Source organism: Anomaloglossus baeobatrachus, chromosome 1, assembly GCF_048569485.1.
Source record: "Anomaloglossus baeobatrachus isolate aAnoBae1 chromosome 1, aAnoBae1.hap1, whole genome shotgun sequence".
Taxonomy (NCBI): Eukaryota; Metazoa; Chordata; class Amphibia; order Anura; family Aromobatidae; genus Anomaloglossus; species Anomaloglossus baeobatrachus.
In genome coordinates, this window is record NC_134353.1 from 132,409,952 (window position 1) to 132,698,309 (window position 288,358).

At 46.7% G+C, this 288,358-nt stretch overlaps 1 protein-coding gene across 10 annotated transcripts; it reads right to left on the reverse strand.

The window, feature by feature from the left end:
- Positions 1 to 17,751: 17,751 nt before the first annotated feature.
- NMU (neuromedin U) lies at positions 17,752 to 200,885 on the reverse strand. 10 transcript variants are annotated; one of them, XM_075334258.1, is made up of 10 exons: positions 200,469 to 200,885; positions 117,526 to 117,584; positions 106,439 to 106,483; positions 104,512 to 104,571; positions 83,263 to 83,292; positions 83,120 to 83,194; positions 65,012 to 65,086; positions 60,295 to 60,345; positions 57,490 to 57,528; positions 17,752 to 18,227 (listed from the first exon to the last, which is right to left on the reverse strand). In XM_075334258.1, the coding sequence occupies exons 1-9, from the start codon at positions 200,761 to 200,763 to the stop codon at positions 57,493 to 57,495; spliced, it is 726 nt and encodes a 241-aa protein (XP_075190373.1). In that variant the 5' UTR covers positions 200,764 to 200,885; the 3' UTR covers positions 17,752 to 18,227; positions 57,490 to 57,492. The 10 variants fall into 10 exon arrangements, with proteins under 10 accessions (XP_075190373.1, XP_075190365.1, XP_075190379.1 ...); XM_075334250.1 differs by having other exon boundaries at positions 60,295 to 60,348; positions 200,469 to 200,883; XM_075334264.1 differs by having other exon boundaries at positions 60,295 to 60,348; positions 83,120 to 83,170; positions 200,469 to 200,880.
- Positions 200,886 to 288,358: the final 87,473 nt, after the last annotated feature.

Sequence of the window (288,358 nt, forward strand, 5' to 3'; positions counted from 1 at the left end):
GATCTCTGCCTGGGAGGGGCGCGGATGTCTGCCGATGGCCCGCTGACCTCTGCCCAGGGGGGGCCCACTGATCTCTGCTCGTGGCAACCTGCCAACTGCAGGCCCGCCAACCCCAGCCCCTGTCTTGCTTCAGCTCCTTCAGGCCTCCCACTGCTGTGTGCCTGCCTCCCAGTGCTGTGTGCCTGCCTCCCAGTGCTGTGTGCCACCCTCCCTCCAGTGCTGTGTGCCACACCCCCCAGTGCTGTGTGCTCCCTCAGTCCTCTTCATGTCCTCCAGTCCTGTTTGTGCCCCTCTAGTGTTGTCCGTGCCACCGCCAATGCTGTCCATGCCCAGCAGTACTGTCCGAGCCCCAGGCTCTCCTGTGGTGTGTATATGTCCCCAGTCCCTCCTGCTGTGATGTGTGTATATGTTCCCAGCCTCTCCTGTGATGTGTATACAGTTTGGACACACCTTCTCATTCAAAGTGTTTTCTTTATTTTCATGACTCTAAAAATTGTAGATTCACATTGAAGACATCAAAACTATGAATGAAAACATGTGGAATGAAATACTTAAAGTGTAAAACAGCTGAAAATATGTCATATTCAAGGTTCTTCAAAGTAGCCACCTTTTGCTTTGATTACTGCTTTGCACACTCTTGGCAATCTCTTGATGAGCTTCAAGAGGTAGTCACCGGAAATGGTTTCCAAAAAAATTGAAGCAGTTCCCAGAGATGCTTAGCACTTGTTGGCCCTTTTGCCTTCACTCTGCGATCCAGCTCACCCCAAACCATCTCGATTAGGTTCAGGTCTGGTGACTGTGGAGGCCAGGTCATCTATCGTAGCACCCCATCACTCTCCTTCTTAGTCAAATAGCCCTTACACAGCCTGGAGGTGTGTTTGTGGTCATTGTCCTGTTGAAAAATAAATGATGGTCCAACTAAACGCAAACCGGATGGAATAGCATGCCGCTGCAAGATGCTGTGGTAGCCTTGCTGGTTCAGTATGCCTTCAATTTTGAATAAATCCCCAACAGTGTCACCAGCAAAGCACCCCCACACAATCACACCTCCTCCTCCATGCTTCACGGTGGGAACCAGGCATGTAGAGTCCATCCGTTCACCTTTTCTACAAAGACACGGTGGTTGGATCCAAAGATGTCAAATTTGGACTCATCAGACCAAAGCACAGATTTCCACTGGTCTAATGTCCATTCCTTGTGTTCTTCAGCCCAAACAAGTCTCTTTTCTGCTTGTTGCCTGTCCTTAGCAATGGTTTCCTAACAGCTATTTTACCATGAAGGCCTGCTGCACAAAGTCTCCTCTTAATAGTTGTTCTAGAGATGAGAATGTGTGTCCAAACTTTTGGTCTGTACTGTATATATGCCCCCAGGCCTTCCTGTGATGTATATGCTTTCCGCGTCTCCTACATGATGTATATGATTTACCAATCTTTTGACTGTGCTCCAGACTGAGACAAACCTTGAAAAGCAGTTGTGAGAAGCTACATGATCAATATCACCGAACATCACAGCTGCACCAAAGAGAAGCAGCTCCAGCCACCACTGTAAGGGTTACTTATTTAATTGACCAAATATATTAAGGTAATTTTAAAGCTGATAAGTTTGTTAGAAATTTCCAAATGGATATGCATAATTTTAGTAGCTCTCTCCATCACAGAAAGGAGAGATTGAAAGTTCTCTTTGTAGCATGGGTTGAGAAGGGTGTACAACTAGTAATCGGTGTTGATCAAAATGCGTTTAACACGAGGGTAACTAGAAAGGCAATGGGGCATAAAGTCTGCCATGTATGCCAGACTCCAAACAGGCAAGACATCCCTGTCCCCACTAGAAGGACAACTCTCCATCTGCTCCTCCACCTCCTCCTCCCTCTCCTCCACTTCAGGCCATTCATGCTGAACAGACGGAATGAAGCTGGTGTGGGTAGTACTCTCTGCATAGACAACCATATCCTGTTCCTTCTTCTCAGACTCTTCCTCATTATGACCCAATCATCGCTGAGGAGATGTCATGAAGCTGGGCAGGCCAGTATCACCCTGTGAACTTTCTTCCTCCATCTCCATCTGGTTAGCATGCAAAACTTCCTCTTTAATTGTAAGCAACAAACATTTGTTTAGACACCAAAGTAGGATGACTACGCTGATTATGACGCCATTGCCGCTCACCATCTTGGTTAATTCTTCAAAGTTTTGGAGAAGCACACATATGTCAGACATCCATGGCCACGTGTCGGTTCTTATGTTATTCTGACCGGAATGTTGATGTACATGTTGTTGGTATTCAACTGGTGCCCTCTGCTGCTCACAAAGCCTTGCCAATATATGTAATGTAGAGTTCCGTCTAGTGAGCAGGTCGCAAACTAGACTGGTGGTAGCTGTAGCTGGCTTGTGGAAATGGGAACACAAGTGGCATATCTTGACAAGTAGCTCAGGCAAATCTGGCTAGGTTTTCAGAAAGCGTCGAACCACTAACTTGAGTACATGGGCCAGGCATGGTATGTGCGGCAGCTTGCCAAGCTTTAGAGCCACCACCAGGTTACAGCCATTATCACACATGACCATGCCTTGTTGGAAGTTCAGTCATGAGAGGCATAGAGCTGTCTGGTCTGTTAGGGCTTGGCGTCACCGGGTCTTATATAGACCTGATGACGTGATGTGCCAGCCAATCACAATAATGGCAGTAGCCAACATGGCTACGGCATTACTGTGATTGGCAGGCAATCCCCACATGTTTAGTGTCTGAAAATCAACTATGACACTTGTGGGGTGGGGACTTTGCCATGGTCCCAAGTACCAGTATACTTGACCAAGTATTGAGCATCTCGAGCACCCTGATGCTTAACTGAGTACCGACCAGTGAGCACACTCGTACTTCACTATTGAACAGGTATTGGTACTTTTGGCTTTTTTCTGTAATGTTGTTTTTGAGTTTAATGTCATTTAAGTGAATTAACTTCTCTCATGAGGTTTCATAATGCATGGGGTCTAAAAACAAGTTTTACATGTTCTTAATTTTCAACATTGTTTCACTTATGATTAAATTAATCACTCAAGGCATTAATGTTGCATCATTTATTACATTTACATTGAGCCTCATTGGTCTTGTCTGGAGAGTTTTTGACAAGGAACAAGAAGGGGAAATCTGCAGCGTTTTATAGTGGATGCAAAGATGCAAGTGAAATAATTTACTTTACTAAAGTGGAAAAAAGACAAAACGTACAAAAAAACTAAAACCAACAAAATATCAAAACATTTACAATATATCAAAACAGGACAAGTAAAAATACATACAAAATATACAAATGGTGTATAAAAACGATGTGAAACAATGAACACGCACTATAAGTGCAGAGAGAGGCCTCTTCTGCCATCTCTTAGTAATGAGCATCAGGCATTGCATGTCCAAGTCTGAACCCCAAAAGATGTTTAGAATAGGACATATTCTGAGTTTAATGGAACAGACAGATAGGACAGACATGTAAACAGTTCCATTTAACACAGGTCCATATACTGTTTTATTTTTTTAATGAACAGCAAATGGATGATAAAACTAATGTGTGATGGTGCCCTAACTGTTTATCACACCGCCATAGCAGGATTCACAGCAACAATGCTCAGTACTGCTGTACAATGTCCTCCATTCTATTGCTCTATTGCTTCTGTCTGTATTCTACACATAACAAGAGAGCAATAACTCATATTGTCTGTATGCTGTGGATACCATAGCAGCTAGTCTCACCTACTGGTTTTGAGACAACTAAAAATTAGAGATATAACTTGCGGGTCAGAAAACTGTTGAAGACTGCCATATACATGTCATCTGTGTAAGACTGCCATATACATGCCTTTTTCCAGAGATCTAGAGCTAAGTACTTTGGAGTGTCCTTGTCCTGGAGTATCTTTACATATAATTGAATAGTTTAAATCAGGGATTGATTGTACAGTAAAAATTAAGTTTGTTGACTTTAATCATTTAATTATATGTGTAAACATAATCCAGAACAAGACACTTCTAAAGTGATTTGCTCAGGATCGTTGCATACTTACCAAAACAGACAGTATAATGGTATTTTAGTGAAGCCTAGATTGAAATACAGATGCAGATGGTTAAGACTGGTGAAATTCATGGATATTTTTGTTTGCCGGGTTCAGCCAGACTTTTAAAAAAAAGTTTGGTTTGGGATTTGAACTTGACCCCAGACATCATGGAGACTCGAACTTGTGTGGTGTAAAATGGCTGTAAAATGGTCGTTGTAATGGCTAGGAAGCAAAAGGAAGCAAAATGGGGGCAATAATCCTGCAAACAAATGTGGCTAGGGAAGAAAAAGAAAAAAATGCAGTGGGCTCCCACCTATTTTTGATAACCAGCGCTTTTAAAGCAGACATCTGTGGGCTGCAACCCTCAGTTGTCAGCTTTACCTTGGCTGGTTATCAAAAATAGAAACGATCCCATGCCATTTTTAAAAATTATTTAAATAATAAAAAACCAGCGTGGGCTCCACCCTATTTTTATTAACCAGCCAAGGTATAGTAGACAGCTGGGGACTAGTATTATAAGGCTGGGTAGGCCTATTTTTTTTGGCCACTCCCAGCCTAAAAATAGCAGGTTTCAGCTGCCTCAGAAGTGATGCATCCATTAAATGCGCCAATTTATGCAGGTGCGATGGCAATCAAGGCAATACTTATGGAGTTTATTCCAGCTGTGAATTGACAGCTGGCAAGAAGCCTAGGGATTAGTAATGGAGAGCTGTCAATCAGACATGCCCCTTACTAACCCGGTAAGTGTAAAGTGAAATAACACACACACACACACAAATACTTTGTATAAAAACTCCCCCAAACTACCCCTCATTCACCAATTTATTATCAAAAATGTTCTCATGAAGCTCCAATTTAATCCACGTTCCTGAAAAGCAGCTTCAGCCACCCTGGCTATAACTCTCATGAGAGCTGCTGGCTCAATGCTGCACTCAACGAGACCCAGCAGCTCTGATGAGAGTTGTCTCATTACCTGGAGCTTGTGAATAGCTGTACTTTACTGCTACTCCTAGTTGGTGAAGCTAAATTCGGGGATCATGGACTATATCCGAGCTTTGTGAAAACATTTCTGATAATAAATTGGTGAACAAGGGCGTGTGGGGGAATCTTTATTCAAATAACCTATTATCTCCTGTGTCTGTGTTTTTTTTTAAATTCTACACTTGCTGGGTTAGTATTGAGGGTGTCTGATAGATGCCTATCCATTACTAACCCCATTCACCTTTTGTGCCTCCCCTATTTCCTCATAGACTGTAAGATTACGAGCAGGGCCCTCACTCCTCCTGGTATCTTAATTTTGTTATTTTGTATTGTCTCATATTGTCTGTACATGTCCCCTCTGAATTGTAAAGTGCTGCGGAATATGTTAGTGCTATAGAAATAAAACTTATTATTACTAACCCCATGGCTTGATTCCAACTGTCAATTCACAACTGACATCAACCCCACAATATTACCCCGATTGTCACTGCACCAGAGCAATCAGGAAAAGCCGAGCAAAGCGCCAGAATTGGCGCATCTTATGCATGCTCCAATTCTGGGGCGGATGTGAACTGCTATTTTCAAGCTGGGAAGGGACAAATAACCATTGGTCTTCCTAGCATGAAAATATCAGCCACCAGATGTCTTCTTTACCTTGGCTGTGATAAAGAATGGAGGACCACACTTTTTTTTATTTATATCATTATTTGGGTTAAACAATGCTAAACACTCTTTAGTGCCACATGAAAGGCACAAAAGGGTGCAAGTTTATAATATGTAGGGGGGTGGGACATTATATAACTGCAAGATCTCTATTTTAGTTATGTTTTCTATGTATCTCTTCTAGCTACTTAAAGCTGTGTTCACATGTTGCGTTTTTTTGCCACTTTTTAATGTGTTTTTGATTGCTAGTTTATTCACAAAACCTGAAGGAAATTCTGATGCCAGCAAAGCCTATGAGAATCCTAAAGTGTAATGCACACATTTTTTATTTCTGGCTTGCAGATTTGGTGCAGAAAAAAAACTACCGCATGTCAATGCTTACAGGTGACATGAAAGACTGCCAATCCAATCATTCAACGTATGGAGTATTGTTCAGAGAACAAAGCTCCATAGGTCACTAAAGGGTGCTTTACACGCTGCGACATCGCTAGCCGATGCTAGCGATGCCGAGCGTGACAGCACCCGCCCCCATTGTACGACCGATATGTGGTGATCGCTGCCGTAGCGAACATTATCGCTATGCCAGCGTCACATGCACATACCTGCTCTGCGACGTCGCTGTGACCAGCGAATCGCCTCCTTTCTAAGGGGGCGGTTCGTTCAGCGTCACAACGACATCACAGTAGCGTGACTGAACCGCCGCCCAATAGAAAAGGAGTGGAGGAGATGAGCGGCCGGAACATGCTGCCCACCTCCTTCCTTCCTCCTTTTCCGGTGGAGGCAGGTAAGGAGATGTTTGTCGTTCCGGCGGTGTCACACACAGCGATGTGTGCTGCCGCAGGAACGACAAACAACATCGTACTTGTCGCTGCAGCGATATTAAGGGAATGAGCGACGTGTCAACGAGCAACGATTTTTCACGTTTTTGTGCTCGTTGATCGTCGCTCATTTGTGTTACACACTGTGATGTCGGTAACGGCGCCGGATGTGCGTCACTAACGACGTGACCCCGACGATATATTGTTACCAATGTCGCAGCATGTAAAGCCCCCTTTACAGTCATTTCTCACGAGCGGTGATTGTCAGTAACATCACCACTTGTGAGACATTCCGGGTCTTCCACTACTCTCTGGGTGACTCTGCAAGAGCAGTGTGGTCATATAAGGTTACCGATGTCATCACTGCTGTTTCGGTTTCTTGCGAAGGGCAGTGCATGACCCGGAGTTTAACGGTGACGATACTAAGTTACTGATGTCACCGCTTGTAAGATTATGACCAGGAGTGATCTATGAAGCATTGTTCTCAAAACGAGGCTTCATAGGTTGCACAACAGAATCGTCATGTATTACAATGGAGCTGCAGGGTTTTTTGGGAGCTAATAAAGTGGTGAATAAGTGACAGTCTATTGTTTTTGTTTCATTAATTCTCTCTTTTTACGTCATTCAGGTTTCCATTTTTGGATTACCTCAGATTTCGGTGGTTTTCTACGGAACCTTCATGGCTTTTTTTTTAAATTGGTGAATGAGGGAGTTTGGGACAGTGTTTATTCCAATAAACTTTTTTTTCTCCTGAGTCTGTATTTTTTAACTGTATTCTTGGCAGGTTAGTAATGGGGGTGTCTGCTAGACACCTCTCTATTACTATCCCCGGGGCTTGATGCCAGCTGATAATTCACAACTGACATCAACCCAAAATTATTACCGCGATTGCCCCCCCACCAGTGCAATCAGGAAGAGCCAGAATTGGCGCATCTAATGGAATTTACAGTTCAGGTTTCCTCATCACTAGTTAAGACTACTCTCATAGGAAGACGTCTGGTTTGTAATTGTACAACATGGGTTCTACCCAATGAAATAATGGAAGCTAATAACGTATAATTCATATTTATTGTCCTGCATTCTATTAATGTAATATTTGAATATATTGTAAGTTTTGTTTAATTATTTTTTATGTACCTATTGATGACATATTTAGATATTAAGTATATCTTTTGATGTATTGTATGTTTTTTTTGTATGAAGCATCTGTTTCACTTAAAGGAAATATGTAATAAAAAAATTACCTATTGTTTAAATCAAGTTTTTATGTCAAAGCTATTTGTAAAACTTAGTATCCATGCACTGATGTCAAACACGGAGTTCTCAGGGAACTACATGTAACTGTTGAGATTTGGCCACCGGATAATAACAAAAAATAAAGGAAAAAGAAAGAAAATAGGGAATAAAGCAAGAGCGTTGTATTTAATGAGCTTCCTGCATGGCTGTAACACTAATTTCGGCTACGATAATTAACTCATACATATTCACTGCTTCTCTCATCCTCCGGCAGTTCCCATGTCTGTGATTGGTTGCAAGACGTAATATATCTGTGGAAAAAAAGAGTGCAAATAGGGTCTTACCCGGTATGGGAATTAGGTCTAGTGCTAAAAACCACACTCAACTGATAGGATTGTGCCAGTCACAACTCCTTTCTGCAAATGTAAAGGTGGTGGTCAGCAGCGGCCCCGAAGTATAATGGTATAATAAACGAGGGAAGGAATACAGGTATAAGTCGCGCTAAAACCACAAAGTCCAGAAGATTTAAATAAATCCCTTTTTATTTTCACAGGTCTACGCGTTTCAGAGATATATCCATCTCCTTCATCAGGACAAAAGGAATCATCTGATTCCTTTTGTCCTGATGAAGGAAATGGATATATCTCTGAAACGCGTAGACCTGTGAAAATAAAAAAAGATTTATTTAAATCTTCTGGACCTTGTGGTTTTAGTGCAGCTTATACTCATATTCCTTCCTTCGTTTATTATACTGTGATTGATTGCAGTCAGACCACACCCCCACCCTGTGTGACAGCATCTGTGATTGATTGAAATCACAGACGATATCTGCGTACCTAGAAAATGAAAGTAAATAAATAAATAATTTGGCGTAGGGTTCCCCATATTGTGATACACTGTTCATTTCTTCTCAGCCCTTGAGAAAGCCACATCCGGTGGGTCGACATCCCACTCCCACAGGCTCCTGGGCCCCTCACCATTTACCCTGGTCTCTGGTCCCTGGTAATGTACAGATTTTGCGGGTAGTCCAAGCACACCAACCGGTGTCAAACTTTACTTCCGGCTCCATAAGTTCTTTTGTTTATTTTGGTTTTTGCCAGTTTTATCATCTGACATTTTGTCAGGACCGGGAGGACTGGTAGACCCAGGAGGTGGATCCGCTGGACCAAGCACCCCACCGGGTGGCAGGGTACACGGCAGCCGGAGCACTGGCGTGGCCGGGATGGGAGCCGCGTCCCACAGGGGACGGGAAGAACAAAGTCACTGGGGTCACGGAGTTCCTAAGACTGTACGGTATACTGGTACCGGTGCCGGGTAGGAAAGACAAACAGTAGTCCAGGACACGGCACAAGGGGACCTGAGCACCTAGCTCACAAGACAAGGCTTCAAGACACGTTGATCAGGCGCCGCCCACATGGAAAGGCCAGTCTTATATACCCAGCACAGCCTCATGTCATTTCCTGCTACAGGTGTGCTGGGCCTATAAGACCAGGAGAGTAGGCGCGGCCTGGTCCTATACAGAACCATGTGGCTAAGACTCAGAGTCAGACTCATAAGACCAGGAGCAGGACACAGGAGAGCACGAGCGGGAGCGGCAGCCATGACCGGTGGACACGTGGACTGGATCAGTGGTTAAGGAGCAGTGCAATGACGGTGAGGCCGGATCAGTGGGTACGGAGCGGTGCCGGGATGGTGCGACCGGATCAGCGGGTAAGGAGCGGTGCCAAGGCATCGGGAGCGTGACAGTACCCCCCCTTTATGCCCCCCCCTCCGTGCAAAGTACCCCCGGGGCACACCGAACCGAGCTTCCGGACCATAACCCAACGCAAAGTTAAGGAAGGACTGCTGACCCCGTTCCACCTTCTTGACCGCACCAGGCTTAGCCGAAAAACCCTTGGCAGTGGCAACAGAAAGAAGAGGCGGACGGGCAGAAGCAGGACGGGAATCGTGGATGACCGGATCGGTAGTACAGGTGGTAGAAGAGAAGGTATCAAGAACGACCGGCTCGGGTGCCTCAGACCGGGCACAGGATATTGTCACATCATCAGAAGTCGGTGGTATCAAAGTCTCAATTGCCAGGGACGGTGGAACGATGCTGGACTGCGTCGTTTCCTCTTCTTCTTGCGACATGACAAGGTCAGGTGCCAGGGGCTGAGGAACGGGCTGTAGACAGTTATCATGGCACGAGGGACTCCAGCGAGTGATTGCGCCAGAGCGCCAACTGATGTCAGGGTCATGGAGTTGTAGCCAGGGCAGACCCAGCAGGAGCGCGGGAGCCATTCTCGGGATGACATATAAAGCAATAGTCTCAGTGTGCAGAGCACCAACACGGAGTCTCACGGGTTTGGTTGTATATACGACGGGTTCGTATAACGGTTTTCCGTCCACGGAGGCGAACCAGAGGGGTGTTGCAAGCGGGATGACCGGTATCCGATAACGGTCCACGGTAGCTTGTAGGATGAAATTACCCGCTGCCCCCGAATCAATGTGAGCCTCTGCCGTGAACCGGGTCTTCTCAGTTGTTATCTGGACAGTCTGTGTAACCGGGACTGAGGGGATTCCGGTACCAAGGCTGGCGGTTCCCACCATCCCTTGGACTCGGGGTCTTCCTGGTCTCTCAGGGCATGAGCGGAGCAGATGTGAACCGCTTCCACAATAGAAACACAGGCCCTGGGCGAGTCGCTCTGCACGGCGTTGCTCAGCTTGGCTCAGTCGGTCAATTTGCATTGGTTCAGGAGTAGAATCGCAGAACGGCAGTGGCGGGGGAACGGTAGACCTCTGCGGAACGGAGATGTGACGGATTGGTCGCTTCTCCCGGGATACTTCCTTGGTTCGCTCTTGGAAACGGAGGTCAATCCGGGTGGCTAGGGATATCAGAGCGTCCAAAGTACGGGGAACGTCACGACCGGCTAATTCGTCCTTAATGCGGCCCGACAGGCCCTCCCAAAAGGCTGCCGTCAATGCCTCGTTGTTCCAGCCTAGCTCGGAGGCAAGCGTGCGGAACTGGATGGCGTACTGGCCCACCGTCAGGGTTCCTTGGCGTAGCCGGAGGAGCGAGGAGGTAACCACAGTGGTGCGTCCCGGTTCATCAAAGGTATCACGGAAGGCCTGCAGGAATTCCAGGAGGTCGGTGGTCACTGGGTCCTCATTCTCCCACAAAGGATTCATCCAGGCCAATGCTTCGCCTTCCAGATGGGACATTAGAAAGGCCACCTTGGTCTGAAACAAACAAATGGGGAAGCAACTTGAAATGCAGGGAACACTGGTTCAAGAAGCCTCTGCAGGTCTTGGGATCCCCCGTATAGCGAGGCGGAGCAGCGAGGCGGAGTTGCGAAGCCGAGGGGACAACACGTTCGGACTTAGACGCTGTCTGCTGCATCGACGGAGACGAGGCGGCGGTCTGTAACGTGTACAACCGGTGGTCCACAGACGTCAGGAACTTCAGTATGCGGTGTAAGGTGTCACGCTGTTGCACCAGTTCCTGGCGTAGTTCAACCAGCTCAGACGTTTGTGCTCCAGCGGGATCCATGGCCTGATCAATCTGTCAGGACCGGGAGGACTGGTAGACCCAGGAGGTGGATCCGCTGGACCAAGCACCCCACCGGGGGGCAGGGTACACGGCAGCCGGAGCACTGGCGTGGCCGGGATGGGAGCCACGTCCCACAGGGGACGGGAAGAACAAAGTCACTGGGGTCACGGAGTTCCTAAGACTGTACAGTATACTGGTACTGGTGCCGGGTAGGAAAGACAAACAGTAGTCCAGGACACGGCACAAGGGGACCTGAGCACCTAGCTCACAAGACAAGGCTTCAAGACACGTTGATCAGGCGCCACCCACATGGAAAGGCCAGTCTTATATACCCAGCACAGCCTCATGTCATTTCCTGCTGCAGGTGTGCTGGGCCTATAAGACCAAGAGAGTAGGCGCGGCCTGGTCCTATACAGAACCATGTGGCTAAGACTCAGAGTCAGACTCATAAGACCAGGAGCAGGACACAGGAGAGCACGAGCGGGAGCGGCAGCCATGACCGGTGGACACGTGGACTAGATCAGTGGTTAAGGAGCAGTGCAATGACGGTGAGGCCGGATCAGTGGGTACGGAGCGGTGCCGGGATGGTGCGACCGGATCATCGGGTAAGGAGAGGTGCCGAGGCATCGGGAGCGTGACACATTTGTCTTACTATAAGGAGTTATTTTTCACTTGTACACCAGGTTTACATAGTTTTGACCTTATTATAGGGCCTGATGGTGGTGTCAGAATCTGTGCTGGTAGTACTTGAAGCACTTTGCACATTGATTGATACACAATTGTGTTCTACATATTAATCTGTTGAACTGTGTTTATGTGGCGCCCTGGACAAGCCAGGGGCCACAGAGCACAACACCCACAACACCCCACACTCCCAGCAGGCACACCGAAGTCAGACAAAAAACCCTTGTTGCCTTCCTCCAGGGGCTAATGATCCCACCAGGGGGTGGGCCAGGTGGTTGGTCCCGCCCACCGAGTTCACAGTCCTGAAGGCGGGAAAACAAGGCAGATTAGTTGTGGAGGTTGAAGTAGGAGGAAAGTGGTAAAAGAGCAGCCTGAAGTTGGTCCGGGTGTGTGGCCCGGACAGATCAGCAAGGTTGGCAGACAGTGGTGACCGTCTGCAGGAGTGGCCTATTCGAGTTACCGTAAGGACCGTGGATGGGTGGTGGCCCGGCGGTACCGGACCGGTACACAAAGAGAAGCCAGCACCATCTGGCAGGGGCTTTTCGGACCCCGGCAAGGCTAGGAGTCGCCGTGAATTTGCCGAATCCGTTAGTGAAGGGGACCTCCTGGGTTTCCAAACAGTCAAGTCCCGACAGAAGGCAACAGTCCAACCAACAGAGGGAGACACCGCCACCGCCAAGGCAACCGTTTCTCAGGGCCAGCGCCTGCGGGCAAAGAGGGGCTCCTCCAGACCATGTCCAAGCTGGGGAGCGGGTTACCGGTGGGAACCCATCGGAACCATCAACCGTACTTAGGTGCAGGGAAAGGCAGTCACCATCAACCTGCCGGGAGAAACAACACCGCAGCCGTCTGTGGGACCCGTCCATCCAGCCGAGTGTTTTACCGAAAACTGTGTCTTCATCATTGGGCTGAGTGAGTACCACCGTGCCGTGCGGCACAGCGCTGCCCCTGTGACCCTGCACCTCGCCAGGCCCCGTAACCCGCCTGCCATCCATCCCTACCCCATCACCGGGCCCCGGGACAACCAACCCCCTACCCACGGAGGGGAGAACTAACAACAAAGCTGCTCCCTGTCACCGCTCCCGGGATCCCCATCCAGAGCAGCGGTGGTGTCACCATTATCACCACAGCCGTGGGTGGCGTCACGGATAATAAATCCCCACAATCAATCTAAACCCCCTTTTCACTCACGGGCGAGGAGCGCCGCTCGAGTCCCCGGGATCCGGCCCACCGCTCGAGCCACCACCAAGCAGCCGCAGCAGCAGCGGCCGGACCCGAGCAGTGGGAGAGCGCAGCGTCCCCTCCTCCGCCCGCGACATTTACATTCTACTGTGGTATTTATTTACATTCTCCCAGGGATACTGTGTTATACCTTATTATAGGTATAATTGTGGGATGTTTTGGAAAGTCATTTTTTCTTGACTTTTTTAATTGGTTTTAAATTATCACTTTTTTTGCTTGATGTTCTACACTTTTATTGTAATAATAATAAAATATTATAATTTTTTGGTTGATCCTTTTGTCCAGCATTTCTTTATCTTCTTATCCATATTGTGATACCCAGCGCAGATAAAGCCCCCAGCCGTGTGCTTATCTTGGCTGTGTATCAAAATAAGAGAGAACCCAATCTGGTGGGGCTGTCCTCCAATAGCCCACCTTTGGCACAGAGTTTTTGACATTTTTAAGCAGATTACAGGAGAGGAGGCGCTATCCCTCAGGTTGGACTGCTCTCCATGCTGCCGGGATCCTTCAAATATATTAAAAGGGGCTTGCTAAGATACTGTATCACAGTCACTAAATCTATCATCCCTTGCTTTTGGCGCTCAAAGGTAGCTCCCTCAATAATAGATTGGTCTATGGAAATGGATTTTCTATGCAGAATTGAAAAGCTCTCAGCGCACTCTGACAACGATCTAGATAGGTTCTTCCAAGGCTGGCAGGAGTGAATACTCTTCCAAGAATCTTCAGTGTATTCTGAGATGCTGAGGACAAAGAGTAGTGATAATCACTTTACCCCCTGATGTTAGCCTAACTGAACGGGCAAAAACTGAATGATCCTAAAGCGGACTTTACACACAGCGACATCGCTAGCGATGTTGCTGGTGAAAGCACCCATCCCCGTCGGTTTTGCGTCACGAGCAAATCACTGCCCGTGGCGCACAACATTGCTAGGACCCGTCAAACGTACTTATCTGCTTAGCGACGTCACTGTGGCCGGCGAACCGCCTCCTTTCTAAGGGGGCGGTTCGTTCGTCGTCACAGCGGCGTCACTAAGCGGCCGCCCAATAGAAGCGGAGGGGCAGAGATGAGCGGGCTGAACATCCCGCCCACCTCCTTCCTTCCTCATTGCGGGCAGCCGCAGGTACGGTGATGTTCCTTGTTCCTGCGGTGTCACATGTAGCGATGTGTGCTGCCGCAGGAATGACAAACAATCTGCGTCCTGCAACAGCAACGATAATCGGGATAGGAACAACTGGTCAACGATCAACGATCAACGATTAGGTAAGTAATTTTGATCGTTAATGGTCGTTCCTGCGTTTCACACGCAACGCTGTCGCTAACGAGGCCGGATGTGCGTCACGAATTCCGTGACCCCAACGACATCTTGTTAGCGATGTCGTTGCTTTTAAAGCCCGCTTAACTCCTTGTCACCGCTACTCTTCCCTTTGCCCTCCCCTAACCTTCTTTCCCCCTCTTTTCACCTTCTTTTCCTTCTCTAAAAGGTAATTCTGTTTTTCTTTGCTCTTTCTTTTTCTTTTTATCTCTCCTCTTCCTTTCTTATTTTACTTATCTCTTTCTACTTTTTGTGCGTTATTCTCCTCCATGTATGTGAGATTAAACTATAATGCAGTTCCAAGGTATAAGTATATGCCGTATGATTTTCAGATAACTGTTTGATATCTTAGTGACCCCGTTTGGTGCGGGAGAAATATGGACTATATTAATGCTCTTTATGTGTTACTGTATTACCTTGATTGGATGTAACTAGGCACGGAAAATGTTATACTATTTTGGGTTCAATAAAATGATTTTTGAAACAAAATAAGAGAGAACCCATGGGGCTTTTTAAATTATTAAAAAAAAATCTAAAAAAATGGTGTACAGGCCCCCCCAATTTTGATACCCAGCCATGATACAGCTGACAGCTTGGAACTGATATTCTCAGGCTGAGGAGGCCTTTGGTTATTGGGCTCCTTTCAGCCTAAAAATAGTAGCCTGCAAACCGCCCTGAATTATGGCTTTACCTGACTAATCCTGATTGCCCTGGTGCAGTGGCAATCAGGGTAATATAAGGGGTTAAGGACAGCTTACAGCTGCCACTAATCCCTAGATTAGTAATGGGAGGCATCTATAAAATCACCCACATTACTAACACTGTAAGTGAAAAGCAATAAACACAAACACCGAAAATATCCTTTATTTGAAATGAATTCCAAAAAAGACGATCCTTTTTCTCCAATTTATTAGCCCCAAACAGCTAGTTCCGACATAATCCACATGAGGTCCCATGAGGATTCCAGCTCTGCTACATCCTGCAGTCGCAGCGTAAGGGCACAGAACATGACTGCATGCTGTGTCTGCAGGCAGAGAGTGATAGCTGCAGATGTGAGCGGTGATGTCACTCAGTTTATCTGCAGTCACAACTGGAGGATCCCATGTGACCACCTGTGACTGCAGATAAACTGACCTCAGGTGACCTCACTGAACTCACCTCAGGTGAACTGAGGTCAATCAGACCTGCATCACCTGGCAGAAAACAGTGTTTCTTTTCCAAAAAATGCAGATTAGGTGTTGAAATTTATATACCAAATTGTGCATCTCCTGGCAAAAAAGCACATCAATATTGTATCAAAACTGCTTTGCGCTTAGATGCCTTTTTTTCCCAGAAGATGCAGACATTTCAGCACCAAATCTGCATCTCTTGGCAGAAAAAAAAAAATCATAAAAATTGTTTTGACCCTGTTTCGGTGAGGTTTTCTGCCAGCAGATGCAAATTTGGTGCAGAAATATGGTGCAGACATTTTGTTGCCAAATTGGCATCTCCTGGTAGAAAACTGTACCAAAATGGCGTCAAAACCATTTGTTATGATTTTTTTTGCCAAGAGATGCAGATTTGGTGTTGACATTTATACATCAAGTTCCTGCACCAAGTCTAAAGCTCCTGGCAAAAACGCATCAAAACACGATGCGGTTTTGATGTGATCTTTTGCCAGGAGATACAGTTTTGGTGTTGAAATTTTTACACCAAATTGCTACACCAAGTTTCCATCTTCTGGCAAAAAAATTGCATCAATATTGCATCAAAACCGCATCTCGTTTAGATGCGTTTTCTTTTTTTGCCAGGAGATGCAGATTTGCTGCAGGAATTTGGTGTATAAAGTTCAGCACGAAATCTGCATCTCTTGGCAAAAATCCTGCGTTTCCCAGGAGATGCAAGTCTGATTGAAACCTAATTCACCTGAGGTGAGGTCACCTGAGGTCAGTTTACCTGCGGTCGCAGGTGGGGTATAGTGGGAAGCTCCAGCTGTGACCGCAGATAAACTGAGTGATGTCACCACTCACAGCTGTGGGTCAGTCAAGCTCTGCCTACAGCTATAGCAAGTGGATATATTCTGTGCCCGTGCACTGTGACTTCTGTATGTAGCAAAGTCGGGATCGTTTTTGGACCTTGTGTGGATTACATCAGAACTGGGTGACTGGGGTTAAAAAATCGGAGAAAGGGGGTAGTTTTTTGTATTTTATTTCAAATAAACGATTTTTCAGTGTTTGTGTTTATTTGTTTTCACTTACAGTATTAGTAAATAGTTTCATAGATGCCTTCCATTACTAATCAAGGGCTTAGTGGCAGCTGTGAGCTGTCATTAACCTTTTACATTGCACCAATTTCCACCTCACTAGGGCAATCGGGATTGGCCGAGTAAAGCAACAATTCTGGGCGGCTGCAAGCTGCTATTCTTAGGCTGAGGGGGGCCCAATAACCATGGGCCTCCTCAACCAGAAAAATACCAGCTCCCAGCTGTCGGCTTTATCATGACTGGGTATCGAAATTGGGGGGGGCTGCACACCGTTTTCTTAGATTAATTATTTAAATAATTAAAAAAAGCCCCATGGGTTCCCTCTTATTTTGATACACAGCCAAGATAAGCACACGGCTGGGGGCTGCAGCCTGTAGCCATACTCTTTATCTTCGCTGGGTATCACAATATGGGGGACCCTACGCCAATTTATTTATTTATTTTTACACTATAGGTACGCAGACAGCGTGTGTTTTTCCAACTATTCACACACGCTGTCACACAGGGTGGGGGCACTGTCTAACTGCAACCAATCACAGTTGCCGAGACTGCTGATGGGCGGGGGAAGCAGTGAATATGTATGAAGGCTAATGAGCAGACCCGGAAGTAGTGTTACAGCCGCACGTGAAACTCGGTAAGTATAACAGTCCTGTCTAATTCCCCTAGTGTTTTCTAGCACCATTTTAAAGCACACTGTTCGGGAAGATGTTCCGGTTCAAGTTCGGTCCCGGACCAGATTTTTAAAAAAATCTTGTTGACTCTGCCGAACCGGAATATCTGTGGGTTCGCCCGTCTCCAGTTTTGAGTAATTGTACATGATATAAATAATAGTTCGTCATCTGATGCATTCCATGTTAATAAACTGTATTATTTTATATGTGTGAATCCATTTATTCTTGTATTTTTTAATCCACAGTAAAACACTTGAAAACATACTGTAATGGTTATAATTTCATGGTCTGAGGATAAACTGATCATATTTACCTTGCTAGAGAGCATCTTTGACTGAATTTGTTTAAACAAATGTTAATTTTATTTAGCATAACATTTCACTACAATAAGACAAAAATAAAGAGTGAGTTGCATTTATCTGGTTGATAGTGACACACGTAATATAACAGATGTGTAAGGAAATGAAACAATCAAACAGATACAAAATGTTTTAAAAACATTGATCAGAGAAGTGCATTTATTTACAAGACATTATAGACGCCTCCAGCAAGTTTCAGAGCGGCAGCATTCGGCATGCAGAGTTCATCTGCACCCGTCATTAGTCATTCTCATTATACACCGTAGTATACACAGTAGAACACTGAAAAACAATGTTTTAATATGCTTTTAATATAAGTAAGAAATTAAGGAAAATTTGGCAATGATAGCCAAAAATAATTTATGATAATATCCTTTACATTCTATTGTGAAAGATTGTTACAAGTTTACAATATGGGGTGTCCAAGTCTTTTTGGGTAAGACCTTCATCAGCTATCTGTAAGAAAGAAATGAAGAAGTTAACGATATGTTTCTTCTTTATAGTAAACTAGTCATGAAATGTTGTCTACTACAACATAGAACTTGCTAAAATTAAGCTGTACAAAGATTAAAGGGAACCAGCCACCAGGTTTTTGCCCTATAAACTAGAGACAGTGTCATAATGGCGCTAGGATGCTAATTAAGATGATACCTTTAGTTGAGAAATCCGAGGCCTAATTGCGGAATAATCCTTGTTCAAACCTTTAGAAATGATATGATTGGTGCAGTGTCTTGAGCATCAGGGTGGAACTTTGTGGGTCGCGACCTTTGTAATGATTCCTCCTCCTGATTTGCCTCCTTGTCTTCATTTAAATTTTGCGCTGCAGCCATCATTACCACTATTGGTGGCGAGTGTGCATTGCTATTGTGATGCTGTCTTCAATAAATGGTATCGAAATCAGCACATACACGTACTGCAATCTCCGGCGATTTTTAACTGAGGACACTGTGGAGATAACTATGAGCGGTGGTGTCAGCGAATGTGCTAATGGAAAAAAAAAAATTAAATCTGTGCATGAGCCGCCACCGCTCACATTTATCTCCACAATATCTTCAGTAAAATGGCACTGGAGATTGTGGAATGTGCATGCGCTGATTCCGGCGCCATTTTATTGAAGACAAGGCCACAATAGCAAGGTACACACACCACCAACAGCGGTAATGATGGGAGAGCAAAATTTAAATGAAGACAAGGAGGCAAGGTAGGAAGAACAATCATCACAGAGGACCAGACCCACAAAGTTCTGCCCGATGCTCAAGCCACTGCACCAATGATGTCATTTGTGCAGGTTTGAACATGTATTATTTTGCAATCAAGCATTGGACTTCTCAGCTAAAGGTATCATTTTAATCAGCATGCTAACACCATTATGGCACTGCTTCTAGTTTATAGGGCAAAAACATGGTGGTTGGTTCCCTATAAGTAAAGCTATCTGTTCAAAGGCAATGTGTCATCAGGATTTGATCTATTGTTTTAAGGGTTGTTCCAGAACCTTTTTATTGATGAGCTTTCACTAAGAATAATAACTACTTAATGCACACATGTATGAGGTAGTCTCCTCCTCTGCTGTTCTATATTAATTGTCTGTGTTGGGGAAGACCCCTTCATTGAAAAGACTACTGGCCATTCAAACAATGATGGCAGGACATGACCTGGGACCAATCATGTGCCCCACCCATCATGAGTGGTAGAGAAAGAAAAGAGCGCAAAGCTGTGCCCTGTATGCTCAGAAGATGGGGATTAAAAAACGCCCCCTGTTCAGTGGTGCCCACCTCTGGAGGGTGCACCCAAGAAAGCCAGCCCTTCCCAAGAAGCTGATATTGAATGGGTGGTGGCCTTGAAGTAACAGGCGGATGAACCAGAAGAGGCCCCACTCTTGCGCCGTCGTCAACCACCTTACCTACAGGTTAATCCACCACCTAGACCAAGAGCGTGGCTACAGGTTTATCCAGGAGGAGGGGCTGTGTGCGAAGGCACTGCTCTGACCTGTGGAGGCCGAGTCCACTTCATAAATGAGGACGGACCCTGGGGTTGGTACGCTGTGGTGGTGGTGGCTCATGCACTTGCAGAGGGGGCCTTCTGGAGGTGCTGTGGCCTGAGATCAGCTGGCCGAGCAATGGCCTCTCAGTGTTACTAACCCTGCTCACTCGCCATCCCAGTGGAGAGACTAAGGTCAGCTTCGCAGGAGTGACATTGGAGCCTCACACCAGAACGACAGAGGCGGCGGGTCCTCTGGCAGTGGTGAACATTGCCAAGGGGTGCCATTTGGCTGTTTATGTAAAAGTCGCTAAATCAAAGACGACCTGGGTCTGAGGATGTTCTTCAAAACACACCCTTAGTTGTGCTGGTTGCATGAGAGATGCATGGGACTGTTATGCATTACATGAGGGAGACGGGTCAGGAGACCCAATCCCTGAAGTTGGCCCAGAGCAGCCGAAGTTGTGAGTTTGGTTTTTCCCCTCCCTGTATTGTTGTGTGCACATTGCACTTCCCTCTGCTGGAACGCGGGACTTTTGGGTAGGTGACAAACCTGCTCACACCTGTACCATGGACACTGTCCTGGCGCCATGGACTCTGCTGTTGCCCCAAGAGCATTACCATCTTGTCCCAAAAGGTTGGACTTGCACAGAAGAGAGGACGGAACCCAGTGCAGGAGCAGGTTACCTCTAGTGGTGCAAGTGTTTGGTGAGACGGGTCCCTGCTGGGTTGAGTCTCAGCGGGACATGGGGTGGGCAACATCTGGCCAGGTGCTCTGGAGTCGGTGTGGTGTGGCTGGGGGCAAGAGGTCGGCTGATGTTGCACTGAACAGTTTTTGTGAACCTTCAGTTACCCCCCCTCCTTTGGGTGTTCTTCAACGAACATTTGAAATGTTATATTTATTATGTTTTGTTATTAATAAATGGGGCTGCTGTGGCCTTTATATCCAATGTCACACAGTATTTGTGTTTGTTCTAGATAAGAATCCTAGTGGGTGGGGATTGGTTAGTTTATAGTTAGGCCTTTAGTCAAACATTCCGGAGTCATGTATTTGGAAAAATGACTACTGCTGCTAGTGAAGTGCGAGATCCCAATGTAGCAGAGCCGGGAAAATGTAGCAGCTGACACCATCTAGAGGTCGGACAAGAACCGCGGTGGGTTAGATAAGATAGGTAAGGAGTGACAGATGGCCAGTGTGTTGGTTAGAGAGATAGGCCTGGTAACAGGGAGTTCTGCATAAGGGTTCGAGGAGTAAAGATGTGGCACAGTGTCAGGAGCCAGTCAAGGAACCCTGAGGTAACCTCTTAAAGGTTCAAACCCTATGGCTTCCCCCCCGGTAAGCTGAGGGCTTGTGAGACTAGATAGCCATCGGGGCCCAGAAGCGGACAGCGGTGAGAAGAAGAGTGGGGGAATGGAGACACAAATGTCCGGCAGCTTGTGGACTACTTCCAACATAGCGAAAATAGGTTGACTGAGAGTACCCCAAAGTAACAGCAACCACAAAACTGTCAGAAAGGAGGCCATGTCTGTCATAGTGTGGAAAGAATAAACTGTTCAAGTTTTGGTTTGACAAAGTATTCCTGTGTCACGCGTTTGTCCACTGCATCTATGATGGGGAGCGACTGTGGGGTGATGGACACCAACCCAAAGAAAATAGTTAGTGTCGCACACACTGCTTAAAGTCATACACACACACACTGACGCTCTCTGGCGAAGGAGTACGGAGCCCTTACAGCCCAGTGTCTGAACCATCTTTCACTCACATAGCACTCGCATGACATATGGAAAACCAAACGGATTTCACTCAACAATGAATCAACCAACAATGAAATTGTAAAAAAAATGTTTATTTTATTTATTATAATTCATATCCTATTTTTTCACCATTATAAAATAACTATGTTCTACCAGTGAATATTCGTGAAAGTATCCAAAGCTGAAACTACACATCTAGATCTGCTAAGAGTTGAGAGGTGAACACATCTGTTTATAAACTCAGCAATTCTGATGGTTTTCTTGCTTGAGTTAAAGAAGTTGTCCCCTACTTTAACATTGATGGCCTATCCTTAGGAGAGATCATCAATGTCTGATCATCCAGTGTCCGATATCTGACACCCCAGCTGATCAGCTGTTCTAGGTGTTGGCGGCAGCAGCCTGTGGCCAAAAATGCTCAGTTCTGGAGTTGCTTCATCTTCTTAAAGCGGCCAGGGCCAGGTACTGCACATCCCCTACTATTCAAATCAATAGGAGGTAGATGTGCAGTACCCGGTCAGTCACAGCCACTATCAGAAGATGGGGCAGCTCTGAAAGTGAGCATTTCTGGCCACCACCTGCACAGAGAACAGCTGATCAGTGAGAGTGCGGGATGTCGGACCCCAGCTGCTCAGACATTGATGACCTTTCCAATGTTTAAAGGGAACCTGTCAGGTAATTTATGTGTTCTAACTTAGTAGCATTGTGATGTGTGGCCTAGTAACCCCTTCTTACCCATCCCTGTGTTGTAATATTGTGTTATGTGCATGTAAAAAAATATGCTTTATTACTTATGTGTACTCTATGTAAATGAGAAAAAAAGGGAGCCAGCACGATCTGAAATTGGCATGCATCATATAAAAGGTGCAAATTCACAGATTTTTTCCAACTGTACTTAAATGAGATTTTTAGCAAATAATTGATCAATTATTTGAGCCACCCCTGCCAACGCCACGGCATATCTCAATAGGGGGGTCCTACACTATATTATGTATTTCATGTGCCATGCGACCTCCTAGATGAAGTTAAAAGCAGAACCATAATGGAGCACACATACCTGTAACCTGTATATAACCGCTTCTATGTTGCAAAAGAGGCAATTATGGATAGAGGCCAGCCCAGGTCCCAGCATGTGGAGCAAGCTCTACACATGCCAGGACTATATCAGAACTGACCCTCCCAGTGCCAGACAGCAACCATTGATAAAGGCAGACCAGATCCAAGTATGGTGCTTAATTAGCATTGCCTGTGGAAAGGGGTGAGGCAACTGAATGTGAACAGCTACCAACAGGAGGAATACATTGCAAACCAAAATCAGGCGTGCATAGCATGGTGGTGGTCGGCCACCAGAAAATTGTAGCATGACTACAGTCATAACAGAGAAAAAAAGGGAGCCAGCACGATCTGAAATTGGCATGCATCATATAAAAGGTGCAAATTCACAGATTTATTCCAACTGTACTTAAATGAGATTTTTAGCAAATAATTGATCAATTATTTGAGCCACCCCTGCCAACGCCACGGCATATCTCAATAGGGGGGTCCTACACTATATTATGTATTTCATGTGCCATGCGACCTCCTAGATGAAGTTAAAAGCAGAACCATAATGGAGCACACATACCTGTAACCTGTATATAACCGCTTCTATGTTGCAAAAGAGGCAATTATGGATAGAGGCCAGCCCAGGTCCCAGCATGTGGAGCAAGCTCTACACATGCCAGGACTATATCAGAACTGACCCTCCCAGTGCCAGACAGCAACCATTGATAAAGGCAGACCAGATCCAAGTATGGTGCTTAATTAGCATTGCCTGTGGAAAGGGGTGAGGCAACTGAATGTGAACAGCTACCAACAGGAGGAATACATTGCAAACCAAAATCAGGCGTGCATAGCATGGTGGTGGTCGGCCACCAGAAAATTGTAGCATGACTACAGTCATAACAGAGAAAAAAAGGGAGCCAGCACGATCTGAAATTGGCATGCATCATATAAAAGGTGCAAATTCACGGATTTATTCCAACTGTACAAAGTACAGTACAGTTGGAATAAATCTGTGAATTTGCACTTTTTATATGATGCATGCCATTTTCAGATTGTGCTGGCTCCCCTCTCTCTCTCTGTTTGGTTGTAGTTATGCTACAAATGTCTGGTGGCTGGTCACCACCATGCTATGCACGCCTGATCTTGGTTTGCAATATATTCCTCCTGTTGGTAGCTGTTCACATTCAGTTGCCTCACCCTTTCCACAGGCATTGCTAATTAAGCACCATACTTGGATCTGGTCCGCCTTTATCAATGGTTGCTGTCTGGCACTGGGAGGGTCAGTTCTGATATAGTCCTGGTATGTGTAGAGCTTTCTCCACATGCTGGGACCTGGGCTGGCCTCTATCCACTATTGCCTCTTTTGCAACATAGAAGCGGTTATATATACAGGTTACAGGTATGTGTGCTCTATTATGGTTCTGCTTTTAACTTTATCTAGGAGGCCGCATGGCACATGAAATACATAATATAGTGTAGGACCCCCTATTAAGATTTGCCGTGACGTTGGCAGGGGTGGCTCAAAGAATTGATCAATTATTCGCTAAAAATCTCATTTATATTACAGTACAGTTGGAATAAATCTGTGAATTTGCACTTTTTATATGATGCATGCCATTTTCAGATCATGCTGGCTCCCATCTCTCTATGTAAATGAGCAGGGGCTCTAGCCCCCTGGGCGTCGCATCGCCCTGTGAACGTTTGCATGTTTTCCGTGGTATCACCGCCCACAGCTCAGTGAGTCAGGAAGATTGCAGCCGGCCGCAGGGATGTCACGTGTGCGGCACTTGACGTGACGTCACCAGAGCGGGGAACAGCGGTCTGCAATAGCGCCACTCACAGGCACTATTGCCAACACAAGGTATTTGAGAGAAACATTGTTTCTCAATATAATATCGAACTAGACAATAAAAAATATGGGTGAACCACCCCTTTAAGCTCTTTCAAATGCTTCAGGCCGCTACATTTTAAAGAGATTGTCCACTACTTTAAGGAAACCTGTCAGGTAATGTACAGTATGTGTTCTAACCTAGTAGCAGTGTGATGTGAGGCCTAGTAACCCCTTCCTACCCATCCCTGTGTAGTAATGGCGTGTAATGTGCATGTATAAAAATATGTGTTATTACTTATGTGTATCCTATGTAAATGAGCAGGGATTCTAGCCCCACCCTTTTAAACTCTCTCCTGGTTCTTCTATATTGTATCTTATATGGGCTTCACTCTCTTTCCTAAATTATCCAGTTTACACTGTACTTACTTATGTTGGACTGTATGCTTCATTGTATTATATGTTTAATAGAAATATATTATCCAAATGATTTAAGAAATTATCATAAATAAGGCTTCTCCTTCTTCATAGTAAAAAAAAATGGTTGAACTGGCTGATCATTAAGAAGAGATTACACAGTTCAAACATAATTTTAGGGTAACAGACAAAGGAGCCTGCTGTCAATAAACAGTCAAACAGAATAGCACTATCTGGCACGGTATAGACAGAGAGTCTGGATTCCTGCCCTGTTGTACACTAATCTAAATAAGAAGCTTAAATGGCCCAATGCATTAAATGTAATGATACCCTGCATCCTGTAAATGTAGACAGGCTGCAAAGTCAAGACCCATCAGTTTTGCCATTTTTCATCAATTAATTTTTAACACAGTAGTAGGCACGAGAAACAAGAATAAGACAGTGAAGGTACAGGATCAATATCCACTGGAGCATTTTATCTAATGCATTTAAACTTTTCTGATTGTCTGGAGGAACACCAGCATTTTAACAATAAAGCCCACTCGAGGTATGTTTGTGTGATCCCCTGGACTATCAGGTCGTCACAGGGTACTGCACGCCCTTTTCCTCAGTGCAGTATTCAAATCCCTCATGGTTCTGGGTCCCCATCTTACAGTGCTTCCTCCAACAGCAAATCAAATCCTAGGTACACCCTGCACCACACCCACCAGACACCAGTCGACGACTTGAACAGAATAAGGTCGCCCACCTAGGGGTCAGGAAGGGAAGGTGAGGAGTGTCAGTGAACAGAGTGAAATAGAGTAGAGTAGAGTGAAGTGGAGGAGGCAGGGAGCGGTGGCTCCCAAGAGTAGCTGTCTAGGTTGCAGACGCTGGTCTGGACCTAGAGGAGTCGGACCCCCGGTTGCAGGGGATTGAGTCAAGGTGTCTGGACCTGTTAACGTGAACGGTCAGCAGCCTGGTCCTATCACCGGTCCGGGACTGAAGGCACGGCGGGGGACACAGACCCTAGGTCGGGGAGAAGCTTCAGGCAACCCGGCAGAGCGGAGAGCAGAGTGGAGAGTGGAGCCTTTATAGACTATTCCCACTAGCTCCAGAATCGAGGCACTAGCGCAACGAGGGGGATAGGGCCTTCCATAAAAGCAGCCCACTAAAATTCCACAGTGGGGAGCAGGACCCAGCAAGTTCCAGACTACCGGGCCACCACGGTTAATCTAAACTTTGTGCCAGGAGGCAGGTCACGGACCATCAGGCAGCACTGCAGGGGACGGGACCCGGACGAGCTCCCCTTGAGAGGCAGCGGCACCCAGAGACTTTGTTTACCCGCTTGTCAGCGTCTGCTTACTGGCTGAGTGAGAACATGAGTGATCTCCCCGTCACGGCACCCCATATCATCTTCCAGAGTCCTGGGACATACCCCAACCCGTGGAGGGTAATGACACCTTGCTGCCCCATTCCATCACCCCTGGTACTCCCAACGGCAGCGGCAGTACTCCCAGTTATCGCACACCACAGGTGGTGTCACTAACTATAACTCCCCTGTAAATATTCCCACTTTACTTTAGAGTGTGGCCCCTAAGTCCCCAGGTCCGGAGACCCTCGAGCCACGAACAATGAACAGACACTACCCCCGGATCCGAGAGGTTCGATGCGCTGCTGGGGCGGCACATTTGCTTGTGTCCACTTGATAACAGTTCTCGTCCAATATTTTAGAGATATTAAAGATGGTCATACACATAATATAGAAGTCGGCTTAGCAACACCCATCCCTCCCGACTCCCTCAGACATGAGAACATTTGGCCACTGTGCCTAAACATAACAGGATCAAGCATTAATAACTGTATGAACCATATTATATCGGGGAGAGATAGGAGACCTCAATGCGCATCAGATTCACAGCTGGTCCCACCAAAATTATCAGAGATTAGGCATTTAATTTATGGAGAACTTTTCCATAATCTGTAAGGCGGCCTAAAAGGTAACCTCCCAGCTGATACATGCTGCCCGATCCATGTGTGGCAAATATCAAACCATGGCTTCATGATTTTAGACACATATGTGTGACTGAAATGTGGCTTCTTCCTGCCCGCTGCCCTGGAGTGACAGGACTCTCGTTACAAGCCCATGCAGGGAGAGACCTGTCAGTCACTGTTAGTGGGCGGAAAGAGGTTGCCGGAGACCTGCCTGTCTGACTAATCTAGTCTCTAGTCTCAGTCTTTAGTGGCTATTAATTATGTTTTCTCTGAAACGCTGCATCGTTTCAGAGTCAAATGCGTGTCTGATATCGTGCATCACTGTCTGATACATGCAGCTCATGGATCGGCTGTCAGCCTCCCGTCAAGCCTTAAAGGTACAGACCACATTGTAGCCTTCTTGTCTAGCACTGGGATATACATTAAATAAGATTTTCTAGTAGCCGCTGCTAAGATGGCGTAGATATAAGATTATAAAAATTGTGACTGGAATGTAGATCTTCTGGGAAAGATAAAACAAAAGCAAATATCATGGGATGCAATATAAAGGGGTTCAGTTCATTCAATGCGTACAGCTCCGTTAGTGTCACGCTCCCCGGGTCCTCGGCTCCCCTCCCCGGGTCCTCTGCCCCGCTCCCCGGCTCACCTGCCACGCTCCCCGCTCTCCAGCCTCCGGTGCCCGTCCTTCCCAGGTTCCCTGGCCTCCGATCCCGGCGTCTGACGGCTTCCCAGGCCCTGGCCGGCTCCCCTGCGTCCTCCCCTCAGCTTCCTTCCCTGGCTTCTGGCACCCGGGCGGCGCGCATGCGCATTAGGGCACGCGCGTGGTCACTGACCCTTTCTTAAAGGGCCAGCGTCCATTAACAGGAAATGAAGCTAAACAGGTACAGGGTATATAAGGGTTTATTGTCCAAGGGGGCGGGGCCTGATCTTCGTGTTTTCCAAGCTAGGAGTCAGGTCTCCTTGTGTCTCCTTGCCATACTCACGTATCTCTCTTCTAGAGCTGATCCTGCCTCGGCATCCGGTCCTGCTGAATCCCGAACCCCGCACGCTGTCCGTCTGCCATCTGACAGTCCGTACCATCTCGGATCCCTGCGGTGACCAGTCATCTCGCTCCAAAGGTTCCGGACCCCGCCTGACCTCATCTCGGCTTCCGAACCTGAGCTACGTCACCCGGACTACCATCTGTGACTCCGTGGTCCCAGGGACTTCTCCGTTACACTCACTTGCACGGACTGTTCTGCTGCCCATAGTGCTTCAGCTACCGGACTCCTTACCACCATCTTAGAGTTCGGACCAGTGGATCCACCTCCTGGGTCTGCCCGACCGCCTGGCCCTGACAGTAAGATCAGGCCATGGATCCCGCTGCAGCACTAGCGGCCTTGCAAGAGGAACTCCAACGCCAGCGTGAAGTCCAGACCCGCATGTTGGACTTTATGACTTCCGTGGACACCCGCCTGTACACGTTACAAGCGGCAGTGACGCCTTCAACATTCCGGGCCTCCACTAGTCAATCCACGGCTCCCGCACCCGTGGCAGCCTCTTCGGATGCTTCCCGACTCCGTTTGGCTTCACCACCTCGTTATGCCGGAGATCCCAAGACCTGCAGGGGCTTCATAAACCAATGCTCCCTTCATTTCACGCAGCTGCCACATTTGTTTGCCTCCGACCAAGCCAAGGTCGCCTTCATCATGTCTCACCTAGAGGGCGAGGCACTGGCGTGGATGAATCCCTTGTGGGAGAAGGAGGACCCTATGACCAAGGACCTTCAAGAGTTCCTGCAGGCCTTTCGCAGCACCTTCGACGAGCCGGGACGCGCCTCTGCGTCTGCTTCATCCCTTCTCCGCTTACGTCAAGGAACACTGACGGTAGGCCAATATGCCATCCGTTTCCGCACCTTGGCTTCAGAACTCGGGTGGAATAATGAGGCCCTAACAGCCGCCTTCTGGGAAGGACTCTCGAGTCGCATCAAAGACGAGTTGGCGGGTCGTGACGTGCCCTCCACCCTAGATGCCCTGATTGCCCTAGCAACTCGAGTGGACATTCGTTTTCAGGAGCGCTCCAAAGAGCTATCTCGTGAGAGACGTCCGGTACGGCATTCCTCTCCTCCACGGAAGCCCTCCGTACCTCAGTCATCAACAGCTGGGATTCCCGTCCACGAGCCCATGCAGATTGACCGAGTACGGCGGTCTGAACAACGTCGAGCAGAGCGGCTCGCCAAGGGTCTCTGCTTCTACTGCGGAGAGGACACACACCTGCTACGCTCCTGTCCAGAGAGGCCGGGAAACTCCAAAGCCTAGGGTTGGTAGGAGAGGCCACCCTAGGTGCTGGGACTCTCTCAGACCCGGTTATGTGGACCGTGCAAGTGTCAGCGGGAGAGACGCGCTTCACGGCTGAGGCATACCTCGACTCTGGAGCAGCAGGCAATTTCATCCAGCAGGCCACGGTGGACAAGTACCAGTTGCCTGTTACTCTACTCGATAAGCCCCTAGTGATTGCCTCTGTGGATGGGAGACCCCTCGCTGATACCATCTCCTGGGTCACCAGGCCGGTCGAACTGCGTATCGGTGCCCTGCACACCGAGAACATCGCTCTCTACGTCCTTCCACACATGTCCCATCAAATCCTGCTGGGACTTCCCTGGTTGCGGACACACGAACCATCAGTCAGCTGGGGCACTGGCGAAATCACCCGATGGGGCTCCGCCTGTCATGAGAGGTGTCTGAAGTCTATACAACCCATCCAACGACCTCCGGTTCCGGAGAACCTACCGGAACTGCCCTCGGCCTATTGGTCCTTCGCAGACGTTTTTGACAAGAAGGAGTCTGAGGTACTTCCGCCACACCGTCCCTACGATTGCGCCATCGACCTGCTCCCAGGAACAACACCACCTCGAGGACGGATATATCCGTTGTCTCCAGCCGAAACCAGGGCCATGTCTACCTACATCACAGAAAGCCTGGCAAAGGGATTCATCCGGAGATCCTCCTCTCCTGCGGGAGCAGGCTTCTTCTTCGTTAAGAAGAAAGAGGGTGACCTACGCCCATGCATTGACTACCGGGGTTTGAATCAGATCACCATAAAAAACAAGTACCCCCTGCCGCTCATCCCCGAATTGTTCGACCGGCTCAGAGGAGCCCGTGTGTTCACCAAACTGGATCTTCGGGGTGCCTACAACCTAGTTCGTATCCGCTCTGGGGACGAATGGAAGACCGCGTTTAATACTCGCGATGGGCACTATGAATACTGCGTAATGCCCTTCGGTCTGTGTAACGCTCCTGCCGTATTCCAAGAATTGGTGAACGACATTTTCCGGGACCTCCTCTACATCTGTGTAGTAGTTTATCTGGATGACATCCTTGTCTTCTCTCCGGACCTCCAGACCCACAGAGAGAACGTACGGCTGGTTCTACAGAGACTGAGAGAGAATCGTCTCTACGCCAAATATGAGAAGTGTGTCTTTGAGCAGTCTTCTCTCCCTTTCCTGGGATACATCATCTCGGGTACAGGGCTGCAGATGGATCCAAAGAAGGTCTCCTCCATTCTCAACTGGCCTCCCCCTTCTGGACTGAAGGCAATCCAACGGTTCCTGGGATTCGCCAACTACTACCGCCAGTTTATCCCTCACTTCTCTGCCCTGACTGCTCCTCTCTCCGCCTTGACCAAGAAGGAGGCTAATCCAAAGGACTGGTCACCTGCGGCCGACGCCGCGTTTTGCTCTCTGAAGCGAGCATTTGCCTCCTCTCCTGTACTCCACCGACCGGAGTTAAACCGCCAGTTCACCTTGGAGGTGGATGCCTCCTCCTCAGGAGCCGGAGCAGTGCTCATGCAGAAGTCCTCCTCCGGGAAGATGGTGACTTGCGGTTTTTTCTCCAAGAGCTTCTCAGCGCCTGAACGCAACTACACCATCGGTGACCGAGAACTATTGGCGGTCAAACTGGCTCTGGAGGAGTGGCGCTACCTCCTGGAAGGAGCAGTGTACCCCGTGATTATCTACACGGACCACAAGAACCTGGAATACCTTCGCTCCGCTCAGCGACTGAACCCACGGCAAGCCAGGTGGTCTGTCAGGTTTCCAGGTTTTCCAGTTCTCTTTTGAATGAGCTTGCCCTCAGTTAACATGGAGTTTAAGGTTCTGTTGCCCTACTTCCTGTCCAGCTGCTTAAAAGGCCGCCTCTCAGCCCAGTCCAGTGCCTGAGTATACTGCTTGCTGTGTGCTCCTGCTTTGCTGTTTCTACTTCCTGATTGCCTTGGATTCTCCTGAAACTCTACCGACCGACTCTGGACCATACCCGGTTTTCTTCAAGCTGTGCCCGGACTCCGTCTGCCGTCTTTGATCAGCACTCTGCCCGGTTCGTAACCACTCTGGACAATCATCCCGTATGGACACTCCTGGACTATACCACTTGCCCCTTGTGTACCGGCTGCCGCACATTTAGGCCTTCCAGGGTTGATTGCCGGACAGTCCCTGTACAGGGGTTCGCTCTGGTGGTCTCCCTGGGGGAGTCCGGTGCGTGGCCCCGGGAATCCCCTTCGCTCCGTTTTGTGTGTTGTTTTACTGTGTTTATTCCCGTTGTGTATCTACCGTGGTGACATATTATATAACATCTTGTACCAAGAACTCGTCTCTGTTGTCATTGCCCTAACGCAATCGAAATCCTCAGAACATACAGTAGTATTACATTATACTCAGGCCATAAGAGGATTTCGCTGGGGCAATGACTGAGACACGAGTAGATCAGCTCTTTTCCATGATCAACTCCTTGCAGCAGGAGATGGAGGCGGTGCAAACTAAACTCAGAGATGTGGAGGCACAGCTGGGCCATGATCACCAGGTACTGGGTCCGGCTATTCAGGATTTGCAAGTCAGAGTGGAGGCTCAGGAAGCCGTCCCCACTACGTCCGTATCAGCTGCCGGTATGCCTAGGTTACCCCCATTCCGTTTCAATGGTGATCGTAGTCAGTTTCGTGGATTTGTGAACCAATGTATACTGTTTTTTGATGTACATGCTGATTATTACCGTTCTGACCGGTCCAAAGTGTTATGTATAATCATGTTATTAACCTCACGAGCACTGGCTTGGGCTAATCCTATGATAGAGAATCGGGACATCCGTTTAAATCACCTGGATGACTTTCTGAACGCAATGGCGCAAATGTTTGATGATCCGAATCGCCGTGCTACCGCTGAATCGGCTCTCCTTTCCTTACGTCAGGGAAAGCGTTCTGTCGTTGAATACGCCACTGAGTTCAAGAGGTTAGTGGTAGACACCGACTGGGGAAACAATGCATTATTGTCTGTATTCAGAAAAGGTTTGTCCAGTACCATCAAGGACGAGTTAGCTCGTTCCGAATCTCCAGGGGATTTTGAACTGTTTCTCCAGCACTGTGTGCGTATTGATACCCGCTTGACGGAGCGTAGACAGGAAAAATGGGCAGCTGTAAACCGTGTAAACAACTTTGCGTTTCCTTCTAGAGAACCCGCTCTCAGGACACCACGGGAGGCCGAGGACGTTCCTATGCAAGTGGACTCTCTGCAAAAGCGAGAGACCAACGAACGTCGCGAACACCGGCTCCGTGAGCGTTTGTGTTTCTATTGCGGTCAATCGGATCATTTCTTGATCGACTGCCCGAAACGTCCGAATCGCCCAAATAAGGTATTGGCAGCCATGGCAGAGTGTGACAACACGGACGCAGAGTCCGATATCTCTGAGGCAAGTGGGCACTTGGATGCGGTATTTCCCTTGACTGTAATGTCAACCTCACCGAAGGACTCAGAAGGGAAATATACCCATTGCTCGCTCCCCATTCAGATCCGGTGGGAGGGGCATCTAATACCTACCTCTGCAATGATAGATTCTGGGGCAGGGGGAAATTTCATGGACTCCTCTTTTGCCAGGAAACACGGTATCCGGACTCAGCAAAGATCCTCACCGGTTACCATGGAGACGGTAGACGGATCTCCGTTAAGCTCTGGACCAGTGGATCAGGAAACAGTACCGCTAGAATGCGTGATGAAGCCAGGTCAGCAGGAGACCCTTGTTTTCATGATAATTTCTTCTCCTCATTTTCCGATTATTTTAGGTATTCCGTGGCTACGGTCTACGAATCCGGTCATCGATTGGGAAACTAAGGAAATAACCTTCCCACCGCAGAGTGGTCCGACCATTAGTCCAACTGTTCCGGTTCCAGTAACACCGAATGCGGAGGGCACTGTACAGGTACCTGTTCTACCCCCGGTTTATGATGACTTTGCTGACATATGCGACAAAAGAAAAGCCGATCGGCTTCCCCCGCATAGACCGTATGATTGCCCCATAGACTTACTTCCAGGGGCGGAGATTCCGTTTGGCCATGTCTACCCGTTGGCGGCACCTGAGCTAGAAGCACTAAAAGAATACATTGATGAGAGCCTAGCCAAGGGATTTATTCGCCCGTCTACCTCACCAGCAGGGGCACCCATCTTTTTCGTGAAAAAGAAAGAGGGGACTCTGAGACCCTGTATTGACTACCGGGAACTGAATAAAATAACCATCCGGAACCGGTATCCGTTACCGTTGATTCCTGAGCTATTGGAGAGGGTCCAACAGGCAAAAATATTCACCAAATTGGATCTCCGTGGGGCATATAATCTACTTCGCATACGTCCCGGAGACGAGTGGAAGACCGCGTTCCGATGTCGGTATGGACATTTTGAGTACCTAGTGATGCCTTTTGGACTTTGTAACGCTCCCGCGGCTTTCCAACATCTAGTTAACGATATTTTTAGGGATATCATGGACCAATTCATGGTGATTTATCTGGACGATATCCTAATCTTTTCTGATTCCTTACAGGAACACCAGGAGCACGTCAAGACCGTACTTACCCGGCTGAGGGAAAATCACCTGTACATTAAACTGGAGAAATGCGAATTCCATTGCTCACAGATACAATTCTTAGGGTATGTCATCTCTCCTCAGGGACTGAACATGGAGTCTGGCAAGATACAAGCAATTCTGGACTGGCCGGAACCGGGTAACGTCAAAGAGGTACAACGCTTTGTTGGTTTTGCCAACTTTTACCGACGTTTTATCCGTAATTTTTCAGAGATCGTTCGTCCCATCACTCTGTTAACCAAGAAAGGACAGAAGTTTGTGTGGTCCGCCCAGGCCCAGGAAGCCTTCCATCGTCTCAAGGTTTGTTTTACCTCAGCGCCTATATTGGTACATCCGAATCCCGCACTTCCCTTTATCGTGGAAGTCGACGCTTCCGACTACGCATTAGGGGCCATCCTTTCTCAAAGGACTGGGGACAAGAGTCTCTTACATCCGTGTGCTTTCTTTTCCCGCCGGTTGTCCCCTGCAGAAAGGAACTATGACATTGCGGACAAGGAATTGTTAGCGATTATTTCCGCTTTCAAGGAATGGAGACACCACTTACAGGGAGCCGCGCAGCAAGTGATAGTACTCACAGATCATCGTAATCTGGAATTTCTTAAGTCTGCCAGGTGCCTGTCTCCACGGCAAGCCCGTTGGAGCCTATTTCTTAACCAATTCAATTTTGTCGTTACATACCGTCCAGGTTCACGTAATGGGAAAGCCGATGCCTTGTCCCGAATCCACGCCGTGGACTCCGTGCCTGGAACCCCGTCTCAGACCGTGTTATCGGATGCCAATTTCGTTGGAGTAATCCAGGACCAGGACTTGTGGAAGGACATCAAGCTGGCCTATGATGGTGACGTATTTCTTGCTGCCCCCCCGAATGATGTAACTCTTGTTCTTCGGAATGGTGTGTGGTTGAGAGAGCGACGCATTTATGTCCCGGAGGCCGTAAGACTTCGGGTTCTCAAGTTGGTCCATGACTCCGTGTTGGCTGGTCATAGGGGGGTACAGAAGACGCAGGAATTTCTGAGCCGTTTTTTCTGGTGGCCTACCTGTCTAAAGGATGTAAAGGACTATGTCCACTCATGCATGGTTTGTGCCCGGTGCAAGGTCCCTCGTGTGGCTCCTACGGGACTCCTCCAACCGTTACCCGTGCCATCTCGCCCTTGGGGGTCTATCTCCATGGATTTTATTGTGGAGTTGCCAGTCTCAGGCGGGCACAATACCATCTTAGTGGTGGTGGATCGATTGACTAAAGCTGCTCACTTCATTCCGTGTACCGGTCTTCCCTCAGCCGCAGAGACAGTGGATTTGGTTATCCAGAACGTATTCCGATTGCATGGGGTACCAGACGAGATCATCTCTGACCGGGGCGTGCAGTTCACGTCTAGGTTCTGGAAGGGCTTTTGTACGGCACTCCAGATTGATGTCTGTTTGTCTTCTGCATACCATCCTCAGACAAATGGGCAAACCGAACGGACGAATCAAACCCTGGAACAATACCTTCGATGTTATGTCAGCCATCTCCAAGACGATTGGTTGAAGATGCTTCCGTTGGCGGAGTTCTCCTATAACAACACTCAGAGCAGCTCCACTAAGGTAACGCCCTTTTTTGCTAACTTGGGTTATCATCCGAATGTTTTGCCTAGGTCACCGGTTGCGGTTTCGGTGCCGGCGGTGGAGGACAGATTGACAGAGCTTCGACAGAATCTGGAGGTTCTAAAGGACACTGTGGCTACGGCCCAGGAGCGTTACAAGAGGTCGGCAGACACTCACCGGAAACCGGCACCCATGTACAAGGTAGGGGACTCTGTATGGTTATCCACCAAAAACCTGAGATTGGGTGTTCCTTCGCAGAAGCTGGGACAAAAATTCATCGGTCCGTTTAAGATCACCGGGATCGTGAGCCCTGTGGCCTGTCGGCTACGGTTGCCGCACAATCTAAAGGTACACCCGGTCTTTCATGTGTCTCTCCTCAAACCTGTCTCCCCTAATACGTTTCGTGGTCGTGTTGTGCCTCCTCCTCCGCCTGTGATGGTCGACGGCGAGGAGCAGTTCGTGGTTGAGGACATTATTGACTCCCGGCTCCATCGTCGTCGGCTTCAATATCTGGTACGTTGGCAGGGGTACGCCCCCGAGGACGATTCCTGGGAACCGGTGGGTAACATTCGGGCACCCCGGAAGATCGCTCAGTTTCATCGACGGTTCCCGGACAAGCCGGGCCCTGATCCGTCCTGAGGCCGTCTCTGGGGGGGGGGAGTAATGTCAGGTTTCCAGGTTTTCCAGTTCTCTTTTGAATGAGCTTGCCCTCAGTTAACATGGAGTTTAAGGTTCTGTTGCCCTACTTCCTGTCCAGCTGCTTAAAAGGCCGCCTCTCAGCCCAGTCCAGTGCCTGAGTATACTGCTTGCTGTGTGCTCCTGCTTTGCTGTTTCTACTTCCTGATTGCCTTGGATTCTCCTGAAACTCTACCGACCGACTCTGGACCATACCCGGTTTTCTTCAAGCTGTGCCCGGACTCCGTCTGCCGTCTTTGATCAGCACTCTGCCCGGTTCGTAACCACTCTGGACAATCATCCCGTACGGACACTCCTGGACTATACCACTTGCCCCTTGTGTACCGGCTGCCGCACATTTAGGCCTTCCAGGGTTGATTGCCGGACAGTCCCTGTACAGGGGTTCGCTCTGGTGGTCTCCCTGGGGGAGTCCGGTGCGTGGCCCCGGGAATCCCCTTCGCTCCGTTTTGTGTGTTGTTTTACTGTGTTTATTCCCGTTGTGTATCTACCGTGGTGACATATTATATAACATCTTGTACCAAGAACTCGTCTCTGTTGTCATTGCCCTAACGCAATCGAAATCCTCAGAACATACAGTAGTATTACATTGTCCTTATTCTTTGCCAGGTTTGATTTCCAGCTCCATTTCCGACCCGCGGACAAGAATGTACGCGCTGATGCCCTGTCTAGGTCTCTCATGCCCATGGAGCAGGAGGAAGAGAGTACCCAACCTATCATCTCTCCTAGCAAGATTATTCCGGTGGCTTCTGTCACCCTGGCCCAGATACCGCCCGGGAAGACCTATGTCTCTGAGACCGACAGGCAAAAAGTCTTACACTGGGGTCATGCCTCAAAAACAGCCGGTCATGCAGGCCAGAAGAGAACATGGGGTGCGATTGTACGCCATTACTGGTGGCCATCCCTTCGCACGGACGTCGCTGCTTTCGTCTCTGCCTGCTCCTCTTGTGCCAGGAACAAGACGCCCAAGCACCTGCCATATGGCCGTCTTCTGCCTCTGCCTATACCCTCAGTTCCATGGCAACACATAGCGATGGACTTTATTACGGACTTGCCATTATCCTCCGGGCACACAGTCATATGGGTCGTGGTGGACCGGTTCTCCAAAATGGCTCACTTCGTCCCTATGGCCGGACTGCCCTCTGCTCAGGAACTCGCGGAAGCCTATATACATCACATCTTCCGCTTGCATGGCTTTCCATCCCACATCGTGTCCGACAGGGGAACTCAGTTCACCTCCCGCTTCTGGAGGGCGCTCTGCAAACATCTGGGAGTGACTCTGGACTTTTCTTCTGCTTACCATCCTCAGTCTAATGGCCAAGTGGAGAGGGTCAATCAAATCTTGACCTCCTTCTTACGTCACTATGTCAACGCCCATCACGACGACTGGTCCACGCTTCTGCCTTGGGCTGAATTCTCCCATAACCACCACATCAGTGAGTCGTCCTCCAAGTCTCCCTTCCATGTCGTTTACGGACTTCAGCCCTCCATCCCGTTGCCTATATCCCCTTCTTCGGATGTCCCTGCTGCTGATACTGTAGCCCGTGACTTCGCTACCATTTGGGACTCTGTCAAGGCGTCCCTTGGGCGCGCTTCCCAGCGGATGAAGAAACACGCCGACAAGAGGCGCCTGGACCCTCCGTGTTTCTCTCCTGGTGACCTGGTCTGGCTTGCTTCCCAGTACATCCGATTGAAGATACCTTCCTACAAGCTGGGTCCTCGCTACATCGGGCCGTTTAAGGTCCTCAGCAAGATCAATGAGGTCTCCTACAAACTGAGGCTTCCGGCCACGATGCGGATTCCCAACTCCTTCCACGTCTCTCTGCTCAAGCCGGTTTTCCTTGGTCCCTTCTCCTCTGCTGCCAGTCCGGCTCCTCCTCCTATTGCCGAGGACGACATCTATGCGGTAAGGGATATCGTGGCCATGAAGACTGTTCGAGGCCGACAGTTCTTCCTGGTGGACTGGGAGGGGTATGGTCCTGAGGATAGGTCCTGGGAGCCCAGGGAGAACGTGGGCACTCCTCTGATCCGTGCCTTCATGTCCCGGTTGCGGGGAGGGGGGCGTGGGGGGGGGTACTGTCACGCTCCCCGGGTCCTCGGCTCCCCTCCCCGGGTCCTCTGCCCCGCTCCCCGGCTCACCTGCCACGCTCCCCGCTCTCCAGCCTCCGGTGCCCGTCCTTCCCAGGTTCCCTGGCCTCCGATCCCGGCGTCTGACGGCTTCCCAGGCCCTGGCCGGCTCCCCTGCGTCCTCCCCTCAGCTTCCTTCTCTGGCTTCTGGCACCCGGGCGGCGCGCATGCGCATTAGGGCGCGCGCGCGGTCACTGACCCTTTCTTAAAGGGCCAGCGTCCATTAACAGGAAATGAAGCTAAACAGGTACAGGGTATATAAGGGTTTATTGTCCAAGGGGGCGGGGCCTGATCTTCGTGTTTTCCAAGCTAGGAGTCAGGTCTCCTTGTGTCTCCTTGCCATACTCACGTATCTCTCTTCTAGAGCTGATCCTGCCTCGGCATCCGGTCCTGCTGAATCCCGAACCCCGCACGCTGTCCGTCTGCCATCTGACAGTCCGTACCATCTCGGATCCCTGCGGTGACCCGTCATCTCGCTCCAAAGGTTCCGGACCCCGCCTGACCTCATCTCGGCTTCCGAACCTGAGCTACGTCACCCGGACTACCATCTGTGACTCCGTGGTCCCAGGGACTTCTCCGTTACACTCACTTGCACGGACTGTTCTGCTGCCCATAGTGCTTCAGCTACCGGACTCCTTACCACCATCTTAGAGTTCGGACCAGTGGATCCACCTCCTGGGTCTGCCCGACCGCCTGGCCCTGACAGTTAGCTAGATGCTACCACTACTTCTACCATTTCTTCCCCTCAGACAACTACCCTAAAATACCACAAAACCTCTTAAGTCACATTGAGGAGCCCCTATAGATTTGGATAACAGATTTCCAGGAATACACATTGATAGTTGATGCTTTTGTCAAACTGCTCTTGTGAATGGTGGAAGCAATAGATGCAAAGTGTGCAAGCTTTAACTCTTTCACCACCTTGCGATTTTCCATTTTTGCTCTTTCATTTTTTCCGCCCCGTCTGCAAAGAGCCATAACTTTTTATTTTTCTGTCAATATAGCCATAGGAAGGTTTGTGGCACAAGTTGTACTATTGAATGACACCATTAATTTTACCATATATTGTACTGGAAAATGGGAAAAAAATGCAAGTGAGGTGAAAATGTAAAAAAGTGTAATTCCATAATAGTTTAATTTTTTTATTTACCGTGTTCACTATATGGTAAAAAAGACCTGACAGAATGATTCTCCAGGTCAGTATGAGCGCATAGATACCAAACATGTATAGTTTGTTTTAAGTGGTGGATAAAAATTCATAAGTCTGTAAAAAAAAAAAAAAATATTTTGGTGCCATTTTCCTAGAAACATAATCATTTTATTTTCCGGATCTGAGGCTAAGTGATAGCTTATTTTTTGCACCCTGAGCTGACGCTTTTACTGATACCATGTTTGGGTAGATATGTTTTGATCGCTTCTTATGGCATTTTATTGTACTATTGCTGAGGCCATAAAAACCTCGATTGTGGAGTTTCTATTTTTTTTTTTCATTACGCCATTTGCTGATTAAATTAATTTATTTTATATTTTGATAGATTAGATTAGACATTTCTTAAAATAGCGATCCAAAATATGTGTATTTTTTTAATTGCTTTATTTTCAATGGGGCAAAGTAGGGTGATTTGAACCTTTTTTGTTTTAGTTGTTTTTCATATTTTTAAACTTTTTTTTCCAAACATTTTATTGTTTTTATTATTTCCCTTAGAGGACTTTAAGCTGAGATCATCCGATCCATCCCTTGTGCTTTACAGAGCAGTACATCAGCACTGCTATGTATAGCATAAATCACAATCTCCGATAAATGCCGACTAGCAACCAGCGTTCACAGGAGGATCATGATTAGAGATGAACCACCCCCCTGGCGTTCGAGTTCGGTTCGGCTCGTCGAACGTAGTGTAGCAATATGTATATGTCGCGGGCGGAGGAGGGGACGCTGCGCTCTCCCACTGCTCGGGTCCGGCTGCCGCTGCTGCTGCAGCCGCTGCTGCTGCTCGGTGGTGGCTCGAGCGGTAGGCCGGTTCCCGGGGACTCGAGCGGTGCTCCTCGCCCGTGAGTGAAAAGGGGATTATTGGTTGTGGGGGTTTTGATTATGGATATTGTCCGTGATGCCACCCACAGTTGTGGTGATTTTGGTGACACCACCGCTGCTCTAGACGGGGATCCCGGGAGCGGTGACTGGGAGCAGCTTTGTTGTTAGTTCTCCCCTCTGTGGGTAGGGGGTTGGTTGTCCCGGGGCCCGGTGATGGGGTAGGGATGGATGGCAGGCAGGTTACGGGGCCTGGGGAGGTGCAGGGTCGCGGGGGCAGCGCTGTGCTGCACGGCACGGTGGTACTCACTCAGCCCAATGATGAAGACACAGTTCTCGGTAAAACACACGGCTGGATGGACGGGTCCCACAGCCGGCTGCAGTGTTGTTGCTCCCGGCAGGTTGGTGGCAACTGCCTTTCCCTGCACCTAAGATGTCTGTACGGTTCCAATGGGTTCCCACCGGTAACCCGCTCCCCGGCTTGGATATGGGCCGGAGGAGCCCCTTTTGCCCGCAGGCGCTGGCCCTGAGAAACTGTTGCCTTGGTGGTGGCAGTGTCTCTCTCACTCGGTTGGACTGTTGCCTTCTGTCGGGACTTGACTGTTTGGAAACCCAGGAGGTCCCCTTCACTAACGGATTCGGCAAATTCACGGCAACTCCTAGCCTTACCGGGGTCCGAAAAGCCCCTGCCAGTTGGTGCTGGCTTCTCTTTGTGTACCGGTCCGGTACTGCCGGGCCACCGCCCGTCCACGGTCCTTACGGTAGACTCCAATCGGCCACTCCTGCAGACGGTCACCACCGTCTGCCAACCTTGCTGATCTGTCCTGGCCACACACCCGGACCAACTTCAGGCTGCTTAGCTGTCACCTTTCTCCTCTCTCTACACTTCTCCTCCTTCCACTTTTGCTGTGAAAACTAGACTGCCTGGTTTTCCCGCCTCCAGGACTGTGAACTCCTCGGTGGGCGGGACCAACCGCCTGGCCCACCCCCTGGTGTGATCATCAGGCCCTGGAGGAAGGCAACAAGGGTTTTGTGTTCTGGCTTTGGTGTGCCTGCTGGGAGTGTGGGGTGTGTGGGTGTTGTGCTCTGTAGCCCCTGGCTTGTCCAGGGCGCCACATATATGCTGTATGGCCTCTAGGGGCCTCTAGAAGTCTTACTACTTTTATGTGTTCACCACAAGCAAGTGGGTACTCGCTGGTACTGCAGACAGAGTGCAAGCAGCAGAGAGAGATGTTATGGCTGACAATACCACCTAATAAAGAGCCTGAAGATCTCCACTGAGTGTGATTACTGAGAGACACAGCAAACAGAACATGGTGGCAGCTGGGCACAGAACCTTCATGTGACACACCTGCAAATCCTCAGAGCTGGTGTGTGACGAGGACTGTACAGAACATCATTGCAACTGTGAGTACAGATTTCCTGTCATTATACAAGATGGAGACTGGTCTGAAGCCCCCTCAGAAACTGGATGTCTCATCATGTAATCTATCCCAGACATGGAGACACTGGAAAGAGGAGTTTACTCTGTATGTGGATCTGACAGTGGCCCCCAGTGATGACAAACGTAAAGTAAAGCTGTTTTATTACTTAATTGGGGAAAAAGGCAGAGAACTAGCCCAGACCTTACTGCCAGACACAGACCACCTCGTCCTAGCAGAGATTGTGGAGGCATTTGATAAGCACTGTGACCCCAAGAGAAATGAGACTGTGGAGAGATACAAGTTTTTCACAAGACAGCAGGCGGTGAAAATGTAGACAGATATGTGACAGAGCTGAGGACATTGGCTGCAACGTGTGGCTTTGGGGAAATCAGAGATAGCCTCATAAGAGACAGAATTGTATGTGGCATTATGGACACTCTCCTCACAGAAAGGTTACTCAGAGACGAAGAGCTGACCTTAGAGAGATGCATGCAAATCTGCAGGGCTGCAGAGCTGACAAAGCGCAGCCTGAAGATGATGGCAGGCACCAGTGATAATAATGATGATGATGAGGTACATGCAGTATCTATGAAAGTAAAGACAAGACCAAGCTCCCCTATAAGCATGATCCACTGCAAATATTGTGGTAAGAGACATGAGAGAGACAAGACCAAGTGTGCAGCATATGGCGAAACCTGCAGGTTATGTGGAAAGAAGAATCATTTCTCAGCTGTCTGCAGGCTGGGAACAGGCAAACAGCATGGACAGGTTCACACTGTGACGCCAGACACTGACAGTGCAGAGGACATTACATGGCTACAGCTGCGACCTGCAACAGAGAATGTCAATGTAATCAGGCAGCCAGTAGTCAAGGATGCCAAGCAGCTCTATGCAACCTTCCTGTTGGATGAGAAGCCCATTAGATTTCAGCTGGATTGTGGAGCAAGCTGTAATGTAATTCCAAGTGCTCTGCTGAACAAACAGGTTGCCATTGAGCCAACGGACAAGGTACTGGTGATGTACAACAAAAGTGTTCTGAAACCTATGGGGACATGTAAGCTCAAAATACGGAACCCATGTAACAGGAAAAGTTACAGAGCTGAATTTACCGTGCTGCATGGTGGGAACCATGTACCAATACTGGGAGTAAAAGCAGTGCAGGCAATGGACTTAATAAAAGTACAGTCTCAGAACATTATGTCTCTTGAGGTTTCCCAGGATATACCAAATCCCAAACTAAATGCAGAGCGCAATTTGGACTTTCAAAAAATAAAAATGAAGGTAAATACAGGCTAGAAATTGAAAAAACCGTGCAGCCTACCAGATTACCTACAAGAAGGGTGCCTGTAGCTTTAATGCAACCACTGAAAGTAGAGCTACAAGATTTACAGAAAAGAGGCATGATAGAACCAGTCCAGAAGAGTACAGATTTGATCAGCAGTTTGGTCATCGTGCAGAAAAAGTAAACCTGTCATCAGAAATTTAGCTATAAAGCTAAAAGTTCCCCCCTCTGCAGCTCCTGGGCTGCATTTTAGGAAGCTTCCTATAGTTCTTGTGGCCCCTTTTATACCAAAATAAACACTTTGTAAACTTGTACCTTTTCTTATGCAAATTTCGTAAATCTTCCATGGGGGCGGGCTGCCTGGGGTCCGTTGCTGTCCTCCTGTCGATTTACGCCGCCCCCGAACGCTGAATTTCAAAGCTCAGGACGCCGCCCCTGGGTGCCCGGGGTCCCGTGCATGCGCTGTTCCACTGTAGCGGTGCCGTGCACTGTGTGCACGTGTGACCGCTGGTGACGCTTTGCGCGGGCACGAGGTTATGGGCGGCGCTGTGAGTGTCATCATCAAGTGCCGCCCATAACCTCGTGACCGCACTTTCCTCTATTACTCCAGCGTTATGCGCAAGCGCTCGCTGGCCAGATGACCGGACGTCACCTGCTGCTGAGCAGGATGGGAAAGAGGTGACGTCCGGTCATCTGGCCAGCGAGCGCTTGCGCATAACGCTGGAGTAATAGGGGAAAGTGCGGTCACGAGGTTATGGGCGGCACTTGCTGATGACACTCACAGCGCCGCCCATAACCTCGTGCCCGCGCAAAGTGTCACCAGCGGTCACACGTGCACACAGTGCACGGCACCGCTACAGTGGAACAGCGCATGCGCGGGACCACGGGCACCCAGAGGCGGCGTTCTGAGCTTTGAAATTCAGCGTTGGGGGCGGCGTAAATCGGCAGGAGGACAGCAACGGACCCCAGGCAGCCCGCCCCCATGGAAGATTTACGAAATTTGCATAAGAAAAAGGTACAAGTTTACAAAGTGTTTATTTTGATATAAAAGGGGCCACAAGAACTATAGGAAGCTTCCTAGAATGCAGCCCAGGAGCTGCAGAGGGGGGGACTTTTAGCTTTATAGCTAAATTTCTGATGACAGGTTCCCTTTAAGAATATGCATTGATCCGAAGCCACTCAACAAGGCGCTGAAAAGAAATCATTACCCGATGCCACCATTGGATGATGTTCTCCCAGATCTATCAAAGGCTAAAATATTTTCTGTATGTGATGTCAAAAATGGATTCTGGCATGTGGAACTGACTGAAGAATCAAGTTTATTGACAACATTTCTTCACCATTTGGACGCTATAAATGGCTGAGACTGCCCATGGGACTAAAACCTGCTCCGGAGATGTTCCAGCAGAAATTGATGCATGCTTTGGAAGGACTTCCTGGAGTAAAAACAATAGCAGATGATATCCTTATAGTGGGAGAAGGTGAAGATATGGAATCTGCAATCAAGGATCGTGATCAGAAGATGATACAATTTTTGGACCGATGTAGAGCAAAACGAAAATGACAGAAGTTGCATATATTGGACAACTTCTGACCTCAAATGGTATAAAAGTGGATCCAGAAAAGGTGAGAGCAATTCAAGATTTGCCAACCCCAACTGATGTGTGTAGAGTACAACGATTTCTGGGCATGGTAAATTATCTCTCCAAATTTTGCAAGCATCTGTCAGATATGTGTGAGCCACTGAGACAGCTAACCCACAAAGATGTGCACTGGGAATGGACAGAAAACCAGGAAACTGCTTTCCGGTCAGTAAACAAGGCTATTGCAGATGCAGGAACCCTGAAGTATTTCAACCCAGATCGAGAAGTGGTGGTACAATGTGATGCTTCAGAAAAAGGCCTTGGAGCTACACTAATGCAGAACAATCAGCCAATCAAGTTTGCAAGCAGAGCCCTCAACAACAGAGCAGGGATATGCTCAGATTGAGGAGTTACTGGCTGTGGTATTTGGGATGGAGAAGTTTCACCAGTACACCTATGGTCGACGAGTAACAGTGCAGTCTGATCACAAGCCATTGGAGAGCATTACAAAGAAAGCACTACTAAATGCCCCAAAGAGACTACAGCGCATGATGTTACGACTTCAAAAATATGATTTTGACATCTGTTACTGTCCAGGAAGAGACTTACTGATTGCAGATACTCTAAGCAGAGTATACCTACCTGTCACAAATGATGAGGAGAATGAAATTGAAACCTACAATATGTGTGACTACCTGGCAGTGTCAAAAGACAAGTTTAAGCAAATACAGACTTGTACAGAGAAGGATAAAATTCTCCAGATCTTAAAGACTGTCATCTTGCAGGGCTGGCCAAAATACAAGCAGCATGCGCATAGGGAAGTTTCTCCATTCTTCCACATAAGAGATGAACTGTCAGTGCAGCAAGGAATCATCTTTAAAGGAGACAGAGCTGTTATACCAGAAGCACTCAGAAGAGACATACTGGAAACACTGCACTCTTCTCACTTAGGCAGGGAAGGATGTCTACGGCGAGCAAGAGAATCTATTTATTGGCCAGGAATGAATGACCACATTAAAAACTATATAGCACAATGTGAAATATGTGCATCCTGCAGTGATAAGCAACAGAAGGAGACATTGCAACCTCATGAAATTCCACAGAGGCCTTGGTCAAAAATTGGAACAGATGTGTTCACATGGAATGACAAAGAATACCTGATTACAGCGGACTATTTATCTAACTTTTGGGAGATTGATTTGTTACAGGACACAAGAGCGACAACAGTGATTAAAAAACTCAAGGCCCATTTTGCCAGGTATGGCATTCCGGATATCGTGTACTCTGACAATGCTGCTCAGTTTACTTCAGAAGAGTTTAAAACGTTCAGCAAGAGATGGGAATTTGAACACCAGACGTCTTCTCCAAGATATCCACAGAGTAATGGCAAAGCAGAGTCCGCAGTAAAAACGGCCAAAAGACTCCTAAAAAAAGCAAAACAGGCAGGTACTGATGTATATCTGTCTATACTGGATCATAGAAACACACCCACCCAAGGCATAGACAGCAGTCCGGCACAGAGGCTCATGAGTAGACGTAGAAAGACACTCATACCAACCGCTAGTCATCTGTTAAAGCCAAAGTTGGTGGGAAACATCAAAGCTCAACTAAAGAAAAATCAAGATAAGCAAGCTTTCTATTACAATAAATCTGCAAAGGATCTGACAGATCTCCAGAGGAATGACAACATACAGCTGCAGCCAAGCAGCAAATATGACAAACACTGGCAAAAGGCAAAGGTTGTCCAGAAACTAGGACCTCGGTCCTACGAAATTGTAGCAGAAGACTGAAGAAGCCTAAGGAGAAATAGGAGATATTTGAGGAAAACACAACAACAAGATGATTCATGGCCTTTTGAACAATATCCTGATACCCAAGATAACGAGGCAGCAAGTCCAAGCCAAGTACCAACAGTGACTGCTGACCATCAGGGTGAGACTGTTAACCAGAGACAAGCAATATCAGAAGGCATATTACCAGAATCAGAACAACTACCAGAGGTGGACATTGACTCTTCTTCTGTTACTAGGGCAGGCAAAATGATCAGAAAGCCTGCGCACCTCAAGGATTATAACTAATTGTATATATTGTAATTATCTTTTACTTTGTCAGATTAACTGTTGTGTTTATTAAGTTTGTTGTTCTTCTTGTTTAAAGAGAAAGGATGTAGCAATATGTATATGCTGTATGGCCTCTAGGGGTCTCTAGGGGTCTCACTACTTTTATGTGTTCACCACAAGCAAGTGGGTACTCGCTGGTACTGCAGACAGAGTGCAGGTAGCAGAGAGAGATGTAATGGCTGACAATACCACCTAATAAAGAGCCTGAAGATCTCCACTGAGTGTGATTACTGAGAGACACAGCAAACAGAACACGTAGGTTCCGTTCAACGAACGTTCGACGAACCGTTCGACGAAACACTCAAACCCCATTGAAAACAATGGGAGGCAAACACAAACACATAAAAACCCATGGAAAACACCTTCATAGGTGTCCAAAAGGTGACAAACAACTCCCAAGACACCACAAACACATGGGAAAGTGACAAGGACATATACTCATGCGAAAACAAAAGAGCTGGACGAGTAAAAAGAGGAGGAGACACAGATATAGGCATGTCATGCCCTTCTAAAATCATGTAAAACACAGCAAGTGAACTCCAACCAGTCTCCCTTTTTCCCAAAAATTGGGCCACAGACACCACTTTAGTGGCATCACTTGTCCCCCAGTTGCAAACTTGACAGGTAGATTTTCATGAAGCACAATCCAAATCCACAAGCCTTTACTCTCCCCAGGATGACATCGGCGTGAGTAGCAAAGTCCTTGCTGAACCATGACTTGTTCATTTTGGCTCATTGTTAAAAACACAGCAAGGGGACTCCAAGCAGAGTCTCCCTTTTTTCCAAAATTTGGGCCACACACACCACTTCAGTGGCATCAGTTGTCCCCCAGTTGCAAACTAGATGTGTTGATTAGCATCAAGCACATTCCAAAATACGCCAGCCTTTACTCTCCCCAGGATGACCCAGGAGTAGTAAAGTCCTTGTGGATCCATGACTTTTTCATCTTGATGAACGTTAGTCTGCCCACATTGTCACTGGACAGACGCGTGCGCTTATCTGTCAGCACACACCCAGCAGCACTGAAGAAACGTTCATAGACAACGCTGGCTGCGGGACACAACAGGATCTCTACGGCGTAAGTGGCGAGCTCAGGCCATTTTTCAAGATTTGAAGCCCAAAATGAGTAAGGCTCCAGTTGCAAAGTCATGGCATCGATGTTCATTTGGAGATACTCCTGTATCATCCTCTCCAGCTGTTGACTATGTGTCAGACTTCTTGTCTCTTGTGGCCTTGCATTGGATGGTCTAAAAAAAAAATTATGAAACGATTCCATAAAATTGCTGTTACCAGCACCAGATACGGTGTTGCAGGTACGGTTTGACTGATAATGACGAGACAGTCCCATGCTTAGCAAGTTACAACTGGGAGATTCACTCCGTGCACCACTGGTGTTTGGTGGAAAAGCCGAGCTAAGATTGAGTAACAGCTTCTGCTGATACTCCTGCATACGTGCGTCCCTTTCTATGGCTGGATTTATTTTGCCAAATTTGGACTTGTACCGGGGATCTAATAGTGTGGCAACCCAGTACTCATTACTTCTAATTCGGACAATCCAAGGGTCATGTTGTAGGTAGTGCAGAAAGAAGGCGCTCATGTGTCTTGTGCATCCATGCGGACCAAGTCCTCGCTGTATTTGTGGCGGCGAGATGATAACTGTGCTTTCTTCCTCTGACATCTCCCCCCGAACTCGTTCAACCGAAATTTGACCAAGGTCTCCCTCATCTGCTGAGTCTTCCATGCCCATCGAGAGTTCGTCCTCCATTTCTTCCTGGTCTCCTGCACCTTCCTCAACATTTTGGCTTCTACCATGCACCCTTGTTAATCCCTCTCCCCAAGCGTCCCAAGCCTGCCGCCTTGGTGATGCTGAACGTCTGGACCTTGTAGATCTTAGTATGCCTTGTGCATATGAATCCTCCTGTACTTCCTCCCCTTCCTCTTGTCCCACCCCCTGACTCCGAATAGTATTTAGCGTGTGCTCCAGCATGTAAATGACTGGAATTGTCATGCTGATAATGGTATTTTTAGCGCTAAACATATTCGTCGCCATGTCGAAACTGTACAGAAGGGTGCATAGGTCCTTGATCTGAGACCACTCCACCAGCGTGATCTGCCCCACCTCTGCATCTCGTTGGCCCAGGCTATACGTCATAACGTATTGCACCAGGGCTCGGTGGTGCTGCCACAGTCGCTGCAACATGTGGAGAGTCGAATTACAGCGTGTTGGAACATCGCATTTCAGGCGATGAACCGGCCGGCCGAAAGACTTCTGCAGCAATGCAAGTCGGTCAGCTGCGCCGGTTGAACGGCGGAAGTGAGCAGAGAATGACCGTGCCCTGTGCAGAAGCCCATCTAGGCCGGGATAGTGGGTTAAAAATTGCTGGACAACAAGGTTCAACACATGAGCCATACAAGGCACGTGTGTCACCTTGTCCCGGCATAGGGCCGCACCCAGGTTTGCAGCATTGTCGAACACGGCCTTCCCTGGCTGCAGGTTGAGTGGAGACAACCATTTGCTAAACTCGCTCTCAAGAGCTGACCACAACTCCTCAGCTGTGTGACTCTTATTTCAAAGACATTTCAAAGTAAAGACCGCCTGATGCTGTTGAGCTCTGCTGCCAGCATAGTAAGGAGGTGTGCGCGATTCCTTGTGCGCAGTTACAACGCGGGTGGCCTGACCAGGCAGGCTTGGGGCGGAGGTGGAGGACCCAGAAGAGGTTGAGGAGGCAGAAGCAATGGAGGAACTTCGACATACATAGGATTGACGCACAAGTCGATAGGACAGCAAGACTTGTACAGCAGACCCTTCTCTATCTCGCACCATAGTTACCCAGTGCCCAGTCAGCGACATGTAATGCCTCTGTCCATGCTTACTGGTCCAAGTATCGGTGGTGAAATGCACCCTGTCACACACAGAGTTTCTCAAGGAAGCGGTGATGTTGTGTGTGACATGCTTGTGTAGCGCGGGCACACCTTTCTTGGAGAAGTAGTGGTAACTGGGCATCTGGTACTGGGGCACTGTGACAGACATAAGGTCTCGAAAATCCTCTGTGTCCACCAGGCGTAAAGGAAGCATTTCTGTAGCCAACAGAGGGTGAATGTCAACCTCTTAGCTTTGTCATGGCTCAGAGGAAATGGCCTCTTAATTGTCCACATATGAGGGACCGAGATCTAGCTGCTGTGCGGAGACGGTGTGGAGTAGGGTCTCCCTGGAAAACTGCTGGTCTGTGAGGAAAGTGCAGGCGGAGACATGATATTGCCTTCATCAAAAGTTGGTGCTCTCGATGTCTGAGAGAGCTCTACAACAGCACCTGTTTCCCCTCCCAAAACAACTGATGACCTGCCAAGCAAACTGCTTGTTGCGGGTAAAGAGGTGGAAGGTCTGCGTAGAAAAACATGTGTGACAGCTGTCCCCAAAGTCATAGAGGATGAAGAGCGAGCTGATGCAGTTGAAGGGGCAGACGGTGGTTGGCCCACTCCACTAGGCCACATTGTAGCACAGTGACCTTCCCACTGGGACTTATGCTTGTTATTCATGTGACGGTTCATGGACGAAGTGGTCAAACTAGTGAGTTTTTGGCCTCTACTTACAGATTGCCGACAAACCCTACAGATCACATGAGTTGGGTGATCCTTTGCGATGTCAAAAAAGGACCAGGCAAAGCAACTATTAGAGCCCATGCGACCTGCAGAGCTACCCCGACTTGTGCTCAGAGGAAGAGTGGTGGCTGAGGATGCAGTTGTTGACGAACTGCCAGTACTCAGTCTTTGTCCAGGAAGGCGCAAGCTAACCTCGTCGTCAGTCTCATCCTCCTCCATCACCTCTGCTGACCTCCTCGAGTGCCTGACTGTGGGTTGACAGAAAGTGGGATCTAGAACTTCATCATCAACCGTTGTGTTTGCACTCCCCTCGCCCTCAGACCTAACTCTTCCTACCCTGACTGAATAGTTAAGTTGTTATTTCAATCTGGTATCTGAGTCTCATTGTCATCAGTATGTTCCTCATTGTCTCCACAAAGAGGAGTTACAGTTTGTGAATGAGGGTCTACATTATGCTCAGAAACTTGGTCATCAGGGCCTGAATCAGACTCACAAAGCTTCTGGGCATCACTGCAGACCATTTCCTGGTCTGTACTCACTGTAGCTTGGGAGTAGACCTCTGATTCCCAGCCTATAGTGTGACTGAACAGCTTTGCAGACTCAGCCATCTCTGTTCCACCATACTGTGCAGGGCGGGTGGATACTTGAGAGCTGGGAGAAAGCAATTGCAATTGTGGTGATAACTCAGAACACTGTTTTTTGGATGTTGAAGTTGAGGTGGAGGAGAGGACACTTGCGATCCATTCAAGCATGTTCTTTTTTGTGCATCATCTACCTTTGTTACAGTAGTTCTGTTCCGTAAAAAAGGGAGCCCATCGGATTGTCCATGGAAAGTAGTAGACATCTTACTTTTGCTTTCTTCAGCAGATGTTACTGTAGCTGTACCACCTCCCCCACGGACACAAACTTTTTTTCCTTTTCCAACACGCCTGTTCCCCTTTCCACCAGCATCTGTCCTTTTGCCACTCATTTTGTTTGTGACCAGATTGGACACTTAAAATGTCGTAGCAAAAATGGATAGGTGGTGTACAATGCAGAGGTGGTCTAGCTTTATTGACTGCTGAAGAACCAACACTGACTATCCCTGACAATGCAACTATGGCCCTAAAACTGGCAGCACTGTTTGCTATAAAAATAGCGTAGCAAAAATGGGCAAGAGGGTAGAATGCAGAGGTGGTGGACCTTGCTTGGCACCAGTGGGATACTAAGTTAGTATAGCAGACACTTTTTGTATGCCACTAAGTGTCAGCACTGTTTGCTATAAAAATAGCATAGCAAAAATGGGCAAGAGGGTAGAATGCAGAGGTGGTGGACCTTGCTTGGCACCAGTGGGACACTAAGTTAGTATAGCAGACACTTTTTGGATGCCGCTAAGGGGTACTTTGCACGCTTTGACATCGCTAGCCGATGATAGCGATGCCGAGCGCAATAGTACCCGCCCCCGTCGCACATGCGATATCTTGTGATAGCTGCCGTAGCGAACATTATCACTATGGCAGCTTCACATGCACTTACCTGCCCTGCGATATCGTTCTGGCTGGTGACCCGCCTCCTTCCTAAGGGGGCGGGTTGTGCGGCGTCACAGTGACGTCACGCGGCAGGCGGCCAATAGAAGCGGAGGGGCGGAGATGAGCGGTACGTAAACATCCCGCCCACCCTCTTCCTTCCTCATTGCAGGCGGGACGCAGGTAAGGAGATGTTCCTCGCTCCTGCGGCTTCATACACAGCGATGTGTGCTGCCGCAGGAATGAGGAACAACATCGTACCTGTCGCTGCAGTGAAATTATGGAAATGACTGACACTACACAGATCACCGATTTTCGACGCTTTTGCGATCATTTATCGGTGCTTTTAGGAGTTACACGTTGCGACGTCGTTACCGGCGCCGGATGTGCGTCACTTTCGTTTTGACCCCGACAATATCGCAGTAGCGATGTCGAAACGTGCAAAGTACCCCTTAGTGTCAGCACTGTTTGCTATAAAAATAGCGTAGCAAAAATGGCCAGGAGTGTGGAATGCAGAGGTGGTGGACCTTGCTTGGCACCAGTGGGACACTAAGTTAGTATAGCAGGCACTTTTTGTATGCCACTAAGTGTCAGCACTGTTTGCTATAAAAATAGCGTAGCAAAAATGGGCAGGAGGGTAGAATGCACTGGTGCTGTAGGTAGCACGACAGCAAAGGAAACCTCAGTTTCTATCCCTGCCAATGAAAAAATGCAGCAAGGACTTGCCAGAGCTGATGTAGCCAGATGCTGTTATCTAAAGCCCTGCACAGTGTTTGCACGGACCGGCCTAGCAACAATGCCTGAAAAGGGCTTAAGGCCCCATCACACTAAGCAACATCGCTAGCAACATCGCTGCTGATGGACAACTTTTGTGACGTAACAGCGATGTTGCTAGTGATGTTGCTGTGTGTGACATCCAGCAACAACCTGGCCCCTGCTGAGAGGTCGCTGGTTGTTGCTGAATGGCCTGGACCATTTTTTAGTTGTTGCTGTCCCGCTGTGCAGCACACATCGCTGTGTGTGACAGCAAGACAGCAACAACTGAATTTGCAGGGAGCAGGAGCCGGCTTCTGCGGACACTGGTAACCACGGTAAACATCGGGTAACCAAGAAACCCTGTCCTTGGTTACCCGATATTTACCTTCGTTACCAGCCTCCGCCGCTCTCACACTGTCAGTGCCGGCTCCTGCTCCCTGCACGTGTAGCAGAGTACACATCGGGTAATTAACCCGATGTGTACTATGGCTAGGAGAGCGGGGAGCCAGCGCTAAGAATGTGCGCTGCTCCTTGCTCTCTGCACGTGTAGCTGCAGTACACATTGGGTAATTAACCCGATGTGTGCTGTAGCTAGGAGAGCAGGGAGCCAGCGCTAAGCAGTGTGCGCTGCTCCCTGCTCTCTGCACGTGTAGCTGCATTACACATCAGGTAATTAACCCGATGTGTACTGTAGCTAAGAGCAGGGAGCCGGCGCTAAGCGGCGTGCGCTGGTAACCAAGGTAAATATCGGGTTGGTTACCCGATATTTACGTTAGTTACCAAGCGCAGCATGCTTCCACGCGTCGCTGCTGGCTGAGGGCTGGTCACTGGTTGCTGGTGACAGCTCACCAGCGCTCTAGCGATCCCTGCCAGGTCAGGTTGCTGGTGGGATCGCTGGAACGTCTGACTGTGTGACCTCTCACCAGCAACCTCCTAGCAACTTACCAGCGATCCCTATCAGGTTGTATCGTTGTTGGGATCGCTGGTAAGTTGTTTAGTGTGACGGTACCTTTAAATTACAAGGAGTCCCTAATCCCTAAAGCAATGTGTAGATTGCACTGTATGGCTATAGCGCACACAGCAGCAGCAGCAGCGGGTGCGGTGACTGTCACCCACCTGCAGCAGAGAGATACTGGCGGCGATAGAGCAAAGACATGTGACATGCACAGCCTATGACACATGCCCTTCCTTGTCTCGCAAAAATCCACTTTCCAGTGTGTGTGTCTGTGATTTGCTGATAGCCTGGCCCGCCCCACTGTACGCATGGTTAGGGAAAAAAAATGGCGATCGGCTTTCTTTCAGCACTCATCAGCAGCACTGATCTAAACCCCATCCCCCTCGCACACTATACGCTGAATTTTGATAATAACGTGATTCACAGTGACTCACACTACTACAGTGAAAATCCAGCTAGTAACTAGCGAGGCTTTTTGTTGATCGAACCGTTCTCGAACATAACTCGAACTTCCGAACTTTTATCAAATCGTTCGAGTTCGTCGAACGATTCGAACCCCCCCAAAATCACTCTAACATGAAATTGGCAAACCTCGAACCTCGAACATCGCTCATCTCTAATCATGATGCTCCGGCTGTCACTAAAACCCATTCCCACCCTGTGATGACATGATGGAATGACACGCTCCCCACTGGTGCATGTTAAATCCTGCTATGAGAGATTGACAGCGGGATTTAACTGGTTAACAGCCAAGGGCGGATCTCCAATCCACCTGATGCTGCTAGAGTCACATGTCAGCTGATCAAATAAGACCTTTGCAACCTTTTTTTTTGTGCAAAACATACCGATGGGATTGGTTACAGAATAATTTTCTAGCTACTGAAATTTCTATTGGCGCCATATTCCAGAGGTGGAAAACATAATTTCACAATAAACCGGCCACAATCAGGTGCTCCACTGCAAGATTTCTAACAGAGGAGTGAAAAGTTTTATCTGCAAGGTTGTCCAAGAGCTAAGAACCACCTGTGGAGAGCTACTGAAAATGCCCCTTACACACTGAGACTTTCTAGCGATTTCACCAGCGATCCCACCAGCGATCCCAACCTTGCAAGACTCCAATGCTGAACAAAATGCAAGTTCAAGTGCATTCAAAGTTTGCTCAACAACATTTAGACAAACCTGTGAAATACTGGAAAAATATGGTCTGGTCAGAGAAGACCAAAGTTGAATTCTTTGAATGGCATAATGCACACCATGTTTGAAGGCTGAAAGGCACTACATACCACCCCCAAAAATGCCATGCCAACAGTAAAGTTTGGAGGCGGGAACATCATGGGGTGGGGCTGCTTTTAGCATATGACGCTGGCAAACTTCATATAATTGAAGGAAGAATAAATGGACAAATGTACAAAGACATTCTTGGTAAAAATATTCTGCCATCCACCAGGATGATGAAGGTGAAACAAGGGTGGACTTTTCAACACGACAATGATCCTAAACACACAGCCAGGGAAGCTCTCAATTGTTTTCAAAGAAAGATAATAAAACATGTAGACGGCCCAGCCAATCACTTGATGTGAATCCAATAGAAAATGTCTGGAAGGAACTAAAGCTCAGAGTTCATATAAGGAGACTATGGAACCTTCAGGATGTAAAGAATGTTTGTGTGGAAGATAGGGCCAAAATCAGACCTGAGCAATGCATGTGACTAGTTTTTCCATACAGGAGTCATTGTGAAGCTGTTATCACCATCAAATGCTTTAGTACAAAGTAATAAATACATTTCATTAAATGTGTTCAATACTCTTTCCCTGTGTCATTTCTCATTATGATACATAACTTCATTCATGGGCATCTAGGATTTCATTTTTGCCTTTGTGGATTGGATGGGTTGTTACCAACAGCTGGAGTTCATGTCAATGCCAACTTTCGAAATATATTTACTGAGAAAATTGGTGATGTGTTCAATACTTATTTTACTTGCTGTATGTATAGACCTTATGTAATAACTAGAGATGAGCAAACCTTTGGAAATTTGGTTCAGCAGGTACAGTCAAACCTTAAAAAAGTTTGGTTTTTGATCCCGAATTGATCCGAACTTCAATGGAAGTCAGTAATTGGGCGTTTCATGGTTCCACCCACATGCTTCCAGCCATATGCAGAACACTTCCGGGGGAGGGTGGGGAGAGTTTTTCAAATTTTTGTTTTTTTTTGTTTTGTGTGTGTGCACACTAGATCTGATCATGCTGATTTTACCCGTATTAGAGGACAAAAAGGAGAAAATGACCAAACGTCCAATGTGTGAAAACAAATTTTTTTTATTGATCAGTGCAAAAAGGTGGACATACAGATAAAAGATTTATTAAAAACCACACAACAACCAGGAAAGACCAGCAGTGTGACGATTACAGATGTAAATCCCCAGACTAATACAGGCACCATATGTATACTGGCAATCAGCAATAGTTGATATAATAAATATGAAATAGAATATTAGTGGGTTAATAGTATGGAAAGATGTGCCCAAAAATGTAATCATATGGTATAGGTTATTCAAGAAATATTCTCATGACACAGAATATTACTGACTGCTCCTTATTAAGCATATATTAACTATATTAACTATATAGCAGCCAGTCATGCATCAATGAGAAAAGGGGGTAAAGAGCCACATGAAAAAGACCCACCTTTTCAAAAGTAATAACTGATTCCCTAAATAGGAGTTAAAAAGGTGCCGGTATAGTCAAATATGGGGCCACGTGGAAAGATAAGCATGATCTGTTGCATAGAATATATAGACGGAATCATCATAAGATAAGAGGGAGTAATAATGGAGAAGGGGTTTTATGCCGTGCTATTCACCAGGCACAAGGACGAGAAGATATTCAATGTTCTTTTATATTATGTTCCAACTATTGCTGATTGCCAGTATACATATGGTGCCTGTATTAGGCCCGTTTCACACGTCAGTGAAAAACACTGACGTTTTTCACTGGCGTGTAAAACACGCACATGTCCCTCCGTGTGCCGTGAATCACGGCACACGTGGGTTGTCTAAGTGCAATGCGGGCTCCGTTCTCCGTGGCCCGTGATTGCACTTAGAGATTAACTCACCTGTGCGCGCTCCCGCTCTCCATGGTGCTGATCGCTCCCGCGGTGCAGCATCCGGCCGGCGCTGACCTTTGCAGCAGCTGCTTCCGGGTCGGCTGTGTCGTGCATCATGAATATGCGTGACAATAATGAGCCGGCTCAGAAGCAACAAGCTGCCCGGGCTGCAGAGAGCGTCGCTGGAGCCGGGTGAGGAAAAATGATTTTTATTTTAAAAGCACGTTTTTTTCTGGCACGTGTTTCACGGACCACACCACTGCGTGGTCAGTGGGACATCAGTGATGCCAGAAAAAAATGGACATGTCTCCGTGCGGCAATCACGGACACGCGGGTACGCCGCACGGAGACACGTGCAGTGAAAAATCACTGACGTGTGAGCAGACCCATTCATTATAATGGGTCTGCGTATGTCAGTGATTCTGGTACGTAGAAAAAAAAGCACAAACGTCCCAAAATCACTGACGTGTGAAACAGGCCTAAGTCTGGGGATTTACATCTGTAATCGTAATCGTCACACTGCTGGTCTTTCCTGGTTGTTGTGTGGTTTTTAATAAATCTTTTATCTGTATGTCCACCTTTTTGCACTGATCAATAAAAAAAATTTGTTTTCACACATTGGACGTTTGGTCGTTTTCTCTTTTTCGTCCTCCAATGCCATTGTTATGCGACTTGTCCATTATTGATATGTAGTCATGGTTGCCGTTAATCACAGAATTATACGTTTGATATAATCTACCATTTGGTCAATATGCAACCTTCTCTCCTGTGCATTTCTTTTGTTTATAACTGATTTTACCCGCAGTGCGAGCTGTTCAAACACTGCAGACAGCTCACACAGGGCTGAGCATCACTCATACCCAACCACAGCGCTGCTCGCTTCGGTGGTTTCCACTCGTAACTCACCCGAACTTCGAACTTTGTTGTTTTGCAAGTTGATTTCTGAACCCAAACTTCGAACCTCAGGTTTCCTCATCTCTAGTAATAACCAGGTATGTATTTTTTTTCCTTTTTGAAGCTGATGATTTTGCTTTGTGAAATTCTTTAAATGTAGGTAGTCAAGAAAAATTAGTAATATATTTAGATCTAAATACCTCTTAGCGGAAACCCGCTGATCTCCTTCCATTACGTGGCTGAAAAGAAAAAAAAATTGGATAATGAGTGCTACAGATTACAAGGAAAACTAATAGGCAGGTAATATGCTTATGATATAGCTTTTCTTAATGAGCAATTATATTTTTAGAACCTCACGCCACTGACTCTGTCATGTGATGTAGGAAAGAAATTAGATTTTTTTATATGGTCTTGAATAGGTGTCTTAAATCTAATGGGGTGTTAGGGGCATACTATTAGCTCAGAAGAAAGGTAAGGGGCACCAAGGTTTGGGACGTACAGTAACTTCAAATAACAAAAAAAGTATTTTCATCCCAACATAAAAAATATAACCAAAAGTATACCACACAGTTGAGGAGATATATATATATATATATATAATTTTACTGCCCAAACAACATATTGATGTGTGAAACATTTTCTTTGGCATATATTTGAAAAATACATAATATATAATATAAATATATAATGTAGCCCACAATCATGGTGAACCTAACCTACAGACTGCTATACACATAAGAAGTTGGAAAGCATTGACAGATATAACATGTACTGTATAGGGGTCTCACAACAGGCCTCTTATGACTTATCTGCGGACAGAAAATTTGGGCATATTGGACCTTATGATTTATTCTTTTTGCCAGATAAAACTGTTGCCAGATGGGTCTGACTGATTTTGCTATTGCAATAAACATTCATTCTTGCCCAAGTGCATGTTAATGGAGGAGCTGACAGCTACCTCATGTCAATGGTAAGGATTAGGATCCAGGAAAATAGATTGGCAATAGCAGGATATCCCACTACTACATTGCCATTGGAGGCGGAAAGCGTTATTACTGATCTATTTTCCTGGAGCATTTCCCGTTTTGGTCCCCACTGGAAGATTTTCCTGCAGCACATTGGAGAAGTAGCATTCTGCTCAGCCAGTTTCCTGGAATGGCTTTTTGATTTGCTTAACGAGTAACCGACTTAACGAGAATTTTGCGTAAAAAGCAAAGCTTTCTGTAAATGAATAACCCGCTTTACGAGAAAGCTTTGCTGTACGAGCGAAATCCTCACTGCACACACTTCCGGTTCCATACATCCACCGCGCTCTGACCCGCACTTGCAGTCCACACAAACACACACATGTATGCACAAACACACACAAACACACACGCATGCACACACATACAGTATTATGCTCACCTTACCTTCCGTTCCACCGCCGGTCTCATGGTTCTTGTAGTTCCCGAGTACATCGCGACGTTCTCACGGCGAACTACAAGACCCAGGAGGCCGGCGATGGAACGGAAGGTAAGGTGAGCATATAATATAACATAATATGTGTCCTTTCATTTCATCGCCGGCCTCCTGGTTCCTGTAGTTCGCCGCTGCGCTCCAGTCCACGCTGTGTATCGGCATCCATAGCGACGAGGGAGGAACTTCCTGTCGCCGCTACTGAAAGGCAGCTGGCCAATCAGAGGCAAGCGGCTCTGCCTTTGACGTCAGCGCTCTGGCCAGGAAGTTCCTCCCTTGTCGTTATGGTAACGCCATACACAACCCGGCCCCGTACCAGAGAACAGCAAGTCCCAGGAGACCGGCGATGGAACGGAAGGTAAGGTAAGCATATAATATGTGCGTGTGCGTGCTTGAGTGAGTGTTTGTGTGTTTGTGTGAGTTTGTGTGTGTTTGTACGTGTTTGTGTGAGTTTGTACGTGTGTGGAATGACAGAATAGGGGACCAGGATGGGAAATTTAACACATTGTGGAACGAATCGTTTGCATTGCAATGAGTTCCTATGGGAAATCTTGCTTTGCCTAACGAGTAACTTGGTTAACAAGCACAGTCCCAGAACGGATTGTTCTCACTAAGCAAGGTTCCACTGTATATACAAGGTGGCCATAAAATAACCTAAGGTGTTTGGAGCCGTGTGCAGACAGACCCAGTCGACAGAATTGGCTGAACATTGGTATGTATGCTATTCAAGGCATGGGGAAATGGAAGACACCTTAAAAATTTATTTATACTAAAACTCCCCACCAGGTGAAAAAGTGGCACTGTACAGTGAGCGCGCCTTGCAATTCAGTCTGCAAGATTCCTGTCTGCTTGCCGGATCGTGCGCTGTTAGTGCAGTTGTTTTATGAGAATGCCAGAAATGCTACAGCTGCACTGAGAGCCTTTTGTTGTATGAAAGACCTTCACACACGTAGCGGTCCAATGGCTGTCATTTCACTGAGACAGATGATGTCACTTTTTGAGGTAAGAGGGTTACTAAGTGTTTTATCCAGGGCGCAGAGGGCCACTGCTGTCGTGGAACAGGGCACGAACAACCCTGCCGGGAACAGCAGTGCACGCGATGTTTCCAGGCAATTGGGGATCCTGTACAGCAAAGTGCGAAAAATTCTCCGAAAGGTCTTGCGGGCATACCCGTACAAAGTTAGCCATCATCAACAACTTCTTCCTCATGACAATGATATCCGCATAACAATTGCATTCATGCTTCTGCCGAGAGTGGAAGTGGATGGCAATTGGCCATGGAATGTTCTGTGGTGCGCCGAAGCACATTTTTACCTGAACGACACGGTGAACACACAAAACTGTCGCATATGAGCTACCAAACATCCGCATGTGGTCAATGGGGTTCCGCTGCTTTGCTTTAACCGTTTGGTTTGGCTTCACCTCATCATTCATCCTCAGACCGTATTTTAAGAAAAAATTATTTGATATCATAATCAACAAATATTTGTAAAATTTTTTGCTTAAAAAGATAAATAAAACAATAAATAAATATATAAATAACATACCCTGAACAAAAAGTAGCCTCTGCTTAAAACGCCTCCTGGTCCCTGCACCTCCTCCTCGAATTAAAAAGAAATATTACATCAAATTAAATACATATATTTGTTTATACTTTCTAAGTATCAGGTTGATAGTATTTGATTTAGGGTACCTTCACACTTAGCGATGCAACAGCGATCCGACCAGCGATCTGACCTGGTCAGGATCGCTGCTGCATCGCTACATGGTCGCTGGTGAGCTGTCAAACAGGCAGATCTCACCAGCGACCAGTGAACAGCCCCCAGCCAGCAGCGACGTGCAAGCGACGCTGCGCTTGCACAGAGCCGGCGTCTGGAAGCTGCGGACACTGGTAACTAAGGTAAACATCGGGTATGGTTACCCGATGTTTACATTAGTTACCAGTGTGAGCAGGGAGCAGGGAGCCGCGCACACTGAGCGCTGGCTCCTTGCTCTCCTAGCTACAGTACACATCGGATTAATTAACCCGATGTGTAATGCAGCTACATGTGCAGAGAGCAGGGAGCCGCGCACACTGCTTAGCGCTGGCTCCTTGCTCTCCTAGCTGCTGTACACATCGGGTTAATTAACCCGATGTGTACAGCAGCTACATGTGCAGAGAGCCGGAGCCGGCAGCACAGGCAGCGTGAGAGCTGCAGAGGCTGGTAACTAAGGTAAATATCGGGTAACCACCTTGGTTACCCGATGTTTATCTTGGATACAGCTTATCTCAGCTGTCAGACGCCGGCTCCTGCTCCCTGCTCGCTTCATTTGTCGCTCTCTTGCTGTCACACACAGCGATCTGTGTGTCACAGCAGGAGAGCGGCTTTGAAGAAAACGAACCAGGGCTGTGTGTAACGAGCAGCGATCTCGCAGCAGGGGCCAGATCGCTGCTCAGTGTCACACACAGCGAGATCGCTAATGAGGTCACTGCTGCGTCACAAAAAGCGTGACTCAGCAGCGATCTCGGCAGTGAGCTCGCTGTGTGTGAAGCACCCCTTACTCCTATGCATATCAGCTGTTAGATTGGCCGGTATACCGTGCAGCCATGCAATTCTCAAATTCAATGGGCAAGAAAAGACAGTCATGTTTTATGACAATGTACAATCTGAAAACATTAAGAAAGCATCATTTAGATGCACGGAGACGCAATGCACATGTGCAACACCGACCCATTATTATGGCAATGAGATCAAATCAACTTTAATAGACGGCATATTAAATATTTCGAGGGTGAGTTTTGTGTTCGGTCTGTTTTCTGGTTTTAGAGTATACAGACACGTGCAAGTTGAATTATGTGGTTCCATTGATATAGGACGACTGTCAACTCAGCAATGCCAATCCCGACCCCGTGTCATCTCAATGGTGTATTGCTCAAGCAAAAGAAATGGGGGAAATCAATCCTGCCAGATGGTTTATGGATCACAATAAGCACCTTCATATATTTAACATTAGTGTAAATAATGTGCAATATCCAAATAACTTTTTGTGAAGTAAAATAGTTTTTTTTATTCATCCCAATATACATCATTGTCATCAATATTCAAGATAAGATATTCAGGTTTACACAATATGGTTACATTGCAGTACAATCTAACACATTCCATATTTTCCTAACTTGGCTGCAATTTAATAGGTAAGAAAGTTAAAAAATAAATGTAAAACATTACAGCAAAAAGGCCATGAAGCCACATGGTGTAAATACTGCACATCTAGTGAAGAAAATCTCCTGCATTGAAAGAGAATCAGTCACCAGGTTTTTGGAACCTCATCTGAGATCTGCAAGAGGTTGGGGCATTAAAAACATTAAAAATGCTGCTTCAAAATTGCATACAAAAGCATCAGGTAAAGGGAAAAATGGAATAATCACAGAAAATTGTTATATTATATTTTGGCACAGAAAACGTGTAGATAAAGAGCAGCAGAAAAAGGAGCAGGAGAAAAACAGCAGCATTAATGTTATGTCTGAACACGGCCTTAGCATGCTGCAATGTGATGTGCGAGCACAGCTTGAAAAGTCACGCAAAATAAAGAAATGTTTTCATTATGCTGCTGAAATCAGCTCATTCCCTTGGTAACATTTTTTTTTTTACTGTGTTGTGATAAATACATTGCCCAGGTACAGATGAAACCAGACGTTTACATGCACTATCTAAAAAGACTCATCTGCATGTTATTCTCACTATCTGACATGAAAGTAGAATAAACTTTTCCTGTTTTAGGTCAATTAGGAACCAAAATTATTTATATTTGCCAAATGCCAGAATAATGAGAGAGAATATTTTAAGGCATTTTTATTACTTTCTGCAAAGTCAAAAGTTTACATACACTAAAAGTACTGTGCCTTTAAATAATATGGAGATGGGTTCTATGTACCAGAGATGAACGTGCTTTGGTCAGACATGTGCTTATCAACTCAAGAACAAAAGCAAAAGACCTTGTGAAGATGCTGGCAGAAGCTGGTAAGATTGTGTCATTATCCACAGTGAAACGAGTACTGTATCAATATGGGCTGAAAGGCGACTCTGCCAGGAAGAAGTCAATACTCCAAAAGAAAAATAAAAAAGTCAGATTAATGTTTGCAAATGCACACAAGAACAAAGACTTTAATTTTTTGAGACATGTCCTGTGGTCTGACAAAACAAACAAAGGAATTATTTGGCCATAATGACCATTGTTACATTTGGAGGAAAAAGGGAGAAACCTAAGAACACCAAGCCAACTGTGAAACACGAGGGTGGCAGCATCATGTTGTGGGATTGTTTTGCTGCAGGCGGGACTGGTTCACTTCACAAAATAGATGGCATCATGAGGAAAGGAGATTATGTGACAATTCTGAAGCAACATCTCAAGACATCAGCCAGGAACTAAAGCTTGGGATGAGATGGGTCTTACAAATGGACAATGATTCAAAGCATACTGCCAAACTGGCTTCAAAGTGGCTTAAGGATAAAAAAAGTCAATGTTTTGGAGTGGCCATCACAAAACCCTGATCTCAATCCTCTTGAAAATTTATGGGCAAAGCTGTAAATGCATTTGCAAGCAAGGCACCCTACAAACATAGCTCAGTTACACCAGTTCTTTCAGGAGGAATGGGCCCAAATTCCTACCAACTATTGCGAGAAACTTGTGGAAGGATATCCAAAACGTTTCAGCCAAGTCATACAGTTTAAAGGCAATGGTACCAAATACTAATGAAATGTATGTAAACGTTTGACTAAAAATGCCTTAAACATTCTCTCCCTCATTATTCTGGCATTTGGCAAATTATAAATAATTTTGGTTCCCAACTGACCTAAAACGGGGAAAGGTTTATTCTAAATTTCACATCAGCTAGTGGGAAAATCATGTAGATTTGTCTTTTTAGATAGTGTATGTACAGACTTATGAATCTTTACAGCTTGAACACTGAGTATTTTGTGGATTCTCTGGTGACGGCTCTTGGAACGGTAAGCACGTGACTGCAACTGTGCGATGTGCATACATGCAGTCATGTGCCGACTAGACATGCATGATCTTGCGCATTGAAAGTGAACTTTGTTAGACTGGATATAGACTAGTTGGAATGTGGTCAGCAATATGTAAATCACATACTTGTAGTCACATGACCACCCACTCCTGGCACCAGTATCGGAGAATGCTCACAGTGCACAGTATGCTCACTGTGAGGATTCACAAGTCTGCAGTCACATAGAGTAACTGAAGACTTAAGGTGGCTTTACACACTGCAACATCGCAAATGACATCGCTGTAACGTCACCGGTTTTGTGACGTAATAGCGACCTCCCCAGCGACATTGCAGTGTGTGAAACACATCAGCGACCTGACCCCTGCTGTGAAGTTGCTGATCGCTACAAATCGTTCAGGACCATTCTTTGGTCCTTTGTTTCCCGCTGTGCAGCATGATCGCTAGAAAGTCTCAGTGTGTAAAGGGGCCTTTATATCTCAAGTCCAGACAACCCCTTTTGCTATCAGGGAATAGAAATGATAATATATCACAATAGAAAGCCGTTTAGGGTTTGCTAAGCTAATTAAGAGCAAAGCAAGCTGTTTACACAACTGAATAAAAAACTTTTCCCTCTCCTCTAGGATCTGATCTCATGTCCCTGTATCCTTTCCATTTATCTGACCATTTAGAACAAACTAACTGAAGATAAATGGAATTAGCGCACTGTGCATTCCTAGAAACAGAGGTGTCCTACTAATTCCTACAGGGCACATCTGGTTTCTGTTTGATGTCAGTTTTTATCATTGCATGTATAACTTTTTTCCTTCCTTCTCAAAACAAATAACAAATGGAAACAAAATGGACACTATGTACCCAAATGGGGACCCTTTCCTTCAGTTTTAAATTGGAATGCAAAAGATGGTAATTCCAATTATCTGTTCTAAACAGAGTAGACAAGTGGAGAGGATGAACGGAAATGAAAAAGCCCAGTTAAATCCATTCCTCTCCCCCACGTACATGCTGGTTCATAACAATAATTGTCTCCTCAGAAAATGACTTAAATTTACAGTTGAATACATAATTTTTACTATGTAAACTTTAGATGGGCATTCTCAGTCAATCGAAGTAAAAAAAAGTATGACAGACTTATCAGACAGATGAGGATACCAGACACCAGACATTTAAATTACAATATGTTAACGTTGTAACTGTGTAACAATGCAATAATTAATGGCAAACAATGTTAAAAAGCAACAAAAAAAAATAATGTTACATACTTCAGATTTGAATCTCTTCATCCTCCTGTCATGAAGCTGAGGAACGAGTTGCAGCAAAGGATGCAGGACAGACGACTGAGAGGACATGAAGACAGACATATGAGCAACAATGGACACCTGGATGCACAGGATGTCTTCATCACCGTTACATGGACAGACCACGCTAAACAAGAACACTGAACATGTCCCATTATACCAGAAAACTCAAAAACCAGATGAGAGCTTGTGTTATGTACTTTTTTAGCATTCTTAGACAAAATGATAGTTTGACTATGGTAGTCATTGACCAGACATGTTGTTGTTTTTATGATAACCACCACTCAGAGGTTTAACGAAAAATGTCTCCAAATAGGATATTTCATATGGCAGAGACACCTTCAGGTCTCCTCAGGCACCTTTAGATCTCCTCAGGCACCTTCACTTCTCTTCAGGCACATTATGATCTCCTCAGGCACCTTCAGGTCTTCCCAGGAACCTTTACTTCTCAGGCACCTTCAGGTCTCCTCAGGTACCTTCACTTCTCCTACAGCACCTTCAGGTCTCCTCGGGCACCATGGCCTGGGGTCAACTGCTACCTCAGAAGCTTGGAATAGCTATGCTCCTGATTACATAGCAGTTTCCATTCTGATGAACCTACAAGATTATATACTGAATTTGTATTAGTTATGTTCGGTGGGGAATATCGTGCAGAATTTGCACTGAAGTCCATTTCTGAGGTAAAATTAGAAAACCTCTCAAATATATAGTACTGTGCAAAAGTTTTATGCAAGTGTCGATAAAATGCTGCAAAGTTAAAATGCTTTCAATAGTAGAATTGTTAATAGTTTATTTGTATCAATGAACAGAATGTAAATCAAATGAACATGAAAGGAATTTAAAGCAAACCAATAATATCAATTCATCTAGGTACACTTGCCCAAATTTATGGATCTTTAGGCGATTTCTTCAACAAAGGGCTGGAGAGCGGTGCACTAATGAGTGACTACAGGCAACAATGGAATATGGTGGAGGCTGCTTGCAATTTTTTGGCTGAATTTCAGCAAATGGGGTTGGGAATTTGGTCAGGCTTAATGGTGTCCTCAATGCTGAGAAATACAATCAGATACATATTGCATTGCGAAGGAGTCTGATTGGCATCAAATGTATTTTTCAGCAAAACGATGACTACAATCATATAACCAATGTCATTAGGAATTACCTTCAAGAAGAAGAAGAACAATGTGCCCTGGAAGTGAAGATATAGCCCCACAGGGCTCTGATCTCAGCATCATCAAGTCTTTTTGGATTTACACGAAGAGACAAAAGTGTCAAGGCTCAATTCCAAGGCTCGATACAGTGACCTCTGGTTGTGTGGTTGGTTTACCTCTCTGTTGGACCACACCCAGTTTTGTCTCTGTCCTATTGCTGACAGTTCTCTTATCTTTCCTTTTATTTATATTCAGGAGTGTTCACTTCCTCGTTTGGTCTTCCCTATCACATCTTGAGATGGACTATTTATACTCACCATTCATATGCATTCATTGCTGGCTATATTCTTGGATAGATGGATGTTTGGAGTCCCAGCTTTTCAGTTAGAGATAATCCTGCTGAATAATCACTATTGCTTTCCCTTGTGGTTTGTTTCTTTGTTTGTGTATTTATTTTCCCAGAATTCTTTTGTTTCTTTTACATTTGTGATTTGGGGGGGGGGGTTTCCCCATATTCCATAAGTCTTTTGAGTTCCCTCTTTTTTCCCTCCATCTTTCCTGTACCACTGTTTTTACACGTTTATAGCCATGTTTCTCACTCTGTCCGAGTGCACTTTATGTATGTTAATTGGTGTTTAATTTAGCACTTTCTTTATAGTAGAGGGTGCAGATAAGGTCACTCAGGGTCTGCCAATGTTGCATATGGGCGCCATTTCGTAATCTCAGGGTGTCAACCTTACTGGTAAGACAGGGACAAATCAAAGACAGACTTAGGGCTTCTTCTAATTGACTAGGGACTTGTTGATTACAGATATTACATCTCTCCTGGTTTGTTTATACCAATGTGAGTGGTAGGGCTCAGTCATAACAAAAAGGCTTGGCCTGAGGTTAGTTGTCTAAAATGTTTTGAACAACCTCCCTGCCAAGTCCATTCAAAAACTGTGTGCAAGTGTAAACTCGAAGCATTCATGTTGTTGTGAAGGCAAATGATCATCTCACAATATATTGATTGGATTTAGTTTTCTATCTTGTTTATTCACTTTACATTTTGATAATTGATAAGAAACTATAAACACTTCTGTTTTTGGAAGCATTCTTATCTTGCACCTACCTACATCTTTTGCACAGCACAGCATAGATTTAGAAAAAGTATAAAAATAAAACCTTGGCCAATTTAGTAAAACAAGCTCTGGCCTTTTAAGAAGGGAGACTAAAGTCATTCAATGTTGGGATCAACACTGTCTCGTAATCTTGAGAGCTGTGTGAGGCTTCCTGGCTCTAAGCTGGGAGATACCACTTTGCAGGAGGAGACTGTGTTCAATATGTAAAGGTGGAGGAGATTTGTGCACTTGTCTTAATGCTGGATGTAATGCTTTTTAGGCAACATAGGTGTCACGAGCCCTCTCTGCAGGGCATCTTGCAAACAGTTGATGTTTTTCTGCACCTTCCTGAACTACAGAGCCGGCAGTGACATGTTTCCTTTGTGCAGAGCACCTTGCATTTGGAGATGCTCTGCTATGTTTTCTCTGAGCACTAGCTTACAGGTCGTTTGACAGCACAAGATTCCATGCAGGTTCTGGGAGGTTCTTTTATGAATTACTATTGTGGCAATTACTCGGTTTCATTACTGAGCATACTCTCCCAGAACCTCATCAGTTGTACTCTCTGGTTCTGCGGTTGTGCTCTTGGCTTGAGTTTGTGTTCGATCTAAATTTTCTGACCCCGGTCCGTTGATTGACTCCTTTCTGCCCGCTCCCTGTCCTTGTCATTACCCCCTGGCTTCTGACCTTGGACTGTTGCTTGACCACGACTCTGTCTGCTCCCTGAATCTAGTATTCTCCTGGAATTCGGCCTGTGACTTGATTGCGTTTCTACTTACTCCTGTGTCCTGTCGTATCCTCCAGTTTCCTGACCCTGGCTTGTCTGACTACCCTTCTGTCTATATTATCTGTAAGTAGTGACTAGCATCACAATAGGCTTGATTATTGTATATTATAGATCAATAGGGAAGTGGAGGCTTGAAGAAAGAACCACATTCTCAGGAATGTGTATGTAGTGAGCTCAGCTAAATCTTTTAAAGGCAGCTATGTCCTCCTCCAGTGGATTAACCCTTTACATACAGTTATTTCCTCCTCTAGTGGTTTAACCATAAATTTATTTGCCATGTTTCTCCAGAAAAATGTATTAGAAAAAAAATTGATAAATTCATTAAGAAAACTATGAAGCAGGCAAAGTACTTTGTTCACCCTTAATCCTAACCATATTTAAGAAAATGGCTTCATTTACTATTTAAATGCTATAAAAAAAATAGATATTCCTTCCCTTTTATAGTTGGAACTTTACAAAGAAAGAGACTCAGATTTTGAGTTCAGTCTGATATGAAAGAAATTTCTGTAGCTCTTTTATACCGAGGAAATTCATCCCTTTTTTTCCCTTGATCTCAGAAGCGATAGGTCCTCTTTAAATAACATCTTTGCCTATAGTATTCCAATGGATGAAAAAAAGAAACTGGGTTGATTTTACTTAAATAGAGCCTGAATGAACCTACTGAGAAGATATTGGAAGCAACAACATGTGATGAGATATGAAACAGAAAATTAAAAAAAAAACAATGATAGTTTATAGCCAAATGTCAATGAGGCCCTAGATATCCATTCTGCACCACATATATTAGGTTTTATAAGACACTTTGGCTTAGTAGAAGGGATATGGGTTAAATCTGTCACTGTGTGGCAAAACTTGGGATCAAATAATTGGGTCAAAATAAGCCAATCAATAAATTACATTAAATTAATCTAAATAATGGATAACATTAGTAAATCTTCCAAAGTATATAAACCAAAAATTCAGCCGTCACATAATTGATCTGAATAAGAGACCAAGTCAGATCTCAGGCTCTAAATATACAGTGTAGTGCCTGACATGTAAAGTGAGAATGGGAAGGTGGTTCAATAAGGAATGTGTCCATAATAAATTGACTATTAAATACATAGTCCCACTTTTACTCATGCCTCTAAGTAGACAGCATAACATTGAACATCATTTGACAAATATAAAACAGTGATAAACACTAATGGTGTGTATTACAGATGAGCAGGAATGCTTTGGGGAACTTTACACGCTGCGACATCGCTAGCATCGGCTAGCGATGTCCAGCGCGATAGTACCCGCCCCCGTCGCACATGCGATATGTGGTGATTGCTCCCGTAGCAAACATTATCGCTACAGCAGCTTTACACGCACTTACCTGCTCGGCGACATCACTGTGACTGCCGAACAATCCCTCCTTTAAGGGGGAGGTGCGTTCGGCACCATAGTGACGTCACCACAAGGTCACTAATTGTCCGGCCAATAGAAGCGGAGGGGCGGAGATGAGTGGGACATAACATCCCGCCCACCTTCTCCCTTCCGCATTGCCGTCGGGACGCAGGTAAGGAGAGGTTTGTCGTTCCTGCGGGTTTACACACAGCGATGTGTGCTGCTGCAGGAGCGACAAACAACATCGTACCTATGGTCGATCCGACATTATGGAAATGAACGACGTTACACAGATCAGCGAGATTGTACGCTTCTGTGCTCGTTCATTGTTCCATCTAGGATTTACACGTTGCGATGTCGCTACCTGCGCCGGATGTGCGTCACTAACGACGTGACCCAGACGATATAGTGGTAGCGATGTCACAATGTGTAAAGTACCCCTTAAAGTGGTTTTTCCATGATCTAAGGTCATTTCAACGTTGATTTGAATCAATAGATTCAATCTTGTAATAATACTAATTTCCACCATTGGATTTGTTTAAAAAAAAATGTCTCTGTGCGGAGATAATCTTATATATGTGCCTCTGCTATGTACTGTGTAATGGCCGTATCTGACCATACAGGGATATGGTCTGATCATACCACATTTCCTGAGTCAGGGAGGAAACAAAAGAATATATAGACATTACAGCACAAGATCGTATCTAATTCTTTTTGTTTTTTTAAGGTAAAGCATTTCCCTACCTGTTATTTTTTTTTAAATATTTTGCCTAAGAGAATAATTTGCGCTCCTATGCTATAATGTCTGTATACTTTATTACTTCCTCCCCTGCCTAAAAGATGTAGTATGATCAGACCATGTCCCTGTATGGTCAGACACGGCCATTACACAGCACAAAGTAGGGACACATATATAAGATTATCTCAGCACAAGGAACATTTTTTTAAAACACAGCCAATTGTATAAATTAATATTATTCTAAGATCTATTGATTAAAATCATTTTTAAAATAAACGTTGTTCGTGGGGAAGCCCCTTTAAATTCCTTTTGTAAATTGGAAATACATTATTAGTAATTTAAGCTCTTATTAGACATGGTACAAAATACACAAAAAAAACACATTTTATAATAGAAATCTTAAATAGTTATTAGCAAAATCATTCCATAATAATAAAGCACAGTCCAATAGTAATTAGAGAATGTCAGTTCAACAAACCAGAAATTCATGGGAATAGAGACTACATATTTTTCTTTACTCTATACAAATATTTATTTTTCCCAGTAAACTCTGTCACATTGTTACCGCTGCACCACATAAGCAGAAGCGCAACAAATCGTTGTGACTCCAGGCAGTATTACTATTTAGCATTGTTTGCACCCAGCAGGCACCCAGGAGAATAAATACTAACAAGGATGCCTTCCGATATCTACAGACAGCATATTGTTATACAGACTAAACATGAAGTGTAAGAATACCGCTGTGTAGTAAGGAAAACGACTTTTGTGTTAAGGATAACATTTCAGATATTCTCTCTTCTTACAGTAGGTTATTTCCCCACAGAACAACTGTGCTTTACCTTTTTGTGTTTTCTTCTATGACAATCATTAGAAGTCAGGTATAGAATACTTGATCTACAATCTTTTAGGATTTTTGACATCTTCGGTATGCCATTATTGGAGCAGTAGCAAACATACGTTCGCATCCACATTATTTGTTGGACAAAGCTGAAAACATCTCCTTGGAGATCCGGGTGGGTTAACATTTCTGACACTGTCACATATTTTTCGGACCATGGTGTAGTATGCTCTATATCAGTTGTTTGACAGGTGCATCATGAGTAGCCTTTGTAGTCCTTTTGCTGGGCAGCCTTCTTTTTGCTGCTGAGTTTATTATAGTGTCAAAGAGGTTGTCCACTACTCGGACAACCCCTTCTCAATCACCATGTTTGCTCCATTAAAATAACCACAGTTATTCTCTCCTCCGATGGACAGTATTGGCACCAGTGGCTCAACTTAGCAGGTTCCAGGGAATTCAGTTAATCAGTCTGGTATCAAGTCCATAACGCAATCCCAGTAGTCAATGAGGAAGTAATCTCAATAAGGTATGAAGCATAATAATAAGGAGTATTGTCCCACAGTTGATAGTAACAATTGCTGGCAAGGACTGAATCAGAAGGGAAGGTTTAAATAAGTTGCTGTGCTCTGCTCTAATATACATGTGGCGCCCTGGACAAGCCAGGGGCCACAGAGAACAACACCCACACACCCCACACTCCCGGTCAGGCACACCGAAGTCAGACACAAACCCTTGTTGCCTTCCTCCAGGGTCTGATGTCCACACTAGGGGGGGTGGGCCAGGCGGTTGGCCCCGCTCACCGAGGAGTTCACAGTCCTGGAGGCGGGAAGAGAGTTCAGATCAGTTTAGGAAGCGAAAGTGAGTGGAGTGAAGTGGCAGCTGAGCAGACTGAAGTTAGTCCGGGTGTGTGGCCCGGACGGATCAGCAAGGTTGGCAGACGGTGGTGACCGTCTACAGGAGTGGCCTATCGGAGTCTACCGTAAGAACCGTGGACGGGCGGTGGCCCGGCGGTACCGGACCGGTACACAAAGAGAAGTCAGCACCATCTGGCAGGGGCTTACGGACCCCGGCAAGGCTAGGAGTCGCCGTGAATTTGCCAAATCTGTCAGCGAAGGGAACCTCCTGGGTTTCCCAGCAGCCAAGTCCCGACAGAAGGCAACAGTCCAACCGTGAGAGGGAAACACAGCCACCGCCAAGGCTACCGTTCCCAGGGCCAGAGCCTGCGGGCAAAAGGGGCTCCTCCGGCCCATATCCAAGCTTGGGAGCGGGTTACCGGTGGGAACCCATTGGAACCATTTACCGTACATAGGTGCAGGGAAAGGCAGTCACCATCAACCTGCCGGGAGAAACAACACCGCAGCCGTCTGTGGGACCCGTCCATCCAGCCGTGTGTTTTACCGAGAACTGTGTCCTCATCATTGGCTGAGTGAGTACCACCGTGCCGTGCGGCATAGCACTGCCCCCGCGACCCTGCACCTTGCCAGGCCCCGTAACCCGCCTGCCATCCACTCCTACCCCATCACCGGGCCCCGGGACAACCAACCCCCTACCCACGGAGGGGGAACTAACAACAAAGCTGCTCCCTGTCCCCGCTCCCGGGATCCCCGTCCAGAGCAGCGGTGGTGTCACCAATATCACCACAACCGTGGGTGGTGTCACGGACAATACTCAAATCCCCCACAATCAAATCCCCACCCTTTTCACTCACGGGCGAGGAGCGCCGCTCGAGTCCCCGAGATCCGGCCCACCGCTTGAGCCACCACAGAGCAGCGGCAGCAGTAGCCGGACCCAAGCAGTGGGAGAGCGCAGCGTCCTCTCCTCCGCCCGCGACAACTTGGCGTCACGAACAGGATCCTACCGTTCTACCAACTGGTGGAAGTGCGCCTTGTGTGACCGCCGGAGGTGTCTGGCCGAAAAATTTGTGAAGCCGCCATCTTGGGCGCGAAGAATTCCCGCTCGAGCGTCTTCTCGAGTAGTGAGTAGTGGAGGCGCGAAGGCCAAAACCCCGCCCCTGTAGAGGAGGAGCGGAAAGAGACTAAGGGGGACGAAATGGCGTCTGGCCGCATGTAGCTCGCGGCTATACGAACAGGGACGCCGGGACCCCACAATCCGCTAACCCCTGCAAAGAATGTCCGCTCCACCCAGCTATGCGGAGGCTACCGAGCCGGTGCCCGCAACAGCGGCATGGCTGAGGGCCCGAACGACAGGGATCTGCCGACATTACCGGAGGCAGATATGTAGGCTGATGGAGCAGTGGACCGCGGAGGTGGAGGAGGTAGCTGCGGTCGCCCGGGTGTACGGGATGGATGCAATGATGGAGGAGCTGGTGAGTGACCCACGCCCCTGTGTCCCCGAGGGACCGGCCACTGTGGCTGAGGGACCCGGTCTACCCCTGGCCCCCATGTTGCCCCCGTCTTCCCCGCCCGTGCACCCCGCAGATGCTGGTCCGTCTGGCATACATCCCCTCGTAACAGTAGCTGGAAGAGTGGCGAGCACGGAGACTGCTGCAGCTGGCGGCAACCCGCCTGGCGTAGGGTCAGACGATAGTGACTCCGGACCTGACACAGAGCCTGTTTCAGGGGAGGATGAAGGAGTCATTGCCCTGGATGGCATGGAGGCCACTTACATTCCCCAGAGCGGAAATAACGGATACCGGACGGCCCTTCCTCGTCGCGCCTGCTATGCGCTGGAGGGGCTGGTGCCTGTGTTCTTCCACCCAGGGCCGGCGGAGGATGATGAAAGCGAGCAGTGAAGCCGGCGGTCCTCCGCTGCAAGTTGTCCCCATTGGGACCACCAAAGTACCGTTTAAAAGAATGAAAAAGAATGATTACCGTGAAGTTCACCTGATTGACCAACAGTGATTGAGACCGGTCGTTGCCGGCACCGTTGTCCCTGTGGGGACTGTCTACAAGTTTTGCATAAGGGACTCCTTATGGACAAGCCTGAGAACTAGCAAGGCAACCACAAACTTGTGGCATGTAAATAAAAAAAATGTTTTATGGCTTTCACCGTTACCGCCTCCGGAGAGGCAGATTGGAGGAAGGGCCCGCAGTGGAGCAGGCTGGGGCCCAGCCACCACCGGAACCGGTGGCGATCCTCTGGTGGTTTCAGGGGCTCTCCATAGACGTAGGTTCCCTGAAAAGGACAGAACCCGCTCGGGCAACTTGTGCTGGACTGGGGTCAAGGGGTGCTGCCTGTTTGCTTAGGGGCAGCATCAGGGCCAGGTTGCTTGGGTGGGAGAGAGCGGAAGCCGTAACCGTTTGCAACGTTAAAATAAGAGTACCTCCCGATGTGGGAAGATGTTATTTTAATTGTAATCCCTGTTTTACCGTTATCTTTTTCAGTTGTGAAAATAAAACCGGTGATGGACGGGCAGCCCGCGGACGGTCTGCATTTTACTAAGGGGGAATGTGGCGCCCTGGACAAGCCAGGGGCCACAGAGAACAACACCCACACACCCCACACTCCCGGTCAGGCACACCGAAGTCAGACACAAACCCTTGTTGCCTTCCTCCAGGGACTGATGTCCACACTAGGGGGGTGGGCCAGGCGGTTGGCCCCGCCCACCGAGGAGTTCACAGTCCTGGAGGCAGGAAAAGAGTTCAGATCAGTTTAGGAAGCGAAAGTCAGTGGAGTGAAGTGGCAGCTGAGCAGACTGAAGTTAGTCCGGGTGTGTGGCCCGGACGGATCAGCAAGGTTGGCAGACGGTGGTGACCGTTTGCAGGAGTGGCCTATCGGAGTCTACCGTAAGGACCGTGGACGGGCGGTGGCCCGGCGGTACCGGACCGGTACACAAAGAGAAGTCAGCACCATCTGGCAGGGGCTTACGGACCCCGGCAAGGCTAGGAGTCGCTGTGAATTTGCCAAATCCGTCAGCAAAGGGAACCTCCTGGGTTTCCCAGCAGCCAAGTCCCGACAGAGGGCAACAGTCCAACCGTGAGAGGGAAACACAGCCACCGCCAAGGCTACCGTTCCCAGGGCCAGAGCCTGCGGGCAAAAGGGGCTCCTCCGGCCCATATCCAAGCTGGGGAGCGGGTTACCGGTGGGAACCCATTGGAACCATTTACCATACATAGGTGCAGGGAAAGGCAGTCACCATCAACCTGCCGAGTTGAACGTCTTCTCGAGTAGTGGAGGCGCGAAGGCCAAAACCACGTCCCTGTAGAGGAGGAGCAGAAAGAGACTAAGGGGGACGAAATGGCGTCTGGCCGCATGTAGCTCGCGGCTATACGAACAGGGACGCCAGGACCCCACAATCCGCTAACCCCTGCAAAGAATGTCCGCTCCACCCAGCTATGCGGAGGCTACCGAGCCGGTGCCTGGAACAGCGGAATGGGTGAGGGCCCGAACGGCAGGGATCTGCCGACATTACCGGAGGCAGATATGTAGGCTGATGGAGCAGTGGACCGCGGAGGTGGAGGAGGTAGCTGCGGTCGCAGCAGCCGGACCCGAGCAGTGGGAGAGCGCAGCATCCCCTCCTCCGCCCGCGACATACAGAATTAAAGGGGTCGTCCACACTACTGGGACAACCCTTTCTCAATCACCATGTTTGACCCCATTAAAATAAGAATGCTTATACTCACCTCCAGCAGTGTGGGCACTCGCAAGTCTCATGTGACATTGTTACATGACACTTGTCTTGCACCCAATCAGTGCTGGCTTCACTATCACCATCTTTAGATGTACGAGATATCAAGAGGAAGTGAGCGGCCAGCTGAAGGTCTAATTTCTTCTTGATGTTCGATTTGTTCGGTTGGGAGAGGGAAGCCAATGCTGATTAGGTCCAGGGCTTATGTGAGGTAAGAATGTCACGTTAGCTCTGGGAAAGCAAGTGCTGACACCGCTTGAATGGTGCCGGCACCAGAGGTGACTGTAAACATTCTTATTTTAATCGCGGCAAACATGGTGATTGAGAAAAAATTGTCCTAGTAATGGACAACCTGACTGCCTCCTTGTCCTTGTATTGCGTTATGGATTTGACAGCAGACTGATTAACTTGACTGCCTGGAACCTGCTAAGTTGAGTCATTAGTGCCAATACTGTCCATGGAAGCCATAAAACACACACAGCAAAAAGAAGATCCAGCTAAACTTTCTGCCTGTATCACACCCTTAGAAGCAGCAGCATGAAGCACATTTTCCAGCAAAACTATACAGAGTAGCTGTGATTCCAGCACTGGGGTAAGAGAAAACATTTAGCAGCTGTAGTATTCTGCTTCTGCTTACTTCTCCCACTCCTCTTCCCTCTCAATACACTTCTATGAACCACATATAATCAGATCCCACATTAAACTGAATGTCTTTCTTGTCACTTAGGATTGGAAGAGGGAGTAAATCAAGTAAATGGCATTTCTCTCTTTAGATTACAAAATGTAGTAAATTTGCCTGTACTATTGACCTATGCAAAGTTTCTTGAAAAGGCAGAGTGATGTATTTTTTTCTATGCATACAATGGAAATTTTATTCTTTAATAAATAGGGCTTTAGGATTTAGCTTATTTGTGAGGTCCAGAGCACATGACCAAAGGGATGTTTCCCAACCGGCGGCTTTATGAGGTAGCTGGGCACATAATAAGGTAATAATAAGAAGTCTGCTGAAGATACTACCTTTACAGGTGCATACTATTGAGTTGTTCATGTTTTTAAGCTATAATTAGAAGTGACAATTCCAGACCTTATTAGAGCTCGTTAGGACTTTGGTTTTTAGCATACAAGTTCTAAGGGGTTTAAGAATCCTTTTAATTTTGTTTGAGGTTACTCATAGCCTCAATCACAGCTGCAACATCGTATCCTCTTTCCCTTCTGCTGTATTTACCCACTCCTGGCTTCCCTCCATGCTAGTTATAGTTCTGATATACTGTCCACTTTTAAGGAACCTGTCTCTGGAGAAGGTGAGGCATTAATTTCTGTTCAGCACCATGTCTTTAAAAAAAACTTTAAATTTATTAATTCCAAGTAAAAAATGTTTTCTTATAGGGACTAAAACAATCTCTCCATATGCCTATGATTAAGGAGCTCTTCTCTGAAACATGTAAGGCGCTATAAGGCATATGGAGAGACTGTTTTAGTCCATATAAGAATTTTTTTTTACTTGAAATTAATAAATTTGAAGTTTTTTTTAAAGACATGGTGATGGATATGTTTCCCTCCCCTCCTTTCCAATGATTGTGACAGCCGTGAACGCCAACCACGGATACCGTGCACCGACCCAGGTGGAATCTAGACCCTGAGATTGGTGAGCTGGATATATTGTATTTTTGTTACTTTTACTAAGTTAATTTCAGTTGCAGATGTGAAGTTTCCCACTGGAGAATCTGAGGATTGCTATTTGTTGTGTCTTTCCCCACCTGTTTGCCTTACCTTCCTGATGTTATTTTATTGCAGTAGTGAGACTAGTGTATTGCTGGGATTCCCACTAGTCAGGGCGAGTTCAGGGCCAGTGAGGACCTAGGCGTGTGACAGCTCAAGGACAGCTCAAGGGGGTAAGGACCCATCTAGGGATATTAGGGAGTGCAGGGATCATACTCAGGTGAGTGTTAGGGAGAGGGAAGCAAGTTTACCTCTCCCTATCGTCAGAGCCTTCCATTGTACTTCTTCCCTGATCTTTTATCTGTATTGTGCCGTTCTGCAGGTGTCCTTTCACACCCGGTGTAACAGCATAACTGGCAACCATTTTTCAGGATTTTCACATGGAACTTGTCGCCGCTCTTGCGGATCAGTTGGACAGTCTGTCTCTAGATCTGACAGATCTGTGGTATGGGGTTTTTTTTTAACAGCAACATCAGTCCTCGGGTCTGTTGTTTTTGGTTACCAATCAGTCTGAATCGAAACCTAATGTGGCTCTTCTTGAAAGGTTTTCTGGGGGACATTAAAGTAATGGTTTTTGGGAGGCTTGCAAACTTCATTTTAAGCTTTGCCCCATTCTACTGGGGGTGAAGAACAATGGGTAGGGATTATTAACTACTTCCTACAAGGTGAGTCTCAATCCTGGACTTTTTCTTTTCCTACCAACTCTCTGTCACTCTGGTCGGTAGATGTTTTCCTTGATCCTTTGGGCCTCATCTATGATGATCCTGATCATATCTCCCTTGCTGAGTCAAAACTATGCAAGCTCCAGCAGGGGGGAACGGCTTGAAGAGGTGTTTTGTTCTGAGTTCCAACTGGTGTCAGTAGACTACCTACGTAATGACTCTGCAATAAGAAGCCAATTTTGTCAGAGTCTGTCAAAAAGGCTAAAAGACACTCTGGTGTTACACAAAACTCCTGAGTCATTAGAGCCTGCTATGGCCCTGGCTATTGATTGGCGCCTCATGGATAGACCAGTGTTGACTCCACCCCCTTCTGTGCTTTCTTGGGGTGAAGTCCGGCTTGTGTTCACTGATGAACCCATGCTCTTAGGGGGGGGCTTCTCCTCAGTCTGGGTCTCTGGAGGTATGCTGTAAGATGAGGGTGTGTTTCTTTTACGGTTAACAGGGTCACTTTATTGAGGTTTGTCCTTTCATCCTTAAGCATAAGAAACCTGTCAGAAAACTTCTGACCCCAGATTGTCTGGAGGACTACAGCCTGGGCATATACATATTTCCTCTGCATGTGTGTCTCAGTTTATCTTACCTACAGAAGTGGTCATTGGTATGAAAACTAAGATAATTTCTGCCCTTTTGGATGGTGGGGCGGGAGTCAATATGGTGTATTGTGGGTTTGCTTGGACCCTTGGTCTCTCCTGAAGCATGCTGGCAAACTCCATGCCGATATTTGCTATTGACTCTGTGCCTCTTGGTCAGGGGAATTTTATTTAGGTTGTGCATAGTATTAACCTATGCATTGGGGCTCTTCACAAAGAGCTCCTTTCTTCCTATGTCCTAGAAGGTCTTCCCACCTCTATTGTATTTGGCCTTCTCTGGTTAGTTAGGTACAACCTGTTATTGACTGTCAGTCAAGAGAAATAGTTAGATGGAGTAAAACAATTGCCTGAATACTATTATCTCTACCATCTCTACTAAAACCTTACCCTCTATTCTGTGTGACATTATTGAGAATTATTTAGAATTCTGCTCCTATTCTACAAGAGGGAGTGGTCATTTTCACCATGAACTCAGTTCTGTGTTTTCAGTAGAGATGGGTCTTCGGAAGTTGCTGGGGGAATGATTTTCTTTGTCCCTCTCTTCTGTATGGCAAATGGTACAAAACAACCTAAAGATTATGGAGGACAGATACAAACGCATGGCTGATAAAAGGTGTTTGTCTTGTCCGGACCTGTGTGTGAATGATTTTGTATGGCTGTCCACCAGAAACATTAATTTGAAGATTCCTTTTTGGAAACTAGATTCTAGGTTCAATGGTCTTTCCTTTCTGCTTGAGATTACTTATAGCCTTAGGGGTGCTTCACACATAGCGAGATCGCTACCGAAATCGCTGCTACGGCACGGTTTTGGTGACGCAACAGTGACCTCATTAGCGATCTCGCTGTGTGTGACACTGAGCAGCAATCTGGCCCCTGCTGCGAGATCGCTGCTCGTTACACACAGCCCTGGTTCATTTTCTTCAAAGGCGCTCTCCCGCTGTGACACACAAATCGCTGTGTGTGACAGCGAGAGAGCGACGAAATGAAGCGAGCACAGGGAGCAGGAGCCGGCATCTGGCAGCCTGCGGTAAGCTGTAACCAGGGTAAACATCGGGTAACCAAGGTGGTTACCCGATATTTCCCTTAGTTACCAGCCTCCGCAGCTCTCACCCTGCCTGTGCTGCCGGCTCCGGCTCTCTGCACATGTAGCTGCAGTACACATCGGGTTAATTAACCCGATGTGTACTGTAGCTAGGAGAGCAAGGAGCCAGCGCTAAGCAGTGTATGCGGCTCCCTGCTCTCTGCACATGTAGCTGCAGTACACATCGGGTTAATTAACCCGATGTGTACTGTAGCTAGGAGAGCAAGGAGCCAGCGCTAAGCAGTGTGCGTGGCTCCCTGCTCTCGCGGTTATGATCGCTGCTTCGGCTGCTGTGTTTGACAGCTAAGCAGCGATCATAACAGCAACTTACAAGGTCGCTGTTACGTCACAGAAAATGGTGACGTAACAGCGACCTCGTTGTCGCTGTCGCTTAGTGTGAACCAGCCCTTAATCACAGTTACAGAATCTTATCATCACTCCCTTTCACTATATTTACCTACTCTTGGCTTCACTCCATGCTGGTTCTGGTTTTTATATACTGTCCACTTTGAAGGAGTCTGTCTCTGGAGAAGGTGAGATGTTCGTTTCATTTGTAGCTGAGAAGTGCTACTTGTGTCTTTCCCCACCTGTTTGCCTTACCTTTCTAGTGTTGCTTTATTGCAGTAGTGAGACTAGTGTCTCGCTGGCCTTCACACTAGTTCAGGACCAGTGAAGGCCTCGACACATGACGGCGAATGGAGGACAAACCCATCTAGGGATGTTAGGGAGTGCAGGTATCATACTCAAGTGAGAGGAGGTGTCCCTGCTTCTCTCTCCATATTGTCAGGCCCTTCCATTGTACTTCTTCTCTGGTCTTCCCTTTGTGTTCTTCCACACTTGGCATGGCACTAGTATACTCTTATGCAAGACAATTGACCCAATTATGCTAATGACTCTTAGGGTACCTTCACACGTTAGCGATGCAGCAGCGATCCGACCAGCGATCTGACCTGGTCAGGATCGCTGCTGCATCGCTACATGGTCGCTGGTGAGCTGTTAAACAGGCAGATCTCACCAGTGACCAGCCCCCAGCCAGCAGCGACGTGCAAGCGACGCTGCGCTTGCACGGAGCCGGCGTCTGGAAGCTGCGGACACTGGTAACTAAGGTAAACATCGGGTATGGTTACCCGATGTTTACATTAGTTACCAGCGCACACCGCTTAGCTGTGTGTGCAGGGAGCAGGGAGCCGCGCACACTGAGCGCTGGCTCCTTGCTCTCCTAGCTACAGTACACATCGGGTTAATTAACCCGATGTGTAATGCAGCTACATGTGCAGAGAGCAGGGAGCCGCGCACACTGCTTAGCGCTGGCTCCTTGCTCTCCTAGCTACAGTACACATCGGGTTAATTAACCCGATGTGTACAGCAGCTACATGTGCAGAGAGCCGGAGCCGGCAGCACAGGCAGCGTGAGAGCGGCGGAGGCTGGTAACTAAGGTAAATATCGGGTAACCACCTTGGTTACCCGATGTTTATCTCGGTTACAGCTTACCGCAGCTGCCAGACGCCGGCTCCTGCTCCCTGCTTGCTTCATTTGTCGCTCTCTCGCTGTCACACACAGTGATCTGTGTGTCACAGTGGGAGAGCGCCTTTGAAGAAAACGAACCAGGGCTGTGTGTCACGAGCAGCGATCTCGCAGCAGGGGCCAGATCGCTGCTCAGTGTCACACACAGCGAGATCGCTAATGAGGTCACTGCTGCGTCACAAAAAGCGTGACTCAGCAGCGATCTCGGCAGCGAGCTCGCTGTGTGTGAAGCACCCCTTAGTCAAACTCTGACAGAGTTTGATCAGAGTGTCAGTTTAGCGTAATCTGATTCTCTTGCATGAGAGAATCAGAATACACTGTCAGGAGAAGATGGAGAACAAAATTTATCCATCTTCTTCATTCTATGAGTGGAAGTCAAACTGCACTAGGACTAGGATCAGACTGCACTATCCGTATCCAGTCCAATGAATTTCACTCACCCATAGACTTGACTGGGTACACACCGTCTAATTTATGCTGCCTATCACAGCATGCTGTAATTTTTTCTCATGTTGAATCGACATAAGAAAAAATATGCTGGTCGGCACTGCTACATAGTATAACATTAGTCTGAGGGCTATCCGATAAAATATCGGCTAGCCCTCTTCCGTATTAGACCCTCGTGTGAGCACAGCCTCAATGAAACAGTGAGACAGCACTCTGATGCCATTCAAGTGATGTTAATTTTTCACAGAATGCTAGATAACAGAAGATAGAGAAACTTTTCTGTCATCCTAGAAAATGTCTGAATGAACCTATATTAATACAGCTTTATCAATGAGAGACATTGACTGGTATATGTTATTCCAGTACTTAGCTCTGCTATAAAAAGTATAAGGTAACCAATGAATCTTTGATTCCTGAATGACAAAAGTTAAAGCTGGCTATACACGTTAGATCACCGTCAGTTGAACGTTCATTCATTTGACAACTAGTCCTTCTGACTTCACCATACACATGCACACACTACTTCTTTCTGTACAGACAGGTGGGAGATAGCCACTCCTAGACACCTATGATGACAGCTTATTTCTGCTGAGATTAAAAGGATGGGGCATGTTGGCATCCAGCCGCTCAATCTTTCTGTCTCCCCATAACAGCAGTTAAGAAAGAGTGAAGAGGTCCACATACACATTAGGTGGTCCCACCAGAATTAGAAGGTTTGGCCAACATTAGTTCAGTGTATATGACCATGTGAGAGAACAGAATCCTTTTTGTTCTTTTAGTCTCCATCTTCTCTTATAGCTAATTATGTCATACGGTTCAGCTAACAGTGATGGGTGGGGAAATTTCACATTTCCGTTAACGCCCCTACTGCTTATTCAGAGGGAACTTATTACTTGTCTGTGACCCTATATTATCTGGTCCCATATACTAATAAAGGAGAATTCTTTGAGCACACCATACTAAGCGTGTGTGCTGTATTGATTTCCTGAGCGCTTATAAAACAAATCTTATTAATTTGGAGTTCAAGAGGCATATAATAAGTGTATTTTGCTCGCAACCAGCACACTGGAGCCAAAGTAGGAACCTTATTAAAATTTTGCATCCTTGTTATCTTTAGCTATGAAAATTACAACATATTTCAAATATATATCGTCCCTCGCACATTACCCATATTGTCTTCCCAATGCCAGTGTTTGTAGTGATTCTTCTTTATTTTATGTATCCCAGGTGAGATATATTGCCTTCCTTCCTACAATGATTCTGCAGTGTAGCACTATTTCCAGCATTGTTCAGTATTGCACAGTCTTCCGGGGTCTTCAGAGCACTGTACAGCTTCTATTATTTAACACATTATGGGATGTGAATCTGATGTGAGCTATAGTTTGGAGGTATTTTTCCCCAAAACTGTAACTTACCGTGATGTCTGAGTTTCCTGAGTCATGACTCTTAGAATAATGAAATAAGAACTGTGCAGAAAAGAAATTAAAATGCTATTTTACTTCACAAAAAGTTCATTGGATAATGACATCTTCACAATTTCAGTGCAGTCTAAACTCACCCTTTTAGAGTCATCTTTTTCCTCTAAACCCTGTAAAACAAAATAAAACAAAACAAACATTAGTTTAACATAAAGAAAAGAATGGCCTATTTGTCATACAATTTTAAATTTGTGGCATAAATCAACCAATACGAACAAGGAGGGTATAAAATCTCCAAATACATTTATTCTTACAAGAATTGTATTAATGTTGCATTAAGAAGTGTGGAAAGTGTGTCTTCCATATGTGACGCCCCTGAACTAGTCAGGGTGTCACAGGGTACTGCACTCTTCATCTTTTGGTGCAGGACTCAACCCTCATGGTTCTGGGATCCTAACTTTTGGTATTGCTCCATCAGCATGCAAATCCTAGTCACACCTCACACCACACCCTGTCAGGTACACCAGTGGGTGGTCTAGCTGGAACAGGGCCACCCAACTAGGGATAAGGCAGACTGGTAGGAGGGAGGAAGTCAGAGAGAGGAAGTGGAGAGCAAACCTGAGTCAGAACAGTGTTATCTCCCAAAGAGTGAGGAGCTGGGAGTTGGAGCTCCCTGGGGACTTTTGGCTAAGTCGCAGATGGTGGTCTGGGACTGAAGAAGTCGGAGACCTGGTTGCAGGGTACTGGAGAAAGGTGCCAAGCTTAGTTTAGGAGAATGGCGGGCACTGGAGTACCTAGTAACCGAACTGGTACCGAGCATAGCGGGGTACTGGACCCTAAATCAGGGAGTAGCTTCACACAACCTGATAATTAACCTGTGGAAGATAATTTCTTTATGAACTTTACCCAAGAGCTCAGAGATCAAAGACATCAACACAACGAGGGGGATAGAGCCTTCCAGCTTATGCGGCCCACTGAAATCCCAAGTGTCATCCATCGAGAGCATAGCTTCACTACTTAACAGTGGTGAGCGGGACCCCGACAGCTTCAAGCATAGGAGTCATAACGAACACTAAAATTCAGTGCATGGAGGCAAGGTACAGATCATCAGCAATATCAAAGGGACCAGACTCCCGGACGAGCTCCCCTGAAGTGGCAGCGGCACTCAGAGACTTGGTTTCCATTTGTGTCAGAGTCTGCTTTGCGATCGCATCACTACCAACACTGTCTGAGTGAGTACGCTGTCCTTCCCTACTTCCAATCTGCACCACGCTCCCCTACATCACTGTGGCGCCCCTGACCTGGTCAGGCACCACTGAGTACTGCACCCATGCTGGGGACAGTACAACACAGGTAATCCAGAAGGCTGACCGGGGTGTGGTACACAGGCGCATAGTGATCAGGTCTCACACATGTACCCATGAGAGGACCCCTGGGGATCCCAGGAGGGGGAAAAGCCTTCACCTTCACTGGAATAGTGGAGGGGGCCAAAAGCCTCCATCTCCTCTCAAGGGGTGTGGTAAGAGAATCTGGTTGCTAGGTGGCGTAGGCAAGAACAGGAGAGGAGGGGCAGTGAGCCAGAGCAGTGTAGAGTCCAGGGAGCTCGAGTGAGGAGCAGATCCCTGGGGCTGTGCAGTCTGACAGCGCCCGCGCAGTGGCTACTGACGGGGGAGAACGGTCAACTAGGAGTGCTACCCGAAATCCATCTTCAGCTAAAGAGAGAGCACGGAGTGGGAAGTAAGGAGACTGCTAGAGAGTACCAGGCCCAAACGGGCGGCAGATCCCGAAGCGGAGATAGATCCAGCTTTCTTTTGCTAAACCTGCCGGTGTGGGGCTCTCAAAGCCCACGCCACAACACCACAAAAGCCGCAGCCACGTAGCCACAGTTAGGGCCCATAGGTCACAGGAGGCAAGCAGCTGGAGTGGCCTGGCCCAGGCGACAAGCACACGGCAAACGAAGGGGAGAGAGGCTTCCGCATCTTCCCTGGGTGACCCCCATAGGGACTCAAAGTCGGGGTTACCCCAAACCACCAAGGGCTAAGGAAGGCGAGTTAGTAGTCACCCTCACAAGTCAGCCTGAAGGACACCTGGTTCCCACTTGGTTCATCCCAGCTACGCCCGGGTCACTCACCCTGCCATCAACTGTGAGTAAAAACCCTGAAAGACATCCTGCCTGTGTTGAGTCATTCTGCGCCTTGTAGTTCTACACATCTACACAGGGCCCTGGGGCTTGCCTCACTCTCAGGAGGCTACTACAACTGGCTGCACCCACCATCAGCCCCAGGCATCCCTTAACCTGCAGTGGCGGTCCCCACTGACCGCAAATCTGAGAGTGGCGTCACGACAAACTACAAAGAAGGTTTCCTACCTGTGACCAGACAGATCCAGCTGAGTGGAGTCCCTGAAGGTAATGCACCGACACAACACCTGTGGGGCTTCACATCTGGCGTCACGAACAGGATAAGGACTAGACCTGTCCAGACAGGTGACCATGTGCCTGGGCGGTCCGCTTGAAAAATTGGAAGCGCCGCCATATTGCCACCATGAAAAGCGCGCCGAAAAACAACAGCAGCCCGCGCTGGAAGAAGTTACCGCCCACGAAGAGGTGTGGCTACCCAGAGATCCCCTGCAGAGTTCTGACCTCGCTTGTGAAGAAAGCGGAAGCGTCCAGAGACGGCAGGAAGGAAAGAGAGCCACAAGCCTGCTGCTGCAGAGAGAAGAGATGGAGTCCGGACGTGGATACCCAGAACCAGGCTCTGCTACCTGGTGGTGCCGGGAGCTTGCTATCTTCTGCGATCAGCTGGAGGCCAGGATTATGCGACAGCTCAGAGAGGAACGCATGGAGCTTCTGGAGATGGCTGCGGCGGTTCGGACCTACGAGGAGGGAGCCGCGCGACGCCTGCCAGATCGAGCGGCGACGACTCAGATCCCGATGGTGCCACCGATGGGTGAGTCCAGAGTTGCCCCGGCCAGCGCAAGTGCTCCGACCCCTGCTGCTACGACCGCGGTCCCAGAAGAGGCGCCTGGCGCGGCGACGCTGAGCGAGGCCGCAGCCACGCTAGGTGCGGCCCGCCAAATCCAGGCCGCCGCAGCGACACCCCGCCTGGCCCGCAAAGGTCCGACTGCCACGGCGATACTCATCCGTGCCGCAGGTGTGACGCTGACCCAGGCTGCCACCCTGCTGAGCCCAGTCCGCCAAGACCAGGCCGCCGCCATGCCGGGCGCGGCCCGCCAAGACCAGGCCGCCGCCATACAGGGCGCGGCCCGCCAAGAGATTGCATCACCATTTACCCCGGCCTGCAAGGCCAGAGCAGACACCGCTCCCGAGTCCAAAGAGGTCCCTGCTGGAAAGCCCACGCTGGGGGAGGACCCCGCATACTGGCAGCTGAAGGCTGACATGGAGGCCAAGTTCCCACAGGAGATGGTGGACCGATACATGCTTCCTCCGCACACCCCTAAGGCAACCCCTGCAGCAACCACGCTGAAGAGTCCACCGCCTGGGCCAGCTGAGGAACACTCATCCCCGGCGCTGCCACGACCAGAGAGCAGCGAAGAACTAAGGGGGAGAGGAGGGCAAGAAGCTGAGGAGTTGCCCCCGGAGCCAGCAGCAGTGCTAGTCCCAGAGCCGGAGATGCTGCCATATTCCCGCTGGGACGAGGAAGACCTGACACCTCCTGCTGACGAAGAAGATCTGCCCCAAAGCCTCACCTGGGAGCTTGTAAGCTGCACTTCGCAGAATCCAGCCCGCAAGACACAGCGCCGCAGCAGAACTCAGTTTTCCCCTGCACCGCCATCCCCAGAGCAGAGAGATGACATCACGGCCAGAGACCTACAAGAAAAAAGGTTCCTGAGAAGAGCCAAAGCACAGGTCCGAGGACCCCTTTGCAGAGGAGTAGTGGAGGACTTCAGCCTCAAGTCAGGATACGGGTTCATCGTAGCACCTGGTATCAAAGAAGGCATTTTTGTTAATAGGAGAGACGTCAGAGCTAATCTGCCCAGAGGACACCCTGGCAGAAACTTAAAGATGGGAGACTCCGTACAGTTCACCATGCACCAAGGAGAAAGAGGGTGGTACGCGCTAGATGTAGTGCCATGTCCCAAAGAAGAAGAAAGAACAGACCAAAGACCTAATGACGAGACAACTACAGATGAGGAAAAAGGTCAAGAAAGCAACAGGTGCCGCAGCCCTACAGGCCCAAGCCCTGGTGAAGAGGAATCTGCATAAGTTAAGTAAAGTACAGCAAGTTTTGACCAGTTTGGAAAGTTTGTTTTGCAACGTTTTAAAGTTCAAGAATGTGCCCACATAAACTTGTGTGAGAAAACCATAAACCTTAAGGCTATGAACTGGCTATAGCCACAAACTCTCGCAGTGTAAATAGTTACACCAGAGGGCACCACCACCACCAGAGTCAGCCTGTTTAGGGGCTTGGCTCGTCTGCAACCAGGAGGAGCCCGTCCGTATATAGGGCCTTGGCTCACCTGCGACCAGAGAGCATGCCTGTTTATGGGGCCTGGCTCTCCACCACAAGGAGGGTACCTGGTCAGCACCAACTGTGGAGGCCGCCTCTACATCCTGCCAGAAGAGGCTGAAGGCGCGGATCCACCAGGCCAGGTATACCCTGAAACCACCAGCCCATGAAAGCCGTCTCTACATCCTGCCAGAAGTGGCTGAAGTCGCGGCCAACGTGAAAGGGTTTTGGGTGGGTTAACGGACTTGTGGGTGGAGGGTGGTGATGTATGGTACCTGGTGCTTTTAAAAATGTTTTACATGTTTTAATGTTTTAAGCATTTTTAAAATGTTGTCTTGCAGCCCGAGGACGTGCTGGTGATAACTAAGGGGGAATGTGGCGCCCCTGACCTGGTCAGGCACCACTGAGTACTGCACCCATGCTGGGGACAGTACAACACAGGTAATCCAGAAGGCTGACCGGGGTGTGGTACACAGGCGCATAGTGATCAGGTCTCACACATGTACCCATGAGAGGACCCCTGGGGATCCCAGGAGGGGGAAAAGCCTTCACCTTCACTGGAATAGTGGAGGGGGCCAAAAGCCTCCATCTCCTCTCAAGGGGTGTGGTAAGAGAATCTGGTTGCTAGGTGGCGTAGGCAAGAACAGGAGAGGAGGGGCAGTGAGCCAGAGCAGTGTAGAGTCCAGGGAGCTCGAGTGAGGAGCAGATCCCTGGGGCTGTGCAGTCTGACAGCGCCCGCGCAGTGGCTACTGACGGGGGAGAACGGTCAACTAGGAGTGCTACCCGAAATCCATCTTCAGCTAAAGAGAGAGCACGGAGTGGGAAGTAAGGAGACTGCTAGAGAGTACCAGGCCCAAACGGGCGGCAGATCCCGAAGCGGAGATAGATCCAGCTTTCTTTTGCTAAACCTGCCGGTGTGGGGCTCTCAAAGCCCACGCCACAACACCACAAAAGCCGCAGCCACGTAGCCACAGTTAGGGCCCATAGGTCACAGGAGGCAAGCAGCTGGAGTGGCCTGGCCCAGGCGACAAGCACACGGCAAACGAAGGGGAGAGAGGCTTCCGCATCTTCCCTGGGTGACCCCCATAGGGACTCAAAGTCGGGGTTACCCCAAACCACCAAGGGCTAAGGAAGGCGAGTTAGTAGTCACCCTCACAAGTCAGCCTGAAGGACACCTGGTTCCCACTTGGTTCATCCCAGCTACGCCCTGGTCACTCACCCTGCCATCAACTGTGAGTAAAAACCCTGAAAGACATCCTGCCTGTGTTGAGTCATTCTGCGCCTTGTAGTTCTACACATCTACACAGGGCCCTGGGGCTTGCCTCACTCTCAGGAGGCTACTACAACTGGCTGCACCCACCATCAGCCCCAGGCATCCCTTAACCTGCAGTGGCGGTCCCCACTGACCGCAAATCTGAGAGTGGCGTCACGACAAACTACAAAGAAGGTTTCCTACCTGTGACCAGACAGATCCAGCTGAGTGGAGTCCCTGAAGGTAATGCACCGACACAACACCTGTGGGGCTTCACATCACCACCATCCAGAGTCCCAGTGCCTCCCCTATTCGTGGAGGGAACGTCATGTGGCTGCCCCTCTCCCCCGGGTACTCCCATTGGCAGCGGTGGTATTCCCTTTACCACGAACCACGGGTGGCGTCACAAACTCTTATCCCCTGTAAATATCCCCTTTGCATTTGAAGTGGTCGCGAGCCCCCGGGTCCGGAGACCCTCAAGCCACAGCAAACCGTGGATCCAAGCGGTTCGGCCGCTGCAGGGGAGGCACACATACATCTTGTGACCTCAGGTCAGTAACTCCCTGATGCCTCATAGGAGTTGTTCTAGCTCCAACTCCTTAAACTTCTGGCTACAACTGGTAATTAGTTACCGGATATATACAATATGTTCGAACACAAAATTCATAAGGAACACTTGAATATCGATAGAACCTACAAATAGACTCCAGAATGCAGAAATCCCCAAAATACACTTACTTTATTTTGCTAATATTAAAATTCAAAGATATGTTTACATGAATAAAACAACAGCAACCAGACTGGGAAAACATAAAGGAAAAGCAAGTTCATCTTATAATATAGGGCTTTCTACTTAAAATGGCTAGAGAGAGTACATGTTCCTCTGCTAGCATATAGGGAAATATTGAATAGACAATAATATTCAAAGATATAGGATCATGTACAAATAGAGGCGTGAGCTGACCTATTGTTACGACACCGTAAGGTGTGTTTTACCCCACTTCTTCAGAGGCAGACACAACAGGCGTTTCACCCTGCTTCTTCAAAAGGCATCGACACCTCATAAAAAAGCAGAGTGAGATACACATCGAGGCAATGCGACTTCATGTTAGCTCACACTTTCATTTGTAAGTGTTCCTAAACCACAGTTTGACTATTAGGGTACGATCACACTAGCGAATATACTCTCCTGTGAGAGAATCTAATGGATTATGCAAATCATACTTGATACTCTGCTCTGAGTGAAATAAATAAAAAAAGTAAAAAAAGTTTTAAAAAATGAAAAAAACCTAAAAGTTCATATCACCAACCTTTTGCTACATTGAAAATGAAACAATTAAAAAAATACATATACACATCTGGTATTTCTGCATTCAGAAATACCCGATCTATCAAATATAAAGTCAATTAATCTGATTGGTACACGGCGTGGTGAGAAAAAAATTCCAAACGCCAAAATTATGGGTTTTTTTGGTCACCGCAACATTAAATTAAACTGCAATAACAGGCGATCAAATCGTTGCATGGACAGAAAAATGCTATAATTAAAACGTCAGCTCAAGATGCAAAAAATAAGCCATCACCGAGCTTCAGGTCCGGAAAAATGAGAACCCTTTTTTTGGACAAACCTCTGAATTTTTTTTCAAGGGAACCTGTCTCCAGTTTTTTCAGAATTGAACCACAAGTATCACCTTCTGCAGCTCCTGGGCTGCATTCCAGGAAGGTGCACCTTGTTCCCTGACTTCCTTACAGACCCCAGAAATATATTTATAAAATCTGCCACCACGTATATAAATTAACCATTTTGGTCGAATGGGCATTCTTTTCTTGGCTCCTGTACCTCCTTTTGCTGTTGTTCACCATCCTCCTTTCATGATTAATGTGGGTGACGCCTCCCTCATCATCCAAGTTGCCCTGCAAAACATAGGTGCGCTTTCGCAAGTCGGTGAGGTCTTTGTGTAGAACCCCTGAGGTTCAGGTCACCACAGGGTACTGCAACTCAATTAAGGTGTGGTATCTACCTCTGGTAAGGAGGGGGTTAATCACCGGTGTTTCACCTTCATACACTACATACAGCTTAGGAACCTTCATATAGGGTGGATTGGCTCAGGGTAGGCAGGGGGGTGGTCATAACGGTCATGGGACTTCCCTGCCACTGAAGCCAGCCACCTGGAGGGTGGGTCCCACTGGAGGTAGAGGAAGGCGCAACCCATTCACATAGTTAGTTAAATCGGGACCATAGTTCTGGCAAGATCTCTCTGGAAAACTTTGCTGGGCCCTGAGGCTTGGAGCGTAAGCTCAGCCGGGGTACCTAACTGCTGAGGGACCCTAGAAATAGGACACTCTCTCTCTCCTCCTTTCACAACACCGGTGGTGACCGTTGACCGGATCTGGGATTGACCTGAGCCCATCACAGCAGTGACCAGTGTGACTGGGCTGGCAGCTGACGTTGTGAGTAAACTACACCCTGGACCAGCAGAGACTGTGTTGGCTCATCCTTACCGGCGCCGCCTCCCAGCGCTTAAACACCAACAACCACTACCACCCTCATCATCCACTCGGGGTCCAGTCCGCCTGTGGGGAGTGACACCATCCCAGCTGCCTTAACACCTGCCCCAGAGAGGAATTCTGAAGCAGCGGCTACTACTGGCCACATACCACAGGTGGCGTCACGACAAACTCTCCCCAATACCCCCGCTTTCCTCACCATTTACTGTACGCTTCTGGGCAACGGAACCAGGCAAGGCCACCCCATGACAACGCCTGACCTGACCCGAAACGGCCCGGTGGTGAGTAGGTTAACCACCTGCCCCATGGGGCACTACATTTGCGCAGGTGCAAGATTATGGCCGGCGATGTGGATGATGTCATCTGCATCATCCATATCACCAGTCATAATCTTGCGCCTGTGCAAAGACCTCACCGGGTCGCGCAAGTGCACCAATGTTTTCGGTTCTGCCCACGATAGGGCAGAGCGAACTGTGTCTGCGCAAGTCGGGAATGACTCTGCATAGGCGCAAGATTTTGCACAGCAACGTGGATGATGAGGGAGGCGTCAACCACGTCAATCATGAAAGAAGGATGGTGAAAAACAGCAGGAGGGACATCAGCCAAAAAAAGAATGCCCATTCGACCAAAATGCTTAATTTACATACGTGGTGGCAGATTTTATAAAGATATTTCTGGGGTCTGCAAGGGGAGTCAGGGAATAAGGTGCACCTTCATAAAATGCAGCCCAGGAGCTGCAGAAGGTGATACTTTTGGTTCAATTTTGAAAAAACTGGTGACAGGTTACCTTTAACCTCTTAGATAAAAGTAAGAGTATACATGTTTGGTATCAATGAACTCATGCGGGCCTGAGATATCATACGAACACATTACTTTTACCATATAGTGAATACTGTGAATAAAAGACCCCCAAAACTATTGTGCAATTACACTTTTTTGCAATTTCACCATACTTAGAATTTTTTCCCATTTTCCAGTACATTATTTGATAAAACTAATGGTTTCATTCAAAAGTACAACTCGTCCCGCAATAAACAAGCTCTAATATATGGCAATATTGATGGAAAAATGAAAACGTTTTGGCTTTTGGAAGAAGGGGAGGAAAAATGAAAAATCGCTGGGGGGTGAAGGAGTTAATATAGCGTACCAGCATTGTGCTGTTTTCGGGATTAAGTGAAATCCACCACTCAGACTTTGATGGCATTTGACATAACTGATGAGATATTAGGCATCATAGGCATCTACTGACAATTCATCCTGAAAATGACTCCATATTAAATGAATGGTACATTGATCCTCTAAACCAGGGGTCTCAAACACGCGGCCCGCGGGCCGCATGCGGCCCTTCAGGTGGCTTCTTGCGGCCCGCAGGCCCGTGGACCTGGTAAAGATGGCGACCGATGCAGGGGCCGCAGCTGCCAGTTATTTATTTCAGCCTACAGTTTTGTCTTTGCCGCGCACAGTGAAGTTCTCACTGCAGAACGCAATAACAGCCGCCTGCCAATCAGAGGCAAGTGTCGCGGGCGGGGAGGAGGGTGTCAGCACACCGCGCTCACCCCTTCTGCTCGGGTCCGACAGTTGCTCCTGGTGGCTCGAGCTGCGGGCCGGATCCCGGGGTGTCTCGAGCGACACTCCTCGCCCGTGAGTGAAAAGGGGGGTGTTTGTTGGGATTATAGTTCGTGACGCCACCCACGGTTGTGGTGATGGCACCACCGCTGCTCAGTGTGAGGGTCCCGGGGATGGTGATGGGAGCAGCCAGGTGTTGTGTTGCCCCTCCGTGGGTAGGGGTTGGTGATCCCGGGGCCCGGTGAAGAGATGTGAAGTGTAGGGCCTGGAGGGCGCAGGGACGCGGGGGCAGCGCTATGCCTTGCGGCACTGTGGTACTCACTCAGCCTGAGACACGGACACAGTTTGTACGGTAAACCAACGGCTGGTAGGACGGTCCCACAGACGGTTGCACCTGCACTCCCGGTAGGTGACGGTGACGTCTCTCTTCCTTGCACCTGTTTGACTGATGGTAGCGGTGGATTCCCTCCGGTTACCCGCTCCCCGACTGCAATCTGGGCCGGAGGAGCTCTACACTTTGCCCGCAGGCGTTGGCCCTGGGGAAACTGGTGCCTTGGCGGTGGCGGTGTCTCCCCGGTAATGGTCGGGCTGTTGCCGTCAATCGGGACTTTGTTGCTGGGGGATCTGCGTCCCCTTCACTGACGGATTCGGCAAATTGGGCGACTCCTAGCCTTGCCGGGGTCCGAGAGGCCCCTGCCCTGGTGCTGACTGTCCTTCGGAACACTGCTCCAGACCACCGGGCACACAGTCAACGGGGTCCTTCCAGGAACTTCCAAACGGTCCCCCTCCGGACAGTCACCGCCGTCGCTGACCTTGCTGTTCTAGCCCTACACACAGCTGGGCTCTCAGGCTTTGCACTCTCTCTCCGCTGTCTCCACTTCTTGCTTTCCTCCTTTTCCACTTTCCTTTCCTTCACTTTCACTTCTGGTTGTTTACTCTAGCCCCTGCCTGGGCTAATCTGCTGTTCACTCCTTCATGTCCCTGACAGTTCTCCACTCTCAAGCTCTTCCCTGAGCTGACTGCCTCTTTACTCAAGCCCTGCCTGGGCTAATCTGCCTGGTAACTTCCTGCCTCCAGAGTTGTGAGCTCCTTGGTGGGCGGAGCCAACCGCCTGGCCCACCCCCTGGTGTGCATCACAGACTCCTGGAGGGAGGCAACAAGGATTTCTGGTTAGCAGATGTGCCTACCTGGAGTGTGGGGTGTGGTGGTGTTGTGACCTGTGTCCCCTGGCTTGCCCAGGGCGACACATTCCCCCTTAGCAAAATGCAGACCGTCCGCGGGCTGCCGTCCTACACCGGTTTTATTTTTCTGTAAAAAGGGGATAACAGGTTTAAACATAACATAAGCATAACATTTTTAATCAACTCTTCCCAAGACGGGAGGCACATTTTACTTTTAACGTTTCAACGGTGTACGGTCACGGTTTCCGCTCTCTCCCACCCAAGCAACCTGGCCCTGATGCTGCCCCTAAAACCCAGGCAGCACCCCTTGACCCACAGTCCAGCACAAGTCACCCGAGCGGGATCTGTCCTTGCCCTCCAGAGGGTAGCCACCGGTCCCTTTGGTGGCTGGGCCCTGGCCTGCTCTGCTCAGGGCCCTCCCTCCAACCTGCCTCTCCGGAGGCGGCATTGCGGAAACGGTAACGGTACCCAACATATTTACAAGCCACTAACGTTTGTGGTTGCCCTGCAGAGTTCACGGGCTTGTCCATGGCTAGTTCCCATGCATTTTTAAACTTTTAACGGTCCCACGGGGACAACGGTGCCGGCTCCTGCCGGTTGCTAATCACAGCTGACAATCAGGTGAAAACTCTGTTCAATCAGTGTTTTTCATTTTTCAAAACTTTCAAACAAACTTTCAAACAAACAAAGCGCTGGTCCCTACGGGGACGGTGCTGCGGGCCTCCATTGCCCTACTCCGGTCCTGCTGCTGCTTCATCCGAGGGAGGGGGTGCAGAGCTCATCTTGCCCTCCGGGCTGCCCCTCAGCTTTACATCCAGGGCAAACCACCCCCTCTCTCCGCAGTGCCGAGTGTATCGCACCATGTCTCCCGGGATAAGATTGCGGCCAGGATGCTCTTCGGGCAGGTGAGCATGCACATCCCGCCGGGCTACAAATACCTCGGCCTCCAGGCCCGGTTCGTATATGAACCCGTAGCCCCGGCGGATATCGAATCGCCTCACCTGCCCCTCGTAGAACGGGCCCCGGACACGGAAGGTCGCTTGCCGCAGGTTCTCCTTTTCCCGTATGACTCGGGCCACCAGCTCGGCTTTCCTACGCTCCCTCTCCGCGATCTCCAGGCCCAGCTTGGTCGGCTCCCTGTCCCAGTATGGCTCCGGCGCACGGGTTGAGCCCCGCGGGACATTCAGCACGTTACCCACTGTCAGGAAGGTGGGTGGCGTATCCCGCAGTGTCATGGCCTTGGGCGCTGCCTTGCAGCAACAACCTGGCGCCACCTCAGCCGAGGTGTGGGGGATGGGCACAGGGGCTTTCCGCAGTTGGGCCTTCGGCTCGGAGCGGGTCATCGGCTCCGGCTCGGGGAACTGCTCGGGGACTGTCTCTGGCGCAATCTTCGGGGCCTTCCATGGCAATGCCTCCGGTTTGCTTCGGGCTCCGGCTACAGGTCGGTCCGCCGGGGCGGACGGGCTGGGTATCGCTACCGGTTGCGGTGGCAGCGGGCCTAGTGGCGGGGTCACGGCCTCCGAGACGGGTGGTGAAGGAGGCAACGGGGGGAGAGGGCTTGGACCGGGTCCCTCAGCCGCAGCGACCGGTCCCTCCGGGACATAGGGGCGTGGGTCACTCACCCTCCCTTCCTCCGCTTCCTCCTCGCGTCTCCGCACGCGGCTGCCAAAACGTCCGCCATGTCGGTCTCCCACTCCTCCAGGAGGAGCTGCATTTTGACCTGCAGCCTTAGATGGAGCTGCGCGGTCCGGATCTCCACCCACGCTGCGGTTCCCGGTGCGGGGGCCACGGTGTTTCGGGACGGCATCCACATGGTGTCTTTGCTGTTTGCTTCCAGGAACGGGATGTTTGCAGAGTCCTGGCGTCCCTGCTTTTGTAGCGGCGACTACATGCCGCCAGCCGCCATCGCGTCCCCCTCAGCTCTTTCCCGGCCCCTCCTCTCTCGGGGCGGGGTTTTGGCCTTCGCGCCTCTACTGCTCGAGAAGACGCTCGAGCAGGAACTTTTCGCGCCAAAGATGGCGGCTTCTGAAATTTTTCTGCCGGATACCTCCGGCGGTAACAAGGCGCACCTCTACCTGACGGCAGAGCGGTAAGATCCTGTTCGTGACGCCAAGTTGTCGCGGGCGGGGAGGAGGGTGTCAGCACACCGCGCTCACCCCTTCTGCTCGGGTCCGGCAGTTGCTCCTGGTGGCTCGAGCTGCGGGCCGGATCCCGGGGTGTCTCGAGCGACACTCCTCGCCCGTGAGTGAAAAGGGGGGTGTTTGTTGGGATTATAGTTCGTGACGCCACCCACGATTGTGGTGATGGCACCACCGCTGCTCAGTGTGAGGGTCCCGGGGACGGTGATGGGAGCAGCCAGGTGTTGTGTTGCCCCTCCGTGGGTAGGGGTTGGTGATCCCGGGGCCCGGTGAAGAGATGTGAAGTGTAGGGCCTGGAGGGCGCAGGGACGCGGGGGCAGCGCTATGCCTTGCGGCACTGTGGTACTCACTCAGCCTGAGATACGGACACAGTTTGTACGGTAAACCAACGGCTGGTAGGACGGTCCCACAGACGGTTGCACCTGCACTCCCGGTAGGTGACGGTGACGTCTCTCTTCCTTGCACCTGTTTGACTGATGGTAGCGGTGGATTCCCTCTGGTTACCCGCTCCCCGACTGCAATCTGGGCCGGAGGAGCTCTACACTTTGCCCGCAGGCGCTGGCCCTGGGGAAACTGGTGCCTTGGCGGTGGCGGTGTCTCCCCGGTAATGGTCGGGCTGTTGCCGTCAATCGGGACTTTGTTGCTGGGGGATCTGCGTCCCCTTCACTGACGGATTCGGCAAATTGGGCGACTCCTAGCCTTGCCGGGGTCCGAGAGGCCCCTGCCCTGGTGCTGACTGTCCTTCGGAACACTGCTTCAGACCACCGGGCACACAGCCAATGGGGTCCTTCCAGGAACTTCCAAACGGTCCCCCTCCGGACAGTCACCGCCGTCGCTGACCTTGCTGTTCTAGCCCTACACACAGCTGGGCTCTCAGGCTTTGCACTCTCTCTCCGCTGTCTCCACTTCTTGCTTTCCTCCTTTTCCACTTTCCTTTCCTTCACTTTCACTTCTGGTTGTTTACTCTAGCCCCTGCCTGGGCTAATCTGCTGTTCACTCCTTCATGTCCCTGACAGTTCTCCACTCTCAAGCTCTTCCCTGAGCTGACTGCCTCTTTACTCAAGCCCTGCCTGGGCTAATCTGCCTGGTAACTTCCTGCCTCCAGAGTTGTGAGCTCCTTGGTGGGCGGAGCCAACCGCCTGGCCCACCCCCTGGTGTGCATCACAGACTCCTGGAGGGAGGCAACAAGGATTTCTGGTTAGCAGATGTGCCTACCTGGAGTGTGGGGTGTGGTGGTGTTGTGACCTGTGTCCCCTGGCTTGCCCAGGGCGACACACAAGCACCTGCTGCATATGACCTCAGATGCTTGCCTGTGATTGGCCAGTGGCTGTTGTGCAGTGATAACTGCTTTGCACGCGCCGGCCGAAAGTTCAGCGGTGACAGCAACTGTGATCATTACCGGGTCCACGTGCCTGCGTGCTGCCAACAGCAGGTGAGAAGAATGTTTTTGTGTGTGTGGGGTTCTGTGTTGCTGGCTGAGGCTGCAGTGTGTGTGGCATGCCGTGTGTGTGTGTGTGTGTGATTCTGTTGCTGGCTGAGGCTGCACAGAGTGTGTGTGTGTGTTAGCTGAGGCTGCACAGGGTGGGGGTGGTGGTGTGAGCTGATGAGGCTGCACAGGGTGGGGGGGGTGTGTGTGTGTGAGCTGATGAGGCTGCACAGGGTGGGGGGGGGGTGTGAGCTGATGAGGCTGCACAGGGTGGGGGGGTGTGTGTGTGTGAGCTGATGAGGCTGCACAGGGTGGGGGTGTGTGTGTGTGTGTGAGCTGATGAGGCTGCACAGGGTGGGGGTGTGTGTGTGTGTGTGTGTGTGAGCTGATGAGGCTGCACAGGGTGGGGGTGTGTGTGTGTGTGAGCTGATGAGGCTGCACAGGGTGGGGGGGTGTGTGTGTGTGTGAGCTGATGAGGCTGCACAGGGTGGGTGTGTGTGTGTGTGTGAGCTGATGAGGCTGCACAGGGTGGGGTGTGTGTGTGTGTGTGTGTGTGAGCTGAGGCTGCACAGGGTGGGGGTGTGTGTGTGTGTGTGAGCTGATGAGGCTGCACAGGGTGGGGGGGGGGTGTGTGAGCTGATGAGGCTGCACAGGGTGGGGTGTGTGTGTGTGTGTGTGAGCTGATGAGGCTGCACAGGGTGGGGGGTGTGTGTGTGTGTGTGAGCTGATGAGGCTGCACAGGGTGGGGGTGTGTGTGTGTGTGTGTGTGAGCTGATGAGGCTGCACAGGGTGGGGGTGTGTGTGTGTGTGTGTGTGTGTGTGAGCTGATGAGGCTGCACAGGGTGGGGGTGTGTGTGTGTGTGTGTGAGCTGATGAGGCTGCACAGGGTGGGTGTGTGTGTGTGTGAGCTGATGAGGCTGCACAGGGTGGGGGTGTGTGTGTGTGTGTGTGAGCTGATGAGGCTGCACAGGGTGGGGGTGTGTGTGTGTGTGTGAGCTGATGAGGCTGCACAGGGTGTGTGTGTGTGTGTGTGTGAGCTGATGAGGCTGCACAGGGTGGGGGGTGTGTGTGTGTGTGTGTGAGCTGAGGCTGCACAGGGTGGGGGGGTGTGTGTGTGAGCTGATGAGGCTGCACAGGGTGGGGGGGGGTGTGTGTGTGTGTGTGTGTGTGAGCTGATGAGGCTGCACAGGGTGGGGGGTGTGTGTGTATGTGTGTGAGCTGATGAGGCTGCACAGGGTGGTGTGTGTGTGTGTGTGTTAGAGCTGAGGCTGCACAGGGTGTGTGTGTGTGTGTGTGTGTGTGTGTGTGTGTGAGCTGAGGCACATTGCTACAAGGGGACAAGGATGCGCACATTTTTACAGAATGGGAAACAAGATGGGGCACATTACTACAAGATGTTGGCCAAAATTACTATGTGGTGGTTATTGTAAAACTATTACTTATAAAAAGGGGAAAAATGTAAAAAAAAAGTGTGTGTGTGTGTGTGTGTGTATATATATATATATGTGGCGCCCCTGACCTGGTCAGGCACCACTGAGTACTGCACCCATGCTGGGGACAGTACAACACAGGTAATCCAGAAGGCTGACCGGGGTGTGGTACACAGGCGCATAGTGATCAGGTCTCACACATGTACCTTTGAGAGGACCCCTGGGGATCCCAGGAGGGGGAAAAGCCTTCACCTCCACTGGAATAGTGGAGGGGGCCAAAAGCCTCCATCTCCTCTCAAGGGGTGTGGTAAGAGAGTCTGGTTGCTAGGTGGCGTAGGCAAGAACAGGAGAGGAGGGGCAGTGAGCCAGGCAGTGCAGAGTCCAGGGAGCTCGAGTGAGGAGCAGATCCCGTGGGCTGCTGTAGTCTGACAGCGTCCGCGCAGTGGCTACCGACGGGGGAGAACGGTCAACTAGGAGTGCTACCCGAAATCCATCTTCAGCTAGAGAGAGGGCAACGGAGTGGGAAGTAAGGAGACTGCTAGAGAGTACCAGGCCCAAACGGGCGGCAGATCCCGAAGTGGAGATAGATCCAGCTTTCTTTTGCTAAACCTGCCGGTGTGGGGCTCTCAAAGCCCACGCCACAACACCACAAAAGCCGCAGCCACGTAGCCACAGTTAGGGCCCATAGGTCACAGGAGGCAAGCAGCTGGAGTGGCCTGGTCCGGGCGACAAGCAAACGGCAAACGAAGGGGAGAGAGGCTGCAGCATCTTCCCTGGGTGACCCCCATAGGGACTCAAAGTCGGGGTTACCCCAAACCACCAAGGGCTAAGGAAGGCGAGTTAGTAGTCACCCTCACAAGTCAGCCTGAAGGACACCTGGTTCCCACTTGGTTCATCCCAGCTACGCCCGGGTCACTCACCCTGCCATCAACTGTGAGTAAAAACCCTGAAAGACACCCTGCCTGTGTTGAGTCATTCTGCGCCTTGTAGTTCTACGCATCTACACAGGGCCCTGGGGCTTGCCTCACTCTCAGGAGGCTACTACAACTGGCTGCACCCACCATCAGCCCCAGGCATCCCTTAACCTGCAGTGGCGGTCCCCCCCCACTGACCGCAAATCTGAGAGTGGCGTCACGACAAACTACAGAGAAGGTTTCCTACCTGTGACCAGACAGATCCAGCTACGTGGAGTCCCTGAAGGTAATGCACCGACACAGCGTTTGCGGGGCTCCACATATGGCGTCACGAACAGGATAAGGACTAGACCTGTCCAGACAGGTGACCATGTGCCTGGGCGGTCCGCTTGAAAAATTGGAAGCGCCGCCATATTGCCACCATGAAAAGCGCGCTGAAAAACAACAGCAGCCCGCGCTGGAAGAAGTTACCGCCCACGAAGAGGTGTGGCTACCCAGAGATCCCCTGCAGAGTTCTGACCTCGCTTGTAAAGAGAGCGGAAGCGTCCGGAGACGGCGGGAAGGAAAGGGAGCCACAAGCCTGCTGCTGCAGAGAGAAGAAATGGAGTCCAGACGTGGATACCCAGAACCAGGCTCTGCTGCCTGGTGGTGCCGGGAGCTTGCTATCTTCTGCGATCAGCTGGAGGCCAGGATTATGCGACAGCTCGGTGAGGGACGCACGGAGCTTCTGGAGATGGCTGCGGCGGTTCGGACCTACGAGGAGGGAGCCGCGCGACGCATGCCAGATCGAGCGGCGACGACTCAGATCCCGATGGTGCCACCGATGGGTGAGTCCAGAGTTGCCCCGGCCAGCGCAAGTGCTCCGACCCCTGCTGCTACGACCGCGGTCCCAGAAGAGGCGCCTGGCGCGGCGACGCTGAGCGAGGCCGCAGCCACGCTAGGTGCGGCCCGCCAAATCCAGGCCGCCGCAGCGACACCCCGCCTGGCCCGCAAAGGTCCGACTGCCACGGCGATACTCATCCGTGCCGCAGGTGTGACGCTGACCCAGGCTGCCACCCTGCTGAGCCCAGTCCGCCAAGACCCCAACGCAGCAGCGACGCTCGTCCGAGCCGCAAGTGAGATGCTGAACCAGGCCGCAGCCCCGCCAGGTGCGGCCCGTCAAGCCCCGATCACTGCAGCGACGCCCAGCTCCACCTGCACGGACCCCATTGAGGATGCGACGCCAATTCAGACCGCGGCTGCAATGCCCAGTCCGGCCCGCCAAGAACTGGCCGCAACAGCGACGCAGATCCAGGCCGCCGCCACGCCAGGCTCGGCCCGCACAGACCAGGCCGCCGCCATGCCAGGCGCGGCCCGCCAAGACCAGGCCGCCGCAGCGATGCCCTGCGCGGCCCGCCAAGAAAAGACTACATCACCATTTATCCCGGCCTGCAGGGCCAGAGCAGACACCGCTCCCCAGTCTAAGGAAGTCCCTACTAGGAAATCCCTGGTAGGTGAGGACCCCGCATACTGGCAGCTGAAGGCTGACCTGGAGGCCAAGTTCCCACAGGAGATGGTGGACCAGTACATGCTCCCTCCGCACACCCCTAAGGCAACCCCTGCGGCAACCACGCCGAAGAGTCCACCGCCTGGGCCAGCTGAGGAACACTCATCCCCAGCGCTGCCACGACCAGAGTGCAGCGAAGAACTAAGGGGGAGAGGAGGGCAAGAAGCTGAGGAGTTGCCCCCGGAGCCAGCAGCAGTGCTGGTCCCGGAGCCGGAGATGTTGCCATATTCCCGCTGGGACGAGGAAGACCTGACACCTCCTGCTGAAGAAGACCTGCCCAACCGCCCCACCTGGGAGCTTGTAAGCTGTACTTCGCAGAATCCAGCCCGCAAGACACGGCGCCGAGGCGGTAGTACAAAGTATCCTCCAACATCACAATCTCCTGAGCAGAAAGACGAAGTCACCGCCAGAGACCTAGAGGAGAAACGGTTCCTGAGAAGGTTCAAACCCCAGATCAGAGGACCCCTGCGTCAAGGAATTGTCGAAGATTTCAGCCTCAAATCAGGATACGGCTTTATAGTATCACCTGGTATGAAGGAAGGGATTTTCGTCAATCGAAGGGATGTGAGAGCCCATTTGCCCAGAGGACACCCTGGAAGAAATTTGAAAATAGGAGACTCAGTGGAGTTCACTATGCATCAGGGAGAAAGAGGCTGGTATGCCCTAGATGTTGCACCATGTCCTAGAAGTCCTTGTAGAAGCCCTGCAGTCACAACAGAAGATGAAGACAGAGACACTGAAGAAGAGGAAAGAAAGGATCAAGAAACAGACGATAAAAGCACAGGAAGTAACAGATGCCCCAGCCCTACAGGCCCAAGCCCTGGTAAGGAGGAAACAGGAGCAAAGTTCACATAAAGCAAGAAGAAAGCATGCAGCAAGTTAAAGTTTTGAAAAGTTTGAAGTTTTGCAACGTTTACGTTTAAGTATGTGCCCACATAAACTTGTGTGAGAAAACCATAAACCTTAAGGCTATGAACTGGCTATAGCCACAAACTCTCGCAGTGTAAATAGTTACACCAGAGGCACCACTACCAGAGTCAGCCTGTTTAGGGGCTTGGCTCGTCTGCAACCAGGAGGAGCCCGTCCGTATATAGGGCCTTGGCTCACCTGCGACCAGAGAGCATGCCTGTTTATGGGGCCTGGCTCTCCACCACAAAGAGGGTACCTGGTCAGCACCAACTGTGGGGGCCGCCTCTACATCCTGCCAGAAGTGGCTGAAGGCGCGACTCCACCAGGCCAGGTATACCCTGAAACTACCAGACCAGGAAAGCCGCCTCAACATCCTGCCAGAAGTGGCTGAAGGCGCGGCCAACGTGAGAGGGTCTGGGTGGTTAACGGACTTGTGGGTGGAGGGTGGTGATGTATGATAGCTGGTGGTCTTAAAATGTTTTACCATGTTTTAATGTTTTATGCATTTTAAAATGTTGTCTTGCAGCCCGAGGACGTGCTGGTGATAACTAAGGGGGAATGTGGCGCCCCTGACCTGGTCAGGCACCACTGAGTACTGCACCCATGCTGGGGACAGTACAACACAGGTAATCCAGAAGGCTGACCGGGGTGTGGTACACAGGCGCATAGTGATCAGGTCTCACACATGTACCTTTGAGAGGACCCCTGGGGATCCCAGGAGGGGGAAAAGCCTTCACCTCCACTGGAATAGTGGAGGGGGCCAAAAGCCTCCATCTCCTCTCAAGGGGTGTGGTAAGAGAGTCTGGTTGCTAGGTGGCGTAGGCAAGAACAGGAGAGGAGGGGCAGTGAGCCAGGCAGTGCAGAGTCCAGGGAGCTCGAGTGAGGAGCAGATCCCGTGGGCTGCTGTAGTCTGACAGCGTCCGCGCAGTGGCTACCGACGGGGGAGAACGGTCAACTAGGAGTGCTACCCGAAATCCATCTTCAGCTAGAGAGAGGGCAACGGAGTGGGAAGTAAGGAGACTGCTAGAGAGTACCAGGCCCAAACGGGCGGCAGATCCCGAAGCGGAGATAGATCCAGCTTTCTTTTGCTAAACCTGCCGGTGTGGGGCTCTCAAAGCCCACGCCACAACACCACAAAAGCCGCAGCCACGTAGCCACAGTTAGGGCCCATAGGTCACAGGAGGCAAGCAGCTGGAGTGGCCTGGTCCAGGCGACAAGCAAACGGCAAACGAAGGGGAGAGAGGCTGCAGCATCTTCCCTGGGTGACCCCCATAGGGACTCAAAGTCGGGGTTACCCCAAACCACCAAGGGCTAAGGAAGGCGAGTTAGTAGTCACCCTCACAAGTCAGCCTGAAGGACACCTGGTTCCCACTTGGTTCATCCCAGCTACGCCCGGGTCACTCACCCTGCCATCAACTGTGAGTAAAAACCCTGAAAGACACCCTGCCTGTGTTGAGTCATTCTGCGCCTTGTAGTTCTACGCATCTACACAGGGCCCTGGGGCTTGCCTCACTCTCAGGAGGCTACTACAACTGGCTGCACCCACCATCAGCCCCAGGCATCCCTTAACCTGCAGTGGCGGTCCCCCCCCACTGACCGCAAATCTGAGAGTGGCGTCACGACAAACTACAGAGAAGGTTTCCTACCTGTGACCAGACAGATCCAGCTACGTGGAGTCCCTGAAGGTAATGCACCGACACAGCGTTTGCGGGGCTCCACATCTATATATATATATATATATATATATATATATATATATATATATATATATATATATATATATATATATTACACACTACACATTTGTTATAATGGACAAATGAAAAATGTTCAAAAACAGTGATTCAAGGGTGTATAGAAAGAAAAAATGGTACCACTACCAATGTCACTTTGTCATGAAAGGAATGCGGCCCCTCAAATTATTTTTTTCCTGTGTGCGGCCCATACACCCAGCCGAGTTTGAGACCCCTGCTCTAAACTATATGAACTTTGAACACCGTTTTAGCCTCTTCCTAGTGATCATCACAACTTATGAAATGTTTTTTCTTACCGTAGACTTCTGCAGAATTCCCATTACCATAAAGCAAAGTTCTTCTAGAGCACTTGATACCTAAAAGACAGGAAGCCCCATCAACTCACAGCTCTCTCTCTATATATATATATGTGTATATATATATATATATATATATATATATATATATATATATATATATATATATATATATATATATATATATATATATATATATATATATATATATATATACAGTTAGGTCCAGAAATATTTGGACAGTGACACAAGTTTTTGTTATTTTAGCTGTTTACAAAAACATGTTCAGAAATACAATTATATATATAATATGGGCTGAAAGTGCACACTCCCAGCTGCAATATGAGAGTTTTCACATCCAAATCGGAGAAAGGGTTTAGGAATCATAGCTCTGTAATGCATAGCCTCCTTTTTTTAAAGGGACCAAAAGTAATTGGACAAGGGACTCTAAGGGCTGCAATTAACTCTGAAGGCGTCTCCCTCGTTAACCTGTAATCAATGAAGTAGTTAAAAGGTCTGGGGTTGATTACAGGTGTGTGGTTTTGCATTTGGATGCTGTTGCTGTGACCAGACAACATGCGGTCTAAGGAACTCTCAATTGAGGTGAAGCAGAACATCCTGAGGCTGAAAAAAAAGAAAAAATCCATCAGAGAGATAGCAGACATGCTTGGAGTAGCAAAATCAACAGTCGGGTACATTCTGAGAAAAAAGGAATTGACTGGTGAGCTTGGGAACTCAAAAAGGCCTGGGCGTCCACGGATGACAACAGTGGTGGATGATCGCTGCATACTTTCTTTGGTGAAGAAGAACCCGTTCACAACATCAACTGAAGTCCAGAACACTCTCAGTGAAGTAGGTGTATCTGTCTCTAAGTCAACAGTAAAGAGAAGACTCCATGAAAGTAAATACAAAGGGTTCACATCTAGATGCAAACCATTCATCAATTCCAAAAATAGACAGGCCATAGTTAAATTTGCTAAAAAACACCTCATGAAGCCAGCTCAGTTCTGGAAAAGTATTCTATGGACAGATGAGATAAAGATCAACCTGTACCAGAATGATGGGAAGAAAAAAGTTTAGAGAAGAAAGGGAACGGCACATGATCCAAGGCACACCACATCCTCTGTAAAACATGGTGGAGGCAACGTGATGGCATGGGCATGCATGGCTTTCAATGGCACTGGGTCACTTGTGTTTATTGATGACATAACAGCAGACAAGAGTAGCCGGATGAATTCTGAAGTGTACCGGGATATACTTTCAGCCCAGATTCAGCCAAATGCCGCAAAGTTGATCGGACGGCGCTTCATAGTACAGATGGACAATGACCCCAAGCATACAGCCAAAGCTACCCAGGAGTTCATGAGTGCAAAAAAGTGGAACATTCTGCAATGGCCAAGTCAATCACCAGATCTTAACCCAATTGAGCATGCATTTCACTTGCTCAAATCCAGACTTAAGACGGAAAGACCCACAAACAAGCAAGACCTGAAGGCTGCGGCTGTAAAGGCCTGGCAAAGCATTAAGGAGGAAACCCAGCGTTTGGTGATGTCCATGGGTTCCAGACTTAAGGCAGTGATTGCCTCCAAAGGATTCGCAACAAAATATTGAAAATAAAAATATTTTGTTTGGGTTTGGTTTATTTGTCCAATTACTTTTGACCTCCTAAAATGTGGAGTGTTTGTAAAGAAATGTGTACAATTCCTACAATTTCTATCAGATATTTCTGTTCAAACCTTCAAATTAAACGTTACAATCTGCACTTGAATTCTGTTGTAGAGGTTTCATTTCAAATCCAATGTGGTGGCATGCAGAGCCCAACTCGCGAAAATTGTGTCACTGTCCAAATATTTCTGGACCTAACTGTATATATATATATATATATATATATATACTGCAGTAAGTATAAAAGGTAATGTGAACTCACCCCAGGCTGGGAATCTGACAGGACTGCAGAACATGCATCATCTATCTGTAGACACAAGGAAATCACAAAACAGGAATAAAACACACAACCTGCTGACAGTCAGCAGATCAGTACATAACAGTGTTAGGAAAATACACGCTTACATTATTTAACAGCAAAAGACATTAACTGTATACAGGATATGGATCAGTGATGCAGAATTACTCTCTACTCTATCTCTATATAGTAATGGACCTGTCTGATTCCAGGGCTGTACTTATGTAATACTCATGTATCAGAACTACTACTATTTTTGAAATAATAAATGTAAATGTCAAAATAAACTTGCGTGCATTTAAAGGGAACCTGTCATATTAAAAATCACTATTAACCTGTAGATATGGGGTTAATCTGCAGGTAAATAGCGTTCTGAAGCTGAGCTTCCACCACACTGAGAGCCCCGCTGCCGGGAAAAATTATCTTTATTCCTCCCGGAAGCCTCAGGCTCTCAGTCATAAGAATGGCACCAACCTGCTTTCAGTCACCGCTCAGTGCATAGTAAGTGGCGGCTGAACAAGCGCCCTGGCACTGACTGACAGGTTAATAGTGGTTATTTTTTTTTACATGACAGGTACCCTTTAAGCAGTTACTTCAGGTCTGTGACAGTTTAGAAAACTCAGATCCAGTCTGTGTTATCTGTTTCAATAAAAGTTGAATGACACCCAATATGGTTGCCATTATAGCTCCCAGTTTCACCAGATTAAGGTAAATGTGTCTCGTAAGAGTCCCGCCACCAGAAGCGGTCAAACCGCTCGGATCCGGGTGTCACTACTCGTGGCTGGAGGGTCTCCAGACGCGGGGGTTCGGGGTCTCACCGTAACAGGATGGGGGGTTATTTACAGGGGAGTTAGATAGTTCATGACGCCACCCATGGTGAGCGGTAATAGGGAGTACCGCCGCTGCCGTTGGGGAGTACTCGGGGTAATGGAGTGGGGCAGCTAGATGACGTTACCCTTCATGGGTACGGAAAGGCCCCAGGACTCTGGATGGTGGGATAGATTGCAGGGGGAGCGCAGGCTCACTGGTTGCAGGGGTTAATAAGGTACTCACTCAGAAGAAAATCAGACACTGATAACGTAGTAAACCAAGTCTCTGGGTGCCCCTGCCCTCTTGAGGAGCTTGTCCTGGTCCCATCCCCTGCAGCACTGCCTGGTGGTCCATGGCCTGCCTCCGGGCACAGTATTTTAGAGTGTCCGAGTTGGCCGTCAGCTTGGAGCTTTCCAGGTCCCTCCCCCTACTAAGAGTAGCAGAGGAGCTTGCTCTCAGGAGCTCATGGTTGGGATTTTAGTCTGCTGTTTTGCATGGAAAGCCCTATCCCCCTCGTTGCACTAGTGCCGCCGATCTCTGAGCTTCGTGGGAACAGTCCATATAGGCCCTGTCCTCCGCAGGTTAATTGCCGGGTTGCTTGAGGCTTCTCCCCGACCTAGGGTCCATATACCCCGACGTGCCTTCGGTCCCAGCCCGGCTATTGAACTGCAGCTGCTGTCTATCCTCCAAGACTTGCCAGGCACCCGGTCCCAATCTCCTGCGACGGGGTCTCCGACTCCTCTGGTTACAGACCCCCGTCTGCGACGTAGTCTGCTTCTCCTCTGGGAGCTCCAACTCCGAGCTTCCTCCGAGCTCCTCACAGCTCGAGGGCTACCCACTCTTCTCCTCTCACTTTGCTCCCCTGGAGCCGACTGACTTGTCACCTCCCACCTCCCTGTCTGACCCCTAGGTGGGCAGTCCTATTCCAGCTTAGCAGCCCACTGGTGTGCTTGACAGGGTGTGGTGCGAGGTGTCACTAGGATTTGTAGATGCTGGTGGATGCAGTACTGCAAGATGGGAACCAAGAACCATGGGGGATTGAGTTCTGCACTGGGAGATAAAGAGCGTGCAGTACCCTGTGACGACTTCATTCTAGTTATTGTCTATAATACTGCCGACTGCAGAGCTCTGTTCTTGGAATTCTAAAGTCCCAATCTTGAGATTGCTGCAGGTTCTAGAGATGATTCTAGATTCTTCCTAAATGAAAACGGAGTAATTTTCTAAAAACTTTCCACAAAAAATTTAATAAGTTATTTACAGTGGATATAAAAAGTCTACACACCCCTTTAAAATGCCAGTTTTTGTCATGTGAAAAACACATAAAAATAAGAATAAATTCAGAACCTTTTCCACTTTTAATCACCTTAACGATTATTCACATATAATGTCTGTCATTATTTGTTTCACTGCCTTTGATGCAGGCTCGCACACTGAGCCCGCATCTTTCCTTGTAGATGAAGGCTGAATTGATCAGCCTTCATCTGCTTCCAACAGCTGCGGCTGGAGCAGCAGGAGTACGCGCTCTTCTGACCCCTCATCAGCAGGCCTGTGACATGATTGCGGGAGATCGATCTGTTGCCATGACAGCCAGGGGTCCACTGATGACCCCTGTGTCTGTCATCTCAGTACTTCTATGAAAGTCAATGTTGGAGCTCATAGGAGGTTTTGACTTTAATATACAGCAATGCTGTGGCATTGCTGTATATACAGTTGTGCTCAAAAGATTTTTGCTTTCTTGGCCTTTTTTCAGAGAATATGAATGTTAACACAAAATATTTTTTCCACTCATGGTTAGAGGTTGGGTGAAGCCATTTATTGTCAAACAACTGTGTTTTCTCTTTGTAAATCCTAATGACAACCAAAAACATCCAAATGACCAGGATCAAAAGTTAACATACACTGGTGATTTTGGCCTGATAACATGCACAGAAGTTGACACAAATGGGTTTGAATGGCTAATAAAGGTAACATCCTCACCTGTGACCAGTTTGCTTGTAATCAGTGTGTGCATAAAAGCTGAGTGAGTTTCTGGGATCCAGACAGACTCTTGTACCTGCCACTGACATTTATGGATTGTGAGTCATGGGGAAAGCAAAAGAATTGTCAATGGATCTATGGGAAAAGATAGTTGAAATGTATAAAATAGGAAAGGGATACAAAAAGATATCCAAGGAATTGATAATGCCAGTCAGCAGTGTTCAAACTGTGATTAACAAATGGAAAATCAGGAGCTCTGTAAAAACCAAACCATTATCAAGTAGACCAACAAAAATGTTGGCCACAACTGCCAGGATGCAAAGAAAAACCCACAAATAACATCAGCTGAAATACAGGACTCACTGAAAACTAGCGGTGGGGCTGTTTCAAGATGCACAATAAGGAGTCACTTGAAGAAAAATGGGCTGCATAGTTGAGTTGCCAGAAGAAACCCATTATTGTGCAAATGCCACAAAGTATCTCACCTACAATACGCCAAAAGCACAGAGACAAGCCTCCAAACTTCAGCAACAAGGTAATTTGGAATGATGAAACCAAAATCAAACTCTTTGGCTACAACCATAAACATTACATTTGGCGAGGTGTCAACTAGGCCTATGATGAAAGGAACACCATTCCTACTGTAAAGCATGGAAGTGGATTGCTGATGATGTGGGAATGTGTGAGCTACAAAGGCACAGGAAACTTGATCAAAGTTGAAGGAAAGATCAATGCTGCACGTTATCAGCAAATACTGGAGGCAAATTTGCATTCATCAGCTCGGAAGCTGCACATGGAACGTACTTAGACGTTCCAACATGACAACAATCCAAAACACAAGGTCAAGTTGACCTGTCATTGGCTACAGCAGAACAAACTGAAGGTTCTGGAATGGCCATCTCAGTCTCCTGACTTCAATATCATTGAGCCACTCTGGTGAGAACTCAAGTACGCAGTTCATGTAAGAAAGCCAGGAATTTACAGGAACTGGAGGCTTTTTGCCAAGAAGATTTGGCAGCTTTACCATCTGAGAAAATAAAGAGCCTCATCCACAACAACCATAAAAGACTTCAAGCTGTCATTAATGTTAAAGGGGGAAATACACGGTATTATGAACTGGGGTATGTGAATTTTTGATCAGGGTCATTTAGATATTTTCGGTTGTCATTATGATTTGAAAAGAGAAAACACAGTAGTTTGACAATAAATGGCTTCAACCAACCACTAAACAAGAGTAGAAAAAAGGTTTTTGTGTTATCATTCATATTCTCTGAAAAAAAAGGCAAGAAAGCAAAAAATCTGCTGGGGTATGTAAACTTTTGAGCCCAACTGTAGAACAAGTGATCATACTATTGCAAATTCAATACTGTACAAAGTAGAAAAAATATTTTAAAAATATGAAGGAAAAAAAATGTCACAAGGGACTATAGGGATAGCGGGAAAACGGGGCCCCTAAGATAACCCTCAGACTAATGGTCCTGTGCTATCCCTTTTCTAAAAGTACCCCTAAGGGTGGGGATGTCTTAGTGTTCTTCTAAGCCCTCCTTCTGACTAGCTTGGGACAGGAGTGGGATTTAAGACACAGAAATAGACAAATAGGGGAAAACAAAACTCTGTCACACTGAACACACACATAGAGGTATAAGACAATAAGAGATTAGGAGGAAAACAAGAGCAGGGTGGAAACAATAAGATGAGGAGTAACTCCACAACACCAAGGACAAAGCAACTCTTTCTCTCGCACGTCTGGGACACAACAACAACTCACAAACCAACACAGCATAAACTATAGTTGGCGGAGGTAAAAGATTCCTACAGGATAAAAACAAGAGGAGCAGAAGTGATTGGCTTCTTTACAGCATGTGATCAAAGAAACATAAAGAGCAGGCTAGCTATGAGCTCTATGAGCAGACAGCAGGTGGATGCCTGGGTCTGTCTGAGTTGATCAGAAACACCAGAGAAACCATCGGACAAAGTTTTAGAATCTGCAATGCAAACAGAGCCTTGACAGTTGGCGAGTTTGGTGCACAACTCAATGTGACATAAAAATGCTCCCTGAAGGGGTTAACTAGTGTGACAGTTTTATAGAGCGGCTTGTTCTGAATGCAGCACTATCAAATATGTGTATTTTTTTGTTTATTTTTACATAAATATATGTATTAATTGGAATAATATTTTTTTCATTTTTTTGGTTCTTTATTTTGTGATTTTTTTAAAAAAAATATTTGTACAATTTTTTTAAAACTTTTTTTATTTTGCATTGTGCCGATTGGAGCAGAGAGGGAGCCCTCTCACCCTACAAAGCAGATTGATGCCGTTGTCACTATTGACAACTGTATACAGAGAGTTCATTGAGGTCCCCTGAGGTTAGGTTACCTACAGTCACGGGTGGAGGGCCATGGGAACCTCCAGCTGTGACCGAAAATAACTTGAGTAATGTCACTCATCAGTGCGGATTAGTCTCTGCCTGAAGTTACAGTGTGTGGACATGTTTTATTTCTGCACGCTGTAAGTTCAGATGTAGTAGAGCTGGAATCATCGTGAGACCTTGTGTGGATTACATCAGTCCTGGGTCTTTTGGGGGTTAAGGAAGCAGTAAAAGAGGGTGTTTTTTATCTTTTATTTCAAATAAAGGATTCTCTCGGTGTTTCTGTTTATTTACTTTCACTAAGGGTACCGTCACACTCTAGCGACGCTCCAGTGATCCCACCAGCGATCTGACCTGGTCAGGATCGCTGGTGCGTCGCTACATGGTCGCTGGTGAGCTGTCAATCAGGCAGATCTCACCAGCGACCAGTGACCAGCCTCCAGCCAGCAGCGACGCGTGGAAGCGATGCTGCGCTTGGTAACTAAGGTAAATATCAGGTAACTAAGCAAAGCACTTCCCTTGGTTACCCGATATTTACCTTGGTTACCAGCGCACACCGCTTAGCGCTGGCTCCCTGCACTCCTAGCCAGAGTACACATCGGGTTAATAAGCAAACCGTTTTCCTTATTTACCCGATGTGTACTCCGGCTACGTGTGCAGGGAGCAGGGATCCAGCACTGACAGCCTGAGAGCGGCGGACGCTAGTAACCAAGGTAAATATTGGGTAACCAAGCAAAGGGCTTCGCTTGGTTACCCGATATTTACCTTGGTTACAGCTTACCGCAGCTTCCAGACGCCGGCTCCCTGCTCCCTGTACATTCAGATTGTTGCTCTCTCGCTGTCAAACACAGCGATGTGTGCTTCACAGCGGGAGAGCAACGTCCAAAAAATTAACCAGCACTGTGTGTGTAACGAGCAGCGATTTCACAGCAGGGGCCAGATCGCTGCTCAGTGTCACACACAGCGAGATAGCTGATGAGGTCACTGGTGCGTCACAAAAACCGTGACTCAGCAGCGATCTCGCTATGCGAGAAGTACCCATTACAAATTAGTAATGGGGGGTCTCATAGATGCCTCCCTTTACTAATCTAGGGCTTAGCGGCAGCTGCGATTAACCCCTTATTATCCCGATTGCCACCACACCAGGGCAATTGGGAAGAGCAGGGTAAAGTTCCAGGATTATCACATCTAATGGATGCGGCAATCCTGGGCGGCTGCTATTTTTAGGCTGAGAGGCCCAAAAAGCATGGGTTTTCCTAGCCTGAGAATACCAGCCCTCAGCTGTCAGGATTTATATGGCTGAGTATCAAAATTGGGGGAGACCACATTCCAGTTTTTTTATAATTATGTATTTAAATAATTAAAAGAAAAAAAGCCGCATGAAGGGTTGCAGCCTGTAGTTGTGTGCTTTATCTGTGCTGGTATCAATAAATGGGGGGATTCTATACGCCATTTTATTTATTTTACACTACGATATAATAGATCCGCAGACAGGGTCTGTGATTCCAACCAATCATAGATGCTGTCTGGGGTGGGGACTGACTGCAGTGAAACAGACTCCGGAGGGCGGAGAAAACAGTGAATATGCATGAGGGAAAGTGAGTGGCCCCGGAAGTACAACCGCAGGAACAGTTAAAGCCGCGCCAGAGTCTCGGTAAGTATGTCCTGCTTTATTCCTTCCTTATTTTCTTTCTTTTACAGCCCCCTACACCATTTTACAACACATAAGTTTGGCCTCTTATTGAATTCAATGGGTTTGGTATGTTGGCCGATCTGATTATTTTAGTTGAATTACTTTTATTTTTCCCCAAAATTATTTCAGTTTGTTTCCAAATGGGAGACATGAAAGGTGGAAAAAGTTCTGAAATGATTATTTTACATGACAAAAACTTGCAATTTAAACAGTGGTATGTAGACTTTCTATATTCACTATAAGCACAGATGTAGCATTTCTTAAACTGATACACAAGATTCAGAACGTTAACTGTTAACACAACAAAAGCTATTGAATTTGCATAGTTGGGTGTCACATTAAACTTTTCTGCACTGTGATATATTTGTCATTTTCAGAAATGTTACCTCTGTAGCTCATTGGTCTGCAAAACTGATACAAATCCCCCTTAGGCTATGTCCGCACGTTGCTTTTTACCTGCTTTTTTGCTGCTTTTTCAACTGCAGCGTTTAATGCCAAAATGGTTGTGTTCTGCTTTTCAAGCAAAGTCTATGGGAATTTGGGTTTCTTGTCCGCACTATGCAGTTCAAACTGCAGCCTTTTTGTTGCAGAACTTTGGTCAAAAACTCAGCTTTGCAGTGCAAAACCCAAATGGCAAAAACAATTGACATGTTTGAGTTGAAAGGATATCATCAAAATTATTTGTAATTGTACATGAAACATTTCACCGTGTTGTTTTTTTACCAGTATTTTAATGCTATGCTTTCATGGATGCATGAAGTATTTGCTCTTTGATCTTAGGGCATATATACACCTTTTCTATAAATGTTACTGTCTGTGTGCATACTGGTCAATCTATGCCCTCTCATGATTTTGCACTACAGTGCGACCACCATACTCAAATCAATCCCAGTCTAGGATTGTTTTGTGGTATAATAAAGCACGTTATGATGAAAGATGGGCAAACCTGCAGATGTTTGGGTTCGGTGGGTTCCGGCCGGAAAAAAAAAAAAAAGAAGTCTGATTTGGGATCAGACTTGAACTTGAACATCTGCCCGGATGCCAAACCCCATATATATCTATGGGGCCCGAGCTGTAAAATGATGGCAGTTATACTTACCGAGTCTCCCGCGTAACTGTCACACTGCTTCCGGGTCTACTCATAAACTCTCATTCATATTCACTGCTTCCCCCGCCCACTATCAGCCATAGTGTCTTTGATTGGTTGCAGTCAGACTGCGCCCTCAGAGTCTGTGATTGGTTGGAATCACACATGCTGTCTGAGTCTCTATAGTGGTGTAAAAATAAAAAAATGGCTTAGGGTCACCCCATATTGTGATAGCCAGCACAAAGCATACAGATTCAGGCTGCTGACCCCAGCCGTGTTCTTATCTTGGCTATGTATCAAAATAAGATATTTTTAAATAAATCATTTTAAAAAATGGCATGCAGTCCCCACCAATTTTGATACCCAGCCAATATAAAGTAAACAGCTGGGGGCTGGTATTTGCCCAGCTCATCCCAATTGCCCTGGTGCGGTGGCATTTGGGGTAAATAAAAAGGTTAATGACAACTCACAGCTGTTTATAAACTAAATTCCTGCACCAAATCTGCATTTTCTGGCAAAACCTAAACGCAATGCACTTTTGATGCATTTTTTTAGCCAGAAGATGCAGATTTGTGCAGGAATTTGGTGTATAAATTTCAGCACCAAATCTGCATCTACGAACAAAAAACTCACTTTAGGTGCAGTTATCTGCCAGGAGAGGCAGATTTGGTGCTGGAATTTATACACCCAATTTCTGCAGCAAATCTGCATTTCCTGGCAAAACAACGCATCCATATCGCATCAAAACCGCATCGCATTTAGATACCTTTTTTGCCAGAAGATCTAGATTTAGTGTAGGAATTTGCACCAAATCTGCATCTCTTGACATAAAAATGCGGTTTTCTGCCAGGAGATGCAGACCTCTTTAAACTCAATGAGTTCACCTGAGGTGAGGTCACTGAGTTCACGTAAAGTGAATTAACCTGTGGTTACAGGTGTGGTACTATGGGAACCTCCAGCTGTGACTGCAGGTAAACACAGTGATGTCACTGCTCTTAAGGCCCCGTCACACACAGAGATAAATCTTTGGGAGGTCTGTGGTTGCAGTGAAATCATGGACATATTGTTCCATTTGTACACAGCCACAAACCTGGAACTGATTGTCTACAATTTCACTGCAACCACAGATCTGCCGCAGATTCATCTCTGTGTGTGACAGGGACTTTAGTTGCATCTCAGTCAGTGTGTGTCTAAAGCCACATTGGGCTGTCATTTTCTATAATGTGCCCGTGCACTGCAACTTCAATTTGTAGCTGGGCCAGGATCATCATGGGACCTCTTGTGTATTACGTCAGACCTGGGTGTTTGGTGGGTTGATAAATTGGAGAAAGAGGGTGTTTTTTGTATTTAATTTCAAATAATGAATTTTTTCAGTGTTTGTGTTTATTTCTTTTCACTTACAGAATTAGTAAAGGGGGTCTCATAAACCCCTACTCATTACTAATCTATGGCACAGTGGCAGCTGTGAGCCGACATTAACCCCTTATATTACCCCGACTGCTGCCGCGTTAGGGCAATCAGGATGAGCCTGGTAAAGTGCCAGAAATGTTTAATGGATGCGACAATTCTGGGCAGCTTCAAGCTGATATTTTTAGCCTGGGGCACCTAAATAATCATGGGCCTCCCCAGCCTGAGAATACAAGCTCCAAGCTGTGCGCTTTTGTGGCGCCCCTGAGGCTCCAGTCACCACAGAGTATTGCGCCTTACTTAAGGTGCAATATTCGCCTGGGGTAAGGAGGGGGTTAATCACCGATGTTCCACATTCACACTTTACATACAGCTTAGGAGCCTTCTCACACGGGGGGATGGCTCAGTGTGGATAGAGGGGTGGGTGGTCATCACGAGGCATGGAACTTCCCCCGGTCACTGAAGCCAGCCACCAGGGGGGTGCGTTCCACTTGGGGTAGAAGTAGGAGCAACTCACACAATCTTGAGTCAGTCTACCCGGGATACCAGTTCTGGGACATCATCTCCACTTTCTTCTCTTCTCTTCACAGGGCTTGCGGCTTGGAGCGGAGTGCTCAGCCCAGGTTCCTCACAGCTGGAAGAGCAACTCTGACAAAGGACTTTCTTCTTTCAAACACCGGTGACTGCTTCTAACTTATACGAGGTCAACGGGGCACATCACAGCGGGTGACCAGTACTACCCAGGCAAGCGGCACAAAGAGTTAATAAAGACATGTGGAACCGCAGCATCTGGCTTAGACTCTTATTACCAGCGTCGCTGCCCCGCGCCTCGGTGCCAAAGGCCTTCACCATCACTACTTCCCTCATCATCCTTCCTGGAGCCCGCTCCACCTGTGGGGAGCGATATTATCTTCTGCTGATATTACCATCCGCCCCGGAGGACAGCAACAGCAGCGACGGCTAATCTCTGGCCGCATGCCAAAGGTGGCGTCACGACAATCTTCCTACTACAATCCCCATCATCCTCCCTCCTTACTAGTGTACACCTCGCGGCACGAAGCCGGGCAGGCCATCGCGAGATCCCAGACCACTACACCGGCTCGGTGACAAGTAAAACAGGTACTAGACCCATGCCTGACTACCCCCCTGCCATCTGGGTGCTACACTTTATCATGGCTGGGTATCAAAATTGGTAGTCTTGCCAATGGTTGCTCAGTCATTACCCAATTTAACTCATATATTTATGTACTTCAATTTTGGCTAGGTACTGGCTATCCTTGTCAAAATCTAACTAGTGTATGAATGCTTCATGTGAATAAGTTCTACACCAGAAGGGAAAAAAACAAAAAACACTATCAGACCTTGCCTTACATAGCAACTACCTACAGATGGTGCTAAAGAGATAGTTTTCTTAATTTTGTAGCAATGATATAGTCACGTGCTGAATAATGGCAATGAAAATTGTGAAAAGCAAGACATTAGACATTATAAATAAAGTATCTTAACATAAATTAATACAAATAATACAAACTGCTAAGATGTTAATTCATTTTCTTTGAAGGAGGAATAAGACAACTATAACAAAATGGCAAATGTGCCAATGGTAAATAAAAAAGCTTTACGCTAGAGTATCTTGAGAAAGTTTCTAGCAGAAAGACAGAACTGGAAATATGCTTTTAGCTCTAAGAGGAATCTAGATATAAACTTACCCCATTCCACAATTGCAGCTCTTCTTCTGCTCTAAACACAGGGGATGAAAATGGGGCACCTGTAAGACAAATTTTGTAAATTTGAAAAAAGTAGTGTAAATATTGTTAAAGATTTGAAATACGTAAAAACAAAAATCACTGATATATTTGACAAAACAGATCTATGGATGATGGACGAAGTAATATATGATGTAAGTTCTACCTTTGTCACACAGTTTAGCTATTAATAAGTTGGTAGAAAGTGAGATAATGTTTTTGAGAAACTGTAGTGGAACACATTTTGAAACATAACCTGCAAGGGACGTGGTGCTCAGATTTGAAAGGTTTACCATTTATTTAACATGTTAACATGATAACATGTAAAATTTGGAAAGCATTCGAGAAGAGCAGATTAATCTGAAGAATATTGACTTTAGGTCAAGTTTTCTGCAAATTTGTACAGTTTGTAATTCAATTGGTGAGAATCGTCAAAAATAAATGCCTGGTGCCATTTCACAGACTGATAAAGAGTCACAGAATGGGCTAGTGATGTCCAGCAAGGCCACGTAAGCTTCCCTTTAACGCTCGTTAGCAGAGTTGAGTGAACTGGAATTGTAAAATTTGGTTCATACTGGACAACTAGTGTCCGGTGCTCAAATCCAAAAATGGACTTCTCATGGAAGTCCGTAAACAAGCTTGGAGTTCGAATGTTGTTCGGATGCTGAACAAGGTTTGTGGAACGGCTGCAGCGCAGCCTATCAACAAGCTTTTCGGCATGGGGAAGATGCCTGGATGCTGCTGGAAAAAATAAAAAATAAAAAAGTGACTTGGAGTCCCTCTTTTTTTGATAACTAGATCAGGTATAGCAGACAGCTGGGGACTGATATTATCACACTGGGAAGGGCCAGGGCTATTTGGCCCTTCCCAGTCTAAAAATATCATTCCACAGCTGCCCCAAAAGTGGTGATTTCATTAGATGTGCCAATTCTGAAGCTTTGCCTGGCTCTTCCCAATTGCCATGGTGTGGTCGCAATTGGGGTAATGGTTTTTGGGGTTGATGTCAGCTGTGAATTGACAGCTGGCATCAAGCTTTTATGTTGGTAATGGAGAGGCTTCTATCAGAGGCATCTATCAGATACTCCATTACTAAATCAGTAAGTATAAAGAGAAAAACATAAACGCAAAAATATTTTAAAAACACTCCATGACTCGATCGTTCACCAATTTATTTTTAAAAAATAGAATAAAAAAAAAGCCATGAAGATTCGAAAGTAATCAAATGAATCTGACGTAGTCCACAAATGGAAACCTGAAAAACATAAAATGAGAGAACTAAAGAAATAAAAACAAGAGACAGTCCCTCATTCACCACTTTATTAGCTCATCCAAAAAAACAAAAAAAAACCCAAATAAACCTAGAGCGCTGACATAATCCATGGCATTCCCAATAACGTTTACTGATTCTGTTGTGCTGCCTAAGAAGGTTTGTTTAGAGAATGAAGCTGCATAGATCATTCTCTGTCATTTCTCATTAGCGGTGACTTCAGTAACTCAATAACGTCATGCAAGTTTACTGACGTCATTACAGCTCTCATAGGGTCTTGTGGAGGGCAGCGCAAGACCTGTAATGTCTCACGAGCGGTAATATTACTGAGTTACTGACATCAACGCTCATCAGAAATGACCGTCAGTGACCTATGAAGTTTAATTCTCAGAACAAGGCTCCATAGGTTGTAATACAGAATCGGTGGACATCGTGGAATCATCATGGATTATGTCAGAGCTGCAAGGTTTTGGGTTTTTTTGGGGAGTTAAGGAAGGGACCACCTCATGTTTTTATTTCTTTAACTCTTTCTTTTTACATCTTTCAGGTTTCCATTTTTGGTGGATTACTATTACAGCCAGTATAAATGATGAGGGCCAGCCATTCAGCACCATTTTAGGATTTTTAGGATTTTACAGTCTAAAGATAGGCTGAGACTATGGAACTTTCTGCCAAATAATGTTCTAATGGTTGATTCACTACTAATATTTAAGAGAGGCCTGGATGCCTTTCTTGAAAAATACAATATTACTGGTTATGTGCACTAGGTTCTGTGACTGGGCATTGATCCAAGGGACTAGTCTGATTGCTGTATGTTTAGTCGGGAAGCAATTTTTTTGCCCATAATGTGGCACTTACTGTCTGTCGCATGGGGTTTTTTTTTGCCTTCCTATGGATCAATATGTTAGGTTAAGTAATAGGTTGAAGTCGATAAACTTAAGTCTACCTTCAACCTTAAACACTATGAAATTTTGAGATAGGATGTCAAAGTGCACAGATTATTACACATAAGGACAGAAAGAGGCCCAAATTGGATTGTGCTGTAATACTGCACTATTGAAGGGGTAATAGTCAGTCTGTGAATAATAATCCAAGTAAAATATATCTTTGTACCGTGTTAGCCAGTAGAGATAAAAAAATTGTTTAAAAGAACAGAGAGTCCTCAGTGGTTGATACCTTTTAATGGCTAACTGAAAAGATGGTAATAATTGCAAGCTTTCGAGACTACTCAGGTCTCTTCATCAGGCATGGTATAACACAAAATCTGAAGAGTCACGTATTTATACACAACAGGACTTAGAATAGTGCAGTAAAAAAAAAAAAAAAGAACAAAATATGTTTCATATAACTTGTTCTTTTTTTTTTTTTTTTTTTTTTTTTTTTTTTTTTTTTTTTACTGCACTATTCTAAGTCCTGTTGTGTATAAATACGTGACTCTTCAGATTTTGTGTTATACCATGCCTGATGAAGAGACCTGAGTAGTCTCGAAAGCTTGCAATTATTACCATCTTTTCAGTTAGCCATTAAAAGGTATCAACCACTGAGGACTCTCTGTTCTTTTAAACAATTTTTTTAATAATAATCCAAAGATTCAAGGGAAATAAGGAGGTTCCGTATCTGCATAGTCAGTGTGGCTTCTAATGCATTTAATGCAATGATCTGCGATATACTGCAATTATAGCATAACACCTTAATAACAGCTGTTTTGCCATCTTCATACATTGCAATTGAAAACTAAAGGGGGTTTTACACGCTGCAACATTGCTAGCGATATATCGTCGGGGTCACGTCGTTAGTGATGCATATCCGGCTCCGTTAGTGACATTGCAGCGTGTGACACCAATGAGCGACGATCAATGAGCGCAAAAACGTAAAAAAATCGGTGCTCGTTGACACGTCGTTCATTTCCTTAATATTGTTGCTGCTGCAGGTTCGATATTGTTCGTCATTCCTGCGGCAGCACACATCGCTATGTGTGACACCGCTGGAACGACGAACATCTCCTTACCTGCGTCCACTGGCAATGAGGAAGGAAGTGGGTGGGCGGGATGTTACGTCCCGCTCATCTCCGCCCCTCCGCTTCTATTGGACGGCTGCCGTGTGACGTTGCTGTGACGCCGCACGAACCGCCCCCTTAGAAAGGCCAGAGAGACGTCGCAGGGAAGGTAAGTCCGTGTGATGGGTGTTAGCGATGTTGTGTGCCACGGGCAGCGATGTGCCCGTGTCGCACAACCGACGGGGCCGGGTACGCTCGCTAGAGATATTGGTACCGATATCGCAGCGTGTAAGTACCCTTAAGAGTGCAATTGAATACCCTGTGTACCAACTTTGCAAGTAAATAGGAATCATGAAACCTACAGTCATGGCCAAAAGTTTTGAGAATGACACCAAAATTATATTTTCACATGATCTGTTGCCCTCTGATTTTTAATTGTGTTTGTCTGATGTTTACATCACATACAGAAATATAATTGCAATCATATTATGAGTACCAAAAGGTTATATTGACAGTTAGAATGAGTTAATGCAGCAAGTCAATATTTGCAGTGTTGACCCTTCTTCTTCAGGACCTCTGCAATTCTCCCTGGCATGCTCTCAATCAACTTCTGGACCAAATCCTGATAGCTATCCATTCTTCATAAGCAATGCTTGCATTTTGCCAGAATTTGTTGGTTTTTGTTTGTCCACCCGTCTCTTGATGATTGCCCACAAGTTCTCAATGGGATTAAGATCTGGGGAGTTTCCAGGCCATGGACCCAAAATCTCTATGTTTTGTTCCATGAGCCATTTAGTGATCACCTTTGCTTTATGGCAAGGTGCTCCATCATGCTGGAAAAGGCATTGTTGGGCACTAAACTGCTCTTGGACAGTTGGGAGAAGTTGCTCTTGGAGGACATTCTGGTACCATTCTTTATTCATGGCTGTGTTTTTAGGCAAGACTGTGAGTGAGCCGATTCCCTTGGCTGAGAAGCAACCCCACACATGAATCGTTTCAGGATGCTTAACAGTTGGCATGAGACAAGACTGGTGATAGCGCTCACCTCTTCTTCTCCTAATAAGCTGTTTTCCAGATGTCCCAAACAATCGAAAAGGGGATTCATCTAAGAAAATGACTTTACCCCAGTCCTCAGCAGTCCACTCCCTGTATCTTTTGCAGAATATCAGTTGGTCCCTGATGTTTTTTCTGGAGAGAAGTGGCTTCTTTGCTGCCCTCCTTGAAACCAGGCCTTGCTCAAAAGAGTCTCCGCCTCACAGTGCATGCAGAAGCACTCACACCAGCCTGCTGCCATTGCTGAGCTAGCTCGGCACTGCTGGTAGTCCCATCCTGCAGCTGAAACAGTTTTAAGATACGGTCCTGGCGTTTGCTGGTCCTTCTTGGGCGCCCAGGAGCCTTTTTGGCAGCAATGGAAGCTCTCTCCTTGAAGTTCTTGATGATGCAATAGATTGTTGACTGAGGTGCAATCTTTGTAGCTGCGATATTCTTCCCTGTTAGGCCATTTTTGTGCAGAGCAATGATGGCTGCACATGTTTCTTTAGAGATAACCATGGTTAACTGAAGAGAAACAATGATACCAAGCACCAGCCTTCTTTTAAAGTGTCCAGTGGTGTCATTCTTACTTAATCATGACTGATTGATCGCCAGCCCTGTCCTCATCAACACCCACACCTGTGTTAATGGAACAATCACTAAAACAATGTTAGCTGCTCCTTTTAAGGTAGGAATGCAATGATGTTGAAATGTGTTTTGGGGGTTAAAGTTCATTTTCTTAGCCAATATTGACTTTGCAAGTAATTGCTGTTAAGCTGATCACTCTTTATGAATTCTTGAGTATATATACTATATTCTGGAGTATATGAAAATTGCCATTAGAAAAACTTAAGCAGTAGACTTTGTAAATTAATATTTGTAGCATTCTCAAAACTTTTCGCCATGACTGTAGGCTTGTGTGTAAGAGGCTTTGAAGCTATTTTAACAGAGAAATGCAAATCACAATTCTACAGAATCCAAAAATGTAAAATCAACTGTACAAAGTGTTCATGTTGTATTTTTTTCCTTTTTTTGCACTCTTTGTTGTAATAGTACAATATTAGACCAGTACATGTCATCTGAATATAGCTCTTAGTTACCACTGGTTACCATTTGATTTTTTTCCTACCCAGATAGGCTTAGGTCACTTGGACATTCATGAAGTAGTGTTTGCACTAAAGAGGTCAAAAGGGGCTCAATGCAATCCTAGCATACCTCAGAGTGTTAATCATGTATTTTCATGTGAATTAATGGCTTTGCGGAATTGAGAACTTCTGTGAATTTAAGTTTCAAATGATTTGATTATCTCTAAAAGTCATGTTCTAGATTCTACTGTTTCACTATGTGATGCCTTCACAGTATTAAACACAATTACTTGGATGCCCACAAGGTCCTGTGTAGATGTAAAGTTGGCTTTAAGGATAATTTTATCAGGTGAACCCAATGCACATCAGGCCATCACTAATTATCTCAAGCAGATACAATAGGATTACCATAGTTGTACAATGTTGGCTCCCTTTGATATTAAAGAACCAGCATTATAGGGAACCAGTCACTTCATTCATACTGCCGAAACCACTATTGGCATGAATCAGATCCTGGCTGCACGATTGCAACCGGATGTATTTTCTCTGAGGTACTACAGCATTTCAGAGATAAAGCCTAATAAAGAAACGGAATGTGCATATAACATTGCAGTAAATAAGTAAATAGTAGTAGTACATATAAATAACATAGGGTACATAATAAACACTGGTTTTAATCAGAAAAGCATCAAAGCCATCCACTGTGCCCTAATCAGGACGGTTCTTTCCTCTAGTATTAAAACCTCACCTTGTGTCAGATGATCTCAATTTAGATTAGGCAGAACAGAACCGGAGATCCCCTGTTCAGACATCTGCCCATGGGAAGCGATATAAATGACATGTCTAGCTCAAAGTGGGCAACGGGGCACGTCCATGTTTGCACAAAGTACAAGAAACTACAGCCTTTGTTTTTAGCACTTCAGATATAATATACTTTAAAGATCTGACCGGGAACCACTGCTAGAGATGATACGAGTCGATCGCTGCCCCAGGCTGGCTTCTCTCAGCCCCACACCAAGTGATTGACAAGTCTGTTCCTTTGTGAGGGATGTATCAGTCAACTGTCAATCATGCATCCAGGCTCAGAATCATGCTGCCTGTCATTTGAGTAGCATAAACCAAGTGATAGTTTCCCTTTAAAATAGCTTTCCAAGGAATTCTCCCCTCCTATTTAAATGGACAGTCTTGGACTCCTTTGAGCGCTTGCAGAGGAAACCCCACCAATCCTAGATCTGCTTTAGAGATTTCCTGTTAGAGGGTTGGGAAATTACCCACCATCTTCTAACAAAAAAGTACATGTATTCCATTGATCACATTATATTTGAGACTTGCATATTCTCTTGAGGTTCTATGGGTTGCACTGTGTGGTAGCTCTTCAGAAGGCATATAAGGATGTGTTTTCCTTAGCAGTAGACATATGGACAGTGCGAGCAGGTGCAGGATGAGGTTGCATGGGGGAAACACCAGTGCACCTAAGTTTCTAGCATTAGGGTGAGTAAACACTTGCGATTAAAGGGAACCTGTCATCAGAAATTTCGCCCAAAAGCTAAAAGATTCCCCCTCTGCAGCTCCTGGGCTGCATTCTAGGAAGGTCCCTGTTATTATTGTGCCCCATGTGAGACCAAAATAAAGCCTTTATAAAGTTCTACCTTTTTGTATGCAGCTTCTGTAAATGTGTCACGGGGGCGGGCTCTCTGCCGTCCGTTATTCTGCCTCCTGGTCCTGTATGCCGCCCCCATCGCTCCTTTCCATATCTGATGCACCGCCCACTGCTCCAGCCATCCCCGCGCATGCCCAGTGCCAGTCTCACAGGACTGAGCAGTGTGACCGCTGGTGACGTGTGCGCAGGCAAGTGATTATGGGCGGGACTGTGACTGTTATCAGCAAGTACCCGCCCATAATCTCGTGAGCGCGCAAACCTCTCCAGCATTCACACTGAGCTCAGTGTAGATGCTAGACTGTATGGGCTGCTTCCAGGGATGACGTCCCTTTGTCATGTGATAGGGGCGTGTTCAAAATACTATCACATGACAAAGGGACGTCATCCCTGGAAGCAGCCCATACAGTCTAGCATCTACACTGAGCTCAGTGTGAATGCTGGAGAGGTTTGCGCGCTCACGAGATTATGGGCGGGTACTTGCTGATAACAGTCACAGTCCCGCCCATAATCACTTGCCTGCGCACACGTCACCAGCGGTCACACTGCTCAGTCCTGTGAGACTGGCACTGGGCATGCGCGGGGATGGCTGGAGCAGTGGGCGGTGCATCAGATATGGAAAGGAGCGATGGGGGCGGCATACAGGACCAGGAGGCAGAATAACGGACGGCAGAGAGCCCGCCCCCGTGACACATTTACAGAAGCTGCATACAAAAAGGTAGAACTTTATAAAGGCTTTATTTTGGTCTCACATGGGGCACAATAATAACAGGGACCTTCCTAGAATGCAGCCCAGGAGCTGCAGAGGGGGAATCTTTTAGCTTTTGGGCGAAATTTCTGATGACAGGTTCCCTTTAAGGTGTGTCACCCTAAAGCCTAGAGGAGATCATTGAGGAGACAGAGAAGCCCTAGCTGGAATTGTACCTTTTGAGACTTATCTCTGGTGTCGGAGACAACCTCACCTACATAAAACTTGCCATTACAATGGATAGGCTTGCCACAGCAGATATTTCTATCTGTGAAAACAGTGTTAATGTATAATGGGTGAAGAGATAAGTGACTTAGGAGTAGCCATGTCTAGAGGTGTCTCAAAGCTGATCTTTGAGTGTGAAGAGGCAAGCCATGCAGAGGCTGCTAAGATAATGATCCTGTACATATTGAATTGTGATGCAGTAACTGAGAAGAAAAGGATGCATGTGTGTGTAAATGTCAGACAAGTTACTGCAGATAGAGACCAACACTGACAGGCTGTGTACTGTAAAAGGAAACAGTGACTTTCGCAGAGAGACCGAGGTGCTGCTGAGGAGAGTGCTAGCAGATTGTCACAAGGGTCATCAAATTATTTTAAGTGTCGATCAAGTGTCATTAGTGTGAAGCAAGTCAAACTGATGCCTCATGTAAATCTGTTAAAACTATTAAGCTTTTTCCTCAAGTAAGGCTGTATGCTACCAAGCTTATTGCCTGCTTTTGAATAAAGCTCTTCAATATTTAACTGTTTACACCTGCACCCTTCCTGTGTGGGGAACCACTATATAAAGGCCCAAAATTTGCTCTGATCCTACATTTTACTCCTGACGCAATAGCAAAGAAAAACAATACCACATTACAAGCTGGTTTTTTTTTTTTAAAAAAAAAACAAAAAAAACCCCAAAATCTCCTGTTATACAAATAACACTCATCTTCAATTGCCAGCATTATAGATTACAAAAATCCCAACAGTTGAAACTCTAAGGGGTACTTTGCACGCTGCGACATTGCAGGCCGATGCTGCGATGCCGAGCGCGATAGCACCCGCCCCCGTCGCAGCAGCGATATCCTTGTGATAGCTGCCGTAGCGAACATTATCGCTACAGCAGCTTCACATGGACTCACCTGTCCTGCGACCGTCGCTCTGGCCGGCGACCCGCCTCCTTGTTAAGGGGGCGGGTCGTGCGGCGTCATAGCGACGTCACACGCCAGGTGGCCAATCGGAGCGGAGGGGCGGAGATGAGTGGGATGTAAACATCCCGCCCATCTCTTTCCTTCCGCATATTCTACGGAAGCCGCAGTGACGCCGGTAGGAGATGTTCCTCACTCCTGCGGCTTCACACACAGCGATGTGTGCTGCCGCAGGAGCGAGGAACAACATCGGACTGTCGCGTCAGCGTAATTATGGATTACGCCGACGCTGCAGCGATGATACGATTATGACGCTTTTGCGCTCGTTAATCGTATCATCGAGCCTTTACACACTACGATGTCGCATGCGATGCCGGAAGTGCGTCACTTTTAATTTGACCCCACCGACATCGCAGCTGCGATGTCGTAGTGTGCAAAGTACCCCTTAGATGCCGTTATCAATATCAACTGCACAGCATTCTAAGGCGGGCTTTGCACATTACGACATCGCATGCCGATGCTGCGATGTCGAGTGCGATAGTCCCCGCCCCCGTCGTACGTGCGATATCTTGTGATAGCTGCCGTAACGAACATTATCGCTACGGCAGCTTTACATGCACTCACCTGTCCTGCGACGTCGCTCTGGCCGGCGACCCGCCTCCTTCCTAAGGGGGCGGGCCGTGCGGCATCACAGCGACGTCACACGGCAGGTGGCCAATAGCAACGGAGGGGCGGAAATGAGCAGGATGTAAACATCCCGCCCACCTCCTTCCTTCTCATAGCAGCTGGGACGCAGGTAAGGTGATGTTCCTCGCTCCTGTGGCTTTACACACAGCGATGTGTGCTGCCGCAGGAACGAGGAACAACATTGTACCTGTCGCTGCACCGGCATTATGGAAATGTCAGAGACTACACCGATGATACGATAACGACGCTTTTGCGCTCGTTCATCGTACCAAAAAGGTTTTACACACTGCGACATCTCTAGTGACGCCGGATGTGCGTCACTTTCTATTTCACCCCACCGACATCGCACCTGCGATGTCGTAGTGTGCAAAGCCGGCCTAAGCAGTCAGACAGAGGGTTCATCACAATGAACCTGGCCCATCAAGATCATGTGATGTTACTGGATTGTCATAGGATTAATTACTTAAAAGTACTTATTTTCAAGTACTTATTAAGTACTTGAAAAGAACAAAACGGTAGAATTGCTGGATTATTATTATTATTTCACATTAAAAAATGGAATTTAATATGCTAGAAATAAATCAAATGTTCCACAAAATAGTAGCAATAAAATCAACACCTTGCCCTAATATAGCACCATCAAAATACCAGCCTTAAAACAAGCACTATAGGCCTAAGTATATGGTGACACAAATTTCATTTTTTATAAGTTTTACATTTTTTTTTAAATAGTAAAACTTATATTTGATAAGGCCTTAACTGTACTGTCCCACAGACTAAAGTTAACGTCATTTTCCCTGCCTTTTGCTGTCATTGCTTAACCCTGAATAATACAATACAGCAATTATACTGTTAAAAGCTGCCCTTTTGGTGACATATTAAGCCTCTGCTAGAGAGGTCAACCATGATTTTTACTTCAGTTAGACAACCATTCTTGTCGAAGAAAGAAGTATCTAAGATCAAGTCCACCTTCAAAACAGTAATTGACAGTAAATGCATTTCTCTTGTCTTTTGTTCCTGTATAAATCCATTAAACAAAGTATACTGAAAGGTTGACAACCAGTCATTAAATGATAGTCTGTAAAAATACAATACTGGACTTTTGTTCAGAGAATCTGATTTTTTTTTTATTTGAATCAGCTTATACCCTTAAAGGGAATCTGTTAGTAGGTTTTTGCTACCTCATCTGAAAGCAGCATGATTTAGGCAAAGAGATCCTGAATCCAACGATTTATCACTTGTGTATTTCTATGAATCTGTATTCTCGAGGGAGAGGAATAAATATTTTTTATTTACCCTATAAAATTAATAAAAGCTAATTTTAAAAAATTGAATAATGATATTTTTAATATCCTTTAAAAAAAACAAAAAAAATCCATCCGAAATAACATGGACATATTTGGTGTAATTGTAACGATGTGCACAACGCAGCGATCAAATTATTCATAGTGATCAGTAAATGGCTTAAAAACATGACGTGATTATTTTTCTCTGTTAAATCCATAGAAAGAAAGCGAAAATGTTCACATGTAGTGTAAATGCTTCGTTTTTCTACTACACTTTTTTTTTTTTGCACTTTTTCTTCAGCTATCCGCACTACACAACGCAATAATAATCTTCTCTGATTATTGTGTATTTCCTGTCTTTTTTAAAGCTTCTTTCCTTCTTACTTGATATGTTTTTGATGCAGATGTTAATCCACATTTTAATGCTTTTTCAATACTGCTGCTTTGATTCTTTGCTTAAAAATGGTGTTTGTTTTTTTACTGTATTTTTTTCAGACTTTACATAGAAGCTTACAGGAAAAAAAAGCACACGTGGTACTGTTGTACCACACATTTCAGCAACGTCTTTATATGCAGAGTGGATGGGGATTTCATGAGATCACATCCACTTTGTTTGGCCAAATTCACATGTAGCATAAACGCTGCGTTTTTTGTGCGTTTTTTTTTTTTTTTACATAGAAGCTCTGCTGTGTTTAATTGTCCAGGTAAAGTGGATGTGATTTGATGAAAACTGCACCCACTGTGGTCAGAAACTACATTTCAGGTATGTATATTGGTTCTATCTAATACTACAAAGGTTTGAAATTCAATATATGTCCGTTATGTCATTTGCTTAGTTTAGTAACTTAGATAGTAACTGTCTCTCTGTCTGTCTCCCTCTCTCCTAGTCTCTGTCTGTTTGTCTCTCTCTCTGTCTATCTCTGTATGTCTCTCTCTGTATCTCTTTGTCTGTCTATCTGTCTGTCTGTCTCTTTCTGTTTCTGTCTGTCTGTCTCTCACTGTCTCTTTCAATCTGTCTCTTTGTCTGTCTGTATCTTTCCCTGTCTGTTTCTTTCCCTGTATGCCTCTGTCTCTCTGCCTCTGTCTGCCTCTTACCCTGTCTGTCTCTGTCTATTTGTCTCTGTTTCTTTCTATGTCTACCACTGTCTGTTTTCCCCCTGTCTGCCTCTTTCCCTGTCTGCCTCTTTCCCTGTCTGCCTCGTTCCCTGTCTGCCTCGTTCCCTGTCTGCCTTTGTCTGTCTCTTTGTTTGTCATTGTCTGTCTCTTTGTCTGTCTGCTTCTGTTACGAACCGGCGTCGCCATAGCCGCAAGCAGCCTGCTGCGGTTCCTGTTGCGCCCAGGCGCCGGCTGCCGTTCTTGGCTGTGCCTCAGGTCGTCCAGTTGGGTGTTCCTTCCACCACGTCTAAGTGTGGAGAGGCGGCTAGTGCGCATGCGTGCGCCGATTTACCCCAGCCAGAGTTTAAGCCCGGTGTTTTGCCTAGTGAGCATGCTCCGCCTGTTTGTGTTACGTCTGAGACTAAGTCCTCAGTTCAGGCTACTGAGCATGCTCAAACTGATAGTCTGCTTTCTAAGCCTGTGGCTCAGGCTACTGAGCATGCTCAGGCACTTAGTGCATCAGAGGCTAGGTCCGGTAAGGACCTCACTGAGCATGTCCGTGAGGTGGCAGGCCCTGATAGGGCAGAGGGTATCAGGTGTCCTGATGACGTGGCAACTCCGGACTGGCTCGCAGAGGCCCGCCCCTATGATCTGGCACCTCCGTATTGGTCGTCAGACGATGACTGGTGAAGTGTTTGGGGCGTGGCTGCCATGAGGTCATCAATGACGTGGTGGTTCCGGATAGGTCGCATGTGACGTCACTGATGACATGGCACTCTGCTATTGGACCTTGGTGGTTCCACCCTGGGTTTGGGGCGGACCCAGTTTATAAAAGGGGCTGGAGACAACATGGAGGTGCGCAGTCTTCACTTTTGCTCAGTCAGAGCACACCTCCATGTTAGAGCTTCATTGCGGCATAAGCCTATGTTGGGAAGCGGTAGGTAGGGTTAGGCGAACGGTGCCTGTCACGCCAAGATTCGTGGCTCGGCACATCAGGGTTAGGCGCCGTGCTTCCCTCCTGCCGTTCCAGTCTTGCTATAGCAGCCCAGTGGCGTTAACTGGGCTGCGGCTGCTGTGTTTCCTGTCCGATTGTGCCCCCTACGCACACGGACAACGCACCTGCTGCGCCACCTGTCTGATTGTGCCCCCTACGCACACGGACAACGCACCTGCTGCGCCACCTGTCCGATTGTGCCCCCTACGCACACGGACAACGCACCTGCTGCGCCACCTGTCCGGTTGTGCCCCCTACGCGCACGGACAGCGTACTCCAGGACCCCTGTGGAGTTAACAGGGTGTTCCTTATTTTCCTCGGCTTCCCGGTCAACGCTACTGGTGTACCCATCTGGCCTGACGTGTCCTACACACACGTGGCCAGTCGAGAGGTGGCCAGAAACGCTAATCAGAGGACCGCTCGGCCTGACGTGTCCTACACACGTGGCCGACAGGGCGCTTTCGTGGCGGTCTTCCGGTCAACGCTACCTGGTTACCACCCGGCCTGACGTGTTTCCTGCACACGTGGTTGGTGAAGCGCTAGGTGCACCAAAACGCTAATCGGGTTGTTGTCCGGTCTGACGTGTCCCAACACACGTGACCAGTTCCCAGAGTTCCTGGGTTATCTCAGAGCCATCCAGCTCTATAGTCTCCGCCTAACCCTCAGGTGCCAGCAGCTCCATTGTCATCTGGAGCATGGTGGGCCCCGACTGGCGATTAGGATATATACCCCCTGGTCCTAATCTGCCGGTCCCCCCGTAACAGTAAGACTGCGCCAGGGTCTGGCTGGCATGGCGGAGATGGAGCAGCTACGTCAGTTCATGCTGCAGCTTGATGCCAGAGTGAGGTCTCTGGAGAAGTCTGCTCTTGCTGCTGATATGGATGATGTGGTGGCTCAAGCGGCTGCAGTGGTGTCAGTCACCAAGCCTACTCCAACCCTCCCTCACCTCTCGCTGCCCAACAAGTTTACGGGGAACAGCAAGGTATGTAGGGGATTCGTGAACCAGTGCTCAGTCCATCTAGAGCTGTTGGCTGCACGGTTTCCTACAGAGAGGTCGAAGGTGGGGTTTATCATCTCCTTGCTCTCTGATAGAGCACTGGAGTGGGCTACACCATTGTGGGAGAGGAATGACCCCGTAGTACAGGACTCTAAGGAGTTTTTGGAGTCCTTGCGACAAGTGTTCCTGGGGCCTCAGGTCACTCACGACTCGGCCCTACAGCTACTGACTTTGGAGCAGGGGCGTACCTCCTCAAGTCAATATGCTGTGAGTTTCAGGACACTTGCTGCAGAACTGGGGTGGTCAGAGAGGACTCTCATTCCACTGTTCTGGAGGGGATTAGCCTCGCACGTGAAGGACGCATTAGCGTCGCGTGAGGTACCAACTACCCTTGAGGGCCTCATGACTCTGGCTACCCGCATTGACCTGCGGATCTCCGAACGTCAGCTGGAGCGCAGGTCAGAGGGTCGTTCAGCCACTGTAGTGGTCTCTCCTACTGCACCTCCCTTAGAGGACATCTCTGTCCCTATGGACATCGCTAGGGTTGGTGTTGCTAGGTCTTCGAGTCGCAAGGGCATTTCCTGTTTCGCTTGTGGGCAGTATGGTCATTATGCCAACCGTTGCCCAAAGCGTCAGGGTAAGCGACCGCGATTGGTGACCATAGCTGAAGGTAGACTGGACTCTGCGTCATCCATTAGGGTGACGTTTCCCGCGTCCATTTCCTTTAAGGGGTCAACATGGTCCACAAGGGCAAGTGTGGACACAGGTGCTGGGGATAGTTTCATCTCCTCCTCTTTTGCCCGGCGGCATGCCATCCCACTGGTGCAAATGCCAAGGCCAGTGAGAGTCCGTGTATTGGATGGGTCCTTGTTGCCCAAGGTAATTCACCAGCGGACAGTGCCCATTACCCTTGCCATGTCATCTGGGCATAGGGAGACCATTTCATTTCTGGTTCTCCCTAAGGGTGCAGATGATATTCTGCTGGGTATTCCTTGGTTGAAGCAACATTCCCCACATATCGACTGGTCGTCTGGGGTGATTACGCGGTGGAGCGAGTCTTGTAGCTCCCACTGCATGTCTCCATCTTCCGCCCGTCGCTCAGTGGTATCTGTGGCGACTATAGACCATTCGAGTGGGAGGGCCGCTAGAGGGGGGGGTACTGTTACGAACCGGCGTCGCCATAGCCGCAAGCAGCCTGCTGCGGTTCCTGTTGCGCCCAGGCGCCGGCTGCCGTTCTTGGCTGTGCCTCGGGTCGTCCAGTTGGGTGTTCCTTCCACCACATCTAAGTGTGGAGAGGCAGCTAGTGCGCATGCGTGCGCCGATTTACCCCAGCCAGAGTTTAAGCCCGGTGTTTTGCCTAGTGAGCATGCTCCGCCTGTTTGTGTTACGTCTGAGACTAAGTCCTCAGTTCAGGCTACTGAGCATGCTCAAACTGATAGTCTGCTTTCTAAGCCTGTGGCTCAGGCTACTGAGCATGCTCAGGCACTTAGTGCATCAGAGGCTAGGTCCGGTAAGGACCTCACTGAGCATGTCCGTGAGGTGGCAGGCCCTGATAGGGCAGAGGGTATCAGGTGTCCTGATGACGTGGCAACTCCGGACTGGCTCGCAGAGGCCCGCCCCTATGATCTGGCACCTCAGTATTGGTCGTCAGACGATGACTGGTGAAGTGTTTGGGGCGTGGCTGCCTTGAGGTCATCAATGACGTGGTGGTTCCGGATAGGTCGCATGTGACGTCACTGATGACATGGCACTCTGCTATTGGACCTTGGTGGTTCCACCCTGGGTTTGGGGCGGACCCAGGTTATAAAAGGGGCTGGAGACAACATGGAGGTGCGCAGTCTTCACTTTTGCTCAGTCAGAGCACACCTCCATGTTAGAGCTTCATTGCGGCATAAGCCTATGTTGGGAAGCGGTAGGTAGGGTTAGGCGAACGGTGCCTGTCACGCCAAGATTCGTGGCTCGGCACATCAGGGTTAGGCGCCGTGCTTCCCTCCTGCCGTTCCAGTCTTGCTATAGCAGCCCAGTGGCGTTAACTGGGCTGCGGCTGCTGTGTTTCCTGTCCGATTGTGCCCCCTACGCACACGGACAACGCACCTGCTGCGCCACCTGTCTGATTGTGCCCCCTACGCACACGGACAACGCACCTGCTGCGCCACCTGTCCGATTGTGCCCCCTACGCACACGGACAACGCACCTGCTGCGCCACCTGTCCGGTTGTGCCCCCTACGCGCACGGACAGCGTACTCCAGGACCCCTGTGGAGTTAACAGGGTGTTCCTTATTTTCCTCGGCTTCCCGGTCAACGCTACTGGTGTACCCATCTGGCCTGACGTGTCCTACACACGTGGCCAGTCGAGAGGTGGCCAGAAACGCTAATCAGAGGACCGCTCGGCCTGACGTGTCCTACACACGTGGCCGACAGGGCGCTTTCGTGGCGGTCTTCCGGTCAACGCTACCTGGTTACCACCCGACCTGACGTGTTTCCTGCACACGTGGTTGGTGAAGCGCTAGGTGCACCAAAACGCTAATCGGGTTGTTGTCCGGTCTGACGTGTCCCAACACACGTGACCAGTTCCCAGAGTTCCTGGGTTATCTCAGAGCCATCCAGCTCTATAGTCTCCGCCTAACCCTCAGGTGCCAGCAGCTCCATTGTCATCTGGAGCACGGTGGGCCCCGACTGGCGATTAGGATATATACCCCCTGGTCCTAATCTGCCGGTCCCCCCGTAACAGCTTCCTTGTCTGTCCCTGTCTGTATCTATTCATGACAGATGGCATCCGACAGAAAGAAGACATATTATCCAACGCATTTCGACAGAAAAAATATCGCTAAGTCTTATTCATGGAAGATCTATGAATAAGACTTAGTGATATTTTTCTGTCGAAACGTGTCTTATTTCTGTCGGATGCCATCTGTCATGAATTTTTAAAGTAATTATATAAAGGATTTTTTAACCCATTCCTGTCTGCCTGAGATCCACTGGATTTAATTTTTGTCTTGGATTATGCTCATTCCCTACCTGGGATTTCCGTGCAGACTACGTGGTACACTCCAGACCTGGACTACGGTGAGCTGGCTATTTGTTTATGTTCACACTTAAACCAGAGAGTTATGTCACACAAAATAGTTAATAAATTGCATTTTCCATATGTCTGCTTTACATCAGCGCAATTTTTGAAACATAATTTTTTGGGTTTAGGAAGTTAGAAGGGGTCAAAGGTCATCAGCAATTTCCCATTTTTTTCAGTAAAATTTACAAAATCAGTTTTTGGGACGACATCCTATTTGAAGTGACTTTGAGAAGCCTAGGTGACAGAAAATATCCAAAAATGACACCATTCTAAAAACTGCATCCATTAAAGTACTCAAACCACATTCAAGAAGTTTATTAACCTTTCAGGTGCCTCACAGGAACTAAAGCTATGTGGAATGAAAAAAAAAATATTTAACCTAAAATTGAAGCTCTAGTGCCAATTTATTCACTTTTTGAGAAGTAACACAACAAAATGGAACTCATAATTTGTTACTTAATTTCTTCTGAGCGCGCTTATACCCCACATGTGGTCAGAAACTTCTGTTTGGACAAATAGGAGGGCCAAGAACAGAAGGAGTAATATTTGAATTTTGGAAAGCAAATTTGGCTAAAAAAAGATTGCGGGAACCATGTTGAATTTGTAAGGCCCCTAAGGTAGCTAAACAGCAGAAAACCCCCACAAGTGACCCCATTTTGCAAACAAGAACCCTCAAGGAATTTATTTAGATGTTTGGTGAGAACTTGAACCCCCAGGGGCTTCACAGAATTTTATAACGTGGAGTTGTGAAAATAAAACAAATACAGTTTTACAAATTTTGTATTGTGCAATTTCTCCTGAGTATGCCGATACCTCATATGTGCTGGAAATCAACAGTTTGGGTGCACTGCAGGGCGCAGAATGGAGTGCCATTTGACTGCAAATTGATTGGAATCATTAGCGGACTCCATGTCGCGTTTGGACAGCTCCTGAGGTGTCTAAACAGTAGAGCTCCCTCACAAGTGACCCCATTCTGGAAACTAGATCCCTCAAGAATTTTATCCAGTGGTATAGTGAGCATTTTGAACCACAGGTACTTCACAGCTTTTGATAATCTTAGGTCGTCAAATTGAAAATGTTCATTTTTTTCACAAAAATCTTGCTTTAGCACCAAATTTCTCACTTTTTCAAGAGGAAACACCAAAAAGTGGACTCAACAGTTTGTTATCCAATTTGTTATGAGCACAGAGATACCCCACATGTGGCCACAAACCTCTCTTTGGGCAAACAGGAGGGCTTGGAATAGAAGGAGCACCATTTGAATTTTGGAAAAGCTGAAATAGATTGTGGGCAACATGTTGCATTTGCAGGACCCCTAAGGAACCTATACAACAGAAACCCCAACAATTGACCCCAATTTTGAACTAGACCCCTCAAGGGCTTTATTCAAGGGTATAGTGAGCATTTTGAACCCCCAGGGGCATCACAAAAATGTTGCTCTAGTAGCAAATTTCTCCCTTTAAGGATATGTGTCCACGATCCGGCGACACTGAGTCTGCAGAGATGTAAGTGTTGTCCACAGGAGAACGCAGCTGCCCGTGTCCACGATCCAGGTTTGGGACACTGCTGACTTTAGCTCTATTCTCTCGTCTGCGCAGCAAAAAATTGACATGATGTCAGCTTATGCTGTGGAGAAAATAAGCACAGTGGGCAGGAGATTTCTAAAAATCCTCCCACTGCGCTTCTGTACAACGCAGCATTTTGGATGCAGCGAAAACACAGCATCCAAATCGCTTGAAACCCTAATCGCGGGCATGCAGCCTAAAAAGCTAGGATGGTTGGATGGATAGACTGCCAGACAGCCAGACAGCAAACACATATATAATGTCCCATTCCTCTGCATATTCTAAGCTGGCAACCTTTAGTGACTTTCATGTGGAACTAAAGCGTGTTTAGGCTTGTAATTAGCCAAAAAATAAATCATTAAAAAAAACCCAAAACAACGTGGGGTCCCCCCCGATTTTTGATATCCAGCTAGGGTAAAGCAGACGGCTGCAGCCTGCAAACCACAGCTGGCAGCTTTACCTTGGTTGGTGATCCAATTTGGAGGGCAGCCCAGGCTTTTTTATAATTATTATAAATAAATTAAAAAAAAAAAAAAAATGTGGGGTCCCCCCCAAATTGGATCACAAACTAAAGTAAAGCAGACAGCTCTGATCTGGTATTCTCAGTATGGGAAGGTCCATAGTTATTGGCCCTTCCCAGCCTAAAAATAGCAGGCCGCAGCCACCCCAGAAGTGGCACATCCATTAGATGTGCCAATCCTGGTGCTTTGCCGCAGCTCATCCCATTGCCTTAGTGCGGTGGCAAATGGGGTAATAAATGGTGTTGATACCAGCTGTGTAATGTCACCTGGCATCACACCCTGGGGTCAGTGATGTCACAGCGTCTATCAGATACCCGACATCAATAATCCAGGCAGTAAAAAAAAAAAAAAATAGACAACAAAATAAAATTTTATTTGAAAAAACACTCCCCAAAACATTCACTCTTTCACCAATTTATTGAAAAGAAAATAAACAGACAAATCTGGTCCGCTGTAATACATTTTGGAAGTTCCACAATGACTGTGTTCAAGGATATGAGGATACCCTTAGGAAACGTATCTACCATTTTCTGGAAGTGGAGGCACTCCATGTGAGGAGTGTGAGTGCAGTGATACTGCACTCATGCTCCCTGGGTCCACAGCAAGCCAGTCTGAGCTGCAGTAAGCTGTGTCCATTCGTGCAGAGAGCCAGCTGACAGACACTGTTTGAGCATGTGGCCAGCATTTTTGCTGAAGGAGAAGAAGGGGCGCCGGGGACCGATGCTACAGAAGGTAATGGGGGACACCAGAGGAGACCGGGGGGGTGACAGCCTGACAGAGGGTGACCTGGGAGGACCTTTCTGTGCCATCTGCCATGTCAGATGGCACAATAATCAAAGAAGGATGAATGCCATTCGTGTGGCGGCAGCCATTTTAGATCGTCGAAAGGGGGACAAGGACAAAAGATGTGGACTGGGGGGGATGTGAGCAGACTTTGGCCACACCTGGGGAGGACATTTTATCTCCTATCTGACATGTTTGATTATGCCAGATGAGAGATGAATCATTGTTTTACCGGCGCTGCATTAACTTTCATATTGTCACTGTTACATGGTTTGTAACGGCGATCATGTGAACATGGAAAAACCAACCCTGATCGTCATCTCTAGGGTCTCAGCTACCCCCGGTAGCTCAAATCCCGGAGATTTTCTGACACTGGGGGTCGCTTTTTACTGAGCGCCGTGAAAAAGCGGTGCAAAGGAATAAGTAATGTGCCTGGGTGTGCCACCATTCTTCTGCCGCCGTTAAAAGGCGTATTGGCGTCTTTAAGGGATTAAAATAATTAGGTGACTGATCTGCAGTACACAGGAGCAGCCACTAACTAATGTAACAAACAAACAAGAAAAACAACTATTTGCTGAAGTTATGTTGCTCTAAATATAGTTTACTATAGTATACCCTAGTATTCATACAGGCCGCAGCATATTGAAAATTAATCAGTTCACAGATGATGATGAGTTCAATTTTAAACAGTGTTAAACTTGTCTATAAAAACTGATGTGTTTGCGGAAATAAAAAGACGATATTCAATTATTAATAAACATGTAGATGTTACCTTGCTAATGAGTCAAGACTTCTTCCTCTGCCTGACTATTCCTCACAATGACATGAGAGCAAACAATCTAGTTTCTCTAAATCTACGTTAGAAGAATCGTCTTATTGTTATGCATAACCTGGTTACTATTTTTATTTTGTCATGTTATTATTGGAGCTTTATTATGACTTTGCTATCTCTGAACTGTAATTATTCTAATAATGGCAACACACCAAGTGATGAGGGTTTTCCCATCTTTGCATTACTTCTGACATATAACATTTTGTAAATCTGTCACCCAATTTAATGCCCCATATTATAATAGCATTAAATTAAAGAAAAACAAAATCACTACTCTTGTATTTTTAAGAGGTTCTGGACTGTAATTCTGTTATTATTTTACACATCCGCTTTTTTCTCTTTCTACGTTTTTAGGACATCCAGTCTCAACCTTTTTGTAGCCATTAACCCCTTCAGCCCCCGGGCACTTTCCGTTTTTGCGTTTTTGTTTTTTGCTCCCCTTCTTCCGAGAGGCGTAACTTTTTTATTTTTCCATCAATCTTGCCATATGAGGGCTTGTTTTTTGCGGAACGAGTTGTACTTTTAAATGAAACCATAAGTTTTACCATATAGTGTACTGGAAAATGGCAAAAAAATTCCAAGTGCGGAAAAATTGCAAAAAAAGTGGGATTGTACAATAGTTTTTGGGATATTTTATTCACCGTGTTCACTATATGGTAAAACTGATGTGTGGGTATGATGCCTCAGGTCAGTGCGAGTTTATAGACACCAAACATGTATAGGTTTACTTGTATCTAAGGGGTTAAAAAAAATTCACAAGCTTGTCCGAAAAACGTGGCGCACGTTTTGCGCCATTTTCCAAAACCCGTAGCGTTCTCATTTTTCAGGATCTGAGCATCATTGATGGCTTATTTTTTGCGTCTTGACCTGACGTTCTTAACGGTACCATTTTTGCGCAGATGCTACGTTTTGATCGCCTGTTATTGCATTTTGCGCAAAATTTGCGGCGACCAAAAAACGTAATTTTGGCGTTTGGAATTTTTTTGCGCTACGCCGTTTACTGATCAGATTCATTGATTTTATATTTTGATAGATCGGGCATTTCTGAACGCGGCGATACCAAATATGTGTGTATTTTTTATTTTTTTAACCCTTTAATTTTCAATGGGGTGAAAGGGGGGTGATTTGGACTTTTAGGTTTTTTTATTTTTTTTTAATTTTTTAAAACTTTTTTTTTTACTTTTTTTTTTTATTTTACTAGTCCCCCTAGGGGCTATTGCGATCAGCAATCCGATCGCTTTGCACAATCTGCAGATCTCAGCTACAGAGCTGAGAACTGCAGATTTGCTGCTTCACTTTCAATGCCGGATGTATTCCGGCATTGAGAGGAAGTGACTCATGTTAGCCACAGGCGTCATCACATGACCCTGTGCTACCATGGCAACCGCCGAAAGTCACGTGATCATGTCACGTGACTTCCGGCGGGGGCGGGGTAAGTCACTGTCATGGCGGCGCCCATATACATATCGCTGCCAAGACTTTGGCAGCGAAATGTAAGGGGTTAATGGCCGTGGGTGGAAGCGATTCCACCCGTGGCTAGCAGGCACACATATCAGCTGTTGATAACAGCTGATATGTGCGCCGATCGCCGCCGCCCGCCGGCGGCAGGGGGCGGGGCTTACCGGAACACGATCCATGACGTATCTAGTACGTCATGGGTCGTTAAGGGGTTAATACTATGAGCTGTTATCAACATTTGCTATTCAGTTTTTAGCCTATTTGTAGAAAGATTTATTAATCCTATGTAATATACAGCCAATATAAACTAAAATTTCCCAGATTAATTACAGTGGCTCACACTAGATGATAAATCAGTATATAGTTAGACACTTTTGTCAGATTTGACACAACCTTATACTGGCTTACTTTTGGACCATATTTTTATTCCAACGTTTTGGTGCAGAGTAATACATCATAAGCCATGTACCCATTTTAGCTAATCTACAATCCTCCTACCACTTAAAATGAATATGTCATCAGATTTTTGTTATGCAATCTCAGCACAACATGCTGTAGGAGTTAACAAACAGATTTCCATCAATGTGTCTCTTATGAAAGTCTGAGCTGTTCTTTACTTGCAATGATAGATTTAGCAACAAACCTTATCATTGACCTCACTACTTGGCCCTTCTTTGATAAGCAGCTCACTATGTAAATACAATGTACATTGAGAGCCTGTTGTGAGTCAGGGCAACTTTCTCAGCTCTGTTGCATTGCTAAATTTTAAAACTATGAATGTGTCTGTACTGCTGCACCCAGTATACTAAGTGATACATCTTTAGACTCAGGATGTCTTTGCCTACATCATGCTGCTCTCAGATGATGTAGCAGAAACAACCACCACTCCAGTTTTCTAATGGTACATTGTGTTTGCTAACTGTGTTAGAAGGCTAAGGTATGTTTAGAAATCCCTTGAAAACCCTTGTGCAAGTATGTTAGCACAGCTGAACACAGTTTTGCTGATTAGAGAAGCTATAAAACTGACCTTCCTTTGAGCTAGTTGAGAATCTGGAGCATTACATTTGTTGGTTCCATTAAATGTCTGCACTATATTTTCTATTCATTAAGCAACTCATTTGATAAATAAAAGTATGATTTTTCATGGAAAAGACAAAATTGTCTGCATGACCCCAAACTTTTGAACTGTGGTGTATATACGTTGTTGATCTGCGTCTCACAAATGTTCTTCTGTGTGATCCAAACACCTCAAACTTCAATTTGTCTGTCCATAACATTTTTTCCAATCTTCCTCTGTCCAATGTCTATTCTTTTGCCTATATTAATCTTTTCCTTTTATTAGCCAGTCTCAGATATGGCTTTTTCTTTGCCACTCTGCCCTGAACGCCAGCATCCTGGAGTCGCCTATTCACTGTAGATGTTTACACTGGTGCTTTGCAGGTACTATTTAATGAAGCTGCCAGTTGAGGACCTGTGAGGCGTCAACTTCTCAAACTAGAGACTCTAATGTACTTGTCTTGTTGCTCAGTTGTGCAGCGGGGCCTACCACACCTCTTTCTACTCTGGTTAGAGCTTGTTTGTGCTCTCCTCTGAAGAAACTAGTACACACCGTTGTAAGAAATCTTCAGTTTTTTGGCAATTTCTCGCATTTCTAAGAACAAGAATAGACTATCGAGTTTCACATGAGAGCTCTCTTTTTCTGGCCATTTTGAGAGTTTCATGGAACCAACAAATGTAATGCTCCAGATTCTCAACTAGCTCAAAGGAAGGTCAGTTTTATAGCTTCTCTTATGAGCAAAACTGTTTTCAGCTGTCCTAAAATACTTGCACAAGGGTTTTCAAGGGATTTATAAACATCCATTAGCCTTCTAACACAGTTAGCAAACACAATGTACCATTAGAAATCTGGAGTGGTGGTTGTTGGAAATGGGCCTCTATACACCTATGTAGATATTGTATTAAAAAACAGACGCTTGAAGCTAGAATAGTCATTTACCACATTAACAATGTATAGAGTGTATTTCTGTTCAATTTAATGTTAGCTTCATTGAAAAAAAGTGCTTTCGTTTCAAAAATAAGGAAACGTCTAAGTGACTCTAAACTTTTGAAGTGTGTGTGTGTGTGTGTGTGTGTGTGTGCATATATATATATATACACACACACACACACACACACACACACACATTATATATATATATATATATATATATATATATATATATATATATATATACAGTTAGGTCCAGAAATATTTGGACAGTGACACAAGTTTTGTTATTTTAGCTGTTTACAAAAACATGTTCAGAAATACAATTATATATATATATATATAATATGGGCTGAAAGTGCACACTCCCAGCGGCAATATGAGAGTTTTCACATCCAAATCGGAGAAAGGGTTTAGGAATCATAGCTCTGTAATGCATAGCCTCCTCTTTTTCAAGGGACCAAAAGTAATTGGACAAGGGACTCTAAGGGCTGCAATTAACTCTGAAGGCGTCTCCCTTGTTAACCTGTAATCAATGAAGTAGTTAAAAGGTCTGGGGTTGATTACAGGTGTGTGGTTTTGCATTTGGAAGCTGTTGCTGTGACCAGACAACATGCGGTCTAAGGAACTCTCAATTGAGGTGAAGCAGAACATCCTGAGGCTGAAAAAAATGAAAAAATCCATCAGAGAGATAGCAGACATGCTTGGAGTAGCAAAATCAACAGTCGGGTACATTCTGAGAAAAAAGGAATTGACTGGTGAGCTTGGGAACTCAAAAAGGCCTGGGCGTCCACGGATGACAACAGTGGTGGATGATCGCCGCATACTTTCTTTGGTGAAGAAGAACCCGTTCACAACATCAACTGAAGTCCAGAACACTCTCAGTGAAGTAGGTGTATCTGTCTCTAAGTCAACAGTAAAGAGAAGACTTCATGAAAGTAAATACAAAGGGTTCACATCTAGATGCAAACCATTCATCAATTCCAAAAATAGACAGGCCAGAGTTAAATTTGCTGAAAAACACCTCATGAAGCCAGCTCAGTTCTGGAAAAGTATTCTATGGACAGATGAGACAAAGATCAACCTGTACCAGAATGATGGGAAGAAAAAAGTTTGGAGAAGAAAGGGAACGGCACATGATCCAAGGCACACCACATCCTCTGTAAAACATGGTGGAGGCAACGTGATGGCATGGGCATGCATGGCTTTCAATGGCACTGGGTCACTTGTGTTTATTGATGACATAACAGCAGACAAGAGTAGCCGGATGAATTCTGAAGTGTACCGGGATATACTTTCAGCCCAGATTCAGCCAAATGCCGCAAAGTTGATCGGACGGCGCTTCATAGTACAGATGGACAATGACCCCAAGCATACAGCCAAAGCTACCCAGGAGTTCATGAGTGCAAAAAAGTGGAACATTCTGCAATGGCCAAGTCAATCACCAGATCTTAACCCAATTGAGCATGCATTTCACGTGCTCAAATCCAGACTTAAGACGGAAAGACCCACAAACAAGCAAGACCTGAAGGCTGCGGCTGTAAAGGCCTGGCAAAGCATTAAGAAGGAGGAAACCCAGCATTTGGTGATGTCCATGGGTTCCAGACTTAAGGCAGTGGTTGCCTCCAAAGGATTCGCAACAAAATATTGAAATTAAAAATATTTTGTTTGGGTTTGGTTTATTTGTCCAATTACTTTTGACCTCCTAAAATGTGGAGTGTTTGTAAAGAAATGTGTGCAATTCCTAAAATTTCTATCAGATATCTTTGTTCAAACCTTCAAATTAAACGTTACAATCTGCACTTGAATTCTGTTGTAGAGGTTTCATTTCAAATCCAATGTGGTGGCATGCAGAGCCCAACTCGCCAAAATTGTGTCACTGTCCAAATATTTCTGGACCTAACTGTATATATATATATATATATATATATATATGTATATATATATATATATGCACTGTATATATTCATGGCGCTCAAAAAATTGTTTCAGAAAATAAGGTATTTCTCCCAGAAAATTATTGTGATTAAACACGTTTTGTTATACAGATGTTTATTTCCTTTTTGTGTATTGGAACAACACAATAAAAAAACAGAGAGAAAGACAAATTGAACAGAATTTCACACAAAATCTCAAAAATGGATTGGAAAAAACTGTTGGCACCTTTCCAAAATTGTGGGTAAACAACTTTTGTTTCAAGCATGTGATGCTCATTCAATCTCACCAATGGTAAGAAATGTGGGTAATATGAAAATTACACCTGAAACCAGATAAAAAGTGCAGATAAAAAGTGAAGTAGTTGACTCAATCTTTACATTGCGTGTCTGTTTGTGCCACACTACGCATGGAGAACAGAAACATGAGAAAAGAACTGTCTGAGGACTTGAGAACAAAACGAAAAATACCAACAATCTGAAGGTTACAAATCCATCGTTTCTTTATCCAGAGTGCACAACATAATCAAGAAGTTTACAGCCCATGGTACAATAGCTAATATCCCTGGACTTGGACGGCAGAGAAAAATTGATTAAAGGTTGCAATACAGGATAGTCCAGGTGGTGGATAAGCAGCTCCAGTAAAGTTCCAAAGAAATGTACGTTGTCCTGCAGGCTCAGGGTGCATCAGTGTTAGTGTGAACTATCCATCGACATTTGAATAAAATGATACGCTATGGCAAGAGACGCAGAGACATAAAAAGCTAGACTGTAGGTTACCAAACTGTATGTAAGAAAAAAAAACCTTCTGAGAAAGCATCTTGTGGATAGATGAGACCAAGCATAAAGAACATCATTCTACAGTTTACCAAAAATGGAATGAAGCCTACAAAGAAAAGAACACATTATCTACAGTCAAATATGGTGGAGGTTCAAAAATTCCTTGGGGTTGTTTTGCTGTCTCTGGCACTGGATCCCTTGACTGGGTGCAAAGCATCATGAAATCAGAAGATTACCAAAGGATTTTGGATCGCAATGTAGTGCCCAGTATCAGAATTCTGGGTTTGTGTCCTAGGTCATGGGTCTGCCAGCAGGACAATGACACCATAAACATTTCAAGAAGTCCCCAGAAATGCGCTGGAGAGTTCTGAAGTGGCAGCAATGAGTCTGGATCTAAATCTCATTGAACACCTGTAGAGAGAATTCCGCAACCCCCAATTTTCGGGGCAATGACGGAAGGGTTTAAAGTCAGGGAAACTCATCACAATACAGTGAAGGAAGAGGAGCCAAACAAGGCTGTATAACCTAAGAAAGGGGAGAAAGAGGGAGACCAAAATAAAAAATAAAAGGGTAGCACAGAACATCACAGAGAGGGAGAATATGTGAGTCTCTCATTAAGGCTACTTTCACACATCCAGTTGTAGCAGTGCGGTACAATCCGGCGCTCTGCTGAAAAAACAAAACCGTTTTTTTTTGCTGCCGGTTTAGTTTTTTCCAGCATTGACTTGCATTGGCGCCACATTGTGCTGCATGGGCTTGCGTTCCCTCCGGTTTTTGCCGCATGTGGCAGATTTAGCCGATGCTGCGGCCGGATGGAACGTTCCCTGGCACGTTTTTTTGCTCCGGCAAAAAAACCGCATTGCCTATGGAAGCCGGATGCGGCGCGATGCGGCAAAAACCGCATCCGGCCGCTGCATGCGTTTTTTTCCACTGCGCATGCTCAGTAGCGTGCCGCAACCGGAAAAAAACGGACGGGCCGCATGTAAAAACTTATGCAAAGGATGCGTTATTTTCGCCGCATCCGTTGCATAGGTTTCACAGCCGGATTGAGCCGCACTGCTCAAACCGGATGTGTGAAAGTAGCCTAAGGCCCTGTGGTGTCTGGGACTGCAAACAAAAAATCCGCTGACATTCCTTTTGCAACTCCTTCTTGTGGTCATGTGTACATACTGCATTGAAACATTTTTTTCCTGTGCTGCACAGGCTTCAATTGCTTTTTGTGTTTATAGACACAAAATTACTCACTTTATTGTTGTGAATTATTTTTTCAGTAAGCTACATGGTACTTTTGTCCCACAGGATAATGGTGTATTACAACCTACCATTTTTTTCTGCCAATCTTTGACAGTGTATGCTTACATCCGTGATAAATCAGTACATTTATACAAGATTTTTGGAGGGTATCTTTTTCACATTATATATTTTTTCATCATATATATTTATATATATAAACATACCCTCATTTTACAAGTGTACGATTTTGTTCACTTGATATCATCTCTAGTCTACTCTGATTCATACACAGCAGTTGAAATGATCCATTAACACAGCACAACAAATAAACACTTTTTGTCTGCTACTTGGCAAAAACCATGTGCCCTATACTAAATCGAATGCGCTGAATCCAAATCTGAAGTTAGTTTTTTTGTAGCACGTCAGGATATTAAGTTATTCCAATTTTTGTGAAAATTAAAATAAGCAATTAATAAAGATACAGAATCGTTATGTCCCACAGTTTCACAACATGTATTATCATTTTTATTGAAAAAGAAGTATAGGTAAATAAACCAAAAAACTTAAAAATCACTTATAGTAGCTTAAGAAATCGCCTTGAACTCAGCAGAGTACTTTTAAAAGTGCTTCAGGCACTTGCTTTTGCGCTTGTGAGTGGTCCTAGTGGCCCGTTGCAAAAACCAGCAGTAATCGCCCATCATGTTGGGGTTAAAGCGACCTGGGTATCTTTTTTCCATAGTAGAAATGTCCTGGTGGAATCTCTCACCATGTTCGTCACTGACATTACCCATATTTGGAGGAAAGAAGTCAAGATGTGAATGTAGGAAATGCATTTTCAATGACATTCGGGCACCATGCATTTCGTATGCTTGAAGCATATTGTCTATTAGTTCAGCATAGTTTTCTGCTCTTTCGTTTCCAAGGAAGTTTTGAACTACTACTATAAATGCATCCCATGCAGTTAGTTCAAGTGGGGTGAGTTCTTTCTTGAAGATTTCATCATGGATTAGTTGGTGGATTTCAGGACCAATAAAGATTCCTGATTTGAGTTTGGCCTCAGTTTTCAATGCACTAAACTTTTCCTTCAGATACTTAAATCCATTCCCTTGACGATCCATTGCTACTACAAAATGTTTCATTAGTCCTAGTTTAATGTGAAGAGGTGGAAGATAAACTAAGTGGATCGACAAGTGATTCGTGTTGAACATTGTGCTTACCAATCTTATGTTCATCTCTATTGGGCCACCGTTTAATTTTATAATGGTTGTTGTCATCTCGACTGTTCCATAGGCACAGAAAGCACATATGCTTAGTGTAACCTAACTGCAAACCAAGGACTAGTGCAACAACTTTGAGGTCAGCACAAATGTTCCATTGATGTTCTGAATATTTAATCAATTTCAGAATGATCTGCATAGAAGCATAGGTCTCTTTCATTCCAACCGCATGTGCAATGCCTTCAACAATGCCTGAATAGGCGTATGGCCTTTTCTAAGTATAACTCAAAATCTGGACGTGCTGTGCAAATTCTGAGTTCATATTTGGAATCAGCATGTTCAAATTAGTAAAGAACACATGTTTTACCCTCAGTAGCAAAATCATTGTTGTGCTGTGTAATCAGCAGGGACAGGAAAAGAGTGAGCTGACATGGAACAGGGTGCCCAAAAATTATAGTATCACACCCTCCGTAGTCAGGTAGGACTGAGTCCCCTAGGGTTTTCTAGGGTATCCCTTAGCTCATTTTTTCTGAACTATTTTTTGTCCCCTACCTACGCTGATTTTTGTGTTTTTGGTTTTGCACTTGGGTATGCCTTTTTGACATTTTAAGGATATATTAATAAAAAGTAATTTTATTGGGTTTTTTTGAGGTTTCTTGTTCCAATACACACAAAGGAAATAAGAGAAATACTTCATTTTCTAGAGACATCTGAAGGGTGCCACCAATAACATATCTTTTACCTGAGAAATTCTATTAGTGGAAAATCGTCATTAATGACGTCATTACGGGCGCCATAAACTTTCACACACCTGAACAGAATCCTCCCAGGCACCATGATACCCAGACATCCGTCACAGTGCGAGCAGCATGAAGATTCCATCGCAAGCAGCAGAGGATCAGAAGATGCAGCGAGGACAGAATGAGTGGCGGTGAGTAGTGAAGGGGCTGGAGGTGCAAGCAATGAAGTGAGTATAATGATTTTTTTGGTAATCTTTTGATGGCTCAGAAAAATGGTGTCCTCGCCAGTTTGCTTATTCCACATGGAAGTGAATTACAGAACAAAATCTTTTAGCAAATGAGGATTTTTGTAAAAGTCATGTAGAATTCAATTCCACTCTAATTTATTTGCTCATTTCTACCTATACCTATTATCTAGAGTTAGCATTGTTGTTTTGCAGCACTGGGGTCTTGGGTTCAAATCGCATCAAGGACAAGGAGATTGTATGTTCTTCTTGTATTTGTGTGTATTTCCTCCAGGTGGGCTAACAAATTGCAAAGTAAAGGAGTCCCCTAAACTTAAATTTACCAAAAACAAAAATTTCTAAATTAAAAAGATAAGCTTTTTTAGTGTATGGTGATAAACCGTCAGGAAAAACGAATAGAAGGGGCTATAAGGTGTCAACACCATGTGCTACTGTGAGCTATCTGCTGTATATAAGGCACCATTTATTTAATTTTAATGCATATCCAATAAAGTTTATCTTTTAATTTAGGAATTTTTGTTTTTTATTTCCTCCATGTGCTCTGATTTCCTCTCACAGTCCAAAGACATATTAATAGAGAATTTATATTGTCAGCCCCAATGGGGACAGGGATGGTGTCTCTAAATTTCTGTGAAAGAATAAGTGAGTAAAATAAATAAATAAGTGCATTTCTAAACTTTGGTAAATTTTAAAGCTCAGGGTCAAATTCCATGTCAAAAATCTCTGTTAATATAACTACTCAAGGTAGACATAGACATAAAAAGTGTCTAAACCCCCCAATCTTCTCTACTACCGTGTTTCTTCGAAAATAAGCTATACACCAAAATAAGCCCAAGCATGAGTTTTCAGCATTTTCAGCATAAAGGTTAAATATAAGCTCTACTCCGAAAATAAGCCCTAGTCGTGGTTCAATAATGAAAGGTCCATGCAGCAAAAAAAGTTAAAGAATACTGCAAGACACTTCATTTTAGAAAGCAGACACCCCCAAAAGAGAAAAGACAGAAGACCCCGCAGTCATACTCACCAGGCGCCGAATGGAAGGACCTGCAGTGGAATGCATCAAGGACTTGCAGTGGAAAGCACACCCACACACATTAGATTGTGCACACATCAGATCGCACACACAATCACACATCAGATTGCACACACAATCACACATCAGATCGCACACCCACACAGATCAGATTGCACATCCACACAGATCAGATTGCACATCCACACAGATCAGATTTCACACCCACACACGTCAGATAGCACACATATCAGATCGCACACACAATCACACATCAGATTGGACACTCTCACCACATCAGGCAATACCAACTGCTGCCAGCTGGCAGAGGAACCTGGGATGCAGTGAAGTGCAAGGACCTGTGGTGGAACGCATGGAGGACCTGAAGTGCAACACTTCTAAGACCTCAATGCATTCCACTGTAGGTCCTCTGTGCATTCCACCACAGGTCCTCCCGATCCACTGCTCTGCATCCCAGGTTCCTCTGCCAGCCAGATGCAATCGGTATCACCGGATGTGGTGAGTATGTGTATGTGATTGTGTATGCGATCTGATGTGTATGTGTGTGTGTGTGCGATCTGATATATGTGAGTGTGGGCCTGAAGCAGGGGAGGACCGCATGGAGCATACCTGCTGGGAGTGCCCCCCGAAGATTGCAGGAGGACCTTTGATGATGCAGACGCCCAGGGTCTGGTAAGTATGACTCTCCTGGAAAGGGGGTCTGCATTTTTTGGGGGGTAAACTTTCCCCAACCGTGTTTCCCCGAGTATAAGCCCTACCCTAAAAATAAGCCCTAGCACATTTTTTGGGGCAAAAAAATATAATACAGTGTTTTAGTTTCGGGGAAACACAGTATGTTCTGCATTTAGAAGAAGGACATTTTTTGGCCTAAGAAACGCAAATGAATAGTAAATGCCTAGTGCTTACTTATTACTCAACAGCTCGTTACTGATTATTCCATAATTATTTAATTTTTGTATAAAGTTGTTTATTTAACAATCTTTTTAGGAAATTTCTCCATGGATCATTCATATACATATAGATAAATAGAATGATAATAAATGAAAACTGACACTTTAATTGAGTTATTAGTGAGACTTGAGAAGAACTTTACGTTTCCTTCATCATTACGTGGACAAACAGTGTTGGCGAGATCCCAATTTATTTTATGACTATAACTAATTCCCTGTGTGCGTACCTGAGGGAACCTTCAACACCATCATGTGCCGCGCACTGCCAAACATAAGAGGATAATTATGTAAAATAAAGCGGAGGTATAAATCCTGCACAGATAGCCTTAATTAATTATTTGATTTGGTTACAGCTTATTGTCAAGATTATTTTAAACATAATTACATAAGAGCATGCTGATTTTATTACTGCCATGATTAACTCTGTTCCTGGAATCAACGTCTTACTCCAATTCCAGGTTCTGCCAACCAAGAGCAGAAAAATAACATTTAACAACTAGTAAATCATATATTCAAGAGTTATAAAAGGCATTAAATATGCGATGCTAGCCAGACATTGTAGACTAAGTTTGGGTGTCCGCCTGCAGAAAACATATACAGTTAGGTCCAGAAATATTTGGACAGTGACACAATTTTCGCGAGTTGGGCTCTGCATGCCACCACATTGGATTTGAAATGAAACCTCTACAACAGAATTCAAGTGCAGATTGTAACGTTTAATTTGAAGGTTTGAACAAAAATATCTGATAGAAATTGTAGGAATTGTACACATTTCTTTACAAACACTCCACATTTTAGGGGGTCAAAAGTAATTGGACAAATTAACCAAACCCAAACAAAATATTTTTATTTTCAATATTTTGCTGCGAATCCTTTGGAGGCAATCACTGCCTTAAGTCTGGAACCCATGGACATCACCAAACGCTGGGTTTCCTCCTTCTTAATGCTTTGCCAGGCCTTTACCTCCGCAGCCTTCAGGTCTTGCTTGTTTGTGGGTCTTTCCGTCTTAAGTCTGGATTTGAGCAAGTGAAATGCATGCTCAATTGGGTTAAGATCTGGTGATTGACTTGGCCATTGCAGAATGTTCCACTTTTTTGCACTCATGAACTCCTGGGTAGCTTTGGCTGTATGCTTGGGGTCATTGTCCATCTGTACTATGAAGCGCCGTCCGATCAACTTTGCGGCATTTGGCTGAATCTGGGCTGAAAGTATATCCCGGTACACTTCAGAATTCATCCGGCTACTCTTGTCTGCTGTTATGTCATCAATAAACACAAGTGACCCAGTGCCATTGAAAGCCATGCATGCCCATGCCATCACGTTGCCTCCACCATGTTTTACAGAGGATGTGGTGTGCCTTGGATCATGTGCCGTTCCCTTTCTTCTCCAAACTTTTTTCTTCCCATCATTCTGGTACAGGTTGATCTTTGTCTCATCTGTCCATAGAATACTTTTCCAGAACTGAGCTGGCTTCATGAGGTGTTTTTCAGCAAATTTAACTCTGGCCTGTCTATTTTTGCAATTGATGAATGGTTTGCATCTAGATGTGAACCCTTTGTATTTACTTTCATGGAGTCTTCTCTTTACTGTTGACTTAGAGACAGATACACCTACTTCACTGAGTGTGTTCTGGACTTCAGTTGATGTTGTGAACGGGTTCTTCTTCACCAAAGAAAGTATGCGGCGATCATCCACCACTGTTGTCATCCGTGGACGCCCAGGCCTTTTTGAGTTCCCAAGCTTACCAGTCAATTCCTTTTTTTCTCAGAATGTACCCGACTGTTGATTTTGCTACTCCAAGCATGTCTGCTATCTCTCTGATGGATTTTTTCTTTTTTTTCAGCCTCAGGATGTTCTGCTTCACCTCAATTGAGAGTTCCTTAGACCGCATGTTGTCTGGTCACAGCAACAGCTTCCAAATGCAAAACCACACACCTGTAATCAATCCCAGACCTTTTAACTACTTCATTGATTACAGGTTAACGAGGGAGACGCCTTCAGAGTGAATTGCAGCCCTTAGAGTCCCTTGTCCAATTACTTTTGGTCCCTTGAAAAAGAGGAGGCTATGCATTACAGAGCTATGATTCCTAAACCTTTTCTCCGATTTGGATATGAAAACTCTCATATTACAGCTGGGAGTGTGCACTTTCAGCCCATATTAAATATATAATTGTATTTCTGAACATGTTTTTGTAAACAGCTAAAATAACAAAACTTGTGTCACTGTCCAAATATTTCTGGCCCTGACTGTATGCCCGAAAATGGTGCAAGACAGAGCATACACTGACTCCGTCTGCTCTGTTATAGTCAATGGCCCCGTATGCGTTCAGACGGATGCCCTGATGGGACCAGTGAACGTAGGTGAAAACGCGTGAACGTAGGTGAAAACGCAATGTGATAGTGGCCTAAGTGAGTGAGTATAGGAATACATAAATCAAACAAAAAACTAAATCTTTGCTAAAAGTGCTCCGATATTTCCAACTCCAACTAGTTGATCTATGGAGGATACTACATCCAGATGTAAAGGGTTATTCGTACTATTCTCCTTTACACAATACACATAGTTGTATCGACTTTTTTTTAATTAGCTATCACCTGAATACATGTCATCCTGCATCTCAAATAGGATCTGCTTCAGTACTGTATATTGTAATTTGACTATACGTGACTCCCAACAAGGCTTCAGATGTTGGAACTTAAATGATAATCTGCTTAACCCTCCGTCACATACAATATCGGTTCTAACGAGTTCACATACAATGTGACTGTCAGGCGCAGGCTAGAAAAATACCTATAATATCTAATGTTTGCAATTTCAGTGCTCTAAAAGTGATCAGTGACCTTCATAGGGATGTAATAAAAGAGACTACACATAATCAGGTGCAAAAAAAACCCATTTACTTAACATAAAACTAATAACTCTGAAATACAAACATTTCAAAACTCCCGCCAAATAGTCCCGAGTTCGACTCTGTCAAAAAACTCTACAAAGAAAATTTATGGAAACAAACTCAATTTTAAGGTACCTTAAGTACTATTAAACACATATTCAATCAGAATTAGATCCTGAAATTTCCCCAGAAAAATTACACTTGCAGAGCATGTGATGAATAAAAATATAAAATACCAACCTCATTGAGTGTGACGTGTTCACATACAATGAGCCTGAGAAATTAGCGCAGTTATATCTGTCCTCCTGAAGCTCTGCAATCCAACTGGGGTATGAGGTTTCACAGAGCTGCTAGAGAGAGGAGACTACCTGGAGGGAGGGGATTTCCTCACAATCTGGTGAGGAAGGAGAAATGAAAGTAAAAGAGATGTGCCTGTCAGTCCTATTGTATGTGACGGAGGGTTAAAGAATCACTCAGAACTTTGTGAAACTATAGAAAACTTCAAAAATAATCATAAACATGATGAAACTGCCTTACTATTTCAATGGGAAGAACTCAATTATGTCCTCAGTGGGATACTAATAAAACATGGGTCCAGACTAAAAAAAGATAGAGTACCTAAAGTCCCATTTGCTTGAACGAATTGATCTCCTTTATGCACAACATAAACGATCTGCTTACCTCCAGGCATAAACAGACCTACTTAACTCTAGAAAAGAGCTACAATCCTTATTAGATCAAACTTACACAAAATACCAACATCAAATATGAAGGTAGTTGCATGAATTCACAGATAAATCACTCATTGGTCGCTCACTGGCAAGACAGTTACACCCATGGTTACAAAGGACATATGTATCCAAATAAAAAAGGACACCTAGGATAGAAATTCATAACCCCATTGACATGGCTGAGACATTTTGGTGATATTATAGCTAGTTATATGATTAATACCACGGCATGCCATCTAATATTGAAACAAACAAAAATTGATAAATATGACATCAACACTGCCCTTTCTTTCTTACAGACGCCTCAATAAGAGGTACTAGACAAAGCTTTCACTGAACAAGAGATACACGATGCCATACACTCATTCCCTATTGGAAAAAGCTTGTGGTGAGATGAATTCAATAATAGATTTCATAAGATGTTTGCACCCCAGTTACTACCATTTTCAGCAAAAGACTCCCCATTTGCCCCCCAATCACTTGAGATTCACAAAACAGTTTTACCAATGCCTGGAAAAGAACCAAATGGATGGCCTAATTTCAGCCCAATATCCCTAATTAATCTTGATGTAGAAATTATTCTCTAAAATAATTGCCACACAACTCTCCCATTACTTACTTTCAATTGTTAGGAATGATCAGGTTGGCTTCATTAAGGGTAGAGAAACTCGTGATAATACAAACAAAACATTTTTATTAATTTCACATGCAAAAAAGCAGGGGATCCCAATTGTGCATTGTGTCTGTTGATGCTGAAAAAGTGTTCGACAATATGCATTGGACTTTCTCGAAGAGCACCCTACGACCAACTGGGTTGGGCGTTTTTTTGCTGTCTAAAATTTTATCCTTATGCACTGACCCTTAGGTGAGAGTCAAGGTAAACGGCCTTCTATCCGACACTTTTTCTATTAAAAATGTAATGAAGCAAAGGTGTCCCTTATCACCTCCAACTGGAACCACATGTTCATCTTGAATTGTCCTCTCACCTCTCCTCCTGCTCCCTCTTTGACCGGTTACAATATGGCTTCCGACCCATCATTCCACTGAAACTGCCCTAACTAAAGCCACCAATGACCTACTAACCGCCAAAGCCAAGCGACACTACTTTGTCCTCCTCCTCCTAGACCTATCTTCTGTCTTTGACACTGTGGACCATTCCCTCTTGCTACCACTTCTCTCATCTCTTGGAATCACAGACTTGGCTCTGTCCTGGATCACTTCATATTTCACGGACCAGACTTTCAGTGTCACCCACTCTCACACTACCTAATCTTCCTCATCTCCCCCCCATCTGTCGTTGTCCCCCAAGGTTCAGTTCTTGGACCGCTGCTGTTTTTCATCTACACCTTCAGCCTGGGACAGTTCATAGAGTCCCACGGCTTCCAGTATCATCTTTAAGCTGATGAGACACAGATGTACCTCTCTGGACTGGATATCAGCTCCTTACTAACCAGAATCCCACAATGTCTGTCTGCTAGTTCATCCTTGTTTTCTGCTCAATTTTTAAAACTGAACATGGACAAAACAGAACTCATTATCTTTCCCCCACCTCACTCTACCACCCCACTTGACCTATCCATCAAAGTCAATGGCTACTTACTCTCCCCAGTCCCGCATGCTCACTGCCTGCGGATAACCTTTGACTCTGCTCTCTCCTTCAAGCCACATATCCAAGCACTTTCCACCTCCTGCTGACTCCAAATCAAAAATATTTCCCGGATCTGTACATTCTTTGACTAAGAATCTGCAAAAACACTATTGCATGTCGTTATCTCACGGCTCGACTACTGCAACCTCCTGCTCTGTGGCCTATCTTCTAAACATTCTCGCACTCCTCCAATCCATCCTATTCTCTGTTGCTCGACTAATCTACCTGTCTCTTCGCTATTCCCCAGCCTCTCCTCTTTGCCAATCTTTTTACTGGCTTCCCATTGCCCAAAGACTCCAGTTCAAAACACTAACCATGACATACAAAGCCATCCACAACCTGTCTCCTCTATACATCTGTGACCTAGTTTCCAGGTACCTACCTGCACGCAACCTCCGATCCTCACAAGGCCTCCTTCTCTACTCCACTCTTATTTCCTCTTCCCACCTTCTATACAAGATTTTTCCTGTGCCAAAACTTCTTTATATATTCCAGACAGTTCTTGTCTGTGTTCCTCAGACCTTTTTTCCCATCTCAACAAGGCTATTAGCAAGTTTGCATGGGGAATATGGAGGTCTAGGATACGTTTTAAAATATTGTGTCGTCCCCAGAACAAAGGAAGCACTAGTCTGCCTGATCTGAAAAAGTAACGTCAGTATGAATTCTTGTGAGAAAAGTGGACTGGTTCAAGTCTGTGGAACATAAACAATGAGTGAAAGTTGAAGGGGACCTCTCACATGTCTAGTTTGGATTGAAAAAAATACATGTACAAACTAAACAATTACCAATACTCACGCAACACTTTTTGAAAACCTGGGAACAAGTCTTAAGGCCCTGTCACACGCAGAGATAAATATTTGGCAGATCTGTCGTTGCATTGGAATCACGGACATATTGTTCCATTTGTACACAGCCACAAACCTGGCACTGATTGTCCACAATTTCACTGCAACCACAGATCTGCCGCAGATTTATCTCTGTGTGACAGGGCCTTTAGTTTCACCATCCTCTATCTCACATAGGTGGGATACCTTAACGCCAATATGTGACAATCCAGATTTCCAGCCTGATTCAGGTGCGGACTCATGTCTAATCTGGGACAGATCGGCTGAGGTTAGATTGAGACATGTTTACTTGGAATTGGGCTCATTTTCTTCCTTGACAGAACTTGGTGGCTTTTGATCAGATAAATGTCTATCCTGCCTGGCATATTTCCACTCAGGTCAATTCAGCACAAAACATTAAAAAAAGCATCCTATCCCAGGGTTTTGAAGATGTTTGTTTTACCTTGGCTGGTTATCAAAAATGGGGGACCTCAGACATTGTTTTTTTAATTATTTCATCTTTCACTTCCCAGCAGCGACCCGGAAGTCAGAGATGTATCTAAGCGTCTTCCACATGCTGGTCCCTGTTACACTTCAGCTCTGTTTCCATCCTCTTCAGCGATTTTCCAGGCTACCCAACCGTCCTAGGGGAGTCAGCTAGAAAATGCTTCAGTTCCCCATAGACTTCCATTACACTCATTACTCGAATAAAGCCCATCCAATTCAAATAACAATCACTCAAGCACTTTAGTGCTCGTTCATCACTAGTCCTTAATTATAACCATAAGAATGGACTATGCACATTGTTTAAAACACCACTCCAGCATTTTTTTTTTACAATTTTATCTCCTTGGTAATATGCTCACCAATCACCATCTTCGTCTGCCACTTCGGTAATATTCTGCTGGTTATTATGTCCTGAGTAACTCCAGTGTTTTCTGGGAGAGCCGCAGGTCATTTCTCAATGTAAATTATATTAGAGTAAGAACGAGGCTCTCATAGACTTGCATTGAGAGCTTGTAACTGTTACCTCTGAGTAGAAGCATAACTAGAATCCGATGTCTCTCATCCTTAACTTATGTCACCCACCCAATTGGCTGGTAGCGTGTATTATAGTGCAAGGATCCAGTGGGTCTCTGTGCCACAAACATTTCAGCTGAGTCCTTAGACGCACATTCAAATGATATAAGATCTGACATTGGTGGGTGCCTCTTCTGCATGGGCCCTATCGTACCGTTTATGACTGCAATTGTTACTCTCCTGCCTCTTCTGCCATATCATTAGGAGCTGATGTCACAAGATAACAGATCCGGACAGGAGTGGCACTAGGAAAAGCTGAAGACAGCGGGTCAGGGAATTTACATTAGGGCCGCTTTACACGCTACGAAATCGCTAAAGCGATGTCGTTGGGTTCACGGAATTTGTGAAGCATATACGACCGCGTTAGCGATGTCGTTGCGTGTGACATATATGAGCGATTTTGAATAGTTGCAAAAACGTTCAAAATCGCTAATCGGTGACATGGGGGTCCATTCCCAATTATCGTTGCAGCTGCAGGTACGATGTTGTTCGTTGTTCCTGCGGCAGCACACAACGCTATGTGTGACACCGCAGGAACGAGGTACCTCACCTTACCTGCGTCCACCGGCAATGAGGAAGAAAGGAGGTGGGCGGGATGTTACGTCCCGCTCATCTCCGCCCCTCCGCTTCTATTGGATGGCCGCTTAGTGATGTCGCGATGACGCCGAACGCACCTCCCCCTTGAGGGAGGGATTATTCTGCAGTCACAGCGAAGTCGCTGAACAGGTATGTGAGTGACGCTGCCGTAGCGATAATGTTCGCTACGGCAGCGATCACCACATATCGGCCGTACGACGGGGGCGGGTGCTATCGCGCTCGACATCGCCAGCAATTGCTAGCGATGTCGCAGCGTGTAAAGCGGCCCTAAGTGGCATTACTCCAGCGATGAAATAAAAATAAACCAAAACGCTGGAGTGGTGCTTTAAACACACAAAAAAATACACACCCAGCAGGTTCCAATATGACGCTGCTTGCTCTCGCACAGCTTTATCTATGGAAAAAAAAATGATGGGTCTCAGAAAATGGTGATAGATGCTAATTTTTTTTTTCAAAATCCTAAATTTTTGTCCACATTTTTTAGCATGAACCACTGCAATTTAAAAAATATGTAATGAAGATGAACACCAAAATAGATACTGAAACGGCTTACAATAATCCACCGATGAAGACAGTACTGTAAAGAGGACCTGTCACTAAGTGTCAAGTTTTTGCTCCACTGAGTACAATCCTTTTTTATTTTTTAAATCTGCCATATAACTCCAGAGAAATGGGTTATTTTATTTAGTGATAATTTTTATGGTCTTTTCATGAGGGGCGTTTCAAACTGGATTTCTGGATGCGTGTGTTTAGACTCTTCAGTATTATAACTGTGTTCACACTGCCCATTTGGTGAAGATCATAAAAAGTAGCACTAAGAAAAGATCCATATCTCTGGAACGGTATGGATTTAAAAAACAAAAAGCAGAATTCTCAGGGGTAAGCTGGTATAACTTAAGCGGAAAGTCTGGCCACTTTTGACCTGGTAACATGTCCTCTTTAGAGGATTTTTACAAAATTGTAAGTTTTCATCTATCCTGAGGATAGGTGATAACATCCTGATACCTGCGAGCCTGGCCGTCTTGCGAATGGAACATAGGCCAATCATTCGGATCACTGCACCAGTCATTGTATTCAGATATGCTGGGGAAGCCAATTACAACACTCTGTAGAGTCATGTTCTTTGGATTGGTTGGGGGGGTCGGTAAATTAGGTGAAAACGTGATAAAAATCTCTAAATTGGCTTAAATCATACTTGCTGATTCATTCAGTATAATGGTCAACTATAAATAATAAAAAAAGTTTTGTTTCCTATGTCATTGTTTGGGATACATCAGGATGACATATAGAAATACTTTAGCTCAGTATTATACTACATGTTGATAACATTGCTGATAATATCACCTGTTATCACCACTAACTGTATAGCTAATATTAGTGACCAGCTTGACGGTTTTTATTTATAGAAATAATTGTTATAAAATGTTACAAAATTGTAATTATTTCAATGTTTGCACTAAATAAGTGAAAACTAGCTGTTAGTAGTAGCCTGGTAGCTCTTGAAAGGGCTTCCATGGAGAAGGATTTGCACAAGCCATTGCGTGAGGTAGGTCCCAGAGGAAACCTGGCCTTTTAACCCCTATAGGGGATCAGGACTTACACAGCCCATGTGTTGGGTCAATAAAGTTGCTGCTGGCTGGTGGAGTCAATTGGTAAATAAGGATCTTATGGGCCAAGATAAAAGTAGAGAAGTCAGAATCCCCAGGCAAAGGTCAGCAACTGAATAACACACACAGGATCTTGGTCACAGAGGTATAGGGTCAGAAGCAGGGTTAGGGTTCCATACACATTAGATAATTATTGTCTGAACCCAGTGATATTGATGGATTCAGCTGTCTAGTGTGTATGGGAGCCTCAGCCAATTGATTTTCAGGAGAGATGTCGATTGGGCATGTCCAGTTTTAGACTACTTATCACATTGTGTCTTGGAAATAAGCTGCCAACAAACATGTCTGGCGATGGCTTTCTCTAGAGAACACAGGAGTGGTCGGTTAAATGAGTGCACCTGTGTATGGGAGAGCCAGCTGACACGGCTGTTGGTGAAATGATTAATCGAAGCATCGTTCAACTGCAAGCCTTCTAATACGTATGGCCAGCTTAAGGTACAGAATAACCTGCAATTTGAGGCAGGGAGAGAGGGGTTTAGGTAGTATGAGCCCCACTCAAGGTTCACAGAAAGGAGTTATGAAAAAAATAATCCACAAGCTTCACTCTTGGACAGCACCACAAATCCTAGACTATCAAACAGAGCTGATCGCCCTGTGTCACTCTGCAATGGAGGCAGAGTGTAACCTGGTGACAGAGGAAGGAGCAGAGGGAGAGAGGAGAGATATAGATGTAACAGTAAGCCAACAATGGGTGATATGAATTTACACTTCAGCTATGTTCACACGTTCAGTATTTTACCTCAGTATTTCTCAGCCAAAACGAGGAATGGAATAAGGCCAGCATTACACGGGACGATATATCATGCGATCGCATAAGCGATCGCACCCGCCCCTGTCGTTTCTGTGTCATGGGCAATTCATTGCCCGTGACGCACAAAGTCATTAACCCCCTGTCACACGTACTTACCTCCCACACGACCTGCCTATGGGCGGCGAACATCCTCTTCCTGAAGGGGGAGGGACGTTCGGCGTCACAGCAACATCACACAGTGGCTGCCCAATAGAAGCGGAGGGGCGGAGATGAGCGTGACGTAACATCCCGCCCACCTCCTTCTTTCCGCATTGCCGGCGGCCGCAGGTAAGCTGCAGTTTGTCGTTCCCGGGGTGTCACATGGAGCGACGTGTGCTGCCTCGGGAACGATGAACAACCGGCGTGTAGAAGGAGGAATGATTTTATGAAAATGAGCGACGTGTCAATGAGCAACGATAAGGTGAGTATTTTTGCTCGTTAACAGTCGCTCGTAGCTGTCACACGCTACGATTATGTCAAACAATGCCGGATGTGCGTCACTAATGACATGACCCCGACGACATATCGCCCGATATAATCGTAGCGTGTGACGCCGCCCTTAGAGGAAAAGTACAACAGAAACTCGGGCACCACTTTTGTATTTATCAGGGGTGAGATAAAGTTTGATTCGCCATATATCTGCACAGTTCCAGTAATTGTGGCGGTGTAGGGACAGCGCTGTAATCACTGCCCTGCACTCTGATTCACAGCCTGCTCTGTAGCATGTGTGCAGCAAGTGTGTACATAGCAGGCTGTTAATCAATAGGCCAGAGAGAGAGATTACAGCTGGTGATGGGCGAATAGTAACTATGCGTTTTCGGATGATGCTTGCTGAATACTGAGTACTATTCCAATATTTGGCACGGTAAAAATAAAATGCTCTTTTTCCCCATTGACTTGCATTAGGTTCATATTCGTGACCAATACCGAAATAATACTTTGGGATTCGTTACCAATGCTCCGAACCCGAATTGTTACTATTCACCCATCACTAATTACACCACACTCATTGAATAGTGATGAATGTGAATAGTGAATAGTGATGAATGAAAGCGAGCGGTTACAGGAAAAATAAAAGTTATATTTCTCCCAGTAGCTGCTCTTCCAGTATGCTGGCAATACAGGGTTTACATCTATATCTGTAGGAAAATAGCATTTCTCAGTGTGACAGGTTCCATTTAATGTTTTAATGTACTGAAACTAATATTGTAGTGACGCCTATAATAAGTATTGCGGGTGCTAAGGTCTCAAAATATCGATGTCCTTACCTAGCAATACGGAAATAATCTTAATTATAAATTTCATTTTATCTTCATCATTCACATTAATGCTGCCTAAGGCTGCAGCCTGCTGACAGTGTACGTCTTGACAGTGGCAGTATGCAGTAGATCATTACCATGATGATACATTTACATCTTGCCCTCTATGAATGCGTACGTTTGACAGTAAATACACAATATCTGCGATATCAGTCCAATCAATTACATTTCCATAAAGTTACATAAATACTCAGTAATATATTTACATAAAGACTGAATATGTGCATATTAACTAAAGTGCTGCATCGCTTATTTACATTGGCAGGGAAAATCTCAAGTATTCCACGTAGTGACAAGAAAACACAGTGACTTTCTGAAATATATATATGAACATGGAAAGGTCAGAAATTTTATCTTTCTTGCTTGTCCGCAGCCTTCTCTTCCATAGCACAATCGAAAGCTGAAAAGGAGAAGTTGGGGACAGAAACATCGCGTGGAGCAGAGAAGTGCCTGCAGGTATCATAAAATAATAAGTAAAGCCCAATTAAAAATGAAGAAACCCTCTGCTCTGGTGGGATCTGACCAGGAGTAGGGGACCAGTTGTATTGTTAGACCCTCTACAGTTGTGGAATTGCATATTTTCATACTTCTAATATATCATGTGATTTACAGATAAAACACAAGGAATCCTTGAAAGTCTGTAAAAAGTGATCTTCCTTAGCCGTGGGCATCTCTATCTTCATATTCCTGATTTATTTTATAAGATACCCATAGGGATCGATAGAATAGTACAGCTTTTTTCGTGGCCATCAATAAATAGCAAGTACTACACTCTAATGGGGGTGCAGTACCCTGTGGCACCTGAAGCCTCAGGGACGCCACATTTGCACCATATGGACACACAGTCCTTGTATAAAAAAAAGAAAGAAAAAAAAAAAAAAAATACTGATGTGTGTGCAGACCCATTGATTTTAATGGGTCTGTGTATGTCCGTGTCTCTGGTATGTATGAAAACGGACGTCATACGTACCGGAATCACTGACGTGTGAAGGAGGCCTTATATAGGTATAATAGGTATTTAAAATATTGTGGATAAACCTATGCAAAGAAATCAACACCTAACACAAGTAAGCTCACAGCTTCTTAGTAATGCCTTGATAAGTTTTTTTCCCCATTTTTTTCTCATTGTAAAGTCAATGTCAACAAATTTGTCGCATAATTTAAGACCAACCAGTTTCTTTTACAGAATGATCTATAAATACTATGAATATCAAAGTGTTGGTAGATTCATCTGAAGTGTAGTGGGAATTATCTGCCCTGTGGTATTATGATCTTCTTACAACCACAAGCCTCACACGTGAGTTCAATGTCTTTTAATGATGACGGCTTTCATATTCGGATTACAAGGATTATTGCTATTAAAATGTAACAGTCATTTCAAGTGACTGTTCACAATAAGCAGTCATGTGTATTTACATGAAGAATAAACCTATTTCTGATCATTATATGATTATGTTCTGCATTTTCTCTTTTGTAGGCTCTATATCTAATTTTCAGTTGTCTCTGAGCTAGTGTATGAAGACTTGCTGATATGATGTGTGATGCCCTGGACTATTAGTTCGTCACAGGGTATTGTGCAATCTGCCCTTATGTGTAATATCCACCTCCTCCTTGGTTATGGGTCCCCAATTACATGGTGTTGCCTACATCAGCCAATAAAAGTCCTAGGTACACTCTGCACCACACCCACCAGACACACCAGTGGACGGCCTGAGTGGAATAGGGTCACCCACTTGCGAGGTGGGAAGGGGAGGTCAGAAGTGTCAGGAGTAGGTCAGTGTCGAGAGAGAGAGATAAGGAGAGAGGAGGTCAGGAGCCGGGCTCCTTGGATGTAACTAGGTGGCAGACGGTGGTCTGGGCCTAGTAGGAGCTGGACCCCCGGTCGCAGGGGATCATGACAAGGAGAACGGAACTGTCTAGGAGGACAGCCGGCGGCCTTGTACCATCACCGGGCTGGGACCAGGGCACGAGGGGGTACGTAGACCCTAGGTCAGGGTGTAGCTTCAGGCAACCTGACAATTGACCCGACGAGAACGGAGCCTTCTAGATCCGCTCTCCACCCTCTCCAAAAACGGGGTACTAGCGCAACGAGGGGGATAGGATTTTCCACTAAAACGGTCCAGAAAATCCCAAGCGTGAACCCTGAGAGCAAGCTCCCACAGTTAGCCACACTGGGGAGCGGGAACCGACTAGTTTCATGCTACCGGGGCCAACCAAGAAGTGATCTAAGTGCCAGGAGAAAGGTCACAGATCACCAGGCAACACCATCGGGGACGGGACCCAAACTAACTCTCCTCAGTGGCAGCGGTGTCCAGAACTTTGGTTTAGCCAGTTGTCGGTGTCAGCTTTAGGGACTGTGTGAGTACGAAAGTGTCCCTCTTGGCTCTCCACGGCACTCCCCAACCACCATCACCGAGTCCCGGGGCATCCCCCCTACCCATGGAGGGTTCTAACACCTGGCTGCCCCATTCAATCATCCCCGCGTACTTCCAGCTGCAGCGGTGGTACTCCTAATTACCACATACCATGGGTGGCGTTACGAACTCTAAATATAATCCCCTGTAAATACCCCCTTCATTTGAGTGGCCGCACAACCCCCGGGTCCGGACGCCCCTCGAGCCACAGCGGATCCGGATCCGAGCAGCCGACTGCTGACACGGGGGCGGCACAGATGTCTCCCACACACTTCACACAGGTATATGAGGGATTCCTTCAATAATTGTCATAACATTGTTCATAAGGCAACATTTATATATATGAAATAGATTTATAGCATATGTAAATTATGTTCCCTTTCTATCAAAAACATTTCGAATAGGACTCTGTGTTAGTGTTATAGATTGAAGAAAAAAGTGAGAAGTGTCTTGATTCCTCCTACACATCTCGGATGCAATAGGTGACTGCTGCACTGTGGATTCTGGGTGTGCTGATATGATTAACGATTGATTGCTCTCAGTGAGAGAAACAAAATTAAAATTTTGTAGTTGTGATACCTTTTAATGGCTAACTAAAACAAAAATAAAATATGATGTTATAAAGCAAGGTTTCGAGACATCTCAGGTCTCTTCCTCAGGCATGGTATGACAAAATATCTGAAGAAACACAAATATATACACAAAACAGGGCAGAGCGATGCATAGTATCCTTAATTAGCTTTGATTAGTGTGAGTGTGAGTTTTATTGTCCCACTATCCATGTAGGATCAGATGCCTGGTGCCATTGTAGTCTCTGAAGCTGACCTCTCAGATTTTATAATGAGGATTCACTTTCCAAGCTCATTGTTTGTTTATTTAAATGTCCTTTTACTATCGCTCTGCCCTGTTTTGTGTATATATTTGTGTTTCTTCAGATACTCTGTCATACCATGCCTGAGGAAGAGACCTGAGATGTCTCGAAACCTTGCTTTATAACATCATATTTTATTTTTATTTTAGTTAGCCATTAAAAGGTATCACAACTACAAAATTTTAATTTTGTTTCTCTCACTGAGAGCAATCAATCATTTTTAAACTGGCTAACATGGTACCAAAACCTTTTTCTTTTAACTAGATATGATTAACAACTCAGTGCAGGGACGTACTGAGATATTGATGATTTCAGTGACAGCTCAGCCGTCCAGTCTGATACTGGCAGGTTCTAATTTTTTTATCCAAGTGTGCCCTATTCGGTCTGATTGTCCAGCTATTTAACTGAGCCGTCAGTCCCACACTGCTAGTCTAAAGTCCGCTTTATACGTTGTGATCCCGCTAGCGAGATCGCTAGCGTGCGTACCCGCCCCCGTCAGTTGTGCGTCATGGGCAAATCGCTGCCCGTGGCGTATAACACCCGTCACACTTCTTACCTGCCTAGCGACGTTGCTGTGACCGGCGAACCGAATCCTTTCTAAGATGGCAGTTCGTTCGGCGTCACAACGACGTAACTAAGCGGGCGCCGAATCGAAGCAGAGGGGCAGAGATGAGCGGGACGAACATCCCGCCCACCTCTTTCCTTCCTCATTGCGGGCAGCCGCAGGAAAGGTGAGGTTCCTCGTTCCTGCGGTGCCACACATAGCAATGTGTGCTGCCGCAGGAACGACAAACAACCTGCGTCAAACGACAAACAGCAACGCTATTTGGGAATGGAGGAGCGTGTCAACGATTAACATTTCGATCGCTCGTAGGTGTCACATGCAATGACATCGCTAACGAGGCCGGATGTGCGTCACGAATTCCGTGACCCCAACGACATCGCTTTAGCGATGTCGCTGCGTGTAAAGCGGCCTTTAATCTTCTGTTCAGTTGTGCTTGTTGTGCTTGTTGGCCTCTTGTATCTGTGCTATGGGAATTGATCTTTTGCTGCCTGACCATTGACTTTGTTCGACCATCCATTTGCCTTGTCCCTCTGCTCTGATCTGCTACACTCCAGGTATTCTGATTCCGAACCATGACCTGACCACGCCTCTACCTATCCTCTTTATCTTGACAAGATAGCCTGGTACCTGACCCCATAACGTTTGATTATCCTTCCTCATGACTTGACGTGACTAGCGTCACATTAAGACTGGCCCCTTTTTCCTCCCCACTAAAATAGATCCCATTCATACACTGTCCAATCTGGGCACGAATCTGGCCCTGGTGGTTCAGGATCTGGCCAGGGGGCACCAGAGAGTAGAGAAGTTGCAGTCAGTTATCTAGTGTGAAGGGTGCTTCCTAGAGCCCTCAGCTACTGGCTTTGACGCTTGTATCTTCTGATGTGCTGCTGGTATATCCCAAACCAGTAATGGCCTATACTGACACATTTTTGAGGGAGAAAGATCCATTTAGAGTGTTCAGGGATATCTGCAGGCTATTTTTTACTCTGCGACCCCGGTTTTCAGAGAATGAGTCACAGCGGGTGGGGATAATCCTATCAATACTGCGAGGTAGTCCTCAGACTTGGGAATTTTCTTTGGTCTCATGACAAACCTGACAGAATCCAAGTTGCAGACATAAAGATCATGAACCTGACTAAGGGGAGCTGCAGTAGTTCTTGGAAGTTCTGTAGAATGATGCAGCTCTCAGTTGTCAGTTTTGCCATGGACCTCCAGATCAGATACACATAAAGATGCAGTGGTTCTACATACTCAACAAAGCTCCTTTGGCGAGGTCATGACTCTAAAGGGTGCTTTACACAAGACGATCTATCGTGCGACAGATCGTCGGGGTCACGGTTTTTGTGACGCACATCCGGCATCGCTTGCGACGTCGGGCTGTGTGACACCTCCGAGCGACGCAGTATCGCTCACAAATCGTGAGTCGTGTACTCGTCGCTTGGTTTCATAATCTAGTTTAATTAAAATGACGCCGGTTGCTCATCGTTCCCGGGGTAGCACACGCCGCTCCGTGTGACACCCCGGGAACGATGACCAGCAGCTTCCCTCCATCCCGCGGCACCTGCCGGCTATGCGGAAGGGAGGAGGTGGGCGGAATGTTTACGTCCCGCTCATCTCCGCCCCTCCGCTTCTATTGGCCGGCGGCTGTGTGACGTCGCTGTGACGCCGAACGTCCCTCCCACTTCAGGAAGTGGACGTTCGTCGCCGTACGTATGATGGGGTTAAACAAGTTTGTGCGCCACGGGCAGCGATTTGTCCGTGACGCAAAAACGACGGGGGCGGGTACGATCGATTGTGAAATCGCACAATCGGTCTTCACGTGTAAAGCAGGCTTAATTCATTGGATTGCAGGATTTGGGAAAGGCTTGATGAGCGACAGAGGGTTTCTGCCATTTTTCCCAAATATTTCCATTTATCTGAAATGGAACTGATGGAGCAGCTCTCAGACCATTGAGAGGAAATATTGATGAGATCTGTGATTCTGCCAACACTGTGGTTTGCGTGGGGCATTTTCTCAAGGACTGCTCACTACACCCTCAAACAAGCAAGCTGTCGGGAAACAACTAAAGGCCGCTTTACACGCAAAGACATCACTAACGAGATGCCGCTGGGATCACGGAATTCGTGACGCACATCCGGCCTCATTAGCGACGTTGTTGCGTGTGAAACACACGAACAACCGTTAACGATCAAAATTACTTACCTATTCATTGATCGTTGACGCGTCGTTCCTTTCCCAATTATCGTTGCTGTTGCAGGACGCAGGTTGTTCGTCGTTCCTGCGGCAGCACACATCGCTACGTGTGACACCGCAGGAACGAGGAACATCACCTTACCTGCGGCCGCCCGCAATGAGGAAGGAAGCAGGTGGGCGGGATGTTCATCCGGCTCATCTCCGCCCCTCCGCTTCTATTGGGCAGCCGCTTAGTGACGCCGCTGTGACGCCGCACAAATCGCCCCCTTAGAAAGGAGGCAGTTTTCCGGCCACAGCGATGTCGCTAGGCAGGTAAGTATGTTTGACGGGTGTAAGCGATGTTGTGCGTTACGGGCAGCGATTTGCCCGTGATGCACAACCGACGGGTGTGGGTACGCTGCGTGTAAAGTGCCCTTTTGTCTATGTGATTGTCGAAGAGATCACCAAGACTTCAAGGTACCTTTTCTCTGCTCAGATAAAGTACTGCTGAATGTGGAACTATTTTTTAGGATCAGTTCTTATCCGCATCCACTTTCACCAATTGTACATGTGCAGCTAACTTCATCAATTCAGGGCTGGTTTTGAGATTAGGATTAGTGCCAGTTAGGTTGGAAGGACCCATTCAAATTTTTGCCATTCAGAGAACACCATTATTCCAGAACTTTGTCCTGTTGGTAATGGTGGAATTCACACTCGGTGTGGGAACACTTCATTCTGATTCAATCTCCTGCTATGTTTTGGATAACTTACCTGCGGGGTTGGTATAGGGATCTCCACGGTTGCATATTCACAATCCTGTCATAGATTGGTGTCAGAGCACTACTGTTAAGTAGAGTCCCTATTGTCATAGGAAATTTCTTAATTCTGTACAGGTTTTCTCTGCTAGTCTGGAGTGTCTTCAAGAGTACCTGAAAGACTTTGTGGGATGTGATCTCGGAAAAAGAGGCAGAGATATCACCTCCTTATCCTTAGGACTGTGCTATCAATCTTATTCCCAGTGCCATATTACCTAAAGCTCACCTGTATAATTGATCAGGTCCTGAATGGATTACTATGACAGAATATGTAACTAAAGCGGGCTTTACACGCTGCGACATCGCTAATGCGGAGTCGTTGGGGTCACGGATTTTGTGACGCACATCCGGCCGCATTAGCGATGCCGTTGCGTGTGACACCGATAAGCGATTTTGCATCGTTGCAAAACCGTGCAAAATCGCTAATCGGCGACACGGGGGTCCATTCTCAATTATCGTTACTGCAGCAGTAACGAGGTTGTTCCTCGTTCCTGCGGCAGCACACATCGCTGCGTGTGACGCCGCAGGAACGAGGAAGCTCCCCTTACCTGCCTCTCGGCTGCTATGCGGAAGGAAGAAGGTGGGCGGGATCTTACGTCCCGCTCATCTCCGCCCCTCTGCTGCTATTGGGCGGCTGTTCAGTGACGTTTCGCTGTGACGCCGCACGGACCGCCCCCTTAGAAAGGAGGCGGTTCGCCCGTCACAGCGACGTCGCCGGACACGTAAGTATGTGTGACGGCTCTGGGCGATGTTGTGCGGCACAGGCAGCGATATGCCCGTGTCGCGCAACAGATGGGGGCGGGTACCCACACTAGCGATATCGGGACCGATATCGCAGTGTGTAAAGTAGCCTTTAGGCTTATAAAAGGGTCATATTCGTCCTTCTTCCTCGCCTGTAGTTGCTGGATTTTTCATTGTTCAAAAGAAAAACGAGGGTCTTTTTCCTTGTCTCCATTTACATGAATTAAACAAAATTGCAGTAAAGAATACTTACCTACTTCCACTTATCCCTTACCTAAATTATCAACTTATGTGATGCCCCTGAGGCTTCAGTCGCCACAGGGTACTGCACCTCACCAGAGGTGCAGTATTCATCTCGGATAAGGAGGAGGTCAGTGCCGGTAAACCACAATCCACCAACACACATAAGCTAGTTGACCTCTCACTGGGACTGGTTAGGGTAGGGTCATTTAGGATGGTCACCATATCATCTGGGGCCTCGCAACCACTAGCTCAGGAATCCGGGGTTTGGAGCGACTGTTCGGGGGAGCAAGACTACACACACAGACTCAACAGAAAGTTAGAACCCGGGTAACAAGTGAGACGCAGGAGAACACGGTCGCTGAGGGGAGACCTAATAGCTCCCTCAGCACCGGCGCACACTTCAAGGTGCAGAGCCCTAGGCTGGTGGGCACTGCAAGTCCCGCCAGCAGAATCCGCCGGGCAGATGATTTCAAGTCTTCTGGCCCACACACAGATCCTGGGGCAAAGCAGTATATAGTGCCAGGAGTCATGACCTACGGGCGTCCCCAACAATGAACTTGCGCTGCCTGCTACACAGGAAGGAAAAAAAACATTCCCAAAACTCAGGTCACCGAGTAGCTTCAAGCCGCAGGGACTTGCACAACACAGCACAGGGAGAAAGGGCTCACAGAGAAACCCGACTGATTCTGGCCTCCGAACTATCCAGGATCGGCTGCAGCTCATCACAGCGGAGTCCGGCAGCCCAAAGGCAAGAGCAACTCAGTGAGTAAAGAACTTAAACTTCAGCCGCTGTGTCGTCTAATCCTTCCTGCGCCCCACGCTCCCATAATAGATTGGACTACTACTTTCAACATCCTCCCTGGGGCCTGAGCTCTGCCTTTGGAGAGCTGTACCATCTGAGCTGTGTTGTCATCTGCCTCAGAGAGAAGACCTCCTGGAACGGCGGCTCCCATCCTAGCCGCACACCACAGGTGGCGTCACAAATATGTGGCGCCCCTGTGGTTAGGCGCTACAGGGGAATACAGCACCTTAACATCAAGGTGCAGTGCCCTTTGGTCACAGGTGAAAGAGAGAGGAAATGCAGAGTCTTATATTAGATTGAGTAACATTGACTCAGTAGCCCCTACCTTCATATTCCTGGGACTGTTTATATAGTAGGTCCATAGGGGGGTGGAGCCTAGCTGAGCGTGAGACACGACGTGATTGACAGGACGACTGAGTGACAGTTAGTCATTTAACAGTCAGTCAGTAAGGAGTGACAAGAAGAGACGAGAGTAAATTGATGACTGAAAGAAGGGCTTGAAATAACAGGCTTGACGTCCTGAGCGAGGGTACCCCAAAAGAAAAGAAAGACACAGGAAAAGGGGTAACCCAGATGGAAAGGGGACGCTTTAGGTCTGGCGAGAGCCGGCTGAAGAGTTCAGGTCGACACTGGTATAACAGAACCGAGGAGGTTTATCCCCAAACCATTGACCATTAACCTGGGATCTTAAATATGAGGAGTCCCGGTACCCATCAAGAGTCTAACTACTAACCCCAAGCTGAGTTTACGACGCTGTTGCGGGATAGATAAAGAAACCGTGCAGCATCAGACCCCTGGGAAAACCAGTGACGAGACTAACGAGTGGGTTAAAGAGGGAGTCACAGAGCCCTCAGAGCAGGGACCGAGAAAGAGACAAAAAAAGGTTACCTCAGAGAAAGACTGTCTCTGTCATTAAATCTCCTCCGAAACTTGTGACCATTGGCCTTCTGGTAACCGAATTGTTTCTGCTGTGAACTTTTGGAAACAAACCAGATGCTAGTAAAAATGACTTGTTTGAACTGATGTGGACTCGATGTGTCGTCTCTCCGCCGTTCGACAGGACCCTGCGACGTCAGAGAAGAAGGAAGCCATCACCGCTCGGTCGCTTCGCTCCTGGTCAGTGACCCGCCGCCCTGAGGTAAAATAGCTCCGCCTGTGGGGAGCTGAGAGATCTTAAGCTGCCGTCACCATCGCCTCAGAGGTCGGCCGCGGGCAGCGCTGGTATATATCGCAACCAGGCCTAGCTGCTATGACATCCCAAACCCCGCACCGGCCCAGTGACGAGTCATACCCACGACCCCTGCGGGCAGGTCACTTACAGGGGCTAAATGGTTTTCCAGACTTGATTTTAGAGGGGCTTATAATTTGATATGCATCTGGAAGGGTGATAAGCGGAAAATGGACTTTTTAACTTCTGAGGAATTATTTGAAAATCTTATCATACCTTTTGGTCTGCACCAGCAGTTTTTCAAAACTTTATGAATGATGTTTTTTATGATTGTATTAGAAGGTTTATCGTATTCTATCTAGACGATGTTCTAATTTTTTGCCTGATGTGGAATCACACTATGAACATGTCCAATTTGTCTTACAAAAGCTTAGAGAAAATACTTTGTTTGCCAAGTTGCTGAAATGTACTTTTTCAATACAAGAAAATTCTCTCCAGGGGTCCATTCTATCTGTTGGAGGGTTTAAGATGGATCATGGGAAGACACAGGCCATAAATGATTGATTTCAACCTTGGGACCTTAAAGGATTGTAACGGTTTCTAGGATTTTCCAATTACTACAGAAACTTTATAAGGGGTTTTTCTCAAATCATCAAACCTCTCAGTAACCTCACACATAAGGTGGCGGATCTTAGGGTTTGGTTGCCAGATGCTGTTGGGGACTTTAATAAATTGAAAAAGTGTTTTATGTTCACTCCTGTTCTATCCAATCAGGTCTCCAGAAGCTGTTAATTGCAGAGGTGGATGCTTCTGAAATTGGGGTGGGGGCTGTATTGTCTCAAGGTCCCAAAACATTGGCCAGCTTGCAGCCATGTGCCTTTTTCTTTTGGAAATTCGAGTCTGTTGAGAGAAAATATTATGTTGGGAATTGTGAATTGCTTGCTGTCAAATGTGATTTTAAAGACTGGAGACATTTTTTGGAGGGAGCTGTTCATCAAATCATGGTTTTGATGGATCACAAAAATGTAACCTATATTGAATCTGCAAATTGGTTGACTCCAAGGAAGGTCAGATGGTCTTTATTTTTCTCTAGGTTCAAATTTTCTATCACGTTTAGGCCAGGGTCTAAGAATGTGAGGGCTGATGCTTTGTCACGCAGCCTTGATTCTGCCTCTCCTTCAGAACCTCCACCCTCAATTCTTCCTATGGTATGGATGTTGATTTTTTTTGTTGATTTTTTTTCCGCCCAAATTGTTTGTTCCTGTGTACTTGAGATTACGTCTATTGCAGGATTTTCATGACTTTGTTTTGATTGGTCACCTCTGGGTCACACTTACCCAGAAAGCTAATGCTTTTGGTGGTCATCCATGCATGTGTAGCGCCCCTGAACCCATCGGGGCACTACAAGGTACTGCATCCTGCCAAAGGTGCAGGGCATACCCCTAGGAACCTGGAAGACCAGTGCCCGTAACAGCAAAACACGTTACAATCCCAGTTTTCCCCTGTAGCACCCCTGCGGTACCAGGTGCCACAAATGTAACCAGTGGAAACCCAAACCTGGAATATCCATGCCAGCCAGTACACCAGCATCCTCAGGCCACATACACAACCCCAACACCAGACTGGGAGATTGCCTAGCATCAGGTAAAAGGGATGGGCACTGATTGGATAGTCGCCACCGAATCTGTAGGGAGAGACCCAGCGAGTGGGAGGGGCCAGTGGTCAGTTGGGAAGTTGGCGGGAGGAAGTAGTCAGTTTAGAGAAGTCTACAGAGAGACAGAGAGGGACGAGTTTGAAGGAAGGAGTAGAGGAGTCGAGAGGAATTGAGTGAAGGAGTGTGAAGGAAGAAGTCAGGGAGTGGAGGTGTAGAGGAAAGTGTGAGGAGAAAAGAGATAAAAGTACAGAAAAGACCTGAAGCAGCACTAGAGTGCTGTAAAAAGGAGTGCACGGAGGACAGCCAACCCAGGTCACAGCTGGTGCGGAAAACAAGGGAAGCGGAAACACCTGGAACCAGCACCAGCGGGTCCAAGTACCAAAAGTAAAAGCAAGGCAAGTTGAAACTGCAATACTGGTGTGGACTGTTTCATTATTGCCCCGTGCATTCACAGTGACGGTTCCTCACTACAATCCCCATCATTCACTGCTGGGGCCTGTCCTTGCTTGTGGAGGGCTCAAGCACCTAAGCTGCACCACCCCATCAGCCCCAGCAGGACCCTGCGGCGGCGGTCCCAATAACCTGGCCGTACACCGCAAGTGGCGTAGTTGAGAACTCTTATTTTTTTTTATTTTTATTTTCCCTTTTACTTTTATTTCTTTTTTCATCCCCTTTTTCTGAGGGACGGCACCCCAAGGGCTACGGCACCAGGCTGCGACCACGACTGTTCCAACTGTGGACTGCACGCCCGGGACTGAGTACCCCACAGTCCCTGGGGCGTCACACCACCATCCACAGACTAGTGACAGACTAGAGTGGATCCAATGGATGGCCAGCCAGGGGTGGAGCTTTTCCAGTTCACTAGACGACAATCAGGTGGGAGGGGAAGGACAGTTAGACAGTTAGTAAGTGGAAGTGAGGGAGTACGGATGTAACTGCTCTGACATGGGAGTGTGACGGTGACCTGAGGGCCCAGGCGTCTGGTTGCCAGTAGAATATGGAGAAGTACTCCTGGAACCATAGCACCGACGGGGCACAGAGCCCTAGGTCAGGCAAACGCTCCAGGCAGACCTGATAAAATCTGCACAGTGAGGGGACTATCCAGGACCTCACTGACCTTAGAAGTCTGGGGGCACCACCAGTAACGGGAGAACCAGGGACCAGAACAGAACACCGACCTTACAAGTTTCACACTGCCGCCGTATAGACCAGAGACTGAGAGACAAACAGGAGGGGACCCCAAGACGCTCCAAGCCATGGGGACCTACCAACTCGAGAAAGGTGCAGGGGAAAGAAGCCACCAGGTCATCAACCCGGCACTGGGACTAAGGGAACGAGAGGCGAGCATCAGCCTTCCTCCGGGTACCAGTTACCATCTACTGTGAGTAAAGAGAACCAGGTACATAGCAACCCTTTGTGTGGCCTACCTTATTCCCACGCCTAACTCCATCACCTACCCCCTGGGGCCCCGGCCCTACTTGTGGAGGGCCCAACATCCAGGCTGCAGTTAACATCAGACCCAGCAGAGAGACTGTGCAGCGGCGGTTGTATCTCCATAATCGCAACCCGCAAGTGGCGTCACAACCTAAACTTTATTGAACATTCCCCTGTATATAACCCCTTTTAAAGCGACCCCCAGGGTCACGGAACCGGGCAACGGTCACCCAGTGACACATCCCAGTAGTACACCGCCCGGGACCGAGTACCCCATAGCACTGGGGCGGGACACGTGCATGTTAAAGATTGTGTCTTCGCTTGTGAAACTTGTACACGCACTAATGTGACGCCCTGGCAAAACCAGGTAGTCAAAAAAAGAGTTAATCCTCCTTGTTATCACCTGATCCCACACTGTTACAATCCAACAGACATACCCCCCCCCTAGAACAGTAGAGATGCCCACTCAGGGGATATGAAGTGTCTGGGGAGAAAACAAGCAGTAGGAAATGTAGAGCAGAGCAGAGCAGACAGGGGTTGGAGCTCCTGGGCTGCTGGGGAAGTATGCAGTGTGAGCCAAGCTCAGGGAACTGAAGTGAAAATGAGCTCCGGGATTGCTTGAACAAGTTGCTGTAGGAAGGAACCCGAAGTGGACCGGGGCAGGGTAGTGGCCCACCGGTATTGTGAGCGGGAATCCAGACTAGTGCAGGGAAGTGGACATCCCCCGTTCCAGGCAGAGGAGTTAAAGGGACTTTCAACTGTGTGTAGGAGAGAGGGCTCTGCTCCATTGTACCGTGTGTGGGAACCGAGCACCACCCACCCAAGAGCCCACGGACATCGGCAATTTCTGGTTTACTTCATGGACTTGTGTGAATTAACAGCGTCATCCTCAGAGTGATTACACCAGTCCCCTCCGGTTCAATTCTGCGGACGGCGTTCCGCTGTGCTATCTCTGCCACCACCACCACAACTCCCAACTGGTCCCCGGGACTACACCTCCCCTACCCGTGGAGGGGATACCATCTTGCTGCCCGCACACCATCGGTCCCGGGGACTGTCCCCAGAGGCAGCGGCGGTGCCACCATCTCATCACCGCAACCCACAGGTGGCGTCACAGACAATTTCCCTTGTAAATAAACCCCTTTTCACTCGTGGGCAACGAACGTCGGCGCAAGCCCCGAATCCGGCTGCCACTCGAGCCACAGCCACTGCCCGGATCCGAGTGCCTCGAGCGGCCCCTCGGTTGTGATCTGTTCCCCACTCGCGACACTAAAGTCTGTCATAGCCAGCAGGCCAATGAATTGGCTTCATTGTCAATTCAAGAAAGTCCATGGACTCATTTATCCGTGGATTTCATTACTGATTTGCCTTTGTCTGCTTGTCTGGTGGGAAAACTGTGATTTGGACGGTAGTCAAGTGAGTCAAAAGCGCACTTTGTTCCATTATCAGGACTACCTAATACCAAGACATTTTCTAAGTTGTTTATCAATCATTTGGTAAGATTACATGGAATCTCTTGATATTGTGTGCGATAGTGGGCTCCAATTTGTCTCCAAGTTTTGGAGAGCGTTTTGTGAAAAGTTGGGGATTGATTTGTAATTTTCTACTGCTTATCATCCTGAAACAAAAGGTCTGTCATGCAGTGTTCTGCCTTGCATTCATTGGGTGCCATGGCAGCATCAGACTCTGTTGACACTGCATTGTCTGACAGGCAACCTGAGGTCTCCTAGTTGTTCAGTTTGAGTCTGGCGTCGGCAGGATTTAATTTCTGCTGGCCTGTGAGCTACTGCTAGGTGCTCGGGCTGCTAATGACCATTTACAGCCGCCTTCACTTTTTATAAGGTGCTGGATCCGGTTTCTTGTCATAATCCAGAGCCTGGTGATCTGCTGTGTGCTTTCCTGTGTGGTGTGGAAATATACGTGTTAGTTTATTTCCTTCGTTTGTTTATTTCTTCCTGGGCACTTATTGTCTCTCCCCTGTGACTGTTCTGTGTGTATGAGTTTGTTTTTTTCCTACTGTGTGTGGTATTTGTGGGGTTTGCTACTCCAGTCCCGGCCCTCTCCTGGGGTGGGGGAGAGGGGGTGTTAGATCAGGGTTTGGACATTAGTTAGGGATACGTTGACGGTCCAGACCTTACTACCATTAAACGTACCTCTGGGATAAAGGTTAGCGCAGGGTTTCTACTCTGAGGGCCAGCTTAGAAGACCCTGCTTCAGTTACCCTGACACTCCTGTGACACGGTGAGACTGAAAGGACAAATCAGTTGTTGGAGCAAATTTTAAGGTGTTTCATTTTGGCTCAGCTGGAGGACTGGTCTTTATATTTACCTCTTGCTAAGTCTGTATTTAACAGTCAGGTCAATCAGTCAACTGGAACTTTGCCTTTCTTTTGTAATTATGGTTTTCATTTTTTATTTTGTGAATTCTCTAGGATGAGTTTTGGGTGTCCTGGAGTAGAGGTGGTCATAAAGAAACTCGGTGATGTCTGGAGGGATATTAAAAAAAAAAATATTGAGGAGGTTCAACTTTGTCAAAAAGAGAAGGCCAATAGGAAGTGTTCAGCAGGTCCTGTCTTCAAAGTAGGAGATAAGGTTTGGGTATTGTCCAAAAATATTAAGTTAAAGGTGCCATAGACAAAGTTGTATCCAAAATTTATTAGCCCATATAAGATTTTGGAGGTAGTTTTTAATCCGGTGACCTTTAGACTAAAACTTCCTCCGCTTTTTCGCATCCCAAATGTGTTTAATAAATCACTGCTAAAGGCGTTTGTCCTTTAATTTTTTTCTCTCTCTTCCCCGCCTCCTCTGGTTTCTATCAATGACTATTTAGAGTACGAGGTCCAAAGAATTGTTGTTTCGCAGTAACTGCGTAATTCCCTCCAGTATCTAATTCGTTGGAAGGGATATGAAAAAAAACCCTGGGAAATCTGGGGGTCTTGCCTCGATCTCCTGGCACCTGACCGCGTAATGTTTAACTATCTTTCCTAAGGACTTGCCATGTAGTGACTAGTGTCACAACAGTTGTACATTTATCATATATAACTTGCAGTTTTATTAATTCATATTGAAATAAAACAAAATTCATATAAGCTTATCAAAATCACAAAATGAGGATATGAAATAACAGCAGCATATCAGCATGAGTTAAGCATAAAAACAAATTCCATACAAATTTGTATGAATTGCCAATTTATAGACAGCAGTGCAAGTGCAGTTTAATGGAAAAACATGAAAAAAGCAATAAATGAAAGGGGGCGGCAAAAGCCAGCCTCTCTCAATACCTCTCCTTTCTCAAAACAATAGATTTAATGGACAAAAATGTGTTAAAATATAACTTTTAATGACAGTAGATTTAAAAGTTTCAACAAAGTGTAAACATTATAAAGTACTTTAGGTGTAAGTGCAGTAGTACCAAAAATATATTTTTACAAACAACAAAGCATAGGATTATCTCGGACACCCGCCTTGTACTATTATCCAAAAAACCTGGAGTGCAGATACAGGTACCCCTTAAAAAGAGGAATACTTCACCACCAGGAGAAAAAAATACTACACATACACTACACCACAAATAGACAAATGTAAAGCCATATACAAACATTACACATGAGTCCCACTAGTTAAGTGATAACCCATCTCCTACTCAAAAACTCAAAACATGGACCAGTCTCACCAGATCAGTTGTGTTCAGGACTTGTTCTCCTCTTAATCATCATCAGAAAAATTTCGACCAGAATCTTGAAGTATGGAGTTTGGGGGGTAATGTGTCCCTGTTAGGGTACTATATCCCTATTACTATCCCAAAAACTACCGTCCTTACAAGGACAGTCCACATCTAATGTTCCTGGAGACTGTCCCTATATGGGTCCCAAGTGTCTCCCAATGTCTCATCAGGGGAGTAAAGTATGCCTTTGCTATCATAAAGGGCTAACTACACCCACTTTTGGAGCTACACATGCATCTAGCCTGGTGTCATATTGCAACTTTCTTTCCTAAAGGACATTGTGCCTGTGAAGCCAGGTGTACGCTTCCCGGCTTCAGAGACGTACTGTGCATGTCCAAAAGCAAAGAAAAATCCTGATGTCAATGGAGAAGCCTAAAGGGGGCTTTACACGCAGCGATATCGCTAGCGATATCGCTGGTGAAAGCACCCGCCCCCGTAGTTTGTGCGTCACGGGCAAATCGCTGCTCGTGGCGCACAAAATCATTCGGAGCCGTCACACGGACTTACCTGCCTAGCGACGTCGCTGTTGCTGGCGAACCGCCTCCTTTCTAAGGGGGCGGTTCGTGCGGCGTCACAGAAGTTGTAATCGTTACAAATCGTTCAGGACCATTCCTAGGTCCTTTGTTTCCCGCTGTGCAGCATGCATCGCTGGAAAGTTTCAGTGTGTGAAAGACTTTGCAGAGACTTTGTTAGCAACTTCCCTTTCAAAAGGCTGCTTATCAACGTCCCCAACAACCAGCTAGGTCGCTCTGCAGGTCCGGATCGCTGTTGAGTTGTTTGCCAAGTTTGCCTGTTTGACAGCTCACCAGCGACTTAGCAGAGACTTAGGGAGGTCGCTGTTACGTCACAAAACCGGTGACGTTACAGCGATGTCCTTTGCGATGTTGCAGTGTGTAAACCCAGCTTTACAAATCATGTTATTACTCCAAAAGAGGTGTGACAACATGGTGAGTGGGACAACTAGTCTGGGTAAATAAACACCCCATTGACTAGTCAAAAGGTTAATTAGCATATTAAGATGTACCATTTTGTCCACTGATTTTGCATGCTTTCACCTCCCTCACTAGTGATTGACTGGAAAAAGCATTGTTTACAGAGAAAGTTCAAGCGCACCAGTGCTGTCAATCAACAGTGAGGGAAGCCGGGCATGCAAAACCATGGAGGAATGATCCAAGGCAACCATTATTAGCACATATGATTCATCTTCAGTTTCAGAGAACGGAGACAGTGAATAGAACCCTAATGCGCACATTTCAGATTTGGTGCAGACATTTTCTGCATCAAATCTGCACATTCTGGCAGAAAAATGCACCAAAAAAAGCATGCAATTTTTGTCGCGCTTTTTGTGTCTTGCATATCTCTTAATGAAGTCAATGGCTGGAAAGGCTAAAAAACGCATACAAAAACACACCAACAGTTGACATGCTGCAGGTTACTTTCTGCACCAAATCTGCAAGTAAAAATTAGGCAACGTGTGCACAAAACTTCAGGATTCTCATTGACTTTGCTGGCATAAGGATAGACATACAGATTTGTGCCAAAATCTGCATTAAAAAAAATGAATCAAAAACTCACTGTAGGGTATATATGGTATATCATCTACAAGGTCATGTGCTGACTGTCTATACCTTCAGCTTGGTCACTCTGGCAGGCCATCTTTTTTTAATCTAGATTACTATTACTACTTGAGCCGTTTTTTCCAGAGCAATTGACATCAATAGGTAGGGGAAAACCAGGGAGAAAGGAGCATTTTTCTATAATAAAATATATTTTAAAGTATTTTATTTTTGCTTCAGTTATTTACAGTGCCTTGCGAAAGTATTCGGCCCCCTTGAATTTTTCAACCTTTTCCCACATTTCAGGCTTCAAACATAAAGATACAAATTTTAATGTTGTGGTAAAGAATCAACAACAAGTTGCTTATTTTAAACTTTTGTAAAAAAGAATATACTAAAAATTGGGGCGTGCAATATTATTAGTCCCCTTAACTTTCAGTGCAGAAAAATCACTCCAGAAGTTCATTGAGGATCTCTGAATGATCCAATGATGACCTAAATGACTGAGGATGATAAATATAAGCCACCGGTGTGTAATCAAGTCTCCGTATAAATGCACCTGCTCTATGATAGTCTCAGTGTTCTGTTTAAAGCACAGAGAGCATCATGAAGACCAAGGAACACAACAGACAGGTCCGTGATACTGTTGTAGAGAAGTTTAAAGCTGGATTTGGTTACGAAAAGATTTCCACAACTTTAAACATCCCATATTGAAATGGAAAGAGTATCATACCACTGCAAATCTATCAAGACCCGGCCGTCCCTCAAAAATTTCATCTCAAACAAGGAAAAGACTGATCAGAGATACAGCCAAAGGCCCATGATCACTGTGGATGAACTGCAGAGATCTACAGCTGAGGTGGGAGAGTCTGTCCATAGGACAACAATTAGTCGTACACTGCATAAATCTGGCCTTTATGGAAGAGTGGCAAGAAGAAAGCCATTTCTCAAAGATATCCATAAAAAGTGTTGTTTAAAGTTTGCCACAAGCCACCTGGGAGACACACCAAACATGTGGAAGAAGGTGCTCTGGTCAGATGAAACCAAAATCGAACTGTTTGGGCACAATGCCAAATGATATGTTTGGCCTAAAAGCAAAACAGCTCATCATCCTGAACACACCATCCCCACTGTCAAACACGGTGGTGGCAGCATCATGGTTTGGGCCTGCTTTTCTTCAGCAGGGACAGGGAAGATGGTTAAAACTGATGGGAATATGGATGGAGCCACATACAGGACCATTCTTGAAGAAAACCTGTTGGAGTCTGCAAAAGACCTGAGACTGGGACGGAGATTTGTCTTTCAACAAGACAATGATCCAAAACATAAAGCAAAATCTACAATGGAATGGTTCACAAATGAATGTATCCAGGTATTAGAATGGCCAAGTCACAGTCCAGACCTGAATCCAATCGAGAATCTGTGGAAAGAGCTGAAAACTGCTGTTCACAAACGCCTCCATCCAACCTCACTCAGCTCCAGCTGTTTACAAAGGAAGAATGGGCAAGAATTTCAGTCTCTTGATGTGCAAAACTGATAGCGACATACCCCAAGCGACTGCAGCTGTAATCACAGCAAAAGGTGGCGCTACAAAGTATTAACTTAAAGAGGCCGAGTAATATTGCACTCCCCACTTTTCAGTTTATTATTTTTTTAAAAAGTTTAAAATAAGCAATACATTTCGTTCAACTTTACAATTGTGCCCCACTTGTTGTTGATTCTTCACCATAAGATTAACACTTTTATCTTTATGTTTGAAGCCTGAAATGTAGGAAAAGGTTGAAAAATTCAAAGGGGCCAAATACTTTCGCAAGGCACTGTATTTATTGATATTTATTTGCTGAAATTACACTGATGAATTAAAGGGAATCTGTCATCAGGTTTCTATTACTTAATCTGAGACTAGCATAATGTGGGGGTAGAAACTGTAGATAAAGTTCTGTTTGAGACCCGGATTTGACCTGAAACCCAATGGAAGTCACTGATTGGGCAGTTTGTGTCTCCAAAACATACGCCGGGCAAAACCAGAACACTTCTGGGGGCGGGTGGACGGGGCTATACATTTTTTTTTTTGGTACACATTACATCGATCATGCTGTTGTTAAGGGCACAAACACATCAGCGGTATTCTGTTGCACTGCCAGATCCGGCATAAACGGCAGTACAGTACAATACAGTTCACAGACAGTGCGGAAAGCCCCGGTCACATGCTGTCACATGCTCCGGTCACATGACCGCATGTGCCCGGAGCTTGCCAGTGACCTTTAATGTACTGTACTCTCCTTGTGCCGGATCTGCGAGTGCGGCAGGAAAACGCAGATGTGAAAGCAGCATAATCCGAGTGCAAGCTGCTCGCACTGGGCTGAGCACTGAGTGTACCCGAGCACAGCGCTGCCTGCGCCAGTGGTGTTCATACATAAAGCACCCAAACTCTGAACCCGAAGTTTGTTTTCCTGGTAAAGTCTGTGTTCGGGTTTGCTCATCTCTACTAGAGACCTTGATTCCAGGAAAGTGTCACTTTTTTGGCTCCATAATGTAGTTTTCTTTAAATCACTGTTTTACCAGCTAGAGGTTATATCACTAAAGGACTAGTAAATCTGCTGCATTGTAGCTTTTTCATGAGCCATCTATAACCTTGCCCACCCATTTACTGGCAGCTTTCTGCCTATGCACAGTGAAAACAGAAAGCAGCCAATCAATGGTTTGAGTGGGGTTAGGGTGGCTTTACATGCTACGATATTGTGACGCCCTGGCACCGCCAGGTTGACACATAAAGAGTTAATCCTCCTTGGTAATATGATCTCACACGGTGCAGCATGACAAAGCACAGCCCCCAGTGTAAGGAAAAAGCAGAGGAGAGGGGGGGGGGGCTGGAGCAGAGAGTGTGAGGAGTGCAGACAGGACAGAGGTCTGGAGTTTAGCTCCCGGCTGGGAGTGAAGTGTTCTCCAAAAGGGCCGGGGCAGGCCGTAGTGAGGAAGGGGCCAGAACAGGTAGCCGGAGCCGGGCGGTGGCCCCTCGGTACCTGGGTACCCGGATCACTACAGGGGAGTAAATTCCCCGTTCCCGGCTGAGGAGAAAGAGGAAGAGAGAGGAGAGAAAGGCACTTTGCTAAAGGGAAGGAAACAACAAGGGCTGCTGCACCGTGTGTGGGACTCTAACACCCCCGTACCAGAGGCCGCGGACACCGGCAATTCTTAGTTCACCAGTGACTCCGTGTGACTTTCTTGTGAGTACACCCTTGCCCTCGGGCATCGCACTGCAGCACTGCGCCCTGCTCCCTGCTTACCCCATCACAGGGCCCCGGGACAACCAACCCCCCTACCCACGGAGGGGAGAAATAACATCTAGCTGCTCCATACCATCCCCGGGACCCCCACACTGAGCAGCGGTGGTGCCATCACCACAACCGTGGGTGGCGTCACGAACTATAACAATTCCCCTTACTAAATCCCCTTTTACTGTGGAGCCTGGGATCACAGACCGGGTCACGCCATCGTGATACCCACAGAAGTGACTCTGTGGCCCGGATCTGAGTACCCCCTGGTCCCCGGGCGAAACAATATCAGTACCGATATCGCTAGCATGCGACCCGCCCCCATCGTTTGTGCAAAACGGGCATATCGCTGCCCGTCGCGCACAAAATCGCGCACCCGCATCACACATACCTGCATAACGACGTCGCTGTGACCGGCGTACCGCCTCCTTTCTAAGGGGGTGGTCCGTTCGGCGTCACAGCGACGTCACTAAGCGGCCGCCCAATGAAAGCGGAGGGGCAGAGATGAGCGGGACGAACATCCCGCTCATCTGCTTCATTCCGCATTGTGGCCGATGGCAGGTAAGGAGATGTTCCTCGTTCCTACGGGGGTCACACACAGCGATGTGCACTGCCGCAGGAACAAGGAACAACAACGGCAAAGCGATAGTATCGATAAACATTTTTGCAACGATCCAAAATCGCTCCTTGGAGTCACACACAACGAGATCGCTACAGCGGCCAGATGTGCGTCACAAATTCCGTGACCCCAACGAGATCGCTGTAGCAAAATCGTAGCGTGTAAAGCCCGCTTTATACAAGGCTCAACATTCAGAGATCTGATAGATCTGCAGCAGATAAAATTTTATCAAAGGACAGCAAGCAGCTCAGTAAGTGACACATCACTGGAATCAGGGTCTCTGGCCTCAGATGAGGAAGCAAAAACTGGTGACAGATTTCCTTTAAAACAGTATCTATTTGGAGCCTCATCTCATGGTGAGTTTAAGTTACAAATAGCCATTATAGCAGAGAAAAATCACTGTTCCCTGCACATTAGCCGTAAAAATTAAAATATAAACATGAAGCCACAAAATATGAACTGTAAACTTAGCCTATTTCAAAATATGAGATTTTGAGGCAAACTTGGATTGGGAGCTCTGACCAAGGGTGGAACAAGGAAGCCCTACTCTCGGAAAAATCTAAGGGTGCAGCCAGGGAAGCAGTCACATGGGTAAGTCACATGACCAGCTTCATATGAGTGCCATGAATATGACAACTACCGCCATGACGCTCCACCAATGGGGCCTTGAATTGAAGAGCTGGGGTACTAGACAAGGGAATTTATAGTTTTCTGTGTCAGCACTCAATACTATATTGCATTTTAAAAATTTCAGTAAAAAGTAGACAATCCCTTCAAATATAATAACATCATCGCATTTAAAAGCATGCTAAGCTTATCATCACACAATATAACATAGTAAAGGCCGCTTTACATGCGCCGATATGTCGTGCGATCGCCACCCCCATCATTTGTGCGTTACGGGCAAATTGTTCCCCGTGTCGCACAAAGTCGGTAACTGCCGTCACACGTACTACACCTCCCGAACAACCTCGCTGTGGGCGGCGAACATCCTCTTCCTGAAGGGAGTGGGATGTTCGGCGTCACAGCGACGTCACACAGCGGTCGCCCAATAGAAGCGGAGGGGCGGAGATGAGCGGGACGTAACATCCTGCCCACCTCCTTCCTTCCGCATTGCCGGCGGTCGCAGGTAAGCTGCAGTTCATCGTTCCCGAGGTGTCACACGGAGCGATGTGTGCTGCCTCGGAAACGATGAACAACCGGCGCGCAGAAGGACGATCGATTTTTTGAAAATGAGCGACGTGTCAACGAGCAACGATAAGGTGAGTATTTTTGCTCGTTCACAGTCGCTCGTAGCTGTCACAAGCTACGATATTGCAAACGATGCCAGATGTGCATCACGGAATCCGTAACCCCGACGACATATCGTTACATATACCGTAGCCTGTAAAGCGGCCTTTATTAGACGAGGTAAGATATAGTTAGAAAGACAATTAGATCTCTCCAGGATCACATTGACTTTTAGGCTAAGTTCACACACTGTGTTTTTTTGACGTTGCGTTTTTGTGGCAAAAACCGCACAAAAATGCACACACGGCAAAAAAAAAATGTGGCAAAAAACGCATGCGTTTTTATTGCGTTTTGGTGCATTTTTTGCTGCGTTTTTGCTCACTGTGTTTTTATGCGTTTTTTATTAGTGAACAATGCCATTAAAGGTTGTTGAAAGAAAAGAAAAAAAAAGGTCTGATGTCATTTCCGTCTTCAAAATGTTCTTCATTCTCCACTAGTGTATGCAGGAGAGCAGACAGCTACAGAACTACAAGGCTCAGCATGCTCCATTCTGGACTGTATGCTGGAGGGAGAGGCAAGGGGAGAAGAACTACAAGGCTCAACATACTCCATCTAATAGTTTATGCAGGAGAGCAGACAGCAGCTGCAGAACTACAAGGCTCAGCATCCTCCATCCAATAGTGTATGCAAGAAAGCAGACAGCAGCTGCAGAACTACAAGGCTCATTTTTTTCTCATTTTCTCATTTCTCATTTTTTTTATAATTATTTCATGAAATTCATTAAATAATTAAAAAAAATGGCTTCCCTATATTTTTGGTTCCCAGCCGGGTACAAATAGGCAGCTGAGGGTTGAGGGCAGCCCGTACCTGCCTCCTGTACCTGGCTAGCATACAAAAATATGGCGAAGTCCACGTCATTTTTTTGGGGGGCAAAAAACTCCTGCATACAGTCCTGGATAGAGTATGCTGAGCTTTATAGTTCTGCAGCTGCTGTCTGCTCTCCTGCATACACTATTGGATGGAGGATGCTGAGCCTCGTAGTTCTGCAGCTGCTGTCTGCTCTCCTGCATACACTATTGGATGGAGTATGCTAAGCCTTGTAGTTCTGCTCCCCCTGCCTCTCCCTCCAGCATACAGTTCTGGATGGAGCATGCTGAGCCTTGTAGTTCTGCAGCTGTCTGCTCCCCTGCATACACTAGTGGAGAATGAAGAACATAATGAAGAAGGAAATGACATCAGACCTTTTTTTTCTTTTTTTTTCAACAATCTTTAATGGCATTGTTCACTGCAAAAACGCAGCAAAAAACGCACCAAAACGCGGTAAAAACTCATGCGTTTTTTGCCGCGTTTTTTTTTGCCGAGGGGGCACAAAAACGCAGCATCAAAAAAATGCAGTGTGTGAACTTAGCCTTAGGGGCCAGAAAAGATTAAGAAAACAAACAAATACCTCAACAAAGCAATAGGAGTCAGTAACACAATTTCTCCCCAGCCACCTTTTGTGCCTTCCCTTATTTCCTCATAGACTGTAAGCTTACAAGCAGGGCCCTCACTCCTCTTGGTATCTTAATTTTGTTACTTTGTATTGTCTCATATTGTCTGTACATGTCCCCTCTGAATTGTAAAGTGCTGCGGAATATGTTGGAGCTATAGAAATAAAAATTATTATTATAGACAAATTGACCCCCAGACTTCCAGAATTAATCCATAATAAGGCCCTGTGCGCACACTGCGTTTTTTTTCCCATGGTTTTTGCTGCAGAAAAGGTGTGTTTTTTGTTCATGACCTTCCTGCAGTCCTTCCCCAGCAAAATCTATGGGAAATCCAAAATGCTGTGCGCACACTGCGTTTTTTTTTCATACAGGTTTTGCTGCAGAATTTCTGCAGCAAAAAGAAGTAGCATGTCACTTGGTTTCCACAGGTACCTGCAGTTTTGCCATAGATAATGGTTAAAAACCACAGGGACCTACCCACGGAAAAACCACAACAAACTGCGGTAAAACCACATGTGGATTTTGGGTTCGTTTTTGGTGCGTTTTTGCCAGAGGGTGCAGATTTTTCTTAAGAAACACAAATTTCCCAGTGCACAGAGACCCTAATACTGCTTGATACATTTTGGTCCGTTTTGCTGAATATTGCTATATACAGTAATATTAAAACTCCATAAATACATGAAAACAATGAAAATTTGGAATTATAATGTAATACGTTCTTTAGTACAGATCATATTCTGATGCCATAGAGCCTTCTACTCCTTACTACAAAGACCAAGTCATATGGCCTTAAAGGATTGTTCCCATCTCCAAGATCCTATCCCAATATATAGTAGGTGTAATAATAATAATAATAATATTAACAAATATCTCCAGTTAGAAATATAGTATAGTTCTCCTGATATAGCAATGTCTCTGACCTCATGTGCAGGGCATTGTGTGACGCCCTGGCCTATCAGGTTGTCACAGGGTATTCTGCAATCTGCCCTTCTGTGTAGTATCCACCTCCTCCTTGGTTACTGGTCCCCAACTTATGGTGTTGCCAATACCAGCCAATCAAAATCCTAGGAACACTCTGCACCACACCCACCAGACACACCAGTTGACGACCTGAGTGGAATAGGGTCGCCCACTTGGGGGGTTGGTAAGGGGAGGTCAGGAGTGTCAGGAATAGCTCAGTGAAGCCTAGGAAGTGAAAAAGAGAGGAGGTTAGGAGCCGGGCTCCTTGAAAGTAACTAGGTGGCAGACAGTGGTCTGGGCCTAGTAGGAGCAGGACCCCCCGTCGCAGGGGATCGTGACAAGGGGCACGGAACTGTCGAGGAGGACAGCCGGCGGCCTTGTACCATCACTGGGCTGCGACCAGGGCACGAGGGGGTACGTGGACCCTAGATCAGGGAGTAGCTTCAGGCAACCTGACAATTTAACCAACGAGAACGGAGCCTTCAAGATACGCTCTCCACCCACTCCAAAATCGGGGTACTAGCGCAACAAGGGGGATAAGACTTTTCCACAAAAACGGTCCAGGAAATCCCAAGCGTGAACCCTGAGAGCAAGCTCCCACAGTTAGCCACACTGGGGAGCGGGACCCGACTAGTTTTACACTATAGGGACCAACTAGCAAGAGAACGCAGTGCCAAGGAAAAGGTCACAGATTATCAGGCAACACCAGTGAGAGCGGGACCCAAACTAGCTCCCCTCGGTGGCAGCGGTGTCCAGAACTTTGGTTTAGCCAGTTGTCGGTGTCAGCTTTGTGGACTGAGTGAGTACGCGATTGACTCTTTCAACCCCAACGGCACTCTCAACTCCATCACCGAATCCCGGGGCATTCCCCTACCTGTGGAGGGTCGCAACATCTGGCTGCCCCCGTCATCACCCCCACTCCCCAACGGCAGCGGTGGTACTTCACCTTACCACACACCACAGGTGGCGTCATGAACTTTCACTATACAAACCCCCCTGTAAATATCCCCCCCTTTATTTGAGGGGCCGCACGACCCCCGCGTCCGGACGCCCCTCAAGCCACCGCGGATCTGGATCTGAGCAGCCTGGCTGCTGACAGGGGGGCGGCACAATTGCACTTAGGCATCCATGATTACGACCACGAGCAACCAACAAACTGTCATTATATGAGTGGTCATGACCATGGATACCTAAGCTACAATGCCCTGCACATGAGGTAAGAGACATGGCTACATCAGGAGAACTATACTATATTTCTAATTGGAGGTATTTTCTAATATTATTATTTTAACACCTACTACATATTAGGATATGATCCGGGAGATGGGAATACCCCTTTAAAGAATACACTGTGAAACGATGAGAAGCAATACCTGTAAACCTATTATAAATTTTTCGCGCATCATACATATTGTAGTAGGTATAGACCCCTGATAGTTGGTTTATTCCCTTGTGACATACAGTGCCTACAAGTAGTATTCAACCCCCTGCAGATTTAGCAGGTTTACACATTCGGAATTAACTTGGCATTGTGACATTTGGACTGTAGATCAGCCTGGAAGTGTGAAATGCACTGCAGCAAAAAAGAATGTTATTTCTTTTTTTATTTTTTTTTTTAAATTGTGAAAAGTTTATTCAGAGGGTCATTTATTATTCAACCCCTCAAACCACAAGAATTCTGTTTGGTTCTCCTAAAGTATTAAGAAGTATTTCAGGCACAAAGAACAATGAGCTTCACATGTTTGGATTAATTATCTCTTTTTCCAGCCTTTTCTGACTAATTAAGACCCTCCCCAAACTTGTGAACAGCACTCATACATGGTCAACATGGGAAAGACAAAGGAGCATTCCAAGGCCATCAGAGACAAGATCGTGGAGGGTCACAAGGCTGGCAAGGGATACAAAACCCTTTCCAAGGAGTTGGGCCTACCTGTCTCCACTGTTGGGAGCATCATCCGGAAGTGGAAGGCTTATGGAACTACTGTTAGCCTTCCACGGCCTGGACAGCCTTTGAAAGTTTCCACCCGTGCCGAGGCCAGGCTTGTCCGAAAAGTCAAGGCTAACCCAAGGACAACAAGGAAGGAGCTCCGGGAAGATCTCATGGCAGTGGGGACATTGGTTTCAGTCAATACCATAAGTAACGTACTCCACCGCAATGGTCTCCGTTCCACACGAGCCCGTAAGGTACCTTTACTTTCAAAGCGTCATGTCAAGGCTCGTCTACAGTTTGCTCATGATCACTTGGAGGACTCTGAGACAGACTGGTTCAAGGTTCTCTGGTCTGATGAGACCAAAATCGAGATCTTTGGTGCCAACCACACACGTGACGTTTGGAGACTGGATGGCACTGCATACGACCCCAAGAATACCATCCCTACAGTCAAGCATGGTGGTGGCAGCATCATGCTGTGGGGCTGTTTCTCACCCAAGGGGCCTGGCCATCTGGTCCGCATCCATGGGAAGATGGATAGCACGGCCTACCTGGAGATTTTGGCCCAGAACCTCCGCTCCTCCATCAAGGATCTTAAGATGGGTCGTCATTTCATCTTCCAACAAGACAACGACCCAAAGCACACAGCCAAGAAAACCAAGGCCTGGTTCAAGAGGGAAAAAATCAAGGTGTTGCAGTGGCCTACTCAGTCTCCTGACCCAATTGAAAACTTGTGGAAGGAGCTCAAGATTAAAGTCCACATGAGACACCCAAAGAACCTAGATAACTTGGAGAAGATCTGCATGGAGGAGTGGGCCAAGATAACTCCAGAGACCTGTGCCGGCCTGATCAGGTCTTATAAAAGACGATTATTAGCTGTAATTGCAAACAAGGGTTATTCCACAAAATATTAAACCTAGGGGTTGAATAATAATTGACCCACACTTTTATGTTGAAAATTTATTAAAATTTAACTGAGCAACATAACTTGTTGGTTTGTAAGATTTATGCATCTGTTAATAAATCCTGCTCTTGTTTGAAGTTTGCAGGCTCTAACTTATTTGCATCTTATCAAACGTGCTAAATCTGCAGGGGGTTGAATACTACTTGTAGGCACTGTATGTCACTATAAGTGTGCCATTAGTGAGACACTCACTGTCAGAATATTAAAGGGGTTCTCACTCGAGCAACCACCTTCTGTGTTCCCTATAAGGGATTATGGATGTCATTAGGGGGTCCCAGGCTCAAGATTCCTCTATAAACCACACTCCCTAAAAAAAAATTTTTTTTATAATAAGTACAGTTTGGAATTTTTAGTGCTGAAGTGCACATTTAGTGCTGGCTTTTTGTTTTTCTTCATTGAATTGGTCGGTGGCTGACCCCCACCATGCTATGCACTTCAATTTGGGATGTGTTCCACCTGTCTAGATTTTGGCGGTTGGTGACTGTTCACATTAAGTCATCAGGCTTTGTCCACAGGCTATTTACTTCATGCAGCATTTGCTTGGACCTGTCCCGCCCACAGCCATGACTCAGTCATGGGTACGGGATTGAAATAGACCAGGTGAGTGCTGCTAAGAGCAGTTCTACTATTCATATGTGAGGCCGTATGGCACATTTTATAAAAATATTTTAGTGTAGGACTGCTTCAAATGAGATTTGCCGTGACGTGGCGAAGCAGCTCAAGAAATTGCAATTTTTTGCCAAAAATCTCAAAATTTTTAAAATAAGTACAGTTTGGAATGTTTAGTGCTGTAGTGCACATTTGGTGCTGCTTTTTTGTTTTTTCTTCATTGAATTGGTCGGTGGTTGACCTCCACCTTGCTTTGCACCCCAATTTGGGATGTATTCCATCTGTCTAGATTTTGGCGGTTGGTGACTGTTCACATTAAGTCATCAGGCTTTGTCCACAGGCTATTTACTTCATGCAGCATTTGCTTGGACCTGTCCCGCCCACAGCCATGACTCAGTCATGGGTACGGGATTGAAATAGACCAGGTGAGTGCTGCTAAGAGCGTTCTACTATTCATATGTGAGGCCGTATGGCACATTTTATAAAAATATTTTAGTGTAGGACTGCTTCAAATGAGATTTGCCGTGACGTGGCGAAGCAGCTCAAGAAATTGCAATTTTTTGCCAAAAATCTCAAAATTTTTAAAATAAGTACAGTTTGGAATGTTTAGTGCTGTAGTGCACATTTGGTGCTGCTTTTTTGTTTTTTCTTCATTGAATTGGTCGGTGGTTGACCTCCACCTTGCTTTGCACCCCAATTTGGGATGTATTCCATCTGTCTAGATTTTGGCGGTTGGTGACTGTTCACATTAAGTCATCAGGCTTTGTCCACAGGCTATTTACTTCATGCAGCATTTGCTTGGACCTGTCCTGCCCACAGCCATGACTCAGTCATGGGTACGGGATTGAAATAGACCAGGTGAGTTCTGCTAGGAGTAGTTCTACTATTCATATGTGAGGCCATATGGCACATTTTATAAAAATATTTTAGTGTAGGACTGCCCAAAATGAGATTTGCCGTGACGTGACAAGGCAGCTCAAGAAATTGCAATTTTTTGCCAAAAATCTCAAAACTTTTTATAATAAGTACAGTTTGGAATTTTTAGTGCTGAAGTGCACATTTAGTGCTGGCTTTTTGTTTTTCTTCAAACCACACTCCCTAGCAGAATCAATCAAGACATCTGTGGCCAAATAGGCCAAATGAGAATGGCTATCCCTCATGAGCATTTCTATTTGTTGGTCTGTACTTCTGATATCCACTTATACTGTAGTTAGAGATGACACTTTCAAAGGAAAAGCCACAATTAGCCAGCTGTCTGATCATTTATACCATAAAGGAAAGAAAAAATGTGTAGGGTTTTTCAATCTTAATTCAACCCTGCCCCCAAAGACTAAAAAGGGCCTATACATGTCTCATAACTCCACCTGGTGTCTTTGTTTTCTTCCTCCACTCAGATTGATGTTCCTTTCCTCCTGCTTCCAAGATGATGGCTGCAGTTACAAGTGAAATACAGTGGAAAGTCTAAACTCTGCTTTTTGTGTGCTGTGGAATAAGGCCGGAGAGGCATGGTGCTGACTTGTCACTGCACCTGCCCCCAATGCCAGCACAGTGAGCACAACAACTAGGGTGACCTAAATTGAGAAATTTATAATCACTTTCAGTCCTCGGGTGGAGGGTCACTTTGAGCATTGAGACATGGAGCTGACTTGTCACTGCACACACCCCCCTCATGCCATGTTGGCAGCCATGTTGGAAAGAGGAGGAAGAAAGTTTGCCATCCTGAACACATCAGGCAAAATGACCGTAACAACTAGGGGACAAAAATTGAGAAATTTAGAGGCACTTTCGGTCCTTGGGTGGACGGTCACTTTAAGCATTAATCCAGATTGAGAATTATTTTTTGCTTTGGCCACACAATTTGGAAAATAGAGAAAACCCTTCTTCAGTTTCTTGTGCCATGCTCTTAACTGAAGCCACTGAGCATGAGGGGTAAGCACTCTGAGTGAGGAGAGGAACAGTAAGAAGTATTTGACTTATTTATAGCACAGTCAAAAATTGGAGTCGCCCAGAGTATTTTATATTGTATGCCAACTGAAATATGATTATCTTATGATTCCTCTGTGCAGTGCATCTTGCACATTAGGAGATGCTCTGCTGTGTTTTCCTGAGCTACTGAGCTGGCAGGTTGACTGTGCAGGATTCCATGCTGTTTCTGGGAGGTGCTGATTGCTCAGGTGTTCCGTCTTCCTGATAATTGCTCTGCTTTACTAAGCATGCTCTCCCACAACCTTGCCAGTTGTACATTCTGGTTCTGTTGTTGTGCTGTTGACATGTGTTTCAGCTAGTGTTCTGATCTATTGTTTCTTGACCCCGGACTGTTGTTTTGACTCCTCTCTGCCCGCTCCCTGTTTCTGTCGTGACCTCCTGGTTTTAGATCTCGGACCATTACTTGACTGCATCTCAGTTTACTCCCTGAATCTATTACGTGTCTTCCTGGAATTCTAACCCCTGGATTGTGACCTGACTTCGCCTCTGTGTACTCCCTGAATCCATATGTGTCCTCCTGTTACCAGACCCTGACTTTCCTGACTACTGTTTGTACAACTCTTAAGTAGTGACAGCATTACAGATTAGTTGTCGAGCTCAAAACTATTTTTAAAAATGCATCTCATTTTACATACATTTTCTCAAAAGTTCATCTTTTCAACTTTTTGTCTTTTTGTGTAAATTTATAGAGGTTTATATTTAAAGGAGCATATGTAGTAATAACCTGTGAATAGCCTGACTGTATGTTAGTGCAATATACCCAAAGTTCAGCAACACTGGGGCATTTGTAAAGATGAGAAAGTGCCTTTTCTTATAAAGTATTGCCATTATGTGACTATACAGTAACATTCTATGATATCTGCTTTTTCTTTTTCATATATTGATTTATGGGTAATTCTGTAGGGATCACACACATTTATCAGTAAATTCATTCTGCTTTATTACTTTATAATCTACTTGACTTGATTTACGCGAGATCTATTTATCACATTTTTATTTGGGGTAATAATAAAATCAAGATGAATGATAAGTCCTGTTTGTACACTTTATTTTATTGCCACAAAGCAAATAATGACTGAAGACATATTATTAATTGTGCTCAATAAATTCTATAAGTATATGCCTGAAAAAGAATACAATATGGAAGATGCCCGTTCTTCACTAGACTCCAACCTTCCTTATATTATTATTAATAATAATAATAATAATAATAATAATGTACTATCTACTTTTCACACAAAAAAGTGAAATATCACAGATAAATAAACCTGCTGCTTTCAATAGACATTGCGGTTCATGCGGTGAACAGATGCCATCACTTGCTGCAGACAAGTTAGCTTTCAATGCTCATAGCAAACAACGAGGAGCAACACTGTGCCACCCTAGTAATAATCACTGTAGGGAAGGCACCCACTATACACATAAACATCAGTAAAGTCTGAACGATTCTGTAACTAGAGATGATAGACCAAATTACATGAAAGGTCCATAGTCCATTCAACATGTATACAATTATGGAACCCCTACTAGGTACCCCTATTTAATACTGCTGGCTGTATTTAGGAAATGTCATATAGAGCTGAATAATACATGCACCCTCATGTAGCCAGGTGTAGTGATCTGAGCATATATTTGTACTGAGAACAATTAATAAAGGTTTGTATTACAGGGTATGAAATTACTAAATAGGGACACTTCTACTGACCCTCAGACAGGGGTCGCTACACTGTCCCTTATCTCAGAGGTGTGCTTGTGGTTGTGAGGTCTGAACCCCCAGCGTGACCCTGACTTCTGTCCAAGCCCTCTTCTTACTCCCTCTCCCCCACCCTTAGGGCTGGACACAATGAACCAAAACCCACAAAATGACCGGAATCGCAGGAGCATAAGCTGAAGCTATTATTGGCAGCCACAAACAGACTGAAAAACCTTAAATAGAGAGGAGACATCTGACAAGGAATTAGCAACCTGAGACTCAAGGAGCAGTACACCGCTCCTGCAGGACTGTAAAGCAGTAGAAAAGACTCAGCCGACGCCCGACTGAGGCTGAGAAACTAGGAGAGATCAGGTTGCCTGTCGGACTCTTCAGTGTGAAGAGAGTCCAACACTTCTTCGGCACCCCGCAAGTGTGGACCTGAACACCACATGACAGTTTGTATCCGTATTGCTTTGTCTGATTTATCCTGTATACAAGGCACTATGGAACCCCCTCTAAAATCTTTAGCAGAATAATTATAAAAACATTTAAGTTTTTATTTTCCTTTCCTGACATGTATTATATATTTGTCAGGCAGCCACATTCAGCTGTTAACTTGGCTCTGATCCTTTCTTCTATAAGGTTGTCCAATTTTACCCTAATGCGGGCGTCACACGATACGATGTATTGTGCGATCGCACGAGCGATCGTATCCGCCCCCATCGTTTGTGTGTCACGGGCAATTAGTTGCCCGTGGCGTACACAGTCGTTAAACCCCGTCACACATACTTACCTGCTGAGCAACCTCGCTGTGGGCGGCGAACATCCTCTTCCTGAAGGGGGTGGGACGTTTGGCGTCACAGCGACATCACACAGCCGCCGGCAAATAGAAGCGGAGGGGCGGAGATGAGCGGGACGTAAACATCCCGCCCCCCTCCTTCCTTCCGCATAGCCGGCGGGAGCCACGGGACGCAGGTAAGCTGTGTTCATCGTTCCCGGGGTGTCACACGGAGCGATGTGTGCTGCCCCGGGTACGATCAACAACGATGAGCAACGTGTCAACGATACACGATTTGTTACCGATTTGCGAACGTTCAGAGTTGCTCGGAGGTGTCACACGGGACGACGTTGTAAACGATGCCGGATGTGCGTCACAAAAACCGTGACCCCAACGACATATCGCACGATAGATCGTCTCGTGTGATGTCCACATAACTCATATACACCTCATCTGAAACTGCCACAGACCAGGGAACCAACTGTTCCCCAATAAGGAAAACTGCTGCCAGGATTAGTGTAACCTTAAACTCAGTCTATATCGCCCGGGATCAGGATGCCCAAACATCTACTTCAGATGTGCCTGATTCAGAGCTGTTATTACCTCCCATCTCTATAAAAAGCCATATACTGAACATATTGGACATCAGAATTCTACAAGTCCATTGTTTTCTTTGTATACAGCGCACATTGCAAAGTCACTATACACAGGAACTCTGACAAATTGTCTGCTTAAACCTAGAAGGAATACCATAAAATATTTTCTTTTGTCTGTTATGTATCATTTTGTAACCATGAACTTTAAACCTCTACACATCCATGTGTCATCTAAATCGTCCATTTCTAATGTAATATTGTCCTTTCAAGTTTACCCCTTATTTCCTTGTAATGAATTTTCTATGGTAATTCCTATTAAAGGCAATTTAGTATTTCTTCAGGCCAGTGTAACTCAATTGGGGAAATTACATTGAACCACTGAGTCCAGAGGTATGACATGGGCAAAACTGCTCAGTATTACCAGGAACTTTTACCATTAACCAATTATTCCAGTATACCAGGATCAATATGGAAAAAACTGATCTAACACAGAATTTGTTTTAATACACTGTGTAATATTTATAATGGCCGAGCAGATCTGCTACATCTGAATTCAGAACTAAAGAGACATAAAGTTGTCATGCATCTGCTACCAATAGTGATACGCATGGTGCAAATACAATAATGACATTCTATTTACTTTATGTTAAAATATAAATTTATACTGTATTTATATATAATTGTACCTGTGTCCGAGTGTGTGTATATAGATAGATGTAACTATGGATGTATAACGATATAGATAGATGAATAGGAGATAGATAGATAGATAGATAGATAAACAGAATTTAGCAGAAACTTGCTTTTTGTATTATATACATATATATATATATATATATATATATATATATACACACACACAACTTAATATATATGAAACAACTAAAACATAGCAAGTTTCTGCTAAATTCCCCTATATATATATATATATATATATATATATATATATATATATATATATATATTATAGCATAGAATAAAATACCATTGTGTTGATTAAGTGTCCCCATTATTTTTCTGAGCAGTATACATATATATATATATATATATATATATATATATATATATATATATATATATATATATATATATATATATATATATATTTATATTTATACACACTCCAGTCCACATAGTGCTGGTCTCTAATAATCTCATTTTACCCATCTGTCGGTTCCTACTTTCTCTGGTGCATGGCATTTTAATGAGCAGTATTTGGAGAAAACCAAATTATGAGAACAGACAGGAAAGGATTTCTCCATGTGTCTATGCAGAGGTCAGTAGGTTGTGCAGTGTCAGGAAGCTCAGTGCTGAACATGGAGGGCACCTACCGGATGGCATCTTCTTCACTTCACTGAACCAGGCAGACAAAATGGGTTGCCATTTACCAGAGTTCATTACTGGAGGAGTGGGCAAACTGGCAACAAGTACATGAATATGAAACAGTATACAGTTGTCTATATATTTATCTATATATCTACATATTTGCTAATGATGAGCCCAGTAAACCCCATCAGATACTGTCTCCCCATTAGATACTGTTTCCTCCATCAGATACTGTCTCCCCATTAGATACTGTTTCCTCCATCAGATACTGTCTCCCCATTAGATACTGTTTCCTCCATCAGATACTGTCTCCCCATTAGATACTGTCCCTCCATCAGATACTGTCCCTATCAGATACTGTCCCCCCATCAGATACTGTTTCCTCCATCAGATACTGTCGCCCCATCAGATACTGTCACCCCCATCAGATACTGTCACCCCCATCAGATACTGTCCCTATCAGATACTGTCCCCCCATCAGATACTGTTTCCTCCATCAGATACTGTCTCCCCATTAGATACTGTTTCCTTCATCAGATACTGTCTCCCCATTAGATACTGTCCCCCCATCAGATACTGTCCCTATCAGATACTGTCCCCCCATCAGATACTGTTTCCTCCATCAGATACTGTCGCCCCATCAGATACTGTCACCCCCATCAGATACTGTTTCCCCCATCAGACACTGTCTCCCCATCAGATACTGTCCCCCCCATCAGATACTGTTTCCTCCATCAGATAATGTCTCCCCATTAGATACTGTCCCCCCATCAGGTACTGTCCCTATCAGACACTGTCTCCCCATCAGATACTGTCCCCCCATCAGATACTGTTTCCTCCATCAGATACTGTCGCCCCATCAGATACTGTCACCCCCATCAGATACTGTTTCCCCCATCAGAAACTGACTCTCCATCTAATACTGTCCCCCCCATCAGATACTGTCCCCCCCATCAGATACTGTCCCCCCCATCAGATACTGTCCCCCCCATCAGATACTGTCATCCCCATCAGATACTGTCACCCCCATCAGATACTGTCACCCCCATCAGATACTGTCACCCCCATCAGATACTGTCACCCCCATCAGATACTGTCTCCCCATCAGATACTGTCTCCCCATCAGATACTGTCTCCCCATCAGATACTGTCCCCCCATCAGATACTGTTTCCTCCATCAGATAATGTCTCCCCATTAGATACTGTCCCCCCATCAGATACTGTCCCTATCAGACACTGTCTCCCCATCAGATACTGTCCCCCCATCAGATACTGTTTCCTCCATCAGATACTGTCGCCCCATCAGATACTGTCACCCCCATCAGATACTGTTTCCCCCATCAGATACTGTTTCCCCCATCAGATACTGTTTCCCCCATCAGATACTGTCTCCCCATCAGATACTGTCTCCCCATCAGATACTGTCTCCCCATCAGATACTGTCCCCCCATCAGATAATGTCTCCCCATTAGATACTGTCCCCCCATCAGATACTGTCCCTATCAGACACTGTCTCCCCATCAGATACTGTCCCCCCATCAGATACTGTTTCCCCCATCAGATACTGTCGCCCCATCAGATACTGTCCCCCCCATCAGATACTGTCACCCCCATCAGATACTGTTTCCCCCATCAGATACTGTTTCCCCCATCAGATACTGTCTCCCCATCAGATACTGTCTCCCCATCAGATACTGTCTCCCCATCAGATACTGTCCCCCCATCAGATAATGTCTCCCCATTAGATACTGTCCCCCCATCAGATACTGTCCCTATCAGACACTGTCTCCCCATCAGATACTGTCCCCCCATCAGATACTGTTTCCCCCATCAGATACTGTCGCCCCATCAGATACTGTCCCCCCCATCAGATACTGTCACCCCCATCAGATACTGTTTCCCCCATCAGATACTGTTTCCCCCATCAGATACTGTTTCCCCCATCAGATACTGTCAATCCCCTCAGATACTGTTTTCCCCATCAGACACTGTCTCCCCATCACATACTGTCTCCCTATTAGATACTGTCCACCTCATCACATACTGTCTCCCCATCTCCCCGTGAAATACTGTCCACCACATCAGATACTGTCTCCCATCAGATATTGTCCTCCCCTATAAGATACTGTCCCATTCCATACTCTATGTAAAACTATGGGAAAATCCCAGTGCTATAATAACCATAATTCCAGCTATTGGTTGCCCAGTTTTTTTACACAAAAAAATTACCTAATGAAAATAGCGAGCTGAGCATGCTGAGACTTGTAGTTCCATTTGTTTTGGTGAATATCTTACTGATTATACAGACCCCCTCTCTCAGTGCAACTCTGCCATGGGCTGCATTTACAAGGAATCACATGTGCATGCTGTCAGAGCATCGTGAGATTTGTAGTTCCACACACATTTACAGACGTGTCACATTGAACACCAGCATGGTTTCCCAGTTGTCACTCAATTTTTGGTCCTTTCCAAACTCTATTAACTATAAGTTTGCCAGCTCGCAGGGTCCTGTCTGGCACATGATCAGAAATCTACACCAATCCCTTTCTTCCATACTTATGCACCTGCAAGTGTCAGCAAACGTCAGAGTAATGCCAAAGAGCCACAGGTTGCAGTTTTACAAAGAAGCAGTTTCAGGCTGTCAGGGACACACAATGCTGGCTGTCAGGGACACACAATGCTGGCTGTCAGGGACACACAATGCTGGCTGTCAGGGACACACAATGCTGGCTGTCAGGGACACACACAATGCTGGCTGTCAGGGACACACACAATGCTGGCTGTCAGGGACACACACAATGCTGGCTGTCAGGGACACACAATGCTGGCTGTCAGGGACACACAATGCTGGCTGTCAGGGACACACAATGCTGGCTGTCAGGGACACACACAATGCTGGCTGTCAGGGGCACACAATGCTGGCTGTCAGGGATACACACAATGCTGGCTGTCAGGGACACACACAATGCTGGCTGTCAGGGACACACAATGCTGGCTGTCAGGGACACACAATGCTGGCTGTCAGGGACACACAATGCTGGCTGTCAGGGACACACAATGCTGGCTGTCAGGGACACACACAATGCTGGCTGTCAGGGACACACACAATGCTGGCTGTCAGGGACACACACAATGCTGGCTGTCAGGGACACACAATGCTGGCTGTCAGGGACACACAATGCTGGCTGTCAGGGACACACAATGCTGGCTGTCAGGGACACACAATGCTGGCTGTCAGGGACACACAATGCTGGCTGTCAGGGACACACAATGCTGGCTGTCAGGGACACACAATGCTGGCTGTCAGGGACACACAATGCTGGCTGTCTATGATCTGTATAATAACATGCACTGATGAATGCAGAACACCCTGCACTTCTGTTACAAGACATGAAGGCACTTGTTGCCAGGTGTGATCCTTACCTTCACAGATGCTTGTCCAAGATATTAAGACGATGAGAAGGAGCAGCCCAGAAGTAGTGTGCCCCCTGGTGCTGTGCTGGTGGCACCTGTTCTGGGTTGTATCTTCACTGGCTTTCTGCATAGCTGGCTGCCTCTTACAGGAGCTGGGGCTCAGCATGGCACAGCCTGCGCTAACTCTGGATAGGACGCAGTGCAGACGGTGATCCCAGCGCCGGTTCTTGTGCTCTCCTGCGCTGCTCTGGAAGCTGTGCGCTTTTATAGTGCAGCCGAGCGGTGCACGGAGGGTCCGCGTCATCCGTCCATCGCCCACTCCTCACACGGCGCACATGTGGCGCTGGGGGCCAATTACTGCGCCTCTGTACTAACGCCTGTCACTGCACAGAGAGCCTCTGCCGACAGAAAAATGAACACGCTGATAGGAATTACAAGGGGAAGTTTACAGTGGTGCTCAGTGCAGATACAGATATATCCTCGATATAAGCACCTGCCTCTAGTGCCAAACTGTCAGACGTCCAAAACGGATCGATACGACCCTGACCTGCAGCCTGACCGGCCCAGGGCGGAGTAAGGTGGACAGCTCTGGTGCTTATTCACACTAATCAGACTTTATTACTACTTTACTGTGCAACCACTGTATATAGTTCACTAAAGTCATTATACTTCATTCTAATACTCAGTTTTCAGCTAATGAAACATTTGTTTTTGTAAACTTGCTATAACTTTTATATTTTATAGAAAAGTAGAATATTTTAAGACTGATTAAAACCCAGCAATATTTTAAGTATAGAAATATATGCTCCTATTACTTTAGGTGCCCTAAATGCTCCATAAATTAATTGACTTGGATGTAGTATCATATATTATAATATATAAGGTAAAGTCTGAGAATTAAGAATTATATCTATATATCATCTATAAGAAAACTTTTAGGGGATATATAGATATAATGTAAGACTTATAAGAGATATATAGATATTATGTAACACTTATGCAGTATTTATAGATATGATGTAAGACTTATAAAGGATATATATATATATATATATATATATATATATATATATACACACATACATATATATATATATATATATATATATATATACACACTAGCTATAGTACCCGGGCGTTGCCCGGGATAGTAACTGTTTCTCTGTCTCTCTCCTAGTCTCTGTCTGTGTGTCGCTGTATGTCTGTCTCTTTGTTTGTGTCTATGTCTCTGTCTGTTTCTATCTCTCTGTCTGTATTTGTATCAGTCTATCTGTCTCCATCTCTGTGTCTGTCTGGCTGTCTCTATCTCTGTGTCTGTCTTTATGTGTGTGTCTGTCTGTCTCTCTCTTTCCCCGTCTGTCTCTTTCCCCGTCTATCTTTGTCTGTCTCTTTCCCCGTCTATCTCTTTCCAGGTCTGTCTCTTTCCAGGTCTGTCTTTTTCCAGGTCTGTCTCTTTGCCCGTCTGTCTCTTTGTCTGTCTGTCTCTTTGCCCGGCTGTCTCTTTGCCCGGCTGTCTCTTTGCCCGGCTGTCTCTTTGTCCGTCTGTCTCTTTGCCCGGCTGTCTCTTTCCAGGGCTTTCTCTTTCCAGGGCTTTCTCTTTCCAGGGCTGTGAGGTTTATCTCTTTGCCTGTATGTCTCTTTGCCTGTATGTCTCTTTGTCCGTCTGTCTCTTTGTCCGTCTGTCTCTTTGTCCATCTGTCTCTTTGCCCGGCTGTCTCTTTGCCCGGCTGTCTCTTTCCAGGGCTTTCTCTTTCCAGGGCTTTCTCTTTCCAGGGCTGTCTCTTTCCAGGGCTGTCTCTTTCCAGGGCTGTCTCTTTGCCCATCTGTCTCTTTGCCCGGCTGTCTCTTTTCAGGTCTGTCTCTTCCCAGGGCTTTCTCTTCTCAGGGCTTTCTCTTTCCGGGGCTTTCTCTTTCCAGGGCTTTCTCTTTCCAGGGCTGTCTCTTTCCAGGGCTGTCTCTTTCCAGGGCTCTCTCTTTCCAGGGCTCTCTCTTTGCCCGGCTGTCTCTTTCCAGGCCTTTCTCTTTCCAGGGCTTTCTCTTTCCAGGGCTGTCTCTTTCCAGGGCTGTCTCTTTCCAGGGCTGTCTCTTTCCAGGGCTGTCTCTTTGCCCATCTGTCTCTTTGCCCGGCTGTCTCTTTGCCCGGCTGTCTCTTTTCAGGTCTGTCTCTTCCCAGGGCTTTCTCTTCTCAGGGCTTTCTCTTTCCAGGGCTTTCTCTTTCCAGGGCTTTCTCTTTCCAGGGCTGTCTCTTTCCAGGGCTGTCTCTTTCCAGGGCTCTCTCTTTCCAGGGCTCTCTCTTTGCCCGGCTGTCTCTTTCCAGGCCTTTCTCTTTCCAGGGCTTTCTCTTTCCAGGGTTTTCTCTTTCCAAGTCTGTCTTTTTGTCCCTCTGTCTCTTTGCCCGTCTGTCTCTTTCCCCATCTGTCTCTTTGCCCGGCTGTCTCTTTTCCTGGCTGTCTCTTTCCAGGGATGTCTCTTTCCAGGGCTGTCTCTTTCCCCGTCTGTCTCTTTGCCCATCGGTCTCTTTGTCCGGCTATCTTTTTGCCGGGCTGTCTCTTTCCAAGGCTTTCTCTTTCCCCGTCTGTCTCTTTCCAGGTCTGTCTCTTTTCCCGTCTGTCTCTTTGCCTGTTTGTCTCATTGCCCGTCTGTCTCTTTGCCCGTCTGTCTCTTTCCAGGGCTGTCTCTTTGCCCGTCTGTCTTTTTGCCCGTCTGTCTCTTTGCCCGTCTGTCTCTTTCCAAGCTTGTTTCTTTCCAGGTCTGTCTCTTTACCCATCTGTCTCTTCCCCCTTTTTTTGTCTCTTTGCCCGGCTGTCTCTTTGCCTGGCTGTCTCTTTCCAGGGCTGTCTCTTTCCAGGGGTGTCTCTTTTCAGGAATGTCTCTTTCCAGGGCTGTCTCTTTCCAGGGCTGTCTCTTTCCCCGGCTGTCTCTTTGCCCGTCTGTCTCTGTCTGTCTCTTTCCCCGTCTGTCTCTTTCTGTCTCTCTTTATCCGTCTCTCCACTGACATCTTATTACCTCACGCATAAGCTTCTTATACTAACAGTTTATTTTGTTCCTATAGCAACCACTGACAGTTGCTATTAATAGCCAGTAGCTCCCACCTCCATTCAGTTAAATGTAGGCAGGATTTTGGTGAATAACCGTAAAGCACGGGGTTAAATTTTCCCATCAAAACATAGTCTATGACGTTCCCTGGGTCACATGGGGTGTCTGTGCAAAATTTCGTGATTGTAAATGCAATGGTGCGGATTCCTTTAGCAGACATACACACATACATACACTGAGCTTTATATATTAGATGACTTAAGGGATATATAGATATTATGTAAGACTTATAAGGGATATATAGATATGATATAAGTCTTATAAGAGATTTTTAGGTATGATGTTAGATGTATAAGGGATATATACAGTCATATGAAAAAGTTTGGGCACCCCTATTAATGTTAACCTTTTTTTCTTTATAACAATTTGGGTTTTTGCAACAGCTATTTCAGTTTCATATATCTAATAACTGATGGACTGAGTAATATTTCTGGATTGAAATGAGGTTTATTGTACTAACAGAAAATGTGCAATCCGCATTTAAACAAAATTTGACCGGTGCAAAAGTATGGGCACCCTTATCAATTTCTTGATTTGAACACTCCTAACTACTTTTTACTGACTTACTAAAGCACAAAATTAGTTTTGTAACCTCATTGAGCTTTGAACTTCATAGGCAGGTGTATCCAATCATGAGAAAAGGTATTTAAGGTGGCCACTTGCAAGTTGTTCTCCTATTTGAATCTCCTATGAAGAGTGGCATCATGGGCTCCTCAAAACAACTCTCAAATGATCTGAAAACAAAGATTATTCAACATAGTTGTTCAGGGGAAGGATACAAAAAGTTGTCTCAGAGATTTAAACTGTCAGTTTCCACTGTGAGGAACATAGTAAGGAAATGGAAGAACACAGGTACAGTTCTTGTTAAGCCCAGAAGTGGCAGGCCAAGAAAAATATCAGAAAGGCAGAGAAGAAGAATGGTAAGAACAGTCAAGGACAACCCACAGACCACCTTCAAAGACCTGCAGCAGCATCATCTTGCTGCAGATGGTGTCAATGTGTATCGGTCAACAATACAGCGCACGTTGCACAGGGAGATTTTATATGGGAGAGTCAAGCGAAAGAAGCCGTTTCTGAAAGCACGCCACAAACAGAGTCGCCTGAGGTATGCAAAAGCACATTTGGACAAGCCAGTTACATTTTGGAAGAAGGTCCTGTGGACTGATGAAACAAAGATTGAGTTGTTTGGTCATACAAAAAGGCGTTATGCATAGAGGCAAAAAAACACGGTATTCCAAGAAAAGCATTTGCTACCCACAGTAAAATTTGGTGGAGGTTCCATCATGCTTTGGGGCTGTGTGGCCAATGCCTGCACTGGGAATCTTGTTAAAGTTGAGGGTCGCATGGATTCAACTCAGTATCAGCAGATTCCTGACAATAATGTACAAGAATCAGTGACGAAGTTAAAGTTACACAGGGGATGGATATTTCAGCAAGACAATGATCCAAAACACCGCTCCAAATCTACTCAGGCATTCATGCACAGGAACAATTACAATGTTCTGGAATGGCCATCCCAGTCCCCAGACCTGAATATCATTGAACATCTGTGGGATGATTTGAAGCGTGCTGTCCATGCTTGGCGACCATCAAACTTAACTGAACTGGAATTGTTTTTGTAAACAGGAATGGTCAAATATACCGTATTTTTCAGACTATAAGACGCACCGGACTATAAGACGCACCCTGGTTTTAGAGGAGGAAAATAAAATTTTAAGCAAAAAATGTGGTCATGACACACTGTTATGGGGCGAGGATCTGCTGCCTACACTGTTATGGGGGTAATGTCCCCAAATTCTCTACTAAGGTGCCGCATCCTGGTAATGATCCTCCTGCCTTGTATATACAGTATATGTCCCTCATCCTGCTATATACCGTCATCCTGCCATATGGCCGCATCCTGCTATATACTGGCATATGGCCGCATCCTACTATATAACCCATCATGGCATATGCGCCCCTCCTGCTGATATGACCCCCTCCTGCTGATATGACCCCATCCTGCTCAGATGACCCCATCCTGCTCAAATGACACCATCCTGCTCAGATCACCCCATCCTGCTCATATTATACCCACATCCTGGTGTATGGCCGCATCCTGTGGCACATAAAAAAAAATAAACGTTCATACTCACCTCACTCCCTGCAGCATCGCTCGCCATCCGGTCTGTGTCAGCGGCAGCGCCGCTGAGTGGTGCCGTCCCCGTTCTCCTGCAGCATCACTTGTCCTCTCGTCTGTATCAGCGGCAGCGCCGCTGAGAGGAGCCGTCCCCGTTACCCTGCTGCATCGCGATCATCTCCTGTGTCTGTGCCGGTGGCGGCTGCGTGTGGACACGTGCGCACAGCGATGACGTCATCGCTGTGCGTGCCGCTAGTCTCCACCCAGCCGATGGCACAGGAGATGATCGCGATACAGCAAGGTAACGGGGATGGCTCCACTCAGCGGCGCTGCTGCTGACACAGATGGGAGATTGAGCGATGCTGCAGGGGAACGGTGAGTACTGTACACTGATTCACTGCACCCCGCACTGATGATGATGCACGGGGAGCAGTGAATACAGCCGCACATGATCACTCCAGGCTGTAGTTGCCAGGGGTGATCATGCGGGCCGGCTGTTTATCCCCCGCCCATCATCCCGCCCACCTGTCAGTGCCTGCTTCAGCGCTGAGGGATGATGGGCGGGGGATGGGCGTGCATATTAAATGAGCTGGTCCACGTGGTCACGGCAGGCTGCTACAGCCTGCTCGTGTCCCCGATGACCCGCTGTACCGCAGCACCCTCATTCCCCGCAGCCCTATATTCAGACCATAAGACGCACCCCCCACTTTCCCCCAACATTTTGGGGAAAAAAAGTGCGTCTTATAGTCCGAAAAATACGGTACCTTCATCCAGGATCCAGGAACTCATTAAAAGCTACAGGAAGCGACTAGAGGCTGTGATTTTTGCAAAAGGCGGATTTACAAAATATTAATGTCACTTTTTTGTTGAGGTGCCCATACTTTTGCACCGGTCAAATTTTGTTTAAATGCAGATTGCACATTTTCTGTTAGTAGAATAAACCTCATTTCAATCCAGAAATATTACTCAGTCCATCAGTTATTAGATATATGAAACTGAAATAGCTGTTGTAAAAACCCAAATTGTTATACAGAAAAAAGGTTAACATTAATAGGGGTGCCCAAACTTTTTCATATGACTGTATATATATATATATATATATATATATATATATATAAAATGTAAGACTTAAATATATAGATATAATGTTAGATTTCTAAAGGAAATATAGATATGTAAGACTTATAAGGATAGATATATACATATGATTTAAGACTTATAAGGGATATATATATATATATATATATATATATATATATATAAAATGTAATCATATAGATATGATGTAACACTTAAAAGGGATATATAATGTGAGACTTATAATTGATGTATAGATAAGATGTTAGACTTCCGTGATATAATTGATATGATGTAAGGTGTAAGAACAACCCTGTCAGGAACAGCAGTGCACGCAGTGTTTCCAGGCAATTGGGGCTCCTGTACAGCACAATGTGTAAAGTTCTTCGAAAGGTCTTGCGGGCATAATTGTACAAAAGTAGCCATCATCAACAACTTCTTCCTCATGACAATGATACCTACATGACATTTGCATTCATGCTTCTGACGAGAGTGGAAGTGGATGGCAATTGGCCATCGAATGTTCTGTGGTGCGACAAAGCACATTTTTAACTGAATGGAACAGTGAACACACAAAAATATTGCATGTGGGCTATCAAACATCCGCATGTGGTTGAGGAGGTTCTGCTGCTACGCTGTAACCATTTGTTGTGGTGTCACCTCATCATACATCCTTGGACCATTCTTTTACAAAGAAATGAGGCCAACTGGGGTTGCTACCTGTTCCGTGACAGCAGCGAGATACCAGACAATGCTAGAAACAGTGGTCATTCCACAACTCCAACAACGGCAGTGTCTTCAGATGACCACCTTCATGCATGATGGAGCACATGCTCACATCGCAAATTTTGTGAATAAAGTTCTGTGTGCACATTTTCCCAATGACAGGTTTTGAGCCGCTCTTTCCCTAATGCATGGCCACCGCGTTCGCCCAATCTCAATCCTTGTGATTTCTGGTTATGGGGACACTTGAAAGAGCATGTTTATTGGGGAAATGTCGACACCCTGGCTGACCTCAAAGACAGAATCATATTGGAAATGCAGCATCCCACCAGACATGTACACACAAGCATCAAGCATGTTCTGCATAGGATGAACATGAGCACCATGCATGAAGGTGGCAATATTGAAACGTTATGCTAGTCTGTGGAATAATTGTGACATCTCCACGTTTTTTGGGCCGCTCACTCACTGTACAGCTCCACTTTTTCATCTGGTGGGGAGTTTTGGTATAATTTTTTTTAAGGTGCCTTCCATTTCCCCATGCCATAAATAGCATACATACCAATTTTCAGCCAATTCTGTCTACTGGGTCAGTTTGCACACAGCTTCAAACACCTTAGGTTATTTTATGGCCACCTTGTAGATGTGATGTAAGACTTAGCACACAATTTTATTTCATGTACTATTGTATAGAAGACAATAAATGCATAAAATGTTGGGTTTGTCTTTATTTCTGGTCACTGACTTGTGGGATGGGTTAACACCTCTATATAAACTAAACCTACTCAAGTGACTTGTTGTATGACACTGAACCCTCAATAAAAGAGCTTTGTGATATTTTATTCAAATATTAAACATTTGCCTCTGCTCGACTGTCCTGCTATTGGAGTTTCGCCTACAGATATAATATAAGACTACTATGGGATATATAGATATAATATTGTGCCGCAAATGAATGCTGGTGAATTAACCAGTCCGCTTGGTTCCGGTTTCTGGCTTCAGGGTCCGAGTACCCCTCTTTGTGCTACGGTTTCCGGGTCGCTTCCCCATGTTGGTACCGGCGGGCTACAACCTTGTCCTGGTCCACCCCGGTTCTGCCGAGCCGTCTTCCCATCTCCTGCTGATGGAGACCACCGTCTGCCTCCTAGCCAGTGGCACCAGGGCTCCTACCCTGGTACCGTTCAACTTGAACTTTCCTGCTGGAGCTACACTTAGCTCCAGCCCACACTCCTCTCCAAAACTGAACTTCAACACTCCACTCCACTCAACTCAACTGACTGTTTTCCCGCCCTGGGCTGTCTGGACCCCTGGGTTGGTGTGTCCCAACCATCTGGTCACGCCCACTGGTGTGTCTATTTTTCCCTAAGGGTGGGGGTGACTAGGGTTTCTGGTCGGCTGTGTGTTTCCTAGTGAGGGAACGGTGTAATGCGGGGGCCTATTTGTGACTACCTGGTTTTGCCAGGGCGTCACAATATGTCTTAAAAGGGATATAGAGATATGATATGTCTTATAAGGGAAACATAGATATGATGTATAACTTATAGGGATACATAGATATAATATAAGACTTATAAAGCATATATAGATATGATGTAAGACTTGTAAGGGGTATATAGATACTAGATGGTGGCCCGATTCTAGCGCATTGGGTATTCTTTAATATGTATGTAGTTTATGTAGCCCGCACCATTCCCTCAGCAACACCCACATTCAATCCGGAGGCAGCTGAGCAGAGAGGTGGGCGGGACATGTCGATGAGGAAATAGGAAGCAGTGTGGAGTAGGAAACTGGCTAGTGGGAGCATTGCCTAGTAGAAGACTACATAAGCAAGGATGGTTGACCTTAGGGAGATCAACATCCAACACCGCGGAGACACTATCACGTGTTTCTCAATGCAGTGATTCTAGAGCAATGCCCCCTGGGAAATATTCAAAACAAGAAAGCCTGCAGAGACACCATCACATATTTCTCAACACTGGCAGGAAACTAGCCAGGTCTTTCACCAGGAAGGAAAAACCACGGGAAGGGCAGTCTCCACTCAAGGAGACCACCTATGCCAAACATGGTATCCATCCACAGACAGCTGTTTCGGGGAATTTGCCCCTCATCAGTGTGGAGTAGGAAACTGGCTAGTGGGAGCAATGCCTAGTAGAAGGCTACATAAGCAAGGATGGTTGACCTTAGGGAGATCAACATCCAAGACCGCGGAGACACCATCACGTGTTTCTCAACGCAGCGGGACAGTTGCACACTGTAGTGCTAAGATATCAAGCACAGTCATTATTCCACATATCTTAGCACTGCCATGTGCAACTGTATCCTCTTTGTTATTATTTGGTAACATCTGCACTAGTGTTTTCTAAACTATTGAATATGGAGGAAGCAGTGTAGTTCTTTCTGTTTTAGTGAAAACTTGTTCCAAACTTTTGCACACTTAGGGGTACTTTGCACACTACGACATCGCAGCTGCGATGTCGGTGGGGTCAAATTGAAAATGACGTACTTCCGGCATCGCATGCGACATCGTAGTGTGTAAAGGTTCGATGATACGATTAACGAGCGCAAAAGCGTCGTAATCGTATCATCGGTGCAGCGTCGGAGTAATCCATGATTACGCTGACGCGACGGTCCGATGTTGTTCCTCGTTCCTGCGGCAGCACACATCGCTGTGTGTGAAGCCGCAGGAGCGAGGAACATCTCCTACCGGCGTCACTGCGGCTTCCGTAGGATATGCGGAAGGAAGGAGGTGGGCGGGATGTTTACATCCCACTTATCTCCGCCCCTCTGCTCCAATTGACCGCCTGCCGTGTGACGTCGCTGGCCAGAGCGACGGTCGCAGGACAGGTGAGTCCATGTGAAGCTGCCGTAGCGATAATGTTCGCTACGGCAGCTATCACAAGGATATCGCTGCTGCGACGGGGGCGAGTACTATCGCGCTCGGCATCGCAGCATCTGCCTGCGATGTCGCTGCGTGCAAAGTACCCCTTAATGTCAGGGTGTCACACTTGAAATCTTTGGACCCACAAGAGGAAATAATTCTCATACTTAAGGCCCCGTCACCACAGAGATAAATCTTTGGCAGATCTGTGGTTGCAGTGAAATCATGGACATATTGTTCCATTTGTACACAGCCACAAACCTGGCACTGATTGTCTACAATTTCACTGCAACCACAGATCTGCCACAGATCTCTCCACAGATTTATCTCTATGTGTGACAGGGCCTTTAATCTAGAGAAATCCTACACATCCATACACTGTTGGACACAGACTGAAAATGGTCCCTATGCAAGAACAATATATTCGCCCTTTGCAGTCCAAAGACTCATCAAAATCACAATGTCTCATGCTTTGTTGGAGAAAGCGGGTCTCGTTTACCTTTTGGGCCCCTTGGCAGCTTCACAGATTGCACTAATATTTCCGCCCCCCATGCACATGTTTATTTATTCTGTAATTTTCGCTATTCAGATTATATTATCAATAAGTTCTGACAGGTTGTCTGAGAATTAATCCAAAAGAAATCGACTGTACTGACAAGGGATTGACTTCAAGGTGCTGTCCTTTGCTGGATCTTTGGAAACCCTTATTGGATCGCATCAAGTCTGACTTTGTGGGCAAATTCCATTAACTTAACTTCTGATATTGAATGACCTGCTGCTTGCTCCTTAAAGGGGTATTCCCATCTCCAATATCCTATCCAAATATATAGTAGATGTAATAATAATAACATTAGCAAATACCTCCAATTAGAAATGTAGTATAGCTTCTCTGATTCATTATCGCTTACCTCATGTTCAGGGCATTGCAGGACCTTAGGTATCCATGGTTATGACCACGAGCAAATAACTGGCTGTGACTATATGCTGGTCATAACCATGGATACCTAAGGTCTTGCAATGCCCGGAACATCATGTAATCACATAGTAAATTAGCAGAACTATACTACATTTCTAATTGGAGGTCTTTGCTAATATTATTATTATTATACCTACTACATATTATAATAGGATCTTGGAGAAGGGAATATCCATTTAATCAGAGCCTGGTGCAGATTGCACAATTATTTGGAAGCAGCCTTTCTGGGGCTTGAAGTGATTACCTCAATACTATACCTGTTTTATCTTATTTACTACTGCATTGTTTTATCGTTAATAGAGATGAGTGAACCTGTCCAGGTTCGGTTTGTTTGTGTTTGCCAACTTTCCCTGAATTCGCCAAACAGCTTGACAAAACGCTTGATGAACATATCCAAACACCATTAAATTTAATTGGAGACAAAATTTTGTGTTAGTAAGGGTATTAGTAAGGGTTTCGGAGGCTAGTGTTAGTAAGGGCTAGGGGGACTGCAAAAGAATGAAAATAAGGAATACAGCAGGACAGTTATACTTACCGAGTCTCCTGTGCGGCTGTCACATTTCTTTCAGATCTGCCCATTAACCCTCATTCATAATGACTGCTTCCCCGCCCTCCGGCAGTCCCAGCATCTCTGATTGGTTGCAGTCAGACCACGTCCCCAATCTGTAGGAAGCATCTGTGATTGGTTGTAATCACACACTCTGTGTGAGTCCCCTAATGGAGCGTAAAAATAAATAACTAAAAAAAAAAGGTCCTAAATGGGCTATAGTCAGCAGTGGGGTGCCACAGGGATCTGTGCTAGGACCAATTATTTTTAATCTCTTTATTAATTACCTTGTGGATGGGATAGATAGTAAAGTGTCAGTCTTTGCTGATGACACCAAACTATGTAGGATATTAAAAACTGACCTTGATAGTACAATATTACAAAAAGATCTGGATAAGATGTCAGAATGGGCAGATACTTGGCAAATGAGATTTAATGTTGATAAATGTAAAGTAATGCACCTAGGACGGAGTAATCCTATAGCTGCATATACATTAAATGGAAGTAAGCTCGGGACTACAGAACAGGAGAAGGACTTGGGTATTCTTATTACAAATAAGCTGAGCAGCAGCTCTCAATGTCAAGCAGCAGCAGCTAAAGCAAACAAGATTCTAGGGTGTATAAAAAGAGAGATTAGATTCCATGATCCCAATGTATTGTTACCCCTCTATAAATCATTTGTAAGGCCACATCTTGAATAGGGGATCCAATTTTGGGCTCCACATTTTTAAAAGGACATTCAGAAGTTAGAGTCAGTTCAAAGGCGGCTAACTAAACTACTACAAGGAATGGAAGGCCTCCCATATGATGACAGGTTGAAAAAGTTAGATATGATTAGCTTAAAAAAAGACGTCTTAGAGGAGATCTCATTTATATGTATAAATACATGTGTGGTCAATATAAAGGTCTGGCAAATGACTTATTTGTTCCAAAGACAATACTAAGGACCAGGGGGCATACACTGCGAATGGAAGAAAAGCGATTCTTGCAGCTAAATAGGAAAGGGTTCTTTACAGTTAGAGCAGTCAGACTGTGGAATGCCCTACCACAAGAGGTAGTAATGGCAGATACTATAACAGCTTTTAAAAAAGGGCTGGATGATTTCCTCAGTACACACAACATTGTCGGTTATAAGAGACTTAGGGACAAAATGTAGAATTAATGGAGGAAGGTTGAACTAGATGGACCTAGGTCTTTTTTCAACCTATGTAACTATGTAACTATGATACCAAGTGCGATAAAGCAGACGGCTAGAGGCTGTAGCCGTGTGTTTATCTTGGCTGTGTATCAATACAAGGGACCCCAAGTGGCTTTGTTTTAAGTAATTAAATAAATAATTTGAAAAACCTGCATGTGGTCCCTCCAATTTTGATACCCAGCCAAGATAAAGCCCACAGCTGGCGACTGGTTTTCTCAGGCTGGGAAGGCGGAAGCCCATGGCTACCCCACATGCAGGAATGATGCATTTGTTTGCCAGGAGTGATTTGAACTTTTAGGGGTTTTTTTTCATATTTTTGAAAACATTTTTTTTACATTTTTTATTGATTTTATTATTCCCCTTTGGGGACTTTATGCCTGCATTGTTCGTTCAATTCTGCTGTTCAGAGTGGTGCTTCAGCATTCTTCTGAACAGCAGAAATGCTGAGCTCCTGTGAATACCGGAGCTCTGCTGGCATTCACAGGAACTTCATCATGACAGTGACAGGGGTTATCAGCTGACTCCTGGCTGTCATGACAGCCCATCAGCATCTCAGGACGTGTCACCGGGCCTCCGATGGTGGCGGGGAACGGTGCGATCCCCGCTGGTGCTTGATAGATTGTGCTGTCAGAATTTGACAGCGTGATTTAACTAGTTAACAAGTGAAGGTGTATTTGGCAGCCAATCAGGATTCACAACATCCTCTAACTCTGAGGAGGCTATTGTATACTGCAAACTGCCCTCATTTGATTGTGTTTCTAGTTTTTCCAGTTTCTTCTTTTACCATTCTTCTGGTGTTATGACTAGATACTTCTGGTTTGACCTCAGACTTACTGACATTTTGTTTTTAGTTTCTTCCTTCTGATTAGGAATAACTGGATCTGTGGAAGTTTGAGTTTGCAGGGTTTGGCTGGGCTGTAGTTAAAGTTTGGTTTTTGATCTGGACTTGACCCGAACTTGACCCTGGACCCCAAAACCCATATAAGCCACTGGATACCCAAACATCTGTCCTGTAAAATAGCTGTAAAATGGTCATAGTAAGGACTAGAGAACTGTAAAAGAAAGCTAAATGGGGGCAATTGCCCTGCAAACAAATGTGGATAGGGAATAAATAGAAAAAATAATGACATGGGGTCCCGCCTATTTTTGCTAATCAGCGCAGCTAAAGCAGACAACTGCGAGCTGCAGCTGTCTGCTTTAGCTTGGCTAGTCAATAAAAATAAATAGAGGGGACCCTTCTGCAGCTGACATCAAGCTCAGGGGTTAGTAATAGATCGGTGTAAATTAGACACCCCCGTTACTAGCCCGGTAAGAAAAGAGTTAAGAAACACATACACAGAGAAAAATAGTTTATTTGAGTACACATTCCCCCATACTCCCTAGTTCACCAATTTATTGCATTAAATAGTTAGGACATAATCTAATTGGTGAATAAACACTCCCCACACTCCCTCATTCACCAATGTATTAATTAAAGAGAAATCTTGAATGTTTTGATGTAATCCAATGGAGTAATGTCCCATGATGCCCAATGATTACTATTTAACTTGATTCTGAGACCGTTCTCAGAACAAGGTGAAAAATGAGAAGCATGCCTGAGAAATTCCAGACTGCCGCTGCAGAGCAGTGACTTGTAGAGCCTTATTCTAAGAACATTCTTTAATGGATGTGCCACATCTGGGGCGGCTGTGTGCTGCAATTTTTAGGCTAGGAGGAGCCAAATAACTATGAGTCTTCCCAGCCTGATAATACCAGCTCCTAGCTGTCTGCCTTATCTTGGCTGGTTATCAAAAATAGGGGGGACCCACTCTGTTTTTTAAATGTATTTATTAAAGAATTTAAAAAACACCTTGGGTTTCCCTCTATTTTTGGTAACCAGCCAACGTAAAGCTAAGAGATTAGGGTTGCAGCCCTTAGCTGTCTGCTTTACCTGCGCTGGTTATCAAAAGTTTGCGGGAACCCACATCATTCATTTTTTTAAATTGTTGTTCACAGTAGCGTACAGGCAACTTCTGCATGCAATATAACCTGTTGATTAGGATCCTTAATTCTGCTGCCCGACTGATCCACCTCTCTCCTCAATACCACCCTGCTTCTCCTCTCTGCAAGTCTCTTCACTGGCTCCCAATCTTCCATCGTATCCAATTCAAACTACTAATACTGACTTACAAAGCCATCCACAAATTGTGTCCTCCATATATCTCTGAACTAATCTCTCGCTACACTCCAAAACGTAATCTCTGGTCCTCCCAAGATCTCCTTCTCTCCTCCTCTCTCATTCGCTCCTCATGCAACTGCCTCCAAGACGTCTCCCGAACATCCCCAGTCTTCTGGAACTCGCTACCTCAACACGTCAGATTATCTACTACACTTGCAAGCTTCAAACGGAACCTGAAAACTCATCTGTTCAGAAATGCCTATAATCTCCAATAACCTTGCTATCGCCCGACCACCGTGCGGAGCTGCCGCCCGACCACCGTGCGGAGCTGTTGCCCGACCACCGTGCGGAGCTGCCGCCCGACCCCTACCCCACCTACTGTCTCCTCCCCAAAATCCTTTAGAATGTAAGCCTGCAAGGGCAGGGCACTCTTCCCTCTGTACTAGTCTGTCTATTGTAACTTGTATATGTGTTCTGTATGTAACCCCTTCTCATGTACAGCACCATGGAATCAATGGTGCTCTATAAATAAATAATAATAATAATTAGCTGCACTGCAGCCTTTCAACAAACTTCATTTGCATAGAAACAGTACCCGAAATCAGAACTTGGACACAAACTTTTTTAAAAGTCTGTGTTCAAGTCCGAGACTGGGACAACCAGTGTCTGGTGTAAATCCTGAACTTTGCAATTCCGGTTCGCTCATCCTTACTACTGATCTCCTGGACTGTGACTAGGCTGTCCCTGACTATGTTTTTGGTTGTGATTCTGTCCTTTGTATTTATTTTTCTTGTTATGATCCTCCTTGATTAGATTTTCTCTGAACTCTCTCAATTGATCACCAGCTACTCTGCAGACCAAATCTGAAGGGCCCCATCCATCAAAGACAAGACTATTATTGGCTGAAAACCAGAAATCCCTTAGACTGCTAAACTGAATAGCCAGCGCAAATTGATTTAGGACTTTCTTCTTAAGATATGGGAAATCACTTAAGTTGAAAACTCAGCTGTTGCAGATCCAGCAGAACTCCAGGAGCCTAAAGTCAGCCTCTTTGATACATTTTCTGTGAACGATAAGCAATTTAGCACTTTCCATGAAAGATTCAAGTTGTATTTCAGAATGGCCGGAGCACTGACCCCCCCCTCCCCCCGGGCATGTGTGGAGGCCAGCATGACACTGATTGGAGTGGAGGTCATGATGTCACGGGTAGGGGAGGGGGAGTAAGTCAGGGTATAGTAAAAAGGTGAAGCTGGGGGAGGAGCGGCACTTTTCCCGCTCTGGGACACCAGTGAGAGTCCCCATCCCTGTACCTGCTATGGACGCCGGGGATCAGCTCCTGGAGCGGCTGAGAGCTGCTGCTGGGACCATCCCCCCAGGTGGCTGCAGAGCCTGATAGCAAGGATCTTCGGTGGGAGTCCGGGGGGGGGCAGGGACGGCACCCCTGCGACAGCGGCGCCCCCGGAGGTCTGGACTGGCAGAGAGGCGGTCACCTGACCTGACTCCCAGGGCCCAGCGTCGCCACAGAAGCCCCCTCCGGGGACCCTCCAGGCCGGACGCCGCGAGCTGCGAGGTCCGGCAGGCCCCGACCTGAGAGGAATTCAGACGGGCGGCTGGGCCCGGCGGCAGTCGGCAGGCCTACGCTGGAGTTGGGGGCGGGGCCTGCTGCTGCCTTGTCGGCGAGTGACGTCGGCGGTGCGGCGGGGCGCTCTGGTGATGTACCGGCCGAGCGCCCTGAGCCTCTCCTCCCTGCAGCGATAGTATCCCGGATGGATCCCTGTGAGGTGGGCGGAGCCAGGCGGCTGCGGTCGGAACTACATCGGGCCTGGCATTCAGGGCCTGCGGCTACAGAGGCCCTGTCTGGGAGAGGGGCCACATGGAGCGGAGCAGGGGGGGCCGTGCTTGGAGAGCCCTGAGGATAATATGCAGCTCCCCCTGTTGGTCGGCGCTACTGATCGTCATGTCCAGGATATGCGGCCGGCGGGGCCTCGGGCCGCGCGGCTAAAACAGCAATGGAGCAGAGTCGGATGGGAGGAGCCAAGTCATGCTAGATCGGCAGGAGGGACGTCAGGATACAGGTGGTCCGGCTGGCGAGGTTATACCTTTGTGCAGCCTGGTGAGTATGATTACATGTTTTGTTTGTCTTCACATGCTGTTTAGGTACACAGTAAAAGGGGGGGTGACGGGTCAGCTGGGGTTCGGTTTGGGGGTGCCAGTGGGTGTTAGGGGGAATGCGTTGAGTGGGGAGTTGTCAGAATTGAAGTTGCGTTCGCCAGTTGCGGGCCCGGATTAGGGGCCAGGAAAACCCCGGCGCCAGTGGCGGCTTGGGTTAATTTGTCCGTCATTGCGGCTAGTGAGTCCAGTTGGGAGTGTCTCTTCCCCAGTATTAGTGGCAGTTCAGACTGAAAGGAGTAAGGAGGTGGCAAAAATTTATTTTGACAAAGGGGGAAAAGACGATAGCAAGAAGGAAGATGGGGAGAAGTGGCGATGGCTCTTGATTCCTCAGACTTATGCTAATAGGTTTAAGGCGTTGCAGTTTGGGCAAGAGTAATTGGCGACAGGCGCCAGAGAATAGTTTCAGTGGTTTTGCTATATGGGCTCGATTGGTGAGGCCTATAGGATTTATGGGGGGTAGACCTGGATCCGTTATGAGGAGCAGTGTCATCAGAGGATGGCGACCGTCCATCCATAAGATGGGATCAGAAGGATATAGGCTTGTGGTTGCGGGTGATGGCGGCAGCCAGATATGGGCAGTCATTTCAGGGCGGGGCAGGGTTCCCCGGCCGGTCAGGAAGTTGGGGTGCCGGTGGTCAGTACGGACAGACAGGGTCCTAGAAGTCAAGTTCGTGTTGGTAAGTTAATGAGGGGGAAGGCAAGTCAGTGACACTTGTCGTTGTTTGGACATCTCCGCACCTATTGTAACGGAGCATCCCATGGGATGTCCAAGGGTCAGACACCGGTGAGCTTAGTTGCGATGCTGCCGTACTTAAATAGGGATCCTGTTAGGGCCAAAGCTGAGGTTTGAGGTTGGGTTTTGGGGAGGGTTTCAGGATTCCTTCCCCTGTTTTTGAAGTTCCAGGGACAACCAGGAATCTCCCTTGGTGTATCAGCATTTGGCGCTGGTAGGTGGAAAGTTAGGAAAGGAGGTGGCGTTGGGGAGAATGGGGGGCACAGTTAGTCACCCCCCTACCTTTTCTTATTTTGTGGTTTCGTCATTCGGGGCGGGGGCCCAAGGAGGAGCCAGGTAAAGTTCGGCTAATCCACCATTTGTCTCATCCCAGGGGTAGGTCAGCGAATGATGGTATACTGGCTGAGCTTCGTTAGGTGTTGTATACGTCGTTTGATGAGGCTACAAAGTAGGTAAAGAGTTGTGGGAGGGGTATGTTGATGGCAATAGATGGATATTGAGGCAGCTGTCCGGCTCTTACCAGTTCATCCAAAATTGTGTTCGTTATTAGTTTGTTTTTGGAAGGGAAATTGTTTTGGAGACCCCTGCTTGCCAATGGGTAGTGCAGTATCGTGCACATTTGTTGAAACCTTATGTTCTTTTTTAGAATGGGGGGGCGTGATGTTTCTGGTTTGGCATCACTGGTACCTTACCGGGATGAATTGTCGGTGTGTGGGATTGGCTGTTTCGGCACAGGCACAAGAATTCTAGCAGCAATGGAATGGATAGCGAGAGGCTTTGGGGTGCCTTTGGCACCTGGGGAAGAACTGTTCAGCCAAATACCTGTATTTAGTTTATGGCCGTTGTAATTGACTCAGTGATTTGGGAGGTTCGGCTTCCTGACGACAGGTTGCCACGCTTAAGGTTGAGGTAGCAAGGGCATGCCGAGTGAGGAAGTTACAATTAAAGGAGGTTTAATCGCTATTGGGGGAAACTTAATTTTGCGTGTCGGGTAAGGTCAATGGGCCGAGTTTTCACGTCGGCTAGCTTGGGCGACAGCTGGAGTGCTTGCTCTTCACCCCTACATAAGTTTGTCGGAGGAACATTGAGCGGCCTTGTTGGTTTGGGGAGAATTTTTTGGGGAGCAGGACAATGGTGGTTCGTTGCTTAAGGATGAGGTAGTGGTTAATTTCAAATTGGAATTGTTTACGGATGCTGCGGGTGACTCAGGTTTCGGGGCCTTTTTTCAGGGTCAGTGATGTGCGGATTGGTGACCAGAAAGTTGGATGGCGGAGGGGTTGACGAGGAATGTGTCGCTATTGGAAATTTTTTCCGATGATGGTCGCACTCCATTTGGGGAGTGACCAGTTGTGGAATAAGTAGATCCGGTTCAACTGGGACAATATGGGGGTGGTGCTAGTGATTAATAACGGCTCGGCATATTTTACCCAAGTTGTTCGGGTGTTGCGGCGGTTGGTTTTTATTTGTTGGGAAATTAATACGGGTCACAGCAGCTCAGGTACCAGGTATAGAGGACCTAATAGCGGATTTCCTTTCCTGTTTCAGTGAGATTGTTTCCGGGATTTTGCGGTAGTGGCGGACGGCAGCAGCTTGTAGTCCCCTGCGCAGCTTTGGAGCGTGGTCTTCAAGCAGCAAGACCACGGATTCAGGCAGTTTGACTGGTACCACGTGGGCGGCGTATTAGGCCACATGGGTTCCTGGGAGTGGTGGTTGGGTGGTGGCATGATGAATGAGGATTCCCAGTTAGGACTGTTCCTGGGAAATCGGGGGAGTGGCGATAACAGGTTGGTCTTCCACGAAGTTGAGTCATTTGATTACAGGGTTGGCATTTGGTTTCTGGTTGCGAGGTGTACAGGATTGTGAACAAATTTTTGGGTTGTTCAGGCGTTGAAGGGTGTGCATAGGGGCCATAGGTAGACGGCCTGTGTGATTTAGCTTATTGGAATGTTTGGGTAGGGAATTAAGGTATCATTGTTGCGGTTGGCTTTTCGTTGGCGGTTTTTCGGGGCTTGGTGTATTGGCGAATTGGTATTTCCCAGGGTGACGTGCCCCGGGGGCTTGGGTAATAGTGACGTCCTATTTTTGGAGCATGGGGATCGAATTTTGGATCCAGAAATCAAAAATGGATAAAGTGGGGGCAGGCGGGTTCGTTTAGGGAAGGTTATGGCATCAGGTATGTGCCATTGGCAGTGCGTTTTGAGCTTTGCAAAGGTCCACCCGAGTCAGGATGGCCCATTGTTATGTCTCGAGGACGGGTCTTTTTGTCCAGATATTAGTTCATTAGTGTTTTGTGGGCATGTTTGAAATCATTGGGTCTGGTTGGCGAGGTTTGCGTTGCATTCTTTTCGTCTTGGGACGGCAGTGGAAACCTCTGGGTGTGGTCTCCCTGCTAAGACAGTTAAACAGATTGGTCGATGGAAGTCTCAGCGTTGTAAGTCGTGGGTTCGCAATGTTTCAGGGGCAATTGATCGGAAGACTGGTTCTGATGGAGGGGGGGTGGGGGGGGGGTGTCATTCTTTGGGGTGGTATTGGAGCTACTTGGTAATTTTGTTAGTGCTTTGTTTTTCAGACACCCCCCCCCCCCCGTTTTTCCAGCCTGGTCTGGATCTCGGGCCATTCTAATGTGTGCTGGGGAACACAGAGAGCGGATACGAGAAGGAACAGGAGACAGCTAAATTTTGTCGGAGAGATAGGGCTCCTGTCGGATGGGTTGGAATCAGGGGTATGGGGTGGAATACGGTGTTGCAGGGGGTGCATAACTATGCTCATTTGGGCAGGCCCCCTGACATTTTGGTTTTACGCGTCGAGGGACCTATTTGGGTGAGCGGCTTTCTCGGACTTTGATAAAGATACTAAGCATGACTTGTTGCGGTTATGGGTGTCTTTTCCAGGCGTGATAATTGTGTGGTGGGACATTGTTCCAAGAAGGGTTTGGGCGGAAAGCATGGTCTGTGGAGAAGCTGAATAAGGTGCGGGTGAAAGTTAATAGGGTTATCTCACAAAATTTGGGGGCTGCAACGTGGGAGTCGCAGCTCGGCTTTTTGAGCTGGAGCGAGAGGATGACGAATTTTGGTAGGCGGATGGGGTGCATTTGAATGCAGTACGGATTGATTGTGGGCACTTGGATTGCAGGGAGGTATTGAGCGAGCTTTGCTATTGAGGGGGGTCTCAGGCACTTGAAGGTTATCAAGGTGCCCTCGTTGTGGCAGGTTTTTGGTGGGTCCTTGAAGTTGGTTCTAAATTGGTTCGGGGAACCCATCCGGGTATGGATCCCCTCATTGGCAGAATGGTTGGTCACCTGGTGATTTTTGGGGGATCCCGACGGGGTATGTCGGGGCCCCCGTGGGTGTTTTTGGTGGTTAATGAAGGAATAACCCTTACACTTTGGTGCTCCTGAGCCAGTGTGGGTAACGGCTGGGAGCAATTTGGTTATATGGCTTGGTTATGGGAATCACCAGGGTTTTAGCTTCAAGGACCTTACCACAATGCAAAATTTTACATGTTATGTATTTGTTTAATAAATGGCTGCTATGGCCAAAATTATCCAAAGATAAATTGGTGTCTGAGTGGTTATTAGCAGATAAGGGGGAATTGGAAAAGGGGTGTGTGTGCCTAATTATTATTGGCCGGAATCTACAATTCCAGGGTCAAGAATGGCCGGAGCACTGACCCCCTCCTCCCCCCGGGCATGTGTGGAGGCCAGCATGACACTGATTGGAGTGGAGGTCATGATGTCACGGGTAGGGGAGGGGGAGTAAGTCAGGGTATAGTAAAAAGGTGAAGCTGGGGGAGGAGCGGCACTTTTCCCGCTCTGGGACACCAGTGAGAGTCCCACCCGCCCTCCCAAAAGACTTTGAGTTCGCAATGGGCTGCAAGTTTTGTGCGAGGCGATATGGAAGTTTATCGGGTCGTAGTGGCCTGGTGACAGGTTTTTGGTGGGTCCTTGAAGTTGGTTCTAAATTGGTTCGGGGAACCCATCCGGGTATGGATCCCCTCATTGGCAGAATGGTTGGTCACCTGGTGATTTTTGGGGGATCCCGACGGGGTATGTCGGGGCCCCCGTGGGTGTTTTTGGTGGTTAATGAAGGAATAACCCTTACACTTTGGTGCTCCTGAGCCAGTGTGGGTAACGGCTGGGAGCAATTTGGTTATATGGCTTGGTTATGGGAATCACCAGGGTTTTAGCTTCAAGGACCTTACCACAATGCAAAATTTTACATGTTATGTATTTGTTTAATAAATGGCTGCTATGGCCAAAATTATCCAAAGATAAATTGGTGTCTGAGTGGTTATTAGCAGATAAGGGGGAATTGGAAAAGGGGTGTGTGTGCCTAATTATTATTGGCCGGAATCTACAATTCCAGGGTCAAGGCTTCTTTTATGACTCTCCAGCTCTTATCAAGTCCTTTTTGCAAGGAGACCCACAAGCTGGGTTTTCTATTTGGTTGATTCATTTCTTGCTCCACTAGATTTTAATATTTCCTGGATTGCCGTAGTGGAGAGAAAAAAATCTACCCTTGCATCAAGACTGAAGAAGCACCAGCAATTATTGTAAAGAATTTCAGGGATGGACAATGAATTCATAGTGGAATAACCTCACCCTCTACTGTTTGTTAATTTTGGTCTTTCTGATGCCATTAAATATACAATGGTGGATCACCCTTCATCAAGCTCTCTGGAATCCACCAATGTTTTTTTTCTGTAGATTAATAAAATACCCAGCAACTTTATAGCCAACTGAGGTTTTTTTTATAATAAACTTTAATTTACAGTATACATTTTTTCTCTATAGACATATAGTATAGAAAAATCAATCACTACTCTCACCAGGGTGGAATAAGTGAGGTATAGGGCCATGTGACCACGCTGCAGAAAATTTGCCTCGATTTTTTTCGTGGAAATTTCTTGGATTTTTCAAAAATCCACAATACAGCGAGTTCCCAGCCATTTCTATGGCATTTTGGAACTGCTGTGCCCATGCTGCATTTTTTTCTGCAGCGGAAATAATGCGGATTTCCCTGCGGAAAAATCTGCAGCATGCCAATTATTCCCGTGGATTTTTCCGCAGGGTCCCATACTTACCTGCCTTGATATACTGGAGTCACTTCCTCTGAGGTGGTGGGCAGGGCCTGCACGAGCTCTGGTCATGTGACTGACGAAGCTAGTTCAGGCCCTCCCACCTTCTCCTGCAAACTGCAGACAGACACGGCCGGAAAGTGAAGTGCTGCGTGATGGAGGTAAGTATGAACACCTCCATCACTCCAGCATTTGTTCTGCATTGAGGATACAGTGCTGAAGCCATGGTACTGTATCCTCAATGCAGAATGACCACAGCATATCCGCAGGATATTCCACAATACATCTGCAGCACATCCGCAGCATGAAAACAGACAAAGTTGTGCTGCGGATTTCTGGGAGCTCCTGCGGAATGTCCTGCGGATATATCCGCAGGACATGTTCCCTGTGGGCACATAGCCTAAGAGGCTTCATTCCATTAATATCCAGCAGAAACACTGCATTAGGGACAAAACGTCTACACTTGTCAAGGCTTTCTGGACTTTCAGAGTGGGGAGGTGCCAGAAACATCACTACAAGGATGGTTGTTTCATCCCTGATATGGACATGGTCATTAAACTGCTAAAACTTCATATTTAAGGTCTTTCACCCTGGTGAAAGTAATGATTAGCTTTTTTTATGCTATATTTATATAGAGAAAAAATATGTACTGTGAATTAAAATTAAGGAGCATTGGAAATAATTTTTTTTTTCTATACCGGATGTTTTATTGATCGCTACTAGTGGCTAATAGCTGTTTTACTGAGGAATCTATATAATTTTTTTGCCCAGTTGTGTCTAAACAAAATGGCCAAGTGTCAAGAGTTGAGTCTTTGCTTTAATTGTAGAGAATTTGGAAATGTTTTGGCTGACAGTTATCTCTTCTGACTTCCTCATTTGTATGTCTCCTGATAAAATCTGTTAAAGGACAGTTGGGAGACCCTCATACACATAAGATGATAAGCTGATCCCATTAAAATGGGGTACGGCTACACTTATATTATCTTTATGTGGGTTTTAAGTTACCAAAACCAAGTTAGGTTACTGCTATTGATAATACATCTCTAACTGAAATTAAAATGTTAAAATTTTAGTGATTATCAAGAATAAATACTACTGTAAAAAAAAATATCAACTCTCATTACAACTTATCTGTATAATTGTTGGCGGCTCGTTGATTTTTCATACTCAATCTGTACTGTCTTTTTGGATAATTTAGATTTTTTTTACTCGATTCTTCTTTTGTGAGTCAGGTTCATAATTTCACACATAGAATGCGAAAAAATTATTTTCTTGATAATTTGAGAATTGAGCATTTTGTGTACGAGAGGACAATTTTCGAGGTCATATGTGATTTTAACAATGTTTTGATTGACCCTTCCAAAATCAAGGCTGTTAGAGATTGGGTGTAACCAAAAACCTCAATGTTTCCTTGGTTTTTCTGACAAAAATTGGTTATTTATTTATTTTTTAAATAACCAAACATTTCATTGATCTAACTATTAATCCTTAAAAGCTGTAGATGTTGTAAACTAGAAACATAATTAAGATTAAGCTCTTTTATATTTTAAAGTGTTGTGCTTCCATTGTTCCTCCCCATTAAAGTAGATGTTTCTAAAGTTGATGCTGGAGCTATTCTTTCTCAAGATCCTCTATTTTTAATCAGCTATTGCCATATGATGTATATATTTATTGAAAATTGCTAGCTATTAAAGGGTTCTTCTTTTCTTCTCTGTTCATTAGCGCATGGCTCCCCTGCCTCTAGACCTCTTGATTTCACAGGTGCTCTTGCTTGGTTGGCTGTATGGACCAGTGACATCGTCATACCTTTGGCTTGAATTGTGATCTTACTATACCACTATATGAACTAGCTTTACATTAGAAATTTTGATAGCTAGGATCATCTAGGAGTAAATAGAACTTGACAGAAAAATTTTTGTTGTTATTATTGGACTTAATTTAAGTTTATGTTCCTTCTTGTAATGTGCCGGAGCCAAGTCGCCTCTAGCTCGTGCTGATGGACAATTCAACCTCTCTTTGTCCTCAAGAAGCCTTAGAAACAGGTGTTTGTGGATTTGATTATTAACCTTCCACCTTCTGAAGATAAAACTGTCATTTGAAGAGTAGTCGTCCCAGGCAGTCAATAATGCATTTTGTTCTGTCCTCTGTGTTGCCTACTTCTGAAACGCTTTTAGAACCTTTTATTAAGAAAATAGTAGAATTCCATTGTGTTTGTATATATACAGTGCCTTGCAAAAGTATTTGTCCCCCCTGAATTTCTCAACCTTTACCTAAATTTCAGGCTTCAAACATAAAGATAAAAAAATTTAAATTAATGGTGAAGAATCAACAACAAGTGGGACACAATTGTGAAGCTGAACGAAATTTATTGTTTAGTTTAAACATTTTTAAAAAATAAAAAACTGAAAATTGGGGCATGCAATATTATTCGTCCCCATTAAGTTAATACTTTGTAGCTCCACTTTTGCTGTGATTACAGCTGCAAGTCGCTTAGGGTATATTTCAATCAGTTTTGCACATTGAGAAACTGAAATTCTTGCCCTTTCTTCCTTTGAAAACAGCTCGAGCTCAGTGAGGGTGGATGGAGTGTGTTTGTGAACAGCAGTTTTCAGCTCTTTTCACAGATTCTCAATTGGATTCAGGTCTGGACTTTGAGTTGGCCATTCTAACACCTGGATACGTTTATTTGTGAACCATTCCATTGTAGATTTTGCTTTATGTTTGGGATGATTTTCTTGTTGGAAGAAAAATCTCCATCCCAGTCTCAGGTCTTTTGTCCTGTATTTGGCTCCATCCATCTTCCCATCAATTTTCACCTTCTTCCCTGTCCCTGCTGAAGAAATGCAGGCCCAAACCATGATGCTGCTGTGTCACCCCGTGCTCGGCAGCCGCCGAGCCGCTCGGGTCCGGACCTTCAGTGGGTGGCTCGAGGGTCTCCAGACTCGGGGCTCCTGCGGTCACTCCGATCAAAAAGGGGTTGGCGGTGTGGGGACGTAGGTGTACGGCCGGAGCCGTGTTTAAGTTTGTGACACCACCCACGGGATGGGGTGAAGGTGGACACCACTGCTGCAGTTACGGGGCACTCGGGGGAGATGTTATGCAGCAAGTTGTTAACCCCTCCGTGGGCAGGGATGGTGGCCCCGGGACCCGTTGGGGGTGTTTGGAGGTGCAGGGAGATGGGCGGTCGGAGGGCACTGATGTACTCACTATTAGTAAACACACGAGTCTCTGGTAAACCAAGGTGATGGTGGTCAGTGCTAGCAGCCGGCTGCAGTCTGGTCCCCCACCAGGTTGGTGGTCTCTGCATTTCTCCTGCATCTGTTTTGTGATCCTGGACTACCTGTGCTTGCAACTTAAGGAGTCCGCTCCCCGGCTTGTGGCTGCCTGAGGAGCCTTTTGCCCGCAGACGCTGGCCCGTGGGATCTCTCTGCCATGGCTGTGGCTTTCTATCCCCCTCATTGGGCTGTTGCCTTTAGTCGGGCTGTTGCCTATAGTCCTGGCCGCAATCAGTTAATTAGCTAGCCCCCAGTAGCTTCTGGACCTAGCTTCAGGGTCTGAGTACCCCCCTTTGTGCTCTGGTTTCCGAGTCGGTTCCCCGGGTCGGTACTGGCGGGCCACTACCCTGTCCCGGTCCATCACGGTTCCACCGAGCCGTCTTCCCGGCTCCTGCAGACAGAGGCCTCCATCTGCCTCCTACCCAAAGACACCCAGGCTCCTACCCTGGCACCTGTCAGTCTGCTACAGTCCTGTCACACAGGCCTGACCTCCTCTACTGAACTCTCAAACTGATCTACTGTCTTTTCCCGCCTCAGGCCGTCCGAACTCCTCAGTGGGCGTGTCCAACTGCCTGGCTCTGCCCCCTGGTGTGTCCATCAAGCACTGAGGGGGTGACTAGGGTTTAAATGTTTGGCTGCTGTCACCTTGTTAGGGGACTGGTGTAGTGCGGGGCCCTATCCGTGACTACCTGGCCCAGCCAGGGCATCACACTGCCACCACAATGTTTGACAGTGGGGATGGTGTGTTCAGGGTGATGAGCTGTGTTGCTTTTACGCCAAACATATCGTTTGGCATTGTTCCCAAAAAGTTCGATTTTGGTTTCATCTGACCAGAGCACCTTCTTCCACATGTTTGGTGTGTCTCCCAGGTTGATTGAGGCAAACTGTAAACAACACTTTTTATGGATATCTTTGAAAAATGGCTATCCTCTTGCCACTCTTCCATAAAGGCCAGATTTCTGCAGTGTACGACTGATTGTTGTCCTATGGACAGACTCTCTCACCTCAGCTGTAGATCTCTGCAGTTCATCCAGAGTGATCATGGGTCTCTTGGCTGCATCTCTGATCAGGTATGATACTCCTTCCATTTTGATATGATCACTTGCACAGTACTCCTTGGGATGTTTAAAGTTTTGAAAATCGTTTTGCAATCAAATCCGGATTTTATCTTCTCCACAACAGTATCACGGACCTGCCTGTTGTGTTCCTTGGTTTTCATGATGCTCTCTGCCCTTTAAACAGAACACTGAGACTATCACAGAGCAGGTGCATTTATACGGAGACTTGATTACACACAGGTGGCTTATATTTATCATCTTCAGTCATTTAGGACAACATTGGATCATTCAGAGCTCCTCAATCAACTTCTGGAGTGAGTTTGCTGCACTGAAAGTAAAGGGGACGAATAATATTGCACGCCCCAATTTTCAGTTTTTTATTTTTAAAAAAGGTTTAAAATAAGCAAAAAATTTCATTCAACTTCAAAATTGTGTCCCACTTGTTGTTTATTCTTCACCATTAATTTAAAACATGTTATCTTTATTTTTGGAGCCTGAAATGTGGGTAAAGGTTGACAAATTCAAGGGGGCCAAATACTTTCGCAAGACACTGTAATATTTCCGATTGTGGTACTCAGTTCATGTCAAACATTTGGAAAGTTTTCTGTGTCCAATTCAATATTGATTTGTGTTTCTTTTCTTACCAACCTTAAACTAATTCTCAAGGATCTTATTCCGTAGGCAATTTTTTATGGCTGATAAATAGGAATATTTCAAAATCCAGCATCCAGCTTATCCTTATGTTATGTTATCCTTATGTTTTTAATGCTGGATTAACACATATATACTGTATTTATAAAATGAGAATTAGATTATTACATAGGAAATGCCAATACCCCCAAACTAAATGTAATATTTGGGCTGATTTCCAAGTCCACTTTAACTGGAAATACAATAGTAATAAGGATGTGCCGTATTCCTGCAAACTACGTAAAATTAATTTCATCAAATCATTACAAAGAGAACAGTCACTGAATGTTTAATTATGGGTGTTGTGTTTCTGACCAGTTTGCTAATGTTTAGCGTCTTTTTCCTGTAAATCCTCTGTCATAAACTGATATGTTAATCCATGTGTCACTAATGGCAGTGTCTCTCTTTTTCCATATCATGATTCATATATATGTGGGAAGGTGAATGTTGACGTCCCTCCTAAATAAATGTACTCATACAGAATGCTGGCTGGTATGAATCTGGTGTATTCTGTATAACTATATACAATATGAATAGATCACATTTGAGGCTACATGTACATTGTATACAGTATGTATCACTTAGGTCTCCAAATTCGATTATGTCATTGGTGAAGTCTATTGTATGTTTATCTAAGGTTGTGTAGTTGTTCGATAACTATTGGAGTAAATTTCACAAATCTACCCAGAATAAATAAAATTAAGTCAAGACACATGCCTTTTCTAGGCACTTATAGAATTTTACCTGGGTTTTCATATTGATGGTCTATCCTTATTTGACCATCAATACTAGATTGGTATGGATCTGACTGTTGGCATCCCCATTGATAAACTCATTGATATGGCAATGGGGAGCACCGCATCCCCTTCTTGGTTTACCAGGTACAGCTCCGAACATGTTGAATTGGCTGCGACTGGCATTGCAGCAAAATGGGACTGAGACCCAACACCAAGCACAATGAGTCTAAACAGATACCTCAAATGGATAGGCACAGGATTCAAGAATCACAGAACAGACTTTTGAATTATGATTAGAGATGAGTAAACCCAAGGTTTGGTGTTCATACCAAACATGGATTTTAATTAAAACAAGAGTTCAGTTTCGAAGTTCGGGTGTTTAACGTATGCAAACCCCTCTCTCAAGCATTGCTATGCTCGGGTAAACTTGGTGCTTGGCCCAGTACGAGCCACTTGCAGTGTTTGAACAGCTCTCAATGCGGGTAACAACAGCGTGATCAAAAGTAGTGTGTGCCAAAAAATAAAAAATTAAAAAACTCCGCTCACCCTCCCCTGGAAGTGTTCTATAGTTGGCTGCATGCATATGGGCAGAGACCTCAACTGCCCAGTTAGTGACTTACATTGGTGTTCAGGCCAAGTCTGCGTCCCAAACCAAACTTTATCTTAGGTCTGGGTGAACCCGTTGAATCGAACTTCCATGGGTCTCCTCATCTTTAATTATGATTGTGTGAAACAATAGATGTATTTTCTAAAACCTGCTATGCCAATTCATTCTGTCATTCCCTTTGGCCAGCTACTTTCCCACTACATACAAACAAAAAAGTGAGCCGGAGTATGAGATGGTATACATGGTACTTGTGAGACCATGTTCACACTGGCCATGAGACAAAGAGAAACCAAGGAAAAAATTGTGAAAAAATACCCTGCTGTAACTAAATAAAAGCTTTTTTTGTATTCAGTACAAACAGGGAGTGGCCCCCTTCTCAGCGAGCTGGACATTTCATTCTGTGAATCCCCCTGACTGTGTGTGTCCTGTTGGGACCCGGTCGCTCTCAGCCCTTAGCCACATTGAGGCCTATTTTAGACCCATGGTAAGGTTTTAATATTAGAGAGTGTAGGTACTATCCCAACTGGGTACACCTTGGCGTTGGTGGGATAGCTTTATGCTTTTTTTGATCAAAAACAGTGTTTACTAAGTACCCTATGTTTATATGCACTATGCTTTTATTTAGTTACAGCAGGGTATTTTTTCACAATTTTTTCCTTGGTTTCTCTTTGTCTCATGGCCAGTGTGAACATGGTCTCACAAGTACCATGTATACCATCTCATACTCCGGCTCACTTTTTTGTTTTTATGTAGTTTTTTTGTATTCAGTACAAACAGGGAGTGGCCCCCTTCTCAGCGAGCTGGACATTTCATTCTGTGAATCCCCCTGACTGTGTGTGTCCTGTTGGGACCCGGTCGCTCTCAGTCCTTAGCCACATTGAGGCCTATTTTAGACCCATGGTAAGGTTTTAATATTAGAGAGTGTAGGTACTATCCCAACTGGGTACACCTTGGCGTTGGTGGGATAGCTTTATGCTTTTTTTGATCAAAAACAGTGTTTACTAAGTACCCTATGTTTATATGCACTATGCTTTTATTTAGTTACAGCAGGGTATTTTTTCACAATTTTTTCCTTGGTTTCTCTTTTTCCCACTACATACGTATCCAGGGCATCCTACAGACGCCAAAATAGACAATCTCCTTTTATATGTTTGTCACTAGCTCGTTTCAATCTGAAGCTCAACTCAGACCCATCCTAATCCACCTGTAGTGTTCCCAAGGACTGACTTCCCTTCCAACCATTTCCACAGGCTAAAGCCCCTTATGGCCCATGAAAACTTCATGGAGTTGCCAGAAAAAAGAAGGAATACGGGCAATATTCAGTACACCGCTTACACAGAATGAGCGGCTCTGTTCACAAGCTACCTTTGTTTGTTTGAAAGTCCCACTCTGCTAGGCAGTATTAACAGCCGCCTTTTGTGGTGCTCATTTCACAGCTTAAGAGTTCCTTAAAAGATCCATTGTAGAAAAAGAAAGGCACTCATCGGGCTTGCTGTAACAAATTCTTTAATCCGACATTCAGTGATAGGTGATAAAAAAGGCTATGAGGAAGGGGGGTGCAAAGGGTACGCGGGACGACGGCCGTTTCGTGCCTATGCGGCACTTCAACAGGACCTGTCGAAGCACCTATCACCTCTAACATAAAAGTAAGGTTAAAAATATAACTTCCATTACAAAGTCTTCAGTTTCACTCAGATTAGTTGATGTAAAAGTGAATACACCGCACATAAAAATCTACTATATCTAGCATTTTGTATGACCTCCATGATTTTTAAGAACAGCACCAATTCTTCTGGGCATGGAAAGATTGGATGGGGCATATTGCAACATCTATCTGTTTTCATTCTTCTTTCTTGAAGAAGAAGAACAGGTTGAAAGTGATTCAGTGGCCAAATGTTTCCTGATCTGAGTACAACCGAACACCTATGTGAAAGAGACAAGTTGAGTATTACTCCCCATTCAGCATCCAGGCTCTAAAAAAGATCGTTTTTGTAGAAGGGAAAAAAAAAGATGTTGCCAGCTTGTTCATTCCATGCTTAGAACATTTGGTGCAGTCCTTAAAGGGAAACTGTCAGGTCACATATGCGTTCTGACCTACAAGCAGGGTGATGTGTGGCCTAGTAACCCCTGCCTACCCATCCCTGTGTTGTTATAGTGTGTAGTGTGTATTGTGTATGTATAAAAATATGTTTTATTACTTTCGTGTACCCTATGTAAGTGATCACAGGCTCTAGTCCCCTGGGCGTCGCATCGCCCCATGGGCGTTTTCATGCTTTCCGTGGTATCACGGCCCTATGTGTGTGATACCATGGATTTACACGAGCAACGTCACTGTCAGCTGCTTGAGATCCCGCGCGTGCGCTTACCATTCCCGCAGCCTTCTTATCCGGGTGTTTGCTTGCCGGCTTCAAACGCACTCTGCGTATGGTTGGAACCACAGGAGTCTTCTGAGTATACGCAGTGCGCGTCTGAAGCCGACAAGCAAGCACCTGGATAACAAGGCTGCGGGAATTTGAAGCGCACAGGCATGGCATCTCCAGGAGATGACGGTGACGTCACTTATTTAAATCCATGGTATCACACCCACAGGGGCGTGATACCACGGAAAGCATGCAAATGCCCACGGGGCGATGTGACGCCTAGGGGACTAGAGCCTCTGATCATTTACATAGGGAACATGTAAGTAATAAAACGTTTATTATACATTCATATTACACAATATTACAACACAGGAATGGGTAGGAAGGGGTTTCTAGGCCACACATCACCCTGCTTGTAGGTCAGAACGCATATGGGACCTGACAGGTTCCCTTTAAAACTCATGGAGGTCATACAACATACTAGATGTTGTAGGTTTTGAGCTCCTATTATTTTGGTATTGAGTAATTTGAGTAAAAGCTTTAGGTTGGTTTCACACATTTGCATTTACAGTCCTAGTATGGACCATGATCATAAGACCGCCTGTTTGTGTAATGACCAAAATTCAACAGCCTCATAGGCATACGTGAGATTGCTGTGTTTGGGTCAGGAGACCTGCAGCTAGTTTGGATATCGCAGACCATTCTTAGACTGAATTTCAGATGTGTGGGGCCAGACTAAGGAAAAATGTATTTACAGATGTATTTTATTGTTGCATAACTCAGACAGTAAATAATTTAATATCAGTAAGATTTACAATCCCTCCAATTGTGGTCTGCTCTAAAAGTTAAAAGGTAAAAATAACTGTAAGAAACAATATTGTCTCTATATATCCTTTTTTTTAATAAAGTTAATGTCATCTGCAGTTCTTCTTCAGCAGTTAGAGGCTACTCTTTTGATAAAAAGCGCAAAAGATTGATCCTTTAATCAGTAAAGAATTCTAGTGATGGTATAAGGATGGCATAAGTGACTGTGTAGATGGCACCATTACATTCTGAACTGCTAACTTTCCATGGTACCTGAGAACAGTTCACAAGGGTATAATGTGATTTATATCTTCATTTTGCCACTCCTTGGATTAATATTATTACTTCAATGGTAGCAAAGACAATGCCTGCATAAATGCCTGGATTTTAGCTGAAAAAAGTATAGCAGACAGAAAAATAATAAAAAGAAGAAAGATAAAATAAAAATACTAATCATAAGATGAGTGAACATATTCGACTGGAATTTAATTCCACTCAAGCATTACAAAAATTTGTCAAAATGCGCAGTTTTTGTAATTCGCTTTAACGTGAATTTAGCAAAATGGTGGCCTTAGGTCAGCATTTAGCTGAACCTTAAAAAAAAAATCATAAAATAGTTAAAAACAAAACACTTATACTCATACTAGAAGGTGGCCCGATTCTAATGCATCGGGTATTCTAGAATTTGCGTAGTTAATGTATGATATTTGTTATATATATAGATGTTGTTGTGTGTAGTTGCCAAGTGTTTGTGTAGGGCGCTGTAAATGTTCTGGGTGTTGTCTGGGTGTGTGGGGTGTGAGAGCGGTGTTGTTTATGTGTTGCGTTGTGTGTGCTGCGTTGTTTGTGGAGCGCTGTGTGTCTGCAGCGTTGTGTGTGTGTGTGGTGCTGTGTGTGTGTGTGGTGCTGTGTGGTGTTGCGCGGTTTGTGTGGGTGTGTGTGTCTGTGGGGTGCATGTGTGTGTTTTGGGGGGAGGTATGTTTTGTGCTGTGTGTGTGTGTTGGAGGAGTAGTCCTGGGGAGAGAGGAGGATAATAGGAGGAGTAGTCCTGGGAGGAGAGGAGGATAATAGGAGGAGTAGTCCTGGGGAGAGAGGAGTATAATAGGAGGAGTGGTCTTGGGGAGAGAGGAGTACAATAGGAGGAGTAGTCCTGGGGGGAGAGGAGGGAGTATAATAGGAGGAGTAGTCCTGGAGGTGAGGAGTATAATAGGAGGAGTAGTCCTGGGGAGAGAGGATTATAATAGGAGTAGTCCTGGGGGAAGAGGAGTCTAATAGGGGGAGTAGTCCTGGAGGTGAGGAGTATAATAGGAGGAGTAGTCCTGGAGAGAGAGGAGTATAATAGGAGGAGTAGTTCTGGGGAGAGAGGAGTATAATAGGAGGAGTAGTCCTGGGGAGTGAGGAGTATAATAGGAGGAGTAGTCCTGGGGGGAGAGGAGGATAATAGGAGGAGTAGTCCTGGGGAGAGAGGAGGATAATAGGAGGAGGAGTCCTGGGGAGAGAGGAGTATAATAGGAGGAATAGTCCTAGGGAGAGGTGTCTAATAGGAGGAGTAGTCCTGGGGGAGGTGTCTAATAGGTGGAGTAGTCCTGTGGGGGAGGAGTCTAATAGGAGGAGTAGTCCTGGGGGGAGAGGAGTCTAATAGGAGGAGTAGTCCTGGGGGGAGGTGTCTAATAGCTGGAGTAATCCTGGGGGGAGGTGTATAGGTGCCAAATGTGTGCGGGTGGCCTGGCCGAGCGGGCAAAGTGTGTGGGGGCATGGCCGAGCGAGCACAGTGTGTGGGGGCGTGGCCGAGCGGGCACAGTGTGCGGGGGTGTGGCCTAGCGGGCTCAGTTTGCGGGGGGCATGGCCGGGCCAAGCCGAGCGGGCACAGTCTGCGGGGGGCGTGGCCGAGCCGAGCGGGCACAGTGTGCGGGGGGCGTGGTCTGACCGAGCCGAGCAGCCAATGCATGCGGGGGGCGTGGCCGGACCGAGCCGAGCAGCCAATGCGTGCGGGGAGTGTGGCCAGTTCGAGTCGAGCGGCGAATGCAACGGTTGTCACTGTAATGACGTAATTTTGGAGCAAGACAGACAGAATAAGGTAACTATATATATAGATTACTGTTAATCTCTCCTCCCCACTGCTTCTCGTTGTCTTCCATCCGGTCCTCATTGCATCTTCTTATCACTGTTGCAAGGGATAGATTGGGACTTCTGAAAAACTCTAGAAAAGAGCAAAAGCGCACACTGTAATGCAGAAATCCACCGAGGGGGTGGTTGCGCTCTCTTGTTGGTGTTGTTTGAAGTGGCGGCAGCTGTTTAGGTGTGAATACCTGTTGCTGTGCAAAGTCACTGCTCATGTTGTGACCTCATGATGAGTTGACCTTATGCACGATTGTGCATAACCCTCTGGGGCCTCATCAGAGCTTGAATTCCCAGCTCAGGTTAGGGTCACACGTTGAGTGTTCAGTGAGTTTTTTACCTCAGCATTTGTAAGCCAAAACCAGGAGTGGAAAGTAACATGTACACCACTTCTGCATTTTTTACCCACTCCGTACAAATACTGAGGTAAAACACTCACCAAATACTCAACGTGTGACCATGGCCTTTGCGTGAGGAGGTATGCAGCATTTGCGGCGCTGATAAGAAGTTTTAACGAAGACCGAATTTGTGACAGTGAGGAGCAGAAAGACCGGGGAGGTAAACAGTGAGGTGAGACTAAGGATTTTTTTCTTTTCTATTTTTTTACATATTACATTTATTATACTCTAGAGTCTAGAGAGACCCCAGAGTATTATAAGAGACTTCAATTCATGAAAATGACTCCGTGCAAACAGCTGAATTAAAATGTTTTCTTATCCCCTCATCTCTAATAATGTTTTTAACATCTTCATGACTTAGGACATATATGTACATCCCAGGTCGCCTCCTCCCAGTTACCGTGGGCGAGCGAGCTTGCCCAAATTCGTCCCCGCACATGTCTGCTGACCTGATTAGCAGACATGTGCAGCTAACAGGGGTAGGTGGATCTCCGATTCACCAGCGCTTTTTAACCCCTTAGATCGTGCTCTGACACTGCGCTCTAATGTGCTCTCGCGGGGATTGCGCCATTCCCCGCTGCAATCACAGGGCACCAATGGGTTGGCATGACAAACTCGAGGTCAGCTGATGACTCTGTTGCTGCCAAGACTCACTTCCTGTGGAGATGTGACGCCCCAGGGGTGATGATCCTGTTCAGCAACGCCACAGGGCTTGTTCGATATGGCAAACAGGTAATGTCAGTTTTTATTTTATATGTCGTGACGCCACTTACGGCTTGCGGTCAGAGATGTAAATGACTGCCGCTGCAGGTTTTACGAGTGTCTGGTGCTGATGGGGTCTGCAGCCAGATGATGTAGCCTCCCGTGAGTGAGGTGTGACGCCCTGGGCAAGCCAGGGGTCACAGGTCACAACACACACACACCCCACATTCCCTGCAGGTACACCAGCTAACCAGAAATCCTTGTTGCCTTCCTCCAGGGGCTAGTGTCCACACCAGGGGGTGGAGCCAGGCGGTTGGTGTCCACCCACCAAGGAGTTCATAGCCCTGGAGGCAGGAAGGAGCAGGCAGTTCAGCCAGGGAGGAGGAAGTGGAAGGAAGTGAAGTGTAGTGGAGCTGAAGAAGAAAGCTGAAGTGACAGAGAAGTGAAAGTAGAGAAAGTGCAAAGTGGCAGTTTAGTACAGCCTGAAGTGGTCTGAGGCTGTGTGCCTGGACAGAGACAGCAAGGTCAGCAGACGGCGGAGATTGTCTGGAGTGGGACTGTTTGGAGGTTCCTGGAAGGACCGCGGACGGGTGGTGACCCGGCGGTCTGGAGCAGTGTGCAAAGGACAGTCAGTACCAGGGCAGGGGCCTCTCGGACCCCGGCAAGGCTAGGAGTCGCCATAATTTGCCGAATCCGTCAGTGAAGGGGACGTAGATCCCCCAACAACCAAGTCCCGATTGAAGGCAACAGCTCAACCATTATAGGGGAGACACCGCCACCGCCAGGGCACCAGTTTCCCCAGGGCCAGCGCCTGCGGGCAAAGTGTGGAGCTCCTCCGGCCCAGATTGTAGTCGGGGAGCGGGTAACCGATGGGAATCCATCGCTACCAATAGATGTAACATAGGTGCAGGGAAGAGTGACCATCACCGCCAACTGCAGGGAACCGCAGCACCGTGAACCGTCCGAGGGACCCGTCCAACCAGCCGTTTGTTTACCAAAAACTGTGTCAACGTCTCAGGCTGAGTGAGTACCACAGTGCCGCAAGGCACAGCGCTGCCCCCGCGTCCCTGCGCCCACCAGGCCCTGCATCTCCCATCTCATCACCGGGCCCCGGGGTCACTAACCCCTACCCACGGAGGGGCAACACAACACCTGGCTGCTCCGCATCACCATCCCCGGGATCCCCATATTGAGCAGCGGTGGTGAAATCACCACAACCGTGGGTGGCGTCACGGACAATATACTATCCCCACACCCAATAACCCCCCTTTCACTCACGGGCGAGGAGTGCCGCTCGAGAACCCCCGGGATCCGGCCCACAGCTCGAGCCACCACTGAGCAGCAACCGCCGGACCCGAGCAGAAGGGGTGAGCGTAGTGTGCTGACACCCTCCTCCCCGCCCGCGACAGAGGCAGGCCCCATGGACTCGGGTGAGTAGGATAGCGGGTCCCGGAATAACACAGGCTGAGTCAAAAAGTCTTTCAACTGGTTTTTACTCACTCAGATGTTGCGGTGAGCTGACCTGGGCGTTGCTGTGATTAACCAGGTAAGACCAGGGTTCCTTCGGGCCAGTCTGAGGGTAACCTGTTAGCTCGCCTTCCTAGCACTCTGCGTTTGGATAACCCCCTGACGTGGAGTACCATGGGGGGTCTATCCAGGGAGTCGCTAGTGCTTTTTGTCTCCTGTGTTCGGCCCGTTTGCCGGCAGCGTGGACCAAGTGAGATGGCTCCAGGCTCTGTCCCCTTATGCTGAGGCTCAGACTCTGTAAGGTTGGTGAGGTACCTGTAGTTCCCCTCACCGGCAGGTTTAGCAAGTTGTTAAACTGGAGTCTGCTCTAGGGACCTGTACCCTGTATGTGACTAGTCACCAGGAGCTCCGTACTCTTACAACCAGGTGACCGTTCTCCCCCGCTAACGGCTACTACCCAGTGCAGGGTCTGACTAGTGGCCACGCGCGTATCCGCCTCGCAACCGCCGCTCACCACCACCAGACTGGCTCTCCTCTCTTCCTGACAACCACTTCACTCTAGCCCCCAGCCCCTCCGCTTCATCCCTTGACAAGATTCGAAAGCCAGCCCCCTCCAGAGACTGCCCAAGCGTCCCATCTAATGGTGTGGGAGAACTGGTTGCTATGACCTCGTTCTGGCCCTTAGGATTACCTGGAAGTACTGCCCCAGCATGGGTGCAGTACTCAGTGGTGCCTTACCGGGTCAGGGGCGCCACAAATATGGCAGAGCCCCGGCATTCACAGGAGATTAGCGTTTCTGCTGATCAGAGTGATGTTGAAGCATTGCTCTAATCAGCACAAGTGATCAAACTATGCAGTGATAAAGTCCCCTGGGGGACTAGTAAAATCAGTAAAAAAAAGTTTTAAAAATATTAAAAAATAAAAAAAAGAAAAGTTCTAGTGAAAATAAAACAATAATGAAAAATACAGATACCATATTTTTCGGACTATAAGACGCACTTTTTCCCCCCAAATGTTGGGGGAAAGTGGGTGGTGTGACTTGTAGTCTGAATGTAGGGCTGCGAGGAATGAGGGTGCTGCGGTGGAGTGGGTCATCAGCGGCACGAGCAGGCTGTAGCAGCACCTGCCGTAACCACGTGGGCCCGCTCATTTCATATGCACACCCATCATCCCGCCCATCATCTCTCAGCGCTGAAACTGGCGCTGAGAGGTGGGCGGGATGATGGGTGGGGGATGTGCGCATAGTAAAGAGACAGCCCGCATGATCACCCCTGGCAACTACAGCCTGGAGTGATCATGTGTGGCTATATTCACTGCCAGGATAGGGGTATATTATGAGCAGGATGCAGCCATATGCAGTATGGGTGCTATACCAGGATGAGGGGCATATATATACAAGGCAGGAGGATCATATACAAGGCAGGAGGATCATATACAAGGCAGGAGGATCATTACCAGGATGGTGTACCTTAGTAGAGAATTTGGGGACATTTCTCCCATAACAGTGTCAGCAGCAGATCCTCGTCCCATAACAGTGCGTCATGACCACATTTTTTGCTTAAACTTTTTCCTTCTCTAAAATCAGGGTGCGTCTTATAGTCCGAAAAATGCGGTATTTGGTAAGGCTGCTTTCAAAAATGCCCGAGCTATCAAAATATAAAATCAATTAATCTGATCAGTAAACAGCGCAGCAAGAAAAAAGTTCCAAACTCCAAAATTACGGGTTTTTTTGGTTGTCGCAATATTATATTAAAATGTAATAACAGGCAATCACAGCATCGCATCTACCCAAAAATGGTATCATTAAAAACGGCAACTCAAGACAAAAAAAATAAGCCATCATGAGCCCCAGATCCCGAAAAGTGAGAACACTACGGGTCTTGGAAAATGGAAACAAAGCGCAATTCTTTTTCTTGACAAACTTTTGATTTTTTTTCATCACTTAGTAAAACTATACATGTTTGGTATCTAGGACTTCGTACTGACCTGGGGAATCATACTGACATAGTGTTTTCTCAAAATAGGGAACTCTGTAAAGAAAAAACATATATTGGTTATATTGATGGAAAAACAAAAAAGTTATGACTCTTGAAAGAAGGGAAGGAAAAAACAAAAACGAAAAACAGAAAATTGCAAGGTTTGAAGGGGTTCACGTATACCAAAGCCAAACATTCTTCCTATGTCCCATGCAGAACGTAACTGTAACAAGGACGACGTTACTAATATCAGACATAAAATAGCCGCCACTGTTGTCTGGGCAAAAAACATATTCTTCACTGATAATTAGCGTTATCAAAAGTCAAATGACAGACATTTATTGTGTATCCTTAGGATATGCCATAATAAATGTCTGCAAAACATGGGGCTCACCTCTAGAATGCGAAACTTTCTACAGAATTTATTTTCTAGAATAGCATATTTCCTAATGCATTATGAGGGCATCAACAATTTATCGATCATCAACTATCTAGAAAGTCAAAAGTATAATAATAATAGTAATGATAGGATCTGGGTATAATACATGACATGCCTGGATTGACAGATGACCCTCCGTTGTGTCTGTCTGCTCAGTCCAGTTTCCTGACATGGGATCTGCATTGAGCTAAATGACTTATTATCATCAAGTAAACAAGTTACTGCAGCCCTGGTGCCAACGTGAATCCATCCAATGGGAGATTAATAGGAATTAACTCTTAAGCCTGCTTTACATGTTGCAATTTCGCATACGATATCGTATGCGATTTGCAACGCCCCCATCGTATGTGCGGCACGTTCAATTTGTTGAATGTGCCGCACAAACGATTAACCCCCGTCACACATACTTACCTTCCATACGACCTCGATGTGGGCGGCGAATGTCCACTTCCTGGAGTGGGAGGGACGTTCGGCGTCACATCGACGTCACGCGGCAGCCGGCCAATAGAAGCGGAGGGGCGGAGCTGAGCAGGACGAAAACGTCCTGCCCACCTCCTTCCTTCCGCATTACCGGCCGGGAGCCGCAGGACGTAGGTAAGATCTGTTCATCGTTCCCGGGGTGTCACACACTGCAATGTGTGCTACCCCGGGTACGATGAACAATCTGACGTACAATTCATGAGGAATGTATGACGTGCGAGTGATGAACGTTTTACCGTTCAATCGCAATCGCACGTAGCAGTTACACACTGCAATGTAACTTACAATGCCGGATGTGCGTCACTTACGACGTGACCCCGCCGACACATTGTAAGATACATTGCAGCGTGCACAGCGGGCTTTAAGGGTACCTTCATACACTTATTTTTCTGGCTAAAAACTTTTCATTTTTACATTTGCTGTTTTATAGCTATAGCTTCATTTATTAAAGGGAATCTGTCACCAGGTTTTTGCTCCTCCATCGGAGAGCAGCATAACGTAGAGACAGAGACCCTGATTTCAGCGATGTGTCACTTACTGAGCTGTTTGCTGTCATTTTTTATAAAATCAATGTTTTCTCTGCTGCAGATCTAGCACTTATACAGAGCTCATGACTATGCTGGACTATCTGCAGCACGCCAAGTAGTCCTCTAATGATAATCTACTGCTGATTAAACAGTGATTTTATCAAAGCTACACTAAGCAGCCCAGTAAGTGACATCACTAGAATCAAGATCTCTGCCCCTACATTATGCTGCTCTCAGATTAGGTAGCAAAAACTGGTGACAGATTCTCTTTAGAATTTCCCATATAATCACATTAGTTGTAAATGTAATAGGAAAAGAGTACATTAAGGAACATAGGTCACATTAACGTGTGCATCTAACAGCTAATTAAGAGAAGAAGTAAAATAACAAATGACGGGGGGGGGGGGAATTCTCACTTATTGATGAAAAAAAACCCATACTAAGAATATGAGGCAATTTTGAAAACCTGCAATAATATTAAACCCACATATGTTGGGAAAATACAGCACCTAAAAATACAGAGTATGTGAGATGTATTTTATGTTTCACTATAGATTTCAGGCAGCAGAGAAAACATGCCACAGTAAACGAGAGAGATTTCCAGCTATAGGGAATGATTTTATAGCTGTAAAAAATTCTAGGAAAAAATAAAAAAAAATCCTAATTATTACCCTGTGATCTGAGGACTCATTGTCATATATGTACAATGTATGCAATTAGAAATTGGCTCCAACAGTGGAATGTTTGGCTGCAAGAATCTGTTTTTCACAGATCCGTCTAAAGTTCTCATTATTGTAAATCCTCCCCGATGTGTCTGTGCTGCACAACGGGAGGACAACAGGGGGTGGCTTAGGGTAGGTGGCTCTTCTCCCCACATCCGCATGATAAATGAGATTCATTCTCTGTAAATGTCTCATCACTAAAGTTTTATCGACCTGTTAGTCCAATAGGTCCAAAGAATTCTGTAAGATATACAGTTCACCTTTCTTCAACCTGATAAACAGGACAACCTAGTCATAAATTAAAGCTGACCACCATGGCCCCTCTTTGTATTGAGGCTACCTGGTACATGTGAGGCCATTACATGAACATTTTACCTTTCTTGTTTCTGTCTGCTTCTAATCATTCTGTCCTTGCACTGACTCCCTGGTGAGTTTGTGCTTCCCTATGTATTAAAATCTATATAAACAATTATTTTACCGTCTATGCCTTCAGTGAGAAAGAAGGTAAATTTCATAATGGAGTTGTCCAAAATTAGAAAGACATAACCACAGTGTCTCTCCAATTAAAGCCTGCTTTATACGTTGCAATTTCGCATACAATATCGTATGCGATTTGCAACACCCTCATCGTATGTGTGGCACGTTCAATTTGTTGAACGTGCCGCACAAACGATTAACCCCCGCCACACGTACTTACCTGTCCATACGACCTCGACGTGGGCGGCGAACGTCCACTTCCTGGAGTGGGAGGGACGTTCGGCGTCACATCGACGCAACCGGCCAATAGAAGCGGAGGGGCGGAGATGAGCGGGACGTAATCATCCCGCCACCTCCTTCCTTCCGCATTGTCGGCGGGAGTCGCGGACGGAGGTAAGCTGTCGTTCAATGTTCCCGGGGTGTCACACACTGCGATGTGTGCTGCCTCGGGAACATTGCACAACCGCACGTTCATTTTTTGAGGAATGAACGACATGCATGCGATGAACGGATTTTCGTTCAATCGCAATTGCATGGAGGTTTTACACGCTACAATCATACTTATGATGCCGGATGTGCGTCACTTACGACATGACCCCGACGACACATCGTAAGATTTATTGTAGCGTGTAAAGCGGGCTTAATACAGGTTGGATGTGAGGTAAGTGTGTATACAGGGGGCTGCCATCCTCACTAGATCCTATATATGAGCACAGCTCCGATGCTTTCATATTCCTTCAGCATCATTTTATGCTGCCTAATGTCTTTGCCTTGCTTACAATGTCCATGTTCTCTCCCAAATCCACATTGTAGAGATCTGTGTATACCCAGAAAGGGCATTCAGAACCGAGCCGGATCTCTGAGAGATTGATAATAGTTTTGCAAACTCTCAGCTAGATAAAGGACTATCAGATGCTCTGCTACAGCAAAATGGTGGAACTTTTTTAAGTAAGAAAGTTGCAAAATTTTGCATTTAGGAAGCAAATGAACAATTTTAAAAATGTCAATGTAAAAGCTGTTTATAGCCTTTGGAGGGGTTGTCTGGGTTTGGCATGAAAGTCTAAGGTCATTGCATGTGACTTCACACTTGTGAACCCTCACGTCGTGCACAGTGCAAACTGTCAGGATTCTCTGGTGATGGCAGCAAGATTGGGCGATTACGTGACCACAAGAATGCGATATGCATACTTACCTCCACATTCTGAGTAGATGAGTGCTGCCTCACTCAATTCATTTGTATTGAATGAGGCTGTGCAGATCTAGGTGGAATGTGGTCAGGGGAATACATATCACATACTTGTGGTCACGTGATCGCCCAATCTTGCTGCTGGCACATGACCACCCAGTGTTGGCATCGGAAAATTTGTGCTGTGCGCAATGGGAGGGGTTGTAAGTCTGCAATCACACAGAGTAACTGCAGACTTACATGCCAAACCTGAAAAACGTCTTTAAGGTACTTATCAAATTTAGAATTTAGTTGAAAAAAAGTAATGATTTGTACAAAATTTAACATTATCTGAATAAAATTTAACAATGATCAAGTGTATTAGCCTAACATTCAAAGGTCATCATTAGAGATGAGAGAACCCTAAGTTAGGTGTTCGGTGTTTGTTCCAAACACAGACTTTACAAAATAAACAAAGTAAAGGGGGCTTTACATGCAACGACATCCCTAACGAGATGTCGTTGGGGTCACGGAATTCGTGATGCACATCCAGCCTTGTTAGCGACGTTGTTGCGTGTGAACCGCACGAACGATGGCTAACGATCAAAAATACTCACCTAATTGTTGATCGTTGACACGTCGTACTAATCCCAAATATCGTTGTTGTTGCAGGACGCAGGTTGTTCGTCGTTCCTGTGGCAGCACACATCGCTATGTGTGACACCGCAGGAATGAGGAACAATATCGTACCTGCGGCCGCTGGCAATGAGGGAGGAAGGACGTGGGTGGGATGTTCCGGCCGCTCATCTCCGCCCCTTCGCTTCTATTGAGCGGCCGCTTACTGATGCCGCTGTGACGCTGAACATACCTCCCCCTTAAAAGAGAGATTGTTTGGCGGCCACAGTGACATCGGTGAAGAGGTAATTGAAAGTGATGCTGCGGTAGCGATATTGTTCACTATGGCTGCGATCACCACGTGATGCGCCATTGACGTGGGCGGGTGCTATCGCTCGCAACATCGCTAGAGATGTCGCAGCATGTAAAGCCCAATTAAGAGTTTGGAGTTCGAGTGTTTTATGTATGCAACCACTCGCGTGATCATCGCCGTGCTCAGGTACGCTTAGTGCTCAGACCAGGGTGAGCCGCTTGCAGTGTTTGATCGGCTCACACTGGGGGTAAGAACAGCATGATTGGATGTAGTGGGTGCCAAACAAAAAAAATGGAAAAACCTCAGCCCACATCCCCTGAAGTGACCTGTTTATGGCTGGCTGCATGTGGGCGGAGACTCGAACTACCTAATTAGTGACTTCCAGTTGGGTTCAGGCCAAGTCCGGGTTCCAAATCGAACTTTATCTGAAGTCTGACTCTACCTGCCGAACTGAACTTCCACGGTCCACTCATCTCTAGTCATCATCTTCTGTAACAATGTCAGCCATGTTTGATGTTTTTGTCAATAGCTGGATGAACGATTTTTTTGGTCAATGAAAGAGCTTTAGTTTGCCATGCTTTGTAATTGAACATGTTCATGTAGGGTCAATGGTCTTCAACCATGAAACTACTTTTATTTAATGTGTGTGGCAATCTATACTATGCTCATTAATACAGTAAGTAAATGATCAATGATTAGTCATTTAGCCTAGATAGAGTCAGACACCCCAAGTATAATTATTTCCTCAGAACATCATATACTGTATGACATTAGTAATACACAATAGAAATCTGAAGTTAGAAAATTTGTTTTCGTTTTTCCATTTTTACGTACTGGTCAAGATATTTCCCCTGACAGATCACTTTCATCCTATTATGCTAAGCTGAATAACTATTTTTGAGTTTCATAAGACAAAAATGTCATGACCTTTGTAGATAAGTGAAGATGACCAGATCGAGGTGCAGCTCCATTAAGAACGTTCGCTATATTTGTCATTTCACAGACTCTAATGAGGTTCAGGATACATGTTGGAATACAGAGGTGCGTTGTTGCTTATTTTCCGGAAGCTGTCACTTGTCTAATTAAATGTTTTATATAATGATGTACGTAGGCTTACAATTATAACAGCTGATTATTGGAAATGTTAAACATTTGGCCCTTCAGAAAAATGTCTGTGTTCAAAACATTGATAAACTCTTTTATTGAATATGAAATAGAAAGATGCGTAATTCACAGTTCAATATCTAAGTTTATATGACACTTTAAAGGGAACCAGCCAACAGGTATTTGCCCTATAAACTAGAGGCAGTGCCATAATGGCGCTAGGATGCTGACTAAGATGATACCTTTAGTTGAGAATTCTGAGGCTTTTGCATCACAGTTTTAGGATTTTTTAGCTTAGTTTGAGAAAAACAATGCTAGTCAACACTGGTACATAGTACAACATTGGAATAAGTGCTATCCGATGAAACATTGGATAGAACTTGTCCAAGATATACATTCCTGTGAGCCAACCCTTAGGGCAGCTTTGCACGGTGCAACATCGCACATGCGATGTCGGTGGGGTCAAATCGAAAGTGACGAACTTCCGGCGTCACTTTCGAGATCGTAGTGTGTAAATGCTAGATGATACGATTAACGAGCACAAAAGCGTCGTTATCGTATCATCGTTGCAGGCTCCGACTTTTTCATAATTATGCTGCAGCGACAGGTACGATGTAGTTCCTCACTCCTGCGGCTGCACACATCGCTGTGTATAACGCTGCAGGAGCGAGGAACATCAGCTTACCTGCCGCCGGCGGCTATGCGGAAGGAAGGAGGTGGGTGGGATGTTTACAGCCTGCTCATCTCCGCCCCTCCGCCGCTATTAGCCGCCTGCCGTGTGACGTCGCTATGACGCCGTATGGTCCGCCCCCTTAGGAAGGAGGTGGGTCGCCGGCCAGAGCGACGGTCGCAGGGCAGGTGAGTGCATGTGAAGCTGGCATAGCGATAATTTGGCATAAGCCAGGTAATCTCTTCATGACCCCAAAGTGCTGCTCCATTAGAAAGAAAATTGGTTTTAAAGCTGTGTCTGTAAATGTGTTAAAGAGGCGGTTTGGGGCCTCGATAGTCGTGGCAGAGCCTGCTGTACGGCTGCCGCGCAACCTGGTGTTCTTCCTCTGTACCCCAACAGCCACTTTAGTGCAATACAGTAATAAGTATACTTTGTCTTCATGCGTCACAAGCACGGACACTGTCACAGGTATTTTCAACCAAACGTCTTTGCTTGTCAACTTCAAATACAGTTTTTTATCTTGCATGAGGTGGGCACATTCTTGTTCCCCAAAGGGGTTACCATTAGTAATGGAAAATACATACACTTTGCCGGTTTACCGCTTTCCTGGTATTCAGGCTCCCATTGGGGTCCCTAAACTTCTCATCCTCTCCTTCAGATTCATTGTTCACAGCAGAAACAACAGAGTTTCCGGTCAGTCAGGACCTACTCTTCTCTCAAGGGCCCACTGACCTTCCGTTAACTGAGGGGGTTCATTAGGTATCCGCCAGGGAATGGCCCCCACCTGGGTCACACTACGTATCCATTATTCACATGTTCAAGTTAGCAAGTAGCATTTTTCATTGTATTTTTCCAATATTTTCCATATGCTTGAGGCAGTATACTATTATCTAAGTTTGATGTGCAGCCTTATTCTTATATAGTATGTATTTCTTTGGCTTGCACTCATATATATATATATATATTAGTGGTCACTTCAGTTATCCTATTCAGTTATATGTAGTTTTTTTTCTGAATGTGAACACAGCTTTGCCCCTTTCGGCCATGTTTTTTCCATCTCCTATATAAGAAAGTCCTTGGTTACCCCTCTCCACCCACAGCAGTTTTTAATTGCAATGAGATGACACACAGTTAGGGTCACAGAGCTAGGGACCCCAATATAGAGATATACCTTGACGAGGTTTTGGGGCTCAGTTACATTGATCAATGCGATTGCTAAATATCTCCTTTTTCCTAATATTCATGGCAGGTATGCAATTCATTATTCACATGTTCAAGTTAGCAAGTAGCATTTTTCATTGTATTTTTCCAATATTTTCCATATGCTTGAGGCATTATACTATTATCTAAGTTTGATGTGCAGCCTTATTCTTATACACTACGTATCCGGTACCCGGACGGATTCGACCCAGAAGGTCACGCCAAATTAAAGTTATTAGAGTTTTCCTTCACCCCGTCTCTTGGAGACGCAGTCTACTCCTCTCCCTCAGGGGCTCTAATCACTCCAAGGGTATGTGCCCATGATCAGGACTCGCTGCATTCAGAACGCAGCGATTCCTGACCGGCGGGGCCACATGTCTCCTTCGCAGGAGAATGCAGGAAACCGCAGCTGTCAGTACCCACGATCAGGGTTCAGTGCGCTGCGGTCTCTCGCTTGTGTTCTCCCTACGGAGGATGCATGTAATTCCGCAGCAAATAATTAACATGCTGCAGTCTGGAAAGACGCACCGCAGGTCAGTGTTTACTGCGGAAAAAAAAAGCACAGTGGGCACGGGATTTCTAGGAATCCCGTCCACTATGCTTGTTCTGTACACTACAGTGGTTTGGGCGCAGCTGAAGTAGGCTGCGTCCAAACCGCTGCAAATACTGATTGTGGGCACGCACCCTAACAAAATTCTTAACTATTATTTCTCAAACTAAGCCCCTCCACTTCACTAACTCTCTCTAGCCCGGGAGCACCAGGGAAGCAGCTTACACATTATGGCAACCTATGGCCGTTTAAACACATTACACATAACATAAACTTTAAACATTGCTTTTCCTACTCAGTGGATTTTCAGGTCTGTGGCGGCCGAGCCTTACCCTCCCTTAGGGTCAGCACACACGGCGAGTAATATGGAGCAAGTGGAATGCGATAAAAAATCGTATTCCACTTGGACCAATATTACTCTATGGGGCCACTCCCATGAGCGATTGTTTTCTCTGCCCTAATTCGACCGAGAAAACAGTCACAGCATGCTGCGGGTGGAATGTAATTTTGTTCCACTCGCACCCATTCAAGTCTATGGGGCCAGTGAAACATCGCATTGCTCTCGCGTTAGACTGGTGTAATGCGAGAGCAGTGCGATTCTCGCATCAGCCAGCAACAGAGGAGATAGAGAGATAAATCTCCTCCACAGCGCCGGCCCTCCCCTCCACAGCTGTGGTCTAATCACACGATCGGACCACAGTCACATGACAATTGCATAACACTTGGCTCCCGCTGTGCTGTAAGCGAGTGCCGAGTGTCATGCGAGAACTCGCAGTAATCCCCATGTGGCCTCAGCTTTACAAATGCACTAGAGTGTGATGCTGCACTCTGTGTTGACCTGTCAGTCAGCCAGGGGAGGGTGCTATTAGGTAGGACATACAGTGTGAGGCTGAGAAACGAGAAGTGCATCATCACACCTCAGTGCACTTCCTGACACAACTTGTGGTCATATTTGGCTTATATTTTAAAGGGCTACACAATCATATTAATAGTTTGGAGGGGTAAAAGTTTATGACAGGTGAAAGGGAACCTGTCACCTACTCACCTACGGGGTGGTCTAATACGTTCCGGTCCGATGGGCGTTGCTGCCGAGCATAAGTGCGACTTGGTACCTGTGAACTTCAGCTTCTTTGATGCAGGGCTGCAGCTAAAAAAACACACAGCGGCCACAATGGCAAATGCAACCTTCCTTTCAAAATTTTTTTTTTATTATTTTAATAACACATAGAATCAGGTATGTACAACAAGAAGGACCCAACCTAATGGTCACCCATCACTGTACTGTATATAGGAGAATGTAGCATACAAATCTTGTAAATGAATGGATAAAATTTATATAAATCCTATTTCATAAACATTCTAAGAAAAAGCGTATAGTGTCATGTGTATGTGTCGCCACCCTGCAGCGGTAGCCCCAGGGACATCACTCCACCTCCGGGGATGCCACAGGGTCTTCACTTTGGGTATATCTGGCTAAAGGTATGTCAGGTTTATTTACATGGGAGTCGTGATGCCACTCACGGTTTGCGGTCAGGGTTATGGGTGACCGCCACTGCAGGTTTAACGAGCGTCTGGGGCTGATGGAGTCTGCAGTCTGGTGGTATGGCATCCCGTGAGTGAGGCTGGCCCCAGGGGCTCGGGTGTGTAGAACAACAGGTACAAGAATAACTCAGTTTCAGTCCAAGATGTCTTTCAACTTGTTTACTTACTTTTAGGTGTTGTGTGAGGTACCTGGGCGATGCTGAGATAAACCAGGAGGAACCAGGAACTCCTTCAGGCCGATCTGAGGGTAACCATTAACTCGCTTTCCTAGCACTTCTTGTTTCGGATAACCCCTGACTTGAAGTACCGTGGGATTCATCCAGGGAAGTCACTACTGCCTTTTCTCCCCTTTCTGGACAGTTTTCCGGCAGCGTGGACCAGGTGAGATGGCTTCTGGCTCTGTCTCCTTATGGGTCCCCCTGTTGCTGCTGATGCTCGGACTCTAGATGGTTGGCAAGGGACCTCCAGTCCCCTCACCGGCAGGTTTAGCAGATCAATAAATGGACGTCTCCGTACTCGACTACCTCTCTTCAGGTGTCTTTCTGACTCTCTGGTAACTGTTCTCCCCCGCTAACAGCTACTACACGTGCAGGGGCTGTCTAAGGTGTCCGTGTCACTGCGTCTCCTAGCACTTCACCCCCAGACTGGCTCACTCCTCCTACTTTCCTTACAGCCTCTGCAGTTTAGCTTCCAGCCCCTCCCCTCCACCCCTTGACAAGAATTGAAAGCTAGCCTCTTCCAGAGGCTACCCAAGGGTCCTATCTCGTGGTGTGGGAAACCTGGTTGCTATGTGTCTGTGCGTACACACCCCTTTCTGGCCTTTGGAATTACCTGGAAGCACTGTCCCAGCATGGGTGCAGTACTCAGTGGTGCCTGACCAGGTCAGGGGCGCCACATGAAGAAGACTCAGAAAAATAACGTAAATCATAAACAATCTATTAGGCATGAAGTAAAGGAAAAAATAGTTTCCTGTGCACAGATCTGCAAATGATTTTGTTTTGGTAGCCGAGTTCATTATCTTTATGTTTTGTTATATAATACTAGCAAATGTTCTATTCATCAACCCTGGAGAACGCTGCCATTTGACGCAGTGATAAGTGGTAACTCCCACACGGTCACTGACAACACTCCTTTCATCATTAGTTTTACCTGCACACAGCGGTAACAAGTAGATTGGCATATTTTTGTTCAGAATAAAGAATTGTTTTCTTGCTTCCTTTATGTCACACTGCTATAGCACAACTTTATTTCTGATTCATATTTTGTACTTGTGTCACAATGCAATTTATTGTGGCATGTTTATTGAATTGGATTTTTTTTTGTTTCGCATATATATTTATACATATGATTGTCGACAGGCAAACAAAGAAAGGGGGAGCAGCACTGTATCGGGTCCTTCACAGGTGGGAGAACCAATAGTTAACTCAGATTCCTAAATAACCATAAAAGAGGACTTGTAACCAGGGCAAAAGTGGTCATTTCAGCTCTTGTATTTCTTCAGCTACCCTGAATATTACGGTTATTTTTTCTTTGTTTTTTATAAATCTGCTATAAAGTTAGAGTTTTATTTATTGCTAATTAGAAATGAGCAGCTCAGTTCTCGTAGGATCGAGTTAAGTCGAATTACCTGACATTCACAGTTTTTATGTGGATTCTAATGTGACGTCCTGGACTATCAGGTCGTCACAGGGTATTGTGCAATCTGCCCTTCTGTACAGTATCCAAATCCTCCTTGGTTACGGATCCCTGGCCTTCGGTGTTGCTAAGAGCAGAGCCAGTCAAAACCCTAGGAACACTCTGCACCACACCCACCAGACACACCATTGGGGGGCCTGAAGGGAATAAGGCCACCCACTTGGGGGTTGGTAGGGGAGAGTGAGAGGTGTTAGGAGCAGGAGAGTGGAGTGGTGACTCTCAAGTGGAGAGGTCAGGAGCAGGGCTTCCTGTAAATACTAGGTGGCAGACATTGGTCTGGGCCTGGTAGGAGCTGGAACCCCGGTTGCAGGGGATCATGTTGTCGCGGGCGGAGGAGGGGATGCTGCGCTCTCCCACTGCTCAGGTCCGACTGCTGCTGCTGCGGCTGCTCGGTGGTGGCTCGAGCGGTCGGCCGGATCCCGGGGACTCAAGCGGCACTCCTCGCCCGTGAGTGAAAAGGGTGGGGATTTGATTGTGGGGATTTGGTTATTGTCCGTGACACCACCCACGGTTGTGGTGAGATTGTGACACCACCGCTGCTCTGGACGGGGATCCCGGGAGCGATGACAGGGAGCAGCTTTGATGTTAGTTCTCCCCTCCGTGGGTAGGGGGTTGGTTGTGCCGGGGCCCGGTGATGGGGTAGGGATGGATGGCAGGCGGGTTACGGGGCCTGGTGAGGTGCAGGGTCATGGGGGCAGCACTGTGCCGCACGGCACGGTGGTACTCACTCAGCCAATGATGAGAACACAGTTCTCGGTAAAACACACGGCTGGATGGACGGGTCCCACAGATGGCTGCGGTGTTGTTTCTCCCAGCAGGTTGATGGTGACTACCTTTCCCTGCACCTATGTAGTGTAACGGTTCCAATGGGTTCCCACCGGTAACCCGCTCCCCAGCTTGGATGGTTGCCGAAGGAGCCCCTTTTGCCCGCAGGCTCTGGTACTGGGAACTTTAGCCTTGGCGGTGACTGTGTTTCCCTCTCTCGGTTGGACGGTTGCCTTCTGTCGGGACTTGGCTGCTGGGAAACCCAGGAGGTTCCCTTCGCTAACGGATTTGGCAAATTCACGGCGACTCCTAGGGTCCGCTAGCACCTGCCAGATGGTGCTGACTTCTCTTTGTGTACCGGTCCGGTACCGCCAGGCCACCACCCGTCCACGGTCCTTACGGTAAACTCCGATAGGCCACTCCTGCAGACGGTCACCACCATCTGCCAACCTTGCCGATCTGTCCGGGCCACACACCCGGACCAACTTCAGTCTGCTCCACTACCACTTTCCTTCCTTCCACTTCAACTCTCAAACTAAACTAACTGTCTCCTTTTCCCGCCTCCAGGACTGTGAACTCCTCGGTGGGCGGGACCAACCGCCTGGCCCACCCCCTGGTGTGATCATCAGCCCCTAGAGGATGGCAACAAGAGTTTTGTCTGACTTCGGTGTGCCTGACCGGGAGTGTGGGGTGTGTTGGTGTTGTTCTCTGTGGCCCCTGGCTTGTCACATTCCCCCTTAGTAAAATGCAGACCGTCCGCGGGCTGCCCGTCCATCACCGGTTTTATTTTCACAACTGAAAAGATAAAACGGTAAAACAGAGATTACAAGTAAAATAACATCTTCCCACATCGGGAGGTACTCTTACTTAAACGTTGCGTAACGGATACGGCTTCCGCTCTCTCCCACCCAAGCAACCTGGCCCTGATGCTGCCCCTAAGCAAACAGGCAGCACCCCTTGACCCCAGTCCAGCACAAGTTGCCCGAGCGGGTTCTGTCCTTTTCAGGGGACCCACGTCCATGGGGAACCCCTGAAACCCCCAGAGGATCGCCACCGGTTCCGGTGGTGGCTGGGCCCCAGCCTGCTCCACTGCGGGCCCTTCCTCCAATCTGCCTCTCCGGAGGCGGTAACGGTGAAAGCCATAAAACATTTTTATTTACATGCCACAAGTTTGTGGTTGCCCTGCTAAAATTTGAATTTTATTGCATGAAGTAAGTATTTGATACAATAGAAAAACAGAATTAAATATTTGGCACAGAGACATTTGTTTACTGTTACAGAGGTCAGATGTTTCCTGTAGTTCTTGACCACATTTGCACACACTGCAGCAAGGATTTTGGCACTCACCATACAGATCTTTTCCAGAGAATTCAGATTTCAGGGCTGTGGCTGGGGAACATTGAATTTCAGCTCCCTCCAAGATTTTCTATTGGGTTCAGGTCTGGAGACTGGCTAGGCCACTCCAGGACCTTGAAATCCTCCTTATGGAGCCATTCCTTAGTTGCCTTGGCTTTGTGTTTCAGGTCATTGTCATGCTGGAAGACCCAGCCATGACCCATCTTCAATGCTCTTACTGAGGGAAGGAGGTTGTTGGCTAAAATCTCATGATACATGGCCCCATCCATCATCCATTCAATACGGTGCAGTCGTCCTGTCTCCTTTGCATAAAAGCTCCCCTAAAGTATGACGTTGTCACCCCCATGTTTCATTGTTGGGATGGTGTTCTTGTTGTTGTACTCATCCTTATTCTTCCTCCAAACATGGAGAGTAGAGTTGATACCAAAAAGTTCTATTTTGGTCTCATCTGTCCACATGACTTTCTCCAATGCCTCCTCAGGATCATCCAGATGATCACTAACAAACTTTAAACTGACATGTGCTGGCATCAACAAGCGGACCTTGTGTGACCTGCAGGATTTTAATCCATGATGGCGTAGTGCATTACTAATAGTAATCTTTGAGTCTGTGGTCCCAGCTCTCGTCAGGTCATTGACCAGGTTCTCCCATGTAGTTCTGGGCTGAGTCCTGACCTTTCTCAGAATCATCCTTACCCTACGAGGCTAGATCTTGCATGGTGCCCCAAACCAAGTAAGATTGAGTCATTTTGTGTTTCTTCCATTTTCTAATAGTTGTGCCAACAGTTGTTGCCTTCCCAGCAAGCTGCTTGCCTTTTGTCTTGCCCACCCCAGCCTTGTGCAGGTCTACAATCTTTTCCCTGGTGTCCTTAGACAGCATTTTGGTCTTGGTCATGGTGGAGAGGTTGGAGTGTGATTGATTGTGTGGAGAGGTGTCTTTTATACAGGTAACAAGTTCAAAGAGTTATAATTAACACAGGTAATGAGTGCAGAGCAGGAGAGCTTCATAAAAGAAAAAAAACCTGTGACAGCCAGAATTCTTGCTGGTTGGTAGGTGATCAAATATTTATTTCATGCAATAGAATGCAACTTAAATATTATAAAAATCATACATTGTGATTTTCTGGATTTTTTTTCATTCTCTCTGTCACAATTGAATGGTACCTATGATGAAAATTCCAGACCTTTCCATTCTTCATAGGTGGGAATACTTGAAAAATTGGCAGTGTATCAAATACTTATTTTCCCCACTGTAACTTGTACAACAATTACTACTGTGGTAAAACAAGGATTTGTGTTTATGTGTACAGAGGAAATTTTTATAATAGTGACAAGGAGAGAATAGAGTTAAAATGAAAGGCCGCGGGCATTTACTAAATACTACACAGGACTATTGGAGTTATTTTATATACTTTATTGGTCACTGTCAATGACAATTGTGCTCTGGGCTGAATGTAACCCTGTGAAATAGTGGTAATTTACCTTGAATTACATGTGGTTAGTAATACTGATGATGGATACTGTTCAGGTTTACTTTAGTTTAATTTACAAGATATATAGTGATTGCACTTACATGTTTACGTTTGTTTCTCGTCTAGAAAGATGGATTTCACTATTTTGCTAAATTGCCTTTCAATGATGTTTTATCTTTTTTGTTCACCACGGTGATTTATTATTTTTCTGGTATAATGTTTCTTTATTGACAATTCAGTTTCAGGATGTATATATGAAAATATGAGTTCCTGTCCTAAAGTGAAGTTTCCTGTATGATAAAAAATAATGCCTATCAATGTAAGCCCCCTGTTGTAATATTTGTTACAACTACTTCTAAATTATCTTTACTTTTTGCTGGATCTATAAAGGTAACAAATCTGCTTCCAGACATTCAAGACACCATAAGGCTATGTGCAGACGGTGCGTTTTTCTCGGCGTTTTTGCGCGTTTTTCGGGTGCGTTTTTGGCCTCAAAACTGCATGACTTTGCTTCCCCAGCAAAGTCTATGAGTTTTCATTTTTGCTGTCCCCACACAGCGTTTTTTTTCAGCTGCGTTTTTGTGGTGACCACAAAAACGCAGCATGTCAATTATTCCCGCGTTTTTCACTGCGCTTTTCATCCATTGAGTTCAATGGGATGTTGAAAGACGCAATGAGAAACGCAAATAGCTGCGTTTTGGTGCGTTTCTAAGACCAAAAACGCAGCTATAAACGCAGGAGGTGGGTAGTAAAGTGACGTGTACAGGAAGAGGATTCCTTCTGTCAGTATACACAGAAGCGTGAATCCTCCCGGTACCGTCACCGTCGCTTCCACCTCCGGTCCTGTGCATGTATGCTGCCGTGCGGCGCCATGTACAGGCAGGAGGTGGAAGCGGCTGCGAAAACAAAAGTTAACAGTAGAAAAAAAAAAAAAAAGTTATACTCACCTGTGTGCAGCCTCCCGGTGCCATGCCCGCTCCCATCTCCTCTCACGGTATCGCCACCCCCGCTCCGGCTGTGTGCAGACGGCCGGGAACCCTCCGATGGATGCAGGACCTTGCTTACAGGACCTGGCGATGGATCACCTGATGCAGTCACCTGACGCATCAGCTGATCGAGTCTCGGGCTGACGCGGGCGCCCGGCCGGTATCAGCGGATGCGTCAGGAGACTTCATCCTACCGGCAGCTGCTGCAGCGATCGGACGGGATCAGACTCCCGCCCCATCACTGCAGGAGCTGCCGGTAACCGGTAATCAGCACATAAGTGAGTATTATTATTTTTTTTTTTTTTTGCACCGATGCATCTGCTGATTGTATAATCGGCGTTTATGCAATCAGCTGATGTGTGATGGGATTCAGGCACTTGATCCTGACACATCATCTGATCGCTTTGCCTTCCAGCAAACCGATCAGATGATATTGGATCCGGATTGGACGTCGCTGGACCCTAACCCAGGATTACTGCGGAGTGGGGTTTATTTCAATAAAGATGGAGTCACTAATTGTGTTGTGTTTTATTTCTAATAAAAATATTTTTCTGTGTGTTGTGTTTTTTTTTTATCTTTACTAGAAATTCATGGTGGCCATGTCTAATATTGGCGTGACACCATGAATTTCGGGCTTAGGGCTAGCTGATAATATACAGCTAGCCCTAACCCCATTATTACCCGGCGAGCCACCCGTCACCAGGGCAGCTGGAAGAGTTGGATACAGCGCCAGAAGATGGCGCTTCTATGAAAGCGCCATTTTCTGGGGTGGCTGCGGGACTGCAATTCACAGCGGGGGTGCCCAGAAAGCATGGGCACCCTGCACTGTGGATTCCAATCCCCAGCTGCCTAGTTGTACCCGGCTGGACTCAAAAATGGGGCGAAGCCCACGTCATTTTTTTTTTAAATTATTTCATGAAATTCATGAAATAATTTAAAAAAAAAGGGCTTCCCTATATTTTTGGTTCCCAGCCGGGTACAAATAGGCAGCTGGGGGTTGGGGGCAGCCCGTACCTGCCTGCTGTACCCGGCTAGCATACAAAAATATGGCGAAGCCCACGTCATTTTTTTTTTTGGGGGGGGGGCAAAGAAATCCTGCATACAGTCCTGGAAGGAGGATGCTGAGCCTTGTAGTTCGACAGCTGCTGTCTGCTCTCCTGCATACACTATTGGATGGAGGATGCTGAGCCTTGTAGTTCGACAGCTGCTGTCTGCTCTCCTGCATACACTATTGGATCGAGGATGCTGAGCCTTGTAGTTCTGCAGCTGTCTGCTCTTCTGTATACACTAGTGGAGAATGAAGAACACATTGAAGAAGGAAATGACATCAGACCTTTTTTTTTTTGTTCACTGATAAAAAACGCATAAGGACGCAGTGAGCAAAAACGCAGCAAAACGCAGCAAAAAAACGCACCAAATCGCGGCAAAACGCGTGCGTTTTTTGCCGCGTTTTTTCGACGCAGGTGCGTTTCTGTGCGTTTTTAGCGGCCAAAAACGCACAAAAACGCAGCGTCAAAAAAACGCAGCGTGTGCACATAGCCTAAGGCTAGGTTCGCACACTGCGTCTTTTTGACGCTGCGTTTTTGTGCGTTTTTGGCCGCTAAAAACGCACAAAAACGCACCTGCGTCGAAAAAACGCATCAAAAACGCGTTTTTGCCGCGATTTGGTGCGTTTTTGGCTGCGTTTTGCTGCGTTTTTGATCTCTGCGTTTTGCTGCGTTTTTCCAATGCATTGCATGGGGGTAAAACGCAGAAAAACGCAGGAAAGAACTGACATGTCCATTTTTTTTTTTTAACTCAAAAACGCAGGTAAAAAAAACAGATGTGTGCGAACAGCAAAAATGAAAACTCATAGACTTTGCTGGGGAAGCAAAGTCCTAGAGTTTTGAGGCCAAAAACGCACCCGAAAAACGCGCAAAAACGACGCGAAAAACGCACTGTGCGCACATAGCCTAATAGTTTCACAATTTTTTTGGCTTTATCAGGTGTCATAAAATTGATAGCACTCTGCTGACCTTGTCCAAGCCTATACAGCAAATCTGACAAGTGACCTGGAATAAGAGGAAGTGGTTGTTTTCCTGATCTGTGTGAAAACTGGATATTATCATATTATTACTGTGCATAGTCACATAAAAGATGTTACATTTATAGGACACTAGTACAGTGTTGGACACATAGGGGCCAATATTACTATCCCCTATGAGTTACTGTATTCACTTTTCTCTGTACAACTTACATTATCAAGCAAAAGGGTAACAATGATTTCAACTTTTGATTTTCAGGCTCCATATCTCACCATCCACTACAGTTTTGAGCATGAGATTACCTTCATTTATAAAAAATCACCTTTGCTATCTCATACTCATCTTTGACTTTCTAATATTCTGCATATGATTACAGATGCAGATTCTTGTCATGTCACTGCATTGTTACTGTTTTGCTCCTGGTGTTTGAAAAACATTTTCTTCCTGCATACTAGAAATTACAACCTATGCTCACATTCCCAAATAGCTTAGTGTGTTATTAGGTTGATACTGAATTGAAATTTCACTGGTTCAAATCAAAGAGCAGCCATGAAGAAGATTTCCCAAGAAAAGAGAAAAGCATCATTCTTCTCATCGATAGCGGTACCTTGGCCAAGAAAATTGCCAAATTGCATCATGTGAGTGCCGTGACAGATGGAAGAATATAAAATGAAGTACATCCATCCATTCAAAAGTGAAGAGCTAGATGTCCTTGCAAAATATCGGAGTCAACTTCTCTACTCATCACAAGGTCTATTAGTTCTGGTGTAACAAACACGGCAGTGAAGGTGGCTTGTATACTACATAATAGTGAGATCACAGATGTCTATGCCAGCAAAGTGTGAAGCACATTACACAAGTCTGGAATGGGGGCCTAAAAAAGGTGAGAAGCCTCAACTTCAATATCGTCGTAAGAAGTGTTAGCTTGAGTTTGCAAAAACTTACGAAAAGTGGACAGCAGAAGATTGTAAACAGGTTATTTGGTGCAATAAGATGAAACTCAATAGACTAGGCTCTGATGGGTGTTAACGGTTTTGGAAGAAACAAGTGGCTAATGGATCGAAAAATGTCAAGTTTGGTGGAGGAAGCCTGATAATATGGCGTTGTTTCACAGCCAAAGAAGTTAAATACTTGACCAAGATCAATGGTGGTCTCAATGCTGAGCTATATGTGAGCATCCTACAAGACGAAATGCTTCACACACTTGAGCACTATGGGTATGAAAGGGATAAAATAGTGTTCCAGCAGGACAATGACCCAAAGCATATGGCAAGATTGGTGAAGAAATGGCTCACTGACAATGAAATAGAGGGACTGTTTTGGCCCCCTCAGGACCCAGATCTCAAACCAATTAATCACTTTGTGTGTTGAGTTGAAAGATAACCTGTATAAATACCCAACTGAGTCAATCAGTATGCACCAACATTGGGAATGTGTAGAAAAAACCTGGGATCATATTTAGTTGAGACATGCTTGATTGTGAAAGAGACCATGCCCAGAAGGATTCAAGCAGTGTTGAAAGCCAAAGATGGATTTCCGAAATACTAACAAAATAATAAAAATATATATTTTGCTCCAAGCACCTGGTGTAGATATGGTATATGGGTGACACTTGATGCAAAAGTAAAGTATATGAAATCTTAGCATTTTTAGAGTTGCAAAGATGTTTTATTGAAACATGAAAAAATTACAAACAAAACAATAAATGTACTTGTCACGCTACCCGACTCCCGTGCCTCGCTCCCCGGCTCCCGTGCCGCACTCCCCGGCTCCGGTGCCGCACTCCCCAGCTCCCGTGCCGCGCTCCCCGGCTCCCGTGTCGCGCTCCCTGCCTCCCGTCCCGCGCTCCACAGCTCCCGTGCCACGTTCTCCGGTTCCTGTGCTACACTCCCCGGTCCTCAGCTCCACAGCCTCTTTGCTCCCTCTCCCTCACCTGCGTCCTCCAGGCGTCCTGGTCCCCGCTCCCGGCACCCTTCCGCGACACTGAGCCTTCTGCCGGACACTCCTGCCTCTTGTGCACCGCTTCCTGCCCTGGCTTCTGGCACCCGGGCCTCGCACATGCGCGTTAGGGCACGCGTGCGGTCATTGACCCTCTCTTAAAGGGCCAGCGTCCACTGACAGGATATTGAACACACAGGTACAGGGTATAAAGGGGTTTCTTTTCCAAGTGGGCGAGGCCTGTTCTTCGTATTTAGTAAGCTAGGAGTCAGGTCCCCCTGTGTCTTGCCCAGTACTGACTTATCTGTCTCGTAGAGCCGCTCCTGCCTCGCCAACCGGTCCTGACGGTTCCAGAACTCCGGACGGCGACTGTCCGCCATCTCTTCAGTCCCTACCGTGTCCGATCCCTGGATCCGTGTGGTGACCGACCCCCTCGCTCAGCTGGTTCCCGATTCTGCCTGACATCATCCCGGCCTCCGAACCTGAGCCTCGCCACCCGGACTACCTTCAGAGACTCTGTGGTCCCAGGGACTTCTTCACTCCGGTCCTCTGAAAGGACTGTCCTGCTACCCGTAGTGCTCCAGCTACCGGGTACCCTGCCCTTGGTGGGGTGCTCAGTCCAGTGGATACACCTTCTGGGCCTACCCGTCCTCCTGGTCCTTACAGCAAGAACAGGCCATGGATCCCGCCGAAGCACTAGCGTCCCAGCTGGCCGGATTGCAGCAGGAACTCGGACGACAATGTGAGACCCAATCCCACATGCTTGCCTTCATGACCTCAGTGGACACCCGCCTGAATACGCTGCAAGTGACAGCCACGTCCCTGGCATCACAGTCCACATCCACAGCTCCCATGGAGCTTCCTCAGAAGCCTCTAAACTCCGCTTGGCCTCTCCGCCCCGGTATGCTGGAGATCTGTCACGCTCCCCGGGTCCCCTGCCCTGCTCCCCGGCTCACCTGCCACGCTCCTCGGCTCCCCTGCCTCGCTCCCCGGTTCTTCGGTCCGGTCTCCGCCGTTCCCCGCTCTCCAGCCTCCATTGCCTGCGCTTCCCAGGCGTCCTGGTCCCCGCTCCCGGCGCCCGTCGGCTTCTCAGCCCCAGCCCGGCTCTGCTGCTTCCTCCTCACAGCTTCCTGCTCTGGCTTCTGGCACCCGGGCCGCGCGCATGCGCATTAGGGCGCGCGCGCGGTCATTGACCCTTTCTTAAAGGGCCAGCGTCCACTGACAGGAAATGAAGCACACAGGTACAGGGTATAAAGGGGTTTAGTGTCCAAGTGGGTGGGGCCTGTTCTTCGTGTTTCCCAAGCTAGGAGTCAGGTCTCCTTGTGTTCCTGTGAGATACTCACCTCTCTCTCTTCTAGAGCCGATCCTGCCTTGCCATCCGGTCCTGCCGAATCCCGCACCCCGAACGCTGCCTATCTGCCATCCTGACAGTCCGTACCATCTCTGATCCCTGTGGTGACCCGTCATCTCGCTCCAACGGTTCCGGACCCCGCCTGACATCATCTCGGCTTCCGAACCTGAGCTCCGTCACCCGGACTACCATCAGTGACTCCGTGGTCCCAGGGACTTCTCCATTATACTCTTGTGCACGGACTGCCCTGCTACCTGTAGTGCTCCAGCTACCGGACCCCTTACCATCATCAAGGAGTTCAGCCCAGTGGATCCACCTCCTGGGTCTGCCCGTCCACCTGGCCCTAACAGTAAGAACAGGCAATGGATCCCGCTGAAGCACTAGCGGCCTTGCAGGAGGAACTCCAACGCCAGCGTGAGACCCAGAACCGCATGCTGAACTTCATGACTTCGGTGGACGCCCGCCTGAACACGCTACAAGCGTCAATTACATCTTCAGCATCTCGGGATTCCACTAGACAATCCACGGCTCCAGCCCCCGTGGCAGCCTCTTCGGATGCTTCCAGACTTCGTTTGGCCTCACCACCCCGGTACGCCGGAGATCGCAAGACCTGCAGGGGTTTCATAAACCAATGCTCCCTCCATTTCACGCAGCTGCCGCATTTGTTTGCCTCCGACCAAGCCAAGGTCGCGTTCATCATGTCCCATCTAGAGGGTGAGGCACTGGCGTGGATGAACCCCTTGTGGGAAAAGGAGGATCCTGTGACCACAAACATCCAGGAGTTCCTGCAGGCATTTCGTGGCACCTTTGACGAGCCCGGACGCGCCTCCGCGTCTGCCTCATCTCTTCTCCGGTTACGTCAGGGGACTCTGACGGTGGGTCAATACGCCATCCGTTTTCGCACCTTGGCTTCGGAACTCGGGTGGAACAACGAGGCTCTAACCGCCGCCTTCTGGGAAGGACTCTCGGGTCGAATTAAAGATGAGCTGGCTGGCCGTGACGTACCGTCCACCCTGGATGCCCTGATTACCCTAGCGACTCGAGTGGACATTCGCTTTCAGGAGCGATCCAAAGAAGTGTCCCGTGAGAGACGTCCGGTACGGCATTCCTCTCCTCCACAGAAGCCTGCCGTACTTCAGTCAACAGCATCTGGTGTCTCCGTCCACGAGCCCATGCAGATCGACCGTGTGCGGCAGTCTGAACAACGCCGAGCAGAGCGGCTCGCCAAGGGCCTCTGCTTCTACTGCGGAGAGGGCACACACCTGCTACGCTCCTGTCCAGAAAGGCCGGGAAACTCCAAAGCCTAGGGTTGGTAGGAGAGGCCACCCTAGGTGCTGGGACTCTCTCAGACCCGGTTATGTGGACTGTACAAGTGACAACGGGAGAGACGCGGTTCACGGCTGAGGCGTACCTCGATTCTGGGGCAGCAGGCAATTTCATCCAGCAAGCCACGGTGGACAAGTACCAGGTGCCTGTTACTCCACTCGACCAACCCCTCGTGATTGCCTCTGTGGATGGGAGACCCCTCTCTGACACCATCTCATGGATCACCAAGCCGGTCGAACTGCGTATCGGTGCCCTGCACACCGAGACCATCGCTCTCTACGTCCTTCCACACATGTCCCATCAAATCCTGCTGGGACTTCCCTGGTTACGGACACACGAGCCATCAGTCAGCTGGGGCACTGGTGAAATCACCCGATGGGGCTCTTCTTGCCATGAAAACTGTCTGAAGACCATACAACCCATCCGACGACCTCCGGTTCCAGAGTCCCTACCGGGACTGCCCTCGGCCTATTGGTCCTTCGCGGATGTCTTCAATAAAAAGGAATCAGAGGTACTTCGTCCATACGATTGTGCCATCGACCTGCTCCCGGGAACTACACCTCCTCGAGGACGGATATATCCACTGTCTCCAGCCGAGACAAGGGCCATGTCTACCTACATCACAGAGAGCCTGGCAAGGGGATTCATTCGGAGATCCTCCTCTCCTGCTGGAGCAGGCTTCTTCTTCGTTAAGAAGAAAGAAGGCGACTTACGCCCATGCATAGACTACCGGGGATTGAACCAAATCACCGTGAAAAACAAGTATCCCCTGCCGCTCATCCCCGAATTGTTTGATCGGCTTAGAGGAGCTCGTGTGTTCACCAAGTTGGATCTTCGGGGTGCCTACAACCTGGTCCGCATCCGCTCTGGGGACGAATGGAAGACCGCGTTCAATACTCGCGATGGGCACTATGAATACTGCGTGATGCCCTTCGGCCTGTGTAACGCACCAGCAGTCTTTCAAGAATTGGTGAACGACGTTTTCCGGGACCTTCTCTACGTCTGTGTGGTGGTGTATCTGGATGATATCCTTGTCTTCTCTCCGGACCTCCAGACCCACAGAGAGAACGTGCAGCTGGTTCTACAAAGACTGAGAGAGAATCGTCTGTACGCCAAGTACGAGAAGTGTGTCTTTGAGCAGTCTTCTCTCCCCTTCCTGGGTTACATCATCTCCGATACCGGACTGCAGATGGATCCAAAGAAGGTCTCCTCCATTCTCAACTGGCCTCCTCCTTCTGGACTGAAGGCAATCCAACGCTTTCTGGGATTCGCCAACTACTACCGCCAGTTCATCCCTCACTTCTCTGCTCTGACTGCTCCTCTCTCCGCCTTGACCAAGAAGGGGGCTAATCCAAAGGACTGGTCACCTGCGGCCGACGCCGCGTTTGGCTCTCTGAAGCGGGCATTTGCCTCCTCTCCTGTACTCCACCGTCCGGAGTTAAACCGCCAGTTCACCTTGGAGGTGGATGCCTCCTCCTCGGGAGCCGGAGCAGTGCTCATGCAGAAGTCCTCCTCCGGGAAGATGGTGACTTGCGGTTTTTTCTCCAAGAGCTTCTCAGCGCCTGAACGCAACTACACCATCGGTGACCGAGAACTATTGGCAGTCAAACTGGCTCTGGAGGAATGACGCTACCTTCTGGAAGGAGCAGTGTACCCCGTTATTATTTACACGGACCACAAGAACCTGGAATACCTGCGGTCTGCTCAGCGACTGAACCCACGGCAAGCCAGGTGGTCCTTGTTCTTTGCCAGATTCGATTTCCAGCTCCATTTCCGACCCGCGGACAAGAATGTACGCGCTGATGCCTTGTCCAGGTCTTTCATGCCCATGGAGCAGGAGGAGGAGACATCTCAACCCATCATCTGTCCTAGTAAAATCATTCCAGTGGCTCCTGTCACCCTGGCTCAGATACCGCCCGGGAAGACCTATGTCTCTGAGACTGACAGGCAAAAAGTGTTACACTGGGGCCATGCCTCGAAAACAGCCGGTCATGCTGGTCAGAAGAGAACATGGAGTGCGATTGTACGTCATTACTGGTGGCCATCCCTTCGCACGGACGTCGCTTCTTTTGTCTCTGCCTGCTCCTCTTGTGCCAGGAACAAGACGCCCAAACACCTGCCATATGGCCGTCTTCTGCCTCTGCCTATACCCTCAGTTCCGTGGCAACACATTGCGATGGACTTTATTACGGACTTGCCATTGTCCTCCGGTCACACAGTCATATGGGTCGTGGTGGATCGATTCTCTAAAATGGCTCATTTCGTCCTTATGACTGGACTGCCCTCTGCCCAAGAACTCGCGGACGCCTATATACGTCACATCTTCCGCTTGCATGGCTTTCCATCACACATTGTGTCCGACAGAGGAACTCAGTTCACCTCCCGCTTCTGGAGGGCTCTCTGCAAACATCTGGGAGTGACTCTGGACTTTTCTTCAGCTTACCATCCTCAGTCGAATGGCCAAGTGGAACGGGTCAATCAGATCTTGACCTCCTTCTTACGTCACTACGTCAACGCCCATCATGACGACTGGTCCACGCTTCTTCCTTGGGCTGAATTCTCCCATAACCACCACGTCAGTGAGTCCTCCTCCAGCTCTCCCTTCCATGTCGTTTACGGACTTCAGCCTTCCGTCCCTTTACCTGTATCCTCTTCCTCGGATGTTCCTGCTGCTGATGCTGTAGTCCGTGACTTTTCTACGATTTGGGACTCTGTCAACACGTCCCTTGAACGTGCTTCCCTGCGGATGAAGAGACACGCGGACAAGAGACGTCTGGACCCTCCGTGTTTCTCTCCTGGAGATCTCGTCTGGCTTGCCTCCAAGTACGTCCGATTGAAGCTACCATCCTACAAGCTGGGTCCTCGCTACATCGGGCCGTTTAAAGTCCTCAGCAAGATCAATGAGGTCTCCTACAAGCTACAGCTCCCGGCCACGATGAGGATACCCAACTCCTTCCACGTCTCCCTGCTCAAGCCGGTTGTCCTTGGTCCCTTCTCCGCTGCTGCCAGTTCGGCTCCTCCTCCTATTGCCGATGACGACATCTATGCGGTAAGGGATATCGTGGCCATGAAGACCGTACGGGGTCGACAGTTCTTCCTGGTGGACTGGGCAGGGTATGGTCCTGAGGATAGGTCCTGGGAGCCTCGGGAGAATGTGGGCACTCCTCTGATCCGTGCCTTCCTGTCCCGGTTGCGGGGAGGGGGGCGTGGGGGGGGGGTACTGTCACGCTCCCCGGGTCCCCTGCCCTGCTCCCCGGCTCACCTGCCACGCTCCTCGGCTCCCCTGCCTCGCTCCCCGGTTCTTCGGTCCGGTCTCCGCCGTTCCCCGCTCTCCAGCCTCCATTGCCTGCGCTTCCCAGGCGTCCTGGTCCCCGCTCCCGGCGCCCGTCGGCTTCTCAGCCCCAGCCCGGCTCTGCTGCTTCCTCCTCACAGCTTCCTGCTCTGGCTTCTGGCACCCGGGCCGCGCGCATGCGCATTAGGGCGCGCGCGCGGTCATTGACCCTTTCTTAAAGGGCCAGCGTCCACTGACAGGAAATGAAGCACACAGGTACAGGGTATAAAGGGGTTTAGTGTCCAAGTGGGCGGGGCCTGTTCTTCGTGTTTCCCAAGCTAGGAGTCAGGTCTCCTTGTGTTCCTGTGAGATACTCACCTCTCTCTCTTCTAGAGCCGATCCTGCCTTGCCATCCGGTCCTGCCGAATCCCGCACCCCGAACGCTGCCTATCTGCCATCCTGACAGTCCGTACCATCTCTGATCCCTGTGGTGACCTGTCATCTCGCTCCAACGGTTCCGGACCCCGCCTGACATCATCTCGGCTTCCGAACCTGAGCTCCGTCACCCGGACTACCATCAGTGACTCCGTGGTCCCAGGGACATCTCCATTATACTCTTGTGCACGGACTGCCCTGCTACCTGTAGTGCTCCAGCTACCGGACCCCTTACCATCATCAAGGAGTTCGGCCCAGTGGATCCACCTCCTGGGTCTGCCCGTCCACCTGGCCCTAACAAGATCCTAACATCTGCAGAGGATTCTTGAATCAGTGCTCTCTCCACTTTAAGCTGCTTCCGCATCTTTTTGCCTCCGACCAAGCCAAGGTGGCGTTTGTGATGTCCCATCTAGAGGGTGAGGCACTGGCCTGGATGAATCCCTTGTGAGAGAAGGAGGACCCTGTGACCACTCACATCCAGGAATTCCTGCAGGCTTTTTGAACCACCTTTGACGAACCCGGATGTGCCTCCGCGTCCGCCCCATCATTCATCAGGCTATGCCGGGAGACCTTGACGGTGGGTCAATATGCCATCCGCTTCCGCACCTTGGCCTCAGAATTAGGGTGGAACAATGAGGCCCTAACTGCCGCCTTCTGGGAAAGACTCTCCGGTCGTATTAAGGAGGAACTGGCCGGCCGCAATGTTCCTTTCCACCCTGGATGCCCTGATCGCTCTAGCCACCCGCGTGGACCTCCGCTTTCAGGAACGATCCAAAGAGGTGTCCCACGAGAGACGTCCGATACGGCACTCCTCTCCTCCACGGAAGCCCGCCGTTCCTCAGTCGGCGTCATCTGGCGTCTCTGTCCATGAGCCCATGCAGATTGACCGTCTGAGGCAGTCCGAGCAATGCCGAGCAGAACGGCTCACCAAGGGCCTCTGCTTCTACTGTGGAGAGGGCACACACCTGCTACATTCCTGTCCAGAGAGGACGGGAAACTCCAAAGCCTACGGTTGGTAGGAGAGGCCACCCTAGGTACTGGGACTCTCTCAGACCCGGTTACATGGACTGTTCAGGTGACAACGGGAGAGACGCGATTCACGGCAGAAGCATACCTCGATTTCGGGGCAGCAGGCAATTTCATCCAGCAGGCTACGGTGGACAAGTACCAGGTGCCTGTTATTCCACTAGACAAACCCCTCGTGATTGCCTCTGTAGATGGGAGACCCCTCTCTGACACCATCTCGTGGATCACCAAGCCTGTAGAACTATGTATCGGTGCCCTGCACACTGAGAAAATCACTCTCTATGTCCTCCCGCGCATGTCTCATCAGATCCTGCTGGGACTCAACTGGTTACGGACACACGAACCGTCGGTCAGCTGGCGTGCTGGCGAAATTACCTGATGGGGCCCCTCTTGCCACGAGAACTGCCTGAAGTCCATACAGCCCATCCGACGACCTCCGGTCCCGGAGTCCCTACCAGGACTGCCTTCGGCCTATTGGTCCTTTGCGGACGTTTTTGATAAAAAGGAGTCAGAGGTACTGCCGCCACATCGTCCCTACGACTGTGCCATCGACCTACTGCCGAGAACCACACCTCCTCGAGGACGGATATATCCCTTGTCCCCTGCTGAAACAAGGGCCATGTCTGCCTACATCACTGAGAACCTGGCAAGGGGATTCATTCGGAGATCCTCCTCTCCTGCTGGAGCAGGCTTCTTCGTTAAGAAGAAAGAGGGCGACCTGCACCCCTGCATTGACTACCAGGGATTGAACCAAATCACCGTAAAGAATAAATACCCCCTGCCGCTCATCCCCGAATTGTTTGATCGGCTCAGAGGAGCCCATGTGTTCACCAAGTTGGATCTTTGTGGTGCCTACAAGCTGGTCCGCATCCGCTCTGGGGATGAATGGAAGACCGCATTCAACACTCGTGATGGGCACTACGAGTATTGTGTGATTCCCTTCGGCCTGTGTAACACACAGGCAGTCTTCCAAGAACTAGTGAACAACGTGTTCCGGGACCTTCTCTACGTCTGTGTGGTGGCATATCTGGATGACATCCTGGTCTTCTTCCCGGACCTACAGACCCACAGAGAGAACGTGCAGCTGGTACTACAAAGGCTTAGAGAAAATCGCCTGTACGCCAAGTACGAGAAGTGTGTCTTCAAACAGTCGTCTCTTCCCTTCCTGGGTTACGTAATCTCCGACACCGGCCTGCAGATGAACCCAGAGAAGGTCTCTTCCATCCTAAACTGGCCCCCTCCTTCCGGACTGAAAGCAATTCAACGTTTCCTTGGCTTTGCGAACTATTACTGTCAGTTCATCCCTCACTTCTCTGCTCTGACTGCGCCTCTCTCTGCCTTGACCAAGAAGGGGGCTAACCCGAAGGACTGGTCACCTGCGGCCGATGCCACGTTCAGCTCCCTGAAGCGGGCGTTTGCTTGCTCTCCTGTGCTCCATCGTCCTGAGTTAAACCGACAGTTCACCTTGGAGGTGGATGCTTCCTCCTCAGGGGCCGGGGCAGTGCTCATGCAGAAGTCCTCCAACGGGAAGATGGTCACTTGCAGATTCTTCTCCAAGAGCTTCTCGCCGCCTGAACGCAACTACACCATCGATGATCGAGAGCTATTAGCAGTCAAGCTGGCTCTGGAGGAATGGCGCTACCTCCTGGAGGGAGCAGTGTACCCCGTGATCATTTACACTGACCACAAGAACCTGGAGTACCTGCGGTCTGCTCAACGACTGAAGCCACGACAAGCCAGGTGGTCCTTGTTCTTTGCCAGGTTCGATTTTCAACTCCATTTTCGGCCCGCGGATAAGAACGTGTGGGCAGGTGCCTTGTCCAGGTCTTTCGTGCCCATAGAGCAGGAGGAGGAGACATCCCAGCTCATCATCTGCCCCAGTAAAGTCGTTCCGGTGGCTCCTGTCACGCTGGCTCAGATACCCCCTGGGAAGACCTATGTCTCTGAAACCGACAGACAGAAAGTCTTGCACTTGGGCCATGCCTCGAAAATAGCCGGCCATGCTGGTCAGAAGAGAACATGGAGTACGATTGTCTGGCACTATTGGTGGCCATCCCTTCACACGGACGTCGCGTCTTTTGTCTCAGCCTGCTCATCCTGTGCCCAGAACAAGATGCCCAAACACCTGCCATATGGTCGTCTTCTGCCGCTGCCAATTCCCTCCGTTCCGTGGCAACACATTGCAATGGACTTTATTACGGACTTGCCCTCATCCTCCGGACAAACGGTCATATGGGTCGTGGTGAATCGTTTCTCCAAGATGGCTCATTTCGTCCCCATGTCTGGACTGCCCTCTGCCCAGGAGCTCGCTGACGCCTACATACAGCACATCTTCTGGTTGCATGGCTTTCCCGCACACATTGTGTCCGACAGAGGAACTCAGTTTACCTCGCGCTTCTGGAGGGCTCTCTGCAAACATCTGGGAGTGGCTCTGGACTTTTCTACGGCCTACCACCCTCAGTCGAATGGCCAAGTGAAACGAGTCAATCAGATCCTGACCTCCTTCCTGCGCCACTACGTTAACATTCATCATGACGATTGGTCCACGCTCCTTCCTTGGGCTGAATTCTCCCATAACCATCACGTCAGTGAGTCCACCTCCAGCTCTCCCTTCCATGTCGTTTACGGACTTCAGCCTTCCGTCCCATTACCTGTATCCTCTACCTCGGATGTCCCTGCTGCTTATACCGTAGTCCGTGATTTCTCAACAATTTGGAACTCTGTCAAGACTTCCCTTGGATGCGCTTCCCTGTGGATGAAGAGACACGCGGACAAGAGGCATCTAGATCCTCCGTGTTTCTCTTCAGGTGATCTGGTCTGGCTTGCTTCCAAATATGTCCGATTGAAGCTACCATCGTACAAGCTGGGTCCTCGCTACATCGGGCCGTTTAAAGTCATCGGCAAGATCAATGAGGTCTCCTACAAGCTGCAGCTCCCGGCCACGATGAGGATACCCAAGTCCTTCCACGTCTCCCTGGTCAAGCCGGTTGTCCTTGGTCCCTTCTCCGCTGATGCCAGTTCTGCTCCTCCTATTGCTGACGATGACATCTATGCGGTAAGGGATATCATGGCCATGAAGACCGTGCGGGGCCGGCAGTTCTTCTTGGTGGACTGGGCTGGGTATGGTCCTGAGGATAGGTCCTGGGAACCCCGGGAGAATGTGGGTACCCCCTTGATACGTGCCTTCCTGTCCCGGTTACGGGGAGGGGGGCGTGGGGGAGGGGGTACTGTCACGCTCCCCGGCTCCCATGCTACGCTCCCCGGCTCCCGTGCCGCACTCCCCGGCTCCGGTGCCACGCTCCCTGGCTCCCGTGCCACGCTCCCCGGTTCCCATGCTATGCTCCCCGGTCCTCCGCTCCACAGCCTCCTTGCTCCCTCTCCCTCACCTGCGTCCTCCAGGCGTCCTGGTCCCCGCTCCCGGCACCCTTCCGCGACACTGAGCCTTCTGCCGGGCACTCCTGCCTCTTGTGCACCGCTTCCTGCCCTGGCTTCTGGCACCCGGGCCTCGCGCATGCGCGTTAGGGCGCGCGCGTGGTCATTGACCCTCTCTTAAAGGGCCAGCGTCCACTGACAGGATATTGAACACACAGGTAAAGGGTATTAAGGGGTCTCTTGGATTCTGCCTGACATCATCCCGGCCTCCGAACCTGAGCCTCGCCACCTGGACTACCTTCAGAGACTCTGTGGTCCCAGGGACTTCTTTACTCCGGTCCTCTGAAAGGACTGTCCTGCTACCCGTAGTGCTCCAGCTACCGGGTACCCTGCCCTCGGTGGGGTGCTCAGTCCAGTGGATCCACCTCCTGGGCCTACCCGTCCTCCTGGTCCTTACAGTACTTCATGGACTTTATTTCAATTCAGTTGTTATTAAGCTGCAGAGCCAGATGGACACAACACAGAGCTGCAGGGTGCCTCCTCCATAGACTACTTCTGTCCAATGGGTTTCACAGGTTGCTAGTTGAGCTCCAGTGAGGTTTTCATCCATGGTCCTGTAAGGCCAGCTGCAAAATCATGTGTTTCTATAACCTGCATTTATTTCCTGGCCCAGACCTTCATCTGCTGTAAATTTCCTATATTGAAGATTGTGGAGTCAAAAAATGCATGAATAATAAATAGAGAGAAAATTATCTTTAATATTATTACGTAATAATACAATAAGAAAATAGAGAAACCTAGGTGCGGGCATAACAAATTGTGGATTCAATTGTGAAGACATAATAAGTACAAGAAAACTATTTTAAATATATACGGTATATACACAATGGGTTCAGAAAGTATTCAGACCCCTTTAAATTTTTCACTCTGTTTCATTGGAGCGATTTGGTAGATTCAAAAAAGTTATTTTTTTTTTCTTATTAATGTACATTCTGCACCTCATCTTGACAGAAAAAAACAGAAATGTAGAAATGTTTGCAAATGTATTAAACATGAAAAACTGAAATATCACATGGTCATAAATATTCAGACCCTTTGTTCAGTATTGAGTAGAAGCACCCTTTTGAGCTAGTACAGCCATGAGTCTTCTTGGGAATGATGCAACAAGTTTTGTACACCTGGATTTGGGGATCCTCTGCCATTCTACCTTGCAGATCCTCTCCAGTTCCATCAGGTTGGATGGTGAACATTGGTGGACAGCCATTGTCAGGTCTCTCCAGAGATGCTCAATTGGGTTTAGGTCAGGGCTCTGGCTGGGCCAGTCAAGAATGGGCACAGAGTTGTTCTGAACCCACTCCTTTGTTATTTTAGCTGTGTGCTTAGGGTCATTGTCTTGTTGGAAGGGGAACATTCGGCCAAGTCTGAGATCCAGAGCACTCTGGAAGAGGTTTTCTTCCAGGATATCTCTGTTCTTGGCCGCATTCATCTTTCTTTCAATTGCAACCAGTCGTTCTGTCCCTGCAGCTGTTGGAATTGTATTGTGCAGGTGATGAGCAGTGCCTGGTTTTCTCCACACCTATCGCTTAGAATTATCACCAAACGTCCTATCTATCTCCGTTTCATCAGACCAGAGAATCTTATTTCTCATAATCTGGGAGTCCTTCATGTGCTTTTTGCAAACTCTATGCAGGCTTTCATATGTCTTGCACTGAGGAGAGGCTTCCGTTGGGTCACTCTGCTAAAAAGGCCTGACTGGTGGAGGGCTGCAGTGATAGTTGACTTTGTGGAACTTTCTACCATCTCCCTACTGTATCTCTGGAGCTCAGCCACAGTGATCTTCGGGTTCTTCTTTACCGCTCTCACCAAGGCTCTTCTCCAACAATTGCTCAGTTTGGCTGGACGGCTAGGATTAGAAAGAGTTCTGGTGGTCCCAAACTTCTTCTATTTAAGGACTATGGAGGCCACTCTGCTCTTAGGAACCTTGAGTACTACAGAAATTCTTTTGTAACCTTCGCCAGATCTGTGTCTTACCAGGATTCTGTCTCTGAGCTCCTTGTGAAGTTCCTTTGACCTCATGATTCTCATTTGGTTTGACATGCACTGTGAGCTGTAAGGTTTTATATAGACAGGTGTGTGCCTTTCAAAATCAAGTCCTATCAGTTTAATTAAACACAGCTGGACTCTAAAGAAGGGGTAGAACCATCTCAAGGAGGATCATGAGGTAATGGACAGCATGTGACTTAAATATGAGTGTCTGAGCAAAGGGTTTGAATACTTATGACCATATGATATTTCAGTTTCTGTTATTTAATAAATTTGCAAAAATGTCCACATTTCTGTTTTTTTCTGTCAAGATGAGGTGTAGAGTGTACATTAGTGAGAAAAAAATGAACTTTTTTGAATTTACTAAATGGCTGCAGTGAAACTAAACAATTTAAAGGGATCTGAATATTTATATGTATTTATACATTGCACAGTATCTATACTATGTAGTTAGCCCTTTAAATTCCTTATGTGAAGCTAAGATCACAATAAACACTATAATGACAGGAAGGGATGCACACAGTAACTGCCCGATGTAAAATAGATATAAAGGTAGCGGAAAGTATCAACCTTAATGATAGTGTATAACAGTGCATTTAGCTATGACAATAAAGTCCTGCTGTCCTATTGTACCCTGTAGTGGGATGAGATAACCACAGACCCAGAAGTAGGTTTCGCATTTTGCTTCCTCGTGGGGCCATGAGAAGCTGTGTGTGAGCAGCCTGAAATAGTATATGATGCAGGTGAAATTGATTAAATGAACCGCAAGTAGTGCATGCGTGTCATCGCCAGCAGTCTTGTGAGCATCATTTCTGGTAATCATGGTGACGCAAAGGGTCAGGGAAAAACCCCTGTGACGTCTCAGAGACCTCCCCGTGTTACTGATAAATGCCTTTGATAATCACATGATACATGGCACGTACACAAATAAAGCGGGCACCATTTTGAAGAAGACCGAACAAAATAAAAATAATGTATACAGAATACAAAACAATTTTTTATATAATGCTAAGAAAATACATACTAGTGTGACGCCCTGGACTAGCCAGGTAGTCACAGGTAGACCCTTGCATAACACCCGTCCCCCTAAAAAGGTAACAGCAGCCAACCACACTAAAACCTAGTCACCTCCATCAGAGCTTAATGGTCACATCAGGGGGCGGGGTCAGGCAGTTGGCCACGCCCACCGAGGAGTCCAGAGGGCCTGAGGCAGGAGAAACACAGTAGTGAGTGGAGTACAGTTGTTCAAGTCGAGTGGTCAGATTAGTGACAGGAGGAGTAGAGTGTGGCAGACCTGTGCCCAGGTCTGCAGCGGAAAATGACAGGTGCCAGGGTCGTAGCCCTGATACCTTGGCTAGGAGGCAGGCGGTGGCCTGGCCTGTAGGAGCCGGGAAGATGGCCAGGTGGAACCGTAAGGGACCGGGACAGGGTAGCGGCCCGCCGGTACTGAACCGGCGAACCGACTGGAAACCGGAGCACAAGAGGGGTACTCAGACCCAGAACGAGGCCCAGAAGCCACTGGACCACGTCGAATTCAATGATTGAGGTCTGGACCTTAGGTCCTTTCCCATCCCAAGACCCGAAAGAAGGCAACATCCCACCGACGGGGATAGAAAGCCACCGCACAGGCAGAGAGATCCCACGGGCCAGCGCCTGTGGGTGTGACGCCCTGGGCAAGCCAGGGGTCACAGGTCATAACACCACCACACCCTACACCCCAGTTAGGAACACCAAAGCTAACCAAAAATCCTTGTTGCCTTCCTCCAGGAGCTGGTGTCCACACCAGGGGGTGGGCCAGGCGGTTGGCTCCACCCACCGAGGAGTTCACAGCTCTGGAGGCGGGAAAACCAGGCAGTCCAGCTAGGGACGTAAAGGAGTAAACAGTGAAGTGGAAGGAAGTGGTAGAGGAGCAAAGGAGAGAAGCTGAGGAAAGGGAAAGTGACAGTTTGTAAAGCCTGAAGTTAGTCCGGGTGTGTGCCCCGGACTGAGAGACAGCAAGGTCAGCAGACGGCGGTGACTGTCTGCAGGGGTGACTGCTTGGAAGTTGCTGGAAGGACCGCGGACGGGTGGTGGCCCGGCGGTACCGGAGCGGTATACAAAGAGTAGTCAGCACCAGGGCAGGGGCCTTTCGGATCCCGGCAAGGCTAGGAGTCGCCATAATTTGCCAAATCCGTCAGTGAAGGGGACGACTGTCTCCCAACAACCAAGTCCCGATTGAAGGCAACAGTCCAACCATAACAGAGAGACACCGCCACCGCCAGGGCACCAGTTTCTCAGGGCCAGCACCTGCGGGCAAAGAAGGGCTCCTCCGGCCCATATCCAAGCCGGGGAGCGGGTTACCGGTGGGAACCCATCGCAACCACTATCATCTTAGGTGCAGGAAAAAGGGACCGTCACCGTCACCTACTGGGGAAAGCAAGTGCAGCCGTCCGTGGGAACCGTCTTTCCAGCCATGTGTTTTACCGAGAACTGTGTCATCGTCTCAGGCTGAGTGAGTACCACAGTGCCGCAAGGCACGGAGCTGCCCCCGCGTTCCTGCACCCCACCAAGCCCTGCATCACCCACCTCATCACTGGGCCCCGGGACAATCAACCCCCCTACCCACGGAGGGGAGGACTAACATCCAGCTGCTCCATACCATCACTCCCGGGATCCCCATACAGAGCAGCGGTGGTGTCAACAAATCACCACAACCGTGGGTGGCGTCACGGACAATCAACAATTCCCACACCCAAATCCCCTTTTCACTCACGGGCGAGGAGCGCCGCTAGAGTCCCCGGGATCTGGCTCGTCGCTCGAGCCACCGAGCAGCAGCAGGCCACAGCAGTCGCGGCAGCCGGACCCGAGCAGTAGGGAGAGCGCGGCGTCCCCTCCTCCGCCCGCGACATGGGCAAACGGACTCCACCGGTACATACACAGCCGGGGAGCGGACTCCCACTGCTAAGGCACAGGCAGTCTACACGAAGATAACAAGGTGCAGGAAAAAGGTCAGGACCACCAACCCGTGTGGGGGACAAGACGCAGCTGGCTGCGGGCACCGACCGACATCAACTTTGTTCATCAGAGACTTGTGTGTGTCAGTAATCGTGAGTATAACAGTGCCATCCGGCCGTGCACCGCTCCCCAAGAGGCTCAGGCCCTGGCAGTACGCCTGGCCAGGAAGGTGGTGGATGCTGACCGGAAGAAGGCCCAGGAGGTAACGCTGGCTGCTCCCAGGTCCCAGGCCTTGGCTGAGGCGGCGGAGGGTTGTCACTGCAAGGCAGCACAGCAGGCTGCGACACAGCGGGGTTCCCTAATCCAGATGGTGCCGGTCGTAGCCGGCACCGTGGAGCTCCAGCTGGGCCCAACCCCCGCGCAAAGGGAGCAGGCAGACGCTCTATATTGGGAGCGGCAGCAGAACCAGCTGGGCCGGGAAATAGCGGCCTGAGAGAGGCAGAAGGCCGAGGTGCTGGCCCGTACCATCCGGGAGAAGGAAAACCTCCGGAGTGCCACCTACCGGGTACGGGGCCCGACCTACGAAGGCCAGGTCCGGCAGTTCGACCCCCAGCGTGGATGGGGGTTCATCTTTGAACCGGTCCCGGAGGCTGAAATTTTCGTCTCCCGGCGGGACGTTAACCCTCACCTCCCATTGGGTCACCCGGATCGTGACCTGAAGCCCAGCGAGCTTGTCAACTACACCTGGCATTGTGGGGAGAGGGGCTGGTTTGCCCTCAGTGTGAAAAGGAGGGTGAGCCGCAGTGCCCGGAGGCACACCCAGTCCCCTCCCCCGCCATACAGTCCTGATGTGGTGCTGGAGGAAGAGTATACAGAGCACGAGTATTAAAGGTAGCGGATCCCGGCTACCATGTTAAAGTCCCCGTTGGGACCATACTGCCCGTCCCCGTTGGGACTTTGTTGATTGCCCCGCTTTAAAACCATGAACAAGGCCGAGAACTTGCAGGCCACCCAAAAACTATTGGGTTTGTAAATAAGTCCCGGACCACCCTTTCTGTCCCACAGCCTCCGGAGAGGCAGACTGGAGGAAGGGCCTGCGGGAATGTGATGGCCGAGGCCCTGTCCTAAGGCAACCGGTGACAATCCTCCGGGTCAGGGGTCCCCTGGACATGGGGCCTCTGAGAGACTGCCGGGTATGGAACTTTGTACCCGGCCCGTTTGGGCAATATCTGGACCCATTCCTGTTTCCTGGACTGGGGAAAAGGGGTGCGCACCATTGCTTAGCGGTGGCACCAAGGTCTAGGTTTGTTTGGGTGGGTAACTGAAAGGACCCGGTCCCGTCCCATTCCCGGTTAATAAAAATGTTTTTTCTTTACATGATAGCAACGTTTAAGCAAAATGCCTCCCGCAAGGGCAGAAACCCCGCAAATACTTGAAAAATGTAAATAATGTTATTATAGTTGTACCTGTTTTCCCTTTTTATCTTTTTCAGTTAAAATAAATGGTAGTGGTCGGACAGCCCGCGGACGGTCTGTATTAAACCAAGGGGGAATGTGACGCCCTGGACTAGCCAGGTAGTCACCGGTAGGCCCTTGCATAACACCTGTCCCACTAAAAAGGTAACAGCAGCCAACCACACTAAAACCTAGACACCTCCCTCAGAGCTTAATGGTCACACCAGGGGGCGGAGCCAGGCGGTTGGCCAAGCCCACCGTGGAGTCCAGAGGGCCTGAGGCAGGAGAAACACAGTAGTCAGTGGAGTACAGTTGTTCAAGTCGAGTGGTCAGATTAGTGACAGGAGGAGTAGAGTGTGGCAGACCTGTGTCCAGGTCTGCAGCGGAAACTGACAGGTGCCAGGGTCGTAGCCCTGGTACCTTGGCTAGGAGGCAGGCGGTCGCCTGGCCTGCACGAGCAGGGAAGATGGCCAGGTGGAACCGTAAGGGACCGGGACAGGGTAGCGGCCCGCCGGTACCGAACCGGGGAACCGACTGGAAACCGGAGCACAAGGGGGGTACTCAGACCCAGAACGAAGCCCAGAAGCCACTGGACCACGTAGAATTCACTGATTGAGGTCTGGACCTTAGGTCCTTTCCCATCCCAAGACCCGAAAGAAAGAAGGCAACAGCCCACCGAGGGGGATAGAAAGCCACCGCACAGGCAGAGAGATCCCACAGGCCAGCGCCTGTGGGCAAACGGACTCCACCGGTACATACACAGCCGGGTAGCGGACTCCCGCAGCTAAGGCACAGGCAGTCTACACGAACATAACATGGTGCAGGAAAAAGGCCAGGACCACCAACCCGGGTGGGGGACAAGACGCAGCCGGCTGCGGCCACCGACCACCATCAACTTTGTTCATCAGAGACTTTTGTGTGTCAGTAATCATGAGTACAACAGTGCCATCCAGCCGCGCACCGCCCTGCACCGCCCAATTGCTAATCTCCCCAAGCGGATCCCGGGGCCACCATCCCTGCCCACGGAGGGGTTAACATCTTGCTGCACTACCATCTCCCCCAGGTGCCCCCGAAACCGCAGCAGGGGTGTCTACACCTTCACCACGTCCCATGGGTGGCGTCACGAACTCAAACACGGCTCCGGCCATACACCTACCTAACCACTCCAATCGAGATTACCAGCATCCCCTTGCAGAGCGACGTGACCCCCGGGTCTGGAGGCGCTCAAGCCACCAACCAAACGAACCCAGACCAGAGCGGCTCAGTTGCAGTTGAGCGCGGGGCGGTACATTAGCATCACATAATCAAGATTATAATATTGCAAGATAAAAAACGCAAGATGATTATGCAGAGTCCATTGATGGTCAATAATACTGGCAGGTATATAATGCCACAAGCTGTTCCAAGTTATCACAAAAATAGGTACAATTACTAAGACAACGCACAGATTAAAACATATTAATAAGCACATATGCAAATTATAAGAATGGAGTGAAACTCAATTGGTCATTAAGGCCAGGTAGTGTCAAAATACTTAACATATGAATCCAACAGCAATCCAATTGTACTAGGAGACACCTCATGTCTTCACCTCTTGTGCCTCATTGCGCTTTCTTGGCTATTGTTGCTTTGATTTTGTGCCTGTGGGGCATTGTGGCCTGAAGTCTTAGGGACTCAGCCTTGCAGCATGGGTGTTGGGGCCATCAGTTCACCTGCCTTACTGGTGCACTGTCGATGTGGAGGTGGTTGGCACATTGTGCCACACCTTTAAGGCGGGCTTTGCACGCTGCGACATCGGTAACAATGTGTTACCGATGCTGCAGCGATAGTCCCGCCCCGTCGCACGTGCAATATCTAGTGAAAGCTGCCGTAGCGATTATTATCGCTACGGCAGTTTCACACGCACATACCTGCCGTGCGACATCGCTCTGGCCGGCGACCCGCCTCCTTCCTAAGGGGGCGGGTCGTGCGGCGTCACAGCGACGTCACACGGCAGGCGGCCAATTGAAGTGGAGGGGCGGAGATGAGCAGGATGTAAACATCCCGCCCACCTCCGTCCTTCTCATTGCAGCCGGCGGCAGGTAAGGTGAAGTTCCTCGCTCCTGCGGCATTACACACAGCGATGTGCGCTGCCGCAGGAGCGAGGAACAACATCGTACCTGTCGCTGCACCGGCATTATGGAAATGTCGGAGGCTGCAGCGATGATACGATAATGACGCTTTTGCGCTCGTTCATCGTATCAAAAAGGATTTGCACGTTGCGATATCGACTGCAACACCGGATGTACGTCACTTTCGATTTGACCCCATCGACATCGCACGTGCAATGTCGCAACGTGCAAAGCCGCCCTTAGGCTATTACAAATTACGGAGCACCACTCAGAGGTTTGCAATGATGTGGCAGAGGGCTTCATACAGTCTGATCAGAATGTTAAACCAAGAACCTCGTGTTCAGGTTTATAAAATTTTTGGTAAGCGGCATTAGATCAACTTATGATTTTTTAATAAGCTGTCCATGTCTTTTTTTCTACAGCTATGGTATATTACATAGTCTGTCCGCTCACTACATGAGGCAGCAACAGCATCCCACCACACTCGACCCGTGTTTCGCATTTGAACTGCTTCGTCATGGAGTCTCTAGGACAAAACATTTCAAATGTGAAACGCTGTCACTGCTTCATGTACTAAGGTTTGATACTCTATTCATTAAGTAGGTACTTCTTACTGTGCAGTCAAGCTGTGGTTTTATAGACACATTTGTGTCTTTACTTCCATGTGTCTACCGTTAAGTGTGAACTTTGTGTGCATATATATCTACAGTACAGACCAAAAGTTTGGACACACCTTCTCATTCAAAAGAGTTTTCTTTATTTTCAGGACTCTGAAAATTGTAGATTCACATTGAAGGCATCAAAACTATGAATTAAAACATGTGGAATGAAATACTTAAAAAAGTGTGAAACAACTGAAAATATGTCTTATATTCTAGCTTCTTCAAAGTAGCCACCTTTTGCTTTGAATACTGCTTTGCCCTTTCTTGGCATTCTCTTGATGAGCTTCAAGAGGTAGTCACCGGAAATGGTCTTCCAACAGTCTTGAAGGAGTTCCCAGACTAGCACTTGTTGGTCCTTTTGCCTTCACTCTGCATTCCAGCTCACCCCAAGCCATCTCGATTGGGTTCAGGTCTGGTGACTGTGGAGACCAAGTCATCTGGCGTAGCACCCAATCACTCTCCTTCTTAGTCAAATAGCCCTTACACAGCCTGGAGGTGTGTTTGGGGTCATTGTCCTGTTGAAAAATAAATGATGGTCTAACTAAACGCAAACCAGATGGAATAGCACGCCGCTGCACGATGCTGTGGTAGCCATGCTGGTTCAGTATGCCTTCAATTTTTAATAAATCCCCAACAGTGTCACCAGCAAAGCACCCCCACACCATCACACCTCCTCCTCCATGCTGCACGGTGGGAACCAGCCATGTAGAGTCTATCCGTTCACCTTTTCTACAAAGACACGGTGGTTGGATCCAAAGTTCTCAAATTTGGACTCATCAGACCAAAGATTTCCACTGGTCTAATGTCCACTCCTTGTGTTCTTTAACCCAAACAAGTCTCTTCTGCTTGTTGCCTGTCCTTAGCAGTGGTTTCCTAGCAGTTATTTTACCATGAAGGCCTGCTGCACAAAATCTCCTCTTAACACTTGTTCTAGAGATGAAAAGGCGTGTCCAAATGTTTGGTCTGTACTGTATGTATATATATATAATTGCCTTATTCTGTCTGTCTGTCTTGCTCCAAAATGACGTCATTACATATCCACACTGTGCCCTGTCCGCTCGGCCAGGCCGCCCGCCCGGCCATGCCCCCCGCACACTTTGCCCGCTCGGCCATGACCCCGCACACTTTGCCCGCTTGGCCATGCCCACCGCACACTTTGCCCACTTGGCCACGCCTCGCACAGACTTTGCCCACTCGGCCACGCCCCCCGCAGACTTTGCCCGCTCGGCCACGCCCCACACACACTTTGCCCACCCGGCCATGCCCCCCCACACTATTCCCGCTTGGCCACGCCCCCCGCACACATTGGGCACCTATACACCTCCCCCGAGGACTACTCCACCTGTTAGACTCCTCCCCCCAGGACTACTCCACCTATTAGACACCTCCCCCCAGGATTACTCCACCTATTAGACTCCTCCCCAGGACTACTCCTTCTATTATACACCTCCCACCAGGACTACTCCTCCTATTATACTCCTCTCCCCCCAGGACTACTCCTCCTATTAGACTCCTCCCCCCGGACTACTCCTTCTATTTTACACCTCCCCCCTAGGACTACTCCTCCTATTATACTCCTCTCCCCCCAGGACTACTCCTCCTATTAAACGCCTCTCTCCCCAGGACTACTATTCTTATTATACTCCTCTCCCCCCAGGACTACTCCTCCTATTATCCTCCTCCCCCAGGACTACTTCTCCTATTATCCTCCTCCCCCCAGGACTACTCCTCCTATTATACTCCTCTCCCCCCAGGACTACTCCACCTATTATCCTCCTCTCTCCCCAGGACTACTCCTCCTATTATCCTCCTCCCCCCAAGGACTCCTCCTCCTATTAGACTCCTCCCCCCGGACTACTCCTTCTATTGTACACCTCCCGCCTAGGACTACTCCTCCTATTATACTCCTCTCCCCCCAGGACTACTCCTCCTATTATACTCCTCTCTCCCCAGGACTACTATTCTTATTATACTCCTCTCCCCCGAGGACTACTCCTCCTATTATCCTCCTCCCCCAGGACTACTTCTCCTATTATCCTCCTCTCCCCCAGGACTACTCCTCCTATTATACTCCTCTCTCCCCAGGACTACTCTTCCTATTATACTCCTCTCCCCCCAGGACTACTGCTCCTATTATACTCCTCTCCCCCCAGGACTACTCCTCCTATTATACTCCTCTCCCCCCAGGACTACTCCTCCTATTATACTCCTCTCTCCCCAGGACTACTCCTCCTATTATACTCCTCTCTCCCCAGGACTACTCCTCCAACACACACACACACACTGCACAAAACATACCTCCCCCCAAAACACACACACGCACCCCCCACACACACAACGCTGCAGACACACAGCGCTCCACAAACAATGCAACACACATACAACACCGCTCTCACCCCCCGCCACACCCAGACAACACCCAGAACATTTACAGCGCCCTACACAAACACTTGGCAACTATACACAACAACATCTATATATATATATATATATATATATATATATATATATATATATATATAACAAAAATCATACATTAACTACACAAAATGTTATTACCTAATAATATTAACAATAATTTTCGTACTATTTCTTATTTATGGATTTTTATACTCCACATTATTCAGTGTAGAAAATATGTAGCTTTGGAGTTTTTCCTTTCATATTATTTTCTATGGTATCAGTCACTCAGATGGTATTGATTCTTTATCTGCTGTAAGCATAACAAACTCCTCTCTGGCCTTGTTCATACTACTACCACTGCTGCATCTGAGTTCATCTCCTCTATAAATAAGTTTGCCTCTTCATCTCTGTCACCAGCAGCTAGCTATTTTTTTTTTGTTTGTAAGTTTTCATCTGATGTAAGCATAAGAAACTTTTCTCTGGACTTTTTAAACATTACTAATACTACAGCAATTCTTGTGCTGACTATAAATCTTCAGTTTTTTGGTTTGTCTACCCCCTGGCTAGAATATGAACTAACTAAAATATGAAAAGTAAATGTGGACTTGAGCCCCACCTGCAAGTTGGTCAGATGTATGGGGCCTTGCAGCATTCTATATCCTATAAAGACATGAGTTCACCCACCCGATATATGGTAATAATGTCCTCCATCCTGCGCCTTCCTGTAATAATTTCTTCTCCACGTCACACTGGATTCTCATATAGCCTAAAGGCCCTGTCACACACAGAGATAAATCTGTGGCAGATCTGTGACAGATCTGTGGCAGATCTGTGACAGATCTGTGGCAGATCTGTGACAGATCTGTGGCAGATCTGTGACAGATCTGTGGCTGCAGTGAAATTGTGGACAATCAGTGCCAGGTTTGTCGCTGTGTACAAATGGAACAACATGTCCATGATTTCACTGCAACCACAGATCTGCCAAAGATTTATCTCTGTGCGTAAAGTGGCCTTTAGTCACATTCATGAATTTCCTGTTTTGGGTTAAATCAGTCCCATTCCTTGAGAAGTTCTAATCTCTCTTGTTTTTTTTTCCTTTTATTTCCATCCATATTTTGTATCCATTTCTTCTTCCACTTATATCCTTTCACAATTTTTAACATTCACATATCTCTTTCACACTCCATTACATATCAATATGCTTGATCACATTGTCATCCCTGCCCTTTCTCCTCACTTTTCTTCTTCCGGCTCCTCCGCCCATTTCTTTAGAGCTGTCACCCCCATCAGCTTTCTGGGAAGGACGGGCTCTCTCTCTCTTCGGTACAGCCACCGGAGGTACGCACCATTAAACACATAATAAGACAAATAATACTAGACTTTACTTAGCCAACCAGTCTGGTTTACTTTTTATTCTTCACTCTGTTATGACAGACATGGCCTTCCTTTCTCTCTCTGTGGGATACTACTCCTTATTGTGCACCCCACTATTTCAGACCTCATCCTCAATACTCCAAGGTCTGGTTATCCTTTCCCCTAATACCGCACACATTCGTCTGTTTCTGGACCTCAACAGATTCTCTAGCCAGACAAGCCCGCCAGGCTGAGCCATAGGCTGGGACTTCAGGGTTCCCTAACTGGCCCTAGCACCGAAGCCACGTCCTGCACGGACTTTCCTCCTGAGCTCCCTTGTCTAGCCATTCGTCCTGCCACCTATCACTCCTCCCTTTCCCTACCTTAACCCTATCTTATCTAACATCTCTTCTAACCTAACCTGAGGCTAGATGACAGATTTTGGCAACCTAGTGTTTAGTCCTAACTCTACTACATATGCAACCTATCCTCCTCTAAAAACCACTCAGATACTAACACATGCATTTATATTATTTAACAGTATACACAGAAGACATTACATCATGGGGTGCTGCTCACCTACTACAAATGAATGAAAGGACTACTAGAGTGTCTTTTTGATAAAAGAACAGACATACCATAAGTAACTTACCAAGGAACTATCTAGTTTTTTAAAGATTACAAATAATCAACTCCAACATTACACCTAGGATAATCTTTAGACCACTTAACAATTACCGAAAAAATCCATAAAATTGAATCATGATTAATAAAACATATAACACTGCTACCCATGCCAAAATCTGACTACCATCCAACACCACACCCTCCCAACCATTGAAACATCACACACTAATCCACCTACTTTCTTGAATAGAAAAAATGATAACAGTGAACCTCCCCCCCAAAAAAAAACACAAACAAAAAAAAAAAACGGAGTTAACCCCCATAATATACCTATCCCAGCAACTAATATTCGCTTATATCTTCATATCATCTTCACCCCACTGTACAAACTTTGTTTTCTCTGACATGCCAGATCATCTAAAATAAAAAAATAGATTGCTCAGCTAAGTTCTGATTTGTATTGCCCATGGTTTGGGCAGTATGAATCAAACAACAGTTTCCCTTTAAATTTGCAAGGAAAAAGCTGTTTCATATGCCTTAAATGGGTATTCTGGGAACGTAAAAAAAAATCTAATGGCCATGCCCTCATAAACGATAAAGATAGCATAAATAGTGCTGTTCCACAGCCTCACAGAACCTGTAATTCAGTGTGACACTGTAGATGTTCCTGGGTACGTCCCCTCCCTTCTGTGACGTTATGTCACAGATTAGGGGCCGGGACCTGTGCACAGCTGATAGTAGCTTCCCTGCCCCCTGATAATATCTGCTTCTATTCAGTCCAAGAAAAGAGATTGGGATGGCAATATGGTAGGGTAGCAGCTGCCAGCTCCCCTGAGTCTCCATTCCTGCAGTCCCAGATCAGGGAGCAGGCCACATCCCCATTATGTACCTGATCTTAGACTGAATAGAAGCAGACATTATTAGGGGGCTGGCAGCTACGAGCAGGTGAGAGCAGGCCCGCCCCTGATAGGTGACCCGCCATCACAGAACGGAAGTGGGAGCACTAAGCAGCAGCTCCACTGCCAAACTGAGTTGCAGGTACTGTCATGGGGAATCTCACTATTTATGATATCTTTATAGTTTAAAAAAGCATGAGCCATTAGAATGTTTGTAATTGCTCATAAATACACATGGGGAGAGGAGAGAGAGAACCTTGCTGAACATTAATAGCTTACATTTCACAGGTGAGGAAAAAAGGACCCTGCTGACCACATGAGCTTACACTCTACAGGAGAGAGGAACCCATTGGTCATAAGAGTTAACACTTTACGAGAGAGAGACTTACCCAGTGACTCTGAAGATTAAAAATATCTGCTCTACCAACTGTGCTCCACTGGGAACCACCGATCTCTGATGGCCCAGGTCCAAAATCCCCCTACACAAGGTATGATAATCCACTAGATATGATAGTTGCAGGAAATTATGAGGAAGCCCCCACAGCAATGAAAAATGATATTTTCCCACACTCTGATGCTTCAGCAGTGTGTAAAATGGTGCCTGGAAAGTTTTTTCTTTTTTGCGAGCCCCGAAATAGAATCTCAAAAGGTTAAAATTCACGTTAATGTTTTATCCCTGGAAATTCGATTCAGACTTGATGGCTGATCTGCTCATTTCTAGGTTTAAACTCTTCCCAAGCCTATTTTACATTTTTGTATTCTGTTTTTTTCCTCTCCTCCCAAGAGCCATAACTTATGTTTATAAGTTTATTTTTGTAGTATGAGTTGTGAACCAGAATGACAGCATTCATTTTGTCATGTAATGTACAGAAAGCCATGGATCCCCCCTTGGGGAGGAGGGGCGACATGACCAAGGGGGAGTTAGGGAGTGATGGGGTTAATAGGGACAATTTGGTAGGCAGGCCTATTATGGCATTAAGGGGTGGTTTTAGCTTGGGAGGAAGAGGAGGAGTAGGGAAAGGGTTAGTCTGGGAGAGAAGGGGGTTACCTCCTCTTCTTCTTCCGGACGCCAAGAGATCCCCGCCCACCCTCCCTTTTTGTGTTGTCATCTGGGGGACGTGGTTTGGGATGTTGGGATGCTATTTGTCACAGCGGCGGGGGGGTAGGTCTGGTCCAGAGGTTGGAAGTGACTGGTAACTGGACCGGGAGTCATTGTCTGGGTATGGTGGCTCACGGTTCCGGGATGTGGCAGGCACGGGGTTCTGCCAAAGTGTGGGGGTGTCAATCCGTGGGTGATTGGCACCTCGTCTCTGGGTCGGTGTGTTGTGGCCAGGGGCAAGGGGAGTAGTAGTTATGGACTGGGCCAGCCCCCGGGAGGGTCATGTAATTGGCATTGTCTATTGTTATCTGTGTGTTGTTGTTCTGGGTCGCCCGTTGGACGGCGTCCCTAAGGTGCTTAGTTTGTGAACAATATGCAATAAAGGCTGCTGTGGCCATTTTTGAACCAAGTCGCATGCAGTCCGTGTGTTTATTTTTAGGATAAGGGTTTTGGTAATACAGACATCACGACCGGAGAATACTCCCTCAGCTGGTCATGAAAAATGTGTCTTTAAGAACAGAAGATGCTGTAGATTTCAACCATATTTTTTGCTTCAGGAGGTGTGACCTAGAGAAAAGTGGGTGCCATGTGCCAAAATCGACGATAAGTAAGACAACTAATAGGTGTTGAAAATTAAGACCAGATACTGAAGATGCTGCAGATTTATTTTCTGTAAAATTAACAGACGTAAGTGTGAAAACCAACCTTACTAAAGTAACAAGGTGGTACAAGTAATAAAGCATCTCTTAGGTAGGATATAACATAAAAATTTGGTGCGGCATAGGTGTTAGGATAATTGTACAGTGTTGTGCAATCCAAATTCTATTAACCACTAGTTGGGAACCATTTCTATAGACCATAGATACGATAAAGTTTTGGGATTTCGACTGAAGTCTGTAGCCAACTCAAATTTTTCCTTGTCAAGTGACTTTTGAATTAATCGTATTACTATGTATTTAAAATTTACAAAAAAATGCCAAATTGAGGTAATCTCATACTTAAAGGGAATATGTCAGGTCCAATATGCACCCAGAACCACAAGCAGTTCTGGGTGCATATTACTAATCCCTGCCTAACCGTCCCTGTATACACTAGCATAGATAAAGAGATCTTTAGATATAGTATTTCTAATGATTTTATATCATATGCTAATGAGAGAAGGGACTAATCCCCTGGGCATTATATCCCCCGACTAGTCCGTCCTCTTAGCATGTTAGCATACCCACAAGGGTGTACTAACATGCTATTCAATGCAGAGTCACCAGCAGTGACACGCGTACCTGTTGTCCATGGTGAATGCTGAGCTGAATGTCCTGACACTTCCAGTCATGTGCACTAGGCCTGTCTGAAGCCAGGACGCGTACTGCGCATGACCGGAAGGGCCCGGCATTCAGAAGCGCGGTCACAGCAAACACAGGAACGTGTCTCACCGCTGGTGACGATGCATTAAATAGCAGGGCATGCTAATATGCTATTCAATGCAGCGTCATGCTAAGAGGGCGGCTAGTCGGGGGAAATAACGCCCTTGTGACTAGTCGCTGACTTCATTAGCATAAGATAAAAGATCTTTACTAATACTTTTTCTAAAGATCCCTTTATCTATGCTAGTGTATACAGGGACGGTTAGACTGCTTGTGGTTCTGGCTGCATATTGGCCCTGACAGGTTCCCTTTAAATCAGTTCTCATTCAACATTATTGTCTAGAAAAATGTTAGCAAAAAGTTAAAATGTATTTATTTGTCATACAATCCATCTATAATCTGTGTATAAGATTTTCATTTCAACATCAACTTCTGCTTTTCTTTCATTTTTTTTTAGTCAATGAAGAATAGAGTTTCCAGATCTACAACAGATCGCGATAAGGCAGAAAGAAGCCAATCGACCTGTAATGAATAGTACTGCAAGCCTCACAATTTATTATGGGTTCACTGAACAAGCAGTGCCTCTAATAAGCTGAGCAGAGCACGCGTTCAGATGTGTATCACACCGTTGATTTCCATATGCTTGGTTTAAGCCTTAGGGATATCAAAAATGAGCACAAACTGGAAATGTTTCAGGTTTAGGTTGTAAACACCTCACATTTTCCTCATTAGCTTTTCATTGTGTTCAGGACCACTTTGGATAATTACAGTCTCATGTGGTTAATTACCAGGCAAAAATGTCACTGGAAGCATTACTATGGTAGTTACAGTGGAGAAGAAGAGGTAGCTGCTTCCGTTCTATGTCCTCATAGCATGCTAACAGAATTTCAGGTATAATTGCCATTCGGTAATGTATGTTTCCATATACAGTAGTTAGTGTAATCTGGCAAAAAGATGATGAAAATTAAGAAGTTTAAAAAATATTTTATAACAATAATTGAATGATACACTCTTTAAAATTAAAGGTACAGGAGTTGATTTAAGGTTTTTTTTTTAATAACTTATAAAGAAGAATCAAGTAAATGACTATTTTATGCAGTTATAAGAGGTTATCTGAAAATGTTTAATAAGTATTCATCAGCCACATGCCTGAAGGATGATTTTTTTGGTGGATGTAAAGTCTAAAGCATA

Coding starts and splice junctions, on each gene's coding strand:
- NMU (XM_075334250.1), bottom strand. CDS start 200,763: ATGACGCGGACCCTCCGTGCACCGCTCGGCTGCACTATAAAAGCGCAC. Junction 117,585..200,468: donor TTGGACAAGCATCTGTGAAG/GTAAGGATCACA, acceptor TTTGTCTTACAG/GTGCCCCATTTTCATCCCCT. Junction 57,529..60,294: donor GAGGCTACTTTTTGTTCAGG/GTATGTTATTTA, acceptor TTTTCTTTTCAG/CCACGTAATGGAAGGAGATC.